This window comes from Eleutherodactylus coqui, chromosome 1, assembly GCF_035609145.1.
Source record: "Eleutherodactylus coqui strain aEleCoq1 chromosome 1, aEleCoq1.hap1, whole genome shotgun sequence".
NCBI classification, from domain to species: Eukaryota; Metazoa; Chordata; class Amphibia; order Anura; family Eleutherodactylidae; genus Eleutherodactylus; species Eleutherodactylus coqui.
Genome location: NC_089837.1, coordinates 237,475,907 through 237,764,264, shown reverse-complemented (window position 1 = coordinate 237,764,264; position 288,358 = coordinate 237,475,907). Strand labels below are relative to the sequence as shown.

Sequence of the window (288,358 nt, the reverse complement as noted above, 5' to 3'; positions counted from 1 at the left end):
CATTCTGCTTCTGTGGGCTTCTCTCTCTCTACAGTCCGCTCAAAAACGGGCAGATATGCTTCTATATCATACGCAGTAGTCATCTTTTGTAGAGACCGTTGCACATCCTCTCTTGCATTTACAGTCACAGGGGCCCCTTCATCCTTTCTCTGAGGGCACCCCAAATGTACTTCTTTCAGCAGAGCAATTTGTTCCTGCTGCTGGGCATTTGCCTGAACCAGCTGCCTAACAAGTTCCTCTAGAGCATTGGACTCTGATTGCATAGTAGTAGTATCTTACATCCAAGTCATAAGCAGATTCAGTCTTTAAACATCAACATGTTGTCATTACGTTGCCCCTGGCAACCATGTCTGCCCCATCCTCCACGACACGTGGCAATGTCTGCATTAAGGGGTGGGGATCGGAAAGGACACAGTCGCTCACACACACACACGATATAAAGTCCATCTAGCTTTATTTTTTTCCAGCAACAGAAAATCGGTGGAAAACAGCCACTTGCAGCGCATAAACTTTGTGCAATAAACAGAAATAAAACACCTGCTGGCTGGGCGCTACCCAGGCAGTACTTTGCTCACCTAGTAATAACCTGCAGCGTCTGTCAGCAAATAATCAGAAGTTCACAGTGGATTTATGTTCACTCCCAGGCTCTGACCCAGATTGTCTGGGATTGTAGTCATTTATGTCCCAGAAATGAGTTCAGTGGAAACAGTTGAGCCATCTGGGACCAAAGAAGTTGCCTTGTACTGGATTTTCATCTCACCTAGGTTAAGCATCTGGATGAGATGTACAGTCCCTCTAGTACCTTTCTTGTCACATGTCTACAATATGCACTGCAAAATGCAGTACAAACCACCAAAGAAAACAATCACTGGGGACACCGCTAAAACAAAATATTTAGTAAATAATAAATAAATGGGCCAATATAACATACAAGACAGACAAATACTAAAATACACAAAAAACAAAATAGTCCAGGCTCCTAATTGAAGCAATATCATTTGTTTCTAGACTGAGGACCCATGTGAGACAGGACAAGGGTGGACCCATAGTTGAAATAGGTTAATAAATTTGATTTTTGGCGTTTATTACACCCGACAGAGTGCGACTACACCTTTTTCTTGCACCCCCATAGAATGTATAGCAGAATTGACTTTATGCTGGTGAATAGGGGTCTTATTAGTAGTGTCATCTCTACCACTATAGGCACCATGTCATGGTCAGACCATAACTATTATGATTCAGGAACAATTTCACATACACAATAGTTTAACGTGTATGTGAAATGTTATGTATCATCAATAATTTTCAAAGCAATAAAAAGTATTTAAAAATAATAATCAAGTGAATTGTCCAGGGGTCGTCAGAAGGAAAATTGCTGTTAGTAAAAAAAAACCTTACAAATGAAGATACTATTGTCCATAAACCCCACCAATTAGTGTGATCACATATTTACTCTCACCAGAGATTATAGTTCCAAATACTATCACTGAAGCAGACAAAATCTTCTCCAATATTGTAACTAGGATAATAAACTATCACTAATGATGATAAGAACTGATTCTCACTACTACTTGATGCATTTCCCCTAAACCCTTTGCAATTTTGGATTCAGGGTTTCCTAGGGGGCTTTCTCTTTCTGCCATTATACAATGGTACCATCTGCCAGTACTGCGGTATGGAACATGCTGGAGAGGCCCCCAACAACAGAGCGGCCAGTAATATACAGTAAAAATACCCTGCCAGACATCTTCCGACACTGGAGCCCTAAATATTTCTCTAAAGAGTGGAGCTGCACCTTGATAATTAGAGTAAGTCCAGAGGAGAAGATAGAGCACATAGATATAAAAATAATAAATTGAAAACTACCAGCCCTGATGCTATACTGGTGACGTGGATAGGAACAGCAGGTATGTCTCAAGAGGCATCCGGTTTAAATAGCTCAACAAACGCCACCTACCTTGGGGGTTTTGCTCTACTAACTAATAGGCAGAATCCTTCACCTAAATACCTGCCCCACCACAGGTGACACACACTAGGAAACCCGTGTGCATACACCTGAAGGGGTCAGCCGACACTACCCGAAAACAAAGTGCCACAGCGGGAAGTACCCACTACACATGAGCCAGCCGACAAAGTGACATTGAACCCCAGCAAAGGGAGGCCCGGCAGAAACACCCCCATGAAAATACAAAACGCCATGCCGAGAGAACTCACCGCACATGTGCCAGTTCAACATGCCCCTGCTCAAAGAGTGACGTAAGCAGCTAAGGGCTACAAAGATAAAAAGAAGGAAACACCAATACTATTGCCCCTAGCGGTGGTGATAATACCAAATGAAACTCAGAAGGAAGTAAATATAAAGCACATCCATTTCCAATAGATTATTTAACAAGTAAGCATGACTATAGGTAGAAAGATGAAAAATAAGACGAACCCAATCACATCACTGAAGAATTTAAATCTGCAAACTACACATAAATTTAAAAGGACACAGAAACAGCGCCTTATATTGGGTGATATCATAAACCTAAATAAAAGGAGCATTTCCTGATTGACAGTCGGTCCTAGTTGACTATACACAACCTCTCCTGTAGGTCACTAAAGGTATTGATGTCAGAACAGCCGTCAAATCACTATCACTGCGCAGGATATCCCCAAAACGTCCAAAAGATCATTAGCCCTCGAATTAAAAGTACTGATCAACTTAATAAAGTTGCTCACTAATTGAACGAGTACATGGCATCAAGAGACCCTCTCTGCTTTGGCTATGTGCATGATCAAATGCCTCTGAAATTACCCTTTTTGGATAACCACACCGCATAAATGTATTTTAATAAATGTTCACTCAATCTTAAAACTCTTGCCACCAGTACAGTTCCTCCTTCACCTTAGGAATTGACCTTTGAAGATCCCTTTCTTAAGAGCGGTGGGATGAAGACTCTGCCAACTTGAAAGGCTGTTTGTTGCTGTTGGTTTTTGAAATACAGTCGTTTCCAAGACCCAATCCACAAAAGAAGAAGATGTAATTAAAAAACGTCCGTAAAGCCGCATTGCTTTGTAGTGGAATACATATCAATAAAAGTTCAGCAAGATTTGACGTAGGGTGCTTTCACACGAGCGCATAAACGGCGCGTTTTTGCGACCAAACGTATATACGTGACCATCTGAGGCAATGGTTTCGAATGTATTCGTTCACATGGGCGATTTTACGGCGCGTAAAAACGGCAACCCGAAAAAAAAACGGAACATATGCGACCGAAATACGCGCCAACGCATATTCGATGGCCGAAAAGATAGTTTGCAAAGTAGGAACAAACGAAAATACGCTTTCTAGCTCTGGTTATGATCGCCGAAAAACGTTCTCTCCGGCGATTATACGTTGCGCTCGTGCGAACGTAAATACGCCTACGCTCATGTGAACGCACCCTAATAGTGTGCATTACTCAGATAATTCTGCAATTTATTATGCAATGTCTCCTTAAATCCACATCAGTGCTGCGTCCTGCAGCCTATTCTGTCCAGTGTGAGAGGTCCCAACAAAACCCACAATCTAATTTGTTTACAATCTAATTAAACCTTTATTGAAATTAATTTGACATGAAAATGTTGTCTGTGTTGACCGGCTCTAACCTTACATGTGGACAGAGCCTAAAGGCCCATTTAGACAGGACGAATGCTGGGCAAATAATGCCCGACACTCGTCCCCGCATACACTCGCTCCTGTGCTGTTGCACGGGAGCTAGTATCGCTGGCTCGCAAACGGAGTGGCCAGCAGGAGGGCATAGAGGCCGCAGGAGATTTCTCTCCTCGCGCTTCTCTGCCCCTCTCCATTCACTTAATAAAGCGGCTGTCATTGCTGCTATTTACACTGAACGCTCATTCTCTATCGTTTATGCTGCATAAATGATGAGCTGAACGTTGATCGCTCAGTGTACATAGCAGCTGTTCAGTATTGAACAGCCACTATGTTAAGTGAATGCAGAGGGGCGGGGGAGAGCAAAGAGAGAAATCTCCTCCAGCATCCCCGCTGCAAGCCAGCGATACTGACAGCTGAGACAATGTAATCAGCACTTCCCGGGCAGAACACAGCACGAAGTCCCTGCTATCAGCTTTTCTGCCGAACTATGGATTTTATGCTGAACATAAAATCATCTTTCAGCAGAAAAGTTAAAGATGGGCACATTTACACACAATGATTATCGCTCAAAAGATGGCTTTTGAGTGATAATCGTTGTGTATATAATGGCCTTTAGATTGAATAACTGTCTTTGGTTGAACTGTAATCAATGTTAAAGGGGTTGTCTCGCGAAAGCAAGTGGGGTTAAGCACTTCTGTATGGCCATATTAATGCACTTTGTAATATACATCGTGCATTAAATATGAGCCATACAGAAGTTATTCACTTACCCACTCCGTTGCTGGCGTCCCCGTCTCCATGGCTCCGTTTAATTTCAGCGTCTAATCGCCCGATTAGACGTGCTTGCGCGGAAGGGTCTTCTCCCTTCTGGTCGGTCAGGGCACGAGCGGTGTTCTGGCTCCGCCCCCTTCTACGCGTCATCGCGTAGCTCCACCCCATCACGTGTGCCGATTCCAGCCAATGGACCGCACAGAGCCCACGGTGCACCATGGGAGAAGAAACGCGGTGCACCATGGGAGAAAACCGCAGTGCATCCCTGGGAAAGGACTGGCGGCCATCTTTGGAAGAAGTTTTATAAGTTTCTGAAACGCTAGAACAGTGAGTAGAAACCATCGTTAAAAGCCATTTACACTTGTGCATAGTAATGTTTGCTTTAGAAGGGGGACTGGGCAAAAAAAAAATTTCACTTTTGCCTCGAGTAGAGATGAGCGAACGTGTTCTTAACGAACACTTACGCACCCGGACACCGGCTTTACCGAGGACTTCAGTGTCCGCGCGTAAAGATTCGGGGGGCGCCGGGGGGCGGGGAGAGGCGCGGCGGCGCGGGCGGCAGCAGCGGGGAACAGGGGGGATCCCTCTCTCTCTCCCTCTCCCCCCCACTCCCCGCCGCACCCCCCCGCGCTGCCACGGCGACCCCCGAACTTTTTTCGCCCGAGCACGGAATTGCTCGCAAAGTTCGGTGTTCGGGCGAAAAGGGGCGGAGCCGAACACGTTCGCTCATCTCTAGCCTCGAGACAACCCCTTTAAATAAAAAAAATCTATTTGCATTCCAGAATTTGCTGCTTGTAAACAAACACACATAAAAGCCAATGATTAACCTTATTACCTTGGTCATTGTGTTTGGATTATTATTATTATTAATAATAATATTATTATTATTATTATTATTATAGGTACTGATTACATGGAAGGAATATCTCTTTAGAGGTGTCACACCAGCAAGGCAGCAGCAGACAAAATAGGTGGTTCAGAGCATCATAATCATTTGCACCACTGTATGAGAATACAGTGCTGTCAAGTCAGTATATGAAGTCTTTCCCATGTCTGATATTCATACACATTTCATAAAGATGGTATGCAGTGGAGTTAATAGTTTCTGTGAGGATCTTGACATCAACATGTCAGACTGGACTGGACAATTAGGGGATATTATTTCACACAATTTTAGGGGAAAAAAACCTGATGCACAAAGTACTTGGTTGTAATTGCAAATTCCACCATATACATATTTCAGTTGAACATAACCTTTGCAGTGGTTATGATATAATCCTTTAGATTTCCTAATAAGTAGTTTTGTATGTCTGTGAATAAGATTATTACCAGTTATGGCAAGTTGGGGTCACTCCCCTTTGGATTGCTGATCTCTCAGACAGGAAATCGGCGCCCCACACATGTAGAAATTAGAGATGAGCAAGCATACTTGCTAAGGGCAATTACTCAATCGAGCACTGCCCTTAGCGAGTACCTGCCCGCTCGGAAGAAAAGATTCGGCTGCGGGCGGGGAGCGGCTGGGAAGAGCAGGGAGGAACAGAGGGGAGATCTCTCTCTCCCTCTCCCCCCCACTCCCCCTTGCTCACTGCCGCAACTCACGTGTCACCCGCGCCAGCAGCCGAACCTCTTCTTCCGAGCGGGAAGATATTCGCTAAGGACAATGCTCGATCAAGCAATTGTCCTTAGCGAGTATGCTCGCTCATCTCTAGTAGAAATGCTTCATGAGACACAGATTCTCTTTAGGACTGGCACCTGCAGCATTTATTTCATGGCAAACAGCATACACAAACACAGTCCGTTCTGGAGGAATGGTGCTGTGATGTCACAGGAGGTGTATAACTGGGTGTTGTCAGCATAGAGACGGTACTGAAAGCCAAATCTCCTGACGGTTTGTTATGCACCTGTATCCCCAGAGGCCCCTCTATAAGGGGGAGGTAGTGTTAGGCACCTGTATCTCCAGAGGCCACTCTTTAAGGCCGCCTGCAGACGAGCGGAAATCCCGCCGCGGGATTTCCCGCGGGATTTCCGCCGCTGAAAGTCTGCATAGGAGTGCATTACAATACGCACTCCTATGCAGACGGCCGCGGTTTGGCCGCGCGAAATCTCGCGCGGCAAACAAACCGCGGCATGTTCTAATTTTGTGCGGAGCACGCACTCACCTGGCCGCCGGCTCCGGTCTGCGCATGCGCCGGCTGCGCGGCAGCCGGCACATCAAAGAGCCGGGGCCGCCAGGCGCGAGTGAGTACGCGCTCGTCCCTTCAGGCTCTGGGGTCGGATCGCGCGGCGAGATTTCTCGCTGCCGGATCCGACCCGCTCGTCTGCAGGCGGCCTAAGGGAGAGGTACTGTTAGGGTTGTGCTGGCTGAGAACTGTTGTACCACAGTGTTTCTAGCAGCATAGCTCTACAGGTGTGGTTGATTGAGCTGGCTGGGTGTGGTTTGCTCCAGTCAGCTAATCTCACAGGTCTGTTCCTTATATATATATACCAGCTCTTTGTCAGTGTCTGCTGGTTTCCCTCGTGCAGTGTGAGCAGTCTTGTGTTCCTGCTTGTCTGTGCAGACTTCAGTGTGTTCAGTGTGAACTGTGTTGTGTTCCTTCATGTTTGTGCAGTCTTCTATATCTTCTGTGCATGTGACTGGACATGAGGTGTCTGTGCAGTGCTCACTATCTTCAGTGCATTTGGTGTGAACTGTCTTGCTGTGGATCATTTACCATCTAGGTCTAGTTAGGCCCCGAGGTACCAGCACAGGGCTGCCCTTTTGGGGCAAGCGCCCTGCTTGCAGGCAAGTATCCTGGGGTTAGCTGTCTCGTTAAAGTAGGGACCACGAGACAACAAGGACCCTTGCAGTTGGGCTCGCAGCTTAAGTGAATTAATTCCTCGTACTTATTATAGCAATTCCATCTGGCTATGTGTGCAGGTATGCTTGGTGAGTGTTTAAAGGTTTGTCAGTCAGTGTTTTATGTATGCTGCTCAGATATGTTCACTGTTTCCAAGTTCCAGTTCGTAGTTCTGCAGTCCACGTACCAGTAAGACTCTGCTGAGTGTTCATGTCCCAGTTTGACGTTACAGAATATACATGTACCCGGATAAGGAGATATTTGTTCATGTCCCCATTTCCCCCTTTTTCATATCCATGTTTGCCAGTATTTGTAACACATATTGAGAAGCAGTTTGTGGTCAACAGTGTCAAATGCTGCGGAGAGGTCGAGGAGGATCAGTAGGGAGTAGTCACCCCTCCATATAGCCCACAGGAGGCCATTTCACACTTTAGTCAGGGCGGTTTCTGTTGAGTATAGAGGGCGGAAGACGGACTGTAGGGGTCAAGAAGTAGGCAGCATTGGTCGAGTCAAAGAGTCGGTTTCTTTAGCATTGGGGATATGATAGCATGTTTGAATGAAGAGGGGAAAATGTCAGAGGTCATAGAGAGGTTGAATATAGTGGTGAGGTGGGAGATGACAACCGAGGTGAGGGACGGAAGGAAGGGTGAGGGAAGAAGGCTGCTAGCGCAGGTGGTGGGGTGAGCAAAGGAAAGCAACCTGGAGACTGCTTCCTCTGTTGTTGCTCTGAGTACAGATAGTGAGCAAGAGCTAGATGCAGTATCTTCCAAATGTAACAAAGGCTAGATTCACACGTGCGCTTTACACGCAGATGCAAGGCGCTTTTCATTCAAAAATTTCTTGCCTCACTTCTGCAAAATTGTCATCCTCAGACCCATGTTTCATGGGTGCTAGAAGATCACAAGTGTTTCCCATTGATTTCAGTGGAAAACATCACATCGCATGGCATTCTCGTGCGATGTGATGTCTTTAACCCCTTAGTGACCAGCCCATAGTGGTTTTACATCCTGCCCAAGTGAGCCTTAATCCCTGATGACGTAAAAACATGTGTCCTGCAGGGATTAATGCCATGTGGGCTCTGGACGTGACAGCTCCATGCTGTTGGTGCCCGCAGGTAGCCAACAGCATGGAGCTGTCATCCCAGGCTGCGGACAGTCCCCCCCCCCCCCCTGGCAATGCGATCAACGCTATTCAATGGATAGCGTCGATCGCATAAAAGTTCAAAAAGGTTGTAAACAAGTTAAAGATTCAGCTGCCCTCATGGATCGGATCCATGGGGGCAGCTGAGATTACTCACCCCTGTCCGCCGCACTGCTCCGTGCTGTCCTGGTCCTCCGGGCCCTGGAACCGGCCTTCTGCACATGCGCACCAGGAGACATTACGTCAGCCGCATGCCCAGAAGGCCCGGAGCCGCAGGAAAGTTAATAAATCCTGGCTCCTGTAGGTAGCCAGGAGGCAGGAGATGTCAGCTGTGGTCCCTGGTACCGCGATCGCCGATATCCAATGGATGACGGCGATCGCGGAAAAGTGAACAAAGTTTTTAAAAAGTCAAAGTTTCACCTCCCCTCATGGATCGGATCCATAAGGGAAGGTGAAAATACTCACACCCCCCCCCCCCCCCTTCCTCCATGTCCTCCCGCCGCTCTCGGGACCCACCGCTCGCTTCTGTGCATGCGCTGATGTAGTGCGATTGCGCAGAATGCCGGTAAGCCCGGCAAATTCAAAATCTCCCTGCACCCGGCTGTCACAGATTGCCGAGTGCAGGGAGATATGACTGGGGACTGCTGTATGCGGTTCCCAGTCACATGATCACCGTTATCTATTGGATAACGGTGATCATAAGAAGTAAAAAAGTAGAAAAAAATAAGTTTAAAAAGTTAAAGTTTCATCTCTCCTTACGGATCGTATACGTAAGGGGAGAAATGAAATTACATACCCAAGGTCCCCGAATTTGTCCCCTGATGGGATGTTGATCCGCGGACCTTACCCCAGCTTTGGTGCATGCGTCCGTCAGCATGATGGCGGATGCATGCGCAAAAGTGAAGGATTGCCCAGGAAATTTAAAATCTCCCTGCTCCTGGCTACGAAAGGTAGCCAAGAGCCTGGAGATGTCACAGGGGGCCGCGGTATGCAGTTACTGGTCACGTGATCGCCGTTATCCAATGCATAATGGCGATCACATAAAAGTTCTTTAAAAAGTGGAAGTTTAATCTTCCCTCACTGATGCGATCGGTGAGAGGAGATGAAACATCTTGGAGGCTTCTGCATTTGAATCCAGATGCGATTATCCTCCATAGACTCTTCCGGCTTCTGTGCATGCGCCCGCCGGCAAAATGCCAGACACATTCGATGTATATTACAAAGTGCATTAATATGGCCATACAGAAGTGTATAACCCCACTTGCTTTCGCGAGACAACCCCTTTAAGCTTTCCTTAGATTCATTAAATAACTATGGGGTCAAAATAAGCAGTACACCCCTAGATGAATTCGTTAAGGGGTCTTGTTTTCAAAATTGGGGTCATTTGTGGGGGTTCTATATCGTTTTGGCCGCTCAAGGGCTTTACAAGTGGGCAATGGGGCCTAAAACACCTTCAAGCAAAATCTCAGTTTTAAAAGCCACCGGTTGCTCCTTTTGGTTTGGGCCCCTTTGTGCATACGGACATAATATTATGGCCCCAATGGGTATGTTTCTGAACACGGTACAAACAGGGGTATCCATTTTGGGGTGTCAATCCTCATTTTCATGTGCACTCTAGAAAAAAAAACTGCCTTTAAAATGACATATATGCAGAAATCTGAAATTTTATTTTTCTCCTCTAAATTGCATTAACTCCTGAAAAAAACCCCATGGGGTCAAAAAACTCCTGACGCCCCTCAGTGAATACATGTAGGGGTGTATTTTTTAAAATGGGGTCATTTATAGGGGTATCTATCATTCTGACACCTATGAGCCTTTGCAATGTTGGCTTGGTGTAGGAAAACAAAGTGTTCCTCAAAATGTTGATAATCAATGTTAAATTTGTATGTCTCCTAAATGGTAAAAAAAAAAACTAAAGCTTTTCAAATGTGAGTCCAAAATGAAGTAAACAGATGGAAATATATATCTTATCAAAAATTTGTACAGTATGTTTGCACATATTTGATATATTACAATTTAAAATGGGAAAAAAATGACAATTTTAAATTTTTTTTCCCAATTTTGGTGCTTTTAATAATTATACACAAATTCTATCGGACTATTTTTACCACCTAAATGAAGTACAACATGTGGCAAAAAAACTATGTCAGAATCACTTGGATATGCAAAACCTTTATGGAGTTATTCTATGTTAAAGTGACACGTGTCAGATTTGCAAAATTTGGTCTGGTCATTAAGGCGCAAACAGGCTTGGTCACTAAGGGGTTAAAGGTCCCATCGAATATAAAGGGTGTGGCGTTCTGAGTAAATACCAAAAGATAGGCAATGCAGCAATTTTTAACCTTGCAGCATAGCTGTGGGGGAAAAAATAAAATTGCTCATGTGAATAACTCCATTCAAAAGAATGGAGTTCATAGTAGCGCGAGTTAATCGCAACACACAAACTTGTGCGAGATTCTTACTCGTGTGCATGTAGCCTTAGGGTGACTACCCACTACAGTTTTTTTTCACTGTGAAATTCGCAGCGTTTTTTTCCCTGCAGGGGTCTATGGGACTTCTAATGTTAAAATCGCGATCTCGCAGTAAATTGCGATTTTGCGCAATCACGATTTTAACATTATAAGTCCCATAGACCCCTGCAGAAAAAAAAGCTGCGAATTTCGCAGTGAAAAAAAACTGTAGTTGGTAGTCACCCTAAGGCTACATGCACACGAGTAAGAATCTCGCACAAGTTTGTGTGTTGCGATTAACTCGCGCTACTATGAACTCCATTCTTTTGAATGGAGTTATTCACATGAGCAATTTTAGGTAGTCACCCTATCAGTCTAGCAATTTTCAACAATAAACACAGGACCTGACAAAGTACTGAGCGAGAAATTGCTCAGTAGCTGCTAGTCACTTTGTTTCAGCTCACTGAAATAAAGCGACTAGTGAGAGAGATCTAGCTTAGTGTTTGGACTCTTTCACATGAGCATGAGACACATGCCGAAGCTAGCCACGCAAACAAAATGTGGCTAACTGGGCAGAAATAGCGTGAGTGGATGATTTTTCATGAGGTTCAATCACATAAAATTCGTCCCTTCACACGAGGGAATTTGCACAACTAAAAACATCGTAGCGCATAATGCAGAAAACGGGTGCTGCTGCTTTGAGAGTGGAGAGAGAGAGATGAAGGAAAGCCCGGGGGCACCCCCCTTCTCTGTGGCACGTCCCTTATCTCAACCTGGCTGGAGGGATTTTACCGCTGAGGCAATGTTGGGATTCACCTGCAGGGGAGAATAACAAAATCCCTAGCAGCCAGGGATTTCCTTATTCTCCCCTGCAGGTGCACCCCATCTCTTCAGGATTCTCCCATAGCAAGGAGAAAGCAGGGGCAGGGCTAAAGAGAGTGTGGGGCTAGATGGGTTCTCCCAGGGATTCCCCATAGGAAGGAGAGAGGGGGTGATGCTAGAGGGTGTTTCTCCACCCCCTCTGCCCCTGGTCTTGGAGAAGCCCTCTAGCCACCCCCCTTTCTCTTTAGGGTACGGGTTTTCCTTATTCTCCCCTGCAGGCGAACCCCGGTCTTGCCATATTGGGGATATCCGTCCAGCCTGGCTGATATGAGGGGGAAGCCCCGCAGAGAAGGGGGTTTTCCCAGGGCTTTCCTTCACCTGTCCCTCTTCCCGCTGCAAGGAGAGAGGTTCCCCTGTAAAGGAATTCCTTCTCTCCCAGCTCCGGGGAATTCCTCATTCGAAGACAGATGAACAGTACATTTTAAATGTCTTGCTGTAAATTCCTGTTAGTCCCTTCATCCCCACGGGGACTAATAGAAGCTTACAGCGGAACATTTAAAATGTGCTTCTGTGTTTAGCTGCGCAGCAGCACTCCCTCCCCACTTAACTCTGATTGCTTAGAAGTTGAAACTAAACAATTGGAATGTTTAACTAATCAACCTCTCCCTTGTTATCCAGCTCCCATAGGAGTCTATGGAAACTTCTGCACATCACACACCGAAAGTAGGTCAGGTCCTATCTTTTCACGCAGCAGGGAATTTCAGTTGCGGGATTTCAGTCACACATGTACTATTATTTTAGATGACATTTTTTTACGCACTTAAAATTCTTTCATCTGAACATTTACATAGGAATCCATTGGTTTTATTAGCTACGATTTTTTTTTTTTTTTTGCGTGGGTAACTACAGCATGCTTTTCACGCAAATTTTTGATAGAGCCCTAAGCAAGCAGTTGTTCATCTTTGAACGATTGCTTGTTCACAGTGAAAGAAGATGGGTGGCTGGAAGAGATCTCTGGCGCACCCTGCCTCCATTCATTGAACAATTATTGCTTCTGAATGAAAGCACAGGAGTGATAAGTCTTGGGAAAACTGTCGGGCAGCTACATTTCTGACAATGGTCCCATGTAAGGCCAACCTATTGTGACCAGATTTTGCCAAACTAAAGGCCCATTTACATACAAAGATGGTCGCTCAAAAGCTGGCTTTTGAGCGATCATTTTACATAAACTACTAATTGGTACTAATGCCTATTAGTACCAATTAGTAGCTTAAGCAATGCGAGTGAGCCGCTGGGAGCTATATTCAGAGAACAGTGGGTTGCATTTATCCATGCCTGAAAGCTCTACGAAATAAGTTGGCACTATACAAATAAAGATCATTATTATTATTATAGTCTGTTCTCTGAATACATTCTTTTTTTTCTGCTGTGGGGCTGACAGCTTACACAGTGTCATCAGCGCTACCCAGGCAGAACACAGTGTGAAGTCCCTGCCATCAGCTCTTCTGCCGAACAATGGATTGTATGCTGAACTGAGAATCATTGTTTGGCAGAAACGTGAAAGATGAGCACATTTACACACAATGATTATCTCTCAAAGATGGCTTTTGAGCGAATTTTGAGCGATAATCGTTGAGTGTAAAAGGGCCTTTATGTGAGCACTTCCTATTCAAGTACATGATTTTATATAGCAGGAAATGTTTATCAATTAATTGAAAAAGTCATCCCTTCATTATAATTTTAAGTAATTCTAACAAAAAAAAATGAATATCCTCTAACAGATTCAGTGGAGTGGTGGATTCTATTCTGGATACATTCTACTAGAACAGTTTCTTTAAAAAAGCAACAATCAATAACACAAATATCACAGCAAACACTAAAAGGATATGCTACTTCCTTGGCTTTTTGGCAGTTATTAGTTGAGTGAATTAAATGCTGATTCTAAGTACATTCCTAAAATATATGACATTTCACCTTAACCTTTTGCAATCCAATTTTGGATTCAGGGTTTCCTAGGGAGTTTTCTCTTTCTGCCATTATTCAATGGCGCCACCTACTAGCTAGAGCCAGTACTGCGGTATTGAACATGCTGGAGAGGCCCCCGACAAAAAAGCGGCCAGTAATATACAGTAAGAATACCCTGCCGGACGTCTTCCGACATCGGAAGCTGTGCAGCCTTCAATCAGAATATCTTTAGACGTCAGACAGTGGATTAGAAAGGGTTAAAGCAACAATAGTCTTCACAGTACTGATTCTATATGGAAATGCTGGAAACACTACATTACTAAAAGTATTTCTTTCAACATTCTTTATTTTCATGGAATTGCAATTGAAATATTAAGAGCCATTTGATAAATGTTTATATCAACCCCTTTTCTAAAGAAATCCACTCTAGAAATCACCTGATTGAATAAAGTCTGGCTGCTGAAGCCCCTCTATGAAATCCATATGACATCAGGAATTGCCCCGTTGAAATAAACTTGACTTGTTATTTAAACAAACAGACAAGCAATATGTAGTGACTAAGGAGCGATAGTCAGTGAAGCAGCTGCTAGGACGTCCAATGTAAAAGGTACCTTAAAGTATATGGCCAGTTTTGGGCACCAAAACTACAAGCAGTAATGGACACCTGCTCCTTGTGTGGGGAAATAGCTCGGTAGCGTGCGGGTTTTGCGATATTTCAGGAACAGAACACCAGCGGATGCAGTCCAAAAGCAGGCTTGACCTGTGTTTATTTTTATATAACAGTAAAACAAAGGTCCAGCCTTAGCTTCAGGCAAATAAAATTATCGTCCAACATACGGCTATCAGATCGTCCTGGCCTGATCAGGTCACACTTTGCAGGTGCAGCACACAGCAGGGCTTCTATCTCCAAGCCGGTCACACAGGCTGCCAGGGTCCAGCAGCTGCTATTTATATGCACACCTCCTGCTGGCTCAGCCTCAGCACCTGTGCTGATTGGCCTCGCCCACACCCTGGAGTGGAGGAGGTGGAATAAACAGCCCCACTACCAACCTGCCATCCATTCCAAAAAACCAGGCCCGGATATTTTAAAGAACAGATCTCCAGCAACTACTTGCTGGAGAGCACATTACACTCCTGGTTTCCTACGTCTCCAATAGCGGGACGTGACCTTCCTACAGTCCCCTTATGCATAATACCGGAACCGAGAGGCGACGTAGCGACCATCCACCACTACACCCACTCAGTACCTCACACTTGCTACTCATCATAATAACAATTGAACTAGTTTTCCCATTGTGTCAAAAGAGCATGCTCATATCACCTGATATTATTGTGAATATGGCAAGAATGAGTGTGAAATATTGAAATTAGCTATAGCCAAACCTTTGCTTTTCAGGTTTTAAATGGGTAAAATGGCTGCTGTCCATGCAGCCTATGGAAACAAGTACTAGGACAGGAGAATGCATGTGCAGACTCTGGCGAAAGGGGTTGGAGGCTGAAGGTTGGGGGTGGAGGCTAATGCAGTACTGTTTTGTGCGTCCTGTAGGGTGACCCTGGTCACACGGCAAATCGCTGAGGAGCTGGGATGGCAAGATGCTGGATTGTCACAGCGGTGCGTACCACGCTCCCTCCCAGAGGGACGCACGCAGCCAAGGCCAGGGCAGCGCTGGGCCTCTTCCTGACACCCCTACGATAGGGATGCCCAATAGATGGTAAAACAGGGAAAGAGTTTGTCACAGGTGACGCCACCATTCCAGCACCCACCAGCATGAACATTGGCAGGGAAATAATTGAGCCAGACAGTAGTACAGTACCTCAGGACCCCAGGAACAGTCAGGGCCTGGAATAACTTTACTTGAATAAACACTCCAACAATACAAGGCAAAATTAGACAGTGTTCCAAGTGCAGGTAGCATTATAGATATATACAGACAGACTTGAAGTTGAGTACCTGCACACAGCGATCCCAGACTTCAGGACACCTGTGTGTGTGATAATTGAAGATGCGTACCTCTACCCAGTGGTCCCAGACTTCAGGACACTTGGGTGTGAGCATACCTCTGCACTAGGCCTTGTGTAGAAAAACCTTAGGACTTGCTCATGCGTTCTCTCTCTCTCTGAGGGCTCACTTACTGATCATGCTAATCCTTGTGTTTGGGAAATCTCTCCTCCTCTTCCATCTTCAAAACATGAGGTTTTGTAGGTGCCCTTATGTGCTTCTGTACTTTGCTCTTTCTCAGCTGGAACATAGAATGGAAGACAAGATGGAACTCTCTCCGACGACTATCACTTTCCCGCTCTCAAGCGCTCACATTTATACCTTCTCTCATACCACGTGACAGGACATAAATGGATACATTTACAGACAGTCAGCTCACACTTTGCAGACATTAACCACTCACTTGCTGCAGCTGTTCAATACACATAACAGAATGACAATACAGATTTGCACAGTGCATCAACATAACACATACATGTATGACATTATGGCGGCGGCCAGGAAAGCATGCATTGGGCCACTACATTATAACTTGGGTTTATAACTGGGATTGCCGCGTGGATATCAACTGAGATTTTGCATGCTATTTGCAAGTGTTTGCTTGTGAGTATCACAAAGAAGTTAATCTTTTACTCTTTTGAAGTCTGAAACATTTTTGCATTATATCCGCCTCTGTGTTTGACAGTTGAGGTGACTTGTGATTATAGCCTAAGGACAAGCATGTTATCACTGAGATACACTAACTGACATGCAAGATTATCTTCTATCTTTGGGCGTGAAGGAAAGGGAGGTTCCCTGATTATTATCATATTCAAAAGTTGCCTGTTAAGCATATCAAGAAATATATATGATATAATATTGCTGCTGTATGTGCAGCATGTGATAACCCCTCCTAGGATGGGATAATGCATGTGTAGACAGGAGGTGAAAGAGATTGGGGACATGGACAAGATTAGAGCCTAAGGCCTCCCTCACACAGGCGTTTGGCAAAGCGTTGCAATTTCACTTTCACTTTCGGCCGCTGCTCCCTAAAGCCGACAGCGGAGTTTAGGATGCCTCCTCATTGATGAGAAACGCTAAACATCAAAAATAGAACAGTCTCTATTCGAAAATCTGGAAAACACCATGACAAATCAGATCACACCTCTTAGGTCTCCCTCACACAGGCGTTTTTGTAGAGCATTTAGCGTTTCCTTTCCAGCACAACGCTAAACGCTGTACAAGGCTCCCATTCATTTCAATAGGGCTGCTCACACAAGTGTCAAAATGCAGCGTCTTCAATGCTATGCTTTGACAGCGATGTGTGTTCTATCCTTGGCTGTTTTCAGCTGTGCATCGCCCACTGAAATGAATGGGCAGCAGTTTCAGCACTGCTGAAAATGCGGCACAACTTAGTACCATGTTTTTGATAGCGCTTAATGCAAGCGCTAACTGCACTACCCCAAAAAAAATCAATACTCACCTAGCCGTCCAGGTCCCTGCCGCTGCTCTCCGGAGCTCTGGACAAGCTTACAGGCATTTGTCATTGCCGACAGAGCATCTTTTGCTAGTAGTGGGGTTTGAATACCCCACCTCCAGCAAGAGATTGCTCTGATTGGTTCCTTGAGCCCTCGTTCAGCCAATCAGAGCCTGCACTCGATGAACCAATCACAGCCATTCAATGAATGGCTGTGATTGGTGCATCCAGCGTTGGCTGTGATTGGCTGAGCCCGAGGTACAGCCAAGCAGAGCAATCTCTTGCTGGATTGCTCTGTCGGCAATGACAAGTGCTCGGAAGCCTGCCTGGAGCTCAGGAGAGCAGTGGCAGGGACCTGGACGGTGCCAGCTAGGTGAATATTGTTTTTTTTCAGCCTCCATTGTTGTTAAAAATGTATGACGACGCTACTGAAACCAGAGTAAACGCAGCGATGAAAAACGTTGCGTTTCTGCAAATGGCTGTGTGAGGGAGGCCTTGCATTCTTGCTCCTTCTGGGGTTAGGTGTCCAGTGAGTAGCTATTCAATGAGAGCTATGCCTGCATTACTAATCAGGGCCACTGCAATGTGGATAGAGCTGTCAGCTTTCAGCTCTGTCCACATTGACAGGAGGCCGGATAACAGCTGACTGTTGGGGTCCCAAGTAGTGGATTCCTATCTTGAGGATAGATTCAGTCCCAGAAACCCACCTTTTCAGCTCATTTTTACTGGAATTTTATTCTTGAATACAACTACCCCCCAACTTCATGACATCTATACATGCATAAGTATAATATACATAGAACATATTATTACCCCAGTCAAACAATACAATCAATTATAATTATTTTTAAGCAAATCAGAATCACCATCCAAAAAAAAATATTTAGGCAATACAAGAAATAAAGAGAAAAAAAAAGCCAAACTCTTCTCCACCTCTAACCTCTCACCCCCTTCAAATCTCATAAGGTTTTTATGATACTTTAATGCAACCCGCACTCGATGTGAACTATCCATTATATTCATATCAGACCATCTTCCCCAAATGTTCTCAAACTTAGTTGAACAGCCTCTTTTTATATTTACCCCCCTTTCGAAGTATTTAACCTCTCTTATTATGACAAAATCTACTACCGACTGGCAAACTGGGAAAAAATATTGGGCCACATAGCCAACTTTTGTCAAATAACTCACTTATGGTTTTCACATCAACTATGGTTGACCATAGATTTAAGATTGCAGTCAGCAAACAATCTTCTGACTTTTTGACTACTAACTTTATACAAAAAATAAATCTTATTTGTATAGCGCCAACTTATTCCACAGCGCCTTCAAGTAATGAAAGGTGCGTACTCATTTTAGCAGGTGGATACTCCTTGAACCGTTTACCTGAACCAAACAGTTATTGAACCCACAACCTTCAGGTAGTGAGCGAGAGCTTAGGACTGCATTTCTGCTGCCCTAGCACTCTGCGGCACACAAGGCTCTGATGATTACTAATGGCACAAAGCCAGAATTCTGGTGTGGAAAAGTCATACATTTTTGCAAGTCCTGCCCGTGTGAAAGTTTAGCAAGTTTTCTTCTTCCTGCACCAGCCTCGCCATTTTTGTGATAAGCAAGCAGGGCTTTCAGGAGGGGGCCGCCCCAGACAACAGACTTATGTACTGGTGTAAATCATGCCAGAATGTCGGACCTGGCATACATTTCCATGTAGGTGCACGAACGTGTCGAAATGCGCCTAATACATAAAGAGACATAAGCTTCTTCATGCATTGGGTGTACTGCACAATGGGGATAGGCCGATGTTGTAAATGCCAGTCTTAGTAAATTTCCTCCTATACGGCTAAAAGTATGTGCACAACTCACTGTCAAATCTTTATGAACTTGTTAGACATTCTATTCCAAAACCATGGGTGTTAATATGGTTCTCGCCCCCCTTTAGTAGCTAAAACTGCCTCCAGTCTTATGAGAATGCTTTCAGCAACAGTTTGGAGAGTGTTTGTGGGAATTTCTGCACATTCTAAAAGTGCATTTATGTGGTCAATCACTGATATTGGATGAGAATGTCTAGCTCACAACTGGCATTTGATTTGATGGGGTTGAGATCAATGCTCTGTATAGGCCACTTCCATTCTTCCATGCTAAGCCACGTATTTATGGACTTTGCTTTGTGCACAGGGGCATAATCATGTTGGAACAGGAACACATTTTCACTGTTCCAGCATCTAGTAGCACATGCATCCCACATACTAAAAGGGCTGTTCAAATATTTTTGGCCACACAGTGTATATATGGAAAGATGAGAGAGATGTGGGACATGAGAGAGAGATGGAGATGTTGAAATTCTAATGTCCATATAGTGCATTTATGTTCATATAGTGTATGTAGGGCCTATGCAGATGGACATATTTTCAATATGTTTGGAATACAATGGTGTTATTCACATGGACGTTTTCTCTGCATGACCTATTTTAATCAAGAGAAAGGTGTTCCATGAATAATTATCCATTTTACTGGACAGCACGTGGACGCTGTCCACATACTGTTCAATTTTTTTTTGCTCCCAAATTCTCAGACCGCACAGGGACATGGCCATGTAAATACAGCCTTAGGATAATTTTAATTTCCCTACAAATACAGTATGTGATTGCTGTAATTAATGAATGCTGCTTAAAGGCTAATGTAGTCCTGGCATGTTGAGACATACACATACATAAGTAGATAATTATTTATAGCTATTGAAATTTAGATATGATTTACAAGCATATACATTCTATCCAGTATCCTGTCTACATGTTACTCAGAATAGTATTAACCCCCAGAAGTTTTATTCCGCAAGAAAAGGACATCATAATTTTGGATGAACATAGCTTGTTCTACTTTTATTGGCTGTAGCTCCGGTTCTATCAGGGCTAAGATTCTAAAAATCTACAGCTGTTTGGAGACAAGAATACTGAATTTACATCTGTCATTTTTAGTCAGTATGCAGTGGAGAGAGGGATGTGGAGTTCCATCCCACAGCACAGATATCTTCAGTATATCTCCCTGTCACAGGGGAGGGGTGAGATGAAGTTTTGTTCATGTTATCACTCCTCATCAATCAGAAAGCATATTTGCTCTCTGATTGTCACATATGGGCTTTTTCCCAGAAAAGGAGTTAAATGATGAGGACTTGCTCATCTAATCATTCCTCTACACTGTTTAACCCCATAGATGCTGCAGTAGTTGCTGACCGTGGCATCTAAGCATTTTTATAGAAAAAATATAAAAAAATGTTTTTTTCCCTTAACACAAGGCTTTAAATTTTTTAAAAATAAAAAGAACCAAAAAAGGCTACACATGATTCATATCATACTATAAAATATTACATTATTTATCAAGCACGGAACGTTCTAATACAAATTTAATCTAATTTAAAAAAATTAAGAATAAATCCAAAATAGCCATTTTTTGCCCATATCACTTCCATTCAACAGGAATAAAAAATAGTACCAATAAAGACTACAAGTCGTCCCACAAAAACAGTCCTGATACAGCTCTGTTGTCCTGGAATGTGATACCACACATAAAGTATTTATATTGCGCAAAAGTGGTAAAGCATAATAAAACCCCTATAAATTTGGTGTTGTCATAATCATAATGATTCACAAAATAAAGGTAATATAATGTTTATACCACACTGTGAATATAAAAAAATGAATCAGAAAAAAAACTGGTGAAATTGCTTTTCTTTCATTGTACGCAGCAAAATAAATATATATATAAAAAGTTATTCAATACATTATATGTACCCATAATTGGTTCATATAAAAATTAGAACTCATCCTTGAAAATACAAGGTGTCATACAGCTACACTGACGAAAAAATAAAAAAAGTAATGACCACTGGAACACAAAAGGGAAAACGATTTACCGGCTCTTAAAGGGGTTGTCCCGCGGCAGCAAGTGGGTCTATACACTTCTGTATGGCCATATTAATGCACTTTGTAATGTACATTGTGCATTAATTATGAGGCATACAGAAGTTATAAAAAGTTTTTTACTTACCTGCTCCGTTGCTAGCGTCCTCGTTCCCATGGAGCCGACTAATTTTCGCACTCCGATGGCCAAATTAGCCGCGCTTGCGCAGTCCGGGTCTTCTGCTCTCTTCAATGGAGCCGCTCGTGCAGAATGCCGGCTCCGTGTAGCTCCGCCCCGTCACGTGCCGATTCCAGCCAATCAGGAGGCTGGAATCGGCAATGGACCGCACAGAAGAGCTGCGGTCCACGGAGGAAGCAGACCCCGGCGGCCATCTTCAGCAGGTAAGTATGAAGACGCCGGACCGCCGGGATTCAGGTAAGCGCTGAGCGGTTTGTTTTTTTAACCCCTGCATCGGGGTTGTCTCGCGCCGAACGGGGGGGGGGGGGGGGGGTTAAAAAAAAAAAAAAAACCCGTTTCGGCGCGGGACAACCCCTTTAAGGATAAAAGTAGTACTATCACTAAGGGTGGCTTCACACGAGCGTGCTTCTGTGCGTACATAGGTGCACACCCATGTACATGCAAAAACACGCATGTATGAAGGTCCGTGCATTACCTTCAATGGAGCTGCTGCTGCTGCCGGCGGCTTCACTGAAGGCAATGGTATGCTGGCACCCCTGAATTGCTTTTCAGGAAAGGGCTTTAAATATAAGCCCTTCCCTGAAAAACAACAATTTTAGTGTAAAAAAAAACAACTTACCCGCGGGGAATAAAGAGTTCCCTGCTGCACCTGCCACATCTGTGACAGATGCAGCAAAGGAATTCTTCATCCCTGCAGGACATAAAGAATTCCCTACCACAGCTGTCACAGAAGACAGCTACAGTAGCAGATCAAGCTGTCGGCACCCAGTAATTGTTTTTCAGGGAAGGGCTTTAAATATAAGCCCTTCACTGAAAAACAAGAAAAATTGGTAATAAAATTTAATTAAAAATTACTCAACTTTCTTCAGCTGCGGGGCTCAGCCACGTCAAGCCATCTCTTCTCCTGCACTGCTCTGAGGAGTATTCAGCAGGCGAGGATTTAAAATGCCCGCCTGCCGAATGTGCTGTCTCTGATTGGCTGAGCACTGTGACCAAATAGAGGCAGCTCTCAGCTATTGAATGACAGCTGAGAACTGCCTCTGATTGGTCCCTGCTGCACAGATTGGTCTCTGTGACAGCTGCGATAAGGGAATTTTTTATTCCCTGCGGGGATGAAGAATTCCTTTGCTGCATCTGTAACAGATGTGGCAGGTGCAGCAGGGAATTCTTTATTCCCCGCGGGAATTAAGAAAATATCTGCCACATGCAACAGATGTGTTCTTCATCCCTACAGGAATTTAGAATTCCTTTGCTGCATCTGTCACAGATGTGGCAGGTGCAGCAGGGAATTATTTTTTCACGTGGGGATGAAGGGAACATCTGCCGCATCCGGCAGATGTGTTCTTCATCCCCGCGGAGACACGGCAGTGGCAGACAGGTAAGCTTTTTTTTTTTTTTTTGCACTAAAATTGTTGTTTTTCAGGGAAGGGTTTATATTTAGTGCCCTCCCCTGTAAAACAATTATGGGGTGCTGGCAGACCATTGTCCAAAGGACCATTGTTAACCCCTTAGTGACGAAGCCTGTTTGCGCCTTAGTGACGGAGCCAAACTTTGGAAATCTGACATGCGTCGTTCAACGTAGCATAACTCCATAAAGGCTTTACATATCCAAGTGATTCTGACATTGTTTTTTCGCCACATGTTGTACTTCATTTAGGTTGTAAAAAGAGACCGATATAATTTGTGTATATTTATTAAAAGTACCAATATTGGAAAAATTTTGAAAAAATTGTCATTTTTTCACATTTTCAACCGTAATAGCTCAAATATGTCCAAACATACTGTACAAATTTTTGATAAGATATATATTTCCATCTGTTTACTTTATTCTGAATGCACACTTGAAAAACTTTTGTGTTTTTTTTAACCATTTAGAGGACATACAAATTTAACATTACTTTTCAGCATTTTGAGGAACACTTTGCTTTCCTGCACCAAACCAAGTTTGCAAAGGCTCATAAGTGTCAGAATAATAGATACCCCCTCAAATGACCCCATTTTAAAAACTACACCCCTTAGTGTATTCACTGAGGGGTGTCATGAGTATTTTGACCCCACCAGTTTTTTTCAGGAATTAATTCAATTTAGAGGAGAAAAAATAAAATTTCATATTTTTGCAAATATGTCATTTTAAAGACATATTTTTTTCCTATAGAGCCCATGAAAATGAGGATTTACACACCAAAATGGATACCCCCGTTTCTCCCGTGTTCAGAGACATACCCATTGTGGCCCTAATCTTATGTCTGGATGCACAACGGGACCCAAAATGAAAGGAGTAGTCGGTGTCTTTCAGAACATAAATTTTGCTTGAAGGCGTTTTAGGCCCCATAGCACTTTTGTAGAGCTCTTGAGCAGCCAAAACCAAAGAAAGCCCCCACCAGTGACCCCATTTTGAAAACTAGACCCCTTAACAAATTTATCTAGGGGTGTACTGCCCATTTTGACCCCACAGTTTTTGAAAGAATTGAAGCAAAGCAAAAAGAAAAAATTGTGATTTTCATTTTTTTGTCAATTCTGTCATTTTAAAAACAGCTTTTTTTGTACAGCACACACATGAATGAAGACTTGCACCCCAAAATAGATACCCCAGTTTGTCCCGTGTTCAGAAACATACCTATTGTGGCCCTAATCTTTTGTCTGCATGCACAACGGGGCCCAAAATGAAAGGAGTAATCGGTGGCTTTCAGAACAGAAATTTAGCATGAAGGTGATTTAGGCCCCATTGCCTACTTGTAGAGCCCTTGAGCGGCCAAAACGACAGAGAGCCCCCACAAATGACCCCATTTTGAAAACTAGACCCCCTAACGAATTTATCTAGGGGTGTACTGTGTATTGTTACACTAAAATTTTTGAATAAATCTAAGCAAAGCAGTAGGAGAAAAATTACAATTTTCATTATTTCGGCAGTTGTATCAATTTAAAAACAGTTTTTTTTGTACAGCACACATAGGAATGAAGACTTTCACCCCAAAATGGATACCCCCGTTTGTCCCGTGTTCAGAACCATACCCTTTGTGGCCCTAATCTACTTAAAGGACACATGGCTAGGCCTATAATGGATGGAGCACCCGTTGGATTTCAGGGTACAACGGTATAAATTCCAGGCCCCATTGCCCAATTATAGAGCCATTGAGCGTCCAAAACGATAAAACCCCCCCACAAATGACCCCATTTTAAAAACTAGACCCCTTAATGAATTCATCTAGGGGTGTATTGCGTATTTTGACCCCACAGTATTTGAATAAATCTAAGCAAAGCAGAAGGAAAAAATTACGATTTTCATTTTTTTGGCAATTTTGTCAATTTAAAAACATTTTTTTTTGTACAGTGTACATAGGAATGAAGACGTTCACCCCCAAATGGATACCCCCGTTTGTCCCGTGTTCAGAAACATACCCATTGTGGCCCTAATCTAGTTACAGGAAACATGGCAAGGCCTGTAATGGAGGGAACATCCGTTGGATTTCAGGGCACAACTGAATAAATTCCAGGCCCCATTGCCCACTTGTACGGAATAAAAATTGACACCTTAAAAAAATATCCCCCCCCCCCCCCCCCCCCCGCCCTTTTCGGCGTTACCCAAATCTTAGATAAAAGTAATAATGTGAACTGTGTAATATTTCCAAAGACAAGGGTAATTACGGAGGCTGGATGGGTACATGGGGCTATAAAACCAGGTATCCCCCCTCCTCTCATGCTTTTTGGGGGTATTTCGTGACCTCAGTGGCGGGGATGGGGTGTAAAAAGTGGCGCTCTGTGAGTCTCCGTAAGCCTGCTGAGGTGCGGCGGTCTCACACAGAAGGCGCTCAACAAGCTGCTCCTGGAACTGCAGGAAGGCGAGCGTTCCCGGGGCTTCTTGTAAATTGCGTATTACAGGTAGCGGTCTGAATAACGCCGGGCTCACACGGCCGTATGCAGAATCAGCTTGCGGAGGCCCGCAGCGGATCCCGGCTGTGAGCCCGGCTGTGACCCTGCGTACGGCTGCGTAATGTACTGCGCATAACTGCCTACTCACACAGGCGGTCATACGCAGTATATATATATTTTTTTGTTTGTATTTTCCGCACCGTCGCTTAGCGATGACGCGGGTACCCGCAGCCCGTATACAAGGTAGTTGCGTATGGGCTGCGGGTATATCCGCGACCACGGAGCACAATGGGCTCTATGTTGCGGATATCTGCGGTAAAATAGAACATGCTGCGTTCTCTTTTCTGCGAGTGGATTACACAATTCCGACCCGCTAATGTGAGCGAAATTGTGTAATCCAATGCGATTGATCTGCGTATTACCGCGGATCAGAAGCATGCAGAATCCGTAATTCCTATCCGGTCATGTGAGACCGACCTAAGGTAGATCGCTACCTTTTTTTCACGTGACCGGGACCGCCCAACGAGGCCACCCGTCACTGCTCCAGGCTCTCGGCGACCGTTGGTCGCTGGGAGCGAGGAGATTTTAAATTTCCTGTGCTCCCCGACTCCTGCGCATGTGTCCGGTGTTTTGCCGGCGGTCGCATGCGCAGAATCAGGGAACGTTCACGGAAGAAGATTGTGTCGGGGCGCAAATACGGAGGCCTCCGGTAAAAAGTTTCATCTCCTCTCACCGATCGCATCGGTGAGGGGAGATGAACCTTCACCTTTTTTTTACTTTTACGTGATCGCCATTATCCATTGGATAACGGCGAACACGTGATCAGGAACTGCTCACCGCGGTGAAATCTCGTGAAATCTCCAGGCTCTCGGCTAAGTTTTGTAGCCAGGAGCAGGGAGATTTTAAATTACCATGGCTTTTGCGCATGCACCTGCCATATTGGCGACGGGCGCGTGCGCAGAAGCTGGGGTAAGGTCCGCGGATAAATCCGCGGGCCTTAGGTACGTCATTTCATCCTCCCTCACGGATATGATCCGTGGGGGGAGATGAAACGCAAGTTTTTTAAACTTTTTAAAACTTTTTTTATTTAACTTTTTGCACTTTTTTTTTTTACTTTTTACCCCTTTTTTATTTTTATTTTTTAACTTTTTGCACTTTTTTTTTTACTTTAAATGATCACTGTCATCCATTGGATGACAGTGATCATGTCCCCAGTGACATCCCTCTGCTCTTGGCTACACATGGCAGCCAAGAGCAGAGGGATTTTGAATTTCCCGGGGCTCGAGCCCCTCTGTGCACGCGCCCGATGTCAATCATCGGGCGCGCATGCGCAGACCGGGATTTCGGGTCCCGGGACATCGGGACATCGCAGAGGACCGGGGGTGAGTATTTTCACCTCCCCTCATGGATCCGATCCATGAGGGGAGGTGAAACCTTACTTTTTTTTTACTTTTTCAACTTTTTCGCGATCGCCGCTATCTGATCGATAGCGGCGATCGCGGGCCCGGGGACCGCTCACAGCGGTCCCCGGTAACACCTCCTGGCTCCCGGCTACCTTCAGGAGCCGGGAGCCAGGAGATTTTAAATTTGCCGGGGGCTCCCGGGCTTCTGCGCATGCGCGTGACGTCATCGTCTGGCGCGCATGCGCAGAAGGCCGCCGGCGGGTCCGGGAGGACGAGATCTCCGTGGGACACCGCCGACAAGCCGGGTAAGTAATTTCAGCTGCCCTGGTGGAGCCGATCCAGCAGGGCAGCTGAAGAACTAACTTTTTTGACAGTTTTCTTTACTTTTTTGCGATCGGCGCTAGCCATTGGCTAGCGCCGATCGCAATGCCGGGGGGGACTGCCCGCATCCTGGGATGACAGCTCCATGCTGTCGGCTACCTGCGGGCACCGACAGCATGGAGCTGTCACGTCCTCAGGCAAGTGGGCATTAATCCAAAGAGGATGCATAAAACTACGTCCTCTAGGATTTAGGCCCACTTTCTGAGGACGTAGTTTCCCGATGGGGCAGTCGTTAAGGGGTTAAATGGAGCCGTGGCTCCATTGAAGACAATACGTGCATTCCCTATTGTGCAAGCATGTCCTATCTTTACAGGCACGCACATGTAAAACACACCATAGGGAATGCATTGCTTGTAATAGAAGCGTGTTTTTGTGCACGCATATGCACACACAAAAACACGCTCTTCTGAAGCCACTCTTAGGGCTTAGAAATGGACTTAAGGCAACTGAGGTCTGCGTCAAATATATTTATATGAGATATAAATTTAAAATCTACAATACAAAAGTGATACTTTAGGGAGGGTTTTTTTCAATTTTAATGTGACTGTTGGGGTTCAATTCAATGAAAGCAGACGACGCTATTTGTTTCATTTGAAAAATGGAAGTGAAACAGAACGGAAATAAACAGTAATATTTCTGTTTTTTTTAATCCATTGAAATCAATGGGGAATGAAACAGAAACATTTAATTCAATTTTTATTTACATTTCTCTGCTCCTCAACTGCAATAAAGTAACAGAAATGGTTAACTGAGCCTAATGGCAATGTAAATCGACCCTTTTATGCAATTTAGAACCCAAGTAGATCATACCCAAAAAGCACCTAAGGTCACTGCTGAAGAAGGTCCGTCAAATCAGAGAAATCGTGGAGACTAAGGTCGCCTTCACACGGGTGAGAAAATCTTTTGAAGGGGTTTATACACATAAGCGATGATTCCCTGCATGGCACCGCGATGCGATGCTATGCGGGAAACAAATTGCGGCATGTTCTATCTTACTGCGTGCTCTCGCATCACAGCGCCAATTGTGGTAGGAGCACGCGATGCAATGTCTCCCATTAAAAAAAAACAATGGGCGCTGCGAATTGATGTGAGGCTGTTTTGACATAAAACACCTTGCGCCCCTTACCCCATTAGTCGGGAACCCGCACCTCCCGGCAACACTATCCGTGCGCAGCCTGGGGTTTGCACCACCTGGAACGGAGGCCAGGGTGGAGGAGGTGGTGGAACCCGGGGGTCTGCGTGGTCTGGTACTTCTGCGGGGAGCCCAGGAGATGTCACCGGGCTCATGGATGCAATACCTACAAATACGCAGTTATCTGGGGAAGATAAAACCCAGTCAGGGATGGAACATGAGCTACACCCCCTTCGAGAAACTATGTTGTGCCTCGGAGACTCCCAAACATATGGTCTCACGGCTCTACAATCAGTTACTAGATGAACGCCTGGAAAGTCACCAACCTAGGTGGATAAGAGCGTAGGAGGAGGCACTAGGTCGGTCCTTCCCCAGGGAGCTCTGGGGCAAAGCGTTTCAGTTTACTCACAAGATGTCAATATCCAGTAGGCTCCAAGAGCTAAACTTCAAACTTTTATCACGATGGTACATGACCCCGGAGAGACTACATACCTTCTTCCCATCAACCTCGAATATATGCTGGCGCTGCCGGGCGGGAGTGGGCTCGATGCTCCACATATGGTGGGAATGCCCCATGGTTGCACCCATTTGGCAAGATGTGAAATGCTTATTTGAGAGGGTGTGCAGAGAATCACTTATCTTGACGCCCGAATTGGCGCTCCTGTCCATCTGCCCCTGCGACGTTCCATCACTCAAAGAAGGTTTACTAAAATTCTTCCTCATGGCTACAAGGCAGGTGATACCTAGGTTCTGGAAACAGGGCTCAGACATTCCCAGAAGCGCATGGGTGGGGGCAATGGACGAAATAGAGCGTATGGAGAAGCTGAGACTATCAGACGACACAACAGGATATGACAAGTTCTACCAAACGTGGGCTGTTTGGACGGACATGCGAAACACCCCCATGTTTTTACGAGATGGTTACAAAGAGGCACCTGTGAGTAATTAAACAAGACTCCACCTAGAAGTGGCAAATTAGCGATTTCAACCTGGATACCCTCCCCTCCCCCCTCCGCTTTCTCTTTCCCCTCCCATCTTACCCACCCTACCTCCCCATGTTTGTGTCTCTAACACGTTACAACATAGTCAAGACCTTTTTCCTTAACTCCGAGATTCACTAGTTTATACAATAAGCTTTATTTGTCAAATTTCCATAGTAACATTGAAGTTTTTTCATTATTTGTTACAATTTCACATGTGATATTAACAAAAAGCTATAAAATATATTGAACATAAAAACACCTCGCATCCTCGGAGAATTTACATGGATAGCGAGCGTGATATGGAGGCGGGATTCACGGGCCCATATCACACTCACCCGTGTGAAGTTAGCCTAAGAGGATTAATGGAGACAGAGTATACATATCAAATATTTTCACAATTTGTTCTCATTTTTATGAATATGATGGTGAATAAAAAGAGGCAACTTCCACTGGAAATAACTGGGAAGTAGCATCACAGTTCTTCAAGTTTTCTGTTGATGAATTACTGTTAAAAAATATAATTTGGGAAGTGCACCCAGCATATCCGTAAACCAAACACACATCACAGATATGGAGTGAACATAGCCTAACCAAGTGCAGTATATAAAATACAGGAGCAGATTCACTATTCGCCTGCAATACCAAGCTGGCCTACTGCAGTGGGAACAGAACTGTCTGCTTCCTGCAGTGCGTGAGTACACCACCCGGCAAGCTACTGTGGGTAAGCCATCAATAGTTTACAACTGGACGACCCTTTAGAAGGGGTTTTAGGATTTTTCTGTGGGAAATTTACAATCTTTTTATTATGCTTTAAAGTGCAGTTTGGCCTTCTGAAGGAATTTGTACCTATCAGTGTCTATTAGCAGATCTTTGTTTAGGTTCGCTAAGTTTATTTATCATTCTTTGTATTGTTCTTTTATTGCAGAACAAGATGTCTGATACTAGAACTAAAGCAATTCTGTTTCCCTCTTAACGCTAAAGTTCAGATTCGGTCATTTCTGAACAATTGCTCCTAGGCATTTGCAAATATTTAGAATTTAAATGGGCTTATGAATTAACTGAAGAATGGAGTCATTGTTCAAAGCTTTCTAATCATCTAACTCTGAACTACTCCATTCTAATGTACTGCGAGTTGTTTTTGTAAATAATAACTAGACAAGATATTTTCTTCCTTAAACAATGCCAGAAAGAACATAAGATATAATAAATCTAATGACTGGGTTAGTTTCCTGACTTTGGTTGAATTCTATTGATTCTTATTTTCTATGTTTACCATTATTGACATATGTCCAAGTACATCTAAAATTATATCATTATTCGTAGACTTACCTAAAGGAGATTATAAACCTAAATATATTTCACAAATCATGTGCAAACTTAAAGGGGTTGTCCCGCGCCGAAACGGGTTTTTTTTTTTTTCAACCCCCCCCCCGTTCGGCGCGAGACAACCCCGATGCAGGGAAGTAAAGGAAGCTTACCGGAGCGCTTACCTTAATCCCCGCGCTCCGGTGACTTCAATACTTACCGCTGAAGATGGCCGCCGGGATCCTCTGTCTTCGTGGACCGCAGCTCTTCTGTGCGGTCCACTGCCGATTCCAGCCTCCTGATTGGCTGGAATCGGCACGTGACGGGGCGGAGCTACACGGAGCCGCTCTCTGGCACGAGCGGCTCCATAGAAGACTACAGAAGACCCGGACTGCGCAAGCGCGGCTAATTTGGCCATCGGAGGGCGAAAATTAGTCGGCACCATGGGAACGAGGACGCTAGCAACGGAACAGGTAAGTGAAAAACTTTTTATAACTTCTGTATGGCTCATAATTAATGCACAATGTATATTACAAAGTGCATTATTATGGCCATACAGAAGTGTATAGACCCACTTGCTGCCTCGGGACAACCCCTTTAAATCCAATAGTGTTGTAAACAAAAGATCTGGGACCAGGGACAAAACTGGGTTAAAGAAGTAACCATCAGTGATTTCTCCCATAAATCAATAGTATAAGCAGTGATAAGAAACTTTGCAATACATTTGATTACAGAAAAAATACCCCTTTGTCCATTTACCAGACTCCTCTCCTTCCCTCTGCACTGATCATTTACTCTCAATTTACTGAAGCAGAAAGGAGACAGCTTATCAGCTCAGAGAGGGATCAAATCATAGCTGCTACCCATAAAAGCCTATGGGGAGAGGCAGGGGCGTAACTATAGGGGATGCAGAGGATGCGGTTGCACCCGGGCCCAGGAGCCTTAGGAGGCCCATAAGGTATCTCTTCTCCATATAGGGAGCCCAGTACTAAATAAAGCATTATTTTTGGGAGCCCTGTTACTGGTTTTGCATTAGGGCCCAGGAGCTTCCAGTTGCACCTCTGGGGAGAGCGACTAGGGGGCTGAAGTGGCAGAGAAAGAGAGAAAGGCAGACGTACACAGCAACACTGCTGCTGCTTCTAGTAAGTGATTTACTACCTCACCCCAGTGCTGGATTTACAGCTACACTGTTCAGTACAGCTGTAATAATGTCTTTCAGACAGATGTACATTGGGGTAGATTGAAAATATAAAAAGGTTGTTTTGCTGTTTTCAAACAACTTTATCTTGGTGCTTAAAAATTAAAAACTGCTGTAATAATGTGTTGTCTTCATAGCCTAACTTTAGAATGAAAATGCGATATAACACCCTTAATGTAGCAATACTTGAACACTTCTTTTTAAAATGTAAATTGCAGTACGCTATTTAAAGTACATATTTCATAGGAAGTAAACCTTTATCTGCACAGATGGTATTTCTTTCCTGGAGTGTTTTCTTTGAAGTATTGCACCATATCGAGAAGCATGTCCAAAGACTCTCTTGCAAACAGAAGACATATCTTGCACATTCCTTTCAACATCAACTGAATGGCATGGAGACTTTGATAGAATAATTTGTTCTTTACTTGATATAACATTGTTACTTATATCATTTAGTACAGCTGAGGGAGTAATAGGGGCTTTATTCCAGTCAATCAGTTCCATGTATGACGCTGCATTGAAATTAATACTATCTCTTTTTTTTATAAAAACTGTGAATTTCAAAGTTGTTGTATGGCTCTTTTCTTGCTTTGAGTATTTGCTGACATGTAAATGTTGTGATGAGTTAATTTTCATCTGCAACACCGGCCAGTGAAATATTCTCTGGATGACAAAAGTTGGAATGTTTAGTAGGACTGGAGATATTATTTTTTAGTCCTGAATAGGAAGCTTTTGATATTTTGATACCATAAAGTAAAAGTTCTTTGCACCATCTTGATTCGATGGATGTGATTAAATATGGAACCATATTGGTGCCTTGATATTCAGTATAAATCTGGCTTAACATTTACAAATATTACCGTATATACTCGAGTATAAGCCAAGTTTTTCAGCACAAAAGAAGAATGTGCTGAACCCCCCACCCCCTCCCCCCGGCTTATACTCGAGTGAGGTAAAAAAAAAAAAAAGACCCTCAATATTCACCTATCAGCCGGCATCTGTGTCCCCGGAGCGTTGCTGTTCAGTGATGTCATTCTGAATGGCTGTGATTGGTTTATTGAGCGCCGGCTGTGATTGGCCGGCGCTCGATCCAATCACAGCGCTGATGGCAGGAATTTCAAAAGCAAGCCAGGGAGGAGACAGCAGGGAGAAGACTGCAGCAGCTGGCCGAACCACCTGGGAGAACATCGCGTCGGGGATACAGACGCCAGCTGATAGGCGAGTATTGCTTTTTTTTTTTACCTACTATATACTCGAGTATAGCTAGGCTTATACTCGAGCCAATAAGTTTTACCAATTTTTTGTGGTAAAACTTATTGACTCGGCTTATAATCGGGTCGGCTAATACTCGAGTCTATACGGTATTTGTTTTTTCAGTTGACACATACAAGCGAAAAATCCTGCTAGCTTTAGTCTGCCACCTCGAATGACTTAGTCTACCAGGCTGAGTAGTTTCCAAGAAATCCACATGATCTTGTGCATTTTCCTTCCCTTCTTGAACCAGTAAGCTTATCTTAAGTAAATAGAGTTGGTCAGAACTAAGGTCATTTTGAACATGAATCACATAATTGGAATTGGTTCAAAGTTGATAATTGGCTTTGTTTCTGGGCCAAACAACAAAAGCTTTGAAATAGTTCCTTGTGTTGATGATGGACCAGTGGTCCTTCTATCAACTACACTGAATAGTCTTCCAAATGGTAATGCATTAGCATGTAACATGCACACAAGCCTCTACGGTGGTCTTTGAAGAAGTGACTCCAGCATTGTAATTAGAGATGAGCGAATATGCCTTAGCCGAGTAGCTCCCCGCTCGTCTCTAAAGATTCGGGGGAGAGCGGGGGGGGGGGGGAACAGAGGGGAGATCTCTCTCTCCCTCGCAACTCACCTGTCACCAGCGCCGGCCCCCGAATCTTTAGAGACGAGCGGGGAGATACTCAGCTAAGGCACTACTCCCTCGAGTAATGTGCCTTAGCGAGTGTACTCGCTTATCTCTAATTTTAATTATCCCATTCTTGTGACCTGTATTCACAGAAGTTCCAACACAAACTGCTGCCTTTAAAGGGGTTCTGTCACTAAAAAAGAAAAATGCTCTACTTATTTATTCCTCCCCCATCAGTCTACTTACCAGATCTTCACCTCCCTTATCTTCTCCTGTCTCCTGCAGTCCAGGAGGTCACTTTACCTCCACTTGCCTGATTCTGCTCCTTCCTGTGAGGTTACCTACATTAGGTTGGCAGTCTGCCAATGCACCTTATGTCACAGCTCACAGGCCAGCAGGAGGACTGCCTATCTTCTTCAGAGATTGCTCATACGAGCTGTCTCTGAAATAGATTATAATTCCTTCCCAGGCAGTGAAGCTACAGCACAGGGATGTGACCTTCACTGACCCAGCAGGAAGGACTTTGTGATAAAGCAGCCTTCATAACAAGCTGGGCCCAGCCTGCAGTGAGCTGATCTGGGGCACTGGAGAAGCTCAACCAGGAGAATATGTGATAAGGAGACAAGACAGAGAAGGGATAGGTAAGTTTAGATAATTTTTCTTTTAATGACAAAACCCCTTTAAAGTCTCAGTAGATTTTGTAGTTTCAGTAAAACTCTTTGAAAACATCTGCAGATTTCCCAGATTTATGAGTAACATGATTGCTATAACACGCAAATAGAAATGACACCAACACATAATGTTCCTCTCTAACTTTTCTGCATACATTCCCTTCTGAGATGAGTGTTTCATCAATTTTTCCATCAAACCCAATGCAAACTATGCCTTCTTGTTGCAACAAAAGCTGGGCCTACTAGCACCTTTCTCTATATGCTCCATCATCGAATAAAAATTCACCCAACCCTAATGTACATCATTGGTCGCTGGGGGGTGTACTACAAGTGGACGTAGCTGTATAGTTTGTTACAATGCACAGTTGCAAAAAAGTGTAAGTGAACCTCATGGAATTGCTTGGATTTCTGACAAATCTGTTCTTCTCAAGAGAGATGGGATAATGTGAAGCAACGTATAGAGATGCATGAAGCTGGAAAACAGTACAGAAGCATTGCTAAACACCTAGGTTTACATCAATTGGCGGTTAGACAAATTATCTACCAATAGAAAGAATTACAGGACTGTTGCCACTCTCCCTAGGAGTGAGTGTCCTGTTAAGATCACTTTGAAAGTACAACAGGTAATCTTGAAAGAAGTGGGTCCACTATTAGAAACATACTGAATAAGAATGCTGTTTGTGCAAGGACACTACGAAGAAATCCACTGCTGTCTAAAAACACATTGTGGCCCATCTCAGGTTTGCTTGAAACCACTTGAATATTCCACAATGCTTCTGGGAAAATGTTCTGTGAACTGATGTGATAAAAGTGGAACTTTTAGAACAAATGCACAATACTCTGGAGAAAAAATGAAATGTACATACCAAAACTAGACCCTTACCCTAACTGTGACGAGTGGTAGAGGGAACATTATGGTGTCATTGGTGGTAGCGCAACACAGATTCAGGATGGTGTGGCAAGGACAGACAGAGGTAGAGGTAGCACATTTTTTTTTTTACAAAATATGCTTTTAATAAACATCAATACCTGATACTGTATGGCTGGCACAATCACCATATTCCCTAGTAGTACGCAGAAAGCCAGACTGCAATATGTGGGAGATAAATGTTCAGTGCTGACTAATGTGCAGCAATCCAACTCAACCCAAGATTGGGGGAGGGGTGACTGTAGACTCCTCTCTGAACCCTCTAAGAGGCTACTAAAACATAGTTACAAAAGAAGATGATTTATGTTCTATAATGGTCTATAATGTATGCGTTTCCCGGTCACATGATCGCTGCTATCCAATGGATAACAGCGATCATGTAAAGAAAAAGTTTTAAAAAATTTAAAAAAACCTTTAAGTGAGGGGAGATTAAATTACTTATGCAAAAGCCACAAATTGCCAGGGTAATTTAAAAGCTCTCTGCTCCTGGCTACCAAACGTAGCCAAGAACCTGGACATTTCAAGGGGGCGGTCCTTGGTCACGTGATCTTGGTTTTCAATAGAAAACGGTGATCACATAAAATTTGAAAAAAAAAATAAAAGTTTCAGATCCGTGAGGGGAGGTAAAATTACTTACCTAAGGCCTCTGGCGATGTCCCCCGACGGGATCTTTATCTGCTGACTTTTCCCCAACTTTGGCACATGCGCCCATTGGCAAAGTGGCGGACATAAACACAGTAGGTGGGGAGGACCCAGGAAAATTAAAGTCTTCTTGCTCCTGGCTACTAAAGATATCCGAGAGCCTGGAGCAGTGACTGGGGGCCACGGTGAGTGGCGATTACATAAAAGTTAAAACACAGGTAAAGTTTAACGCTCCTTTCTGTTTTAGCCCTGTTGTACATACAGACAGAAGAAAGTCTTCATTTATATGTATGCTGTACAAAAAAAATGTTTTTAAAGTGACATAATTGCCAAAAAATTTTTTCCTTCTGCTTTGCTTAGATTCATTCAAAAACTGTTGGGTCAAAATACGCAGTACACCCCTAGATGAATTCATTAAAGGTCTAGTTTTCAAAATGGGGTCATTTGTGGAGGTTGTCCATAGTTTTGGCTGCTCAGGGGTTCTACAAGTGGGCAATGGGGCCTAAAACACCTTCAAGCAAAATGTCTCTTCTGAAAGCCACCAGCTGCTCCTTTCGGTTTGGGCCCCGTTGTGTATGGAGACACAAGATTAGGGCCACAATGGGTATATTTCTGAACACAAGACAAACAGGGATATCCATTTTGGGGGCAAATCCTCATTATCATGTGCACTCTAGAAAAAAATCCTGTCTTTTAAATGACATATTTGCGAAAATATGAAATTTTATTTTTTCTCCTCTAATTTGCATTAATTCCTGAAAAGAAACTGTGGGGTCAAAATACTCATGACACCCCTCAGTGAATACATTCAAATGTATATTTTTTAAAATGGGTTCATTTGTGGCAGTATTACATTCTGACTCCTAGAAGCCATTGCAAGCTTGGCTTTGTGTAGGAAAATCAAATGTTCCTCAAAATATTATTAATAGAGATGAGCGAGCACGCTCGGATACAGCAATTACTCGAACGAGTATCGCTCTTCTCGAGTAAATGCTTACTGGTCTGGGGTGGGGGTGAGCGGCAGGTGGCGGGGGTTAGTGGAGGGGAGAGTGAGAGAGATCTCTCTTTCTCTCCCCCCCATTACCCCCAGCTGCTCATCCCTGCCGCCCTGCCGAGCACGCTCGACCAGTAAGCAGTTACTCGAGAAGAGTGATGCTTGGTCGCTCATCTCTAATTATTTGTACATCTTCTAAATGGTTAAAAAAGCTGACGTTTTTCCAATGTGCACCCAGCATAAAGTAAACAGATGGAAATATATATCTCATCAAAAATGTGTACAGTATGTTTGCACATATTTGAGATATTGCAGTTGAAAATGTGAAAAAATTAAAAATTTTTCAAAATGTTCCCAATTTTGTCGCTTTTAATAAATATACACAAATTCTAACGGTCTATTTTTACTACCTAAATGAAGTACAACATGTGGCAAAAAAAAACCGATGTCAGAATCACTTAGATATGCAAAACCTTTACGGAGTTATTCTATGCTAAAGTGAGACATTTTAGATTTCCAAAATGTAGCCAGGTCATTAAGGTGCAAACAGGCTCGGTCACTAAGGGGTAATGTTGATTTGTGATGGCAGTGTTGCTATTGCAAAGCTGCACCGATTCTGCTGCAACACCGAATCCACATTAAACATGTAGATTTTGGTGCAGATAGCTTCCACATGGAAAAAACTCAGCACGTGTGAAGACACCTTAGGAGGTTTGACTTGCCTGAAGTAAACCTGTAGGAGGAAGCTTCTGCAGCAGCAACTTTCTTAAAGTCCACCTCTGGTGATTTTTTTTCCCGTTCAATATATAGCTAGTCCCCCAGGATCTATAAATGAGCTAGAATTAACTTAGTTAGTTATTTGTCTCTATCTGAAACTTTCTCATAAGATGGCACCAGTGTACCGCTAGGGGTCGCTATTGTGGCCTGACCCTTTAGTGAACGCGCAATATACTAGATCACTGCGGTGGCCCATGGACCGGCTGTAGGTGGCAGTGAGGGGAGGGCTATTACCTGGAGCAGCCAGCAGCCAATTACAAGCTGCAGACTCCCCCAGCACGCAGTTCTCCCTTTCATGGAGAAACTGCAGTTGTGATTTGCCACAACTGCAGTATATCAGTGCACTGCCGGCTGCGTGATTGGTCCGGCTGGCAGTGTGTAATAGCGGAGGGGAGTGGACCATGCGATACAACCCGGTATGTGCTGTATATAATCATATAAGTATAGCTGGTATAAATTATAACTATTTATATAGGTTATACAAGCTGTACATATAATTATATACAGGAGATATCCAGGTTACACCAGTATGCTCCACATCACTATATACAGGGGGCTATGACTTTTTAACTTTTTTCAAAATATTAATTTTTCTGATGTTGCATTTAATGAACTTTTGCCTATATGTTAGTTTTCCATTGTTATTTTCTTTTGGTTATGTAAAAACCTCCCACACCCAATATCATTTCATTTTTGCCATATACGGCAAATAACAACAAATAATAGGAGTTTATAAGTTGTAAAACATAAAGAAAAGAAGCCTATCCACTAGGAAAGGGTTAATGCAAGCTTGAATACAAGAATTTCTGTCAGCAAGGTTACTAGGTCATGTACAAAGTTTAAATAATGAGTCACAGAGGATATATAATTGCTGGATAATAATACTCTAAATTCGGTTTATTATTTAAAATTGGTTTAACCCCTTGAGTGGCACGCCCGGAAATGGGGCCGAGCTCCACTGCTCATAGCGATACTGCCCGGAAGATTTCCGGGCTATGTATCACTATGGGAGCTGCAGAGCACAATGCCACAAGCTGTGACAGTGTGCTCTGCCTGCACAGACCCACACAGAGCAGTGCAAGGGCTTTGAAAAACCAGCAGAAGATATTGCCGACATGTCGGCAATGTCCTGCTTTGTTTACAGGTTGCCATAGAGACCATCGGCTTGTCAGAAGCAAGCCGATGGTCTCTGTGGCAGGGAGAGCTGGTTGTTAGCTGTCAGAAGACAGCTAGGTACTAGCTCTTACAGCAGAGATCAGAGAAAACCTCCGATCTCTGCTGTGTTAACCCTTTACATGCTGCAGTCTATGTGACTGCAGCATGTAAAGGGTTGTCACTGCAGCATGTAAAGGGCTGTCACCATCGGACCCCCGGAATGTGATCAGGGGTCCTGATGGGTCCCTGTGGAAGTCCCCTATAGGGACAAAAAAAAATAAAAAAAATAAAAAAAAAAAAAGGAAAAAAATTATTAAAAAAATTAAAAAAACACTTGTCTCCCTTTACTTTGTAAAAAATCAAAAATACAATCACACATGTGGTATCCATGCGTCGTAATGACCCAGAGAAGGAAGTTAATACATTATTTAACCCCTTAATGACATGGCCCCTTTTTTTCTTTTTTCCCCATTTCTTTTTTTCCTCCCCCCTGTTTAAAAAATCACAACTTGTCCCGCAAAAAACAAGCCCTCATATGGCCATGTCAATGGAAAAATGAAAAAGTTATGGCTCTTGAGACGCAACTGCAAAACTAGTTGAAATTCAATGATTAGACCATTTTAAAAAACCTGCCCTGGTGGGCACGACAGGGTGATAGGAAACCTGCCACTCAAGGGGTTAAATATTGTTAGCATTGTTAATTCACAATTCTCATGTCTAATGATATTTATTTTATTTTCAGATTTAATGCTAAAACATTTCGTTTTTACAATTTAACGTTTTTGAGAGTTATATGCTAAAAGTCATCGTTTGCCCCCACAGGCTTCTAAATTTGAAAAAAGTCATATTGTACATGTCCTGTATATAGGGATATATAGCATGCTGGTATAACCTGCATATCTTCTGTATACAATTATGTACGAGCAGCTGGTATACGTTACACATCTCTTGTATATAGTGATATGGACCATGTGGTATAACGTGGATAACTCCTGTTTATAATATTATATGTAAAGATGGTATAAGTTATCCATCGCCTGTATGTAGCGATAAAGAGCATGCTCGTATAACCTGGGTATCTCCTGAATATGATTATATATGTTAAAAAAAATATATATATGTTATTTGAATATATTTTCTGGATGTTCTTAAGGACAGAAATGTCCCAGAAGGTTGGGAAATATTGCGAAATGAGATTCTCAAAGCACAATCGTTAACAATCCCTAAAAGAAGAAAGAATGGAAAGCATTTAAAGAGACCAGGATGGATGAACACAGAACTTGCACACATGGTAAAATGGAAAGAGGGGGGATATCTAAAAAAGAATATAATGGGGTCTGCAGAAACTGTAGGGCAAGTGTCAGAAAAGCTAAAGCTAATAATGAATTGAGGCTTGCCACAGAGGCCAAAAGCAATAAAAAAGGATCGCTGTTTCAGCCCGGCTTTGCTGCAACGGATTGGCTGCCCTGCTTGGATGAGATTTTTGCAAAATCTAGTCTACACGGCTGGCTAATCTTGGGATTAGGAGCCGCGGCAAATCTGTCCTGTGTGAACCCAGCCTTACAGCCACATACATGCTCCTGGCTGTGAAAGACTTTGTAGTCCACGGAACTGTGTGAAAGAATAACACAGGCAGAGAAAAAACACTTACCAAGAACACGTGTACAAATATCGGTTACAGTTAGTAGTTTATGGGTGACGTATCAGTGTCAGTTCATCTGTTATCCAACACTAGGTTCCTCCTTTTTATTCAAGTGGAGGGGTGAGGTGAGTTACCACACACATAAATATACAAAAAGAGGGAAGTAAAGATGGTTTTAAATTAATGAACACAGCATTTAGGGCCAGCCTTCAGGTGCATCACCCTGATGGAAGAGAGGTCACTGATGGCCTTGCACTCCAGAGGTGTAACCATCACAAATCTTATTAATACACAGTAGTTTCATTTAAACATTGTATATATACAAAAAAATGCAAAACGATCACAGAAAATGGCCGTTACTTACTGACTGAGGAGTGCATATAGATGCATCCTCCTCTCACCATGCAGGTAGCTGACTACCAAATGGAGGAGCCAATAACACCTGTGCAGGACACCGATAAGACAGCCACTCACACTGCCTCCTGATAATGAGGGGGGTGGATGCTTGGTGTACACTCCCACACATAGTGGATACAGGGTGCCAGACCATTCTCATATATGTAGTTCACCACGCAGACCAGCAACCTATTAATGACGCCATGGTAATTCGGCGGGTTGCCCTGCATTTCCATCAGTGAACCACATTGGTACTGCCACCCTGGGCTCCCCCTGGAGTCTTAATGCCACACTGCATGTGAATGATAGATAATAAATGCATTTATTTATGTATTTGGGGAAACACGGTATTAGGAGGAATTTCAGACTTGAACTTCTAATGGAATGCTCCAGTGTGTGCCACTGTATAGGCATACAATGATGAAGTACATATATTTGCATACTCCTCTACTAGTTTGAGAAAAGTACATGCCCTGTCCACAAAAGTTTAATTGCCAATACAGCATGTCTATAAGTACTGCTCAATCTATCCCGGTAACACACTAACTAAATGACGTTTACAATACAGCTGCAGTTAAAACCTCAAGGTGGATTACGTAAATCAAGCAACATTACACAATTGAAAAGATGGTTATTGATTAAACCAGTAACAGTTACATTCTGTTTTACCCTAGCTATTGAGTATGACATGAATACAATGTTATGTGTCTGTAAAATTCTATTTGTTCAACTACTAAAAGTTGTAAAATAAAATCACACAGGCGTACTTTTAAAGACGCCTAGACTATAGTAGAATATTTACTTTCACATGACACTGTCAATATATCATTCCTCTATACTTTATATTCCAATGCATTTTGAGAGTTACTTAGGTTTCTTTCACATCAGCATTTGTATTTCTGCTGTTTGTCTCTATCATATGAGCAGAACAACGAAAATAGTAGAATGACAATTAACTATAATGAGGTTGATTGGCCTTCTAACATGCTGGCTGGCATTTTCTTGAATTACTTTATTTTCTCCTTGTTACAATTTTCCAGACAAACTGGCCCTGTGCTACAGGGAGGATGACATGGCCCTACCTAAACAGGGACATCGCCCCAATAAATGGAGGCCCAGCGGTCTTCGGATCAGACCCCTAGCTGCTCCTAGGAACCACACCACCAGAACAGGACACATTCACATGCCACATGACAGGGACAGAATAATAGGACATACAGAGCCAGAAAACACAGCATACAGCAGGCAAAATGCAACCACTAGTAAACAGGTGATAAAGCTGAATATAAATACCAGTTTTTAGTTGACATTTTGATCAAAACATGGAAGCTAGCAGGCCACTTCACGGCTCCTGGCTATACTGCTAGTCCCTACACTAACCAGGAGTCCAGCAGCATCGGACACAGATCACACCACAGCAAGCTGCAACAGGACAGACCAGAATACAGATCACACCACAGCAAGCTGCAACAGGACAGAGCAGAACACAGATCACACCACAGCAAGCTGCAACAGGGCAGACCAGAACACAGATCACACCACAGCAAGCTGCAACAGGACAGACCAGAACACAAATCACACCACAGCAAGCTGCAAGAGGACAGACCAGAACACAGATCACACCACAGCAAGCTGCAACAGGACAGACCAGAACACAGATCACACCACAGCAAGTTGCAACAGGACAGACCAGAACACAGATTACACAGCAAGCTGCAACAGGACAGACCAGAACACAGATCACACCACAGCAAGCTGCAACAGGACAGACCAGAACACAGATCACACCACAGCAAGCTGCAACAGGACAGACCAGAACAAAGATCACACCACAGCAAGATGCAACAGGACAGACCAGAACACAGATCACACAGCAAGCTGCAACAGAACAGACAGCCCGGAACAGACTTATAGCAGACTACAACATATAGTGCAAACAACACGGACTCCACCCAGAGTTCACATGTACACAAATGAAACTTCACAGCAAGTCTATGTGTCCTCATACAGGGGGGATAGACAGTCAGCCACCGAACTGACATCGGGAACTGTGTCAGGGATCCACCAACTGACACACAGAGCAAGACATAAGACGTTTGGAGGCCGCACCTGTCAAGGGAAGGGGAGCTGCATGTGCTGTAGACAAGGACTACATGTGTCCAAACTGTCTTTGGAAAGCAGAGAGACACAACTGACCTACATGCAAACACAGATCTGCGTGGGAACAAGACAGATACATCCAAACAGTACAAGACCAGCATCAGCTACAGGCAGGAGCTGGGTTTAGATGTGCTGCAGGCTAAAGGAGATTGTCTGCTGGAGAATACCACACCCAGCCGGCTCAATTAACCCCAACCTGTGGAGTTGTGCTGCTAGGAACCTTAGTACTATAGATCCCAGCAGCATAACGTAACACTCCTTTTTTTTTGCTATTTCTTCTGTTGACTGTTTGTAAATTTACTTCTAAGCTACAACAGCCTATGAACAGGACATCACAGGCATCTTTGAGTCACTTGGAAAGTCCCAGATGCCATATGCTGTATGAAGAGAACAACTCACTCCTCCCTACAGCTCCTTCACTTATAGTACAGTGTGCGTACAGGATGTGGGGGAGGAGCGAGTTCTCTTCATATAGCATGCCGCATCCCAGACATTTCTGAGTGATTGAAAGATGCTAACAGAATTGTTGCATGGCTGTAGGTTTGGATGGGAAACACTGTCTTTAGGCTGGGGCCACACGGAGGGGGCACTGCTTTTAGTTGGGGACACAGACGGGACACTATTGCCAAGTGGGGTCACAGAGAGGGCACTATTACTAAGTGGATGCCACAGAGAGGGCACTATTACTAAATGGGGCTACAGAAGAGGCACTATATGTAAGTGGGACCAGAGGAGCACTATTAATATGGGGAGAGACTGAGGAGGATATTTAGGGTAGCAGCAGAATAGAGTGTGCAAAGACAAGTTGTGGATGGAGTTAATCTTTTTGGAATTCTGGGCTTGGATACAGAATAAAAATTAATAATATCAATCAGAGGAGATGTCACCTGTGATCAATGAAGATAACTGCACTATCATCACTACCACTGGCGGCAGAGGTGTAACTTGAAGCTCCTGGACCCCAATGCAAAACCTGTAACGTGGTCCCCAACTATAATGCTTTATTCATAGTACTGGGCTCCCTATATGGAGAAGAGAGGCCTGATGAGCCCCTAAGGGTCCTGGGCCCAGGTGCAACCGCATTCCCTGCATCCCCTATAGTTATGCCCCTTGTTGGAGGTAATTGCACTGTAGTCATTATCACTGGAGGTAACTACACTGTAATCACTATCACTGAGTAGAGCTGGTATTTAAATTTATATAAATTCTCAGTTTTGCTATTGAACCCAATGAGTTCTATGTACGCCCCTGGTCATGAGTAGCCCTTGAACTTCCTATATATTTTTATGAAGGTGTCAATGGCTAGTGCCCTAATATGGGGGTTGTCTGGCTGGCACCTCATTACAGGACTATCACCAGCTGGCAGCACAATCCATGAGGTATTGGCAACTGACACTTTAGTACAACAGGCCTTAGAGCATAGTACCGTAATATAAAAATGCTAACAGACAGTTATCAATATATTTAAACATTTTCAGATAGGATACCACATGTAAAATTACACACTGTGATAAGCCACGCACCCCCAGACCATGTCCCTTTTTTACCTTGATCATCGCTATTGGAGTTCCGGAAAACCCCTTTAGGCTAGTGATGGGGCCCCCACTTTAATGGGGAATTAAAGTGGGAATAAATATTGCTTGGATATGCCATTACTTTATGATCACGCAAGTATATTTCGACTGCATATTGTGTGCTTAATATACAGCGCTAAAATCCCATTGATTCACATTGAGTCATTCAGACCTGCGAATGCAGCATGTCCTATTTTGCACGTAATAAGCACCATTATATTCTATGGATGCATAACATTTTCATGTTACATGTGTATTTGCTACGTACTGTGCATTACACATGTAAAAAATATAATATGCAGCCTAAATATGCTCATTGGAGTAAGCCCTAAGACTCCCATTATTTCTGAGTTTGAGGGAAAAACTTTTGAAGAAGCCACCTTGCTAAATGTGCGCTGGGGCCTCTTCATTCTCAGGATTGTGTGTGACCACCATTAATCATAAATAATGGCATACCCAAGTGATAGCCCGCCACTTTGTAAGATGGGAATAACCCTTCAAGTTATACTTCTTTATTTCATGTACTCCTAGTAGGAATCTGACTGAGTTAACATAGACTGATAGTCATTATTTCTCAGTACTGACGTACAGCCTGAGTTATAGTCACAGGTCATAGAGACTATATAGAACCTGTCACACTGGTATTCCTTCAGTTCCACATGACCTCTCATACTAGTGAAGGAAGCTCCGGGGCCAGTGACCTGCCACTCCCGCCCAACTAGAGATGGGTGACATGAACTGGCTCCTGCTGGGGAACCATGGGAGTTGTCCGAGAGCCATAAAGGGCTCTTGTAAGTCATAGGCTATAACCCTTTCACTGCTGGAAAGGTGAGGACAATTAGGAGTTTAAGGCTGGGTTCACACAGGCCGTCTGGAATTTCGCTGCGGCGAATCCGACCGCGGACGTTAATCCTGGGATTAACCGGCCATGTGGCTGAGATTTCTCAGAAATCTTGTCCACACAGGATGGCGAATCCATCGCGGCAAAGCCGACGTTGCAGCGCAGATTCGCCAGCCACAGCATGTCTATTCTTATTTCCTTTGTGGCTGCGCTCTTCTCTATGGGAGCACCGGGCGCAACGGAAAAGCGTGCGGCCAAGCCGCTCCAAAACCCGCGGCTAAGTGCCGTGGGTTTTGAAGCAGCGCTTTCCTGGTGGAAATCTCGCATTTTTTTCCGATGTGGCCAAACAGCGAGATTTCCGCAGGGAATCCGGCATGTGGGAACCCAGCCTAAGGGTTATTTAATGTAAACACTGAGTGGCCACTGAGTCCCGTAGGGGCTGTGAAGAAGGGCACATTATACAGGGAGCCCATTAAGGGATTTTCAACAGACAACAGCTTAGGGACCTTCTGTAGTGACAGGAAGAAGGCAGCATTGTAAGTTCATGTGAGTCTTCCACACAGGGAACTGCTGTCTACGGAAAGTATCTGTCATTTTTTTATTACATTCATTCCAAGTCATAAGTTGTAAAAGATGATAAAAACCTGCAAAAAGTCTAGAACAAGTGCAGACATTCTGGGGAAAGAAACATTAACCCCTTAAGGACTAAGCGTGGTAAATATACGACACTTGGTCCTGGGCTTTAATCCCGGTTGATAGCAAAAGTATGGCACAGGATTAAAGTCTCTGTTCCCGCAACCAACTGACGCAACCAAGCAGGAGCAGGTTGGGTCCTCGGCTGTCAGACACAGCAGAGTACCCAGAGGAGAAGGGAGAAGCATTTTGTAAGCTTCTGCCTTCTCCTTTCAAGGCTACATAGCACTCAATGAGCGCTATGTAGTAAAGAGGGAAATCGGAGGTATCAGTTCTGATATGTGACCAGACAATCACATGAGCGCCTGGTGCCCCCTGTTACAGCAAAGCTGCAGGGTCCTAGCAGACCCCGATCAGCTCTGCCAGTTACTATTTCTACTACAGGGGGATGTTTTCCCCTGCAACTGGGGGTCCTATGGATGACCCCACTATAGTGGTAAGTGTGAAAAAAAAAATAAAAATAAAATATGAATGACCCCCCCCCAGAGGTCTTCTATGATGTCATGGGGGGGGGGGGGACATAGATGATAAAAAATGAAGTTACAAAAATAATTACGGAAAAATTACAAAATAAAAATATATACATAAAGAAAAATTACCCACCACTGACGCCAACTAAAGCCGTCGCCGTATACTACACAAATTATATATCAAAACATCCGGAACAAAATAACCTTATTTTAGCATAAATATACTAATTTTAAAAATAAGCAACTATAAGTTTAAAAAAAAATTTTTTTTTTCTCTTTTTACCCTTAATAAATCTAAAATGCGGAAAAAAGTCAGTTAAAAAAGATAGCCCTATGTCACGGGGAAAAAACACAGCAAAAATACTGAAGAAAAGAAAATAGGGCAGTAAAACCACCACAATGGGAAAATCCCTAAAAAGTGTCTGGTCCTTTAGGACCAAAACACCCTGCTGGTGAGGGTCCGTTCACATCAGTTCTATTGCTAACCTCCGCTGCTGACCTCGGACAAGATGAAATAGTGCAGCATGCTACACCACAGTGTTCTGTGAAAAGCTAGAAGCCCAGGCAGAAACTGAACGGGCCCATTGTGGTCAATGTAGACTGATCCCATTATTAGGCCTCCTGTTCACAGGCGAATATTAGCTGCGGAATCTATGGTTGGCGTCTGCACCGCGGATCCACAGTAACTGCCGACCTTAGCATGCCAGGAGAAATCAATTCTTACTTCACACTTGTGGAAACCAAGGGCGTTTTCCGCAAGCAGAGGTAAAATTGTGGAAGGTGCCATTTTTCTGCGGATTCTGCATGGACAGCAAAATCTGCAATAGACATTGTGAAAAGATGATGGATTCTGCGTCATTGCTAGGCGATGATGCGGGAAAAGTAGGAGTTTTAAAAAAATCTGTTCCGTGCAAGTCCGATGGCTCGCCGTGCGAATCCTCAGCAGTACAGATGCGAAAGAAAGTAAGTAGGGGCGGGCACCGCTGCCCCCAGGGCTGGATTCTGCATGCGGGAGGCCTAAGACGGATCTGTTTGATCAGGGGGTGCAGTTTTCCTGCTCCCCAGATGGAATACGGAAAAGGAACCCCCAAAAAGCTGATGTGAACAAATTCTATATAAGATCTAGTTGACTATTTTATGTTAGTGGGTACTATTCTGCCCACTCTCTACTATCACTAGATGCAGAAGCATGTGTTGCCATCACTAAGGTGCCAGCTTGATCCCAGAGCCACAGGAGTAGAGCGCCCTGTGCCCAGCGTGCAGTAATGATGGTGTACATGGCAGGAGTCCTGCTGGGGGTGTCGTGCAGCAGAGAGGAGGGCGCAGCAGCATTAGTATTACATCAAATGGGCTGGGGCAAGACGAGCCCAACGCTCCTGCTCACCAAAAAGGGGCCAGAGTGCCCATCACTATGCCCAACTAGCAAGGCGGCAGGGCTGTGGGCGGGCAGTAACCCATTGTATCCGGGAGCCTAGTTTACTGAAAGAGAAAGTAAAGACAGGGGGCGCTGTGCCTGCAAAAGTCCATGGCATGCGTCTGTGTGCACAGGAGAAGAAGGAAAACAAGGAAATGGTGGAGGGAGAGCTGCCTGGCGCTTCCCCGCCAGCCCCCCGGGCCGCGCATTGATGGGTTAACCACGCTCGGGCCGAGGAGGATGGATTACGAGTTTAAGAGCAAGCTGTCTGCCGAGCGGGAGCGGGTGGAGGACCTCTTTGAATATGAAGGCTGCAAAGTGGGTCGTGGTACCTACGGGCATGTTTACAAAGCCAAGAGGAAAGATGGGTAAGTGGCAGCGACGGGAGGGAGGGCATAGGGGCGTGTATAGGGCGGCGTGTGCCCGCGCCCTCACTACATACGGGCTTTGTGTGCAGCACACAGGCATGTAAGAGGTGCAGGGAGACATGGAGTGGGCGGCTGCCGTCCGCTTATGGACGGGGATGTGGTGCTGTAGTTGTGCGCGGAGCTCCCGCCTCCCCGGCACACACCCGGGATGCTGAACTTGTGTGGGGGGAGGGGGAGCCGCGGCTACAAATGTTTATGTTGGGTAAGCCAGCCTTGTGCCCGCCTCCTCCCTCAGATGCCTCCACAGCCGTCTGACAGCAGCCGCTCGTCCCCTCCTTCCCCGCTAGGATGGCTCTGACAGGCTGCTGGGTGCTGCACACTGCAAAAGTTACACACTGAGGACATCTTGTTGTGTCCCATTTCTCCCCCATACTGTATACAGTGCGGACTATGAGGCAGCACTACTATCTGGGAATATGAGCAGCCCTACTACTGCTATGTGCGGACTATTAGTGAGCCCTACTGTGTGCGGACTATTAGTGAGCCCTACTGTGTGCGGACTATGAGGCAGCCCTACTGTGTGCGGACTATGAGGCAGCCCTACTATGTACAAACTATGAGGCAGCCCTACTATGTACAAACTATGAGGCAGCCCTACTATGTACAAACTATGAGGCAGCCCTACTATGTACAAACTATGAGGCAGCCCTACTATGTACAAACTATTAGGCAGCCCTACTATGTACAAACTATTAGGCAGCCCTACTATGTACAAACTATTAGGCAGCCCTACTATGTACAAACTATTAGGCAGCCCTACTACGCGCGGCCTCTTGGGCAGCCCTACTACGCGCGGCCTCTTGGGCAGCCCTACTACGCGCGGCCTCTTGGGCAGCCCTACTACGCGCGGCCCCTTGGGCAGCCCTACTACGCGCGGCCCCTTGGGCAGCCCTACTACGCGCGGCCCCTTGGGCAGCCCTACTACGCGCGGCCCCTTGGGCAGCCCTACTACGCGCGGCCCCTTGGGCAGCCCTACTACGCGCGGCCCCTTGGGCAGCCCTACTACGCGCGGCCCCTTGGGCAGCCCTACTACGCGCGGGCTACGAGGCAGCCCTACTACGCGCGGGCTACGAGGCAGCCCTACTACGCGCGGGCTACGAGGCAGCCCTACTACGCGCGGGCTACGAGGCAGCCCTACTACGCGCGGGCTACGAGGCAGCCCTACTACGCGCGGGCTACGAGGCAGCCCTACTACGCGCGGGCTACGAGGCAGCCCTACTACGCGCGGGCTACGAGGCAGCCCTACTACGCGCGGGCTACGAGGCAGCCCTACTACGCGCGGGCTACGAGGCAGCCCTACTACGCGCGGGCTACGAGGCAGCCCTACTACGCGCGGGCTACGAGGCAGCCCTACTACGCGCGGGCTACGAGGCAGCCCTACTACGCGCGGGCTACGAGGCAGCCCTACTACGCGCGGGCTACGAGGCAGCCCTACGACGCGCGGGCTACGAGGCAGCCCTACGACGCGCGGGCTACGAGGCAGCCCTACGACGCGCGGCCTCTTGGGCAGCCCTACGACGCGCGGCCTCTTGGGCAGCCCTACGACGCGCGGCCTCTTGGGCAGCCCTGCTACGCGCGGCCTCTTGGGCAGCCCCGCGACGCGCGGCCCCTTGGGCAGCCCCGCGACGCGCGGCCCCTTGGGCAGCCCCGCGACGCGCGGCCCCTTGGGCAGCCCCGCGACGCGCGGCCCCTTGGGCAGCCCCGCGACGCGCGGGCTCTTGGGCAGCCCCGCGACGCGCGGGCCATGAGGCAGCCCCGCGACGCGCGGGCCATGAGGCAGCCCCGCGACGCGCGGGCCATGAGGCAGCCCTACTATGCGGGATTATTAAGCAGCCCTACTATGTGCGGGCTCTTGGGCAGCCCTACTATGTGCGGGCTCTTGGGCAGCCCTGCTACTGCTTTGGGCGGACTATGAGGCAGCCCTGCTACTGCTGTGTGTGGAGGTTCCAACCCCTCTGAAGGGATTACACGTAGCCGGCACAGTTTATATATGAAGCGCAAAAGTTCTTTGTTTGTGTTGTGTACAATTCCACAGTTCTGGTCAGATTTGAGTGAAATTTTGTATGAGCGTTCTTTAGCACCAAGTGATGAATACTAGCGGAATTAAAAATCGAAAACTCACCAACTTCCCCTGTAATTTTTGTTGCCAATAGCAACCAATCACAGTGCTGATTTCATTTCTTATACTGCTGAGGTAAAATGAAAACTGCGCTGTGATTGGTTGCTATTTCTTAGACAGCTGAGGTAAAATGAAAACTGCGCTGTGATTGGTTGCTATTTCTTAGACAGCTGAGGTAAAATGAAAACTGCGCTGTGATTGGTTGCTATTTCTTAGACAGCTGAGGTAAAATGAAAACTGCGCTGTGATTGGTTGCTATTTCTTAGACAGCTGAGGTAAAATGAAAATTGCGATGTGATTCGTTGTTTGTAATATCATCCTGAAAAATGTTCACAGATCCTGTATTAGCGTAGGCCGGACAAAGCTGGCTCCTGTCTACGATATACCACTGAAACTAACTTCTTGCATGGTGACACTAATGTAGTCACTTATGACATTAATGAGCACTTACGCTAAAAGACATTATTGAAGATGATTGCGCGTAAGATTGATGTGCCAATTGTGCAACACCTCATAATCAAAAAAGGAGCTGTTGTACAAATATGTTGACGGAAAATTTAGAAAGTTATGGCTGTCAGAATATGGCGGCAGAAAATTAAATATCTTTGAGAAAAAAATGTAATACAGCAAAAAAAACCTATATAAGTTTTGGTATCGTAGTAATCGTACTGACCCATAGTTATGTCATTTTTTTGTAATGTGTATGCGGTTGAAAGAAGATGCACCCAAAGATGGCGGAATTTAGTTTTTTTTCCACTCCACTTAGAATTAAATGGTACGTTACAAAGTACCATTAAAAATACAACTCTTCTCACAAAAAAACAAGCCCTCAGATATCTACATCGATCGATAAATAAAACAGTTGTGATGTTTTTTGAAAATGGGGAGGAAAAAACTAAAATGATTAAAAAAATGAAAAAAAAAAAAAAGGAACGCATCCTTAAGGAGTTAAGAACCGGGGTGTTTCGGTCTTAAAGGACGAGACACCTTTTAGGGATTTTACCCATGTGGTGGTTTTAAGGCCCTATTTTTTTTACTTTTTCTTCAGCTACCAAAATTATTTTTGCAGATTTTTTTTGTGACATATAGGGCTTTTTTCACAGAAATTTTTCCTGGTTTTTTTTTTTTCTTCGTTTTTTTAAAATTTACAGTGTTTTTTTTAGCATAATATATTAATTTTAAAAACAAAGTATGGGAATGGGTTCCCCATCTTGTTTGGGATATTTTGATATAATTTGTATAGTTTTGAATGAATGGGCTGGTATGGTGACGGTTTAGGTTGGCGTTAGATGTGGTTGTTTTTTTTCATATATTTTGACGTCATATTAGACCCAGTTACAAGGAAAAACATCCTCATGTGAGAGTGACTGTCAGAGCTGACCTGAGTCTGCTAAGGCCCTGCAGCTCTGCTGTGTGATCGCTTGATCGAATAGCGAAAGCAGCACTTCTCTTTCTCTGTCCTCACTGACATCCGAGGACCTGAACTGCTTCTGCGAGATTGCAGGAGCTTTAGGCCTCCTTCACACGAGCGACAAAGTCGCATTCCTACAATACTACAAATCGCATGTATGAGAACCCCATGCTTTCTTATGGGTTACTTCACACATGCAATGTTTTGTAGCATGCAACAACCTGACACGAAAACCTCACGGTTCTGGTGATATGTCCACGACACGTGAGGTTTTGTAGCCCATGTTTCGCTATGGAGCCTTCCTCTCTGTTGCATTGCACGAAAATGTAGTTTTCATGCAGTGCAATGCAACTTTGACAGTAGGAAATCCTACTGTCAGAGCCCTAATCTAAGTCCTGGCTGCAGGAATAATAAATAAAACAACATATACATTACCTCTCCAGTGCTGTCAACCCGTCTGCATCTTCTCCCCAAGTCCCTGGCACTATTCTCCTTCATTATCTTCTGGCCCAGGATTGAAAATCACGCCTCCTGGAAGCGCTGGCTGTGATTGGCTGATACTTAGCCAATCATAGCCAGTGCTCGATGAACCAATCACAGCCATTCATCAAGTGCTGGCTGTGATTGGCTAAGCATCAGCCAATCACAGCTAGTGCTTCCAGGAGGAGGGGATTTTCAATCCCTAGCCAGAAGAGATGAAGAAGACAAGTGGACCGGGGACCAAGGAGAAGCTGTAGTGGAGCCATGGACAGCACGTCTTGGTGATGTATGCTATTTTTTTTCTGCAGTTAGGGTATATTTTCGGAGTAGGGCTTATATTTTACCACCCCCCCCTCCCGAAAATCCTCGCATTTAGGGAAACTTTGTAGCACCACAAAATCGCTGTATTCCCACGAAAAGACGCAGCAAAATCGCATGGACCAGTGATGCTATATCACTGCAATTTTCTCTCCACGATGCTGTGTCGCCTGTGTGAAGGAGGCCTAAATCCTATGCAAAATATTTACTATTGGCTGACATTCAGGGCTCCCTTCACAGGGGCGACACGACATCACCACGAAAAAATCACAGTGATATTGCATCGCTCCACCGTGCGATATCGCTGCATCTTCTCGCCACAATACCGCAGCTTTGTGTGCTACAAAGTTGCGCGACTTTGTAGCACCACATGCGAGGATTTTCGGGGGTGGGGGCTTAAAAATATATGCCCTAATCCGAAAATAAGTCGTATTTGAAGAAAAAAAAGAAAAGTATACATCATCTCTCCTGCATTGTCTAGGGGCCGCCGTAGCTTTTCCTCGTATCCCAGCACTGCTTCTCTTCTTCATCTTCCAGCCATTCAATCACAGCCATTCATTGAGCACTGGCTGTGATTGGCTAAGCGTCAGCCAATCACAGCCAGCGCTTCCAGAAGGCGGTGATTTTTTAATCCCCGGCTTGAAGATGAAGAGAAGCAGTGCCAGGACCCGGGGAGAAGCTGCAGCGGCATCAGAGAGCGCTTGTAAGGTGATGCATGTGATTTAAAAAAAAAAATTTTCCTGCAGCTAGGGCTTAGATTAAGCGTCGACAGTAGGATTTCCTACTGTCAAAGTTGCATCATAGCGCACAAAAATCGCGTTTTCATGTGATGCAACAGAGAGGAAGGCTCCATAGGGAAACGTGGGCTACAAAACTTTGCATGTCGCGGGCATATTGCCGGACCCACGAGTTTTATGCGTCAAAAAGATTGCATGTGTGAAGGAACCCATAGGGAAATATTGGCTTCACATACATGCGATTTGTAGCAACGCGACAAAAAACGCACAACTTTGTCGCTCGTGTGAAGGAGGCCTAAAGCCCAGAAGAAATCAGTGTATATTTGCAGCGCTTGGTCCTTATCGGGTTAACCTATAACACTTAAGAAATTTTTATTTTGAAGCTAGAGTTCTCACATTTCTGTCCACTCAACCCAGAACTTACTAACTCTGACTTCACAGCTTTGCTAAATGCCATTAGTATCTGAACAAAACGTCTGCCCCATGGCTAAAACCCACCACTGCTCCATGATTAACAGTGCCTTCACATGAGCGTTATTTGACAGAAACTAAATATTGATACTATACCGTGTCTGAACACTACCATACAGTGACTGAATAGTACTGCCATACAAATAACCAAATAATACCACCATACAATAACAGAAATATACCGCCATACCATGATCAATTATTAGCACAATTCAGTGACTAGCCACAGTCAATGGCTCACAGAAGACTAGGTCTCTAATTGTTGTTGGCTTTCCCCTTTGTTTTCTCATTGGTGAAGACATTCCAGCTATGACTCCTCTCTGAAGAGTTTACCACCAAGCTCTTGACAGTGACATGTGCTTCCTCATGACATCCACCACCCCATTGCATCTGCTGATGGAAGAAGGGGCTCACACTATTTCCAGCTTTTGAATAAGAAAAACATAGGCACCTCCTTCACAAAAATATGCACATCCTTGTTCAATAAATCAACCAGCAGACGTTCAGGAGGGGCCTAGATGCCTTCCTGGAGATGGGTCATTGATCCAGAGAATTATTCCGACTGCCATCATTTCCCTCAAATATAGGGCAATTCAGATCGATCTCAAAGGGGTTTTTGCCTTCGTCTAGATCAGCTCTTTCAGGATAATAGGTTGGACTGAATAGGACTACAAACATTATACTAAACACTGACGTGTAAAAGCCCCCCATTCCCATTACAGTTTAGTCTTCCAAACCCGCTGATAACTATCATTCGTGTGACAGTTGTTGAAGGTGTATGGCACTTTATACCTGCCCTAAAAAAGTCAAGAGAAAACCGCAGATACAAAACTATCCAAAATAAGTTTGTAGCTGACTGTTCTCACATACTTTTGAGTTTAGCAGATTTGCAGTAAAAAAAAAAAAACCTTCCATGAGGACCACCAAGTGATTGGGAATTACAGTAATTATTTTGTTGCGTAACTTAATGACCTGATTGATTCCATTTACTGATGCTATCTTGACATTGTAACACATATTGATTAGGTCAACATGGAAAATCTCCTAGGGCTACATTTTCATGTTCGCATGTTTTATTAGCTGTATTCCAGTCTTACTGGTTGTACTAGATTTGTACTAGCCCCAGGCTGCTTTACTGATAACATGTAAGGGCCCTTTCCCACATGCTTTAGGGCTTTCCCTCTCTGTGTTCCATTTTTGAATTGCAAATAAAAGAGGAATAATCGTTTCAGTGTTTTTTCCCATTGACTTCATTAAAATTAAAAACCAAGCAAGAAGCAATTCCATTCCATTAGGTTTCAGAATTTTTTTCCTGTATCTTCCTGTTCCCAAAAAAGGAAATCCTTTTTTTTTTTTTTTTGAAAATCCATTGAAATCAATAGTAAGAAGAGCCTGAAACTTTTATTTCTGTTTTTAATGCATTTCTCTGTTGCAAAAACGAAACTGAGAGATATAAAGCCCTAATGAAGCCCTAACGCAGATGAGCCTAAGTAAATGTTCACACAATGTCAAAGCCTATGGTTCCTTCCAGGGTTCTGTCTGAATGCTGTTTCTAATGATTCAGATGGAACCCTGGGGCAGAAAGGCCAAGAGGAAACAAAGGTGCTCTAAAAACTCCCCTAACAGACAGCTACGAACAGGTAAGTAACTATTTAGGAGTGTATTTTTGTAGACATACGTGTGAAGATAAAGCAGTACATTGCCTTGTTTAGGGACAGTAGGGCTTGTTCACATCAGCGTTAGAGGATTCCTTTTTCCTGCTGTGTTCAGGGAGCGGGATATAGGCACTTCCCAGCTGAACGGCCCAGTGTTATGACGGAACGGCTCAGTCTTATGACAGACTATAATGGCGGTACGGGATTTTCAGCAAGCAGTCCGGCATTCTGCAGGAATTTACAGGACGAAATGGCGCTGCTTGCTGATGTGAACAAACTAAGTGTGCCCAGATAATCTTTCTCTTCCTAACTGAAAATTGCCATGCAGTCTCTTCACTGTTTTTCACTGCATCATTGCACTACTTACTTATATCAGCGTTAGATCTCTTTCCCACGAGCATATATCGTCTGGCGTTTTGACGGCCAACCGATATACGCTATCATCTGGGGCGTAGAAGATTGGGAGCGGGCTTACAAATTTAACGTTTGTGCACCCATACACATGGCATGGACCCAGACCCATATGCGCCGAGGTCACCATGCCGTCGCCCCTTTCCCCTCCCTCCCCCCGTGCAGGCTCACCTCTGCTCTCCTCCCTGCTCGTTCTTTGCAATGGAAGGGGACGGGGTGGAGCTAAGCGTCGACCCATCCCGCCTCCTCCCATTGATGGCTATGGACAAGGGGCGGCGAGAGGACGGGAGCTTAGCCATGCTGCTAAACACCCTCCCACCTCTGGCCACTGCCATGGACTCCCATAGGAGCCCATGCAGCGGCCAACGTATTCCGGCCCAAAAGTTCCAGGACTATCTTTTGAGCCCGACTTAAAAAATGCCTGGCCCTATATTGACCGGCTGGGGGCTTTTACGTCTCAGGAATACGGCCATGTAATCTGATGCATTGGAATCCAATGCATCAGATCACATTGATGCATTGGATTCAGCCGGCCGATATACGCTTGTGGGAAAGAGCCCTTACAATCACACATAGAAAGTTTCATCCATCCAACAACTTCTAGGGGAGGGATTATTTTACAATGAGTGTTATTTATACAGAGGTTTTTTTTGTCGGTCACTCCTCGAGTGTCTCGTTTTTTTTTCTGAACTAAAACTCAGTTTTGATAACCTCTCTGGGTATTGTAGTCCGCCCATTCCATTTATTACTTTAGTTGCCTGTCTTTGAACTGCTCAGGTCGTTCTTGAGTACTGCTGCCCCAAACTGTCCCCAATATCCCCGGTATGGTGTAAGCGTGTGCGGGATGCTATGGATTGTGTTGGTGTGATTTGCAGTATGTTCAGATGTAGCAGAATTAGTGCAGATTTTGGGCAGCATAAAATCCACATCAGAAGCTGAGTCACAATCCACATCTGTGGTGCAGATTTTCGATGATGATCCACAGCAGAGTTAACCCCTCCAATTTTAGGGCATCCACAGACAGGCGCATGTGCAAATACGCTTGCCACTATGAAGTGTATTTGCACGTGAACCTGTCAAAAGTTTTTGGGGGGGTTTTTTTGGCGCAAAAAAAAAAATCAGAAAGCTAGGTCCTCTATCTTTTCTCGCACGTACAAAAACTATGGTCAAGAAAGCTGGGGCACGCTAATGAAAACAAAACCATTGCAATCAATGGCTTCATGTCATCAATTGTGCTCATCCGAAAAAGCTCTGCAGTGAGGATGGGCCTCATGGGACCCTTGTTCTTGCATGGGGTCTCTCAGCGGGGCAAGACCCTCACAATCAGCAGGTTATCCTCTATCCTGCGGATAGGGAATAACCTGTGCTAAAACTAGAGAAAAGTATAACCCCTGCAACTCTGAATATTAGTCTTGGGGGAGGGCGACTTTTTTTTCTCACAATTCACACAGACAGGGAGGGCACAGCTATAGGACCACCACACCTGAAGTGGGAATCATAACTCTGGAACTGGACCACTGCACTGTACCTCTCTAGCAGACAGTCCTTCTTTAGTGCCTAGCACAGTGAGAGGAGGGCATAGTGCACAGCTGCCATACACATGGTGTCCAGCAGCAGCAGAATGATGATATCATTATCCAGCTGTGCTCCACTACGTGCACGGCGTCTGCCTCCTCTCCCCTCCTCTAACAGCCGCAATCAATCACGCGTCCGGCATTGTGATTGGCCGTCAATGCACTCAATGTGCATTTAGTATATGGCAGTATGCCTATGGTGTCCCCTATATTGCCCCCAGTAGTAATAGTGACCCCCTATATTAGCTCCACTGGTAATAGTGACCCCATATATTGACCCCAGTAGTAATATTGGCCCCAGTACTAATAGTGACCCCCTATATTTGCCCCAGTAGTAATAGTGACCCCCTATATTGGCCCCAGTAGTAATAGTGACTCCTTATATTAGCTCCACTGGTAATAGTGACCCCATATATTGACCCCAGTAGTAATATTGGCCCCAGTAGCAATAGTGACCCCCTATATTGGCCCCAGTAGCAATAGTGACCCCCAATATTGGCCCCAGTAGTAATAGTGACCCCCTATATTGGCCCCAGTAGTAATGGTGACCCCCTATATTGGCCCCAGTAGTAATGGTGACCCCCTATATTGGCCCCAGTAGTAATGGTGACCCCCTATATTGGCCCCAGTAGTAATGGTGACCCCCTATATTGGCCCCAGTAGTAATGGTGACCCCCTATATTGGCCCCAGCAGTAATGGTGACCCCCTATATTGGCCCCAGTAGTAATGGTGACCCCCTATATTGGCCCCAGTAGTAATGGTGACCCCCTATATTGGCCCCAGTAGTAATGGTGACCCCCTATATTGGCCCCAGTAGTAATGGTGACCCCCTATATTGGCCCCAGCAGTAATGGTGACCCCCTATATTGGCCCCAGCAGTAATGGTGACCCCCTATATTGGCCCCAGCAGTAATGGTGACCCCCTATAATGGCCCCAGCAGTAATGGTGACCCCCTATAATGGCCCCAGCAGTAATGGTGACCCCCTATATTGGCCCCAGCAGTAATGGTGACCCCCTATATTGGCCCCAGCAGTAATGGTGACCCCCTATATTGGCCCCAGCAGTAATGGTGATCCCCTATATTGGTCTCAGTCATAATAGTGACCCCCTATACTGGCCCCAGATGTAATAGTAACCCCTATATTGGCCCCAGTAGTAATAGGGTCTCCCATTGCCACCCCAATAGTGAAGGTTTAGCAGTGCGGATTACAATAGGGGCGATTGGGGCGGTCGTGGGCCTCCTCGGAGTCTTGGGCCCGGGGCGGTCACCCTAATCGTTGGCTCGTGTGATCCACGTTGATATGCCGATCACAGGTCCTGGACTTTCATTTACAGGTCCGGTAATGCTACAGGGGTGATTAGAGAGGGGACCTAAACCTTCCATCAGAGCCCCTGGTAATCGCTCGCGGAGCCGCAAGGGCTGTGCGGAGCATACTTTAAGAAACCCTGCCCTACACTGTCAGTGCACTGATAGAATGCAGTTGTGACCACTTACAACCACAGTCTCTCAGTGGGAGGAGCACTTGCCATGGGAGTCTGCAGCCTGTAATTGGCTGCCAACTCCCCAGGTAGCAGCCCTCCCCTCTCCGAATGCTGACTGTTTTCGTGTGATGCAATAGAAAGGCAGGCTCCATAGGGAAACATGGGCTACAAAAAAATTGCAAATTGCGGCTGCATAGAGCATGCTGAAATTTTGTAGTCTCGCAATGTCGCAGGCTACAAAACATTGCCGGTGTGGAAGAACCCATAGGAAAGCATGGGCTCTACATACATGTGATTTATAGCACTGTTGCATAGCGAGAAAATTGCGCAATAAAGTCGCCTATGTGTATGCGGCCTCAGTCTCATTTCCTTCACAGCAGTTGAACAGGAGTGGTGCTGTGCTTGGAAAAACTGAGGGTATGTTCACACGTGCGGATTTGGTGCAGATTTTTTGCAGTGGAATCACCTGCTGCAAATTTGCACCAATTAATGCAGATTTGAGTGCAGATTTTCTGCAGACTTCACTCCTGCAATTGAGGGGGTAAAATCCACGGTGAGTCCACATCAAAATGTGCACCATCTACTGTGGATTCGCTACCTATCTTTTTGCTGCTGAAAATCCACAGCAAATCTGTCACATGTCAACAAACCCTATTTGAACCATGGCACCTAATTAGTGTTCATTAGGTCTTCATTCTGAGGACTGAGATCCTGGAAGTTGAATCCTCACTGATCATTAAGTGAGGGCATAGCCTAGCGACATCCCTTGCCTTGTAATTGTGGGAAACCCCCTTACAATATGGTGCAGTCTCTACTGTGACAGCTAGGGAATCCGGAGTGGGTGTCAGGAACCTCCTAATTTGTTTCCTAGCAACCTGATTACAGCATAGAGCATTCCAACTGAACTATGTGTTTTCAGATTCTGAAGGGTTATGCACTTCTTTATGTGAAGGGAAAACCCTTTAACCCCTTCCTGACCAGCCCATGTAAATTAGCAAATTAACAGATTGCTCATTGTGCCCGCTAGCCCATTAACGTACCTGCTGAGTTTGATGGCACTTCTGCATGCAATGTAATTGGCAGGATTGGGCTGTCGTTCTGACAGCTTGATCCTGTAATGTGACTGCGAACTGAAAAAAATCAGTTAAAAGGGTATTCCAAGATTAAAATCAAATTCCAAAATAGTGCTATAGTAAATCTATCCATTACCTTTCCTCTGCTTTTTTTGCTCTCCTCCTCATTTTCCCACACACAGCTCATGAATACTAAATCCCACCCGCTAAACCAATGACGATCATCTAGGTGGTCTTATTGTTTCATAAAGCTGTATAAGGGCTCTTTCACACAAGCCATGTTTGAGAGCTCAGATAGCCACGCTAAAACAGCTCGGCTATCTGAGAGTTAAATTGTGTGAATGCATAGCAGCCACGAGCACATTGCTGCTGCTATTAGCGAAATTAGCTCCCCCTCCCTTGGCTAGCCAGCTCCCATAGGAGTCTATGGGAGCCGCCAGTGCTGCGCTGTCAAAAATAGGACATGTCCTATCTTTTGAGGTGAGAAATCTGCTTACAGTGAATGGCCGCTGCTTACAGTGAATGAAGAGGAGAGAGAACTCTCCTCCAGCTACCCCACCTCCCTGCTGGCCGCTCTGTCAGCAATTCAGCCATACTCACTCCTGTGTAATAGCATGTGAGCGAAGATACACGGGGACTGCCCGACACTCGTCCAATGTAAATGGGCCTTTAGGGGTAGAGCCTGTATCACTGTCACCAGCTTATCTGCAACTTTAATCTTCTTTCATACAAGAGGACAATGCTAGTGTGCAGTGCACTTCACTTCGGTATTATTGTATCTTGTCACCACCAGGAAGCAAGGGGTTGACAGGGCTTGCATGAAGATACGCCACTGTCACACCCCTATCTCCTCATTGGTAGACGTTTTTCAAGTCCTGGAAGGTCCAACCATCGTCGGTCTTGATTGTAGTGTGCCCTGGAGGGTTAGGGTTAGGAATTAGTATTCCAGATAGATTTACATTATGTGCTGTAAATGCTTCCATGTTACAGCGCTAATATGGAAGCATTTATAGTTTGTAATCTAAGCCTAACTGCAATACTAATCCCTAACCCTCCAGAAAATGAAGAGAATGCTGCGATTTACCACAGGTAAAATGTGGAAGTGGGCCTTGTGTGCATTGGGCCTTTTTGGACCAAATGAGTAGATAAACACAATATCATGAAGACTGGTTTCAGACAGGATTTGAACACCAGCCTCCCATGTCAAAGGCAGCATTCTTAGCCACTCCATATTATGTGGGGACTAGAGATGAGCGAGCATACTCGCTAAGGGCAATTACTCGATCGAGCATTGTCCTTAGCGAGTACCTGCCCGCTCGGAAGAAAAGGTTCGGCTGCCGGCGGCGGGCTGGGGAGAGCGGGGAGGAACGGAGGAAAGATCTCTCTCTCCATCTCTCCGCTCCCCCCCCCCTGCCCCCCCCCTGCTCACTGCCGGAACTCACCTCTCACCCGCGCCAGCAGCCGAACCTTTTCTTCCGAGCAGGCAGGTACTCGCTAACGACAAAGTTCGATCGAGTAATTGTCCTTAGCGAGTATGCTCGCTCATCTCTATAGAGCAATACAGACCTTTTACATTCCATATCCTTTTCCTAGTGAATGTAATGCAGTGGAATAAATTGTATACTGCACATATACACTATCCACAAATGTAACCTTTATTGCTTATCTACCCACTGTGATATAACTGGGCTGTATTAGTGAGCATGCACAGTCCTGCTGCAGCCAATGATAGAGTTCAGCACTCGATCCCTGAGCTGTATTTTGGGCTGCAGTGCCCGTGACATCCTGTTAGACCACCTGCACACGCGAATATTTGCATTGCGTAATCCAGAGCAGGTTCCGCAGTAAATGGCATGGAATGGAATAGCGTTTTTTCCTTCACACAAGCGGAAATCGATTGCGATTTTCTGCTTGTGGAGGGAAAATCGCAGCATGTTCTATTTTAGTGTGGTGTCGGCACAGATGGCTCCCATTGAAGTTAATAGAAGCCATCTGACCCACAGCCCTTCCACAGTTAACATTGCATAAAGGTCGCAGTACCCACCTAGTAACGGCGCAGGAAAATCTGAGCCGTCCGGACCATCCGCAGTACAGATAAAAAGACAGGTACGCGGTGTCACCGGCCAGGCACAGGGTTGGATTCCACTACAGGATCCCGCATCCGGAACCCGACCTGTTCACGTGCAGGTGGCCTAAATTGAGCAGGACTGCAGCCTATAAATAAACAGCAGCGGAGGACTGAACAGCACCGCAGGCATATAGCAGGAGAGGGGAGTGTATGGCTTTGTTATGTTACTGCACTTCACAGGAGTTTTACTGAAAACATAAAACTTGGAAAACACCATTAACACAATTTTTAGTATTGTGTGCTAGAATTGGGTAAAATTCGGTGATTTCCCCAATCAGTTGCTTCCTAAAGGCTGGTTCACATGAGCATTGCTGAAGTCTGATTTAACGCTTTCCAATCCAATTTGTATCCTGGTTTTCCTAGGGGGCTTACTCTTTTTCTGCTGTTATACAACGGCGCTATATGCTGGCTAAAGCCAGTATTGCATGAGGTGACATGTTGTACAGGCTCCAACAGCAGAGAGGCTGGCAATAAACAGTAAGAGAACCACGACGGACGTCTTCCAACATCGGAGCTGTACAGCCTAAAATCATAATGTCTTCAGACGTCAGACAGTGGATTGGAAAGGGTTAACAGCAAGAGGAAACAGCATAGCGTGCTGCATTATTTCATCCTGTAAAAAGCCAGAAGCCTTGTCGGAAATCAAATAGATCCCCTTATAGTCAGTCGGGTCCGCTTTGGCTCTGGCATGAGACGGATCTGCTTGGACATAGGGTGTTGTATTCCTGCTCCCAAAACAGTCGGAAACAGAACTGCTGATAATGAACTAGCCCTAATGCAGCCAAACTTTTCTTTGCTTACTCTAATTTGCTTACCACTGTGTGATAACATTTTGTAGAGACTGTGGCCCAGACACTGATTACTCATTATTGGTATGTCTTTACACCTGACCTACTAACCTACTTTGTGTTGATGTTGCAATAAAACCTACATGCTTTAGCACAGAAATGTTTCTTGGGCTAGTGCTGACTACTTTTATGTACCACACCCGCTTTAATTGTCCTTACAAGCCCTGTCTATTCCCTCTCATATCCATTATCTCATGCAGATCTTTTGTAGGCACTCCCTTACTCTATTCTGACTTGCCTGCTTTAACAAATTTTTTAACTAATTTCTGTTCTTCCAGATCTGAGTATTTTTATTACCCAAGGTCCAGTTAGATAAAACTGTTTATTAAATCACTCACAAAGAATAGGGTGTGTTTTAAATACAGATATTTCCACCTCAACATTTGCAGCCTGTGATAAGTGGTACTTCTTGACCCGATGAGTGTCATTGTGAGCCGTGTCCTAGGGGCCACATATGTACAGTAGTTGTCACTATAGCCGATTAATGGGCATTATATACTAAGGCCTCTTTCACAGGGGAACTGCAATTTTTGTCTGCTCACATTGCATTGAGGCAGAAAATCACATGAGCGAGAGGCAGCTATGACCAAGTCGCAGCTACATCTCCTGTTTTTTCGTCCATTTAGCTGAACTGGCTGCGGTGTCTATACGCCACCGCCCGGAATACCGTCACCCTCTCTGCCCCTTGCCGGCTGCCAGCAAAGGGAGTGGGACGTGGCGGGAGCTTAGCAGAGCTAGTCGTGCTAAACTCCCTCCTCCCTCCCCAGCCTATGGGAGCTGCCAGCAAGGGGAGGGTGAGCCTTTGATAAACTCCCTCCCCTTTCCCTTTTTTGATGGCTCTCATAGGAGTCTATGGGAACGGCCATTATATTACATAGGGGTGCACTTACTTTTGCAATTAGTATTTATTAATCGAGTTGTGGCCCCTTTTCTTTTCGTATTTAGGGCCTAAAGAAAGCTTGCGCTACATTTCATGCTTCTATGACGCCGGGAAGTTACATTATATAGGGGTGCACTTACTTTTGCAATTAGCATTGAATAATCGAGTTGTGACCCCTTTAGATTCTTCCACTTAAATGTGCCACCATTTATGATGACTCTTTGAGTACGATCACTCGGCCAGTTGCCTTATCAATCCCATATTTGGTTATTTTTTTCAATAAGTATGGTATGTGATACTTTGTCAAATGCTTTACTAAAGTGAAGATATACTATATCCACCACATTTTCATGATCAACCCAGTTGGTGATTCTGTCATAGAAGGAAATTAGATTAGTCTGGCATGACTTGTTTGTTACAAACCCATGCTGGCTCTGGTTAATTACTTCATTTTTATCCAAGTGTTTGCTTACATGCTGTTTAATAATTTGTTCAAAGATCTTTTCCTGTGCAGAAGTCAGGCTCACAGGCCTGTAGTTTCCTGGATGCCACAAGTTCTCAATTACTATTGCAGCGAGACAGGCATTCCCTGCTAGGCAGTGAACCCTGTGTCACTAGTGATATAATGTACACTGACCTGCAGGAAGCAGAATGCCAAAAATGGACACTACATAACAAGAAGAAGAGGATCCGGCTGGCTGGAGGTGAGGTGACCCGGGGGACTGGTGGAGTCAGGAGAAGATGCAGTAAGAAGACTGCCTGGAGAGGAATAGATAAGTATTGATTTTTTTTTTTCTAATGCTAAAACCCGTTTAAGGCTATCAACTCTCCTTAGTTATTAATATAGTTTAATCTCTCACTGGTGCTGTCAGGGGCGTAAGGGAAACACAAGATTACTTACCAGTATACGTTTTCCAGGAGTCTATGACAGCACCACTAATCTTTCTCCCTACTGCAGTATTAGTGTTATATTTTACATAATAAAATGTATTAATTTTTTAAGTATAAATGTAAATAAAAATGAATAAGCTAGATAAGGAGAACCAAATCAAACAAATGAGTCAAAAATATTAGACTTTGTAATTTTATTTATTGAGGAAATTGGTCCATTATCACATCTGTGAATGGCAAAAGTATGTGAACCTTTGTATTCAGTATCTGTTGCGACAGCCCACATCCCCACCTCTAGCAGCCATAATTGCATCTAAACATTTCTGGTAATTGTTGATTAGTCCTGCACATCGGCTTGGAAGAATTTTCGCCCATTCTTCTGTACAAAGCAGCTTCATCTATGTTATGTTGGTGGGTTTCCTCCCATGAACTGCTCACTTCAGGTCCTTCCACATCATTTCTATAGGATTAGGCCTCATGTCCACGGGGAAAATCAGGCCCGCTACGGATTCTCCATGGAGAATCTGCAGCGGGTCCCTCCTGCCCCGCGGACATGGGCGCTGAAAATAGGAATTTAAAAGAATTTACTCATCCGGCGCGGGCGGGGAAAGCCTTCTCTTCCTCACGGCCGGATCTTCTTTTTCGGCCGACGGATGAATTCGTCACGCCGGCGGCACGTCGCCGGCACGTCGCTGACGTGCCGCGCGCATGCGCCGGGCACATCCGCCGAGCCGAAGCAAGAAAGATCCGGCCGTGAGGAAGAGAAGACCTTCCCTGCCCGCTCCGGATGAGTAAATTCTTTTAAATTCCTATTTTAGGTCTCCCGCGGATCCGGACGGCTTCCATAGGCTTCAATAGAAGCCTGCAGGAGCCGTCCCCGCGGGAGACCCGCACGAAAATGGAGCATGGTCCAGATTTTTTCATGCTCCATTTTTTTTAAAATCCCTTTTATTGACCATCCGCGGGTATTTATCTACCTGCGGGTGGTCAATGCATCCCTATGGGATGCGGATCCGCGGGCAGGAGAAGAGTTAAAATCTGCTGCGGATTTTAATTCTTCTTTTGCCCGTGGACATGAGCCCTTAAGGTCAGACTTTAATTTGGCCTTTCTAAAACTTTAACTTTTATTCTTTAACCGTAGTTTTGTAGAATGACTTGTGTGTGTTTGGGCCGTTGTCTTTCTGCAAGCACCATGTTCTCTTGAGTTTCAGTTCATGGTCAGATGTCCTTTATGGTCAGATGTACTTTAGTAACAGAGATAACAAGGTGGATAACAGGAAGTGGAGGTGGATGATGACTTGTGCTTCCCATAAAAGTAATTTACTTTGTTAGATCACCTGCACACGAATGGATTTGCATTTTGGAATCCATGGTTGATGTCTGCACCGTGGATCCGCAGCAAATACCGTCCATAGAATAGTATAGGAAATTGATTCTTTTTGCACACTCGCGAAAACGAATTGCGATTTATGCGAGCGGAAGAAAAAGTGCAGCATGCTCTATTTTTGCGCGTTGTCCACACGGACTGCTTCCATTGAAGTCAATGGAAGCAGTCTGACCCGCGGCCCATACAGAATCCGGCCCTGACTGCGGCGGCTGACCCAGCGTACCTGTGTGTGCCGCCGTCCGTGCGTACCTCTTTTCTTCCAGCTTCTCTGTACAGCCAGTGGTCCGTGTAGGAACCACAGGAGAATGAATCATGCTGCGATTTATTTATTTATTTTTCATCCGCGAGTGGAAACCACAATTGGTTTACGCTCGTGTGCATGAAGAATCTTTTTTGCTTTGCATGCTGTGGGGGGTTATTGCTATGGAATTTGGAGGCAGATGCCAGCTCCAGATTCTGCAGCAAAAATCTGCCTATGTGCATTGGGCCTAAGACTGATTTCACGCAGCCGAGAATCTCGCGCAAGATTTGTGCATTGTGAGACTCACAAATCTCACGCAAATATGAACCTCATTCTTTTGAATGGAATCATATGACTGGCATGTTCTATCTTTTTGGGCTCCTAGGAAGGCATCGCCCATTATTTTCAACAGAACAGTAAAAGACATTTTACACCATGCGATGTGCACTCGAGTGTGATGTGAGGTTTCCCATTGAAAACCGTGGGAAACACTTGCTGATCATCTAATGTGAGTGAAAGCCGCACTCGTTGGTCGCTACTCCACAGAAGTGATGAGAGGCGGCTTTGCCAGAAAAACACCTCACATTAGCGTGAAAACGCACATCATGAGTGCAATATTGGGCTGTGTTTCTCGGCCCGATATATCGCACTCGCACATGTGTAAGTAGCCTAAGAGTCTGATGGGGAGATGTCTCAGCTAAAAGAATAGATATATGATGCTTACTGGAAAAGCATTTTGGTGACCTGTGGTATGAGCATGAAGAACTGCAGTGTTATGTACCAGCGCTGAAGCTGAATGCCAGCGATGATGGAAACAAGGTGGAAGCTAATTAAGAAATCACCTGTGATTGCACGATGGAAAATGAGCCATAAATACTATGAATGTGGTAAACCAGCTATAGCATCAGTGACTTGAACATTAGTAATAATGAGCTGCTGTATCACCTTATTTCATAAGGTTATTTTTGTTAATCAGTTACTAATAATTCAGTAAAAGTGTTACTTTACAAACGGAAGCAGTCGCAGTAAATTCAGTTACATTTACCTTGTTTAGAGCAAAACTAGTCCAACTATATTTACATAATGATACAAAATATTGGGCCGGACTAGATTTTTAACAACCACATAAAGTACGTCTCATATCATCCTAGAACAATAATATTTAATATTGTTTTTAAAAGCACTTTTTAACAGTATTATTATTTTTTTAGATTTTCTCTAAAATAATTCCTTGTGATTTTACTCGTTTTGGAAAAATACTCCCCCTATACTGTTACTGCTGAGTATTTTTTGTCAAATTATACAAGTTAGAAGTGAATATGACATGAATGTATCTACGGGCATCAGTTATTTGAAGCATAAAAGTCACTTGAGGGGTGACTTGGAAGAGAGTGCATTTTATGCTTGTGGCAACTCTTCTGCTGTTGTATAGAAAGAAAATGGAAAACAATATACGGTATAATGCTTCAAAGAGCAGTGGTGTGTGTGTGTGTGTGTGTGTGTGTGTGTGTATATATATATATTCATATTGTGAATCAAGTTTCATTAGCACAACATCCTTTAAAACCACACAAATTTATAAATTGAGAGAACATAAAGTTGCCTTTAGGGTGGTTTCACATCTGTGCTGGGGATTTAACTTTCCTGCTCCATTTCGGGGGTAGCAGGAAAGGGGAATCCTTGCGGCTGAACAGCGCTGGACGGTTGCCCGGCTTCTGGACACTTTTTCTACCGGTATTTTCAGCTGGATCTGCGACAGTGGCCGTATGTTCTGACGCAGATGTGAAACCAGCCCTTATGCAGATAATTTTCAATAATTTGAGTAATCGTCTTAAAACTATTTAGGCCTCATGTCCACGGGTAAAATAACATTTAAAATCCGCAGCGTTTCTCCCACACGCGTGATCCGCGCCCCATAGGGATGCATTGGACACCCGCAGATAATTAAATACCTGTGGATGTCATTTTCCCCTGAGGCGCGGATTGCGTGTGCAGGAAAACACACAGACGGCAACCGCAGGCTTCTATTGAAGCCTATGGAAGCCGTCCGGAACCACAGCACACCCGCAGCTGAATTCCTGCTCCCCGGTGCGGGAGAGCAGTTCAAAAAAAAAAAAAAAAGTGCACGGCACACTGCTGGCGTGCCGAGCACATCTACCGGGCCTAAGAAAGAAAATCCAGCCACGACGGAGGGCAGATCCGCAGCGTCTGAACAGGTGAGTAATTCTTATTTTTAGGCCTCATGTCCGCGGGAAAGGAGGGACCCGATGCGGGATTCTGCATGAAGAATCCGCGGGGGGCCTGATTTTCCCCATGGACATGAGGCCCAACTGTGCTATATTCCTTTTTATTACATTAGGCCGATAACTTGGCCTGTGTAAAAGCTCCATTAAGCTAGTTGAGCACTAGCATATTTTGGGGCTTTTTGTTGTCTAATCCACAGACAATGCACAGCCCCATTATAGCCTTTGTAGCTATACACATGGATGTTGTTTCACACAGATCTATGGTCCCTATGAAAAAACTCATGGTATATCCTATTCCTGTCCTTTTCACAAACAAGAAATAGAACACACCAGTGCATGTGAATGTGCTGTCCGATGTGAGTCTCTCAGGCACAACTCACAGGTACACCTAATGTGCACATAGACTAAAAATCAGCCATCAGTTTGAGCAGTCTAGTGTCTCACTCATCTCTTCTCTCTGCAGGCAGTTTTGGTCTGGGAGCAAGACTTCTAGCAAACGTGCCTAGCTTGCATCATGTCTGCTGTATATATATTTTTTTCTTAAAATGACAACAAGCAATAGGACTAGTTGCAAATGGCAACAAGACTAAAGAGTCTTGTCACCATTTGCAAACGATTTGTTGCCTTGGCAACCTATTTGATCACCATTTGGAGCCCTCCAGGATACAAGTCATATAATGTCCAGAAATAGTATTATTCCTGATGTACACATACCGAAGTATTCTGCAAATTCATCTGACAGTGCAAGTATGCTTTAAGCTCTGCCAGAGCATGAAAATGCATGATACACTGCAATACATAAGTAATGCAATGTACTGTACAAGCATTTAAGATATTGTATGTTCAAATCCCACCTGGTGACTTAAAACAGTTTTTAGTTAAAAGGTATTTTTTTCTAAAGAAAAATACTAAAAGTTCACATAAACCTCCCTTTTCCCATTTTGTACATAGTAATAAATACCATAAGAAACAAACATAACTGGCAAACAATTAAAATATCATGTTATTTAGGGTGGATTCACACGAGCGTCTTATTAGAACCATTCCGTGTTTTACAGGGATGCAAACGCTCGTACCTGCAGAACATGGGATATGCGTGCACTATAGGTCCGTGGTGCGTGTCAATATTCCCCAGCGGAGAAGACACATTCCTTGGAGAAGACACAGGGAGAATACTGCTTTAAAAAAAGTGCAGTTGTAATTCTTGTTTTGAACAAGAAGTGATCGAAAAGTTGCATGCACCCTAATATGGTGCCTATATAAACTATTGTTTACACAGCTTCCACAGCTCCATAAAACGCAGTGGGAGCGGGCGATGAGCGTATGGCAGCGATTGTGCACTGTGCATGATAGTGTATCTCACACATGCGGTCATGCACAGTTCCTATTTTATTTTTCTTAATTCACCCCCTCTGTCTCATAGCGGCTCTCTCTCATAAACGCCGCACATATGCAATGTATTGTGTATGTACAGCTGTGAATACGCGAACCACAGAGAACAATAAGGCTGTACGTGTGTAAGACGCCATTTACACTGACAGATGATCACTCAAAAGTCGCTCAAGCGATAATTTGAGCGACAGTTTTGAGCAATCATCTTTGCATAGTCTATAGTAGCAGCTACTAAAGAGCTAGGCCAGTGGAGCAGGACACCGCCACTATCGCTTGGTGAACATTACAGCTGTTTTGCATAAGCAAACAGCTGTTCTGTTCTCTGCGATTACAGCTCGCCCCCCCCCCCCCCCCCCGCTGTAAAATATCAGCCGGACGAGAGCTGAAAGAATCTTATCAGCACTGCCGACTGTGATAAGAGGTGATCACTCAATTCAGGAAATTAGAATTGAGTGAGGAACGACTCGTGCATGAAAACTGCACAATGTCCGCGCATTTAGACGCAATGGTTATCGCTCAAAGGACGGCTTTGAGCTATAATCGTTGGGTCTAAATGGGGTGTTAATATGCAGTGAAATAAAACAGGCTGCTTTCTTTTTCACGTGCATAATACATGCAATGTACATACGCTAATGTGAATGGATCAATGAAAATCAATATACTTTCATTGGCTCTATTCACCCTATATTACGCGTGCGTGATATGCAGTGAAATCACGCTCATGGAAATGAGGCCAAAGGAAGAATTAAAAAGTAATTTGCTTTCACGTTTGAGAACACAAGGCTAACCTTAAAAAATGGGCTTTACCCAATTTTTGTTTTTGGCCTGTTTTTTGCTGGACGAATTGTATTTTTTAATGATATTATTTACTGTACCATATAATGTACTGGAAAATGTTAAAAATTTTTTTAACTGGAGTGTAATGGAGAAAAAAAACCTAAATCTGCTGTCTTTGGGTCTTGTTTTTATGGCATACACACTGCAGCAAAAAAAAAAACCTGATAACTTTATTCCATCAGTCAGTACAATTAAGGCCCAATTTCCCAGTGCGGATCTGAACTGCTGGATTTGTGCAGGTCCCCCACGCTGAAGATCCACAGTTCAAGCCACCCATAGGGACCCTTGGGCGTCCGCACTTGAATTTACACATGGGATTTTGTTTTCCGGCTTCAGCATACGGAAAACAAATGCCAGCATGCTCCATTTTGGTATGATATTGCACAGACAGCTTCCATTGACATTGCGGATGGACTGTGGATACCATGTGAAAGCAGGAGTTTGAAAAAAAAAACAACAAATAGTACTGCGCATGTGCGCCGGCCAGTGCTTCCGCACACATCCGCACTACAGAAAAAAGAAGACATGGACAGGTATGGAGGGTTGGATTACGCTGTGGGCTCCTGCATGTGGAATCCGACCTGCCTGTGGACATGAGGCCTGTGACTATACCAAATTTATATAGTGGTTTTGTTTGTTTGTTTTTCTTTTGATATACTGCTTTTAAAAAGAAATATTTTTCGAAAAACATCCAATTATTTTCTTATATGACGTATGACTTTTTGATCATTTGTTTAGAATTTTTTCTTGTTTTTCATTCGATTGTTGGTGCATGTTTAGAGTGAACGATTATTGTTGACTTTCGCTTGTTTGAACTATTTTTTTATAAGTTCATCCGTCCGTCTATGTGTTCTCACATGAAGTCACTTTTTGAGACTGTGTGATGCTGTTACACAGGACCTGCGTTTTTAACATTAGAAACTCCTATTGTCTTTTGCATGAGAAAAGCAGGCTCAAAAATCACGACAGCAATGTGAGATTATTCTCAGGAAGAAGCATCGCTGACGCACAAAAATCATGTGAACAAAAATACGATTTCTCCACGATTTTCCTGCGGCGATATCGCGATCACCAGTGTGAAGGAGCACTGACTCCGACCTTTTGGCTGTATTCCGGCCACAGTATGTGACCCTACCCTCTGAGAGGGTAGGTGGGACTAACCCTTCAATTTAATACTGATTTGTGTGTATGTTAAATTTTGCTGATAAACTTGATGTTTCAACAAATTAATATGTCTCAGACCTTTTTAATCAATGTAACATTTCTGACTTTTTCAGAAAAGATGAAAAAGAATATGCACTGAAGCAAATTGAAGGTACAGGGATATCCATGTCGGCCTGTAGAGAGATTGCAGTAAGTGTGAATAAACAGTGTATTACAAAATATATATATACAATTATTACAATACTAGAGATTTATCTTGAGAGCCAGTTATATGATGCGTACATTCTCACTTAGCGCCTTGTGAAAGAATCCTCCATGGTGGTGGCCCTATTTTGGTGTATTACAACCTGGAATTAAAATGGCATTTTGGGGGGTTGTAGTATTTGATTTACAAAACCTGCTGAACACATTGAAGATGCAAAATATTTTTGGAAAAAAAAACAGACAAAGAATGTTAATGTGCATTAGTATTCACCTGAAAGACAATGTTTTGGGGAAGTTAACTTTTGTTGCATTTACAGATTCAAGTCTCTTGGGATTCATCTCTGTTATCTTAGCACATCTAGGCACTGAGATTTTTGCCTATTGCTCCAGGCAAAACCGCTCCAACTCCTTTAGGCTGCTTTCACACGGCCGAGAAAATCGCACAAGATTTGTGCGTTGCGAGATGTACAAATCTGGCACGAATACGAACCCCATTTTTTTGAATGGAGTTATATACATAAGTGGGATCTGCTGTATTTTCCATTGGACAGTGCGATGCGAGGTTGTATTAAAAACAATGGGAAAGACTTGATAATCCTCCAACGCTACTGAAAGCCACAACGGAGGACAGTTGCTTCACTGAAGTGATGGGAGGCATTTTTGACTGAAAAAGTTTTAGAATATGTAACCAAAAATAGTACTATTTAAAAACTACAGTTTGTCACACAGAAAACAAGCCCTCATACGGTCATGTCGACAAAAAATAAAAAAGTTATGGCTTTTCAAAAGTGCAGAAGAAAATTCACCCCAAAATCTTTATGTCCTTATGGCGAAAATAGGCCACTCTGACATGCCGCTGTTTTCAGCATTTAGCGCCGCACTAAATACTGTAAAACCCCTCTCAGACGAGTGTTCAAACATGGCATTTCTAACTGTACCATTTTCGAATGCTGTCTGCTTCGTTTTCGTGCGTTTCAGCGCTTTTTAATGCACCACATTGCCCATCGTGATGATGGGGTGTGTTAAAACATTCTGTTAGAAAACGTTTTAAAACACAGCATTTTAACATACTCCTGTGTGAGAACAGCCCTTGGGGTTAAACAGCCTTTTTTATTTTCAAGAACATCTCCAAAATCCATTTTTTTTCTTTAGGACGATTTCTGTTTTTTGAAGTGGCTCCAAGGGGCCTATATATTTGAAAACCCCATAAAGCAACCCATTTTAAAACCTGTATTTCTCAAATAATTCAATTTAGGAAGTTTAACTGTTTACATGTTTCTCAGGAATTATAGGAAAGTGAAGGTCAAATGTAAACATTTTTATTATTAATTCGTATCCCATCAAAAAAAAGTTCTCATAAGTTATCACTTATTGATCGGTGGTAGTAAGTGTTAAGAACCCCAGCGTGCTCGCACTTGGGCACTACTGCTCCATTAATTTCAGTCAGAGTGCTGGAGATAGCAGAGTCCTAGTCTGTTCACTCAGGCTGTCCTATGGATCAGGGATAACTTATTTTGGTGGGACAACCTCTAACAATGCCACACATAAACTGGCACAGAGCACGGCAGCCACTGTAGTAGCCTGTGATCTCCTCTGCACCCTTATTTGGCCTCTTTCTCCCCTCACTTCCACTTCCAATACCTTTGTGCTCCTCAGTTCTGTCTTCCATCGCTCACATCCTGCTTCTCCCCACCTTCTGACATGTGTCTACATCCTGCATTTATCCTGCTCAGCTACTCCACTTATCTTGTAGTGGGAGATAGATTTTGTTCCCCCTCTCCTATAAAATGTTTCCTTGCATGCCGATGTCTCTGCAAAATACAACTCTTGCATGCTCCCCCCAGCTATTCCCCTGCATATTATCCAGGTCTTCATGGTGGTATCTGCACAACTAGAAACCCTCCCTTAGTACACCCCTGCACACCCACCCCCAAAAACATACCTGCTCAACTCAGCTGAGCATGCCTGTGCTTTGTATGTAGTGAGGGGAGGAATCTGCTGCCAGACACCCATAGCAGCAGTTTGTCTGTTGAGAACATAAGGGCATTAAAATCGAACTGACCAACCCTCATCTCTCCCAACATCTTCTATCAGGGAAGAGTTGGGAGGTGGAAATACATTTCAGATGATTGGCCGGCCCCAATAATATTGGCAGGGTCGACCAGGCCACCCTAAAAGACTTCTTGTTTGTCCTCACCTGGCTATGTTAACTTGCTTCTTTGTTTTGAAATTTTCTGATAGTGTTGAATCAACAATTTCAAGGTGCTCTGGACTTTAGGCAGTAAAGCAATTCTATTACTCTACAACGGTATTAGTGTATCTTGACGCCACTAGGAAGCTAGGGGTTTGACAGGAGGAACGCCCCTGTCATGCCCCCAGCTCCCGATTGGCTCAAGAAAGTAAGGTCCTGCAGGGAGGTAAAGAGGATGTGGTAGTGCCGTTGTAAGTGACTGAGGATGGGTCCGTGTGTTAGCCGACGCTCACTTCTCCCAGCTGTCCTCCTCCGTCTGTTGTGTGCAGCCGCTGTATTGCTTACGCTGACTTCCCCCTGCTCTTGGCTCTCTGCTTTCGTTATGCAATGTGCGGCAGCCACATGTCAAACTGTTCGCCTTCTCTCCTGGCTTGCTGCTTTACTGCTACTGTGGGAGGACGGCGTCTGTAACAGCATAGGTCCCCGACGCTGTGTTGTCGCTGATGTCGACCGGGGGGAAGGAAAGGTACAGGTGTGGGTCCTCAGCGGCGCCGCCGGCAAAGACCTCATGCCGACCCCGCTCTGCGCTGTAACACAGAGTGGGGTGCCTTATTGTGGCTGCCCGGTGGGTAGGGGGCCAGCAGGGGCAATGCAGCATCACCTTAGTGGGCCTTCTTGTGACTGGGCGGCATGCAGGGGGTTTCAGCAGGTCAATGCAGCATCACCTTAGTAGGCCTTTTTGTGGCTGGCCAGTGGGGAGAGGGCTTCAGCAGGGCCAATGTGCGCTTCCAGCGGGGGCCAGGAAGGTACGGTGGTGCACGGCTCCCTGCATTGTACATGCCACATTAGTTTAGTGTGCTGCTAGGACCTGCAGCCCATACAGCTCTGCAACCAATCAGGTCCTTGGGGCGTAACCCCCCCCTGTAAAGCTTGAGTCCACCAGTTCTTTCAACTACTATACTTGACTGTCACTTTCAGGTTCGCCTTTTTTTTAACAAAATCTAAGACTAGCAGGGATGTTCTTGGAGGAACTGTGTTTTCCATCTCACAACCGATTGAATATCTTAATTATTTTCACTAATCACTGTAACTGCATATTATAGCTTGTCGGATTTGCCCCATGACTTACTTGATGTCTTTTATCATAACGTTTTGCATTGTGTTGACATCAGTGTTTCATTATGACTTTCGATACAATAATACAAGTATTACAATCTTATTTTCTTAGACTTCTACTGTCATTTAGGCTGGGCTAACACGGTACCAGACCTTTTTTTCGTTTTAGCCTGGGCTCACGCAGGTGGACCAGATTCCGCATGTGGGAGGCCCGCAGTGCATTCCGGCTGTGAGCCCGGCTGGCAACCCTGCGTACTTGAATAATCCGTATTGCGGATGACCGCGGAGGTTCGCCGTCAGTCATGTGCAGTACAGTTTTTATTTTCTTTTATGTTTGTATTTCCCGCGCCCTATTTCCTGCGGGTACCCGTAGCCCATAGGCAACTTCAATGGAAGCCGTTTGCACAGAGTCCGCAGCAAGTTACAGCATGCTGAGATATTTCCTCCATTCAGGGAATATGCAATTCGTATCAGAGTATGAGCCCGGTTACGCAGATATCCATCGCAGATTCCGCAATTGGAGCCCGGCCTTAGTATGGGAATCTGTATGCATCTGGATATAATTGTGAGTTTAATATTGCTGTTTATTATATAATGCTCCATTGTGACTCCAGAAAGTCCTATTCTTGGCAGACAGTCAATATGCACAGAAAATGCCTTGCATTACTTTCCTTGTAGGCGACATGAGAAAGATTAAGTTTAAATGGAATGCATGATTCACTGTTGAGAAGTTCACAGCAACTTTTAGTTCATATTGTTGTTAAATACTCCTACATAAAAAATATTTTTAAAACTGTCACAGTTTTTTCACTTTTATTTAGAAGAGGATCCATTACCGGAACAGCATATATTATTAAATAGATTTCATAGACCTGATGAGGGTGGTGTATGTACTTTGAAAAGCCATGTCAGAATAGCTGTATAGTCCCTTTTGAAGGACTGCTGCACTCATAAATGCTGATGTTAATATCAGGCAGGAAAACTTTAATAAAGGCTTATGTAGCCATTGTGCCAAATACACTTTAATGCTGTCAGTTGCATAGGATGTAAAGCTGAGAAAAGACATATGGCCATCCAAGTCAGCCTATTATCCTATAATATTGATTCAGAAGAAGGCAAAAAAAACAAACCATAAGATAGTTTTTTAACATTTTGGGGGTAAAATTCCTTCCTGACTCCAAATCTGTCAATCAGAATAAATTCCTGTATCAACAACCCATGTGAAGTAATCAACTACGCTATCTTTTTTGTTTTTGTTAGGGATTGTTTTCAGTAACTGTGATGGAACCCCTGAGTGTAGTTGCATAGAGTGTACAATAACACTACGGGAATGCTCCCTTACAGTAAAGAGATAGAAAAGGGGTGGAGCAAACCTGGTGTGTATGAGGGTCCGGAGCCCTGGTGTTCCCTGGTAGGCTCGCAGCTAGAGATGAGCGAACGTACTCGGATAAGCACTACTCGTCCGAGTAATGTGCTTTATCCGAGTACCTCCCCGCTCGTCCTGAAAGATTCGGGGAGCACCGCGGAGCGGGGAGCTGCAGGGGAGAGCGGGGAGGAACGGAGGGGAGATCTTTCTCTCCTTCTCTCCCGCCCGCTCTGCCCCGCTCCCCGCTGCGACTCACCTGTCAGCAGCGGAGCGTCCCGAATCTTTCAGGACGAGCGGCGAGATACTCGGATAAAGCACATTACTCGGACGAGTAGTGCTTATCCGAGTACGTTCGCTCATCTCTACTCGCAGCGCCTTCTGGTAACACCAGCACTTTTGGGTTTATTTTCCAGCCACAGGAGTTATGTCTAACCCAGCTTGACTGATGAATGGGCCTACCCCGAAACGTGTATATGCTGGTTTTAATTGACACAATAAAAAGAGAAGTCGGATAAATCTTATCCCACTGCCTGTTGGAATTAATTGAAGAGCAGCGCTGGGCTACTAGTATTGTTTCTCAATTTGCTCCCTTACAGTGAAGAACGCCCTTCTATGTTGGTGTAGAAACGTCTGCTAGATGTAGAGGACACCCCCTTGTCACACTCCTTGGTATAAATACAGTAGTAAATACTAGGGAAGAGGGTGAAACTCATAATGGAGAAATTAAACGGCCCTTAAAAAGGTAGCCTCATTCGAAACCAATTTTTTATTTAACGCACCAGTTAGGGAGGGAGACAACCAGTATTTGATTTGATCCGGAATTGCTGCATAAAAATAACGCTTAAAGGGGTTCGGTCATTAAAAAAAAATAAATCTTTTTTACCTATTCCTTCCCCATCAGTCTCCTTCCTAGATCTTACCGTAGACTGACGGGAGAGGAATAGGTAAGTATAGATTTTTATTTTTTTAATGACAGAACCCCTTTAATGTGTGGAGCTCTCATATCGCGTAGCTCATAAGGCTTGGCCAAAGTAAAAAATGGAATTCTAGCATGTGAGCTGCCCCACATAAAATTGTTAAGAATGGCTGGAAACTTGGAGAAGAGAAAATTCTGGACAGAAATTGCTATAATTCTAAAAATATAAAGAATATGTGGTAGGGCAAGAAACCCTAGTTTTGATAATCTGAGTATTGTAGTCCGCCTATTTCATTTATTACTTTAGTTGCCCGCCTTTGAACCTGCTTTGTGCTTCTTGAGTACCTGTGCCCAAAGCTGTATACAGCCTTCCAGGTGTGGTCTGACCAAAAGCATCCCCTGCTATCTTCTGCATCCCCCGCTCGGAGCACAAGGTGGTCCCTCAACGTTTGAATAGTCGCCTTGTGCTGTAAATGGACACAACGATTATCGCTCAAAAGACGTCTTTTGAGCGATAATCGTTGTGTCTAAATGAGCCTTAAGAAAAAGAGGCCAGGAGTTTCAGACAGAATGTAATGATTGACTAATCAACGTAACACTAGCCCTCTTATATATACTGAGGGGATAGCTGCATAATGAATGAAATTTAAAAAAATCAGCAGAGTGGCCCTTTCATATTGCAACATTTAGACCGAATGCACACGGGCGTATTTGCATTGCGGAATCCGGAAACCGCGTCTGCCTCCGGATTATGCAGCATATACTGCCCATAGACCTACCATAGAAAATCGCTTTACCCTGGCCATGTGCGGAAATGAATTGCGATTTTACACTCGCAGAGAGAAAATTGCAGCACGTTCTATTTCGGCGCGTATGGCTTTCATTGAAGTCAATGGAAGTTGTCCGATCCGCGGACTGCCCACAGCTGTCACTAAGGATGGGTTGCGGAATCCATGTCATCACCTAGCGATGATGCAGCGTCATCTGCACTGCACATGTGCACCAGCACAACGCTGGCACATTCGCAGCACGGACAAGAAAAAATCCGAACAAGTATGCAGGGGTCAACGGAACCAGGTCGGATTCTGCTGCGGGATCCCACATGCGGAATTTGACCCGGCTCTGTGCATTCGGCCTTAGTGTCTGCATGATTTTGCAAGTACATAGTAAGCACAGCAGTTTGTTCACAAAGCCAGGCAGCCATTAACAGTCACTTGAAGATCATACTGAATAGAATGCTATTGTGGCTTTCTCTGATCATGGCTACAACTTGTGAACACGGCCTACGAAACTCTTGACGCATTTGTAAACCTTGTTAGGAGCTGTGTTAGTAGTTGCTAGTGTGTTTCTACAGAGATTCACATGGTAAACTATTGCATGTTATAGCTTGAACAACTGTAGTGACAGTTAAGTAGCAGCAGATGGTTACGAAGTCACTGCTGGGACAGCCATGTGTCATAGCGGGCCTACCAGTGGCTCGGAGATCTTGTGGAGGTGCACTAACAGATTCCTGCTCTTTCAGTTTGCTGAACAGGCTGAAGACAACAAGGGACCTCTGTTCAAAAGCAACTGTGTTTTTGCAGTGGCACCACCCCAATAAAACTATGACTGTTGGCACAGGTCTCTCTGAAGTGCTTGCGTATGTTTTTCTTGGGCTCTTAAAAACGAGATATCACCAGTTAAGCAAAACCCGCTGGAAATGCTTGTCCTAAATATTCAGTGTATATTGAAGCAGCATGAAAATACTATAGCACAGGTGACATTGCAGAGTTCCTGTTCACACATAGCCAGTGAGAACACTTATATTAAGACTATGGCCGCTTTCAGGCGAGCATATTTTTGCTCCGTATTGGGTTGAGGAACCATAATAGAGAACTAATGTAAATTTATAGGGCTAGTCACATGGCCGTATTTTTTAGAGACGTTCCGTTTTGTATAACCATGTGTGTGTCTTAAATATCACTGTGAGAATCAATGATGTCATAGTGGTGGGGTCTTATGTCTGCTTAAGGCTGCCTGCAGACGGTCGAGTCGGATCCCGCTGCGAATCCGACCCACGCCCTTGCAGTGAGCAGTGTGGCTCACCTTCTTCCGCGTCTTCTCCTCTCTGTGATGTGCCGGCCGCTGCCCAGCTGGCTCTTGCGCATAGCGGGGCCGGCGCTTCGGGAGTGACATTTCTGTGTGGGCCTCTGCAAGATCCGCACCGAAATAGAACATGCCGTGATTTGTTTTCTGCGTGTGTTTTCAGGCGGACAAATCGCGTCCGTCTGCATAGGATTGCGTTTTGCAATGCAATCCTATGCAGACAGGCATGGGCGGAAATTCCGCAGGATGTGCAGGGGGCCTGAATAGGTATTTTCATGTTGGATTTTTAGGACATATCCACAGGATATGCTAGTATGTTGATCTTGCATAATTTGTCTTAATGGCCTAAGAATTTTAAAAGAAATTTATCACCTTGATTTTTTTTTTAATAATTGGCACCAGATAGTGACACATTTTGTTTCCAATATGGTTTGTTTTTTTCAAAAATGTAATTACTATTTTAAGTGCACCATTATTGAGTGACCATCCTGCCTGAGCTGCTGTTAAGGCCCCCTGTCCATGGGCTTTGCTTTATCCTGCGGCAGATCTCCGCCACGGGAGCCGCCACCTGGATCTCCGCTGTCAGCCTATCAGCATGCTGCAAATTGCCGGCCGCGAGCGGAGAATCGCAGTGATTCTCTGCTTGTGGACACGGGGCCGGTGCTTTCCATAGCAACGCTATGGAAAGCTTCAGACGGCGTGATTCGGCGAAATCATGTCCGTGGACAGGGGGCCTAATAGAATTTAGAGATATGCTTTACAGAAGCCACATGGACCATAGAAGCCTGTAATCTTGAGAACACCCATTGATTTCTATGGGGATTCATTGTACAGTCATTGCAGAGATCATTGTGCGAGGGGGGAAGGGAGCAGGTAAGCTTCTCCAATTGGGAATGATGTATTATATCTATATCTATATATCTGTCACCTGCCTGTGATGTTGTCCTTTGTTAGATTTGAACCTAGAAGTCCAACACTACAAAGCAGCAGTGCTAGCAACTGAGCCACCACAGTTATCCATTCCACTATGGACAAGTAGAACAACTAGAATAAACACAAAAAGAACATAAACAACCTTTATCCAGGTTTTGCCCTTGGTCAGATTTGAACCTTTAACTCCAGCACTGTAAAACAACAGTGAGCCACCATACAGTACTGGTGTATCTGGTCTCCACGAGAATAATGGGTGGAGACATGGTTTGGCAGTCCTGAGTTGAAGGACATGCCCCCAACGGCTGATTGGCTGGCGCAGATTGCGTCCCTGAGCTCGACCTTCTGCCTCATCCTCCTGGACCCCACACACATGCCGCTGAAAGTGGGGCGGTCCTGAAGCTGTGGCCGCTACTGCTGCTGTCAGTTGGGCGAGGGCAAAAAGAGCTTTCACTCTGGTGCTCCTGTCAGTGCTGTGCAGAGCCGGCTAGCATAGTGGTGCAGCGGGTGGCCAAACACGGCTGTCAGTACTGCTTTTGTCCTCCCGATAAGCCGGCCCCGCTGGCAGTCTCACCCCCACCCCACACCTGCTGCTCCTGTCCTCCCGATCAGCCAGCCACGCTTGCAGTCTCACCCCTGCCTCACATCTGCTGCTCCTGTCCCCCCGATCAGCCGGACCCACTGGCAGTAGTTTCTCCTGGATGTTCTTCGCTGCCATCCAATGCTGTGACAGTGCGCTCGGCGTCAGCGGCAATGCAGGAGGACCGCAGCTCAATGCCACATGGGAGAGCACACAAGAGACTGGAGGAAAACTGCTGGTAGTACAGCAGACAAAGTCAGAGAAGCCGGCAGTGGGACACTTACAGGAGGTATGATGGTAACGCGGCCGCTGGAGAGCACATCTGCATCTGTCAATCCACTGCTGGGGGTGTCTCCTGGCCCTTCCCTGCATCAACCAATGCACTGGTGGGGGGCATCACCTGACAGTGAGCCAGGCCAACCCATGTCTCCACCCCTAATTCCAGTGGAGACAAGATACACCAGTACCCCACAATACTTTGTGCTTTCAACTTTGTAAAAGAAGAAAAGCAATAAAAATAAAATAAGCGATTAAATCGCGCGATTTTCGAGTGATGCAAGAGTCAATAAAAAAAGCACATTATAAAACCAATGCTTTACAATGGTTTCCTACCCATTAGCAATGTTTTCACCAATGTGATGTTGCGAGAATAAAAAATTGTGACCTGCTCGATGTTTCTGCGATGTGCGACATTTTTTTCTTATCTCCCATATTCCCCAATGGATCCTCCTTTTTATGGCTTTGCATGCAACAAACTTGCGTTGCGATGCGATTTTAACAGTAGAAAGTCCTATTGACGTTCACAAAAAAAATCTTGGGAAAATCTTGCAATAAAAACGCGCTCAAAAATTGCAAGCGGCAGTGATGATTTTGTTAGGAAAAAGCAGCGCTGGTGCTCAAAGATTATGGGAAAAAAGATGCGATTTTACTCTCAACAAAATCTCAATCGCCCGTGTGGAACTAGCCTCAGGCAGACTTGAACCTGCAACTCCAGTACTGCAAAGTAGCAGTGCAAACAACTAAGCCACCACAGTTGTTGTATCTTCTTTAGAGAAGGAACAGATTGAGAAGAATAATAAAGAAAAGGAGAGCTTAAAGGGGTTGTCCTGCGCCGAAACGGGTTTTTTTTTTTTCAAACCCCCCCCCCCCCCCCCCCCCCCCCCGTTCGGCGCGAGACAACCCCGATGCAGGGACCTAAAGAAAAATCCGCACAGCGCTTACCTGAATCCCCGCGCTCCGGTGACTTCTTACTTACCGGCTGAAGATGGCCGCCGGCATCTTCTCCCTCGGTGGACCGCAGGGCTTCTGTGCGGTCCATTGCCGATTCCAGCCTCCTGATTGGCTGGAATCGGCACGTGACGGGGCTGAGCTACACGGAGCCCCATTAAGATAAGAAGAAGACCCGGACTGCGCAAGCGCGGCTAATTTGGCCATTAGACGGCGAAAATTAGTCGGCTCCATGGAAACGAGGACGCTAGCAACGGAGCAGGTAAGTGAAAAACTTCTTATAACTTCTGTATGGCTCATAATTAATGCACAATGTACATTACAAAGTGCATTAATATGGCCATACAGAAGTGTATAGACCCACTTGCTGCCGCGGGACAACCCCTTTAAGTTGTGATGTATCTTTGAGCCAATCCAGGGACTATTTTTATTACAATTCTATTTATTGTTCATTCTTTGTAAACAGTAATGCCCTAATTGTCATTTTTAGACTTTTTGATCAATAATAAATTAGAAATGGTTTTGATTTTCAGTAAGGAAACAAGAGAATTCGAAGCGCACTCCAGCGCCAAAAGATAATAACTAACTCCTTTTATTGGAAACTGAAAAACACTCTTCAATGTGTTTAAAGTCCATACCAGTCGATCTCTTCTAGGCAGATATTACATAACAGTGTCAACAACGGGCAACCATTCACAACTAATTAGGCTGTTGCAGTTGGTCAGTAGAGTTCATAAATGGGAGCTTTAATGTGCTAAAAGTTTCAGTTATAGGACAATAAATCAACTGAATTGATTGTTTTATGATATTTTGTATCTGTTCTATTCCTTTATTGCTTTATCACTACACAACCTTCAACACATTGAGGTCCCGTTTATGAACTGTAGTGATTTTCTCCCGCAGCCTAATTAGTTGTGATTTGTTGCCAGTGTATCAGGGCATGCATTTAACCCATTGAAGACCAAGCACTGTAAATTTACAGTGCTTGGTCCTGGGCTTCAGACCCTGCCGATAGTAAAAATATGGTGCCGGTTTAGAGCCTCTGTTTCTGCATTACATCAGAAGCATGTCCAGTTGTCAGCTGTTAGTCACACCTAAGAATCCATGGGAGAAGGCAGGATGGGTTTTTAACTCTTTCTCTTGTACACAGCGCTCAATGAGCGCTACATACTAAAAAATGAAAGCGGAAATCTTGATTCCACTGTGCGAGCCTGGCAGTCAGTGACCGCTGGGTGACCTCTGGCACAGCAGAGCTACAGGGTCCCAGCAGACCCTGAATAGCTCTGCCAGTGACTGTCATTACAAGGGGAGGTTTTCCCCTGTAACTGGGGCTCCTATTAGTGCCTCAGCTACAGTGGAAAAGCTCTACTGTGGTGCTGTTATGTAGTATCTGCCTGACAAAGACACCGGTAACAGTTTTGAAACCTGTTTCAGAGTTTTATGGTTTCCAATAAAGGAGTTAGTTATCTTCACTTCCTTGAGTCAGTTTAGAATTCTATGACTTCCTTGTTGAAGATTGCTAATCTGGCGATTCGCTTGTATTTTGAGCAGCCAGCATGAGGTAGAAAGCTGCACATGGGCTTTGGACAAGTACAAGTGCATATACCGGCTGGGCACTGAGGTTACCGCTCCGACCTCTGTGTATTTAGAGCGGAAGTCTTCACGTCGACCTACCATGTAGTGGCCGGCATTTGTAACTGAAGGCACGGCTCCCATTGATTTCAATAAGAGTCGTGCCTGCAATTACAAGCACCAGCCACTACATGGAGGATGGCACGGAGGCTTCCTTCCGACTTCTGTTATTGCAGCACTAACAGGTTGCGCACGCTCAGCTGATCGATCGGGGTCCTGGGCAACGGTCGATCAACTATTGATGACCTATCCTGATGATAGCTCATCAATAGTACTTCCATGGAAAGCCCCTTTAAGCCCTACACCGAAAATAAGCCCTAGCTGAACCTTGGTTCTTCAGCTACTGGTCAGCCAATCAGTGCAGCGCTGGATGAAGCAATCACAGCCATCGATTTGGTTCATCCACCGTTGCACTGATTGGCTGAGGAGCGCTCGAGAACCAATCAGAACCATTCCTTCCTGGAGGCGGGATTTGTGAATCCCACAATCAGGGAGTAATCTTCTATGGGCGAACGAAGACTGCAGAACACGTGGCAGAGCTCCGGACAGCAGCAGGTGGATCTGACCCGAGCCTTTTAGGTAAGTATTCTTCTTCTTTTTTTTAAGAGTGCAGCTAGGGCTTATTTTCTAATGTTAAAGTTACTTGACATCGCACAAAAACTGTGATTTCGTGTGCTGCAATGCAACAAAAATGAAGGCTCTATAGCCATACATGTGCTGCAAAACAAAACCGAAAATCGTATGCCACAATTTTTAATTCCTTGCAATATGGCAGCATACAAAACATCGCTAATGTGAAGGAACCCATAGAAAGCGTGGGCTTCACATCCATGCGTTTTATAGCGCTTTCGCATTGTAAGAAAATCGCACGGTTTTGAAGCCCGCGTGAAAGTAGCCATAGGGCGCTTTCAGATGAGTGGATTTTACCTCCATATTCGGTCTGTGTTTTGCTGTTACCTATTAAAGAGCTAAAGTAAATCTATGTATCTATTCACATGGCTGTATTTTTCATATATTTTAAAAATGCAGCATGACCCGTTTTCTGTTTTTGCCTATGGATGAGTATTTGTCAAGTAGAAAATAAAGCCAATGCCAGTAAATACAGAAGCGAATGCTGATCAGATTCATAGGCTGTAATGTCTTCTTTAACAAGTCAGTATTACGGACCTGTACAATACCTTCACCTGAAACTGGCCTAAATTGCGTTGATAAACATCTCCAATATGTTTACAAAACATTTTTTTTCCTATCGATGACTATGAAAATTCTTCAGGTGATTAAAGTTCAAATTGTGATCTGTATTCCTTCTTACTTTCTCAGCATTTTGTTCTTTTCGCCATTTAATAGAGAAAAAAGGACACATTATTTGGTTTTGAACTTGTGTGTATCTGTTGAAACATAATGTCCTAAAACAGAAATTCATAAGTTGGTCTAAAACTATTTTCTGCACATATTTGCTTCTTATTACATGTAGGTTTAACATTTTGGTTCTGGGACATAGCTGGGGGGAAAGTGGGAGAGGCATGTATACCAACTGTTGTGGGGTGAGGCAAAAAGCCACTCTGGTGTGGCCAGAGTATATACAGAGCTATGACGCCAAACTCTGTTTTTGCTCCAGGAGAAGGTCTAGCTATTACTATGCTACTGTGCCGTCTGCAGAAGTGATGTGTACTCCTCACAGTATAGCACCGAAAAGTTGCTTCATCCTTAGGCTGCCTTCAAACTGCTGTGAAATTTGCACCAGATTTTTGCATTACGAGACACACAAATATGAACCCCATTCTTTTGAATGAGATCATACACATGATGGCACCACGATGCATGTTCTATCTAGCTACATGAGATCGCATCTCAGTCCCATTGTTTTCAATGGGACAGTGGTAGCAGCGCCGACCCCATTGAAAGCAACAGAGAACTCTGTGGATTTTCACATGAAAGCGCCTCACATCCAAGGGCTGTCAGATGGATGTGAGGGCGATACCAGGCTGTGATTCACAGCCTAATATCGCCCACGGCAGTGTGAAGTCCGCCTTAATGTTGCATTCTCTAAAGCTATTTTCTTACAATTGACACTGTAGAGCTCTGAAGGAATGTGCCTTATTGGGCTTCAGGAGACAAGAGTTATAAGAAAAGACATATACTGGGTGTAAGTAATTTCAACTTTGAGTATTAGGAATACGTATTGGCATGTTTTATTGAGCTGGAAACTAAGAAGACAGCATTGCCACCTAGTGCTAGCCATATCTATCATATTGCGTCACATTTATTTTAAGGATGTTCTGCTGTAGCTCATCTGATAAATTTTAAGGCCGGTCTCACATGACCAGATTTGAAATATGGATTCTGCAATCGTAGCATCCGTGGTAATACGCAGTTCAATCAAGTACATTGGATTATACAATTCTGCTCACAGTAGCGGGCCGCTAGTGGAAAATAAAATGCAGCGTGTTCTATTTTACAGCGGAATCTGTGACCATATAGCCCATTGTGCCCTATGATCACCGATATACCTGCAGCTCATACACAATTACATTGAATATGGGCTGCGGGTACCCGCGTCATCGCTAAGTGATGTACAAACAAAAAAAAAATCTGTACTGCGCATGACCACCTGCGGCGCACGCGGTCATACGCAATACAATTACGCTCCATACACAGGGTCACTGGCTGGGCTCACAGCTGGAATCTGACTGGCCTAACCCTCATATCTCAGACATATTCTGTTTTGAAAATGTTAATATTGTTTTTAAATAAAGACAATTATCTTCTTATAAAATGTGTCACTCAATGTGATTGTGACACTTAAAGGCATCTTTAGAGCTATAATCGTGGTGTCTAGCTGCACTGACATTGTGCAGTTTTCGTTAAGCCATCACTGATTGCTGATCTTTTAGCATGCTAAAAGATCAGCGATCAGTTATCAGGAATTCAGTGGTATACAGCTGACTCCCTGAAGATAGGCGGGGTATGAAGAACGCAGCTGTCCAGCTGTGTTCTCTATACCCCGCTCGGGGCGCTCGGCTGTATAACAGCCAGGCGCTCTGAGCAGAGAACAGTTGAATGCAGAAGACAAGCGGGGCCACCCTGCTTGTCTATGGCATCCCCCGCTCTAAGTTCTCCGTTGTATAACAGCCAGGCGCTCTGAGCAAGGAATAGCTGGATGGAGACGACAAGCGGCCCACTTGTCTTCTGCATCTCCCACTCGGAGTGCTCTGCTGTATAACAGCCGGGCATTCTGAGCGAGGAATAGCTGGATGGAGAAGACAAGCAGCCCGCTTGTCTTCTGCATCCCCCACTCGGAGCGCAAGGTGATCGCTCAACGATTGATCGATCACCTTGCGCTGTAAAAAGCACACAACGATTATCGCTTGAAAATCGCTCAAAAGATATTTTGAGCAATAATCGTAGTCAAAAGCAGGCTTCAGGCCCTATTCACACAAAGTTTTTTGGATACAAATTCCGAGTCAAAATTTGAATCTAAATAGCATCCCAATGAAGTCAATGATAATTTTCGTTGTAGTTAACTCCGTGTTTTTTTTTCTTTCTGTGCTGTGATAGAAAAAAAAATGACCTGTCAATTCTTGCTGCCGTTTCTTTGTCTGGTGGCTGCATGTGAATTTACCCCATTGAATGATGTCATATCTGAGGCTCAGCCTCAGAGTTCTGCCACATATTATATGGTAGATCAGTGTCAAGAAAATCCAACACTTATCTGCTACAAAAATTGCCATGTAAACATGAGCCAAGTCCATTCTGAGTTCCAGTGAAGTATAAGGGCTCATTCAAACTACCAGGATTTTGGCACATATTAAGGGTGCATTCAGACGTCCATATATCTGTCGGTTTTCACGCCCAGCCGATATACGGCGTCTCTCTCTGCAGGGGGAGGAGGCCAGAAGAGCTGGGAGCAGTGCTCTGAGCTTCTGCCCCCTCTCCGCCCCTCTGCACTATTTGCAATGAGAGGAATCGGAACAGGGGCAGGGCTAAGTTCTGGTAATTAGCTCCGCCCCTGTCCCGCCTCTCCTGATTGAAAATAGTGCAGGGGGGTGTAGAGGAGGCAGAGAGGGGGGCGGAAGCTCAGAGCACTGCTTCCAGCTCTTCCAGCCTCCTCCCCCTGCAGAGAGAGAGACGACGTATATCGGCTGGGCGTGAAAACCCAGTCGATATACGGTCATCAGAATGCACCCTAAGGCTGCGTGACACGTGGTGCACGGACTCAATGAAAGTAAAGAGAATTTCATCGATCGGTTCACATTAGCGTGTAAACACTAATGTGAGCCGCAACATGCTCTATTTCTCCATGTAATACGCAGTGCAATTCCTATACTTTTGTATGCACAGCGCATGCAGCGCTGTTCATACGCAATACATTGCGTATGGGTGGCGATGCATATGCAACCATGCAGGGAATTAAAAAATAAAAAAGACAGAGTCACATTGCGGATGACCGTGTGCATAAAATACGCAGTCATGTGCAATGCACTCGCTGCCATATGCGGTCTCTGCTGACTCTCACAGACCAGTAAAATGATGTGGGACTTCTGCAGTGTTTTACGGATATGGTCACGTAACTGAGCCCTAACTTTGATGTGTGTCAGTATAGTCCCATTAGTGTCATGTTCCAGTAGAACTAAACAGCAATCTCTCCGAGGGTCTTGTTCACCAAGCACTTCTATCAAATTGCAACCGGAGGAGAGATGAAGCTACATAACCTAAATCTTTACAAACTCATGCAGCCTTAGGGCTTATTCAGACGACCATATATTGACCGGGTATTCTCTCCCGGCCGATATACGATGTACCTCTCTGCAGGGGGAGGAGACTGGAAGAGCCAGGAGTAGTGCACTGAGCTCCCGCCCCTCACCACTATTTGCAATGTGGGGTGGGGGCGGAGCTAACTTCCTAGACTTAGCTCCGCCCCATCCCACCCCCTTCAATTGCAAATAGTGCCGAGGGGCGGAGAGCGGGCTGCAGCTCAGTGCACTGCTCCCAACTCTTCCAGACTCCTTCCCCCTGCAGAGAGGGACACTGTATATTGGCCGGGCGGGAATACCCGGCCAATATACGGTCGTCTGAATAAGCCCTTAATCACATTGTTTATATTGTCGTATAGCATTCGCTTTTTTCTCTCATTCTCATATGGCTGGATAAACGCATAAGTCAATAGGCAATATGAAAAGCACTTTTTTTTGGAAGGCAGGGTGGAAAAACACGACTTCTGCCTTTTTTTTTTTTTTAAACATATGGCATTCACTATAGCTTTTTTGCAGGTCGGTAGGATTATGATGATACCTGTCCCCGAATTCTGTACCAAAATCCGCATTGCTAACTGTTGTTGCGTAATATTCTGGGTAAAAGGTCCCTTACTGTGGCACTTGAGAGTGGTTCAGTATGACAATGTGGCCCTCGGATCAAAAAAGGTTGTGCTCCACCCAGTGACCTAAAGAAATCTAATTTGCAGAAGCCTTCTATACAATGTATCCATGATTTAGTTTAATATTAGCTACAAATGTAGACGTTGTACAGAAACAGCCTGGGTGCTGTGCAGGCACATTTCTGGTTTCTGCTTGTACAGTGAAGAGTGTTAGTAGCTTTTGCAACATATTCCCCAGACAAAGAATCAAGGGAAGATTAATAGCCGAACGGAAGGTGGGTTAGAAGCAGAGCAATAAAAGTCTAAAAATAGTTAGGAGGATTGTTATTCCCCGCAGTACAATGACACCATAGCTGCTGCATTGGAAGAAGCCGGATTGTCCACTCTCTGGCGGAATTAGGCGTTTTCAGTTATTGGTTTTGTTTTTAATATAGAAAATCAACATTAATAATACAAATCTGAGTATTTTAAGCAAATAATGGTTTAGAAAAGTAGCTTCTAAAAAAAACAAAGGATGATGGCTGTGAGAGACACGACTGTGCAGATCTTCAACCCTGTGTGCATACAGCAGTATATTCCATATACATATAACTAGTTACAAATATGCTGATAGTAATGATTACAGAAGAGGTCTGCAGCCATGTATGTACACAACAATTTCCGTTAGCATACACTCTCAATATACACAAAACTAGAATAAAATCAGAATGTGAGGTGACGTGCTGTGAAAACCTATTCCTGTTGACAGACGGCATACTTGGAATCCTCTGATACACACTGTGAGTCTATTGGCTGCAGTGATTCTGGCCACAAATGTCTGTGATTAGATTGGAAAGTCAGGCTAGCAACAGCAAGCTGCAGCCAATAATCAGTCCTGTGCCTAGTGAAATGACTCAGATAAATGACTTTCCCCATAAACACACAATCTTGTAATGTGCTTTGCATCTATAATTACACCACAAAAGATTAGTGAAAAGAAATCTCTATTCTGCAAGGCAATCAGCAGAATGGTTTTAATTATCTCCAGTGTTCAGTATATTAACAGGACACTATTTGTATCTATAGTGCTTGCTAAATATTAATCAGGGACAGAATACCTAGAAAAGTAGTCAGGTAATTAGCTGGCAAGGTTCTATTTATTTGAAATCCATTTACTATACACACATTTCGGAAATGAAAATGCATGCATGATGAAATTTGTTAGACACCAGCACTTATGTACAATATTGTAACAACTGCAAAACTACAAGAAAAGAAACATTTCAAGAAAGTGATCTGCTGTGGAACTTGCTATGGTCCTTAGCTACTACAGTGCCACCCACAGGAAAGTCAGAAACTATCTCTTCTGACTCTGCATTACCTAGGTTTCTACTAAAACTTGTTAAAGGGGTACTCTCATTTCAGACTTTTAATGATGTGATTGTTCTCAGCGAGAGCAAGCAAGTAATCTTGTAGATATGATACCGTTTAATGGCTAACAAAATACATGATGTAGCCAATTTTTGTTAGCCATTAAAATATAGGGTATTAGGCCTCATATCAATGGGGAAAATAAAATCCGCAGTGGATCACCCGCGTGCGTGATCCGCACCTAAAATTTTCCATTGGAATGCATTGACCACCCACGGGTAGATAAATAGCCACGGATGGTATTTTAAAGTGATTTAAAAAATTTCATGCGTGTAAAAAAAAAAAACGGGACATGCTCCATTTAAGTGCGGATCACACGTGCGGGAGCTCATAGAGGTAAAAAAAAAAGGAATTTAAGCTCCTCCGCACTGCATCTGCAGCAGAAATCCGCGTTACAAATCCGCAGCGGACCTGATTTTCCTCGTGGACATGAGACCTAAGGGTATCTTGACGCCACCGGAAGCTAGGTATTTGACAGGAGGAACGCCGCTCTCACACCCCTAGCTCCCGATAGGGTCAATAATACCGCTGCTGCCAGTGTACTGTGTTTCCCTCACTCTTCCCCAGCTGCTTACCCCAAAGCTCCTGGCTGCTTTGTGTCTCCGCCATTGTGTTGCCCTCATTCTGCAGCAAAGCGGAACGACGGCGCCGGTGTCACCCTTACGCCGCTGTGTCACTGCTCGCTGGACCTCCAGCCACTGATTCCTCCTCTGTGGCTTGCGGCGGGGCCGCAGCAGGCACTCTCTGCCAATTTGTACCGCTGCTGTATGACTGACCGAGGGAGTTCAGCTCAGTCAATCCTCTGCTGGGGTTTTAGGTGGTGCCGCTCCGCATGCTCCCCGCCGATGCTGTGTGATTCTTGTGCTGGCCGTTCTGCTGGTGACGCTCACCGCCGCTGTGTCCCGTTGCTCCTGCTGCTGATCCACTTCCATGGGCTCAGCTGTGAGTGGGTCCGCGGCTGTGGCTTCACCCCTCCATAATCCGGCAGTGTCTCCTCCGCAGCCTTTAATTATATAAAGAGCGGACCCACAGCGCGGGAGGCTGCAAACGGAAGATCACAGAGCTCATATTTCAATTGATCTCACTCTTAAAAAAAAAAGACAACTATAGGCCCCCTGCACACGGGCGGAAATTCCACGGCGGGATTTCCCCGCAGAATTTCCGCCTGTGCCCGCCTGCATAGGATTGCATTAGATAACGCAATCCTAGGCAGACGGTCGTGATTTGTCCATGTAAAAACTCGCACAGAAAACAAATCGTGGCATGTTTTATTTCTGTGCGGGTCTCGCAGAAATGTCAGTGGTGACGGGCTGGCTCCACTCTGCGCATGCGCCGGCTGGGCGGCAGCCGGCACGCAGCGCAGAGAGGAGACGCCAGGAGCGGGAAAGCTGCAGGGGCACAGGACTGCATTCCGCTGCGAGAATTCTCGCAGTGGGATCCAACCCGGCCGTCTGCAGACGACCTATAGTGCGTTTTTTTTTACGTGCGGATTTGCTGAATATAATTTCCTCATGGACATGAGGCCTAAAGCACAATGGGCAACGCTGTTTCCATAACTCGGCGACTGCAGAAGTGGCATAGCTTGCTGTGCTACACTATTTGGTAACTCTGGTTGACTTTTATGAGTTTCAGAAATGTCATAGCTTTGCTGAGTTCAGTAGTTTCATCTATCCTGGCCACCTTGTAATTAGCAGTGTTGCTATCTTGGCCATGCTTTGCCAGGATTGGAAACACCCTTTTAACCCTTTAAAGACGCGTCCCTTTGTTTTTTCTTAATTTTCATTTTCGTTTTTCCCTCTACACTTAAAAATAAAAATCCTAACTCTTCTGTATATCCATCAGCAGAGCTGTCTGAAGGCTTGTTTTTTGCGGGACAAGTTGTATTTTTCAATGCTTCTATTTAGTGTACCACTGGGGCGGTGAGTCTTTTTTCTATGGTTCACATGCAGCAGCAAAAATAAAATAACTTTATTCTATGGGTCAGTATGATTACTAAGATTGGTATTAAATCATACTGCGATCTGACAGGCAAGCTATATACCACGCCACAGAAATCGCTTGATAGGCAATCTGTATTGGCATCCCTGGGGGCTTTCAGTAGGCCCTTTGAGATCTTCCTTCGATCAGGGTATTTACATGATGCCGTCAGAATTGACAGCAGTATTTAAAGGGTTAACAGCTACGATCAGCGGGAGTGATGATCGCAGCAGTTGCATGCGGGTGTAAGCTGCAAGAAACAACCAGCACCCACATTGTATGGAGTGGGATCTACCCCTGATGCCACTCCATACAATCCCCGAACCTCCATGACGTAACTGTGTTTTATAGAGCATTAAGGGGTTAAATTTTAAGTGCTGTAAACAAGGCAAGGGCAAAATACTGTTAAATTTAAGGGGAAGAGGGAGATTTTTACCAATTCCGTATGTCCTTAGGGCTTATTTAGACGACCGTATATCGGCTGGGTTTTCACGCCGAGCCGATATACGGTGTCCTTGTCTGTAGGGGGAGGAGGATGGAAGAGCCAGGAGCAGGAACTGAGCTTCCGCCCCCTCTCCGCCCCTTGCCACTATTTGCAATAGGAGGCTGCGAGATGGGGGCGGAGCTAAGTAACACCGCTGAACTCCGCCCCCGCCCCACCCCTCCCATTGCAAATAGTGGCGAGGGGCGGGAGTTAAGTTCCTGCTCCTGGCTCTTCCATCCCACCCCCCTCAGACAAGGACACCATATATCGGCTCGGCGTGAAAACCCAGCCGATAAACGGTTGTCTAAATAAGCCCATGTAGTGAATATCAACATACTTCAGAATTTAAATGTGTTGTCCAGTTATAAACCAATGATAGACAAACGGCAAGATAGTTCTTCACTAGTAGATCAGCTGGGGTCTGCCACCTAGGACCCCCCGCAATCCGTTATTTGCTGGACCTGTCTGTTTGTGCACTGAGCTGAAGTAAGCAGAAGGCTCCGTTCTCACTGCAGTTGCCTGGCTTGGTATGCAGACCAAGTTCCCATTCAGTTTAATGTGAGCTGGGCCTACTATACCAAACCTGGCCTCTCCAATTGAAAGCAGTGGGGAGAGGGGGCGGGAGCAGCGTATATTGACCAGGCGTGAAAACCCGGCCGATATACGCCAGTCTGAATAAGCCCTCAGGGACAGGTGGAACTTCTTGATAAGTAATGAAAACCTAATTCTCTAGGAAAGTTTATTGATACTGAGTCTTGATTTCTGAAGCAACAAATTCATTTGGCTCAAAAGTTGTATCAGTTACATAATTAATTATTTTTTAATTTATGTAAAAATGACCAATGGAAAAACACACTTTCCCTTTAGGCCCCCTGTCCATGGGCGTGGTTTCACCTGCAGTAGATTGCCAGCGAATCACGCCGGCTGAAGCTTTCAGTAGTGTTGCTATGGAAAGCGACGGCCCCGTGTTCACGAGCGGAGAATCATTGCGATTCTCTGCTCGCAGCCGGCAACTCGCAGCATGCTGTGAATTGCCCTGATTCTCCGCGGTCAGCCTGTCTATCAGATTAGGCTGACCGGCAGAAATTCGTCTGCGGCTCTTGCTCCCGTGGATACCGCAAAGCCCGTGGACAGGGGGCCTTAGGCTAGTTTCACACAGCTAAGCGTGATATTGGACTGTGAAACTCGGTCCGGTATCATGCTGGCAAACGTATGCTGTCCCCAAAACACCTCCCATCATTTCAGTACAGTAGCGATTGGCAAGTGTTTCCAATTTGTTTTCATTGGCAAACAATGCATCACACTCACTTGCACATCACACGCCGTGCAATGTGTTTTCCGGCCCCATTGAAAACAATGAGTGAGTATTCACTGTGTTCTTGGTGAGTATTCACTGTGTTCTTGGTGAGTATTCACTGTTTTTCATACACACAAAATAAATAAATTTATTAAATAAAAGCAAGGAAGCCCAACTAGGCCTCATGTTCACGCAGCATTTTACCATTGTTTGTAAATACCGGTCTGCCAGGAGAGCCCGCGTAGGGCAGCAAGTGCACTGCACATGCCCGCGTATCACACACACATGGAATTTTCTTTTTTAATTCCCCACTCTGTTTCAGAGCAGGGAATGTGTATGAAAACGCCACCCATAAGCAATGTATTGCGTATGGACAGTGCTGTATGTGCTGCCTATACCAATGCATAGGCTCACGCTATGTGGTACGCATACAAATATAGCATGCTGCGATCTATTTCTCGTGTGTATCGACACGCAGTCCGTACATGCACATGGGCATGGATCAATGAAAGTCCATTATCTTTCATTGACTCCATTCACCGCATATCATGCAGCCGTGTATCGCACACATAATACGTAGTGAAAAAACAACTCTGGATCTGAGCCCTTTATGTCACTTTTTTCTTACACTGTCTCCTGACAATATGTGTAAAAACAACCAAAAAACCCCCTCCGTATTCACTGAAATCTTAAAATTTCCGTGCATTTCATGGGCTACATTAGTTCATGAATACGCTCTCAAATAGGACCTGTTGTTTTTTTTAACGCAGGTAATGTACAGACATCTGAATACACCAATTTATTTCAGTAGGTCTGTATTCAGTTCAGTCTGTAAAAGATGCATGCAAAAAATACGCTTATGTGTGGGGGCCTTAGATCATTTAAGGCTGTAACCAGAGGTGTCTGTCAGAGCCCTCTTGCCGCAGACATACGGAATCCATCGCCACTTAATCATTAATATAACTTCCGAAGGGTCTGTGGTCCAGGGATTATTCTGATTACCAGATTGGATCCAGGAAGGATCCTCATTTGGGTAATAGGCCGAACTGAATGCACAGATTTCTTATTTCAGCCTTATATACTATGTAAGGCCTTATTTACACAAGCGTTTTTACGTGGCTAATTTAGCCCCGATAAAAAATCGTGGCGATCTGAAGCATTGGTTTCCAATGTATTTATTCAGATGTGCATTTTGGGTTTTTTTTGCCACGTAAAATGTCATGCTGGGAATAATAGGACATTGGTGACCAAATTTAGTGAGTTCATGGCTGGCCAGATACATAAGGCTAAAAAAACAAAGCTAAATAGAGTTATTACATATAAAAGCCAGCATTAAAAGGGTTGTACCATGCACAGGATAAGTGATAAAAGTCTGATCACTGGGGGCTGACCACTGAGACCTCCACCATTCCCTAGAACAGGGGTCCCTTGTCCACCCTTCCCTCACTGGGATCGCCACTCACAGTGAGGAGGAGATTGAATGGAGCGGTGGGCGCACAAGTGCAGTGCCATTCCATAGAGATGAATGAGAGGTGATCTCTCAGTCTTCTTAAAAGAGTCGCGCTGCTATGTACTTTGTCAGGGAACACCGCAGGAACGGAGGACTGAATGAGTATGAAAAGAGCTTCCCTCCCTGGACTCCCCGTCACATTCTTAATACTACAAATGTTTATTCCCTTAAGGACGCGGCCCTTCTATTCCCCCATTCTTGTTTTTTCCTTCCCAGTTTTAAAAAATCATAATTCCTTTATTTATCCATCGACGTATCTGTCTGAGGGCTTGTTTTTTGCAGGATGAGTTGTTTTTTTCAATGGTACTGTTCAATGTACCATATAATGTACTGAAATTTCTTTTTTAAATTCCAAGTGTAGTTAAATGGGAATAAAAAATACTAAATTCCACTATCTTTGGGTGGGTGGCATGTTTTTGTTTGCTGTACTAGTTTTAAATTATGAAATATCTTTTGAAAAAAATAAAATTATTTTCTGCCGCCATCTTCTGACAGCCATAACTTTTTCCATTGACATAATTGTGTGAGGACTCATTTTTTGCCAGATGCCTTGTAGTTTCTGTTGGTAAGATTTTGGAGTACATTAGCCTTATTGGGAAATGGGGTGACCAAAAAAGTGTAATTCTGTTGTTTTTTTTCTTCCTGACACCGTGCACCGTAAATAATGTGTTAGGCCGCCTGCACACGGGCGGGTCGGATCCGGCAGCGAGAATTCTCGCCGCGGGACCCGACCCGAGAGCCTGCAGGGACGAGCGCGTACTCTCCCGCGCCTGGCGGCCCCAGCTCTTTCATGTGCCGGCTGCGGCGCAGCCGGCGCATACGCAGACCGGAGCCGGCGGCCGGGTGAGTGCGTGCCCTGCACAAAAATAGGACATGTCGCGGTTTGTTTGCTGCGCGAGATTTCGCGCGGCCAAACCGCGGCCGTCTGCATAGGAGTGCGTATTGTATTGCACTCCTATGCAAACTTTCAGTGGCGGAAATCCCGCGGGAAATCCCGCCGCGGGATTTCCGCCCGTGTGCAGGCGGTAACTTAGATAGTTCAGACTTTTATGGATGCCCCAATAGCAAATATATATTTTTTTTAATTTAGATTTTCTTATTATAAATATGGCAAAAGGTTGTTTGTTTAACTTTTATATATATATTTTTTTTATAAAACCTTTTCAAACTGATTTAAAACTTTTTTTTATGAGGGTTTGATCGCTCCTGCTGTATGATGTAACACTACAGTATTACATTATACTGTAATCTGACAGGCAATCTATCAAGCCTCGCCACAGACTTTGCTTCATAGGCATTCTGCAATGGCAGCCCTGAGGGTTTTCAGAAGGCCCCAGCTGTCATGGCAACCAAATGTTAAGGGGTTAAACACCCAAATTTGGATTGCCTTCTTTGGAGTTGTGCACCTGAGTTTATATACCCTATGTGCTGTTTTATGGACTATTTCTATTACTTAGTGTATGAGCTTATAGTTGTAGACAGATGAAAGTTACACTGTAAATGGCGGTCTAACGTGAACATGCTTTCCATTTCTAAGCTGCCCTAATTACAGTGCTGCATGTAATTACTTTATCTTTTGAGTATTGCCACATGACTGAATATTGTTTCATTGTTTTTGATGCACAGATGTTCCGTTATATAATCAAAGGACACATGAAGCAATGCCAGCTATGTGCAGCAAAGCTGCTTTAGAAAATCCACTCAAAAAACATGTTTTCTTCTAGTGTAGAAATACAGCTGATGTAAAAAAAAAAGTTTAGTACTGTGTGAAAAAATATGCATTTTCGACCAAACTGACCTATAAAATTCTCTGGAACCTTAAAAAGGCTTTTGTTTTTTAACCTGCTTTGGTAAAACTGAAGGCTGTTCTGTGATTGGCTGTGTTGAGCAACCAAAAAGTGTTGGTTTTTTGGGCTAGTTTTAATAAATCTACCCTAGTGTCTGTCCTGTACTGTCTGCTCATGCAGCAGTGCATTGGGTTTGTGAGAAATGGGAAAGAAAGCAGGTATGACACCCAAGAAGAGAAGTCATTGAAGCTTTGCATAGGGATGAGGGATACAGTAACACAGATATTTCCCAAGTTGAAGTGTTTTATTCTGTTGCCTCACGTCTCTTAAACTGCCTCAATCAAGGGGTGAAGCAGATAGAAAATCTAGTTAGGAAAGACCAAAACTATAGTCGCCTCGAAGATCATATTTCCTGCAGGGCCTTGAAAAAGAATTGTCAGCGGTTCCAGAGAATTGGCACCAGAATGGCGAGCCTGAACTGCTGCTGCCACAACTGTGAGTACAGTGTGGCGCAGACTGGGTGCCATAGGAGTCAATGCACAAAAGCCGAAGAACAAGCCTTTTATAACAAAGACAACGAAAGGAGAAGTTTCTCCAGAGAACTCCGAAACATTCATTGTGAACTGTGGAAGATTGAAGGTGGATACTATGTTAGGTATTCTTATAGGTGAATATTAGAGATGAGCGAGCCTACTCGGTAAGGCAGTAACTCAAGCGAGCATTGCTCTACTCAAGTAACTGCTTAGTGATCCGAGCAGGCTCATGGGGGTGCGGGGGGAAGAGAAAGAGAGATCTCTCTCTCACTCTTCCTCCTGCTCCGCTCCCCCCCGCCCCTCACAGCCCACCCGAGCCTGCTCGGATCACTAAGCAGTTACTCAAGAAGAGTGATGCTCGCTCGAGTAACTGCCTTACCGAGTAGGCTCACTCATCTCTAGTGAATATAGATTGCATAGCGACAGGGCCAAATGTCAGGGATTACAGGCTGTGTACGGCGCTGCAGAAGAGTTTTGCACTATATAAAAAAGTAAGTAAATTAGTAAAATAGGATTTTGCTTTGCAGCAATGTACCATAGCTTGTTTTCTGTACCATCTATGAAAGGATGTGACCAGAGTATTTGCAACAAACAGTGAAATGGAGTCGTAATGCGAGGGGTTGGTGGAGGGGTTCTCAAACAATTCAAGTTGTCCGCATTAGTTTGGGGAATGATGTACACTACTCAATACATGGATGTTATTGCTGGACCTACCACCATACTGTTTTGCTAAAGTAGCGCTGCAGAACAAGTTGGCGCTATACAAATAAAGATTATTATTATTAATGTCACCATAATTCTTGTTTTTATCGCAAGATATTGTTATCATGTCCTCCTCACAATGATAACTCTTTCAGGTGAAAGGAACTTTCTGTGAACTTAGGATCAGGGTAATTGAGTGGTCTTGGAAGTCTTTTGATCTCAATCTAATTGAAAACGTATGTCATATTGTGAACTATAAAGTTGAAAAAACAGGTCTCCTCAACAAACTAAAGTTGATGGATACCTACATTCCCGTCTAGTACCGTGAAATCTGCCCCCATGTGTTTCAAAATCTTTTTCATTACAAGTAAACCAGATCAAGCAGGTGGGAAAGCAAAGGGGAGGTATGCTTTTTTTTTTTGTTCCAACCTCTACAGGGTTTCTATATGACATTTTAAATGTTACATTAAAAGAAAAAAAAACAGGGCAAATATACTAAAAACTAATTTTTTTACGTAACGATGAGAGTTTATTTTTTGGGTTACATTCACAAGTAGTGGATGTACCGCAGAAAATTGTACAGAGGACTTGCAGCAAAATCCTCCCAAAATCCATATGCTACAAGGGCCGTTCATTAAAGATTTCCCCTGATCTACTTCGTGTGGACTGAGAGCAATGACACTTGGCACAGTTTATTAGTCCTTCTTTACATCGGTGCCACCTAGGGACACACACTTCTCCCATCTCTTTATGTAACTGTAAGCACCTAGCTTGTAGAAGTCGACAGGTTGCTCCAAAAGCCACATTGTGACTTCAGAAATCAGAGTCTCAGCATCTGGAAAATGCTTGCACTTAAAAAATGACTTAATTGTTGGAAAGAGGCGGAAGTCCGATGGTGCGAGGCCGGGTGAATAAGGGGGATGCGGTAGAATTTCATACCCACAGCAGTGTGCTTCCATCTGGGAAACATGTGAGTTGTGAACTTGGGGCATTGTCTTGAAGAAGTCGGACACCTTTGGTGAGCATGCTGCGTCTCTTGGTTTTGATCGCCTCCGACATTTTCTGCAGCAGTGAAGCATAGTATACCCTACTAATCATGGTACCCTTTGCTAGGAAATCCATCAAAACTACTCTGTGCTGGTCCCAAAAGACTGTGAGCATGGCCTTGCTTGCCGAGGGTTGGGCATGTGCCTTCTTTGGAGGCGGTGAGTCCAAAAACTTCCATTGCATCGACTGGACTTTAGTCTCCAGATCATAGTGATGGACCCAGCTTTCATCATGTGTGGTCAGTCTGTTGAAAAAGTCTTCCTAGCTTTCATGGCACATTGTCAAAGAGCCTGGGAGCATTCCACTACTTCCTGCTACTGGAAAGGTATGAGCAGCTGGGGAACCCAGTGAACGGATAACTTATGCATATGAAGATGGTCTTGGATGATTTTTTTTCCACGGTCCCCACACTAATCTTGACATTTTGGACAAGGTCACAAATGGTTATGGCGATTTTCCAAAATAGGAGCCTTCACTTGCTGGATGATGTGTTCATCGATAGCAGAGTGGGGTTATCCTGAAATTGGAGCCGTTTCCACCAAAGTCTAATCGCATTTGAATTGATGATGCCAATTCTTGAATACATCATATGGGGAATCCTCCCTATAAACCTCTTTAATCTCATCGGACGTCTTCCTTGGTGTGCGACCTTTCAAGGAAAGGAACCTGATATGTGAATTTGCCATTTTGACTGCATGCAACCTTCCAGAGAATATTGGACATGATCTTAATACGTCACCAACAGTATGCTTTTGCCATCTTGGATGATCTAGTGATAGGGGCATAGCTAAAGGCTTATTGGCCCGGGTGCAAAAGTTTATCTTGGGGGCCACCCCAACTTCTCTTAACCCCTTAATGCAGGGGTGTAACTTGAAGCTGCTGAGCCCCAATAAAAAACCTGTAACAGGGCCCCCAACTATAATGATTTATTCATAGTACTGGGCTCCCTATATGGAGAAGAGGGGTCTGATGGGCCCCCTAAGGCTCCTGGGCCCGGGTACGACCACATTTCCTATGGTTGCGCCAGTGCCTAGTGATATTTAGTTCGGACTGTGTAAGGTACAAGCTGTTATTGATAATCTGAGGACTGCAGGGCTGACAGCGAACCCCAAGAAATGTCACATTGGGTTGGAGATATTTAAAGGGGTTGTCCCGCGCCGAAACTTTTTTTTTTTTTTTTTCAACCCCCCCCCCCGTTCGGTGCGAGACAACCCCGATGCAGGGGTTAAAAAAGAACACCGGAGAGTGCTTACCTGAATCCCCGCGCTCCGGTGACTTCTTACTTACCTGCTGAAGATGGCCGCCGGGATCTTCTCCCTCGGTGGACCGCAGGGCTTCTGTGCGGTCCATTGCCGATTCCAGCCTCCTGATTGGCTGGAATCGGCACGTGACGGGGCGGAGCTACAAGGAGCTACACGGAGCCCCATTGAGAAAAGAAGAAGACCCGGACTGCGCAAGTGCGGCTAATTTGGCCATTAGACGCCGAAAATTAGTCGGCTCCATGGAAACGAGGACGCTAGCAACGGAGCAGGTAAGTAAAAAACTTCTTATAACTTCTGTATGGCTCATAATTAATGCACAATGTACATTACAAAGTGCATTAATATGGCCATACAGAAGTGTATAGACCCACTTGCTGCCGCGGGACAACCCCTTTAAGTAAATATCTTGCTTATATAATCGGGTAAGGGGTCGTCAAGAATCAAATTGACAAGTAATTAAGGATTGTCCCCAACTGGTTTAGTAAAAAAGCAAGTGAGAGCACTTGGAATTCACCAACTAGATGCTTTATATCTGATTTAGCAGATATAGTCCCCCTTAACTAGCATTACTAGAGGTAAAGAGTCTCAGTTATGATAGAATGAAGTCTGAAAGCAGAAACATTTAAATTACTGTTTGTTCACATCCAGTTTTGGCAACCCCTGTAGCACTTGTAAAGGAATGTTTATCATGTGGGCCCTCGAATCCCTGGAATATTACTATTTAGGAAGGAAATTTAAAGGAGATGTCTCGAGGAAGCAGTAAATTTTTTTTTTTGCCCAGTCCCCCCCATTAAACACACATTACTAAGCCCCCCTGTAAATGACATTTCTAGCTGGTTCGTACTTACCGTTCCAGCGTTTCAGCAAGTTATAAAAGTTTCCTCAAGATGGCCGCCGGCTCTTTCCCAGTCGCTCGCTGCAGCCCGACGTGCGCGCTCCCGAGACGCCGCCAGCTGTGTCTCCATGGCAACCGGACGCATCGCAGCCGCCGACCAGACGCCCCGCAGCCGCCGACCAGACAGCAGGTAACCGGCGCTAGCCCCCGGCTCCCCAGCGCTAGTTCCCCCGGCGCAGCGACAGCCCCCCCGGCCTAGCGACAGCCCCCCCCATCGCAGCGACAGCCCCCCCCGGCCTAGCGCTAGCTCCCCCGGCGCAGCGACAGCCCCCCCGGCCTAGCGCTAGCTCCCCCGGCGCAGCGACAGCCCCCCCGGCCTAGCGCTAGCTCCCCCGGCGCAGCGACAGCCCCCCCGGCCTAGCGCTAGCTCCCCCGGCCTAGCGACAGCCCCCCCGGCCTAGCGACAGCCCCCCCCATCGCAGCGACAGCCCCCCCGGCCTAGCGCTAGCTCCCCCGGCGCAGCGGCAGCCCCCCCGGCCTAGCGCTAGCTCCCCCGGCCTAGCGACAGCCCCCCCGGCCTAGCGACAGCCCCCCCCATCGCAGCGACAGCCCCCCCGGCCTAGCGACAGCCCCCCCCATCGCAGCGACAGCCCCCCCGGCCTAGCGCTAGCTCCCCCGGCGCAGCGGCAGCCCCCCCGGCCTAGCGACAGCCCCCCCCGGCGCAGCCCGGCGCAGCGGCAGCCCCCCCCCCCGACCCATCACTTACCTGGGAGGCTTCTCGGGGCTGCTGGGCTGGGCTGGTCTTCTCCGCTGGGCAGCTCCAGTTTCTGCACCTTCCTCTAACAGAGGATGGTGCAGAATGGCCGCTCCAGCGCGCTCCCGAGCAGTGACAGCTCGTCTGCGCATGCGCAGAAGAGCTGTAGCGGCGAGCACACTGAAGCGGCTCGTGCTGAAAGGAGAAGACCGGACTGCGCAAGCGCGTCTAAAAAAGCAAGCTGCCAGCGAATTTAGACGGAACCATGGAGACGAGGACGCTAGCAACGGAGCAGGTAAGTGGAATAACTTCTGTATGGCTCATATTTAATGCACAATGTACATTACAAAGTGCATTAATATGGCCATACGGAAGTGTATAACCCCACTTGGTTTCGCGAGACCACCCCTTTAAGTTTGCTACAGACCATGCCACCCTTAAATGGATGCATTAAACAAGGAAAAAATGTAGTCAGCTGATGGTTCTTGGCACTGCAACTTTTTAATTTTTCAGTAGAGCACTGGCCTGGGCATCTTGAACGATATGCCAATGCTCTGTCACAGGTATGCTCCTGTATGGTGACAGCTGCTCAGACGAGTGGTCTGAGCAGAGGAGGAGGGGGGTATGTGATAAAGACAGAAGAGGATTATAGAAGAGACATTTATTTACCCTCACTTTCCATTGTATGCAGAGCAATAGGAGGAGTACTACCTGCTGGCTAATTAATCAGGTAAGCCTGTAGGTGGATACATAAGGAGCAGCCTGCGGGTTAGTGTGCTGCCTTGCTTAAGGACAGTTTGTGTTTGTGCTTTGTGGAAGTTTTACTATACACTGCAGGATGTAAGTACGGTTGCTGAAAGGCCTGTGGATTTATACATCATACGACTATTCGGTCAAACATCAGCTTGATCTGAACTACTGTTTATAGCCAGAAGTAATAAAACATTCTGAAAATATACTGAGGACCACAGAACAAATTATCATTATATGTAACTGGATAGACTTCTATGGAGGAATGAACAGTAAGGTCCCCTGTCCACGGGCGTTGCGGTATCCCACGGCGGATCTTCGCCGCAGGAGCCGCAGCGGAATCTCCACTGGTCAGCCCTATCTGATAGGTTGACCGCAGAGAATTGGGGCAATTCGCAGCATGCTGCGAATTGCCGGCCACGAGCCGAGAATCGCTTTCAATAGCATTGCTAGGGAAAGCTTCAGAGGACATGCACAAAAGCTAATTTATGGCATCTGATATGCACCATCATAACAATCCCATTACAATCAATGGAACTCGTAAGGGAAATGTATACCATATGTTGAATGTGTGATCCATAGGCAACCATGCAAAAACAAAATGCAGTGTATATATTTTTTGATCCACTGTATAATAGAGCACAATATAATACACTTTCCTGTACAGAAAAAAAAAAGAAAGAAAAAGTATACCTACCCTGTGCATGCCAAAATAACACTCTTCTGGTGACCATCAGGTCTATACAAGCCTATGGACCTGTTCAGCGTATGAATTAGAAGTATCTCCTTGCACATATGCAGAATGCATTCACCAAATGTGGTTTCAACAGAGCCCAACATAGAAAAAAAGTGTGCATCATGTGATTCAATTATCATTTTTTTTTCCTTTGGAAAATTATGATTGCAGCAAAATATTTTGGGTTTATCCAGTCTGTTCTCCTAACCTACTTTTAAAGAGGTATTCCAATCTCAGGGCCTTCTGTCCTTTATATGTCCTGCTATTCTTGCTTCACTGACCGCTGCATCCAGGTTCTTGGTCCTGGGCTTTAATCCCAGCCAATTGTAAAAATACGGTGGGGAATTAAAGCCCCTGCTTCTGCAATCAATCAGTAGCTGGTCAGGTTGTCAGCTGTTAGTCACAGCTGATAACCCACAGGAGAAGGTGGTTTTAACCTCTTCTGCCTTCTCCTTTTCCTAGTACACAGTGCTCATTGAGCGATATGTACTAAAAAGTGAAAATGGAAGTGTTTCTTCCATCACGCGAGGCGGTCATGTGACCATCGGGATTCCCTGGCTCAGGGTAGAGCGCCGTGGGACACAGACTCAAAGCAGCGTACCGCAGTAGGAGGAGGAGCACTGAGAGCCCATACAGAGCGGGGGGACAGTGACTCACTGCCGGCGCCCGCTGAGTACCAGCAGAGGACAGCAGGAAGGCCACAAAACACAGTTACAGCCAGCGCCGGCAGACTACCGCAGGAGGATGACAGCAGTGAGCCCATACAGCACGGGGGGACAGTCACTCAGTGCTGCAGGGAGGCCACGGCGGTGGGGGACAGTGAGTAACAGCCGGCTTACGCACAGCACAGCCAACTTACACTGAGGCCGTGGAGGAGAGTCACATGCCTGGGAAATAATGCATCCTAGGACCTTCAATTCTTGTACCAATCGGGAGCTAGGGGTGTGATTGGGGTGTTCCTCCATGGAAGCCCTGTCAAGCCCCTAGCTTCCGGTGGTGTCAAGATACACCAGTACCTATGTCACGGAAAGAAAAATGCTGCAAAAATAATTTTGGTAGCTGAAGGAAAAAATAGGGCAGTTAAACCTCCCTAAAAATGGGTAAAATCCCTAAAAAGTGTCTGGTCCTTAAGGGGTTAAACCATATGTGTGCTCTTTCTGGTGGCTTGTAATTAGCTGTTTAGGCATCCTGGCTTTTCTTCATTGCTTACCCAGCTTTTTCTGGGTGAGACACAAACAATAAAAAGAAATCTAGCTGCGTCTACTTCCATTTATTTGACCCGTTGTGATGTAAATATGCCACGCACACAGCCCCATTGCCAGAATTGACATTTTGAACACTTTTCTCGTTCCAGTCCATGATATTGAAAATTGCTACAGAGCAAAAAGTGTTACATTTTTCTTCCACAATGACGTGGCCAGCAAACAGTCCGGACCTCAGTACGATTTGAAGATTTATGGTGGAATTGTTAAAAATTGGTCCATTTGTCTGCTTCTCTTGCAGATAGTTGGAGTCAACGTAAAGTAGAATACTGTTCACTCTTGGTGATAATTACGTTTTTCTAGAGCTTTGAGTGATTTCATTTTTTTCCTTCTTCTACTATATGTGGAAAACATGTATTAATTATAAGAATGTACTTTATCTGTTTTGAGGTATTTTTCCTAAAGCTGAATGTTAAGCTTAAAAATAGTTCTGCGTCGTATCTGTGGTTTGTGCCCTTCGCGATGACGTAAAAACTCTGGGCAAACCACCTCTAAGTGTGGGGTGACTTTCATCTTTTTTTTTAGCCAGGGGTTGTATACACAACAAGTGTTGCTTTGTGAATCTTTCTCAAGGACTCTTTGCATATTTATTCCTTCCAGCTAAATTGCTCTTCATATGATTTCCTTTCTGTCTAACACATGAGTCATCACATGATATACATTACAAATAAATATCTGTACAAGGTGACCCACCATGTATTCCCTAAAATAAATGGGGGCTCTTACACATCAGCTGAATTCCTTGTAAAAATAGAAGGAAATGGCACAACATGTTGCGGTATTTCGTTGTGTAAAAAGTCAAAATTGAATGAATCGCAGTCTAGTCAGTGGGGTTCATGCAGTTTCATCGTACTGTAAAAAGACAGGTCTTTTCAGGTCAGGGCGTGTAGTTTTCCTTCTCTCCAAATGGAACAGGAAAACAGAACCCCGAAGCGCTGATGTGAATGAGCCATCGGTTTCTTGGAAAATCCGTTTCATTAGATACAAAAGCTGAAGACCTTATTTATAAAGTAGTTAAATATTTAATGCACAATACACTGTTCAGTTGTTTACATCTCTTTCTAAAACTTTTGTGTTAGTTTCTTTACTTTTCCCCCCCAATATTTGCTTGTGGAACACACATACAAATCCAGCACCTCTCCCATATGAGTGAGCATTATAATGTATCTTCAGCGCTGCAGTCTCTGCATTGTATACCAGGCACAGCACCATACGTTACATAGTGATTCTGCCTGGTATTGCGGCTTCAAGTGAATGGGACCGAGCTGCAGAAAGACTGTGCGACTGATGAATGAAGAAGAGGACCACAAGCACTCACCCAGACACTTTTGGATCCTTCAAACAACTGCTCATCAGGGGGTGCTGGGAATTCAACCTCTGCCAATCCTATATTTATGAAACTGTCCGAAGGAAAGATCATTAGCATCTAAGCCTCAATTTATCCTTAACGTGACTCCCGATTCTGGACAAACAAAGATGTCTGCCCTGCTTCTCTGACTACTAGATGCACACTGCATCATTAGTCAAAGACACTGCGCATTGCCTTCATGAGCAGTGTTGGACAGCCAGAGTAGCACGTAGTGTCTTAGACTACTGATGCATAGTAATGTAGAGTGTCATCAGAGAACCCACATATTAGCAGAAGGCTACTAACATGTAATTTCCTACCAAAAACTACAATGCTTTTGCATCTGAGTTGGCTACCCTCAACTTCTGGGCCCTATAGCAGCTTCTATAGTTCCACCCAAGATACTTCAAATAGGATACACTTTCCATTGTGATACATTAATTCAAATTTTCTACTGATGTAACGTTTCAAATGCCAGGTTAATTGTGGTAAAAAGTGGGCTGTGTGAGAGCAGCCTTAGGCCTCATTCAGACGAGCGTGTTTATGTGCATACATACGTCCGCACAAAACCTTGCGCCTATTAGATCCAATGGTTCCCTATGGTGTGTTCACATGTCCCTGTTTTACAGGCACGCACCGTAGGTCCGTGATGCCTGTCAATATTCCCCACGGGGAGTCCCATTCTCACTGAACACTGTGATAGCACTGTCGGTGATAAGGGGACTCCCTTTGGGGAGTACAGAATCCCCTGCCACAGCTGTGGCAAAGGATCGGGATGTTCTGCCATTGCCTTCAATGGGGCTGCCGCAGAGCAGAGAAGATGCACCAAGCCTCGATATCGCCGGAAAAGTGAGTATTTATTTTTATTTTTTACACCATCTAGGGATGATTTTCAGGTAAGGGCTTATAATTAAAGCCCTTCCCTGAAAATCACTACAGGGGTTGCCGACAGCCCTTTGCTTTTAATGGGGTCACCTTCAGCAGCCGCGGCCCCATTGAAAGCAATGCTGTACAGACCTGCATTCACGCGTGTTTGTGCTCGTACGTGGGCACCCTGGTTTTGTGCGCACCTATGTACACATCAGCACACGCTCATGTGAATGAGGCCTAACTGATTACTAACTGCCATATTGTATTTCAATACATTTTTGCACACTTGCTCATTGCACACAATTGCAGGCGGCTGCACCTCTGATAACCATGTTTATATTTCTTTTTTCCCTTCAGCTGTTACGCGAGTTGAAGCATCCGAATGTGATAGCTTTACAGAAAGTATTCCTGTCTCACAGTGACAGAAAAGTTTGGCTCCTGTTTGATTATGCAGAACATGATTTATGGGTAAGTTTGTATTTCACTAATTATTAAGCTTTGAAAAAATGCATGTCACTTTGGATTCTGTAAAGGTAATTGCAATGCAAGTTCTGAAGACGGATGCACTTTGGTTTACATAGAAATAGTATTAATGAATTAACGTAGTGTAATTTAAGTATAATTACAAGCTATGTAGTTAGGTTGAAAAATTTAAATATCTAATTTAACCTATTGTCTTGCAGTGTTGATTCCAAGGAAGACCAGAATAATTAGGTCTATTCATTTCCATTGTAGAGAAAAAAATAATTACACACTCCAAATATGACAATATATCCACTGATCAATTACCCATTTCAAGCAATGTAATACCGTACTTATACTGAACAGTATGTGTATATATATGTATAATATATTTATATATTGTGGTTCTGCAGTTCACAGGATGGCCTGCAGAGGGCATGAAATCAGACAATCTGTGTAGTAAATTATCTGGTACAGCTGTAAGGATGTGGATGGAGGAGATACAACCTCCGGACACACTCTTGCAAGGGGAAGGGACAAATAGCTCTGAAGGAGCTGAGAGGGCTGCAAGCCTGAGGTCTGGTTCTGTCCAGTAAAGGCCACGAGTCTGACAGGGAGGACGCCCCTAGTCTCACACTAAGGGTGAAGTCACACGAACGTATATCAGCTCGGTTTTCACGCCGAGCCGATATACGTCATCCTCATCTGCAGCGGGGGGACGATGGAAGAGCCAGGAGCAGGAACTGAGCTCCTGCCCCCCTCTCTGTCTCCTCTCCACCCCTCTGCACTATTTGCAATAAAAGGAGGCGGGATGGGGGCGGGCTAATTCTCGGAACTTAGCCCCGCCCCATCCCGTCTCTCCCCATTGCAAATAGTGCAGAGGGGTGGAGAGGAGGCAGAGAGGGGGCGGGAGCTTAGTTCCTGCTCCTGGCTCTTCCATTCTCCCCCCCCCCCTGCAGATGAGGACGATGTATATCGGCTCGGCGTGAAAACCGAGCCGATATACGTTCGTGTGACTTCACCCTCAGGAAGGAAAACGGATAGCTCAGGAGAGCTGAAAGGGCTGCAGGCCTGAGGGGCGGTGCAAACCAGTAAAGGCCCAGAGTCAGAGAGGAAGGACGCCCCTAGACTCACACCCTGGTCAGGTATGATAATGACTTTGTTGGCGATATGGCGAAGGCACTGTGACGCCGGTGATAACAGTGTGAAACTGAAATAAAAGATATGGTCCCGAAGTGAAGTTCACGTGTGTGTGTTTTATTTATATATATATATATGTATATGTGTGTGTGTGTGTGTGTATATATGTATATATGTGTGTGTGTATATATGTATGTGTGTGTATATATATATATATATATATATATAGTGGGTTTTAAAAAAAAAAAAAAATGAGTAGCAGATTTGGGGATTTAATTACATAGAAACTGCAAAAGACAGGTACACAATTTGCACATTACTGAAAGCAGAAAAGTTTACAGTTTTTTGTTAGATACCAGTAAATTCCATTTTCTGCCACATGACAGCAGTTTCTTGGTGTTTACAGTTTATAGGAAAATGGAGACCCCACAGGAGAAATCGTTTTGTATGCTAGAGTTTGCTAAGTGTGAATCATTGTTCCATTGTATATGCATGTGTTTTATGGTTTATTAGGCTGTATACACATAAACCATAAAACTGTAAACGAAACACCCAGCACTGTGATGTGGTAAAAAATTAAACTTACTGGTATGTCTTAAAAAATGTTGAACCTTCCTCTTTTCAGGAGGAGACAACATAGAGCGGCAAAAGCGTGTCTATTTCCATTTTTGTCTTGGAGGTTAGGGGTTTTCTGCGTCCTTAAGGGGTTAAGGAAGTTCCACAACTTTAATGAAGAGGACTGAATTGCCAGCCATGTGGTCTGCTCCTGTATGCAACCTTTCTCAAAGGTGCTCAAAAGGTGTGTACCTCACCTATGGGAAATTGAAAGCTGAATTACATTATATAAACTTTTCAGCTGCATTAGGGCTCTTACCCACTTGCGTTTTTTTAATGCTACGATATAGCTGCGTTTTTTAAACGCAATTGTCAATGGGACTTTCTAATGTTAAAAACGCGTTGTAATGTGTACTTCGCTAAAAAAACGCAAGTGTGTAAGTGCCCTTACCCTCAGATCACACCTAGTGGCACTGCCCATCAGCTACACCTTGGATGTAATTACAGCCTGTTTTCACTTGCCTAATGCCCCATTTAGGAATGACGGCTCTCCCCAGTGATGCTCACTCCTGTGCTATTACACAGGAGGTGGTAAACTAGCATCACTCAGAGCACTGCCAGCATGTAGGCAGAGCAAGTCTGGGAGTCTTTTTCTCCCGCCTCCATTTACAGTAAAAAGGTAGGGGTAAAGTCCCCTGGTGACTGACTCCTAAGGTAACGTCACACAATGTGATGTTTTCTTGGCAGACTATTTTTGCGAGGTCGTTTGCCATTGCCTTTCTCAGTCATCTTTTACCCCCTCCTCATTTTCCTCCTTGTCCCTTGCCTCTCTAAAGACTTTATTGGGTAGGATCAGTCATCACCTTCCTTCAGTTAATGTTCTCCATTTTAGCTCCATTTACCTCTATTACTACAAACATATTGGCTGGGCTATAAAATTTTGAAGATTTTTGCAATATCAGATTAGGCGATCCTGACTTTTAGAAAAAGTCACAAAAATGAATTTCCAGTGGTATGTGTATGTTTTTAATGCATGTGGCGTATTGGTTACTGCTAATACCTTTCCGTGCTGAGGGCATAGGTTCATATTCGATCAAGGACAACATGTGCATGAAGTTTGAAAAACTCCATCCAGATGTTGCTTTAGGTCAGATTTGTACCTAGAACTCCAGTACTGCAAAGCAGCAGTGCTAACAACTGAGCCAACACAGTTGTTCTTTCAACGCCAGAGGAGAAGGAGGACAAGAAGAATAAACACAGCGAGAACATAAAACCTAAATCCAGATGTTACCCTTGGACAGATTTGAACCTAGTATTCTAGCACTGCAAGGTAGCATTGCTAGCAACTGAGCCACCATGCTTAATCTTCCTTCTCTGGAAAAGGCAGAGTAACACAAAGAGAACATACAAAGTCCATGCAGATGTCCTTGGTCAGACTTGAACCTAGGAACCCAGTACTATAAAGCAACAGTTCTAATGACAAAGCTACTTTCTTCTTCCTCCTCTACCTCCTCTACCAGAGGAGAAGGAAAATAATGAGAAGCAGGAGAGCGAGAAAAAGAAGCAGAAGATGAAGAGGAATAAGAGAATCTTCTTCTCCTCCTCCTCCTCCTTCCCCCTTTTCTTGTCCTTCTCCTTCTTCTTGTCTTCCTTCTTCTCATTTTCCTCCTCCTTTTCCTTCCTTTATTCCTTTTTTTCCCCTTTCTTCCTTTCGCCTCTTTATTTCCTTCCTTTCGCCTCTTTTTTGCCTTCCTTCCTTTCACCACGTTTTTACTTCCGCATCCCTTTTTCCTTCCTCCCCTTCTCCTCTTTCTTCCTTTCTTCCTCCTTGTTTTTTCCTTCTTAGCTTCCTCCTCTTTTTTTCCTTCTTTTCCTCCTCCTCTTTATTTCCTTCCTTCTGTTCCTTTTGCCTCTTTTTTCCTTTCTTCCTTCTCTTTTTTTCCTATTCCTTCATCCTTTATTTTCTTTTTTTCTTTTACCCTCTTTTGTTTCCTTCCTTCTTTCCTCCTCCACTTTTTTCCTTCCTTCTTTCCTCCTCCATTTTTTCCCTTCCTTCTTTCCTCCTCCATTTTTTCCCTTCCTTCTTTCCTCCTCCATTTTTTTCCTTCCTTCTTTCCTCCTCCATTTTTCCTTCCTTCTTTCCTCCTCCATTTTTTCCTTCCTTCTTTCCTCCTCCATTTTTTCCTTCCTTCTTTCCTCCTCCATTTTTTTCCTTCCTTCTTTCCTCCTCCATTTTTTCCTTCCTTCTTTCCTCCTCCATTTTTTTCCTTCCTTCTTTCCTCCTCCATTTTTTTCCTTCCTTCTTTCCTCCTCCATTTTTTTCCTTCCTTCTTTCCTCCTCCATTTTTTTCCTTCCTTCTTTCCTCCTCCATTTTTTCCTTCCTTCTTTCCTCCTCCATTTTTTTCCTTCCTTCTTTCCTCCTCCATTTTTTTCCTTCCTTCTTTCCTCCTCCATTTTTTTCCTTCCTTCTTTCCTCCTCCATTTTTCCCTTCCTTCTTTCCTCCTCCATTTTTTCCCTTCCTGCTTTCCTCCTCTTTTTTTTCCTTCCTCCTTTCCTTATTTTTTATTTTATTCCTTTTTTTCCTCCTCCTACATTTTCAGATGACTTTTCAGTATGTGTACATGAGGAGTAGCAGTATTCCTGGCCATTATGATTTGTATCTAACATTATTTCTTTCAGCAGGCTCCATCTAATCAGTCTTCCATGAGGTGGTGGGTGAAAGCTAGCTACTATGTTGTCACACACACACACAGATACATGATAGAGAATTATTGAACAGTATATATGTGATTCCAAAATCTGTGAAACATTAAAACACTATTAGCTGAAGCAGTTTCTGTGGGCTTCTCTGTTAGGCCCCTTTCGCATAGCTATTTTTTACAGCATTTAACACTGCCTTTTTAGCGCATCGCTAAACATTGTTTTCAATGGAGCCTCTCAGACATAAGCCACGATTTTTGAGCGCTGTCTGTTCTATTTTGTGTGTTTAGCGCACCTCAGCAATGATATGGTGTACTAGAGCTTCTCTCAGAGGCAGGAGCACTGCCTCCGAAAGTGAAAGTGTGGCAGAGAGTCGCGATTTTAATTTGCGGCGCTCTGCCTCGCTGATGTGTGAGAGAGCCCTTACTTACTAGGCTTCCCCTCTCCATAGACTTCTGTGAGCAACATGTTACAGTATCTGTCAGTGAGGTTTTACTTTATCTTTTCTACCAAGATAGAATTGGCAAATTTTCAGTGTAAGGGCTCTCTCACACATGAGCGCGATAGAGCAGCGCAAATTAAATTGCAGCACTCTGCTGCACTTTTACTCTCACTTTTGCAGGCAGTGCTGCTGCCTTCGAAAGCAGCTTTAGCATACCCCATTATTAATGATGTGCGCTAAATGCACAAAATAGAACAGACAGTGTTTAAAAAATCGCAGCGTTAAACGCTCAAAAAAATGGCTGTGTGAGAGGGGCCCAAGTGAACAGTTTTGGTGTAAGGTGCGAAGAGGAAAGGAGTTGGATAAGTGGAGATGGAATAAACATTTCACTCTAACAAGACATATTGCAAAGCGCTTTTTATATTCAACCAATCCTCTGCCAGCTCCCAACACATCCCCTGCCAACAGGTCTGGGTCTCCTCTCTTATGTATTGTTTACAGGTTGCAGCAGGTAGGGTATATCACAGGTTGCTGCAGCCAATGATATTGCTCAGTGATCGATCCTCGATTCTGTCATTGGTTGCAGCAGTCTGTGATATATTGTACACACGCAGCTGTAGTCTGTAAATAATACGTCAGAGTGGAGACCTGGAGCTGTTGACAGGTGACGTGTTGGGAGCTGGAAATGCTGAGTATGAGTTGGTTGGTGTTTTTTGTCTTGCAGGACTTGGTTTTAAAAAATATTATATATTATGTTGGACATCATGGAGGTTCAGCATTTGTATGGGGGGGGGGGGGGTGGAGGGTTAATCCTGCTACATACAAAGCGGTTGTTGGCTGTTTCTTACAACGGACACTCACCCGCAACATCTCTGATTAGCAGCACAGCTGATTGGAGCTGTTAACTGTGATGAGATCTCAGGGTGCGATTGCCATGGCCACCCATGGCCTTCTGAAATTCCCCAGGGCTGCCATTGCAGATTGCCTGTTGCATAGCTTGATAGATTGCCTGTCAGACCATGGTATAATGTAATACAGCGGTATTACATCATATTGCAGAACTGAAGAAAACATCACAAGTTCTTTAAAAAAAAGTAAGAATCAGTTTAAAAAAGTTTAATTATTAAAAAAAATAAAAGGTAAAAATTTAAACAAAACAAACCTTTTGCCATATCTATAATAGAAATCTAAATTTAAAAACTCCAAAACATATATGGTATTGCTATGTATCCGAACTATGAAAATAATGCATTATTTACGTTGAATCCGTCAGAAGGGAAAAAAAAACGCTGAATTTCCTTTTTTTTTTTTGGTCACCCAGCCTCCAAGAAAAAAATATAATAAAAAGCGTTCAAGAAGACCAGGACATCCTGCAAAAAATGGGCCCTCGACAGAAAAATAAAAAAGTTATGGTGGTCAGCAGATGGAGGCAGAAAATAATTACATTTTTTTCCAAAAGTATTTAAAATGTAGTACAGCAAATAATTTTTTTTATAAATTTGGTATAGTAGTAATCGTACTGACCTATAGAATAAAGTTATGGTGTAATTTTTGCTGCAGTGTATACGCTGTAGAAACTGGACTCCTCCTCCCTCCCATTTTATTCTACTTACAATTTTTAAATCGTTCTTAAGTACATTCTCATGCCGAAGAAAATAAGCCCTCAGACAGATACACTCATGCATAAATAAGAGTTATGATTTTTTTTTTTTAAAGTGGGGAGGGGTTAACGACATGCCCCCACAAGCCAGTTGTGACCTATGTGACCAAGCCCAAGTTTTAATCATAGTTCACTTTATGTGATAATAACTTTGGAATCACGTTATTTATTACCCTTTTACATGGGATGATAATTGTTCAGAATTGTTTACATTCCATGCTACCGTGGGAATCTGAATGATAGTTGCCCCATGTTAACGCATGTAGCGACTGAACAAGAATTACTTGAGAAGTTTTATTGATCCAGAAACTATTCCGGTTTTCAGATTGGAGTCAGGAATTAATTTTATTCCATTAAATGGGGAAAATTGGCTCCTCCCTCATTGTTTTTTTTTTTTTTTTTTTACTTCCTCATGGATCAACAATGGGGGTACTAGGCTGAACTGGATGGACATATATCTTTTTTGGCTTTACATACTATGTTAACCCCTGAATGACCAAGCCTGTTTGCGCCTTAATGACCAGGCCAAATTTTGGAAATCTTACATATGTCACTTTAAGGCCTCGGTCAGACTGGCGTTTTTTCACGCGATTTGCGCACATATAGAACCATTGCTTCGCAGTGGGATCGGTCACATGTCCGCTTTTTATGCGGATATGCGATAAATTATAGGACACAACGATTCGCAGAACGCGCCTATCTGCTTTCTGCGATTCCTTGTGTTCTATATATGCGCTCAATGGGGCCGGCGGCAGCAGCGCCAACCCCATTGAGAATATATACTATAAAGATCATTCTCCTCTGCCACAGCTGTAACAGCTATGGCATAGAAGAACGATGTTTGCCCATTAAATTCAATGGAGCCGGCGAGCGCGGGATGAATTTTTGGGAAAGGCTTAAAAATATAAGCCCTTCCCTGAAAAGCATCCAGAAATGTGTAAAAAAAAAATAAAAAATTATACACACCTTTTTCCTGCAGCCGGAGTTCAGCCGCGTCCGGCCGGCAGTTCTCCTGAACTGCTCAGTGTCGTATTCAGCAGGCGGGGATTTAAAATCCCCGCCTGCTGAATGGGCTGCCTCTGATTGGTCACAGCCCTCACCAATCAGAGGCAGCTCTCAATGATCAGTTACCACATGAAATGTGAACTTTTTAAATCTTTTTTTTTTTTTAACACTTTTTTTTTTTTTACATTACATGATCGCCGTTTTCCATTGGACATACTCCTATTAGCCAAGAGCAGGGTGATTTTAAATTTCTCGGGCCTCCTGGCCTTTTGCGCATGCACGCAACCTTTTATGTCTGGTGCGCATGCACAGAAGGCGACGTAAGGTACTAAAAGGACCAGAACACCGCGGGACATCGTGGAGGACGGAGATGAGTATTCTCAGCTCCCCTCACGGATCCGATCTTTAACTTTTTAAAACTTTCTGTTTACTTTTATGCGATCACCGTTATGAATTGGATAACGGCAATTTCATGACCAGGGATCGCTCCCCATGGCCCCCCCGTGATAGCTCCAGGTTGTTGGCTACTTCCATCAGCAGACAGCATGGAACAGTCACGTCCACAGCCCACGTGGCTTTAATCCCCAGAGCGAGCGTATTTTTACGGCCCTAGGGATTAAAACCCACTTAGGTAGGACGTAAAAACACTATGGGGTGGTCAGTAAGGGGTTCATTGTTTAGTTTCTGCATGCTTAAAGCTGAGCGATGTGTGGTTTAGTGCAAACAGCAGTCATTCAGTTTTGAACAACTGTCTGCTTACTATGAATGTAGGCGAGCGGTGGGAGAATGCTCCCCAACCCACTCCGCCTCCATACCAGCAGCGCTGAGAGTAATGCTAAAAATACTTGCTCTTGTCTAACAGTGCAGGAAAGAGCATCTCTGGGACGAGCTGTCGGGCAAGTTGTTTGCCCGACAAGTTGTGTAAAAGAACCATTATTCAATTGATTCTGAGAGTCTTTGTGACATATTTTACTTTATATCTATGGTAAATTTTGGTTGGTGCGTTTTGCGTTTATTTAGTTAGGAAATCCAAAATTTAGAGATAAAAAATGTAAAAATTTTGCAAATTGGCACATGCAAACTTTGTTGAAAGTGCAGTGCCTATTAAATATATAAGGGTATCATGACACAGCGTAACGTGCATCATATTTTGCTGTGATGATTACATCTGAAATGTCAGAAATCCCTGGCTGAGCAATGGATTTCTGCTTTGTATTTGCAGTTCTGTGTACCACCGATCCACATGCAGATTTAGCCTTTTTCAATTCTTTTGTTTTTACTGCATCTGGATTTCAAATCCTCGTGCGGAAAAAAATCATGCCATTTATACTACAGCAATGCTTTACCATTAAAAGCTGTTGCATGCAGATTTGATAGGGAATCTGCGAAGATTCCACGGCAAAGAGACACCATGTAAACATGCCATTACAATGTTTTTTTTTTGTACAAATACATTTTCAAATGAAATCTCTGGTTGAATGAAAAAATATTATTTTTTACATTATAGCATATCATCAAGTTTCATCGTGCCTCAAAAGCAAATAAGAAGCCCATGCAGCTACCTCGATCTATGGTGAAATCTTTGCTTTACCAGATTCTGGATGGAATTCATTATCTACATGCAAACTGGGTACTACACCGAGACCTGGTAGGCAATCGCATTGTACATCTCACTGTTACACCTTGAGGTATTTGGTACTGTATGGAAGTTTAGAATATGATGTTTCAATGTTTTTTTATTAAACTTTCCAATTTTAAAACAGAATACAATAGAGGAGATAATCATGCTTCATGTACAAAATGATATAATCCTATAATATACCATATGGAACCAATTGTACAATAGTCAGTGATAAGATTTGAACATATAACAGAAAAGAAAAGTAAAAAAAGCACATAAGTAGATAAATAATCACCACATTTATAAAAGTGGTATATTCAAGATTCCACGTATTTGCCATCTCGCCATAATGGCTCGTGGACTTATCCTGGGGTTCGGGTTTATAGTCCCCCTCTACACAATGTGTACTAGACGACCATGCTCTCCATATGTAGTGGAATTTGGGAAGCATAGAAGTATTACATGTGAGCATTTTCTCATAGGATTGCGTGTAAGCCAGTATTCAACAAAGCTGGAGAAGGAGCTTTCAATACTAAACAACCCACCAAATAGGATAGTATTTAGAATGTGGAGTCCCAAATGTTGCTGGAGAAGTGGGCAGCTCCGCAAGATATGCAACAATGTTCCCCTATTACCACAATTCCTCCAGCAGTTAGTTTTACAATTGGGCCTCCCTCACACAGGCATTTTTGTACAGTACTGAGCACACACAGCCTTTTCAGCGCTGCACTAAACACTGTACAACACTCCCATTCATTTCAATAGGCTGCTCACACAAGCGTCAAAACGTAGCATCTTCAATACTGTGCTTTGACAGCGATGCATGTCCTAGCTTTGCCCATTTTCAGCCTTGCGTCGCCCATTGAAATGACTGGCCAGCGGTTTCAGCACTGCTGAAAACGTGGCACAACTTGGTATCGCATTTGGACAGCGCTAAACGAAAGCCCTAGCTACACTACCTAAAAGAAAAAGCAATGCTCACCTAGCAGGTGCCGTTAGGGTTCCTCCCGCTGCTCTCTGGAGCTCCTGGCAGGTTTCCAGGCACTTGTCATCGCCGACAAAGTATCTTTTGCTAGTGACGGGGTTTGAAGACCCTGCTTCTGCTGGCTCCCAATGGAGGAAAGTCAACTGCAGGGGGAAACCGTGGACATAAAACAAGATGGTGGTCACAGGTGGCTCTGCGATCTCTCTCTCTCAACAAAATGGCTACGACGGGGCCTTGCTGGGTAGTGCGCGAGGGCAGTTTAACTGGATTTAGGACTTAGCTCGACTAATGTCGAGGGGTGTTGCCACGAGGGATGCCAGTACCTTTAGGATGTGAACTCTTGGAAGGTGAGGCAAAAATAACTGAGACAAGTCCACAGTTTTTCTGTTGCAAACTGAAGGTACACAGTTTACTAACCGTCTCTTTTAAGAGCAAATGTGCGAGGTAAAAAAAATACAAGTTTTCTTGTTTTCACATGGCACAATACACTGAATTTAGTATTTTCCAAGAACAGGTAACAGAGTTATCTTCGCCCTCTCTCTGTGTTCAGGATTATTTGTGAACAGGATCCCCGTCAGTCCCAGTTATCTGTGGGCGATGCTCAATAGATTACCATGAGATCTGTGTCTATAATGGAGGCTAGAGTGAGGGCTCCTACCCATTTGCGTTTCTTTTAGCGCTGCGATATCGCAGCTTTTTTTTTAGCTCGCTTAGCAATGGGACTTTCTAATGTTAGAAACACATCACACAAAAATTGCAAAGCACAAACTTGTGATGCATTTTTAACATTAGAAAGTCCAATTGACAATCGCACTGCTCTCTGTTACCGGGCTTGGATCCCCTCTACCAATCAATGATGTGACAGTAACCAATCAGGAGACAGATGTTGCCAGGCAGATTAGGATATCGTCTGTGAGGAAAGGGGGAAATTAGGGTATTTCTGACAGACAACCCCAGAAAATTTTCCTAAGGAGTACATAAACGAGAGTTTTTAAGAACTACACCTGCAAGATATTGCTCTGATGCTCTGTTGGCACTGACAAGTAGCGGAAGCCTACCCGGAGCTCCGGAAAGCAGCGGTAAGGTGAGTGATGATGCTGCTAAAACCGCAGTAAACGCAGCGTTGAAAAACTAGGATACATCGGGGCCAATTGGACTGGAGTATAATACTATTGCAATGTGATTTTCATTAGTGTCTCCACATCTGAACTACATTTAAGTGCTTTATGTGTCAGATAAAAGGCTTGTTTTCATGCTTCATCACTGAACACCTGAGCTAGTTCCCTCTCACATTCCTTTAGTGGATATATTTTTTGGAAGTTTACTCAGTCATGCATTAACCCTTTGCAATCCAATTTTGGATTCTGGGTTTCCTAGGGGGCTCTCTCTTTCTGCCATTATACAATGGCGCCATCTGCTGGCTACAGCCAGTACTGCGGTACGGGATATGCTGGAGAGGCCCTCCGACAACAGAGCGGCCAGTAATATACAGTAAGAATACCCTGCCGGACGTCTTGCGACATCGGAGCTGTACAGCCTTCAATCAGAATGTCTTCAAATGTCAGACAGTGGATTGGAAAGGGTAAAGGTATAAATGGGTTTTAGCCCTTTAGTTCTTCTGGAAAATATATTAAATATTTTGGGGTTACCCTGAAACAAAGAGAAGAACAACAAATGAAAAGGACAGCACTTTGGAAATAATATCAAAGGGGGAAAAAAAAGAGAGTATGAAAAGATAAAACCAGAAAAGACTCAGCTGGTGTAGGTAGCCAAGCCTAGAAAAAGGTCAGCTGCTACACCAGTAGTTCCCGTATGCCACTGAATATACCACTTCTTATGCCAGGGAGGGCATCCACAAGATAGGGAGAGCGTTAGGGAGAGTCTAAATTCCAGGCAGAGGTATTCAGAGTGAAGAGTAAAAGACCCCGTGCTCATACGGAGATGGTATAAAACTGTAGAAAGGTACACTTACTTTGGGAGGGGGAGGGAGCTCTCAGATACCTAGATGGCCCCAAAAGAATGAGACCAAGCTGTAGGTGGATAAACCAGTGTAGAGAATTTATTGCACAAAAAAACAGACATTCAATGTACACAAGCGAGGTCCTGCGACGCATTTCGAGGTATCTAACTCCTTTCTCAAGCATAAAGACACATACCTGATAACAAATCATTATTCAGAAGACCAGAAGACATTTGTCCAGCATTCAAATTGGGCGCCCAAAATGAGTCATCAGGCGCTGAACTTTTGGTGTCTGATGACTCATTCTGGCAGTGCAGTTTGACGACTGGAAGAATGTCTTCTAGTTTTTTATATAATGATTTGTTAAAGGTTGCTTGGCGACCTTTCACAAATCTTACTTCGCATTCCCCAATTAATGTGCGCAAAATAGGTGCCTTTCTAGAGGTCAATATTGTTGTATAGATTTTGATTTTCCTTTGGAAAAGAACCCTCTGTGAACTGAAAAGCTTAAGGCCTCATGTCCACGGGGAAAATCAGGCCCGCTCCGGATTCTTCATGGAGAATCCGTAGCGGGTCCCTCCTGCCCCGCGGACATGAGGGCTGAAAATAAGAATAAATAAGAATAAACTTACCTCTTGCCCGCTCCGGATCCTTCCTTCGCCGCGGCGTCCTCTTCTCTGCATCGCGGCTGGATCTTCTTTCTTCGGCCCGGCAGATGCGCAGGATGACGTCGGGGACGTGCCCCGCGCATGCGCCGGCCCGAAGAAAAAAGATCCGGCCGCGACGGAGAGAAGATGGCGCCGCGGCGAAGGGAAGAACCGGAGCGGGTGAGTAAATTCCGATTTTTGTCTCCCGCGGATCCGGACGGCTTCCATAGGCTTCAATAGAAGCCCGCGGGAGCCGTCCCCGCGGGAGACCCGTACGAAAATGGAGCATGGTCCGGATTTTTTCATGCTCCATTTTTAAAAAAATCACTTTTATTGACCATCCGCGGGTATTTATCTACCCGCGGGTGGTCAATGCATCCCTATGGGGTGCGGATCCGCGGGCAGGAGAAGAGTTAAAATCCGCTGCGGATTTTAATTTTTCTTTTGCCCGTGGACATGAGGCCTAAGGCCCCCCTCACACGGGCAGATATTTGCTGTGGAATCTGCGGTTAGCGTCCGCACCGTGAATCTGCAGCAAATACCGCCCTCTGCTTCCTACACATGAACAGAAATCAATTGCAATTTCTGCTTATAGAGGAAAAATCACAGGATCTTCCATTTGCATGTGGGCTCCACAGCGGACGGATTCCATTGAAGTCAATGGAGGCCATCTAACCCACAGCCCTTCCGGAATCCAGTTCTGCTATGTGCAGGGGGAGATAGAATCGCCTGGAAGGTTTTGTAGTAAGTCCATCTGCGCCAGGTGATTTACCCATTGGTAAGGGACTGATATGGTCAGGCACTTCTGCTACTGTGATTGGAGAGTCAAGAGATTCTCTCTGAGCTATGGAAAGGGTAGGTAAATAAATATTTAGTAAAAATGTTTGAACATGATGGGCTGCACATGGAAATGGGAAAGGGTCATATCTTAGATGATATAAAGCTAAGTAGTAGTTTCTATAACTATTCACTATGTCTATTGGCTTTGGTAACTTCCCTGTATTATTTGAAGTTAATAGGTATGGGAACGGAGATTTAAGATTTTTTTAGCCTTAAGACGAGAAAATAATAGTTTCCAGATTTGCAATTTTGTGAGTACTATTAGGCTTTGATTCGTTTTAGTTTCCTCTCATAATCCTGAAGCAGTATGCTTTGGAGTGTCTGTCTGCATTGAAACCCTTCTTCTGCTTCTTGTGCTGTTTACTAATTTATTTAGTGTTTTAAGAATCTTAGAGTTTTAGAAAATATATTCGATAAAATTTATTTCTGTGTTTTTTACATCATGTCCTGGTCTTATGAACAAGCCCCTTACATATTATTTGTGTGTGCTCCATAAAACATGAGGGTTTACTTCAGGGGGATGTATTAATATTGAAATATTTCCCTAGACCTCTTTCAAGAGTGTCCTTGTGTCCCTGGTGAGATAGCAAGACGTCGTTACTTCCCCACAAGCATGTTGGTGTTTTGACTATACTGTTCCTCAATAGTTTAAGATATCCCTGCATGATTGGACCAAGCAATAATACACTCCTATCAATTATAAACATGTAAATCTGCAAGTAACGTGAGTAAAAGGAATAGTTCTCAGAGCTATACATAGCTCACCAAACATCATAGAGCTCTTCTTTCCACCCTATATTACCCAGAGAATGGACATGTCTATGCAGTTTAGAGGTTGTGTCTATACTAACATCTGATATTGCGTAGAAGTCGCCACAAATGAGAAGTCTTCTTTGTTTTCGTTTGAAAAAAATGTGTAACATTTTGTGAGTAAGAGCTAATGCCCACGGTGTTATGCTACAGCTATTAGATTCTATTGAACTTAATAGCTCAGTGTTCACGCGGCGGAATTCCACAGCGGAATTTTGCAGCGTAAAAGAAACCGAGGCATGCTCTAATTGCCGTGGGAATACACGCGGCCAGCTTCTATTGTAGTCAATGGAAGGTGGCCGTCACGCTATACTTTCGCTGTCCCCCGTCCCCGCCGGCCACGTCATCCCTCACTGCTGGCGCGTCATGCGCTGTACTGCGCATACGTGCCAGCTCAAGGGACAGGAATAGCGCGGCCTGATCCGGGAGGTGAGTATGAGGGTTTTGGGGGGCGCAGTGGCGGACTCCGCTGCAATATTCCACTAGCGGAGTCTGCCACGGCTGTGGGCATGAGGCCTACAGCTCCTCTGTTTCCTGTTTGGCACATAAATAGGTGCTAATGTATAGGTTGTGTTATTCACTATAGTTCTGTGTCTATTTCCTCTAATAAGCTGAAATGCTACAGAATTGTTATTACAATTAAAGGGGTGGTCTCGCGAAACCAAGTGGGTCTATACACTTCCGTATGGCCATATTAATGCACTTTGTAATATACATCGTGCATTAAATATGAGCCATACAGAAGTTATTCCACTTACCTGCTCCGTTGCTAGCGTCCTCGTCTCCATGGTTCCGTCTAAATTCGCTGGCAGCTTGCTTTTTTAGACGCGCTTGCGCAGTCCGGTCTTCTCCATTCAGCACGAGCCGCTTCAGTGTGCTCCCCGCTACAGCTCTTCTGCGCATGCGCAGACGAGCTGTCACTGCTCGGGAGCGCGCTGCAGCGGCCATTCTGTACCTTCCTCTGTTAGAGGAAGGTGCAGAAACTGGAGCTGCCCAGCGGAGAAGCCCAGCCCAGCCCAGCAGCCCCGAGAAGCCTCCCAGGTAAGTGATTTGTGGGGGGGAAGGGCTGCCGCTGCGCCGGGCTGCGCCGGGGGGGGCTGTCGCTGCGCCGGGGGGGCTGCCGCTAGGCCGGGGGGGGCTGCCGCTAGGCCGGGGGAACTAGCGCTGGGCTCCGGAACCTAGCGCTGGGCTCCGGGGCCTTCACCTGGGCTGAGGGTCTAGCGCTGGGGAGCCGGGGGCTAGCGCCTTACCTGCTGCCTGGCGGTGGGCGTCTGGTCGGCGGCTGCGGGGCGTCTGGTCGGCGGCTGCGATGCGTCCGGTTGCCATGGAGACACAGCTGGCGGCGTCTCGGGAGCGCGCACGTCGGGCTGCAGCGAGCGACGGGGAAAGAGCCGGCGGCCATCTTGAGGAAACTTTTATAAGTTGCTGAAACGCTGGAACGGTAAGTACGAACCAGCTAGAAATGTCATTTACAGGGGGGCTTAGTAATGTGTACTTAATGGGGGGGACTGGGCAAAAAAAAAATTTAACTGCTTCCTCGAGACATCTCCTTTAACACTCCTCTAGACTTGGAATTGTAAATCGATTGAAATATGTTAGGGTAGTTTGGATGTTTTATGGAAAAGGCGTCTTTTGAAACTGTGTGTTTCAAAAGACACCTAGGGATGATGACTTTATATTTTCCCACATATAGGCCTGTTTTGGGGGGCTATTCATCCCTTCAAAATTTACAATCTTACCTTTAACTTCCTCATGGAAGGCATGACGTTTACAATCGTTGTCAGGTTTCACTGTTAACAAGGTTGTTCTACCAGAAGAAGTTATCCCCTATCCACAGGAGAGTCACATTTATGTAAACAGGGGTCCCGGAGGTCCCCAAATGAATGGAGTGATAATTGCGCATGTGCAGCATGTCTCCACACATGATTAGCTGTCTCTGACACTACTAGTGAAATGAATGGAGCAAAGGTATGTGGATAGGGGATAACATTTTTTTAAAGTTTTAAAGAGGACCTCTCGGGTCTCCCAACTTGTCTAGCTTAGTGCATACTATATTCCCCATGCAAGTATGTACACCTAGTTATTTCAGGTGTACTCGATGAGATGTCAGCTTATTGTTTTTAAGATAAATGTGATATTTGTATGTTATATTTTTAACATGGTTTTTCTCTTCCACATTTAGATTGTACGCTGGTGGCTGGCACGTGAGGACAGCAAAAGTCGCCATGCGGGATCTGCGATTGATGTTGCAATTATGTGTATAATTATGTGACCAGAGATTGTATTACATATGATAGGCTTATATTATGGATCCATTTATTGGTTAATAAAGGTATTGAAGTTGTATATGGATTCTGGTGTGATGCAGTATGATTACTTAGGCTGGTTAATACTAATATACAGCAGGTAATTGGGATGAGTGGATGCTGCTCTCCTTGTCATGGTTATTGAGAACTCTAATGGTATGGGATGCAGATAGTGTCCGGAAGATATATAAAGCACCATTTGTAGTGGGTGGTCTTGTGGTCACCGTGCAAGGCATTTGGGAGTGGTTTGGAAGATCTTGGTACCCGTGACTTGTAGGTATAACAGACTGTTCAAGTGTGAGGTCATTTATATTTGATACCTTTGAAAGATCTACACATGCACAGGTTAAGTAATTGATAGAGGAGCTAAGCTCTCGGGTGATCCCATAGATCCCGCGCATGCGCAGTGGAGATTTATGGTCACATACAAGTTTAACTATGTTCGCGAGAACTTGAGATTCTCGTGCATGCGCAGATGATGGCTGTTCACGCTGGCAATATGGAGTTGCGTCACCGCCCTGGAGGACTAAAATAGCTGTCACTCACGTGCTATCCTTCAGCAAGGAGGAGTAAGGTATGCCACACATGTGGAGGAGATTTATAATTAGTAAGTTGAATGTTGATTGGATATTAGGTTATATAAATTAATGGTAATAGCAGTATGTGTTTGACAAAGACCCATGTGATGGGTCGAAACGGCCGTTGCTGTAATGACTAAGTATGCAGAATAAATACAGATGTGATGGATGCAGAGCTGTGACCTGGAATTAATTTGCACCTCCGACGCTGTTTTATTCTGTTGAACATTTGTGGATTTGATTGGGATTGGGGTCCTATCCTGAAAAAGCGTGCATCTATTGCCACTCCATCCTATTGGATTATTGGTGAGTGCGGTTGACAGGTTTTCCATGTTGCACCTAGTTATTTTATTCATAAACTAGCTTACCCGTCGCGCGTTGCTGCGAAGACAGACATACATACATACATTCGTTTTTAAATATCTAGATAACAACCAATCACAGCGCAGCTTTCAAGTTACCTCAGCAGTATAATATATAACAACCAATCGCAGCGCAGCTTTCATGTAACCTCAGTAGTATAAGAAGTAGCAACCAATCACAGCAAAGCTTTAATTTACCTCAGCATTCTCAATTTGCAGCAATTGTCAAGCGAAACGTTCGGCAGATGTATCATTTTGTAGTTGAACACGCTTGCTTGTAATGCCTTTTGCTTTCGTGCTTGAGATGGAAATCAAACGATCTTTGTCTGGGGGGCATAACTTTCGACGATGCTTGCACGCGCGCCACCTATCATAGGATAGTTGTGCTATGCCAGTAATCTTCCCAGAAGTGTACTCAACAACTTCCCAAAGTTTCATGGTGATTGGATGAATGGTGTAGTAATGCATAACCGACAGACAGACAGACAGACAGACATACATTCATTTATATATACATAGATGACGTCAGGAAGTGAGAGAATTAGATTCTGTACGTAAAATTTGGATGCTAATTCTTTGGCGCTTAGAATTGAACAATCGAGTTGGGACCCATTAACTTTTCCTATTTATGACATAATCAATGCTCGTGCCAAATTTCAAGTTTCTATGATATTGGGAAGTGAGAGAATTAGATTCCGTACGTAAAATTTGGACGCTAATTCTTTTGCGCTAGAAATGAATTACCAAGTTGGGACCTATTAGCTTTTCCTATTTTTGACATAATTAATGCTCATGCCAAATTTCAAGTTTCTATGATATTGGGAAGTGAGAGAATTAGATTCCGTACGTAAAATTTGGACGCTAATTCTTTTGCGCTTAGAATTGAATATTCGAGTTGGGACCCATTAACTTTTCCTATTTATGACATAATCAATGCTCATGCCAAATTACATCGTGAAGTGAGAGAATTAGATTCCGTACTACGTAAAATTTGGATGCTAATTCTTTAGCGCTTATAGTTAAATAATTGAGTTGGGACCCATTAACTTTTCCTATTTATGACATAATCAATGCTAATGCCAAATTTCATGTTTCTATGACATCAGGATGTGAGAAAATTAGATTCCGTACGTAAAATTTGGATGCTAATTCTTTTGCGCTTAGAATTGAATATTCGAGTTGGGACCCATTAACTTTTCCTATTTATGACATAATCAATGCTAATGCCAAATTTCATGTTTCTATGACATCAGGATGTGAGAAAATTAGATTCCGTACGTAAAATTTGGATGCTAATTCTTTAGCGCTTATAGTTAAATAATTGAGTTGGGACCCATTAACTTTTCCTATTTATGACATAATCAATGCTCGTGCCAAATTTCAAGTTTCTATGACATTGGGAAGTGATGGAATTGGATTCCGTACGTAAAATTTGGACGCTAATTCTTTGGCGCTTAGAATTGAAAGTTCGAGTTGGCACCTATTAACTTTTCCTATTTATGTCATAATTAATGCTCGTTCCAAATTTCAAGTTTCTATGACATTGGAAAGTGAGAGAATTAGATTCCGTACATAAAATTTGGACGTTATTTCTTTTGCACTTAGAATTGACTAATCGAGTTGGGACCCATTAACTTTTCCTATTTATGTCGTAATCAATGCTCGTGCCAAATTTCAAGTTTCTATGACATTGGGAAGCGAGAAAATTAGATTCCGTATGTAAAATTTGGCCGCTAATTCTTTGGCGCTTAGAATTGAATAATCGAGTTGGGACCCATTAACTTTTCCTATTTATGTCATAATCAATGCTCCTGCCAAATTTCAAGTTTCTATGATATTGGGAAGCGAGAAAATTAGATTCCGTACGTAAAACTTCGACGCTAATTATTTGGCGTATAGAATTGAATAATTGAGTTAGGACCCATTAACTTTTCTTATTTATGTCATAGTCAATGCTCGTGCCAAATTTCAAGTTTCTATGATATTGGGAAGCGAGAAAATTAGATTCCGTACGTAAAATTTGGACGCAAATTCTTTGGCGCTTAGAATTGAATAATCTAGTTGGGACCCATTACCTTTTCCTATTTATGACATAATCAATGCTCGTGACAAATTTCAAGTTTCTATGACATTGGGAAGTGAGAAAATTAGATTCCGTACATAAAATTTGGACGCTAATTCTTTGGCGCTTAGAATTGCATAATGGAGTTGGGATCCTTGAACTTTTCCTATTTATGACATAATCAATGCTCGTGCCAAATTTCAAGTTTCTATGACATTGGAAAGTGAGAGAATTAGATTCCGTACGTAAAATTTGGACGCTAATTCTTTGGCGCTTAGAATTGAATAATCGAGTTGGGACCAATTAGCTTTTCCTATTTGTGATATAATCAATGCTCATGCCAAATTTCATGTTTCTACGCTTTCGGGAAGTGAGAGAATTATTGGCAATGATGGAAATCGAACGATCTACGTGGGGGGGCGTAACTGTCGACGACGCTCGCACGCGCGCCATTTATCATAGGATAGTTGTACTATGCCTATAATCTTCCCAGGAGTGCACTTAACAACTTCCCAAAGTTTCATGGCGATCGGATGAATGGTGTAGTAGCGCATAAAGGACAAACAGACAGACACGCAGACAGACAGACACGCATACATTCAATTTTATATATATAGATTTCTAGTAGGAATAACAGAGCAATAACACAATGCAAAGTTCTGTGAAGGATATTGCAGAATTCTTATATCCTTGGGAATGCAATAATTTCCGAAAGCAGACTTTCAGGATTGGTGACAGGTAGAGATGAGCGAACGTACTCGTCCGAGCTTGATGCTCGTTCGATTATTAGCGTGTTCGAGATGCTCGTTATTCGAAACGAGCACCACGCGATGTTCGAGTTACTTTCACTTTCATCTCTGAGACGTTAGCGCGCTTTTCTGGCCAATAGAAAGAGAGGGAAGGCATTACAACTTCCCCCTGCGACGTTCAAGCCCTATACCACCCCCCTGCAATGAGTGGCTGGCGAGATCAGGTCTTACCCGAGTATATAAATCGGCCCCTCCCGCGGCTCGCCACAGATGCATTCTGACATAGTTCAGGGAAAGTGCTGTCTTGCTGGAGTTGCTATAGGGAGAGTGTTAGGAGTTATTTTAGGCTTCAAGAACCCCAACGGTCCTTCTTAGGGCCACATCTAACCGTGTGCAGTAGTGTGGAGGCTGCTTTTTGCAGTGTTGCACATTTTTTTTTTTTTGTATATCGGCCGTGCAGAGCATTGCGTCCTGCAGTAATTTTACATTGTCCAGGGCCAGTAGTGGTGAGGCAGGGACAGAAGACATATTTAGTGTATATAGGCAGTGGGCCTTTCCAAAAACATTTGGGAAAAAAAATCTATTTGGGCTGCCTGTGACCGTCCTCAGTGTACTGGGTCTCTGCTGGGGGTAGTTGTCCTAATTCATACGCAGCCAGCTAAGTGTTACAGCAGGCTTGCGCAAAAGTCTTTCCTGGCTCTGTGTTGCCTGTTACATCACCGCTGTATTCCTGTCTGCAGTGAAACAGTCTGCAGTAATTTTACATTGTCCAGGGCCAGTAGTGGTGAGGCAGGGACAGAAGACATTTAGTGTATATAGGCATTGGGCCTTTCCAAAAACATTTGGGAAAAAAAATCTAAAATCACAGAGGTGAGGAAAAAGAAAAAAAAAAACACATTCACTGAAAAAGCCAAAAATACAATACCTGAAGGTCTGCAAAGCAGACACGGTCGCCATAGGCACGATCGCCACAAGGCAGGCACAATCGCCACCGGCACAATCGCCGTAGGGCAGGCGCAATGGCCTTAAGCCCTGAAGATATGTAGTCAGCCAGACAATGTGTGGAGGAGCAGCTTGTTCCTGGCAGGCTAATATGCAGTCACTCACTCAACCCAGCCCAGAATGGGGAGGAGTGACTGCATATACTAATAGCCTGCACATGTGAACGATACCAAAGATGTCAGCCATAGATGGGTGGTGACCCACCATACAGGATATCAACCCTGGCTGATATGACAGCGGGTTGCCCTGTATCTCCAAGGTGGGCCACACTGGCTGACATCTTGGGCTCCCCCACCAACTAGCAAACTACATACAAAAATACTAATGCATACTAATAAAATGCGGGTGTTGGTACTGCATTTTGGCCAAAACGCATAGGCTGACGGACCGCGTCGAGGTCACACCGCTTCCGCCAGTACCTACGCTAACTCTACGCTAACGGGTCTCTGCTGGGGGTAGTTGTCCTAATTCATACGCAGCCAGCTAAGTGTTACAGCAGGCTTGCGCAAAATTCTTTCCTGGCTCTGCTGTGCGTTCCGTAAGCGAAGTCAGCCTCCAACCACAGGCCAATAAGCGGCACATTTAATTACAGCGTTCTGTTTCTGCACTACTGATAATACACCATGCTGAGGGGTAGGGGTAGGCCTAGAGGACGTGGACGCGGCCGAGGACGCGGAGGCCCAAGTCAGGGTGTGGGCACAGGCCGAGCTCCTGATCCAGGTCTATCGCAGCCGACTGCTGCGGGATTAGGAGAGAGGCACGTTTCTGGCGTCCCCACATTCATCTCACAATTAATGGGTCCACGCGGTAGACCTTTATTAGAAAATGAGCAGTGTGAGCAGGTCCTGTCGTGGATGGCAGAAAGTGCATCCAGCAATCTATCGACCACCCAGACTTCTGCGCTGTCCACTGCTGCAACTCTGAATCCTCTGGCTGCTGCTCCTCCTTCCTCCCAGCCTCCTCACTCCATTACAATGACACATTCTGAGGAGCAGGCAGACTCTCAGGAACTGTTCTCGGGCCCCTGCCCAGAATGGGCAGCAATGGTTCCTCTCCCACCGCAGGAGTTTGTCGTGACCGATGCCCAACCTTTGGAAAGTTCCCGGGGTCCAGGGGATGAGGCTGGGGACTTCCGGCAACTGTCTCAAGAGCTTTCAGTGGGTGAGGAGGACGATGACGATGAGACACAGTTGTCTATCAGTGAGGTAGTAGTAAGGGCAGTAAGTCCGAGGGAGGAGCGCACAGAGGATTCGGAGGAAGAGCAGCAGGACGATGAGGTGACTGACCCAACCTGGTTTGCTACGCCTACTGAGGACAGGTCTTCAGAGGGGGAGGCAAGTGCAGCAGCAGGGCAGGTTGGAAGAGGCTGTGCGGTGGCCAGGGGTAGAGGCAGGGCCAGACCGAATAATCCACCAACTGTTTCCCAAAGCGCCCCCTCACGCCATGCCACCCTGCAGAGGCCGAGGTGCTCAAAGGTCTGGCAGTTTTTCACTGAGAGTGCAGACGACCGACGAACAGTGGTGTGCAACCTGTGTCGCGCCAAGATCAGCCGGGGAGCCACCACCACCAGCATGCGCAGACATATGATGGCCAAGCACCCCACAAGGTGGGACGAAGGCTGTTCACCGCTTCCGGTTTGCACCGCTGCCTCTCCCCCTGTGCCCCAACCTGCCACTGAGATCCAACCCCCCTCTGAGGACACAGGCACTACCGTCTCCTGGCCTGCACCCACACCCTCACCTCCGCTGTCCTCGGCCCCATCCACCAATGTCTGTCAGCGCACTGTCCAGCCGTCGCTAGGGCAAGTGTTGGAGCGCAAGCGCAAGTACGCCGCCACGCACCCGCACGCTCAAGCGTTAAACGTGCACATAGCCAAATTTATCAGCCTGGAGATGCTGCCGTATAGGGTTGTGGAAACGGAGGCTTTCAAAGGTATGATGGCGGCGGCGGCCCCGTGCTACTCAGTTCCCAGTCGCCACTACTTTTCCCGATGTGCCGTCCCAGCCCTGCACGACCACGTCTCCCGCAACATTGTACGCGCCCTCACCAACGCGGTTACTGCCAAGGTCCACTTAACAACGGACACGTGGACAAGCACAGGCGGGCAGGGCCACTATATCTCCCTGACGGCACATTGGGTGAATTTAGTGGAGGCTGGGACAGAGTCAGAGCCTTGGACCGCTCACGTCCTACCCACCCCCAGAATTGCAGGCCCCAGCTCGGTGGTGGTATCGGCGGCGGTGTATGCTTCCTCCACTAAACCACCCTCCTCCTCCTCCGCAACCTCTGTCTCGCAATCAAGATGTGTCAGCAGCAGCACGTCGGCAGCAGTCGGTGTCGCGCGGCGTGGCAGCACAGCGGTGGGCAAGCGTCAGCAGGCCGTGCTGAAACTACTCAGCTTAGGAGATAAGAGGCACACGGCCCACGAACTGCTGCAGGGTCTGACAGAGCAGACCGACCGCTGGCTTGCGCCGCTGAGCCTCCAACCGGGCATGGTCGTGTGTGACAACGGCCGTAACCTGGTGGCGGCTCTGCAGCTCGGCAGCCTCACGCACGTGCCATGCCTGGCCCACGTCTTTAATTTGGTGGTTCAGCGCTTTCTGAAAAGCTACCCATGCTTGTCAGACCTGCTCGGAAAGGTGCGCCGGCTCTGCGCACATTTCCGCAAGTCCCACACGGACGCTGCCACCCTGCGCACCCTGCAACATCGGTTTAATCTGCCAGTGCACCGACTGCTGTGCGACGTGCCCACACGGTGGAACTCTACGCTCCACATGTTGGCCAGGCTCTATGAGCAGCGTAGAGCTATAGTGGAATACCAACTCCAACATGGGCGGCGCAGTGGGAGTCAGCCTCCTCAATTCTTTACAGAAGAGTGGGCCTGGTTGGCAGACATCTGCCAGGTCCTTGGAAACTTTGAGGAGTCTACCCAGATGGTGAGCGGGGATGCTGCAATCATTAGCGTCACCATTCCTCTGCTATGCCTCTTGAGAAGTTCCCTGCAAAGCATAAAGGCAGACGCTTTGCGCTCGGAAACAGAGCCGGGGGAAGACAGTATGTCGCTGGATAGTCAGAGCACTCTCCTGTCTATATCTCAGCGCGTTGAGGAGGAGGAGCATGAGGAGGATGAGGAGGAGGGGGAAGAGACAGCTTGGCCCACTGCTGAGGGTACCCATGCTGCTTGCCTGTCATCCTTTCAGCGTGTATGGCCTGAGGAGGAGGAGGAGGATCCTGAAAGTTATCTTCCTAGTGAGGACAGCCATGTGTTGCGTACAGGTACCCTGGCACACAATGCGGACTTCATGTTAGGATGCCTTTCTCGTGACCCTCGCGTTACACGCATTCTGGCCACTACGGATTACTGGGTGTACACACTGCTCGACCCACGGTATAAGGAGAACCTTTCCACTCTGATACCCAAAGAGGAAAGGGGTTCGAGAGTGATGCTATACCAAAGGACCCTGGCGGACAAGCTGATGGTAAAATTCCCATCCGACAGCGTTAGTGGCAGAAGGTGCAGTTCCGAGGGCCAGGTAGCAGGGGAGGCGCGGAGATCAGGCAGCATGTACAGCACAGGCAGGGGAACACTCTCTAAGGCCTTTGACAGCTTTATGGCTCCCCAGCAAGACTGTGTCACTGCTCCCCAGTCAAGGCTGAGTCGGCGGGAGCACTGTAAAAGGATGGTGAGGGAGTACGTAGCCGATCGCACGACCGTCCTCTGTGACGCCTCTGCCCCCTACAACTACTGGGTGTCGAAGCTGGACACGTGGCCTGAACTCGCGCTGTATGCCCTGGAGGTGCTTGCTTGTCCTGCGGCTAGCGTCTTGTCAGAGAGGGTGTTTAGTGCGGCTGGGGGAATCATCACAGATAAGCGTACCCACCTGTCAACCGACAGTGCTGACAGGCTTACACTCATAAAGATGAACAAAGCCTGGATTTCCCCAGACTTCTCTTCTCCACCAGCAGACAGCAGCGATACCTAAGCAATACGTAGGCTGCACCCGCGGATGGAAGCATCGTTCTCTATCACCATCAAAAACGGGGACGTTTTTGCTTCATCAATCTGTGTATAATATTCATCCTCCTCCTCCTGCTCCTCCTCCTGAAACCTCACGTAATCACGCCGAACGGGCAATTTTTCTTAGGCCCACAAGGCTCAGTCATATAATTTTTGTAAACAATTTTTATACGTTTCAATGCTCATTAAAGCGTTGAAACTTGCACCTGAACCAATTTTTATTTTAACTGGGCTGCCTCCAGGCCTAGTTACAAATTAAGCCACATTAACCAAAGCGATTAATGGGTTTCACCTGCCCTCTTGGTTGGGCATGGGCAATTTTTCTGACGTACATTAGTACTGTTGGTACACCAATTTTTTGGGGCCCTCGCCTACAGTGTAATCCAATTAATTTTTTGCCCACCTGCATTAAAGCTGACGTTACCTCAGCTGTGCTGGGCACTGCAATGGGATATATTTATGTACCGCTGGTGGGTTCCAGGGAGCCACCCATGCTGTCGGTCCACACAGAGTTGTAACTGCATGTGTCCACTTCTAAAGAACCCCAGTCTGACTGGGGCATGCAGTGTGGGCCGAAGCCCACCTGCATTAAACATGACATTACCTCAGCTGTGATGGGCAATGCAATGGGATATATTTATGTGCCGCCGGTGGCTTCCTGGCACCCACCCATGCTGTCGGTCCACAGGGACTTCACAATAGGGAGTTGTACCTGCCTGTGTCTATGAATTAAAAACCCCGGTCAGGTTGGGGCATGCAGTGTGGGCCGAAGCCCACCTGCATTTAATCTAACGTTAGCTCTGCTGTCCAGGGCACTGCAATGGGTTACATTTATGTACAGCCGGTGGGTTCCAGGGAGCCACCCATGCTGTGGGTGCACACGGAATTCCCATTGCGGAGTTGTACCTGCCTGTGACTATTTATAAAAAAACGCGGTCTGCCTGGGGCATGCAGACACCTTGACAGAATGAATAGTGTGTCGCACATAGGTTCCCCATTGCTATGCTATTCTCACTGCTTCTGTACAGCATTGTGGGCTATCGTCCTGCCCCTTTTAAAGAGGGTCGCTGCCTAGCCGTGCCAACCCTCTGCAGTGTGTGCCTGCGGTTCCTCCTCATGGCAGACACACTTATAAATAGACATGAGGGTGGCGTGGCATGAGGGCAGCTGAAGGCTGCGCAGGGACACTTTGGCGTGTGCTGTGGACACTGGGTCGTGCGCGGGGGGGGGGGGGGGTTGGGCAGCATGTAACCCAGGAGAAGTGGCAGCGGAGTGTCATGCAGGCAGTGATTGTGCTTTGTTGGAGGTAGTGTGGTGCTTAGCTAAGGTATGCATTGCTAATGAGGGCTTTTCAGAAGTAAAAATTGTTGGGAGGGGGGCGGCTCACTCTTGCCGCTATTGTGGCTTAATAGTGGGACCTGGGAACTTGAGATGCAGCCCAACATGTAGCCCCTCGCCTGCCCTATCCGTTGCTGTGTCGTTCCCATCACTTTCTTGAATTGCCCAGATTTTCACAAATGGAAACCTTAGCGAGCATCGGCGATATACAAAAATGCTCGGGTCGCCCATTGACTTCAATGGGGTTCGTTATTCGAAACGAACCCTCGAGCATCGCGAAATTTTCGTCCCGAGTAACGAGCACCCGAGCATTTTGGTGCTCGCTCATCTCTAGTGACAGATCCTCTTTTTAACGTTAAAAGTTGCTGATCAGCTGATTCATCCAAGAAAGGATGAATCAAAAGAGAGCAATAGATACAGGACACTATACAAAGTATATCATTTACTACGGCCATAAATATACATTTTAATTTAGCTACTAAAAATGTATTTGGCTCTTAAATTAAGTTAGGAGCCTATAGCTTCTAAGAATTTTTTTTACTCTTTGAGCACTAGAGTTGGGCCTCTCCTCCACAATATGGCAGACCTCCTTTAGGCCCTTGTGCCATGAACATGATTGTGGGTTGCCAATGGGGTAACAGGTAGCCCCCTCCCTCTGTTTAATCACTTAGATGCTGCAGTCTTGACCATGGGAGTTATTGTTATTTCTTATCCTAGCCATTTCAGCAGAGTGTCATCTCTAATCTACAGTGGTCATCCACTTCGTATGGTGGGAATACAGCTACTGTGCACACTCCATCCCCATTCTGTGCATGTGTACCACTTATAAGGGAGATGGAATAAAACCTCCACAGTGCCACCTATTGGAAGGCAGCATTCCTTCAAGCCTAAGTCAGACTCTTTATACATGTCATATAATACGTGCAGTGCATTGGAGGGAAGGGGTGGTTAGGGGATATAAATGGTAAAATGGTTATTATTTTGCTATTCAAATCCTTGTTGTGCATGCTTGATATCAGCGTCTCCATCTGTTTGTGTGCTTTGTACTTACTCTGACCTAATAAAGGATTGAATAAAATACATTTCCCTACTTTCTGCCACTGTCAACTATTTTTATGATGTTAATTTTACAGTCTAGCCATCATTAGACTGCATTTTGGAAAAGGAAGATTTTTCCACTGCATTCAAAAACATGAACAGCTTAGTGTAGACTGTTTGTGGTGTGTTATCAGAGTTAGAAAATAATCTGGCTGTGAGGTAGAACAATGAATAATGGGCTAAGGAAAGTGACAAGTAACTAGGGAATAATTCCCACGGGAATGTAGATTTCAGACCATTCTTTTGACATAAAAAGACATTGTTTAATGCCATAACATTGTAGGGTCAGTTACAGTTTATGTAGTCTTTACCATATACTATACGGTAATCTGATGTAGGAAAAACAAATTGCCCCTGCATTGTAGGAACACAGATAAGCTGCTAACAGGGGATTCCCAACGTAAACATGACTAGAATATTCACAAGATATGCCATTCTTTATGGCATATCTTGATCAGGACAATCACTATTGGGAGAGTAGGGCTCCTGTGATCCCTCTATTTGCAGATTTTTGTGCAGCTACATGAAATTCTATGTTGAGGAATTTACTGAAAAAAATTGAATTTTATGGCAGCTACAGTGCCTGTGAATTAGTCCACTAGGGTCACAAGAGCCCTATTTTCTCAAAACGTTAGGGTACCAATATGTGAGTTTTAGAGATGAGCGAGTACCAAAATGCTCAGGTCCTCATTATTCGAGTCGAGCTTTTCGTAAAATTCGAGAGCTCTATTTGAGTAACGAACCCCATTGACAACAATGGGAGACTCGAGCATTTTTGTATGCGACCCGCCGGTTGCCGAGCTTTTTTTTCTTTTTTTTCCTGTTCTCTATCTCTCTCTCTCCTCTGCCAAGCCAGCCACAAACTACCGTTGACGTGTGCAGCATCGCAGCGGGAAGGGGTCAAATCTGACACGTCAGCAGCAGGGAGGGGCCAAAACTGGGGCGGGGTCGAAAACGTCGTGATGCTCGCTCGAGTAGCGAGCACCATCGAGTATGCTAATACTCGAACGAGCATGAAGCGCGGAAAAGTACGTTCGCTCAATCTAACCCTTATCTATCAAGCATTTATGGCATATCCTGTGGACACGGATGAACTGGGAAAAACCCCTTCCCACTCTAGGACTTATATTTACCTCCTGGAGCATCGGGGTATGTATGAAGAGAGGTCATGGGGCGACCTCTCTTTATACATAGCGGGCGTCAGCTGTTTATTACAGCTGACACACACGGGCAATAGCTGCAATCGGCCGCACGGCCGATCGCGGCTATTAACCCTTTAAATGCTGCTTTCAATTCTGACAGCGGCATTTGAATCCCCCGAACGATGTCCGGGGTCCCATACGGCCCCCCCGCGGTGAGATTGGGGGAGCCGAGAGGTGTCATGTCAGCCGGGGGTCTTCTGAAAGGCCCCAGGGCTGCTGTAGGAGACTCCCTATCAAGCCACCCCCGTGGCGTGGCTTGATAAACTGCCTGTCAAAAAGCAGTATGATGTAATGCTATAGCATTACATAATACTGCTGGAGCGATCAAAGCATCGCATGTTGTAGTCCCCCAGGGGGGCATAAAAGAAAAGCGCAAATAAGATCAATAAAGTTTTAGTAATTGTAAAAAAAAAGAAGTAATGTTTAAATCACCCCCCTTTTACCATATCTATAATAAAACATCTAAATCATTAAACAGAAATACATATTTGGTACCGCCGCGACTGTAAAAGTTCGATCTATCAAAGTAGCGCATTATTTTCCCCGCATGGTGAACGTCGTCCGAAAAAAAAAAAAAAATAAACGCCAGAAATGCACTTTTACACTGTCTCCCAGGAAAAGCGCAATAAAAAGCGATCAATAAGTCGTATGTATTCCTAATAGATACTAACGTAAACTACAGGACATCCCGCATTAAATGAGCCCTCGCACAACTACGTCGACAAAAAAATTAAAAAGCTATTGCGCGCAGAAAATAATTAAAAAAATTAAATGTCTTTGAAAAAAAAGAGTAGTGCAGTAAAAAAACTATACAAGTTTAGTACTGACCCATAGAATAAAGTTATCATGTCATTTTTGTTGCAATTTGTGCGCCGTAGAAACAAGATGCACTGAAAGATGGCGGAATATCGTATTTTTTTTCATGTTACTCCACTTAGACTTTTTAAAAAGTTTTCAGTGCATTATATGGTATGGTAAATGGCACCATTTAAAAATACAACTCGTCCCGCAAAAAACAAGCCCTCATACAGCGACGTCGATGGATAAATAAAGGAGTTACGATTTTTTTGAAGGGGTGAGAAAAATACGAAAATGGAAAAAAAAGGGGCCGCATCATTAAGGGGTTAAAAAACCAACCTTGGCACACAAACCTATCAGCCAGCATACAACATCAACCCATTTTCCCCACGCCACATTGCAAAGTGTCTCGCAATACATTGCTTTTTCTTGGAGCTGAGGAGTCGCCCAGGAGTGAGGAGATAAATATTATCGGCTATAATCTATTGGGTAAATCCAATACATCGTGCCTTCTCAAAATTTTTCTACTCCGCTTCACCTGTGAACAATTACTACCACATCATAGCAAATACCATTCTGCAGTGTCCAAATTACCCTGGACAGTGCCAAACGGATACCACAGCTCAGCACACAATTCCCTCCAGCAGTACAGCATAACTCCTCAGCAGCACCAAACACCTCCCCAGCAGCGGCACACGAATACCAAAATAAATAAAATACCTCTCCAGCAGCACTGAAGGAATACCAAGATGCAAAAATATTTCCCAAGCAGTGCCAATACCTAAGCAGTACTGAACAAATGCCATAGTGTTAAGGCAGCAGTATGCAGTTCTTCAGGTCTCACTCACGACCTGAAGGTTGTAGGATAAAACCCCCGCATGGTTAACCAGTGCAAGGTTGACTCAGCCTTCCATCCTTGCTAGGAGGTAATAAATAAGTTACCTGAAAGCGCTGTGGAATAAGTTGGCGCTATACATATAACAAGTCCCCCTATACAAATAACAAGTCCCCATAGTGCAGCACAAGATACCTTCTCAGCAGCACAAAGTTTTTACCATGTGAAACAACAGTTTCCAGTATAACAATGGTAATGGTATGCTGAAAGTTGTAGTTTTGCAAACTAGACCTTATGTGTGACGCAGTCAGGAACAGAATACACAATGACACTGGGTGACTCACAGGTGGTGTCCTGTACAGTCATTCCTTTTGTATTTCATCCGATACAGAGCAAGCTATGTCTTGCCTCTGCAGAGTTTGCACCCAGACCTCTTTGGCTCATCCAAAAATAATGGCATCACACACTGGGTCACCTGAAAATAGCACTACTCACAGTCCCCCCAAAAATAAATAGTATACACCATACCCCAAAATACATTAGAGTAGACATCATGCCCCCAAAATATATTGTAATACACACTGTGTCTCCAAAATAAATTATTATACACACCGTGCCCCGCAGTGTGCCTCAGAAATAAATAATACACACTGTGCTCCTAAAATATATTATAATGCTTTGTGCATCTCACTTTTTGTTATAGACATTTTTTATATGGTTAACACTATTTATTTGACAATAGACACCCCTAAATGGCTGGCACTATTTAATAGCAAAATGCATGATGTTATAGCGAGCTTTCGGATCTCCCTACCACAGGCATAATGAAATAAATATATATATATATATATATATATATATATATATACACACACATTAAAAAGGCACAGACCTAGGGGGACTAATTTTCACTTAAAACAAGATGAGCAGAGAAGTAAATACTTAATTAGTCCACTGGTAAGGAATGTGACAGTTTCATGATCTCTAAATTGGTGTCAGGGTTTCACAGGCCTGTTTGTTATCTTTCCTGGAGACCTGCAAATAAGAAAGATTAAACAATAACTGTGCAACACCACCTATGGGAATACCAGCATTCCTTCAAATCAATGTATAACTTTTTACCAAGTCTGTAAAATAATAATTGGAAATTGCACCCCTTCTGGGTGCTCTCTTTGGGGAGACACAATGCCATCCCCTGACCCACTCACCCCCCAGGTGTCTCCACACACACCCTGGGTGATCTCCTTCAGACCTTTCATATTCTCCACTGATGCAAGAACCCCTCTCCAAGGTTCATTCCATTCTTGAGGGTATCAAAAATGGCCATAAATTTATACTCCCAAATTCTTCTGTGAGGCTGCAACTTGAAATTGCTCTTCAGTATGATAACTGTCATCTGTTCCATGTTGTGTCTGTGAGTAGAAAAGTGTTTTGCCACAGGTAATTCTGTCTTTCCCTCTCTAATTGTGTGGTGATTAGATCTTATCCTGGCTCACAGTTTTTGCCCTATTTCTCCACCATAAAGCCCACCAACAGGCCATTTACTGAACCGGATCAGGTAGACAGCCTTGGACATGGAACATGTGAATGTCCCAAGAATCTTATAGTCTTGCTGTGTGTTCGGGATCCGTATCCTGTCCACAGTCCGTACATGTGAGCAGGTCTTACAGGTCCTTACATTTCAGGGATAAGTTCCTTTTTGTGTGTCAGAGGGCAATGCACTCCTGATTATAACATTCCTTAAATTTGGAGGTCGCTTGTAACACAGAAGCAGAGGATCCGGGAATATGGTTTTCAGACTGTCATCCTTGAATAGGGTATGATGGAGTTTCTTTGTGGTTTTCGTTAGTACCTCTGGCTGTGAATTGTAGGTCACTACTAGAGGTACACGACTGTTTCCTTCCTTCTCAGTTTATTGGAGTAGTTGATTCCTGGGTATCCTGGGGGTTCTGGTGATTTGGTCATAAATTGAGGTGGGATGGTAGTCCTGATTTAAAAATGTCCTTTTGAGATTGTATAGATGTTCCTGTCTGTCTGTTGGGTTGGAGCATATCCGGTTTTATCTGATGGCCTGGCTGTAGATGATGGACTTTTTGATGTGCTTAGGTTGGAAACTGTCTCATCTGAGGTATGTGAGCCGATCAATTGGTTTTCGGTATAGGAACGTCTGTATTGAGTTGTTTGATTTCTGCGAGTGCCCTATCCCTCGTTTTTTTTCTCTCCCTATTACAGCAATAAGGTCACTGACACAAGGGACATGTGACTGGGTGAGGTCAAAATGGCTTTTTGTAAATATATTTCCACTACCTTGCCCAAGTTTCAAGAAATCTTTGGGGCTGAGTAACCACTTCAACATGACTTCACATTTTCCTTTTTTGCTGTTTTGCTTGTAAATTAAAACTTTGTCACTTCACTAAAATCTATTAGTCTGGTACCCAGTTCCTGCTGGAATAGTAGCATTTTATTGTATTTAAATAGTTTGGTTATATCATGGGAACTTTGGCAAGCTCCTGAATTACTTTACAAGCAAACTAGTGTTCTTAATTTACCAAAGCAATACTAGTTCCAGTTCATATGCTAAAAACATCACCCAGCATTTTCCTGTTTATGAACTAAAACAGATTATATATTTTTATTCCAATGGATAGCCTTCCCACCATTGTACAGAAGCCATTGCATTGTTAGCACCACAGAATATGCGCCGGTGAGATAACATGCCTTTGTTCTATTCACAGACTTACAATAAAATGTCATTCCCCTCAACGCTTAATTGTACATTCTTCACATCTGTATAGAAACATACAAGATTCTGATGAGAAGTATGCAGGATCAGTATGGAGGTTGGGATGTCTCCGCACTCTGTTGTCTGGTTTAGAAACTCTCAGAACAAAACCGAAATAGCTTAGCTATCCACTAGCTGTGGCCGGGATTTTTTATCTAGGTGTTTTTGTTCTTACACAGAGCAATTAAATGGTCACTGATTTTTCAAACAACTTATGTGATAGTGTGGTAACTAGCAAAAAGTGCTATTCAATTTATTTACCTAAAACGATATTTTTATGCTGAAAAAGGTGCTAGCCACTAGGGGTCTCTCTTCATTTTTGTTTGCTGTCTACTCTTTGTTGTCAAGTGTTTCCTGTCTCTATACTCTGTTTCCCTGAAAATAAGACCTACCCTGAAAGTAATCCCTGTTATGATTTTTCATAATTTTTGAGGATGCAGAATAATTTTTTAAAATTTTTGAGGATGCTTAAAATATAAGCCCTCCTCTAAAATTAAGACCTAGTTATAGTTAATTAAAAAAAGTCAATTTAAATAATGTCCAGGCAGCTAAATATGTAAAAAAGTTAAATCTTTTGGTGCAAAAATTAATATAAGACCCTGTCTTATTTTTGTGGAAACATGGTAACAGCAGGAATCACAGGAGATGAAAGGAGGTGATGACTCCTGCTGCTGGAATTCTATGGAGGGAGAGAGACTTATGCCCCTTTTACACAGGACAATTCTTGTTTGCCCGAACGCATGAGCTGCTGACGTCATCACCGTTTGGGCAGCGGTTTTAGACTGCACGATTCTCATTGAGTATTATGCATTTCTTGTGCACTAATTAGTGTTTAACCTGCATGAGAACTGCACCAACCGGCTCTGATTTTTATGCCGGCTGAAACTGCATGATGAGTGAGAACATCACGATTCTCATTGATCGTTTAGCTGCTGGCTGCATGTAAACTGAACGATTATCATGGACCGATTTATTGTTCGCACCAGCGATTACAGAGTTCGCTCGTGCAGCCTGTTTGTACTGGCAGATAAATCGTTCACTTGCAAATCATTCAGTCGGGCACTGTACCAGTAAATGAGAACCACTGAGCTCAGTATTAAACTGAACGATTAGCGAATAAGCTAACGATGATTTTCATGCTTGCATGAAATGAACGATATGCGAATGAATTATCGTTCAATCGTTGGCGATTATCGTTCAAATTTGAACAATAAGCAATTTTTTCTTAAACAATATTATTCAGTGTAAAAGTACCTTTACAATTAATCATGTCTTGGCATTGTTTTCAGTTGCCCCGCAGAGTTTTTATTTTGTGATACAGTGGTACCTTGGCTTGCGAGCAGGCTCTCTCCCAAATTTTTGCTCTGCTTTAAGAGCAAAAACTCGGGTTACAAACCTGCTCGCAAATCACGAAGCTCGCAAGCTGAGGCTCGGGCGGGGGTGGGGTGGGGGTCTAATACTCACCTACCGCCGGCATTCTGGTCCTCACGATGGTCTGCGGCGCTGCTGCAGGCTGTCGCTTCCTCCTCCACGCCGACAGAGCATTTCTTCCTGGAAGCGGGGCTTGAATACCCTGTCTCCAGCAATGTCATTGAACGGCTGTAATTGGTTAACCCAGCGCTGGCTTTCATTGGCCGACGCATTAGCTTGCTGGAGGCGGGGTATTCAAACTAGGAAGAAATGCTCTGTCGGGGTGAAGGACGCGGCAGCCTGCAGCAGCAACCCCAGACCATCGCGAGGACCGGAACACCGTCAGTACGTGAGTATTGATGTTTGTTTACATGTAGTGTAGTTAGTTTCCCCATTGAAATGAATTGAAACACCATTAATCCGGAACGCAGAAAAACCAGAAACCTTAAGGCAAGCACTTAGAAGGTGTGTTAGGAGACTTATGAGGCCATACGGTCACTATTACAAGACTTGTTTAAGTCTAAGATTGACTTGCAGGAATGCTGCCTTCCAATAGGTGGCACCATAGAGGTATTGTTCCCTCTTTCTATTTGCATATTTCCCAGAGGAGCATAGATGGTGTTATAAGTCTCCTCACAACCCCCCCAGTTGCTCCACCTCCATTGAGTCAGCAATGCTCATCAAAGCACAGGAATGATAAATGCTAGGATGACCTGTCGAGCATTTGTGCCCGACAGATCGTCCCGTGTAAAAGCACCCTAAAAGTCCATTTACACACACAGATGATCGCTCAAAATTCGTCAGAGACTGACAGTTTTGAGCAATCATTTTGCATTAGGTACTAATGGGCTAATCAGTCCATTAGTAGCTAGCTAGCTTAATTTGCATGTACTTAGAGAACAGCTGGTGGTCTGTTCTCTAAATAGTTCGCTATTGTTCTCCAGCGGGACAGCAGCTGAAAGAATGTTATCAGCGCTGCCTGGGGAGAACTCAGCGTGCGGTTCCTCTTATCAGGGACAATGGATTTTAAGCTGAGCTGAACTCAGGGATGAATGAAAAGTGTAGGTAAGTGCACGATGGGCACACATTTATACACAACAATTATTGTTCAAAAGATGGCTTTTGAGTGAATTTTAAGCAATGATCGTTGTGTGTAAATGTACCTTTTAGTTTTACCCTCTTTGGCAATCAGTCTCTCTTTCTCCACTGTTGCTGCTTTTGGCTGCATTCCCACGAACGTATATCGGCTCGGTTTTCTCGCCGAGTCGATATACGTCCTCCCCATCTGCAGGGGAGGGGAGGATGGAAGAGCCAGGAGCAGGAACTGAGCTCCCGCCCCCTCTCTGCCTCCTCTCCGCCCCTCTGCACTATTTGCAATGGGGAGAGGCGGGGCAGGGGCGGGGCTAATTCGCGGAAATTCGTGGGAATGCAGCCTTTATTTGCTTTTGACATCATTTTATTTTTTCCTTAGCTTTTTAGTACTTCTTTGCTGCCTTTTTGTTCCAGTAGTTTAAATGCTTTTTTGCTGTTTATTGCTCTATTTACATTTTTATTGAGCCACATTGGTTTTCTCCTATTTATAATTTCTTTATTCCTAGAAGGTATGAGCTGCTCATAGTGAGAATTTAAGATGTTTTTCAATATCTCCAATTTATTGTCTATACTCTGAATTTTGAGGACATTGTCACAGTCGGTAAGGTTAAGGGCATTACTAAGCTGATCAAACTTAAAGTTTAGTATTTCTCCTCGATATAACACCCTATTGAAAGACAAGTAAAAAGGGCCTTGCCCTTTTTTTGACAAGTCAGAAAAAATGTCCAAAAGTGGCTAAAAACACATAGTAAACGTGGCGCAAAACATGTAAAACTGTTTTCTGTCATAATTTCCTCCAAAAAACTGTCGGTATTTTGGTTAGTAAATTGCTCCATTCACTTTACATGCATTATATTAGAAAATGGGTGACCACCAGATGATGTCCTGTACATTCTATAAATAAAAAAACAGAATAACCCTTTAACACTGTAGGTTATCATACAGAGCCAGTGAAGTGAAATAAACAAGGTTAAGGATCCTTCAGGAAAGCTCTATTCCCATTAGAACTGTTTTTCATACTGTTGTGTTTCTGTTTCCTTTTGACGACAAAGATAGCCTAATCTGAAGTATTGTTTTTTCCTGTGTTAAAAAACAAAAATCCAAAACCTAATGGGTAGCATTATAAATAAATGGAATCCACTTGAATACAGATCCCTAAAACCTGTCTTGTCTGTGACTGAAAGTAATGACGCTAATGTGAACAGAGCTAAGAAAAGGCCAAACTGAATATTACTATTTAACCTAGAATAATTGTTCTAGGTTAGAAGATATTGTTCTATCGCTTTGCTCTTTAATTGGATCGTTGTTGAGCTGTCTGTTCAAAGGCCTGTGAGCACCACAGCCAATCACATTCAGCTCTTTCAGCAGGCAGGGATTTTAAATCCCCTCCTGCTGATAGATCAGCACCACAGTGCAGGGGACAGCAGGAGAAGACACGGCTGTGCCCCCGCAGCTGAAATGAGGTGAGTATCTATTTTTTTTGTTTTTTTAAACCACTTTTACTTGATTTTCAGGTAAGGGATTATATTTAAAGCCCTTCCCTGAAATCAATTGCCAGCAGCAGAATCCTCTACCGCACCTGACGTGTGACAGCTACAGTAGAGAATTAAAGAATTCCTCTGCTGCATCTGCCACAGATGTGGTAGATGTATCAGCAGGGAATTCTTTTAACTAGTGAGGATGAAGGAAACATCTGCTGCATGCAGATGTGTTCTTCATACTCGCGGGGGACACAGCAGTGGCCGACAGGTAAGTAAATTTTTTTTTTTACACTACTTTTAATTGGCTTTTCAGGGAAGGGCTTATGAAGCCCTTCCCTGAAAAGCCATTCACGGCTGCCGGGGCTCAGCGGCAACTTCTGCCGCTGTCCCCCACTCTGTAGTACTGAGCTATCAGCAGCCGGGAATTTAAAATCCCTGCCTACTGGTAGCTCTGATTGTGATTGGCTGAGCAGTTCAGCCAACCACAATCAGAGCTACCAGCAGGCGGGGGTTTTAAATCCCCAGCTGCTGATAGCTGAGAGCTACAGAGCGGGGACAGCGGCCGAAGTCGCCGCTGAGCCCCAGCAGGTGAGTATAATTTTTTCTTTTTTGTACACTATTTTAAAGGGCTTTTCAGGGAAGGGCTTATGAAGCCCTTCCCTGAAAAGCCATTGACGGCTGCCGGGGCTCAGTAGCGACTTCTGCTGCTGTCCCTGGCTCTGTAGCACTGCTGAGCTATCAGCAGCCGGGGATTTAAAATCCCCGCCTGCTGGTAGCTCTGATTGTGATTGGCTGAAGCACTTCAGCCAACCACAATCAGAGCTACCAGCAGGCGGGAATTTTAAATCCCCGGCTGCTGATAGCTGAGAGCTACAGAGCCGTGGACAGCGCCAGAAGTCGCGGCTGAGCCCCGGCAGCTGAAGGGAGGTGAGTATTTTTTTAATATACTTTTATAAATGGCTTTTCAGGGAAGGGCTTATAAAGCCCTTCCCTGAAAAGCCATTGACGGGATGCCGGCAGCAGGATTCTCTACCGCAGCTGTCATGTGTGACAGCTGCGGTTGAGAATTGAAGAATTCCCTTTGCTGAATCTGCCACAGATGTGGAAGATGTAGCAGCAGGGAATTCTTTTAACTAGCGGGGGTGAAGGAAACATCTGCCGCATGCAGCAGATGTGTTCTTCATGCCCGCGGGGGTCACGGCAGCGGCGGATAGGTAAGTTTTTTTATTTTGCACTAAAATGTTCCTTTTTCAGGGAAGGGCTTATATGTAAAGCCCTTCCCTGAAAAAGAATGCAGAGGGCCGACAGAGCATTGTTTTCCATGGAGCCACCGGCAGCAGCCGCGGCTCCATTGACAACAAGCACACAGCTGTGTTCACGCGTGGTTTTGCTCGTACCTAAGTGCGGACGTATGTACGCACCTAAGTACACACAAAAACACGCTCATGTGAATGCACCCTTAATTGAAATCAATGGTAGCCGTGCCTGCAGTTACAAGCACCGGCCACCACGCAGAGGTCGGAGCGGAGTCTTTTACTGCTTCTACTCTCACATTTGTGTATTTGGGGTGCTGATAGCATGCGCCTGCACATCTGATCGGTCGGGGTCTTGAGATTCGGACCCCACCGAGAGGGGAGGGTTTACATTACACTGCTATTTTCCAGTTAAATTTACTCAACAGTGAATCCAATTTAGTTTGGTTTATTCAGTAACCGTTTTGGATATATTCACTCCCAAAGATTGAAAACCAATGTACAAGTCAACAGGTCATGTTCTATACAGATATTCAATCAGATTTATCTACTAGCATTATGGCGAACGTATTCTAGTATTTCCAGACCAGAGTAGTGCCCATATTCTTTAATCGTGCTAATTGTCGTTTCAAGGTATATCATCTGCATATAGTCCAATCCTCTCCTCACTATTTCCCCGTCTAATCCCACCATGTCCATGTGCAGTCTTATTTTACACGCAAGGTGCTCAATCACTATTGCAAATAACAATGGGGAGAGTGGGCTGTAGGGAGAATTTATGTGTTTATCAAAGAGAAGACACTCCCAGATTTCGTGTAGAAGTTTGGGACCCAGGAGAAATACATATCACACCAGCCTTATTTCGGTATCAGTTGATTTCTAATTTATTCTAAGGTGCATGTGGTTTTATACCATAAAGGACATCACAGGAAAAGTACATACCTCCAAGATTAATAATACTACATGATAGGGTACTACTAAAATGATTAACATAAGTTACACCTTTTAAGTTGTAACTATGACATACAATGAAACCGTTATGAATTCAGTGAAAAGGAATGCAAGGGGGGTCTGGGAGACTCTTATCTGCTGTCTGTCTACCAGGCACTGGTATAGACAAAGTTTTGTTTAACCCCTTCACTACTTATACTAGCATCATGTTATATCTTTCTAGTCTACAATCTAATAGAAGAACAATTAACTGATACATTGATCTACAATTTTCTTAACATGGGCAACCCTGACATGTTTCTTTACAGCGAAAAAGTATCTGCTCTTCTTCCATTTATACCCACGCAGGCTTTAACATCAGTGTATGGTAATTGCACCCAACTCATAAAAGTGGGGCCAAATCCCATTCTACTCATTACTTCCCAAATGAATGCCCATTCTACACTATCAAACACATTAGCTGCATCAAGTGTGTTATCCATTGGCAATTGAGGTATAATCTTTGAATATTAATTGTCTTGGATCTTGAAGATATGAATCCACTTTGGTTAGGGTGTATAAAGGTGTTTCTCGAAGTCTGGAGGAGTACAAGGGGGCGTATAAGGAGTACACTGTCTTACCAATAGAATGCGTGTCGGTAATTATAGTCCCCTGACTATTTCTCAGGCCCATAAGTGGATCTCCTCTGTGCTCGAGCTATGGTAGCCAACATGTGGCCTATTCTTCCCCCTCCTTATAATAGGTCTGTTTCAGGAAGCCTTGCTTACTAGCTGCAGTATAATTATATAACATATCTTGAGCTTCCTTCTAGTTGGCTAGTGTTTCAGTCTTGCTATTATTAACAAATGTTGATTCAGTGTCAGTCAATCGTTTTTGAGGTTCTTGTCCCATTACTTTTCTTCCCTGTTTAACCTGTGTGATTTTTTTGGCTAAGAAGTTCTCAAAGATAGGGTTTCGTAGCCTCCCATTCTGTTAACCTATTTGTTGTATTGTTATTCAGTATAAAGTATTCTAGCAGTCCGAAGCCAGAAGCCCTCCTATCAGAGTGTTGTATATCAACTAGCATTGTGGAGTGATCTGATAACAGTCTAAGTAGATATATAACCTTCAGCACGCTGTTATATAACAAAGTATTATCCTCTGCTAGGTAAATGCGTGATATGTACTCGTGTGACAGGAATTTAACACCTGGATTCCTATCCTGCTGTGAGTCCAAAAGGAGTGTCTCCAGTAAGAGATGGCCTACTGACTTCAGCTCACCCCCACCACCAGTTCTCTCCAGCCATACTCTATCCCAGTAGGGGTCAACAACAGAGTTAAAAGAACCCACAATCAAAACAGGAGTGTTTGGTATTTTAGCTATAAATTCCAATATCTGTTGCATAACCCCGCAACTGGAGGGACATGGAATATATAATGAGAGAAGGAGGCAGGTATAGTTATATAATTTACAGTGTAAACAGACACAACATCCCTCAGAGTAGATCCTCTGTGAGAAGCACTGAAATTGGATCAAGTGATGTATCAGTATACTAACCCCTCTTGAGTAACTTGTATGCATTGAGTATAAGCTATGTCCCAGCCTCTGCACTTTGACAATACGGAGGTTCTCTTTGGATACATGTGTCTCTTGTAGGCATAATACAAGTGGATGGTAATGCTTTATTGACTGGAAACTGCCAGGTGTTTAACAAGATCGCTAATGCCATGCACATTCCATGAAACTACCTCAAATTTCTCAGTAATTTACAGGAATTGACATATATTAGAATACTTGTTATCTATACAATTAAACCAATGGACAGACAGTCTCCAGGGTTGCACATCATCCACCCCAGCAGGTTGAACTAATATACACAAGAGAGAATCAAACAAACCCATAACAAAATATTTCCCAGAAAAAAACTTATAGGCCTGAAACAACCCTAACAGACCATGGCACCAGTCCAATTTTAGTCGAAAAATGTTCAATAGTTGAAAACATCACAGCAAATTGCTCCACTAAATTTCCCGGTTATTTTGCTTTGTACTCCACTTTAACTCCTCAAACTTCCTTAGGTGTCATGAAGTCAGATGCCATCAGGGGTTGTTGACCTGCGAGGTGGGCATGTTCCGCTGTGCACCTAGGAGTGTCTCTAGGATTTTCAAAAAAAACGTGTTGCCCCATGGACTACAACCCATAGTTTGATGCGGTATAACATAGTGTAAGGGATATGCAGGTTTCATAAACCCCGTTTTAGGTCTTGAAAAGTCACTTTTTTCTGAACTTCTGCAGAGGAGTATGAAAGAATGATATTTTTACACCATTTACTGTGATATTATTCTGTTCTCTGGCTTTATGTAATATATTGTCACTATCATTGAGATGTTTAATCACAACAGAATGTGGAGTAGCCCCTTTGGCTGAGGGCAGGAAGAAACACTTTGTGCCCTTTCCACCTCAAACATTGGCGTTAGAGAGTCTTTACCAAAGAGGTTGATTATCCAGGATACTAAATAATCCAAAGGATTATTACCCTCCAGCTTCTCAGGAAAACCAACCACTCAGATGTTATGTCTTCGGATCATCAATTTTACTCAGGGAAATTAAAAACATCCTGAGTAGTTGTATTCACACCCCATTTGATTGGTACTATCTGGTCTTCCACTTCACTTATCCTCTCCTCCACTGCTGTCATCCGTTCTGTTTCTTTGGGTATATTATGTCTAAGGAGTCCCATCTTTGCTTGTATAGAACCCACCTGTAGCTGCAGTGCAGTGAGGGCAGTGTTATATTTACTAACATATATCCACATGCGTTTGTTGTGTGCATGATGTTGTGGGTGCTTTCACTGGGAGGCTGTGTTCTCTGGGATCCACTACAACAGGTATGTCTCCCTCCCCTCTACACTCTAGCATTGCCCTCAGGCTCCCAGTCTGTGGTTTCATTCACCATTTCCTTAGAGATGCCCCCTGTTTACTGAATAAGGATGCTGTTGTCCACCTAGCCAGTCATTCCCTCTGCATGAGAATCTATGATGGCAAGCCGTCCCATCCATGTAGTTGCTTCTTAAGCCTTGCTTGTGCTGGCCGCATGCTCTGTCTCCTGCCGCGCATCGATGCCATCTTGGATTTCACTGCTGCTGGATTCCTCCAGCCAGCAGTGGTCTTTTCAGCGGTGGGTCAAATTGGCTCCAGGTGATAGGAAGGTCTGTGGCTTACAAGAGGTGAGTTAGCAGCTGTTCATGCTGTGCTCCGCTGCTTTTTTGCCCCGGTTACAGGATGTTAGGATGTGTAGCGGGAGCTCCTTTTCCATGCGTCCGCTCACATGCTCTGCCCCTAGTGTTTACTTTCTAATAAAAATGCTTCCTTCCTGAACCTTTTGTATACTTTTAACATACTCCACTGGTCGAACGTTTTAGAACGCCTTCAGTTTTAATTGATATTTACACAGTTTAATGTCTGAAATATACTCTGAAATGAAAGCATAGAACAAATAAACAAGATGAAAAAAAATAATGGATTGACTTTGTTTCAGCAAATTAAATCTATATTTTTGACTCTTCAAAGTAGCCGCCTCTAGCTGATATAACTGCTTTACACAATTGAGGCATTCTTTCTACAATTGCATGCAGTAATTGTGCAGATATTTCTTCCAAGCATTATTGCAGAAGTTCCCACAAATATGCTGCACTTGTAGGTTGCTTTGCTCTCACCCTTCTGTCCATTTCATCCCAAAGAAGCTCAATGGGTTTAAGCCTGGAGACTGTACAGAACATTTCATTCTTTGAAACCTACTGGCTGCTTCTTGTCTTCTTAAGTAGTTCTGACATAACTTAGAAGTATGTTTTGGAGCATTGTCCTGTTGTAATATGAACCCCTGACTAACTAGGTGTACACCAGAGAGTATTGCACAGCATATCAAAATCCTGTGTAGCCATTTTTGTCTAGTGCTCAAGTCACTCTGTACAAATTGCCAACTTTGAATCCAGCAAAAGCGCCCCAGGCCATCACACTTCGTCCTCCATGTTTCCATGTGGTGTCAAACACTCAGGAACAATCCTTTCACCTACTAGATGGTGTGCAAAAACTTTGTGTGATATACCAAAGATGTCAAATTTTGATTGAGCAGTACATAAGACCCTTTTCCACTCTTCAGTAGTTCATTGGAAGTGCTGCTTGGACCAGGCAAGTCATTATTTAATTTCTTTTTTTTTTTATTTTGCCATCTTAGCTGTGACTTTCTTACTGATATTCTACCTCTCAAATCTGCAGATTAAAGTCTTCTCTTCATAGCTGAAATGAAAACTTTTTTATTTTTTGCTGCATTAAGCCACTTTCTTGAAAATGTTGTACTGAGGTACCAATCACACAAACTGTAACGTCTTAGCGGTGCTGGAATGGAGCCACAGGTGTAGTAGCTGTGCTGGTCACTGGATAGTAGTCACAATAGACAGGAGTTGTTATCGGGAAGTCACAGTATGCAGTACAATGGTCAGCAGTAGGAGGTATCAGTATGCAGTACAATGAGTTGAGATGGAAGCCTAGTCAAATGAAAGCCAGAGGTCAGCAGTAGGAGGTCCTGGATGCAGTACAATCAGGTGAGACGAAAGCGTAGTCAAATGGAAGCCAGAGGTCAGCAGCAGGAGGTATCGGTATGCAGTACAATCAGATGAGACAAAAGCGTAGTCAAATGGAAGCCAGAGGTCAGCAGCAGGAGATATTAGTGCAATAATAATAATTAGAGGAAGAGAAGCTTGATCAAGGTAGTGGAGCACAATAGTTATGCACTGGATCTGAGGCAAGGTCAGGATTTTATAGGAAGTCCTAATTAGTAGCAGGGCGGGGCCAGGACAGGGAAACATAGAACAAGGCTGGGTTTTCTTCTATGGTTAAATACCTTTTTCTTTTTTTCTTGCAATTTATGATAGAAATATGTTCTGTCCTGAAGAGCAAAACTGTCCAAATCCTGCCCTGGAGGGTGGTGTAATGCAGTCTGTTCTAATACTGGTTATATATAATCAGAGGGTTTGAAAGTATTTTACAAAAGTTAAGACACCTGTTAAAAGTAGTTTTACATCCAATTTCAAACAATACTTTGCTTTCTGTGCTGCATAGCAGCTGTCCTTGATGTGTCCCCTGAAAAATAGCCCTTTGGCTAAAATAGTAAAATGTTTCCGGTTAAAATTTCAGAGTATTTTAACTTACTTTTAAACCTTTGAACTATTTCACATTATTTGCTGTACTTGAACTTTGTTACTGTCTGTAAAGATTAGATGCTGGTTTGCAGCCTCTTGTTGCCACCAGTACTTGTCAGTAGCGTAGTCAAGGTGAAGCCAGTGGTCGGTAAGCATGTAGTATCAGTTGCAGTACAAAGGAGCAGATAGATAGCGTAGTCAGGGTGAAACCAGTGGTCGATACACAAGTCTATCCATTTGCAGTGTGGAGGAGCAGTCATGTAGTAAAGCTTGACTACAGGCTTGGAGCACAATAATCTCACAAGAGAGGGAGGTACAAAGCCAGGTTTAAATAGGAAGTTCAATTAGAAAATAGAGTGGTGCCAATCAGGAACTGGGTTGCGGGAACAAGCAACTGGTACAAGGTTTAGCAGGAAAGTTGTCCAACAGGCTGGATAGCTCACTGGGGAGAGCCGTCACCCAGAGCACAGGAGGTTGTGGGTTTCATTCTCGACTCTCTCCAAAATAACTGGAAAATTTGAGGTGTTCTATAACTTTTGAACAGTAGTGCATTTAAAAGTTTTGATCATGTCCCCCTCTTTCTTCTCTCTTCCAGGCTATACAAATTAAATTCTTTAAAGTCCCATTTACACAGAGCGATGATTGCTCAAAAATCGCTCAAATGACAGTTTGAGTGACAGCTTTGAGCAGTCGTTTTGCATAAACTATTAAGTAGCTACTCAGCTACTTAAAGGAGATGTCCCGAGGCAGCAAGTGGGGTTATACACTTCTGTATGGCCATAATAATGCACTTTGTAATATACATTGTGCATTAATTATGAGCCATACAGAAGTTATAAAAAGTTTTTTACTTACCTGCTCCGTTGCTGGCGTCCTCGTCTCCATGGTGCCGACTAATTTTCGCCCTCCGATGGCCAAATTAGCCGCGCTTGCGCAGTCCGGGTCTTCTCCTCTTCTCTATGGGGCTCCGTGTAGCTCCGTGTAGCTCCGCCCCGTCACGTGCCGATTCCAGCCAATCAGGAGGCTGGAATCGGCAATGGACCGCAGAGAAGCCCTGCGGTCCATGAAGACAGAGGATCCCGGCGGCCATCTTCAGCAGGTGAGTATGAAGACGCCGGACCGCCGGGATTCAGGTAAGCGCTGTGCGGGTGGTTTTTTTAACCCCTGCATCGGGGTTGTCTCGCGCCGAACGGGGGGGGGGTTTAAAAAAAAAAAAACCCGTTTCGGCGCGGGACATCTCCTTTAATAGCTTATTAGCATGCAAATGAAGCCTTTAGCTGAATGTACTTAATAGCCAGAGGTCTGTATCTGCATTCAGCTCCTTTGTTCTCCATCGGGTTAAATAGCTAAAACAATACTTGCAGCACTACCCACTGAGAACTTGGTGTGTGGTCCTGATAAGACCGCACAATGATTTTTTAGGCTGGCTTGAATTTAACGATCAGCTAGCAGTACACGAACAGTGCACGATGGCCGCATGTTTAGATGCAACGATTATCGCTCAAACGATTTTTGAGTGATCATCGCTCTGTGTAAATCGGCCTTAGGTCTTTCCTGATAACTTTTGTTCTTGAGACCTTTACCATTGTTTTAGTCTGTCTTTGTGCTTGTTCTATTTTACCAATGTCTTTCTGTAGATGAGTTCTCCAGAACTGAACACAGAATTCCAGATGTTGTCTCATCAGAGCTGTATACAGAGGGATTAGAATCTCCCTCTTACAACTGGTAATACCTCTATCTACGCAGCCGAACATCCTTTTTTTCCCGCTTGACCACACTGTAGACTCATTTCGGAACAGTCAGAAATCAGAACCCCTAAATCCTTCTCTTCTGAAGTCCTGGATAACATAGAACAACTACTTTAATACTCATTTTGAGGATTTCTTCTCCCTAAGTGCATTATTTTTGCATTTGAAAACCATTAGACTGCATTTCCTATTGCTTTAACCATTTATCCAGTAAGGCTAAATCTTTCTAGATGTTCAAGACACCACCAGGAGCATCAACCTGATTGCACACTTTTGTGTCATCAGCAGACAGATCTTACCTGTTAAACCTTCTCCTCTGTCACTTATGTACATATCAAAAGGAATAGGACCGAGAACAGACCACTTGAAACTCGTTTAACTCTCTTGATGTCCATTTTTTAACCAATTGCAAATCCACCAAACTATCAAAGGATTAAACGCCCTTTTAGGGTGACTACCCACTACAGTTTTTTTTCACTGCGAAATTTGCAGCGTTTTTTTTCTGCAGGGGTCTAGGGGACTTGTATAGTTAAAATCGGGATCGCGCAGAATCGCAATTTACCGTGAAATCGTGATTTTGCGCAATCGCTATTTTAACATTACAAGTCCCATAGACCCCTGCAGAAAAAAAAACGTTGCGAATTTCGCAGTGAAAAAAAACTGTAGTGGGTAGTCACCCTTACACGCAATGATTACCACTCAAAATTTATCCAAACGACACAAAATAACATGTAAACATGGGCATCGTGCACTTTTCGTTCAACGATGGATTTTGGTTCTGCGTAAAATCCATCGTTCAGCAGCTGAGAGACTAAGCATATACATTCCATTTGAATGCATTTCATTCATCTTTGTGTATAAAAGGACCTTAAAGGCCCTGTTGCACGCCACAATTATTGCTTAACATTCGTCCAAATGGCTGAAAATGAGCAATATCATTATATGTAAACACAGGCATCGTACACTTTTCGTGAATGATGGATTTTGGTTCACATCCATTCCATTTGAATGTATTTCGCTCATCTTTCAAAAGACTGCAGGATGTTCTCCCGCGGCATATTTATACTAGCCATGAGGAGAACAATGGAATGTGGCGGCAGCTGTTTGCACAGCTGGGTGTGCATTTAGACACAGGCTGGGCTCTGCAAACAACTCCTGCATGTCCTTTTCCATGCAAATGAAGATGATAAAGTGTTAATGGACATTAATACTTTATGCAAATAGATAGCTAAATGTTTCAGTCCTTTAAAAGACTATCTTTGTGTGTTAAAGGACCTTTAGTCTGATTTTCATTAACTTATCTATAAGCTCTTTCTGTGGAACTATATCAAAGGCTTTACTGAAATCCAGATAGACAATTTTCACGGTATGACCTGCATCCAGCACTTTTATGACAAAGTCAAAGAAGTCAGTAAGATTAGTTTGACATGATCTGACCTCAGTAAAGCCGTGCTGTTTTGGGACCAACAGGTCCAATATTATCCTTTTCAGGAGAGTTTCCATTAGTTCAGCTACAACAGATGTCAAAATAACTGACTTGTAGTTCCTGGCTTCTTCTCTACTACCCTTCTTATGGTTGGGTATAATAAGAAGGGACTGGTTAAAAAGTGTCAGAAGGGACTGGTTAAATAAATCAGTTAAAGGAATAGCAATCAAATCTAGGATGTAGGTGCAGCAACATCTGTGTAGGTCTCTGTCACCCTCCTCCCTCTCCTCTTCTCAGTGATCAGTGTTGGGATGGGGAAGGTGAGTGCTGATAAGTGGAGAAAGAAACTTTTTCCTCCCTAATCAGATGTGTTAAATGTTTCTTTTATATTCGGTTGCACTAGTAATTTATTTTAAAAAAAGGCTTAGAAATTTAGTAACTCTTTAACAACTGCCATGTTGTAATTTTTTTTTGTCATCATCAAAGCATTGAATATTATAAACCGATAATGTATAGGTGTTCTAGGGGCCAGATAATCTATGTATATTGCATATCTTAGATTGTAAAAGATTTAGTTAATTTTACTGAAAAATTATGGAATGCATATGGTAAGTCTTCCTCTGCTTGAAAGACACTAAGGCCTCATGCCCACGGCCCACGGGAGTCCTGCCTGGCGAGCCGGCGCACATGTGCAGTACAGTGCGTGACACACTGGCAGTGGGCGATGACGCGTCCGACGGTGGCTCGTAATCACGCGATACTTCCGCTGTGCTTAGAGCGGAAGTATTGCGTGATGGACAGCTTCCATTGACTACAATAGAAGCCGGGCACGTGTTTACTTGTGGCAATTACAGCATGCCGCGATTTCTTTAACGCTGCGGAACATTAAAATGTTGAAAGCTATTAGATGCAATAGAACCTAATAGCTGCGGGATAACGCCACGGATTTCCGCCACGTGAGACGCGGCAGAAATCTGTCCGTGGGCATTAGCCCTTAAGCAGATTCTGCAGGTGGTATTCACAAAGTATTTATACTGTACACGGACAGAAGCTCTAAAACACTAGATGCGTGTTGATTGGCAGTATCTTATAACCCATGATATCTTACTCAGCATTACATGATATTCCTGGTAAGAATAACACATGCTAACCTCAATATGAAGTCGAGACAATACTCAACCAAACGTAAAAGTGTGAAAATTAAATGTTGTATGTATAGTTTGTTTAGCATTAGAATAGACAAGCAGATTCATGGCTTTCAAGACTATTCCCCATAAACCCAGGCATTTCATTCTGAGACATTTTTAATAGGTGAGATTTGATTACTTTCTCTTTTGTTCCTTGATAGGGTTTAATATCTATGTATGAACAGACAGAGATAGGGGAGATGTACATTCCACGATTGCTGCCCGCCTAACTTAATTATGTTTCATGCTCAATAAACTAATTAAATATTTTATAAAAAGACAATAACCTCTTTCGTCCTATTCTGGATATAAGGTAAAAAGGGCTAAAACAAGATTTAATTAAATCTTATGTTTTGCAGAAACCAGCAAACATCCTGGTAATGGGGGAAGGTCCTGAGAGAGGAAGAGTCAAAATAGGTAAATAAAATTAACATAAATGCATGTGATCTCTGCTTTAAAATATGGCTGTATGTCAACAAGATTAGTCTTTTATAAAACACACTAAGCATAATACTGAATACAATAATAAGATATAGTGTCTATCTATTTCTAAATCTGCTGTACTTGCTAAAGTTCTAAATCTAACGTAAATGAAGATGAAACATCAAGGGGAACCTATGGCCAGGATAGGTTTATTTGTAGAATTTATTAAATATTCGAAATATCGCAATAACACTGACCTAGCGGGCTCAATCACTACTAACAGTGCTGAATCATAACAATGTCAGTTGGCTGTAATTCAAATGGCTCCTCCTGACAAATTGTGGCCACAGATCATATCAGCGGATTACAGCAAAACTCATTAAATCTGCCAATAAAAATCTATTGTTATTGGTTACTGCAAAGATGCCCATACACATGCAATCAATAACTGTGTTCCCAGACTCCTTCATAAATATGCACTTTCAGCTCGATCTAGTGTGCAGCTCATTACAATAGGGAAGGGAGGGTAAGCTTTGGCCGCACACTTCTGGTATTGCTTACCTTCGAGGTAAACACAACATTAAAGGCCCATTTACACAGAGCGATGATCACTCAAAGATCGCTCAAACGACAGTTTGAGTGACAGCTTTGAGTGATCATTTTACATAAACTATTAAGTAGCTACTCAGCTACCTAAGAGCAATTAAGCGTACAAATGAAGCCTTTAGCTGAATGCAGTTAATAGCCCAAGGGCTCTTATCTGCTTTCAGTTCCTTTGTTCTCTATCAGCACTACCCATGGAGAACTGCTGATAAGCCTGAAGGTTAAGTTTTAGTTTGGCCTGAACTTAACGATCAGCTAGCAGTGCACGAAAAGTGCACAATGGGCATGCTTTTAGATGCAACGCTTATCACTCAAACTATGGCTTTTTAGCGATTTTTGAGCGATCATCGCTCCCTGTAAATGGGCCTTTAGGTTGATGGGGTTGTTTAGTTTTATTCAAAGATTCGCACTTGCAACCAGACATAGGCAATTCTCTGTGAGCTAGTCAAGAGAATAAATCACATTAAGATGAGGGTGACTCAAAAATTAATGCCTCTATGTCGGTATCTGTTTAACTATTTGAGTACTGTGTATGGTTATGAACCATGTTATATAGGTGTCCTTACTCTACTAATGCATGCTTTTCAGACTGCGTAATTAGAACCATGGTCCTAAGGCTAGAACAAAGAGCTGTCATTGAATTTCTGGCAAAAGAGGGGTGTGTTCCGAAGGAAATCCATAATTGTCTGCAATGTGCAGTTTTTGGTGAAGAAGTTTAAAGCAGGAGAAACCGAAACCGAGGAGTAGCTATCCGTCACCGATGAGAACAGACATGCTAATGAGTTGATTTGAGGTGACAGACATAGCACAGTTCAGGATGTTGCTGACGCATGGCACATGTCCCCCCCCCCCCTAATGCAGTCTTCTTATTGCATCTTCTCCTCGCTGATCTTCTCCTGGCTCTTCCAGTCCCCTGGATCACCTCACCTACAGCCGGCCGGATGCTCTTCTTTCTAATGACAGAAACCCTTGAAGTAAACACCCCTCTTTTGTCAGAAGTGCAATTCAAGCTCTTTGTCTTCGGCTCAGATCCATGGTTGCAATCATTCAGTCTAAAAAGAAAAGCATACATTAGTAGAGTATGGACACCTGTATAACATTGTTTACAGCCGTTCACAGTCACTCGATTAGATACAAAGTTACAGACAGAGGCATTACTTTTTGATTAATCCTTGTAGTTTGCTCTAAGGGTTCATTGTGGAGTACAGACTGTTTAGTTTATAGAGCACTGCCTACAACAGTATTAACTCAACTGTGAGCAGAACTAGATATGTACCATTTTGCTGTCTGTGATGGAAACAACAATGTTCTTATTCACTGACAGAAAACACATCTTGAAAATGATGTGGTATTGAAAAACAAGAGTATGCTACAAAGTTGCCTTCTCTTGGTCTCCTAATTCTTAGGCTAATTTTCGCACACTTTTGTAACGCAGCATCAGCATTTGTGCCGAGAAAGGGAAGAGTCCATGCACATATTGTATGTCTAGCATATCCATTGGTCCCAATTCGAGTGATGGATGCCAAAAGGGTATCCTGGCCTCCATCGGGCTGCTATACTATCAATGTTCCCTTTTTTTTCTTAGCCCCTTAGTAATGGACAACCTGCCTTTTTGACCTTTCTAATGGATTTTAAACCTGCACATATGCACATACATCTTTTTAAAGGTAGTGTCTTGACTTGAAGACTACCAGGCTTCTGCCTAATCTGTCAGGAACAGAGAAACCCCAGATCATGGCAGGTTAAACCCTTACATGCCAGAATCAATAGCAACTGCAGCATGTAAGCAGATGACAGGGGGAGGGGATTCTTTTGTCACTCATCAGCAGTCTGCAATACAATCACAAGGTTCCAATGGGTTCCTATGGCAACCGAAGACCTGACAAAGGCTATGTATCTCCGCCTATTACACCGCGCCTCTGGCAAAGCCTAATAGGCTCATATGATAGACATAGTAGAATGCACTACATTACTAATGCAGTGTACTATCCTACTAATCAATCAATCAATCAATCAATCAATCACATCTTCATGTTCCCTTGAGGGCTAAAACTAAGTGTAAAACATGTTCAATACAGTTTAATTTTTTTAAATCCAGTTTAAACAAATACAATGTTTTCCCCTCCAGAACCCCTTTTTAAATTGGTAAAATTCCCCCAAAATTGAAAAAGCAACACATAATCAGTATTACCACATTCGGAACGATGAAATAATGAAAAAAATTTATCTCACATAGTGAAGGCTGTAAAAATAATTTAGAAATGTAATATCAGAATTGCTACTTTGCTCTCTTTCACCTCTCAAAAAGCACAATAATACGCAATAAGAAAAAAGTCACATGTACCCCAAAAAGGTACCAATAAAAACTACAACTCTTCCTGTAAAAAACAAGACCTCACATAGCTCTGTTGTTGGAAAAATAAAAATGTTATAGGTCTTAGAAAGCAGTGATACAGGTTTAATTGTTTCTCTTTAAATTGTGTTTTTATTGTGTTAAAGTAGTAAATACATAAAATATTCATGTAAGCTTGCAGGAATAGTGCTTATCTAGGTGAGGAAATTATCATGTTATTTTTACTGAATGGTGAATGCCGTAAAAAAGTATTTCTGGTGCATTTTTTTCAACTCTTCACCCTTCCCACCAAAAATTAATAAGTTATACAACATGTCATATCTACCCCAGAGTGGTCCCACATAACCAAAAACATGTGAGGGCTTTTGTAGTGTGATGATGAAAATTGCTTTGTCCTTAAGGCACAAAATAGGCCCATCACTTAGGGGTTAAACTGTATTGAAAAGCGCATTCTATTGCACTATTCCATTTTGTTTCTTTTTTAACATGGGAGCCCATGGGCAGCCTAAGAGTTACTTGGCATTGGAAAATTTAAGAAAGGTGGCTTACAAACTTTATAATAATAAATAATGATCAAGTTAATGAACTGTAAACCAAACATTTTTCAACAGCGTCGAAGATTGCTTTTATACCAGAAACATCTTGAAGAACCAAACTGTGAACAAGTACACACTGTTTAATTTTTAATTGTTAACTGTTTTAGAACCATCTCTGATCAACTCAATAGTACATTCTATTAACCCATTCAGTGGCAGGTTTATTATTACCATGTCATGCCTAACAGGGCCAGTTTTTAAAAAAGAGTCAACAATGCAATTTAATCTCACAAGTATTTATTAAGGAATGCAACAATCACATGCAACAATTTTTTGTAATTAAAGTACATTATAACAATTTTGGAAAATAAAAATAAAACCCCCAGAAGATTTCATATGACAGCTCAGTGCTCTGCACATTTCAGCACTAGAGCTGTCCACGGAAATCTTCTGGGGTTTAACTGCATGGTCAGTGCAACAAGCCCCAGAGATTTTCCTGGCGCGCCACTAAAGAGGTTGTCCAGTTACTGAGCAACTTTACCTCAATACCACCAACTGTGTTAAAATAGCAAACAGAGCAGTACTTTCCATTCCCCTGCAGTGGGTATCCAGCACTATAGGTTGCTGTCCTCCTAGTGTGTTATTGTGGAAGATGATGTCACTGGAAGTCACTGACTGTTGCAGCCAATCAGAAGCTGCTGCATCACTGTTCTGAACTCCTGGCAACATGGTACCCAGGATGTGAGCACTAATATCAGGAGAATGGGCAGTGAGGCTGCAGCAGTCAGGTGACTTCCTGTGACATCATCTCCTTAATATACACCAGCAGAACGGTGGATCTACAGTGTTGGATCGTGGCGGGAGAGGAGGGGTAAGTACTGCTCATTTTGTTATTTCAACACAGTTTATGGTATAGGGTCAGTGTTGTCCAGTAACCGGACAGCCCCTTTAATGATGCACGCTACTGATTGCTAACCACTCAAATCCACATCCAGTATGCTAGTGTGCCTGAATCTTTGTTAAGACTAATAGCAAAGGAAAATTCTAAGGCATTTTATCTTAAAAGATTCGAATTCTTGAATTAGAATTAAAAAAAAAACAAGAGTAAAAGTTGTTCCATCTGTCATACCTGCAATACCTGGGCGGCATTCAGCTAGCATTGAGAAATTGCTGCAGGATACCATTCTTGCTATAGAATTTAGACCATATAAAAGTTAAAGTTCATCATGAACATGTATTTTAGATGGTATGATGCTTCATTGATCACATACTTTGTAATGTCCTTTAGACCAGGGGTCCTCAACTCCAGTCCTCACGGACCCCCAACAGGTCATGTTTTCAGGATTTCCTCAGTATTGCACAGGTAATGTAATTATTGTCAGTGCCTCAGACATTGCCACAGCTGTTCGTACTATAGTACATCCTGAAAACATGACCTGTTGGGGGTCCTGAGGACTGGAGTTGGGGACCCCTGCTTTAGACTGCATCTGCAATTCCCTGCTATGAGTATTTGCCATACTAACCTGTCAAACTAATTTAATTAATTGTTCTTATTTTTTGTTCATGTCCCCTTATAATTATTGCAATATACCAATTTCTTTATATTTATTTCATATAATGCCGAGAAAGAAACCTAAGTTGTCTCAACAGCATGCAGCTTAAATCCATTCAGGCTACAAAGAGGATATTAATTATACAACTACAATTGAGATGTCTGTTTTAGTAAATACGTGTATTTCCCATTTGTATTCCCAGTGAATTAGCAGTATTGTAGCATCTCTTCTCATAACACTGGGTTGTGCATTTCCTCTTTTGTTCCTCTTGAATATTTATGAATAAATTTACAACTAAGTGTTACCATTCTCGTTGCCAAGTGTTTGTGTCCTTCCACAGACTGCAACAGTTACAAAGTGGTATAAATTGTAGCATAAATCATAGCTTTCGTAGATTTCACATTCTGGTGCATGGACTGGGCAGAAATGTACCTCTTAATAAATTTGGTGCACTTCACTCCAGCATATCAAACGCTGGTCTAAGTAAGTTATCCCCCTAAAAAACACTTATTTCATTTGTTACAGAAAAAATATAAACAATGAATAATAACTATTAGACTATACATCCAGAATTACAGGCTTTATTGTCACTTTACCTTCCAAAGTAACAAAAAGTCAATGTGCCCCCCCAAAAAAACCATTTAAAACTGAAAAAAAAACCTCTCGCACAGCTCCATTGACTGAAAAATATAGTTTTTGGTCTCCAGAATATAGCGACACTCACGGGTTTTTTTAAATTTCGTAAAAGTAGTGAAACTTCACTAACAGAATATACATTTAGTATAAGGGCTCTCTCACACAAGCATTTACCAGCGTTTAATGCTGCATGTTGATATATCCCCATACACTATTTGGCCTTAGTCAGACGGGCGTTTTTTCGCGCGATTTGCGCATATATAGATCCAATGGTTCGCTATGGTATCGGTCACATGTCCGCTTTTTATGCGGATATGCGATAAATTATAGGACACGACGATTCGCAGATCGCGCCTATCTGCGTTCGGCGTTTTATGTGCGCACCAAAATTATTTACTGCAGCTAGCTGCGTTTTTTTCGCCGGCCAGTCTAAGTTTCATGCGCATTTTGATGCGCACGGCAATTTTCTCCGGTCAGACGGGCGTTTTGCTGCGACGATTAACGCGGCTAGGTGCAGATTTTTCCCGCGATTTTTCGCCCCCGGTCACACGATTTGCGCATGCGCATCCGTCATGCGATCCGCAAATCGCGCGAAAAAACGCCCATCTGACTAAGGCCTTTTAGGGTATGTACGCGTAATACGTGCCCAAATAGTGCATGTCGCGTTCTTTTTTCCACATGCGCTACACACTTTGTGTGTGAGAGTCACCGTTGAAAGTAATGTAAATTTTGTCACTCCGTACTAAAAGCTGCGCTTGTAACACACAGTAAAGAAACGCTTGTTTGAGAAAGCCCTAAAGGTAACATTTTTACTGCACAGTGAACAGCATAAACATGATACAACAATCCCAAAATTTACAAAATGAGTTTTCTATTCCACCCCACAAAAAAAATTGTTTTAAAAGTTTTTTAATACATTGGTATGTTAAATGGCGGAATTAAAAAATACAACTTGTCTTGCAAAAAACAAGCCCTGTCAACAGAAATCTAAAATTAAATATGCATCTTGTAAGGTGGGAAATGAAAAAAATAAAATGTCAATGTCTATACTGACTGCAGCGCCAAGGGGTAATGTCTATAGACCTTCTTGCTTCCTGGCTACTAAGAAGAATGAGCTGGCTTCTGGAGTCTACAATAATCTGCCCACTCCTGGCTATTTCTCTTGTAGATTAGCTACACAGATTACAGATTCCTTGACCTGTATAACACAGTTTAAAGTATAGTGAACTTTGATCTACATTTGGTTATATTGTAACAGTGGATATATTTGTTTTTCATTCTTCTGTTGTAGCTGACATGGGCTTTGCTCGATTATTCAATTCTCCTTTGAAACCATTAGCAGACCTGGATCCGGTTGTGGTTACATTTTGGTATAGAGCTCCAGAGTTGCTGCTTGGTGCAAGACATTATACTAAAGCTATAGGTAAGTAATTTAGGAGATGCTTATAGAAAAGAAGCATGCTTTGGAATACCTAAAATTTAGGTTTATCTTATAACTGTGTAGCATGAGACTGATTCTCGCTACCCTGTGCATTATATCAAGCTAATTCTGGTTCCTGTTTGGAAATAGTTTATGCTTTGTTTAAACAGCTCTATATGTTGAGGTCTGTGTTTTCGGGTCTATCAAATTGTATAAAATGAATCAAGCATAGTATAAAGTTAGTCAACTTTTTTACTGTGTGTGTCTTCCCTTAACTTTTCTTAACTACACATACGGTATCTCCAAATGAATGGCTCAAGATGGCATTCTCCTGCGTTTAAAAAAAAAGTGTACTTGTGATGGATGCTATCCATTGCCCATTAGCTCAAGTGTTTAGAAAAAAAAACAAATATATTTAACCCATATTTTTTTTACTCAATGGCTGACAGATGCCACCCATCGGCCAAAGGATCCCATGTTAAAAATTAAATGTAAAGGATTAACGTGCATGTGTGTATACATAAGTATGTATATCGTTCTTGTTTATCCAGACTATGTTTTCTGGGCTGCAGGAGGCTATGCCTCCTCCCACTAAGCCCTGCTCACTTTACAGAAAAGTAGCAAGTGTGTGATAAACAGGCATGCGCCAAAATGTTTTTCTGGTGTACAGATTATAAATCTTTATATAAGCTGTAACATGTTGCTCAAACTTGAATGTTTCCTTTAAATACTGGAAAAGAGCAGGGGTTCCTCCCAAGGGGTTTAACACCTAGGACAACTGTTCTTTTGGCCATCTTTCCTTCACCATGTATTTGAGTAGAGGGTGTTCAGTTTAAGAATACTACCATGAAAAAAAATTCTAACACCTCTGTAATTGATTATAAAACATTACTTAAAACCAATGAGCTTTTTGAAAGGGAAAGGGATAGTAATTGATTCTGACATATTTTAGTCTAATATTTCTATTGTGTTATCTAAGGCTCAGATGTCAAAAACAACAGGAAATATCCAAATAAAAAGAGGAGCTGAAGCATGCATGCTCTTAGCATCCAGACTTCTGGATCTCGCTGCCTGGAATGACATAATATGCTTTTTGTTTGAGCAGGTGGGAAATATTTAGTGTGATTAGTGTTTAGTTTAAGAATTTCAGAACACAACGTTCTAGAATAGAGATTATAGGCTTGTTGGACTTATTGCACAGGTGTTTCCTTTCTGAGCGTCTCCTATTCTGTTTTTCGGTTCATCATTAATTCTTTTTCTAACACTGCCTTTTTTATCAACCACAGGAAACAACTAGAATATAACATTCCTTAGTGACACATATATGATGTTCATTTCCATACATATTGCAATTTTAGTAGGCAATAACAGTAATGTGAAAACATTTTTCAGATATTGTATCTATTTTGTACAGCTCCATCATCTTCCTTGGCTGTTTACATTAATAAATTACTGTTAAGGCCGAATGCACACAGCCGGGTCGGATTCTGACTGCAAGATCTCGCAGCGGAATCAGACCCTGTGTCCCGGCGGTGACCCCCACGTACCTGTCAATTGGTGTTTTCTCTGTGCTGCGGATGTGCCGGCTGGTGCACCGTTACACTGGCAATGACCTGGATCTGCGGCACATCACCGTGGGATGGATGGCTTCCATTGACTGCAATGGAAGCTGTCCGTGCAAGGCTCGCATTAAAATAGGACATGCTGCGATTTTCCCCGCGCAGGCTGAAATCGCAGTTGATTCTTGCTCGTGGGCATGGAAAAACGTTTTGCATAGCATGTCAATGGGCAGTATTTGGTGTTGGATTCAAAGGCAAACGCCCGCTCCGGATCCGACAGTGCAAATACGCCCGTGTGCATAGGGCCTAAGACTGTGCACGTTTGAACCTCATTTTCAGTGAGAAAATTATTATTGCATGTAGCTTTATTTTTCCTGTTCAAATGATGGACACCTTGGTGGAACCTGATAGGCCCCCATTGTAAGCAAATGAGGTCTATTGGACAACACTGGTGGCTATTGTGTGATGAGAAAGAGCACAGACTTGTATTATAGCTGGCCTTAATCTTTCACAAGGTGTAACATGAAACATTATACGGGAGAGCTCTGAAAAGGAGTACACGTTATTGCCTTAGAAGGAGAAGTCTGAATTAGAAAAGTAATTTTCAGAGGATACTTTAATAAACGTTCCATGTTTTAGGGTATGTTCACACTGGACAAATATGCTGGGTAGTTTTCCACCATGGATTTGTGTGCAGAAAATATGCAGCATATTACAGTAGCAGTAAAGTGCATGGGATCTGTAGAAGTCTTGTCCACACACTGAAATCAATAGGATAAATTTACTTGTGATCTGAATTTGAAATTGTTGCGGATTATCCTCAGATCTGCAGCACAATCCGCAGGTAGGGACATTTTGTTAAATAAAAACATCTGCTAAAATAATAATTAAATAAATTATATTTCCCTTTTGCATTTTCTCCCCACCTCACTGAGGTGTCTTGCTTGCTTTTCTATCAGCCTCTTCTTCCTGCAATCACACCTGGAGCATTCATATGGCTAGAGATGCCATTTCTGTAGCTCAGGATAATGTTACAGATTTATGAAACTGTCTGGAAAAAAAAACAGGTTTTGGTGCCCATAACAACCAATCAGAACACAGCTTCCATTTCTTATAGTGCAATTGAAATCTGTAAGCTACAATGTGATTGGCTGCTATGGTCAACAAAGACCGTTCCATAAAGCTGCACCAATTTCCTGATGCATAGCAGCAAGTCCACAATCATATCTGCAGCCAAATATAATTGCTGCGGAATTCCGGATGGATTCGCTGTTGAACATTTTCCAAATATAAACCCTTCCAAATAAATACCCTTAAAAGACTTTTGTTAAAAGGGCTGCATGGGTAAATGCTGATCAAAGCGTGTCTTGCTGCTGGGACCCCCAGTAATCGGCTATATTTCTGTGTGGAGTCCAGACAGCAAGTGTTCAGTTCCCACCCAGTGCCACCACAAAATAAATTAAAAAGGTATGTGGGGACATTTGTTTTTCCAAAACTGCTCAGGATACAGGAAAAGCATAAGAGAAGATATACCCGCCTTCCCTGCTCCCCTGCTGCACAAGGTCTCCACTAGTCTTCAGTTTTGGGTGCAGGGAGCGAGTGATGACATCCATGAACCAGAGCAAATTGCTGTAGCCAATCATGTGCTAACATCAGCTGGTGATTAGGCGCAGCGATCACATGACCTGGTATAGAAACATCACTGCTTTGCACTCAGAAGTGAAGACCAAGTGGAACCAAGCACCTGCAGAATGCAAGCAGTGGTCATGGGTATATCTTCTTTTATTTTGGTCCTGCATCTAGAGCAACCTTTGGGGGGAAAAAAAGTCCCCGGATGACCCCTTTTGAGCATTACAAGGAATTCACTAAAACCATATATCAGTCTTCCAGGGAAAGAAAGAGAGACGCTCTGTAGCAAATCTCCGCTCTGACTAATAGATTGGGGTTCTGAACAGAGGATCCTATATCTTAACTGTCAATAGCCCAATGGACTATTGGAAATTCTGTTTTTTAAAACAACAACCCTTTTAAATGGTTGCAAATGGCATGAGACAGGGAATACACAAAAAAACAAAAAAAAATCCTGGAGTAGAAGATGGTACAAGGTCGAAGGAAGATCAGATGTTGCCCATAGAATAGCAAAGAAATGAGTCTTGCAAGTTCATTTTAGGACTTTCCATTATATTCACTTATATTCTGTCAAAGCAGATTTGCAACCCCTGGGTTGTAAGCGAATTAGGTAATGTGATAGACAGACCGTTGTTTCTTATATTTAAGGACTCTATAGTGACAGGGCCTGTTACAAAGGATTGGTGCAAATGTGGTACTGATATTCAAAAGGGGGTCAACTCTGTATCAGCATAGGTTAATGAAGGGTCACTCCTGTCAAACCAATCTGATTAGCTTTCAAAAGGAGATAAGTTCTAGAATGGACTGGGGAGACTGATTGGATCTTGTATATCTTGATTTTTTTAAAGAGTTTGCTACTGTACCGCATTAAAGGTTGTTATATAAAAGGAGAATGCTTGGTCTGGGCAAGAATGTGAGTAAAAGAGTCAGTAACTGGCTCAGTAATAGAAAGCACAGGGTGGTTATTAATTGTTCATACTCTGATTGGGTCACCGTTGCTAGTGGGATACCACAGGAGGCAGTACTGGGCCCTATTCTTTGTAATATATTTATTAATGACGTTTGGGGGGGATTGTACGATAAAATATCAATATTTGCAGATTATACAAAACTATGTAAGGCAACACTAGAGAGGACATTATATGTTTCCTAATTGATCCAGATACGTTGGGGGCTCGGGCAGAAAAAGAGTCAAATGAGGTTTAACACTGATAAATGTAAGGTTATCCACATGGGCAGAGGAAATACATGTCACCATTATATACTAAATGGGAAACCACTGGGGAACACTGAGATGGAAAATGATTTGGGGATTTTAATTAACTGTAAACTCAATTGGAGTAACCAGTGTCAGGCAGCTGCTACCAAGGGTTAATAGGATAATGGGGTGCATCACAAGAGGTCTGGAGGCACATGACAAGAACATTATTCTTCCTCTTTACAAGTCACTGGTCAGACCACACATGGAATATTGTGTACAGCTTTGGCCACCGGTACTCAAGAAGGACATATCAGACCTTGAGTGGGTACAAAGGCGGGTAAGTAAAGTAATAAATGGAATGGCTGGACTGCAATATCCAGAGAGGTTATCAAAATTGGGATTACTTAGTTTAGAAGAAATATGGCTGAGGGGTGACCTAATAACTATGTATAAATATATCAGCGTATTTTTTCATGTGATGTGTAATCCCGTAAAAAAATGTGTGGCATAACTTATTTTGGTGCTTATTACACACTGCAATGATCCATTGAAGTGAATGGGTGCAAATACACAGTGAATACACAGGAAACCTGCTTATTCCTTGCAAATTTACACACCATTTCAAAGAGCCTGTCTGTGCTTTTTTTCTGTGTGCAAATACATGTGTATTTTATGTGTATTTGCACACATAAAAACATGCCTAAATGCCTGAAAAATGTGCGTCTAAGCAATTTTTGGTTGTGCAAATACGCTGTGTATTTTTATGACCAAAATGCACTAATGCCCTTGTGAACGAAGCATAATAGTGATGACCATAGTGGTCGCAGTAGTAACGGTGCCCCATAGTGATCTCAGTAGTAATAGTGAACCTCATAGTGGCTGAAGTAGCAACAATGCCCCCATAGTAGTCCCAGTTGTAATAGTGACCCCCACAGTGTCCCCAGCAGTAACCGTGTCCCCTATATTAACCCCAGTAGTTATAGTGACCCCCATAGTAGTCTCAGGAATGCTGCTTGGCCAGAGGCCAATAGCAACATCCCCCCTATTGGCCTCTGGATTGAAGCTGTAGGCAGGGTAAGTAGAATTTCTTTCAAGGGGTTATCCAGGCAGCGCCTGCCGGAGTACACCGGGGTCGGAGCAAAAGTGCTGCTCTGACCTCTGTGTAGTGTCTAGCACTCATAGATGCAAGTGCAGTTATCATTGAGATCAATGAGAGCTGCCTTGTAATTGCAGGCGTAGCTCCCATTGATTTCAGTGACAGCTGCGCTTGCAATTACCAGTGCTGGCCACTAAACAGGGCCCCTTGCTATGAAGTATAGATGCCGCAAGCAACTAATACAGACACAAATACGCAAATTAAAACCTTAGATCACATAACCTAGTAGAAAACATTTTGTAAAACAATGCCAGGTGTCACAGATTCAGTAACCATGGTCAGGGTTCAGCAGGTGCTAGAGGACAAATATTTGTTCAGGGCAAGCACACAGTATTGTCCAATGACCAATGGTCTATCCTTAGGCTGCGGTAACACGGGGCGGAAATCTCACGGAATGTCTGCAGCGGTAAGGCAGCTTGAAAACCCGAGCGGGTTTTGAAACGGCTTGTCTGTCTGTATTTTGCTGCGGCCATATCTCTGCATAGAGAGGAGAGAGCTCGCAGAGGAAACTGCCATACAATTGACATGCCGTGGATTTGTATTCCGCACTGCATGTCAATTTCAGTGCGGCCTGGCCACAGCGGAATCTCCACAGCCTGTGGACGAGATTTTTGCAAATCTCGTTCATTTTGCTGCTTACGCTTAAGTTTAAGATTGCCAGCGGAATTTCTGTGCGGAAAGTCTGCACAGAAATTTCGCCCTGTGTGAACCCAGCCTTAGGGTGCCTGTCCACTAGCAATATGTTTTCTTGCAATGTGAGTGAAAGCGCAAGCCTCGCAGCACTATGAAAACTCTGTGATATCGCTCATTGTTTTAAATGGGGCTGGCGGCAGCAGCGCCATCCCCATTAAAAATATAGTGGGTACATTGTGGATTTCTGCCACAGCTGTAACAGCTATGGCAGGGGATTTCTATCACAGCTGTGGCAGAAGTCTGCTATGCTATCTCATTGTCTTCAATGGGGCCAGTGCTGCTAGGGCCCCATTGAAAGCAGTGGGTTGCTTGAAATATAAGCCCTTCCCTGAAAATCACCCTAGCTGAAAAAAAAATATATACATTATACTCACCTAGAAGAGCCGTCCGGCTCTTCTCTTCTGCCCTGGCAGTCCTCTTCTGAAGGTCGGGATTGAAAAATCCCTGCTCCCAGAAAGCGCTTGTCTGATTAGCTGAGCACTCAGCCAATGACAGGCAGTGCTCAGCCATTGAATGACAGCTGAGTGCTGCCTGTGATTGGTCACAGCGCTCAGCAAATCACAAGCAGCGCTCAGTCCCTCATTGAATTATGAAATGCTGAGTGCTGCCTGTGATTGCCTGAGCGCTGTGACCAATCACAGGCAGGGCCCAGCTGTCATTCAATGAATGGCTGAGCGCTGCCTGTGACTGGCTGAGTGCTCAGCCAATCAGACCAACGCTTTCTGGGGGGCAGGGATTTTTTTTTTAAACTTTGTTTTTCAGCTAAGGATGATTTTCAGGGAAGGGCTTATATTTCAGGCCCATCCCTGAAAATCATCGCTGCGGGGGTTGCCTGCAACCCACTGCTTTAAATGGGGCCGCAACAGCATTGGCCCCATTGACAGCAATGGGATAGTATCGCGGACTTCTGCCACAGCTGTGACAGCTATGGCAGAGGATTCTTTCATCCCCGCGGTCCCCGCACGGTTAAAGGAATTCCCTGCCGTAGCTGTTACAGCTGTGGCAGAAGTCCGCAATGTACTCCCTATGTTTTCAATGGGGCTGGCGCTGCTGCCGCTGATCCCATTAAAAGCAATAAGTGATATTGCAGATTTTTCTCTGCGCTGCAAGGCTTGAGTGTAAAAATCGCAAATGAGTATGAAACCATTGAAAATCATTGGTTTCATAATCATGCGTTTTTACTCACTCTCGCATCGCTAGAAACCATATCGCTAGTGGGTAGGAGCCCTTAAACTGTTAATCTTTGCCTTCCATAACATAAACATACCACCAGAAGCAAGCTCATAACATGAATAGATGACCAAATGCATAACATAAATTTAGAAACACAACTAGACTCAGCAGATGTATACAGTACCAGAACCAAGCGTGTTAGATAAGCTTTGGATCAGAACCAATCTCACAACATAATTCAGTACATGAACCAAACTTAGAAAAGAGATCAATTGCAAGGTCTGGTTCACCCCTGCAATATACGTTTGTAGCATGTGACACTACATCTAGTACATCATTACCAATGGTGAAAGTATGCTGGGAGTTTTTCACTAACAAGAATACTACCACTAGAGATGAGTGAGCACACTCGGATAAGGTAGCATCACACTTCTCTAGTAACTGCATTCTCATCTGAGCAGACTTGGGGGGGGGGGGTGAGGGGGGAACGCGGGTGGAGAGTGAGAGAGATCTCCTGCTCGATTGAGAATGCAGTTACTCGAGAAGAGCGATGCTCGCTCGAGTAACTGCCTTACCGAGCGTGCTCGCTCTTCTCTAACTACCACCCTACTAACTACAAGACATTCCCCCTGAGCAAAACATGTCTCACGTTGTGTCCTTGAATAAAGCCTGTCCAACACTATCACCCTAAATCAAACATGTCCTGCAGTTTTCCCTTGAATAAAATATGCCCCCTGAATATTAAACTAGCCCATCACTGTACCACTAAATTCAAATATGTTCCTCAATATGACCCAAGCAAGGCTTTCTTACACCCTGTATCGCCATTACTGTATTCAGGTGTATCTGCTTCTTATGGATATCACATGCCCTTCCTACCCCTGGGGTTGAGAAGTATCCAAGAGGTGTAACCTGAGTTGGTACATGGGAATAGCAAGCAGTTGTTTAAAGCTCTGTTCATATTTTCGTTCTTCTGTTCCGTTGTGTTTCACCTAAATGAACCCATTGACTTTAATTGGTTTCATCTGATTCCTTCATTTTGCCAGAAAAATAGTACAGCATTCTGCAGAATTTTTTTCCTGCATTTCTGACGAAAAAGGTGACATATGAACAGTACAGGTTCAGGAGAATTTTAGCAATTTTTGCAATCATGGCTCCACTATTAGTAGTAATGCTACTAGATTGGTGACGCTAAATTAACATGATTTTAGACCAATGTCTGTTAGAATGCTCACCAAGTCAAGATGTATGAGTGTATAAGGGTCAACAAATGAAGAGAATGTTTCTTTTAACTGCAATTTAGATACCTTTTAGATTTATTTAGTATATACTAGAAAAAGTGATATAACAAAACATGGTGAATTGTGCCCAGATAACTTTTCACTATTACTCACTAATTTAGAAATATTTTGTGGACATCATCCTAGTCCATGTCCTGGCCAAATAATAGCTGATATCTCATTCGGTGCTCAGAAAAAAACATGTTGGTTAAGCAGTAGATGCCAGCTGTGTCCCTTAGCAGTGTGGAAACTTTTAGATGTGACAGCTCCAGGTGTTGAGTGCTTTATAAGCGGGAGACACTAGACAGCTTTGTCTTGTTCTTCGAAGTTGACCATGTGGTTACTGGGAGTAGAAGAATGTGGAGTTTGATCAGGTGCAGTCATTTGTTCTTTTCGTATTATATTTTTGTCAACGCCACTTATCATCAAGATGAATAGTTCCGAAGAGCTCGTTATCCAACAATAATATGCAGACAATGTTGTGTTTCAGCTTCACGGCAATCATATGCAGCACAAACATTTCCTTGATTTAATTGACATTCTGGTTCAAGCATTCAATAAGTAAATCTGTCATTTTAACAATTTGCTATAGAGCAGATTTAATTTTTTGCACTGCTTTTAGTTACACATCTTAAAAGTTACGTTTTATGGGTTTGTATGTAAGAGATATAAACTATAAATCTGCTGTACATCGATACTCATATGTTCTGTATGCATTTAATGTTACATTTTATTTTTTAAAAAGGGCATACTTAGGAAAAATGAGAAGCTGAGAAAAAAAAAAATATATTGGTAAACTTACCATAATAACGCACGCTACATAACGCATTGAATTGTAGCTAAAAAAAAATACTGGGCACGCTTATTTGACCTTGTAAAGTCAATAATTCATTTGGCCCCACCATCAGTTGGTTTGTTGTTTAGCCACACCCCTTTACTTGATGTATCTTTATTCAGATTTGTTGTATTTGCTGTAGAACATGTTTAAAAATGAAACAGACCATTCATAAATGGGCACGTCACTTGTACAATTGTACAGAATAGAAAAACCTCACACTCTCTATCCCTCACACCATTGGGCCCTCCTGGGCTCTGATACAGCTACTGTATAAAGAGGATGCTCTATAGTTAAGAGTCTACTGCTGTGATGTATGAAGTTGTTCAGCGGTAAGCAAGTGATTAAATATATATTGCATCTATAAATTCTGGCTCAGTGGTTAGCACTGTCCCCTTGCATGTGTGTATGCTTACGACAATATTTTGCATCAGTATTTGTAAGTCAAAACCAGAAGTAGAATCTACACAGAGACATAGTATGATAGAAAGATTTGCATGTCTTTTATTTTTTTGGATCTGTTCCTAGTTTTGGCTTACGTAAACTGATACAAAATACTGTCATGCAAAAGTGGCCTAAGGATATAATCGTAGAGTTGAAAGGGACCTCCAGGTTCATCAAGTTTAACCCCCTGCTCAATTCAGGATTCACTAAATCATCCCAGACAGATGTCTGTCTAGCCTTTGTTTGAACATTTCCATTGTAGGAGAACTCACCACCTCCTGTGGTAACCCGTTCCACTCATTGATCACCCTCACTCTCAGAAACTTTTTTCTAATATCTAATCTGCATCTGCTCCCTTTCAGTTTCATCCCATTGCTTCTATTCTTTCCTTGTGCAAATTTGAATAGGGCTCATCCCTCTGATGAACTGTGACACTCCTTCAGATATTTGTAGACAGCTATTAAGTCTCCTCTCAGCCTTCTTTCTTGCAAGCTAAACATTCCCTGATCCTTTAACCATTCCTTATGGGACATGGTTTGCTCTTCTATGAACATGCTCCAGTTTGTCAATGCCTTTTTTTAAATTGGGGTGCACAGAACTGAACACAGTATTCCAGATGAGGTCTAACCAAGGAAAAGAACAGGAGGATAATTACCTCACGTAATCTAGACTTTATGCTTCTCTTAATACATCATAGAATTGTGTTGATTTTTTGCTGCTGCATCACGCTGTTTAATCATGTCCAGTCTGTGATCTATTAGTATACCCAAGTCTTTTCCACAAGTGCTGCTTTGCCCAATTACTCCCATTTTGTATGTGCTTTTTTCAGTTTTCATGCCCAGATGTAGGACTTTGCATTTCTCCCTGTTAGGCCCACTGCACACGGGCAGAAATTCCACTGCAGGATTTCCCACAGAATTTCTGCCCGTGGCCGCTGCCATTAGAAAATGCAATCCTAGGCAGACAGTTGCGATTTGTCCGTGCAAAATCACACCTGGAAAACAAACCTAGGCATGCTCTATTCTGCGAGCCCCGCACAGAAATGTCACTCCCCAGCCGTCAGCTCCGCTCTGCGCATGCGCCGGCTGGGTGGCACATAAAAGAGCTGGAGCCACGGGAGAGGTGAGTGCTGAGCTTATCCCTGCAGGGGCTCGGGTCTGGTCCTGCTGCGAGAATTCTCACAGTGGGATCCGACCCGGCCGTCTGCAGGCGGCTTAAAATAGCATTCTGTTAGTCGTCACCCACTATTCAAGCTTGTCTAGATCATTTTGAATTCTCTCTCTTCTTTAGTATTAGCTATTTCTCCTAGCTTTGTGTCATCTGCACATTTGATCAATTTCCTCATTTAGATTATTTATAAAAATGTTGAACAACACTGGGTCCAGGAGAGAGCCTTGTGGTATTCCACAGGAGACCAACTGGATGTGCAGCTATTTATAACCACTCTTGAGTATAATTGCTCAGCAAGTTGAAAACTCACCAAACAGTTGCTTTGTCAATCCACATTTGGTCATTTTTTTCAATAAGGATTGTATGAAATTTCTTTATTAATGTTAAGATATATTATATCCACCGCATTTTTCTGATCAACCCAGTCCATGATTCTGTCATAGAAGGAAATTAGATTTGTCTAGCATGGCTTGTTTGTTACAAACCCATGCTGGCTCTGGTTAATTACTGTCTTCTCATGCAAGTGCTTGTATACATGCTGTTTAAATTTATTAAAAGATCTTTCCCGGTATAGAAGTCAGGTTCACAGGCCTGTAGTTTCATGTGTCCACCATATTCCCTATTTTGAAGAGAGGGACAACATTTGCCCTTCTCCAAACTTCTGCAACTTCTCCTGTTCTCTAGGAATTTTTAAAGATTATGGTGAGTGGTTCAGCAATTACCCCTGCTGCTTCCTTCAGTATCCTAGGATGTAATTCATCTGGACCTGGAGACTTGAATTCATTTAAGTTAGCTAAGTGTTCTCTCGCCATCTCTGTGTTTATTGATAAGCTGCATTTTTTTATTACTTCAATAGCACAGGGAAGATCAATTGATATTACATTTATTTTCTGAGAGAAAACCGATACAAAAAAATAAATTCAAAAGCTCAGTCTTCTCAACATCATTTTTAAGCAATTCACCATTTGCATGTAAATATTCTATAGCATCCTTGACTTTTCATTTGCTTTTTTAAGGACCAATGCAGTTCAGACATAGTTTTGCCGAGCCTGTATATCAGAATCCCCCATGAATTGCCCCATTTTAAAATCAGCACCCTTCAAAGTATTCAAAATGGCATTTAGAAAGTTTATTAACCCTTTAGATGTTTTACAGGAATTAAAGGAAAGTGCATCAAAAATTAGAACAGTTCCTTTTTTCTACTGATTTTCAATATAAAACCTTTTTTTTTATATAAAACAGTAGGAGTTAGCAAAGAAACAAAACTTGGAATGTATTACCCAGATTCCGCAGTTTTTAGAAATGCCCCATATGTGGACGTAGCCTGTTGTATGGGCACATGGTAGGTCTCAGAAGGAAAGGAGCGCTTCTTGTCTTTTTGAATGCAGATTTGACAGGAATAATTTTCAGACCCCATGTAGTGTTTGCAGTGCCCCTGAGGTAGCAGTACATTTGAGACCCCCAACAACTGACCCCATTTTGGAAACTACACCCCTCAGGGAATTTATTAAGGGGTGTAGTGAGCGGTTTGAACCCACAGATGTTTGAGGAATTTTTTTTAACAGTTTGAGTTCAATACGAAAAAATCCAATTTTTCACATAATGTTTAGCTTTAGGCCCAGATTTTCATTTTTCACCAGTGGCAGAAGGAAAAACGTACCCCATGATGGGTTACCCAGTTGCTCTCGAACACGGAAATGCCCCATATGTGGACGTAGCCTGTTGTATGGGCACATGGTAGGTCTCAGAAGGATAGGAGCGCTTTTTGGCTTTTTGAATGCAGGTTTTGCTAGAATAATTTTCAGACCCCATGTAGTGTTTACAGTGCCCCTGAGGTACCAGTGCATTTGAAACCCCCAACAACTGACCCCATTTTGGAAACTACACCCCTCAGGGAATTTTTTAAGGGGTGTAGTGAGCGGTTTGAACCCACAGGTATTTGAGGAATTTTTTTAACAGTTTGAGTTCAATACAAAAAAATCACATTTTTCACATAATGTTCAGCTTTAGGCCCAGATTTATATTTTTTACCAGTGGCAGAAGGAAAAAACGTACCCCATGATGCGTTACCCAGTTGCTCTCGAACACGGAAATGCCCCATATGTGGACGTAGCCTGTTGTATGGACACATGGCAGGACTCAGAAGGATAGGAGCGCTTCTTGGCTTTTTGAATGCAGATTTTGCTGGAATAATTTTCAGACCCCATGTAGTGTTTACAGTGCCCCTGAGGTACCAGTGCATTTGAAACCCCCAACAACTGACCCCATTTTGGAAACTACACCCCTCAGGGAATTTTTTAAGGGGTGTAGTGAGCGGTTTGAACCCACAGGTATTTGAGGAATTTTTTTTAACAATTTGAGTTGAGAACGAAAAATTCACATTTTTCCAATAATGTTCAGCTTTAGGCCCAGATTTTCATTTTTCACCAGGGGCAGAAGGAGAAAACATAGTCCATAATGCATTACCCAATTACTCTCGAGCACGGAAATGCCCCATATGTGGATGTAAACTGTTGTTTGGGCACATGGCAGGGCTCAGAAAGAAAGGAGCGCTTTTTTTGAATGCAGATTTTGCTGGAATAATTTTCAGACACCGTGTAGTGTTTGCAGTGCCCCTGAGGTACCAGTGCATTTGAGACCCCCAACAACTGACCCCATTTTGGAAACTACACCCCTCAGGGAATTTTTTAAGGGGTGTAGTGAGCGGTTTGAACCCACAGGTATTTGAGGAATTTTTTTTAACAATTTGAGTTGAGAACGAAAAATTCACATTTTTCCAATAATGCTCAGTTTAGGCCCAGATTTTTATTTTTTACCAGGGGCAGAAGGAGAAAACGTAACCCATGATGTTACCCAACAGGGAAATGCCCCATATGTGAATCTAAACTGTTTTTAGGGCGCAGGGCTCAGAAGGGAAGGACTTAGCATGTGGCTTTATGTACAAGCTGTGCGAAGTACATCAGGGTAAAACAGGGTGAAACAGGGGGACACTGGTATAAAAGTTATCCAGGTACAGATGGTAACCCTGGTCTAATAGTGGGTGCACCAGTTCCCACACTATTTTCCCTGTTACTCCCAGCACGGGGGGGGGGGGGGGGGGCATTCTGGGGGCTCAATTTTAGTGTCCTTCCCCTCGTAAATACGGAACTTGTGGGTGTACCCTGATGTACTTTCGCACAGCTTGTACAACTTCACACCATACCGTGCCCGCTTACTGGGCAGGTACTGGCGGAATTTTAGCCTCCCCTTGAAGTGTACCAGGGACTCGTCTACTGCAATGTTTATCTGTGGGGCATACGCCTGGGCAAACTTGGCGTTAAAATGGTCTATTACGGGCCTGATCTTATACAACCGATCGTAATTGGGGTGATCGCTGGGGGGGCACAGCTGGTTGTCATTGTAGTGCAGAAATTTTAAAATACACTCAAAGCGCGTCCTCGACATCGCCATGCGGAACATTGGGGTGTGGTACAAAATATCGGTAGACCAGTACGCCCTGATTGTTGGCTTCTTTATTAGCCCCATGGTTAGTATAAGCCCCCCAAATTTTTTTATCTCTGGTGCATCCACAGGGGTCCACTTATCGGGTCTGGCATAGCTGGAGGTGGGATTTTCTTCTATAAAATTCTGGGCGTACAAATTCGTCTGGGTAACAATATGGGCAATGAACTCTTCAGAAAAAAAAAACTTGAAGAAGTCCTTCCCTCTGAGCCCTTCCGTGTCAAATTGAATCCCTGGGTTCCCAATAAAATCAGGGATCTGGGGTCTGTAATCTTCCGGGGTACTCCAGTGAGCATCTGATGCATTGGGGTCAGTGGCGGTCCTTGGACACCTTCTCGGGGGTGCAGGGAGCTCAGACTCGCTGGATGAGGATGAGGATGAGGAGTCGGAGAATGCCAAAAAAGTGGGGTCGTCATCACCACTACCTGAGTCCGAGTCTGATGCAATGATTGCATACAGTTCCTCTGAAGTGTACCTCCTGCGGGCCATATTTATATAAAATGGGGCACACGGGGAAAAAGTTTTATTAGATGGGACACTGCGGGATGGGGTGACCACGGGACGGGGGTCGGAAAGAACGCGGAAACTTATGTGGTGTATTCACGTAAGTGTTTTTTATTTTTTTTCACACAGACGAATACACTGACACAACACGAACTAACGACACACTACACACTAGACGGACTAACGACACGCTACACTAACTAATGACGGGTGACGGGACAGGTAACGAAATGGGAACAACAGGAACTTTTTTTTTTTTTTTTTTACACAGACGAATACACTGACAGTACACAGACTAACGACACGCTACACACTAGACGGACTAACTAAACGCTACACTAACTAATAACGGGTGACGGGACAGGTAACGAAATGGGAACAACAGGAACTTTTTTTTTTTTTTTTTTTACACCAAGGGATACACTGACTACACGCTGCGCTACACTACACTGCTGATTGCACGCTACAGCTCACTCACTACACTTCTGATCACACACTACAGATCCCTCACTCACTACACTACACTGCACTTCTGATCACTCACTCCACTCTGCTACACTACACTGCCTGATCAATCACTCACTACACTCACTACACTACACTGCCTGATCAATCACTCACTACACTCACTACACTACACCACACTGATCACTAACACTCACTCCACTACACCACACTGATGACTAACTCCTCTCCACTACACTGATCACTAACTCCACTCCACTACACTACACTACACTACACTGATCACGCACTCCCTGCCTAATCTACATACTAATCGCTCGTTTTTTCACACAGATATGACAGTAGGTGCTCTATCTACAAGCACCGTAAACACACTTCGGTGCTTGCACATGGAGCCCCTACTGTAAACAGCGCGAAGTCCGCTGCTGCGCTGTGATTGGTCAGGGAGTTTTTCCCTGACCAATCACAGCGATCGTGGGGGAGGGACCGCTCTGATTGGTCCCCAGCCCGGACGCAGCACTTGTCTGCTGACTATGTCAGCAGACATCACTGCTGTGTCGCCGCGATTGTCACCGCGGCGACACTTTAATGACATGACGTACCAGGTACGTCATGTTGCGGGAAGTATCCCGCTACCATGACGTACCAGGTACGTCCAGGAGCGGGAAGGGGTTAAATGCTTCCCATTCTTCCTTCTTTTAGAGATTAACGATTGTACTTTGAGAATCTCATTTCACAATTTTTTTCCAACTTCCTGGGACATTTTTGTCCATAAGAACATCCATCTATTGGATCCGTCCTACTCTTTCTGAGTCCACTAAAATCTGCCTTTCTAAAATCCAACCTTGACGTCTGACTCTTTTCAGGTTTTCCTCCTCTTGCTATCCAAAATTCAAGGATAGCATGATCACTACCCTCTAGGGTCCCAGCCACCCTTCGTCCCTCAACCGTTTCCTACTTGTTGGTAAGAATGAGGTCCCAGATAGCAGATCCCTTAGTTTATTTTTTAACTTTTTAGAAAATACATTATTTGGACCCAGTACTTTTGCCTGAAAGAGATTCCCAACAAATATCTTGATAGTTAAAATCTCCCATTATCACTATGTCATGCTTTTTTGAGAACTTGGCCATCTGATGTAGAAAGAGTTCATACATATCTTCTGCTTGGCCGGGTGGCCTATAGTAAATGCCTACAATGGTGTACTTACTGTTGTTCTCTCCTTGTATTCTTACCCAAACAGGTTCTACAGAACTACCATTCTCTGAAGCTTGAATCTCTGTGAACATACAATACAACACCTCCTCTACTTTTATTAAGTTTGTTTCTTATAAATAAGTTACATTTTTCAAGCCTTCTATTCCAATCATGTGTGTCATCCCACCAAGTTTCCGTGATGCCTATGCCATAATATTTCTCTTTCTGTGTTAGGAGCTCCAATTCTCATTGTTTGTTTCCCATGCTTTGTGCATTTGTGTAGAAACATTTGTTTGTAATCGGTGTCTCTTACTCCTCTACTTTCCTTCAGAATTTTTTTGTCTTCTTTTTTCACTTCTAATAGCAAGGCTCTCAATTGTATTCATCAACTGTATATTTTTGCCTGTCCTTTCACTTCCCTTCCCATATTGTTCTAGTTTAAAGCTCTCTTGATGAGTATAGCAAGGCGCCTGCTAAATACATGCTTTCCTGTCTTTGTAAGGTGCAACCAGTTTCTAGCAAGGAGTCCATCATATAGGTACTTCATGTTATAGAAATCCAAATGTTCGCTGACAGTACCACTGACATAGCCGGTTGTTCACCTCTAGAATCCTGTTCCATCTCCTTATTCCATGGCCATCCACTGGGAGGATGGATGAGAAGACTATCTGTGCTCCTAGTTCTTTCACTTTCCTGCCGAGGTCTTCAAAGTGTCTGTAGCTAGTTGTGCTTTTTTTCTGGTGTCATTTGTCCCTACGTGTATTAGTAGGGATGGGTAGTGGTCTGTAGAACTGAAGAGTCTTGATAGCCCATGAGACACATCCTTTATTTGTGCACCTGGAAGACCTTTCATGATGTTATGTCAGGTCTGCAGACATCGACCTTTGTTCCTCTCAATAGGGAATCCCTCACAACCAGCACTCTCCTTTTCTTATTCACAAGAGCACTTCTTCTTTCGTTGTTCTGCTTGAGAGCCTGGTACGGGTTCCTGAGCAGTATGGGTGCTGACTGACTCCTGATTCTCCTGCTTCTTTGGGTCCTATGCTTCCTTTCCTCTGCCAGTACACTAAAAAATTATTTTCCTTAAACATTCGGAAGAGTTACTTCTGCTCTGTCAAGGAAAGCCTCATCTTCCTCAATGAGTTTCAATGTAGTTATTCATTCCTGAAGACTTTTCACCTTTTCCTCCAAGCTTGCTTCTGGCAGGTGAAGTTTGGCTTTTCCTCTTGTAGGTCTCTAAACATATAGCATATGTTGCATCTCACCATATGGCTACTCTCCCCTTCGATGTTGCACATAGTCAGTTGATGTCTACTTCCAAACTTCTAATAGTAAGTAACATCTTATAGGTTAAATAATATTATGAGAATTATTAACTGTTAAAATTCCCAGGTCTGGTGATGTCCTCTGAACAGCTAGACATGGCTAAGCCCAACGATCGTGCCACTGACAGAGACTCTTCACTGTTCCCAGAATGCACCAGGAATATGTAAATTATCTTCCTGGAGCTCCAATTCCTGGTCTCAAACTACATACATAAGATTGGATAGATCTCTAAAGAGCTGTGCAGAATATGATTGTGCTATGGAAGCAACAGGAAAAAATTAAATGGAATGTCTGTTCACTCACTATCACTGCTAACGCTGGACAAGTACTTGTACTTAGTGGTCAAGTAGCATGCAGCTATTCAGATCACATTTTCCATGAAGTCTTTACAGGTAGTAAATATCAGAAATAGCTGATGTGTTCAGAGATTCGGTATGCGAAATGTGCTTGGTCATCTGCCATTGACACAGTTATGAATCAGGAACATCTGACTGTTTTGCCTGATCTCCACATGACTGTACCTTGGCTGATTGACATTTGCATGTGTAGAAATATTGCAGAGTGATTCCTAAGGGTATATTCACATTTACAAATTTGTAACAGAAATTCTGTGACTGAAATTCAGTGTCATTTTTATGAATCAGTGTATTTCCACAGCATGTCCATGGATTTCCTCAAATTCCATGGGACTTTTGCAGAAAGTTTTGCTATAAATCTACTGCTTGTAAGTGTACCGTAATAGTCAACGCATGTAGCGGCAGCACACTCCCTGCGTTACTTACTTTTCTTTGAGCTAATGGTTTTGTATCCTCCTATTTCTTTTGATGACAAAATGAGTTGATATGTACAGAATACAATAGTTTGAGTATTTCAGATTATTTCATTGCATCATCTTCTCTAAATATTACACTAAATCTGCACCTTATCATTTACTGTATCTTTATTGCGTCATAATTGGCAACATAGCTGCTAAGAATTCATCAATATTATATACTTTAAAAAAAATCAAGTCCCTAGAAGGAGTTGTCTCTTTGCTGCAAAACGTGGCACACAGTTAGGCCGGCTGCACATGGCGCCCCCCAGAGACCCCAATACTTACCTGCGGATCCGGCGTCCTACGTCCCGCATAACGCTTCGGCACGACGCACCGCAGTGTCATGTGAGACGCCGGCCACGTCACATGACACGCCCACAGCGTCACATGACGCAGCCGGCCATGTCAAATGACGCGTCGGCCGCGTCATATGACACGGCGGCGGTAGGCGGGGAAGCGGTTTCACGCTATCTTCCGCTGTGCTACAGCGGAAGATGGTGTGACAGACAGCTTCCATTGACTGCAATGGAAGCCGTCCGCGCGTACACCCGCGGCAAATAAAGCATGCCGCGGGTGAGGACGGGAGATTTCACGGTGCGGAATGCCGCAGTGGAATTCCGCACCGTGAGCATTGAGCTATTAGGTTCAATAGAACCTAATAGCTGCTGGCAACGCAGCGGATTTCCGCCGCGTATTACGCGGCGGAAATCCGTCCGTGGGAAGAAGCCCTTACACATCAGGCTGATATGCAAATGATTAGTGTTGTGGCGTAATCAGATCAGCTTTCTTGCCACTAAGGCCTCATGTCCACGGGGAAAATCAGATCCGCTGCAGATTCTCCATGGAGAATCTGCAGCGGGTCCCTCCTGCCCCGCGGACATGAGCGCTGAAAATAGAAATTTAAAAGCATTTACCTATCCGTAGCGTGCGGGGAAGGTCAGCTGTTCCTCACGGCCGGATCTTCATTTTCGGCCGGCGGATGAATTCCTGACGCCGGCGGCACGTCGCCGGCACGTCGTCGACGTGCCGCGCGCATGCGCCGGGCACATCCGCCGAGCCGAAGCAAGGGAGATGCGGCCGTGAGGAAGAGCAGAGCTTCGCGGCCCGCTACGGGTGAGTAAATGCTTTTAATTCCTATTTTAGGTCTCCCGCGGATCCGGACGGCTTCCATAGGCTTCAATAGAAGCCCGCGGGAGCCGACCCCGCGGGAGACCCGCATGAAAATGGAGCATGGTCCAGATTTTTTCATGCTCCATTTTTTTTAAAATCTCTTTTATTGACGATCCGCGGGTATTTATCTACCCGCGGGTGGTCAATGCATCCCTATGGGGTGCGGATCCGCGCGCGGGAGATCCGCTGCGGATTTTAAATCACATTTTGCCCGTGGACATGAGCCCTTACAGCCCTAAAAGTTATTCTACCCTTGGCTTTATAAAACTGCTCACAGAGGCTACTTGTGTGTAGTGGACCTCTTTGTCCACTTGTGTAGAGCTTACTGACAACTAGGCGCCTCTACGATGCAGAGAAGAGATTTCACCTAGTTAACAGAGTTTGAGAGCGGGCGCATTTTTGAAATGTGAGAAGCTTGATGATCGTATCGATGAATTGCCCATCACCTGGGCCATTCTAACCAGACTGTTAGCCAGTATGGGACTATTGAATGTGTAAGGGCATGCACAGAAGGCAGCTGGACTCAGGACATCCTAAACAGACTTCCAATAGAGAGGATTGTCTGATCGTCCAACAAGCATGAGCAGCTCTAACTGTTTCATTGTCTGCCATCCGAAGACGAGTGTCATCATTGTTCTAGACCCTTGTGTCTGTCGGACCCATTTCCAACTGCTTGGCTGAGGGACATTTGGTCTCACGTCGCCCATTAACTGTACTGCCTTTGACACCCACCCACTGTTGCCTCTGTTTGCAGTGGTGTCGTGAAAGACAAAACTGGACTGCTACAGAGTAGAATCGGGTTGTCGTCAGTGACGAATCCAGGTTTAGTTTGGGTAATAACCATGGCCATGTCTGTGTCTAAGGAGAGCTAGGAGTGAGTGCATCAATCCTGGCTTTGCTATGGAACACACTACCCCTACAGTTGGTCACCCCTAGTAGTGGTACGTGGAACAATGACAGCTCAGCGATATGTTCAGGACATCCTGCAGCCACTTGTCTTGTCGCTCATGGCGGCTTCCAAGAGGCATTTCCCAGCAGGATAATGCTTGGCTCCATTCTGCAAGGGTGTCACAGGAATGTCTCCACAACATTGTCACACTTCTGTGGCCTACACAGTCCATCTTAGATGAAAACTTTGAAAGCCTAGGAGTTTGCTCATTCTAGAGGCTCAGATACAGCAAATGTGGACTGATATGCTGCAGGATGCCATATAGAACCTGTATGCCTCTATGCCCGCCCGTATCACATCTAGTATCCAAGCTAGAGGTGGTACAACAGTGTACTAGAGCCTCCATGCCCGCCTGTATCACATATTGTATCCAAGCTAGAGGCATTTCAACAGGGTACTAGAGCCTTCCTTCAAGGGGTCAGTTTTCTGCAATAAACCATCCTTTTGTCCTGATATTGTAATCACTTACCTATATTAACTGTTACCATGCAGGGCGGTGCGGGGTCCCGCGGTCGGCACGCGCCGCTCCGGCATCCTGGAGCTCTGGGATCGGGGCTCTCCCGGCGGCATTGGGCGGCCGGGTGCGGCGGCGTGGGCGTGTCCGCCCGTAGGGTGCCGCCCGCACTCCTCCACCTTTCTTATGCAGCAGTGGGGGAGTGGGCTCCTCTCACTCTCTGCCCCCAGGCGGAGTCTTGCAGTTATAACGCTGGCAGTGACCTGAGCTCACTGTCAGTTATTGGTTCTGTCAGCTACCAGTTAGTTCTGTCTGCAGTTCCCTCCAGTCAGTCCGCTAGTCTGCTTGTCAGCCTCCTTCCCTAGCTTGGTCTAGTGCTCAGCATTTTCTGTTGGTAACTCCATCTGCCTCCTTGTCGGCACTCGGCCCCCTGTTAGGTAGTTCCATCTTCTATAGTCGCCAGGTCCCTAGCCAGGGTAGGGACCGCCGTCCAGTTGTCCGCCTGGGGTTAGCCAGGGTCGAGGCAAGTAGGCAGGGACAGTGGGGTACGGGAAGTTCAGGGCACCCCACCTGGCGCTAAGGGGGTCAGAGTGCCGTAACATTAACGTTACAATGAAACATATAAAGTTTCATTTGATTCAGACAACTACTTCTAGGGGAGGGCTTTTTTTTGACAATGACTGTGCATACTGTCTTTGACTTTTTAGGGGGTCTTATAGTAGCCTACAAGTAGCAGGTTAATTGGGCTTCTTCACTGTTGTTCTGGGTGCTGGTTCCTGCTGTTATGTTAAGAATGAGTGAAGAAAATTCTTACATGACTAGTGAATTGTTCTATACAGGAGCCTTTTTTTGGAAACTTGCATTATTTATATTACTATACCTAGACATGTTTAATTTATTTATATATGTGATATTGAAAGATCGCTTGCAAGAGAATGCTGAAGTAGTGCAGACATCACTCTGGTGAAAAGACATTGTCCTTCACTGCCTCCTTTACCTGATTGCTTGTGACAGTCTGGAGGTCTCCTCTATATATTGCAGTCACTTCCTTACAAAGCATCCTCTTGTCTGATGCTGGTCAGACACCATCTTAGTCGGGTCTCGCAGGACCGGATAGGAATTGCGGATCCCGTGAGCCTTTAATCCTCAGTAATACGTGTATTAATCAAATGCATTGGATTACACAATTCCGCTAGCATTAGTGGGTTTGAATTGCGTAATCTACTTGCAGAAAACAGACAGCAGCGTGTTCTATTTTACCATGGATGTCTGCAACATAGAGACCATTGTTCTCTATTGTCGCAGATATACCCGCAGCCCATACGCAATTACATTGGTGGGGGAAATATAAACAAACAAAAAAGATGTTATGTGCATGTCCCCCTGAGTGAGTACGCAGTCATGTGCAGTATATTACGTGGCCGTAAGCAGGGTCACGGCTGGGCTCACAGCTGGAATCCACTGAGGGCCTCTGCAAGTGGATTCCGCATACGGCTGTGTGAGCCCAACTTTAATGTTATTTTCACTGTTTTATGCTATCAATCCCATGATGCATCTGCACAGCACTTACATGAGCAGCTAGAAACTGTACCATCTCTGCTTCCAGGAAAAAACCCTACCATTACATTTCGTATTCTATATTCACCTAAATAAGCTACAGACCATAACTATACAATCAGGGGGATCAGCTGTGATCTCCTCTATTATAACTGTGTGACAGGAGCTGTATGATCACCATCAGTAACTGTGTTAGGAGTCTGTTTCCCCCTCTAAAGAGTTTGTGTGGTAGGGTCCATCACAGGGATTATGCTGACTGATAAATTGATTAGTTTCAGATAGCATAAACCCAGGCATTTCTGTGCTGGTCAGAATTGAGAACAGTTCACCATCTGAGGATAAGGCGTCTAGGAGTCTCAGGTAGAAAGGAGTAGTAATACTAGCTGACTTATATATACTCGGGGACAGCTACATAATAAATGAAGAAAAGAATCACCGACGTGGCCCTTTAACAGTGACTCCTTGTGATGTGTATCCATAATATTACATCACACATTGTATGATCACATTTATTTTTAGCTAGCAAAACGCTGTTTATGAAACCAGGGAAGATTATTCTGGCCTCTTGGCGGTATATATTTATATTTGTATTAGCAGCAATAACTGCTATATGTTTTCTCTATACTTTATTGATGACTTCTGTGGTTGCGTACCATTTGTTTAGAAATCTCCTGTTTCTTGCGGTATAATGGAAAGATTATTTTCTATTTCTCTACTGAATTTAAGCTAACAAATCCCTAAACAATGGCACAGGTGTATAAACATTATGTGTGCCAGGGGGCAGTATTCTTGTTCCACCAATTCAAAGGTTTACGTGCCTCTTGCTCAATTTAATTAAAGCCCTTAAATAACAGAAATGAGTTAGACAGTGACCGTGTGGGCAGATTGGAAGAGGCTAATGTGATAGAGAGATCATTTGTTCTCAAAATATGAATGTACAATGATAAAAAGTCAAGATCCAAGAGCAGGCTGTCAGTATTCACACAGTGCTGGATTTCTAGTGTGACCAGTTATTTAATTCATCTGCTAGGGTATATGCACACGCTGTATTGTGGTGCGTATTCTGTGCCAAAATACACTTTCAGTACGCATCCCATTGATTTATAATGGGAAACAATATCCATGTCTTGACAACATGTTTTTACTGACACATATTTAACCCCTTAAGGGCATGGCCTATGTTGGCATTGAGGACGCAACGATTTTGAGGGGATTTTTTTCACTGTGGCTTTTATTAATGCCATTTTTGTGTACATAGACTATATTGTAGAGCTTTTATTAATTTTTTTATGATAGCAGGGAGGGAAAACATCAATTCTGTCATTGTCTTTTTTTTGCTTTTTTACAGTGTTAATCATGCAGCATAAATGACAATACATTTTTTCTGCGGGTCAGTACGATTGCAACAATACCTAAATTATTGTTTTTTTTAGGATTTTCCACTTTTCCGCAATAAAAACCCTCTTTCTTGGATATTTTTTTCCCAAATTGCTGCATTCAAAGTCCTATAACTTTTTTTATTTTTCCATGGACTGAGTGCTTGTGAGAGCTTCTTTTTTAACGTGCAGGATGTAAAGTGTGTTCAACTTATTTTACAAGTCATTATGGATACGACAATACCAAACATGTGGGATTTAAAAATGTTTTTTATACTAATAGGGGAAAAAGCACAAAAAAAGGTGTTTTTTTAACTTTTGTTTTTACTTTTTACACTAATTTTATCTTTTTTTTACACTTGTTATGTTCCTATAGGAGACTTGATGCATAACACCTATGATAACTATGATAAAGCATTGCAGGACTTCTGTTCTCCAATGCCTTATCGTTTATTATAGCAATCATAGGCAATGGCAAAGCAGGACACCTGTACCTTGCGTCCTGTTGCCATGGCATCCTGGAGCTACATTGCAGGGTTCCAATGACATTACATAGGGAGTGCCCTCCCTTTTTGAGGCCTTTACATGCTGCAAGCTACATAGATCGCAGTGTTAAGGGGTTTACTGTCCCGATTCACCCCCGCTGTTGCACCAGGAGGCCGGCTGCCAGATGCCGCGGGATATCTTCCGATCTCGCGGCATCCACGTGTCATAAGGTTATGTCATGTTGCGTTAAGCACCACCCTGCCATGACATAACCTTACGTCATGTGGCGTTAAGGAGTTAAAATACCTGTTACGGAAAAAACTGAACTGACATGTCCGTTATTTTTTCATTTTCTACGTTGGATTTCGCCTTTGCAACGATATGTCAAGTTATGTGTCCCCAGGTTTGGATATGTGTTTTGACGTTTATTCGCGCCTCAAAAACGAGAATTAAAAGAGGCATATCTTGATGCAGATTTTTTTTTTTTTCCCCGTTAATTACACCATGTGCACGGTAAAAATTTGTTGTACAGTGAGTTATATGGTTATGTCAGTGTTTTCTTTTGTGCATTTAAATATAGACATCGGGCATACTTTTTATACTTTTATAACATTTGAAAGAGTTTATGAATAGTATTATTGTTTTTTTTACCTGTTGCTTATTGAGCAACAACATCTTTCGATACACAGATTGTAATCACCGTAGTCCCTAAAATGGGAACAATTTCATAGAAAACTTTGAAATGCAAAGACAATTGTTCAGTCATGTCATCTTTGTGCCTCCCATCACTGGCGTGCTGTTAGGGGTTGCAATCGCGACCTGGCCCCTTAGCGAATGGGAGCCTGCGAGCCCCCTGCCATATGCAGTTTCACTGCTGCAGTCCGTTGACCAACTTTGGGTGGCACTAAACGAGGGCCTTTAACCAAGGAAGCTGGCAGCCAATTACAGACTGCAGACTCCCCCGGCGAGTGCTCCTCCCTTCCACTGAGAGACTGCACTTGTGATTAGTCAGAACTGCAGTCTATCAGTGCACTGCCGGCCGTGTGATTGGTCCGGCCGTGCACTGACAGTGTTGGAGGACAGCGGAGGAGTACATGCGGTGTACTCAAATATGGATAGCTGGGGTAGGTTATACCAGTTGTACATATATAATTATATACAGGAGATATCCAGATTATATCAATATGCTCCATATCACTACATACAGGGGGGATGAACATCTCCTTTAGGCCTCATGTCCACGGGGAAAATCGGGCCCGCTACGGATTCTACATGTAGAATCTGCAGCGGGTCCCTCCTGCCCCGCGGACATGAGCGCTGAAAATGGGAATAAATGAGAATAAACTCACCTCCCATCCGCTCCGTTTCTTCTCTTCGCGGCGGCGTCATCTTCTCTCGTCGCGGCCGGATCTTCATTCTTCGGCTCGGCGGATGTGCATGATGACGTCGGTGACGTGCCTCGCGCATGCGCCGGGCCGAAGCAAAATGATCCGGCCGCGACTGAGAGAAGATGGCGCGGCGCCGAAGAGAAGAACCGGAGCGTGTGAGTAAAATATGATTTTTGTGTCCCGCGGATCCGGACGGCTTCCATAGGCTTCAATAGAAGCCCGCGGGAGCCGTCCCCGCGGGAGACCCGCATGAAAATGGAGCATGGTCCAGATTTTTTCATGCTCCATTTTTTTTAAAATCACTTTTATTGACGATCCGCGAGTATTTATCTACCCGCGGGTGGTCAATGCATCCCTATGGGATGCGGATCCGCGCGCGGGAGAAGAGTTAAAATCCGCTGCGGATTTTAATTCTTATTTTCCCCGTGGACATGAGGCCTTAGACACTGATATGGGCCATGCTGGTAGAAAGCTAACTTCACACGAGAGACCACGATATCGGCCATGAATCCCAGTCCAATATCGCGCTCACCAACATGCAATTTATATCAAAACCGCCTTGCATCACTTCGGGGAAGTAGCGTTTCTCCACCACAGCTGTCAGCGAAAGGATTGCGGAATTTCTCCTATTGCTTTCAGCGGGGAAACCTTGCACTGTGTGCACCTAGCACGTGGTGCAATGCTGCTGTTGGCCCCATTGAAAACAATGAGCTGCGTTAGGGCATGCCCAAAGACAGGGCAACCTGCGATTTGTTTCAAAAATCGCTCATGTGAATGACTCTATTCAAAGAATGAGGTTCAGATTCGTGTGAGATCTGTGAGTCTCACAACACACAAATTTCGTGCAGTTTTCTCCGCCATGTGAAAACTGCCTAAACTGGTTATCTCCTGTATATAATGGTTATCTTCTGTATATAATTATATTTTCATCTGGTATAATTTATACATCCTGTCTATAGTGATATGTACCATGCTGGTATAACCTGGGTATCTCCTGTATATTATAGATGTACAGCTGGTTTAAGTTATACATCCTGTATATAGTGATAGCGACCATGCTGGTTTACCCTGGCCCAGGGTTTACCAGCATGGTTGATATTTCTATATACAGGATGTATAACTTGTACCACCTGTACATATACAATTATATAAAGGATATACCCAGGTAAGGGTGATTTCACACCTGCACTGGGGATTACACTTTTCTGCTTTGTTTGCCTCAGTCTGGATGGACTCCACTGACTATAAAGGGGGGTGCATCCAGTTGCCTAGCTTTTAGGCCTCATGTCCAAGGCACGCGCGGATTCCGTGCACTGAATCCTGCGCAGGGTCCAACACTGCCAACGGCCAGTGAGCCCTGTTTACCTGCATTTCCCTGACAGTGGCGTCCACACAGACCCCTCCACTTTCATGTTTGCGGTACTGCACATGGTCCTCCTGGATCGCCGTCGGACATGCGCAGTACAGATTTTTTTTTTTTTAAATCCCCTGCTTTCCTACTGATCCACGTCACGTCCACAGTGTCAGCTGCATGTATGCCACGGATCGGGCGGCTTCCATTGACTTCAATAGAAGCCATCAGTGCGGGGTCCGCACAAAAATGGAGCATGCTGCGATTTGTTTTCTGGACCTAAGGCCTCCCTCACACAGGCGTCTGCAGAAACGTAGCGTTTTTCAACACTGCGTTTACTGCAGACTCATGCGTTATGCCAGTGTTTTGGCTGCGTTTTTTTTAGCATAGCTAAAAACGCAGCCAAGGATGCTAAAAAAAAAAGAAAACTCGCCTTGCAGGGGCCGTTTGGTCCCCAACGGTGTTTTCTGAGATTTGGGCCAGCTGCCGAGCACTTGCCAAGCCGGCAAAGCATCTATTGCTGGAGACGGGGTTTGAATTCCCTGCCTCTCAGCAAGAGATTGCTCTGATTGGCTGAATCGGCTCAGTGACAGCCCTCTCACCCAATCATAGCAAGTGCTGGATGCACCAATTACAGCCATAGATGCTTTGCCGGCTTGACAAGTGCCTGGCAGCCGGCCCGAATCTCCGAAAAATGAAGGGCCGAAAATGGTTAAAGATGGAACATGCATCGCTGTCAAAGTGCAGCGTTGGAAATATAATGCCCTTTAAATATTTTTTATTCTATATATATTTTACTCTCAGAAAAGTCCTTTGCGTTCAGAATATTTCGCAACAGCATTGCAGAATATACCCTGGCTTGTGCATTGACATGACATTGCCAGGCTTGCCTAGAAAATATTTTTATTTTGTTTTATATGCATTTTTATCCATTTTGATTATTGCATTGGATTTTGACTAAAATTATTTTTTATAACTAAATTTCAGCTTTTTGTTTTACTGCCCTTCTTTCCATGTCTACCATTAGACAACAAAAATGTAACATGGCTCCTTCTTGGTGTTCTCACTGTTCAACCCTCGGCTCCTCTTCACCCTCTTGATGTCCACCTTGGTCATCTGCTTTTCTTCACTTTTACTGCAATTTTCCTTCTTGGTGCTTTTAAGTTCTCCCGCACTAGGAGACATGTCTTGGATCATATGACAATTGGCTCATTTGTCTTTACAGTCTCTTTAATCATTAACTATTCTTTCCCCTGCTTACTGTAGCTACAAGCCGATCTTTGGACTATCCTTTCAGATCTTCATATTGCCTGTTCTGGTTTATTCATTTAACTTTATGGTTTCCTCTTCGGTAGGCAAGGTTTCCTACACAGACTCTATTTGTACACTTTTCCATTTTTAGCCTATTGATCATCGAAGTACCTTTGTTTGCTATCTTTGAATGGTTTCCCAGAGGTATTGTTCATACTGTACATTGTTTTTGCTTTACGTAAAGTAATAAAACGTTTGAATAGAAAATAGTCCAACAATTGAAAATAGTAGTCCTTATTTCCTAAACTGTTGATGTGCTAGAGTGTGGTATCTGGAATACTCATGCTAAGATACCTTTTTCAATTTCTACAGATATCTGGGCTATTGGCTGCATTTTTGCAGAATTGTTAACATCGGAACCTATTTTTCATTGTCGTCAAGAAGATATCAAGACAAGTAACCCATTCCATCATGACCAGCTTGATCGTATATTTAGTGTAATGGGATTTCCCGCAGGTATTTACCTTATTTGCCGATGAGTAGCTTTATTTGCTATGAGCAGCTATGTTCGTCAAAAGAAGATTGCATGCCTTATTTTTAGTATTTTACTTTATAGAACCAATAGTAACAGTCTAAACAAGTATTCCATGTTTACACTTAAATAATCTTCCCTGAAATGTGTTAATTTAACATAAGTCTAAGAGCTGTGCCTGCAGTTACTTGCGCCGGTCACTACACAGGAAATGGAGCAGCAGCTTCCGCTCCGATCCTGGTCCAGCCCAGAAATGGCAGCTGGCGCTGCCTGGAAGACCCCTTTAATGAGCCTATATCTTCCTTGTTCTGCAGCCAAAACAAATCTTTAGACTTGAAGTATTCGGACTATTTTGATTTAGTTGAATCCACTAAACTTACTATTAAAGGGGTGTTCTGATTGTCAACATTTTTGGCATATCCACAGTTTGCACATGGAGCATACAGTGGCTGGGAATTGGCAGATAGTTGAAGGTCCCAAGTCTAATAGTTGAAGGTCCCAAAAATGCAACCTACGCCTATAATGTATTTAAAGCCTCTCTCACGCAGGTGTTTAGCGGGCGTTCTTAATGGATGCTACCATGTTTCCCCGAAAATAAGACAGTGTCTTATATTAATTTTTGTTCAAAAAGGTTTAACTTTTTTACATGTATAGCTGGCTGGACACTATTTAAATTGACTTTTTTAATTAACTGTTAGCAGGGCTTAATTTTGGAGTAGGGCTTATATTTCAAGCATCCTCGAAAATCATTTTGCAACCTCAAAAATTCTGGAAAATCATGCTATGTCTTATTTTCAGGGTATGTCTTATTTTCAGGGAAACAGGGTAAAAACACTGCAGCAAGCCTCTATTCATTTCAATGGGGCTTCTGAGACAAGCGTTTCAGTGCAGTGTTTATAACTGGAGCTAATATGAACGCTATATGTTATATTTTCGGGTATTCAACATGTTTTTAACCCTGCATTGTCCATTGAAATGAATGCTGCGCCTAAAATCTGCTGTTAAAAATGCTGTGTACAGTGTTTTTAACACTACTATGCCATCAGGGGGAATGGTGACATCATCAGGTTACTTTGTCTGCATTGTCATTGCACAAAATATGCAGTGAAAATGCAGGCAAACGCTCACAGAAACACTGTAAAACGCTGCTCTCATAAAGGCTGAAGATGGGGAATCGTCTTTAAGTTTGCTGGTATTGGCAGCACTATTTTGTCTCCTTTCTAAATATAAGATGTCTGTATAAATGTTCTCATACTTACCATTTTAATACTGCTTTTTTGATTTGTCTCAAGTAAAAAGGTAAAACTTTCTGTTTAGATAAAGATTGGGAAGATATCAGAAAGATGCCAGAATATCCTACTCTTCAAAAAGACTTCAGAAGAACTACGTAAGATTATAGAACATTCTCTTTAACCTCTAAATGACCAGCCACTTTTTTCTTTGTCCTTTTTTTAATCACGCTTTCCAAGAGCTGTAACTTTCTATTTGTTTTTCATTGACACAGCTGTATAAGTTCTTATTTTTGCAGGACAAATTAATGGTTTTAATGGTGTTATTTAATGCACCATATAATGTACTGCTAAAAGTTTAAACATTTCTAAGTGGGGTGAAATGGAAAAAGACACAACTGTGCCATTAATTTTTTTGGAGAGATTACTTTTATGGCATTCACAGTGCAGTAAAAATGGCATATTGACTTCATTTTGTGGGTCAGTATGGCAAGCGGTATGTTTTACTACTTTAAAAAAAAAAAGAAAACTTTATACTGTGAAAAAAATGTGACTTCTAGTTTATTAGTACCAATAAAGTATCACATTTTCACTGTGCTTGAAAAAAAGTGATATGTTTGATATTTCAGACTTTTACAGACACATCAATACCCTTTTATTTTTGTTTACGTGATAAGTGGAATTTTTTTTTTTACCTAAAATATTATCCTTTTTTTTTAGTCTCTATAGGGAATTCGAATTGGCAGTCATCTGATTCCAGGTACAATATACTGCAATACTCCAGTATTGGAGCATATTGTACATTTACCAGCAGATGGGCTTAGTAGGCTGGAATCCATCACAAGCCTAGCCTTCATAAGGCCTAGGCCAATGGGAAGCCAGCGGGGACCGCTCCCCTCTAGCCAGCTCCTTAGATGCTGCGGTCAGCATTGACTACAGCATTTCAACAGATAAACAGCTGCAAGCAGAGCTAGCTATGAGCACAGCCATTGCTCTCAGAAACAGCAGTTAGCCACTGGGTATGATGCGAGCTCAGTGACCCACAACAGATGCACCTGTCATAGGTCGTTAAGGGGTTAAAAAAACTTTTTGTGTGTGTTTTCTGTCTTGATATAGCAGTACAAAAATACCATATAAATTTTGAATATATTTCATATAAAATTAAATATAAAGGCCAGTGTAACAATGTTTCAGTGCTACACAATCCAGAAACAAGTGAAACATTTTGCCTTTATGAATTGCTCAAAATAGTAAGCCATAACTAGACAAGCATGGTGTACATTACCTGTCGATGTTATAAACTTATAAACTCTTCATCTCAAGCACCTTTGCAAACCAGTAATCACATCATGCTTAAGGCCCATTTACACCAGCAGATGATCGCTCAAACGACAGTTTGAGTGACAGCTTTGAGCCATCATTTTGCATAAACTATTAAGTAGCTACTCAGCTGCTTAATAGCTTATTAGCATGCAAATGAAGCCTTAGCTGAATGCAGTTAATAGCTGGAGGGCTCTTATCTGCACTCAGCTCCTTTGTTCTCTGACTGGAAACAATGCTATCAGCACTACCCGCAGAGAACTCAGCGTGCAGTCCTGATAAGACCACATGACGATTTTTAGGTTGACCTGAATTTAATGATCAGCTAGCAGTGCACGAAAAGTGCACAATGGCTGTGCGTTTAGACTCAACAATATGTTGCCCTGACTAAGGCCAGCATATTTTATCCCCATAAAGGTATAATAGCACAAACGGCACAAAAAATATTGCGCATTTTGTCGAATAAGTATTTTAACCCCTTAGTAACCAAGCCTGTTCACGCCTTAATGACCAGGCCAAATTTTGGAAATCTGACGTGTCACTTTAACATAAAAATAACTCTGTACAGGTTTTACATATCCAAGTGATTCTAACATTTTTTTTGACACATATTATACTATACATATTATAGAGTATGTTTATATTTATTAAAAGTACGTACGGTACAAATTTAACATTACTTATCAATGTTTTGAGGAACATTTTTTCCTATACCAAGCCTAGATTGCAAAGGCTCATAGGTGTCAGCATGATAGATATCCCCACAAATGACCCCATTGTAAAAAATACACATTTGAATATATTCACTGAGGGGCGTCATGAGTATTTTAACCCCACGGTTTATTTTCAGGAATTAATGCAATTTAGAGGAGAAAAAATTCACATTTTTGCAAATATGTCATTTATAGTGCACATGATAAGGAGGATTTGCACCCAAAATGGATACCCCTGTTTGTCCTGTGTTCATAAACATACCCAATGTGGCCCTAATCTTGTGTCTCTATACACAACAGGGCCTAAACCAAAAGTAGCTGCTGGTGGTTTTTCAGAACAGACATTTTACTTGAAGGTAATTTAGACCCCATTGCCCATTTGTAGAGCCCTTGAGCGGCCAAAACAACAGAGAACCTCCAAAAATGATCCTATTTTGAAAACTAGACCCCTTAACGAGTTCATCTAGGGGTGTACTGCGTATTTTTACCCCACAGTTTTTGAATGAATCTAAGCAAAGAAGAAGAAAAAATAACGATTTTCAGTTTTTTGGCAATTATGTCATATTAAAAACAGGTTTTTTTTGTACAGCACGCACATGAATGAAGACTTGCACCCCAAAATGGATCCCCTGTTTGTCCTGTGTTCAGAAACACACCCATTGTGGCCCTAATCTTCTGTCCGTATGCACATTGGGGCCCAAACCAAATGGAGCAGCCGGTGGTTTTCAAAACAGACATTTTGCTTGAAGATGTTTTAGGCCCTAGTGCACGCTTTCAAAGCCCTTGAGTGGCCAAAATGATGGAGAACCCCCACAAATGACCCAATTTTGAAAACTAGACTTTGTAACACATTCATCTAGGGGTCTGTTTGAATAAATCTGAGCAAAGCAGGAGGAAAAAATTATTTACATTTTTTTTGGCAATTGTGGCATTTTAAAAATGTTTTATTTTGTACGCATATGTACGAATCTAGACTTTCAACCCAAAATGGATACCCCCGTTTGTCCCGTGTTCAGAAACCAACCCGTTGTGGCCCTAATATTTTGCCCGTATGCACAATGTGGCTCAAACCGAAAGGAACATTAAACTTCAACTGTGTTTTAACTTTTACGTAATCACTATTATCCATTGGATAACAGCGATCAGGTGACCAGGGACTGCGTACCGCAGCTCCCTGTGAAATATCTAGGCTCTTGGCTATGTGTGGTATCCAGGAGCAGGGAGATTTTAAATTACCCTGGCAATCCATGGCTTTTTCACATGTGTCTGCCATTTTGGGGGTGGGCACGTGCGCAGAAGCCGGGGTAAGGTCCGCGGATAAATCCGAGGGCCTTAGATATGTAATCTCATCTCCCCTCATGGCTCCCAGTGACATTTCTTCTCTTGACTACACATGGGAGCCAGGGAGATTTTTGAATTTCCCAGGCGTGCATGCGCAGAAGGCGCCATCGGGATCGGGAGGCCAGAACACCACGTGGCATCATGGAGGACGGGAGTGACTTTTTTTTACTTTAAATTGACTTTCATATGATCGCCGGGGATCATGTGACAGGGGAGGAGGTGTCCTGCGGCCAGGGATGACAGCTCCAGGTTGCTGGCTACCTCCGATAACCAGCAGCATAGAGCTGTCACGTCAAGAGCTTGCAGGCTTTTAATCCCCACAGGGAGCATGTTTTTACGTCCCTGGAGATTAACCCTCTCAAATCCACTGTCTGACTTCTGAAGACATTATGATTTAAGGCTGTACAGTTCCAATGTTGGAAGACATCCATCGGAGTTCTCTTACTGTATATTGCTAGCCTCTCTGCTGTCGGAGCCTATCCAACGTGTCACCTCATGCAGTACTGGCTTTAGCCAGCATATAGTGCCATTGTATAGCAGCAGCAAAAGAATAAGCCCCCTAGGAAAACCAGGATAGAAATTGGATTGGAAAGGGTTAAAGCCCAGCAAGCTAGGATGTAAAAAGGCAATGGGGTGGTCACTAAGGGGTTAAAAAGAATTATGCTTATGCGTCCCGCTTTTTCACTGTTGAGTACAATGTGCGGTCATCACTCAACAGTGAGAGACATGTATGGTTATTGCTCTCTTCATGATACACTGAAATTGTAAGTATATATCCAACATAGCATTATAAATAAAATTCCCATTTACAAAGAATATTTGCCATGTCCTTTGCCATTGACTAAGTAGCATACTATTCTGATAGATATTCTTTGAAGCAGTTATCCCACCATGGAAACCCTGTTCAACAATGAAGCTAGCACGGGGATCAGCTGATCACCACAGGTGTGACTTTTCTAGCTCCCAATGTTATTGCCAGAAGTTGTAGCCAACTATACATTTCCAGCTACTGCATTAGAAATGTAGTATTACATGACAGCAATACGGGGATAAGCTTAAACCTCCAGAGAGTGATCCATTGAGGTTGCTTTGTATCAGTGGTACTCTCAAACTGGAACCTCTCTCTAGGATGTCTATAAGCCAGAATAGGGCATATATAAGGGTCTGTCTTGGAGAAACAGTTCCAGGAAGGATAAACAGTTGGGCATCATTGTGATAAATGAGGCCAAGTATTCCGTACAAATATGTATCAAAATGTGTGCATATAAGTTACTAGCTGATATACCCGGCTATGCCCGAGTTAATTTGGTACAGGTGTTTACTGTTGTTCGCACAGAAAATGTATATACATAGAGGAGTGTTAGATTCTCCTCAGCCTGCATGTACCGATGTCCCTCTGCAAAATATGCTGCCCCTTTCACTCTCCCCACTTTTTACCATTAAAGGTGATGCCCCTTTTTATTCAAATTTCACCCCAGACTGGAGGGTGCAGCCCATTTTTAGACTTAAAGGCATGCTCCGTCTCTGCAGTCCATGGCTGCTTCCTTATGTGTTATATTCTCCTCAGTATATACACATAAAGGTGAGGTTGATTCTCCTCAGTATATTCACATAGAGGTCAGTTAGATTCTCCTCAGTATATACACAAAGAGGTGAGGTAGATTCTCCTCAGTATATGCACACAGAGGTCAGTTAGATTCTCCTCAGTATAAACACGTAGAGGAGTGTTAGATTCTCCTCACTATATACACATAAAGGTGAGGTAGATTCTCCTCAGTACATACACATAGAGTTGAGGTAGATTCTCCTCAGTATATGCAAATAGAGGTGAGGTAGATTCTCCTCAATATACAAATAATTTCTCCTGGTTTTATAGTCTCTAAGAAATGAACTTTGTCATGTATCGCGAATTTTCACAATTTTTTGATGCTTAGAATTGAATATTGATGTTGCGACCCCTTTACTTTTTCTATTAGGAACATAAAGAATGGTCGTGGCAAATTTCATGTTTGTGCAGTTCAGATGTGTGTTATTAGTTACATTACATAGGGGGTCACTTACTTTCACACTTAGACTTGAATAATCAAGTTGTTACCCCTTTACCTTTCCTACTTAGGATTTAAAGAATGGTTGTGCCAAATGTCAAGTTTGTACGACACCGGGAAGTTAGAGAATTAGTGGTGAGTCAGTCAGTCAGTGAGGGCTTTCACCTTTATAAAAAATGGATAATAAGTAACTGCAAATAAGCTTCCCTTGATGTGGCTGGTACACATCAAGAGAAGATGAAAAATATGCCAAAACGTTGATCTCTGCTCCACTTAGCTAGCTCCTATTTGATAAACCCTAGATGAGAATATAACAGTGTGGTTTTATGCATTAACAATAAGTCCTCTAGACGGGCTGATCAAACTGTTATTGACAGCCATGGATATCCAGAGCACTTTTTGCAATCTGTAAAAACATTCACACAGTGTGTGTGGCGTAAGGAGATATAATGGAACCATTACGGTAGTAAACAGCTTTGCTGCCAAAACTAGGAGTATTGACTGAAGTGAAAGGAATAAAAGCCAAGAGCTTACTTCAAAAACATTGTCAGAACGCGCTTATTTTGATTGTAATACTTAGCTGGGGTCAGACGTTTTTGCTGACAGCGGTGCTTTTGAATATTCTACTTGTCTGGCTCCAATATGATCATATTAGTGAAACTGTTTTCTAAGTGCAGCGGCAATTTTCTGACCAATAAATGTATTTTGCAGGTACGCTAACAGCAGCTTAATAAAATACATGGAAAAGCACAAGGTGAAGCCTGATAGTAAAGTTTTTCTTCTGGTAAGTGAAAAGATTACTAATAAAATTTACAATAAACAGAATGTTAAATTACCTCTCGAGTATTGAGTTAGCTTTAGGCCTCATGTCCACGGACGGGTCGGATTCCGTGTGGGAAATCCCGCATGGAAATCCAGATCTGCCCGCGGCCAGTGACCCATGCTTACCTGGATTTCCCTGGCAGCGGCGTCCACGCGGATCTCTCCACTTACTGGTTCGCTGCACTGCACATGGTCCTTATGGCTCGCTGTCGGACATGTGCAGTACAGTTTTTTTCTTTTTTAAATCTCCCGCTTTCCCGCAGGATCTGTGGCATGTCCGCAGTTTCAACTGCAGGCGCGCTGCAGATTGGACGGCTTCCCTTGACTTCAATGGAAGCTGTCCGTACGGGATCCGCACAAAAATGGAGCATGCTGCAATTTGTTTTCCTGACCAAAAGGTCCACAAAATAAATCCGCGTGCTTAAATTAATTTGCGGACGCCAATGCTTCCCTATGGGCGGCTTGATTGACATCTCCCAGGTGGGTTCGGCAAATCAAACTCGCCCGTGGACATGAGGTCTTACTGTAACACCCCTTCACACGTTTAATTTTGAGACGTTGTTTAGAGTGGATTTTGTGTCAGTCTGTGTCAAATTCAATGGCAAACCACATCCCATGCATGTGAATAGAGTTTAAGCAACTCCATGCAACAGTAATTTTCAGGGCAGACCACTGAGGAAGCCACAGAGTATGGTGATACACATGGGGTTCTTTGAAACCCTGCCTGTTGTCTTCCTATTGTTGCTCATCATATCTCAGGGTGCCTTGTATACCTTCTGTCCATATGTTTCTTTTCTTGTTATGTTTTGTCATCTCATCAGGTCACATCTACATCTGTTACACGTGTACCTTTCCATATGCCCCTTGGGCTTCGTTGGCACTTTATGCAGCACACTTTGAAGGTGTATATCCACTTGACTTGAACTCTATACAGTGTCTGGTGGGAATGCTAAGAGGGTGTATTTTGATATCTATTTCATTTTCTATGTGCATTGTTGTTCTTGGTACACCACTTTGAATTATTGTCTATACTGGAAACTTTTTGTTGTTTTTGGCCTCATGTCCACAAGTAATATCAGGCCCGCACCGATTTCTGCAGCTGATGCACTATAATTGTCTTTTTTTAAATGCAGGAGATCAGTTGAGATAGAGCTCCCACATGTGTGATCCATGTTAAAGTGGAGCATGCTGCATTTTTTTTCCAGCGCATGCAATCCGTAAATCACTTAAAATACCACCTGTGGCTATTTAATTAACCGCAGGTGGTCAATGCATTCCTATGGAATGCGGATTTGCGTTTTTTCTCCCACGTGGATTTGCTAAATATAATTTCCCTGTGGACATAAGCCCTTCGAGGGTCCCTTTCTGGGATTGTCATTTATCATGCTGACATATCCATTGTTCTTGTATACATTAGACAATTGTTAATCACTAAAGACTATACTACTGATACATGCTTTATTATTTCTATGAGTACACAGCTTTAACCTTTATACACACCATCTAGGTATTTGTTTTGCGCCCTTCATTACAGGTGCCTGGCTGTGGCACCTGATTTATGGTGTTTTGATTCTGGTGCCCACGCTCCCGCATAGTTTGGCTTTGGGTGGATTTTTGGCATTGGCATGAAAATAAATAATATGTTACCTATTTCCGACACAAACACCAAGGAATTGCTCCATTAAAGGGGTTGTCCCGCGTCGAAACGGATAGTGCTTACCTGAATCCCCGCGCTCCGGTGACTTCTTACTTACCTTGCGAAGATGGCCGCCGGGATCTTCACCCTCGGTGGACCGCAGGTCTTCTGTGCGGTCCATTGCCGATTCCAGCCTACTGATTGGCTGGAATCGGCACGTGACGGGGCGGAGCTACGAGGAGCCGCTCTCCGGCACGAGCGGCCCCATTCAGAAAAGAAGAAGACCGGACTGCGCAAGCGCGTCTAATCGGGCGATTAGACGCTGAAAATTAGACGGCACCATGGAGACGAGGACGCTAGCAACGGAACAGGTAAGTGAATAACTTCTGTTTGGCTCATATTTAATGCACGATGTACATTACAAAGTGCATTAATATGGCCATACAGAAGTGTATACCCCCACTTGCTTTCGCGGGACAACCCCTTTAAGGCCGAATGCAGACGACCGGATCGTATTCCGACTGTGAGATTCTCGCAGCGGGGTGCGACCCCGTGACCCGTGGCTTACCTGTCCGACGTTTTCGCTCTGCTAAAGTTCCAGCTGGCGCACAGCCACGCATACGCTATGCAGAGCCAGCGCATCAGTGATGACGTAGCAGTGTGAGCCTCTGCGAAGCTCACACTAAAATAGGACATGCCGCGATTTTGTTATCGTGCAAGTTTTGCATGATCAAAATTGCGGCTGTCTGCATAGGATGGCATAAACCAATGCAATCCTATGGCAACATGCAACGGTGGAAATTCCGCGCAGAGTCTCGCTGTGTAATTTCTGCCCGTGTGCATTCGGCCTTAATGACAATAGGACTAATCTTTTTAACACCTGCAGCACTTCGACAGGAGAAATATGATGGGCAGCCTACAATTTTTTCTACGATAATATATGTTGGATCTTAAGCAGACATTTAAACATACCCATATAATAGGGAATTACCTTCTGAACAATGGCTACTGGCATTATTAATAACAAATGTGATAATAGAGCAGGCTGTTGATGGGGAAACAAAAATCCACTTCTGCATTAGTACAATCACTCATAATTCTGTGCAAAGTTCTAATAAAAAAGATAGCTCAGAGTATTGGTCAAAATACAGCTCCCTAATGTAACTAACATCTTCATACAAGAGCCTCAAAGTAAAACTTTATCAAAAGTCATATTGATTTTACCAGTCTGTTACCACTAAATGTATCTCACCTTTTAAAGGGCCACTTCAGCAAACACACATGTTACCACCCCTGCCCATGTCTTATGATTGCCTTCACACTCTAGGCGTCTCCTCTTTGTATCCCAGTCACTTCCTTGTACCTCAGCCCCTTGTCTGATGCTTATCAGGCAACATCTTGAGAGTAAGATTTTCTTTTACTTTCGCTTTTAATCAATCCCATTATGCATCAGCACAGAATTAGCTGAGGTTATACCATTTTGCCTGCAAAGGGGTGGGGTAAGGCAGTTTAATTCATCATTGCCTATTTTTTCCTAAATAAATTACAAACCACGCGTATACAGTCAGGAGGATGAGCTGTGATTTCCTCTATTATAACTGTGTGACAAGAGCTGTATGATCATCATCAATAACTGTGATAGGGAGTGCCTTATCTCTTTTTAAGTAATTTCTTTGTTAGATTCATGTAACCTGTATCCCACACACACTAAGAAAGTGACTGAAAAATGAATCCATAACCCCAAGTAAATCTGAGCTGGTCAGAACTGAGATCACATGACCATCTGAGGAAATATAGGACAGGAGTTTCAGACAAAAAGAAAGAACCAACCAAGATAACAATAGCACACTTATATAATGAAAGAATAAGAAAAATCACTGGATTGGCCCACTGTTTACATATAATAATAATAATAATCTTATAATAATAATAATAATCTTTATTTGTATAGCGCCAACTTATTCCGCAGCGCTTTCAGGCATGGATAAATGCAAAACAATACAACAATTGCAACAATTACAATGTGAGATACATTGGGTTAGACACAAATGGGTTGAGGGTGGTACAGGAGGTGCAGGGGTTGGGGAACACAGGCAATAGGAAATTTTATGTACATATTAAAAATAATGTACATAAAATGGCATTATTTATCTCAGAGTGATCCTAAATTATAGTCTAGAACTTCTTTTGCAATTCTCCAGGATTCGACCATAGTATTCCAGTTTATCTTGCTTTACATTCTGAGTTACTTAGCCTTTTACATTAAAGGGAGTGTCTGAGATAAATGTCTTTTTTTTTTAAACAGATTCTCTATAATAGAAAATAATAAACTAGCTTATTTACCTCTCCGGGATCTCACCACACTGCAGCCGTTGATCACCCCATGATTTACTGTACACAGGCTGCAGTCAACCTGTGTATAGGACATCACAGACTACTGCAACAAATCACAGAGCTCAGCACTCGAGTGCTAAGGGCTGTGATTGGCTGCAGTGGTCTGTGACATCATGTAGAAAGGCTGATGCAGTTTGTAAACATCCATGGAGACTCAAAGCTGTCATTACGGGAGATGTGGGGAGTTGGGGAGGTGGTTACCGTATTTTCAGGCGTATAAGACGACTTTTTAACCCAGGAAAATCTTCTCCAAAGTCGGGGGTCATCTTATACGCTGGGAATGCGCTGTAGGAAAAAAATCAATACTCACCTCCCGCGACGCTGCTGCAAGCTGTCGCTCCCTCCTCCACGCCGACAGAGCATTGCTTTCTGGATACGGGGCTTGAATGCCCTGCCTCCAGAAAGCTAATGCTCTGATTGGCTAACTCAGTGCGGCATCAGCCAATGAAAGCCAGCACTGGGTCACCCAATCACAGCCATTCAATGACATGTCAAAGGGTACATTAACAAAGTGTTAGTTTTAGTTAGTTAGTTTTAGGGTGTGCATATTTATGGAACCACATTATTTTAGTTTTCTTTTTAAAATTTTCCACCCTAAAGGATTCCTGTTTGTTTTTCAGTGGAATCATACAGATATTGGGTCACATTGAAGGTGGAAATAAATCTGAAATGATTCATCTTTGTCAGATTTTCTAACATGACAAAAGTTAACACTTTCAAAGTTACTCACCTTTTTATGCAGATTATAGATATATATAAATAAGATAGTATTCAACAGTGAACATAAACTTTAAGTCCTTAGTTGGAACACTGTATAGTTTATCAGTCTTGTTTAAAGTTGTTTGCACAGCTATATCTGCTGACTTTGGATGAGCACGTATGTTTATAAGGCTACATGTACACAGGTGATTTTCTCGCACAATTTCTGTTTGTTGTGGGATGTGATATGGGCAGCCATGGAGGCTCTAGTACCCTGTTGTACCACCTCTAGCTTGCATACAAGATGTGATACGGGCGGGCATGGAGGCTCTAGTACCCTGTTGTACCATCTCTAGCTTGGATACAAGATGTGATACGGGCGAGCATGGAGGCTCTAGTACCCTGTTGTACCGCCTCTAGCTTGGATACAAGATGTGATATGGGCGGTCATGGAGGCTCTAGTACCCTCTTGTACTGCCTCTAGCTTGGATACAAGATGTGATACGGGTAGCATGGAGGCTCTAGTACCCTGTTGGGCCACCTCTAGTTTGGATACTAGATGTAATACGGGCAGGCATGGAGGCATACAGGTTCTGTATGATATCCTGCGGCATATTGCTCCACATTTGCTGTAACTGATACTCTAGATCAGGGGTGTCAAACTCATTTTCACTGAGGGCCACATCGGGCTTATGGTGACCTTCAAAGGGCCGATTGTAAGACAGTATATTAAGGGCTTGTTCACACAAGCGTATTTGCGTACATAATATGCAGTGAATAGAAGCCATTGATTTCAGTGAGTTCAGTCACATGATGTACATTTTCACACAGCATGACCTATTTTGTTGCGTACTACGCACCCCAATAGGCCATTGAAGTGAATGGGCCGTGCAAATATGTGGTGAATGCGCAGGAAACCTATGTATTCACTGCATATTTGGGCACCATCTCAGTGGGCCCATCTGCGTTCTTTTTTCCGTGCCTAAATATGCAGGCATTAGCAATTTTTGATTGCGCAAATACACAGCGTATTTGTGCTACCGAAATACCCATGTGAACAAGCCCTAATAGTGACCCCCCCCAGCAGCCACCATTATCCCCCCCCCTCAGAAGCCACCATTAACCCCCCCCTCTCAGCAGCCACCATTAACCCCCCCCCTCAGCCACCATTAACCCCCCTCCTCCAGCAGCCACCATTAACCCCCCTCCTCCAGCAGCCACCATTAACCCCCCTCCTCCAGCAGCCACCATTAACCCCCCTCCTCCAGCAGCCACCATTAACCCCCCCCCCCGTAGCTACCATTAACCCCCCCTCAGCAGCCACCATTAACCCCCCCTCTCAGCAGCCACCATTAACCCCCCCCTCTCAGCAGCCACCATTAACCCCCCCTCTCAGCAGCCACCATTAACCCCCCCCTCTCAGCAGCCACCATTAACCCCCCCCTCTCAGCAGCCACCATTAACCCCCCCTCTCAGCAGCCACCATTAACCCCCCCTCTCAGCAGCCACCATTAACCCCCCCTCTCAGCAGCCACCATTAACCCCCCCTCTCAGCAGCCACCATTAACCCCCCCTCTCAGCAGCCACCATTAACCCCCCCCTCTCAGCAGCCACCATTAACCCCCCCCTCTCAGCAGCCACCATTAACCCCCCCTTAGCAGCCACCATTAACCCCCCCCTTTCAGCAGCCACCATTAACCCCCCTCTCAGCAGCCACCATTAACCCCCCCCTTTCAGCAGCCACCATTAACCCCCCTCTCAGCAGCCACCATTAACCCCCCCCTCTCAGCAGCCACCATTAACCCCCCCTCTCAGCAGCCACCATTAACCCCCCCCCCTCTCAGCAGTCACTATTAACCCCCCCTCTCAGCAGCCACCATTAACCCCCCCTCTCAGCAGCCACCATTAACCCCCCCCCCCAGCAGCAACCATTAACACCATTAACACCCCCCTCGGCAGCAACCACTAAATCCCCCCTCCCCCAGCAGCCACCATTAGCCCCCCCCCCCAGCAGCCACCATTAGCCCCCCTAAACCACATACTTACCTCCTCCTTGCTGTCTGCGCTGCTTCCCCTCCGCTCACATATTAACATTTTCCACATCACTTCTGCTTATTCAGCAGTTCCAGCAGCCTGATTGGTTGTTTGGGTTGGCTGATTCACCAAGCAACCAATCAGGTTGCTGGAATTGCTGAATAGGGCAGAAGTGTTGTGAAAAATGTTAATATGCCAGCGGGGAGCTGCAGCACTCCAGCTGGTAATAGCTTAGTGGTGAGCAGCGTCGGCACGCCGCGGGCCACATGAAACGAGGCAGCGGGCCGGATTCGGCCCGCGGGCCTTGTGTTTGACACATGTGCTCTAGATCATGTAAACTCATAGGCTGACAAAGTCTGGATCCTAGACGGTCCCATACATGTTCTATTGGTGATAAATCTGGCGACTGGGCAGCCATTGAAGTGTGCCAATGTTGTGGAGACATTCCTGTGACATCCTTACTATGTGCAGTCGAGCATTATCCTGCTGAAGAATGCCTCTTGGAAGCCGCCATGAGAGGAACACATGTGGCTGCAGGATGTCCTGAACATATCGCTGAGCTGTCAGTTGTCCCTCGTACCACTACTAGGGGCGACTGACTATGGTATATAATTACATCCTACAGGCATCTAGTGGTGATCAAGCTCTACACAAGCAGAAAAAATACCCACTACACACAGGTAGCCCCCGAGAGCCTTTTTATAAGCCAAACATGGAACCACTCTTAAGGCATCGAGTGGCAATATCGTTCATCTAATTACGCCACAACGCTAATCATTTGCATATCTGCCTGGGATGTAAGTACATGTTGAGTTTTGCAGCCAAAGGACAACTCCTTCTAGGTGCTTGAATCTTTTGACAAAGAGTGTATTTTACAGGAGAAACGTCTTGTAGATAGTACAATTCTCAGGTTCTAGAGATGTTAATATTACATGTCTATTAATGTAGTCCTTATCTTTTACTGCTGTTTGCATAGCAACGAAATCTGTTACCTTTTAATCTAGGGAGCTGTATTATCCAGGCTTCTGCCCTCATTATTTATGACTTGCATTAGAAAGGTTATATTTGCTGAGAACAGCTCAGTGCTTTGATTTTGAGCGATTGCTGTGTCGGTGCCATTACGGCTCATCCTGATTTACCTAGTCATATATAAAATGTGCTTATATACACATGTTCTGAAACTAAGCTCAAAAATATTTACAAACCACTATCCCATTTCCAAGCATTTCCCACAAACCCTGTGCCTTTTCCCATCATCATATAGATATGGTAAACTCTAAAGAGAAATTTGCAATGTATATAGTGCATTGATTAATTATTCAACCCATCATTTAGAAACCTGAAGAACAGAACATAAATATTGATCCAGCTAGACATTACAGCAATTACTAATGTTGCTGATTACATGTTGAATCAGCAGTGCTAATTATATCACAGTGCATTGGTTGTAAGTGTATATCATTCATCACCACTTGAGTGCTTTGAGGAGACCTGTCTAAAGTGCGAAAACATTTTAGGGGTTGTCAGACAATTTAAGTATAGCTGCATGTGTGTTAAAATAACAAATGCAGCTATAATTGCCCATCGTCTTCCCCGGTGATCCAGCAGTATAGCCTCATGGTTCTTCCAGTCTTTGTCTTTGCCAATCAGAGGCCACAGCAGTCACGTACCATTCTCTTGCAATCACCACTTAGATGCTGAGAACCATGATGCCAGGAGAACAGCACCTGACCACTGTAGTCTGTGATTGGCTGCAGCAGTCAGGTGGTAGCTGTTCCTAAACAAAGACTGGTGGAGCTGCAGGGCTGCAGTGTTGGATTGCTGAGGGAGAGGACAGGTAAATACCTCAACTTTTGTTGTCCTAACACATCTGCAGCTATACTTAAAATATTGTACGACAACAGACAACACCTTTAACATTTAGGTTCATGTAATCTGACTATTATTATCAGGAAAGCACTATGAAGATATAGAAGTGCAGCTGCTTAAAGGGTGATTCCTGTATCATAAAGTAATGGCAGATGACTAGGAGGCCTACCAATCCTGAGAATGAATGCCCCTTCATGTTTCTCCCAGCTGTGTAGGGAAATACTGTGAAGGGACTGCAGTTCTAAATCAGCACTAAATTCTCAAGATTGCCAAGCATCCCAGAGGTTGGACCTCCACCAATGATAAAGTGATGACCTATCCTTGTGATACGCCATCACTTTATGAAATGGGAATGAGATGCTACAAAATAATGCTATTAAAATAGGCACATAGATAATATAGAGGGCTATAGCCTACAATAGACCATTCAATTCTAGCCTTCGTTTTTTCAGATGTTACAAAATACAGTATTAGCTGATTAACGCAAGTTTCTAGTTGCGGTTTTAAATCATTTTTGCAAATCAGTACCTATAGATAGTTCCTAATTAGGTTTTTTATTTTAGGTTTTCACCTCTGCTCATCTTCATGCTTTGCACTGCAATTCTACTTCCCTAGACTACGCAAAAGACCACTAAAGAAATGTATGCATAGAGAGCTGATTTCCATAGCAGCAACAATAAGATTTTAACCCTTTCCAATCCAATGTGTATCCTGGTTTTCCTACGGAGCTTACTTTTTTCTGCCGTTATACAATGGTGCTATATGCTGGCTAAAGCCAGTACTGCATGAGGTGACACGTTGGATAGGCTCTGACAGCAGAGAGAGGCTGGCAATATACAGTAAGAGAACCACGACAGACGTCTTCCAGCATCGTAGCTGTACAGCCTTAAATCATAATGTCTTAAGATGTCAGACAGTGGATTGGAAAGGGTTAAACTATATGCAACTAAATAACCAGTGACAAAAACAGTCCAGCGAAGCATCCGATAGATCTTCATCTTTGTTCATCAGTTTCCCAAATTTTGTATGTTGTGTGGTTCTGATTCTTTGGGTACATTCTTATCATTTAAACTGAATATTTATTTTAGCTTCAAAAACTTTTAACTATGGACCCCACAAAAAGGATCACATCAGAACAAGCTTTACAGGATCTCTACTTTCAAGAGGATCCTCTGCCTACATCTGAGTATGTACTCTTTATTACCAGTAGAACATACATCTTATGTAGTAATGTGTTACTTCTACGCATTTTGTCATGTGGAGTCTACATTGTATTCTGTATTCACTCCTGTGTCATTTGGCCTGCAGAATATAGATCAGTGTCATTGACTTTGAGTATAATAAGAAAGACGTCAGGCAGCAGGTTTGGTGCGGTTGTATTTTATGCATTCATGAGAATACACAGATAGTAATGCCTCCTCAACACACAAGATGGCGACGTTTCGACTCTAAAGCATGAGTCTTTGTCAAGCTAGTTACACGTTAACACAACCTATGCTCTTATACGCCCCTTCACCAATCACATAATAATCATTAAAAAGATAAAGTGGAACAGGTGTGTTTCTTACCTCAGAGCTGGATTCCCATGGTGAACTTCACAGCCCATAGAATACATAGCTGGCGCACGCCATTGCAGTCATGTGTGTAACCCGGAAGTGCCTAACCTCAGATTGCTGGGAGAGCCCATGACAGGTCATCCTCCGTTGCCACAATAACCAGTAATCATTAATCATTCCCCCTGAGGATAGAGCAGAGCACAGCTGCGAGTTCTCGCGATAGCTGTGTCCCAGCTCCGTGCTTGCTATGAGTCACGCTCCACTCTGCACATAAGCAAAGTCCATCACTATGGTAACCGAAGCCTCTGCCTTCCTATGGAGTGTTAGATCTGCTTGAATGGTATGACGTGCTGCTGCTCAACTTTGTTTACTGCAAATTGACTTTGAGTATGACATTGAAACAATCTGCTCCTGCATAGAAAATGCTATCAAACAACTGGTACATAATAAGATAAAAGGAGAACATTCAAGATCGTGTGATTGAAAATAATGTGTGTGTACATAGTGAAAAGAGCCTTGATTACTTTGCATTTTAGAGAATCTTTGTGGATTATTTATGGCATTATGTGCGGATCATTAGACCACTTTCACACTTGCTTATTTTGGTCAGTATTTGTAAGCCAAACCAACAATGGAACCTACACAAAGAGGAGGTATAGAGCAAAATCGCTTCCATGTTTTGGATTCATTCCTGGATTTGTCTTACAAATACTGACCTAAATACTGCAATGTGAAAGTAGGCTGAGTATTTTGCCTTGGCTTACCATTTTTTACTGCATAGGGAGGCATAGTCTACTACACTTCCCTATGCAGTGGGACATGGTAAAAGATATTTTACAACTTTTTACAAAGGAAGTTAATGGACAACATATTCCACTGCTTTCCTATATAATGATCCTCCTGACCTGTACCACCAAGCATTGGGAGGCATTGGTGACAGAGCAGAGGCAAGCGGCAGAACAAGGACAAGCAGGTGGAGACAGGGTTACAGGCAAAAGTAAACACTAACAGAGTATGAGAATGACATCTATCAACTCCCTCCCAAACCATCTGGGTTCAGTGTCGACATCCGTCATTCATTTTTGTTACTGGAATTGCATATAGGCACCAGTCGGCCGAGGAGCTGCAAGTTATTCATCATGTGAGTGTATCACCAATATGGCGATGCGTTCAGGCAGAACAGGCAGTTGCTGAATTATAAGCATTTCCACAATACGAGATAAAATAAACTTAAAGGCCAGTGTCCTTACACAGTCTTGACATTGTCCAGTTATTGCTGTCCATGGATACATCCTGTTGATAAAGGGAATGGTAACACCCAGTTGCCAATTAGATCTGGGCTACATGTTGACTCTTTGTAGCATTGCTAATTTGTTTTTAACTATTTAGTGACAGCTCTGGTCCACAACATTATATGCAACTTACTGTAGAACTGTGTGCTACAGCTGTAGTCCCATAGTAAAAAAAAGTTAGTTGCATTCCAAAAAGGTAGGCCAGATTTTATTGATACTTTTCCAGGACAGATGACAGTAGAACGTGTACAGCAGCTTTACTTAGAACACCGAGTAACAATACTCCAGAATTATTATTTAATGAGTTAAACAAGAATTTACTATAATATATGCTTCAGCTCCTCTATAAATCCAGGGAATCAGAGGTGACGTGATGTTTGATTGGACTTCTTCTATATCCTTTTCCTTTGACTTCAGAGTTTGTTGCTGAAACATCTTTGATTCCCAGAAACAAACTCTATAACACAAATAAATTCAGACCCCAGACAAGACCCCGGAATGAATGCAGACCTTAAAAAGAAAAACATTCATATCTTTTGTTCACTACTTTACGTACTGCAGCCACTATAGCAAGGGACAAATCTAAGCACGTTATCGGTTCTCCTAATTTCTTTATATGGTTTATTTTTTAAATGAGAACGAGATGCCTTTAATTCAGCAGAACTTTATGCCAAGCATCATAAAAATAGAAATAAGTATATAAAACTGAGGGTGCAATCAATTCAATTCAGGAGCTTCAGTTTCATGAATTTTGTAAAGGAAAAAAGTTGGCTATGCTATTCTACCGGGTACCAACTGAAATGGAGAGAAACCGAAACCTGCTCAGGTGGAGACCAAAACTTTTAGCTTTGAACGCTGTTTCTAGTGATAAAAGCCTATGATACTGTCTAGGGTTCTGACTGGATCACAGTTTTTGGTGATCCAGGTAGAACCCTGGGACGAAAAGACTAGGTGCATTCTGAAACGCACCATGAGCCAAGCCTTAAATGTCTATTTTGTGCTTACTCACTTTATTTTATCAGTGTATTTGCAGGGTGTCAAATACCATATCCAAAACGGGAATTTTTAAATGAAGATGAACCAGAAGAAAAGGCTGACAAGGTGCGTATTAGTCTCAGGTACCTGTATGTCAAACAATACCCCACTGATATGATTCTCCAGACTTATGCAGAGCTGGATTTTTTCATTACGGTCCCGTATATAATACATAATAGTTCATTTTAGAAATGTCATAAGCTACAATAAAATGTTGTCTTACTAGGTTCAGTGCGCGTGATATAAAGCGGTTTCTGTATGGTTGTGGTTCCATTCATCACTCCTTCATAACAATTGGAAAACTTGGTTTCTATGACTTTTTATATTCAGAATCAACAGGCACAAAATCAGCACCAGCAACAAGCGGCAAACCAACAGCAGACCGCAGCTCAACAGCAACAGGTTCAGCAGCAGAATAGCGGTCAGACCAATGGTACGGGGGGAGCAGGAGCAGCAACAGCAGCAGCACTCCAACACAGCCAGGACTCCAGTCTTAACCCAGGACCTCCAAACAAGAAACCACGCATGGGGCCTTCAGCTGCTAATCCTGGCGGCCCATCTCTAATGCCTTCCGATTATCAGGTAAAAATACATTACTATGAACAGGCTTACAGGCCTTTTAAATAGCTTATTTTTTTAAAGGCGGGAGGGCACATAGCATCTATATTTCTGTCTAGGCATTCTTATGAGTGTGTAACTTTTTTCTCTTTTTTTGCCATGCACCTTTATTTCAAGCATTGTTCTTGTAACTTTAATCCAATTTGATGTCATGTCTTGCCCCAATTTTATTAAACAAAAGCCTTGGAGAAAATACTAAGTAGGTTTTTTTGTCCGTCACTATCTGTACATTTTTATTAGTGTATTTCTAGCCAGTACAAATAAATAACACAATATTTTTCACAGTTGAAGACATCACTGTGGCTTCTAAGGCATTGCTACTGCGCCTGAGTGACCACCATTTAGCTTCTGCAGCTACTACATATCACTGCATGTAATAGCTGCAGACTGACTTCCTCTTCAGATCCGTAACTTAAATAGTCTGAGGCTCAGACTCTCTCACTTTTTTAATCTTATTTGTGGCCAGGACCTAGATAAACTTTGTGGCCATAAATGAGCTGATAAGAACAAGAGAAGAGAAATTAAGGGTACTTTCATGCAGGTGCAGAACATTCCCTGAATGGAGGCAGGGCGTTTTGGAGATTGCTTCAGGACACTCGCCTTCATTCAGAGTAAACAGCCATACTTTTTAACAACTGCCTGTTTACACATGCCAATTGTCATTTGATTTTTATGCTTCCATAAATTGAACGATGAATGATAAGCGAACAAATTATCGTTTGTCGTTAAATCGCTGGCAGTGACATAGTTTTGCATGATCCAGCAATAAAATGAATGATAGTCAGTCTCAAGGGGACATAAGTCGCCAATCTAGTTCACTAACAGATCTCCTATTGAAAGTCAGTCTCCGGCTTACTGTATACAGTAATATGTATGTGCAACAGAAGAGGAATGGTGCAATATTTTTAATTAAGCCCAATTTCAAAAATAATTTTGAGCCCAAAATACATGTGTTTAAGTAAAAAAAAAAAAAAAGTCACTTTTAACTATAATTCTCTTTTTACTGGAATCATGTAAGGTAAGCTAAAAAATTCATGTACTTATCCAACTGTTTACTTTCTTTTTATAAGGCCTACTATCAAAGTAGAAAGGACAGTGATAGCGCTAAGCCTTTTATAATACATTGGCCATGTACATAGGAGATACAAGTTTGACATAGACAAATCTTTATACATTTCATTTGTAGCAATAAAAATCACTGGAAAAGGGAATATATGGAAAAAAAATCTCACTTTATGATTTAAACACTACCAATCTGCAAGGCCAGAAAGGGGCTTTCAGATAAATTTAAAAAGGATCAACCTTCCCGATCTGGCGATCCTACTGAACAAACGGTTAGAGGTTGTTCCACGTGCTGTACCAATACTAATAACTGAGTGGATTGATACGTGGTATTCCTAATAATAGTACAATCACAGAGAACGGGTTTCTTTGGATTGGGGGGATATCTGGCTCTCAATTGTTAAGCAATTGCAGTTAATAGGTTTTTAACGATCTTCAATAAAAGTAGAAGTTTTAACTACATTTCTTCTTTGGTGAATAGTTCCAATACATTTGAAGGAATATAGTGTCTCGGTGATTCTTAATACCAGTAAATACGAGGTATTAGTTATTTCTTGGTCCTCATTTCCTTATACCCTACACTAGCATCAATTTAAAATCACTGGAAAAGGAAATATGCAGAAAAATCACAGAAAGCAGCCATATACTACTTCCCAATGTACTGATACAAAAGGGCTGCTTTCTGTAATGTAATTGTAGCGGTAACCCAATATATTTTATAAATGTTGTCACTTGGAGGAAGAGTTTGTATGTGAATATTCTCAGCTTTACTTCTTGGATGCTTCCCTCTGTTGTCATGGTAGAGTTGTTCATATCAGATCCCCTGAGCATAGCACACATTCACTGTAACAACTGCTGAAAACGGAAACCTCTGAAGATGGTTTGAGCGTATGATGCAAGAGCTAATTTCCTGCAGTCATCATAAATAATGGACATTTTCAGTAGCTCATCTAGCTCATATTTATTTACAGTATTAATGGCAACAGGAAATAGAACTGCAAGGTGATGGCATAGGCTAGTCAAGGTAAACATGATTGACTAATACCATTATATATGAAGAAGGCAGCTCGTGACTTAGTCATCAACAGGATACATTTCCTGACATAGGCCGCCTGCACACGGGCGGATTTGCATTGCGGAATCTGGAGCGGACATCCTCCTCCGTATTCGATAGCAAATACTGCCCGGCGCACATGCTATGCAAAACCGCTTTTCAGTGTCCACGAGCGGAAATCAATTGCGGAAGGTCGCAGAATGCGCGTTGTCACTAGGCCGGAGCACTAGCTGCACATCCGCAATACAGATTCGGAGAGGTACGTGGGGGGTTACTGGCCGGACACAGGGTTGGATTCTGCTGCGGGAATTAATCTGTGGGCCTATCCTGCGGCGCTCGTGGGCATGAGCCCTTATGCTTACAGCTGTTTGAGACCAGACGCAGGAGCCATTGCCAGGGAACAGGAGACAGCTCACGGTTCTCCGCACTGAGCCTATGTGACAGATACGCTCACCGCGGAGAATCGTGGCAAATCGCAGCATGCTGCAATTTGAATCCCGCGAGCTGAGAATCGCTATGATTCTCTGCTCGTGGATGCCGCGGCTGCGCTTTTCATAGCAACCCTATAGAAAGCTTCAGACAGTGTGATTTACCGGCGATTTATCTCCTGCGGATCCACGCCTGTGGACATGCAGCCCTTTTGCCTGAGGGCCCGTGTATAGTTGAATTGTTTGGTTTTAGCTACTGTAGTTTCAACGGCTAGTGTAAATAAAGAAAAAGATCAGTTGATAAACAATAAGAGTTCAGACATTGTGGAAGTGCCTCAGTAGACGCCATGCTGAAAATCATACAGTACATGTGGATGGGTTGTTGTTTTTATTTATTTATTTTTTAAATCTGCACAAATTTAGCACAAGCGGATTTCAGTTTTTGCAATTCACAGAGTGAAATTAAAATCCAAAGGCAAATCCAAAGTAAAATTCTTATATGACACAGATTCACAGAAAATATCCATCACATTTGGCCTAGGCACTAGCGTTATTTTACATATAAAAAGGAAAATAAATGAGGATAGCGCCCCTCTTACGATTATCCAAGATAGCCAAACATTATTGCAGAGTGTAGATTAGAAAGGATGACTTACCCGGTGTGGGTGGAGGATGCTTCCCATGAGGGGAGGACCCATCCACTCTACACCTCCAAGGCCAAGTCTGCACGTAGTAACAGAGGACAATTTGTCCACAGGATCCACAGGAAACGAAAAGATGTGTATTCCTTCTATACCCCCCGTGGGTACAGGGAGGAGCTCGCCCAAAAATTTGTTGTATCCCCCGAAAAAACAAGGGGATGCAACTCCTCAAAAGGAACACAGATATAAGATATGCAAAAACTATTTTAGGCGCTCTGAAGGACTATACACATTTAAATATAAATGCAGGAGATTCCTGCTAGATTTATTACAAAATAAACTAAAATAATGGCAAAATAGCAAGATGCCCAAAGACAGATTGTGCAAAATATGCAAATATGCAACGCGTTTCGTCGCTCCTATGGCGACTTTCTCAAGCATAAACATCCATGGTTACAAACAGCTATTTATATGTACAGACAAACACTTACATTAGAACACTAACCAATCCTGTTTCTTTCCTCTATTCCCTCCAGTGTGTCCTAATGGAAATGCACGCTGGGGCTTGCCGCCCCGTGCAGTCCATGGGACTTCCGGGTGGCCGCAACCCGGAAGTCCCATGGACTGCACGGGGCGGCAAGCCCCAGCGTGCATTTCCATTAGGACACACTGGAGGGAATAGAGGAAAGAAACAGGATTGGTTAGTGTTCTAATGTAAGTGTTTGTCTGTACATATAAATAGCTGTTTGTAACCATGGATGTTTATGCTTGAGAAAGTCGCCATAGGAGCGACGAAACGCGTTGCATATTTGCATATTTTGCACAATCTGTCTTTGGGCATCTTGCTATTTTGCCATTATTTTAGTTTATTTTGTAATAAATCTAGCAGGAATCTCCTGCATTTATATTTAAATGTGTATAGTCCTTCAGAGCGCCTAAAATAGTTTTTGCATATCTTATATCTGTGTTATTTTACATATGTTAATGTACCTTAAAATGTACCTGAATTTTCAAAAAATGTTTAAAAGCAGCCCAGATCCTCATTGGCCGCTGCTTTGCTGCTGTTTGCACTCAATTTAAGCTCCAATAATTCAGTTTTCCATGTAGAGTTACCTGTTTTTCTGCTGCCCTGCTGTGTGCAATCCACTTACAGGTGGGGAATATGTCCTAAGCTACCATCCTGTACTGCATGAGACTTCCTCTCACACACTTCCTATGCTGCCATGCATAGCCCTGTTCCAATGTGAGTCAAGGCAGCATCTGAATGCCTGCCCCTCTGTTGCATGTAATATAAGATGTGTTGGGCATTTAGCAAACTCTCAGCAAAAATGGTATGTGATCTCATAATATTATACACCCCTATTAATAGCTTACTATCTCAATGTCTGCTCTTCTATCTGTCCCCAGATCTGTGATGATCTGACAGCAAGCAGATCCCTGTTTGACTGTGCAGTAGCATGTGGATATCTCCACAATCGCTCTTACTAGAGAAACAGAATGCCTAACAACAGGCAGTGGATTGGAAAGATGCTGGAAGGGAGACCCCTAGTGGCAGGCACTTTAAACTTTTTTTTTCTCTGGTAAAACAAAAAAAATATTGCAAATACATTATAAGATTGATGATACACGCATGCTTTTAGATGAGTATGAGTTGTATGGAACTTTACTGTCCTTTTAAAAAACAACCCAAGGATTTTTTAAGGAAAATTTCCAACTATAGTGATTCCCTGCAAGTTACTAAAATATTTTATAATCTTATAGTTGAAGCCACATAGCTAGTCACTATTTGTTCTCATGCCCTTCAAAAAATAATGCATGCAGATGAAGGTTATACAGGGTGTTTGGAAAATATTTATGCTATCAACATCTTTGTTCGCATTATGCAGACAGATATCTGCTTTGTTTGAAAAATAGTTCTGTTCTCCATTGATAAATGATCTAATTAGTTTTTGTTGAGTTTTGATGTCAGAGTATGGCTACCACACTTCTGCAGCAATGAGTTATGTGGTTTTCTATTTGATCAGAGCATTAAACTACTTTTAAGCCGGTGTAAGAGAATATTGTATGTAAGTATTGTACGTCATTTCATTTGATGCTATTTGCAAAAATGCAATAGCAAGCGGCTACACTTTTGTACACCGTGTTATTTAGTACTACTTTTCACAACACTGAAACAGCAGCGCATGCCAGTCAGTGCACTTTTCACAGCTGACCCCTTGTTACCTATCCTCATAAGTTGTTCTATGAAAGATTCTTTCCATTCTTCATTGTCAGATAAGCAGACTTGGCAGAGCACTGGAACATGTTTTCCATGTAATACTAAACCACTCTTACCTGAAGTAATAAATAGCCATAGCTCATCAAGCCCCATGTCATAGTGGGGATGGTACTTGAGATAAGTATTGAGTTGCACTAGGAGAGGGCTGTCATATATTGATGACATTGAGTGTACAGAGGCTTACATTGAATTCTACTGTCAAATGCCTCTACACTTGCTTAATTGTATTTATGTGCTTGTATAGGAAAAAAAATACACTTCAAAGCAATGTGTTAAGTCGTTGGCTTTGTCCACACTGTTTATGGCCGCCTGCAGACGAGCGGGTCGGATCCGGCGGCGGGAATTCTCGCCGCGGGACCCGACCCGAGAGCCTGCAGTGACGAGCGCGTACTCTCCCGCGCCTGGCGGCCCCGACACTTTCATGTGCCGGCTGCCGCGCAGCCGGCGCATGCGCAGACCGTAGCCGGTGGCCGGGTGAGTGCGAGCCCCGCACAAAAATAGGACATGCCGCGGTTTGTTTGCCGCGCGGCCAAACCGCGGCCGTCTGCATAGGAGTGCGTATTGTAATGCACTCCCATGCAGACTTTCAGCGGCGGAAATCCCGCGGGAAATACCGCCGCGGGATTTTCGCCCGTGTGCAGGCGGCCTATATTGTTCTGTTCTATTGTTTTTAGCGACAAAGAGAAACATTTCCACTGATTGCAGTTGGATTTTCTCATGGATAGCCTAGAGTTCTTGTACACAGAGCAATTAATCGTTGAAAGAGCAAACGATGACTGAGTCGTTTGCTTTCAAATGCTGTCTGTTTACATTTTTTTGCCATTTTTTTTTCATCATAGTTTGTTCAGTTCATTGGTCTCAGTGCTGGGTAAAGCAGTGTACTGGGGCCCCTACAACAACTACTCACAGAAATAAAGTGGACGAAAGAATTAGTAACCGGTGCCCTAGACCACAGAACTGGAAGTCTAAAAGCCCTTTTACATGCAAAGATTGTCGCACAAAATTCGTTCAAATGGGGAAAATGAGTGATAATCGCTACACGTAAACGTGGGCATCATGCCCTTTTTGTTTGAACAATGGATTTTGGCTCCGCATAAAATCCATGGTTCAGCCACTGCATGTGAATGGATTTCAATCATCTTTCAAAAGACTGCAGGTCTTTTACATGCAAATAAAGATGATTATAGTGGACATTAAAGCCATTAACTCTTTATGCAAATACATTGCTAAATCTTTCAATCTTTTTGAAAGATTATCTTTGCGTGTCAAAGGACCTTAAGGCCTCATGTCCACTGGACAATTATAATTAAAAAATCTGTGCGGGTGTCCCGTACGCGTTTTCCGCAGCCATAGGGAATCATTGGACACCCACAGGTAAGTAAATACCTGCGGATGTCCTTTTTCCCTGCCACACGGACTGCACGTGCAGTAAATCACCTGCAGCATGCTCCATTTTCCGCTGGTCTCCAGCGCGGATGGCTCCCGCAGGCTTCCATAGAAGCTTATGGATATGTATACCCGCCCTCCGGGTGGCTGGCCAGATGCAGGACTGAACCCTCCGGGCCCACACAACCCGTCATTGGTCATGTTTACAGTGAACAATTATTGTTAATTTCTGCGCGACTCAACTACTATTTAAATGCTAAACATTCCATGTACAAGGTCCTTTGTCTGCCATCTTGTCTGTTTTTTGTTCTCATCTTGGATTTTCATGACCTTGTGTTTCCAACTGCTATCTGAAACAGCTAAGCACTTCAGCTCAGTGCTGTTTCCTTATTGAAGTTAATGAGTGTTGTGGCAACAGTATAGCACAGCGCGGAGAGTTACGGAAGTAGCGTAGCAGATTCTGTTATGGTGTTTTCATAGCTCCCATTCACTTCAAGGAGAGCTACAGAAACAGAGAAGTACTTGATTTCTTAGTTAGTGGCTGGGTGGCCAGTAACTATAGCAGCTGTTTCCCATCTTGACTATGTAAAGCTGACATGGAAACACGCCTATAAGGCTACTTTTACACGTTTGAGAAACTCACGCAAGACGCATTGCGAGATGCACAAATCTCACACATACATGAACCCAATTCTTTTGAATGGAGTCATACACACAAGCGATGCGGTATGTGATAAAATAGTGGCATGCTCTATCTTTTCACATTCTTCAGAACGTATCGCCCACTGATTTCAAAGGGACCTTTAATGCATCGCAATGCTCTCGCATGTCATGCAAGGTTTCTCATTGAAATCAATCGGAAACTCTTCCAATCCTGTATCGTGCGTGCGTGAGGGGATCGGAATTCCACAGATAGAATGCGAGGTATTTTTGCCTGAACATCACCTCACCTACGTGGTTGAAGTGCAGGTTGCCGTGCCTGATATTGGGCTGAGTTTCTCAGCCCGATATTGTGCTTGCCTATGTGTAGGTAGCCTAAGGCCTTAGTCAGACGGGCGTTTTTTGCCGCGATTTGCGCATGCGTCCGGCGATTTTATAAAACCATTGCTTTGCAATGGTATCGGACACATGAGCGCTTTTTATGCGCTCGTCCGATAAATTATAGAACAGAAATCGCAGATCGCACCTATCTGCGATCTGCGATTCCTGTTCTCTTCTCTATATGCGCTCAATGTGGCCGGCGGCAGCAGCGCCGACCCCATTGAGAACATATAGAAGACAAATCCTTCTTCTCTGCCACAGCTGTAGCAGCTGTGGCAGAGAAGAACGATGTTTGCCCATTGAATTCAATGGAGCCGGCAATACAGCCGACTCCATTGAAAGCAATGGGCTGCCGGCGTGCGCAGGATGAATTGTCGGGAAGGGCTTAAATATATAAGCCCTTCCCTGCAATTCATCTAGAAATGTGTTAAAATAAAAAATATATATATACTCACCTGCTCCCGGCAGCCGGAGTTCCGTGCGGCCGTCCTGCAGTGGGTGTGAAGGGGGTGTGAGTCAGACCTGCCCCCTGATTGGCTCAGCGCTGAGCCAATCAGGGGGCAGGTCTGACTCACACCCCCTTCACACCCACTGCAGGCCGGCCGCGCGGAACTCCGGCTGCCGGGAGCAGGTAAGTATATATATATTTTTTATTTTAACACTTTTCTGGATGAATTGCAGGGAAGGGCTTATATATTTAAGCCCTTCCCGACAATTCATCCCACACTCGCCCGCAGCGCATTGCTTTCAATGGAGCGGGCTGTATTGCCGGCTCCATTGAATGCAATGCGCTGGACAGCTCCGGCCCGTTTCTAATGAAACGCGGCTAGGGGCAGATTTTCGGGCACCGGTCACGTGATTTGCGGATGCGCATCCGTCATGCGATCCGCAAATCGCGCGAAAAAACTCCCGTCTGACTAAGGCCTAAGTCAGTGAGATCAGTTAGGACTTATTCTGCTCTGTTGAAAACAAATTCATTATGAATCTAACCAATACAGAATTCTTCACCAATGTCAACAGAGTCTCACATTTCCCTCACAAAACAGCACTATAAAAACTGTTTAATGATTTCTCAGGATTCATTACTAGAGTATAATTGCAGTAGTATTAATGTTATGTGTTACAACATGCAAAGGTACTTTGCTTGATAATGTCCCATGTGTTAATTATTTGCCTCATTTAGCAGCATACATAAAATGTATCTATTGTTTAGCAATATTTTTCTTTTTCTCTTTAATTCTTGAAGCACTCCTCTTCACGTCTGGGTTACCAAAGCAACGTTCAGGGAACTTCTCAGCCACAGAATACACTGGGTTATTCCACAACATCTCAACAGAGTTCACAATACCACCAGCCTCACAGGTACTAGGGAGGCGTGCTGTAAGAAGACAACCCACAGCAGACGCACCAGTGGTGAGAACAGTAATATTTTCATCTAAGATGCTTTTTTGTGGGCTCTTCAGAACTACAACAGTGCCCCATTGTATGGAAACTTCAGCAAAATCTTGGAGAACATGCATCATTCATGATCTCCTCAGACCTTCTTGCGTTAGTCGTTGCAGTCACACCCGTGAGAAAATGTGACCTGACGCCAGCACTTATCTTGTTTTTTTTTTTCCTTCTTAAGGAAATATTCGTTGTGCAGCTTTTCCATGCCGTTTTCCATGCCGTAGCTGTGTGAAAGTGAATTATCAGGCAGCCGAATGGAACTCTTATGTCGTGTAAAGAAAACAGCAAGCTTTCTAGCTGTGTATAGTTTTGTATATGTAAAGTCAAAACAAAATACAAATGCACCTTTTAACCAATGTGTTCTGTTTACAGAACATTGCAGTTTTGCATATGGATGTCAAGAACAGGAACTTTTACTGTTCCAAATTTCCTATCTTGCTTTTTTTTTAATAGAATAGAAAAAATATCAATGAGCCTGCATCAGGAAAGATGATATAAATGCAAGATCCAACTCAGGAGTGGCTGGAGTGAATTAAACTGTAGTACAATTTATCTGTACAAGTCAAGTCAACCTTTAACCTATTCATACAAAATGTAAACCTGAAACTCGGTGTTGCCAGCTCTTTATTCACTCTTGCAATATTTCAACATTTGATTACCAGATCTCTTTCCAGTGCATCATCCAAAGAGTTAAACTGCTTTGCAAGATGTAAGGAAATTCTGTAGTTCCTTTTTGTTTTTAGACATATTCTAATGTGTTTTTTTTTTATTTGCATTGCATTATGTGATTCACAGAGTTCAAGACTGCATACCCCAAAAGCTGCTGGTGTTTTCATGTACCCATTGAGGCTCTTAAAGTGTACAAATGATCTATATATTAGGATAACCAATGTATGGTAAATGTATTCCTCTAAAACAATCATCTTTAAATATTTTTTGCACTTTTCTATGACCCCATAATGTAGTGCCTATCACACTGATTGTACTGATATGTCTGCTGTGTGGATCTGTGCAGTCGTTTTTGAGAAACATTCCTTTTATTATTAGCCTCACTTGCATAGTAGACTACATGAAATAGTCCTGGATATTCATAAACTGCAGGCTAGCTCCACCCACCCCGCCCTCTAGCCAATGATTGACTGCTCTCTGGCAACTTTCTGTCTATGTACAGTAATAAGCATTTGGCGGCTGGAGACCAGGGTGGGTATAGCTAGGCTTCAGCTCATGATTAGTTCTGTGTATAGCTGCTACTAATAAACTGCAAGTTTCTCCAAAAATACTGCACAGATCTACACAGTAGACATATCACTGTCAGTGTGACAGACAATACCTTGTGCTGCCACCAGTAAGGGCTGCAAAAACATGGTGACAGATTCCCTTTAAAGACGGGAGACTCTCTCCAAGTTTATTAATGTTTACTAAACAGTATTAAGTTCATTGACTGTTGATGACTCGCTAAAGAAGTATCCAGTCACCAAAAGGGGGGTTTCACACACAGCCTTTTTGAAAGAAATCTGCAGTTTTTGTTTATAGTTTTTCGAGCCAAAAACAGAAATGCATTCAAAAGATATGGAGAATACACTCATTGTAAAAATAAAATCCCTCACCTAGAAGACAAGACCGTTCATCTAATCACACCACAACTCTAATCATTGGCATATCTGCCTGAGATGGAACTGCAGGACGAGTTTTGCAGCAAAATGACAACTTCTTCTAGGTGCTGATTTTTTTTTAACAATGAGTGTATAAATGGAGAACATCTCTTTCCCGCGGAGTCCACTTCTGTCTTTGGCTCCAAAAACTGCATTATAAATGGAAGCAAAAACTAAGGCTTTTTACCAATAACACTCTGTTTGTGATTACTCTGGAAAATTCCTTAGTTTTATTAATTATAGTTTAAAGAGCCACTCCAGCGCAAACACATTTTTCCTTCCATGCACTCCTTTCCTGATTGCCTGTTACACTCTGGAATCTGATATGTATATTGCAGTTACTTCCATGCAGTGCAGCCCCCTAACTCATGCTTTTCAGATGTTATTTTGATTTGTAGATTTGTCCCTGCTTTCTCTTTCACTATTCTGTGCAACATGAGGCATTAGCATATCATCACATGGTCAACTTGAGCCTAAACCATCTCTTCCTTCTGGGAGGACACTGTAACTATCATTATCTTTTAATTTTCCTCTAAATAAGCTATCGACTTAAATAATTAGGACACTGAGCTGTGATCTCCTTCATTATAACTGTGTGACACTAGGCTCTAATCATTAGCAGGAAATGTGATAGGAGTTTTCGTCTCCCTGTCTTAACAGCTTGTGCAGTAGGGTCCAACACATAGGAATTATGCTGACTGAAAAAACCAACTAATTTGAGAACACCTAAGACAAAGGAAATCTCAGCTAGTCAGAATCTATTTCCTCAGGTTGTCAGCTAGAGAGATCGCATGACAACCAGAGGAAATAGACTTAAGGAGTTTCAGATAAAAGAATAACTAAACAAGGTAATACTAGCCGGCTTTATATACAGGGGGTAGAGACGAGGGCTAGTTACATAATGAATGAAAAAAATTAATTATTCGTAATGATTGCATAATGAACAGTTATGTAACTTTCTTATTCCTTGTGTTTCAGTCATAGTTGCAAAGATCTTCACTTGCTGAAAAAAATTGCTTTTTAATTTATATATTTTTTTAATATTCAGAAGTATTTGTCCTACATTCTTCCAGTTGCTGTTTGATTTCTTGCAGCTTAGGGCACCTTTACACAGGATGACTGTCAGGTGCTTCAAACAGAAGCGATAGTTGTTCAGAGCATGGAGGTGCAGAGGCCAGAGATATCTTTCAGCCACCCTGATCCATTCACTGCAAACAGGCAGTCATTCATAGATGGGCCAATAGTTGCTTAGATTTTAGGTGAGCTAAAAACCAAGTGACTCCAAAAAGTGAGTGATTTCTTGCTCAGTGCCCTGTCAGTGCCTGTGTGTACATGGGGCAGCTATCACCTGAATTAGGTGTTACCAGCAATTATTTGGGCCATTAATCGCCCCATGTAAAGGTACCTTAATGCTCTGTTTACAATTGTAATCCTGGAAAGAATGGTACACTGAGCTATCCTGGCCATCAAAAAGCTGTGAAAATCCTATAACAATAGACATGACAAAAGCATGAACATATTCTAGGAAGTAGCAGCCTAGATTCTAAGACAGGAGAGAGAGTTGAGCTAATTTTTGTATTCATTGTAACACAATCACAAAGTATTATAAAATGTTATAGAATATTTAATTAGATAATAATCAAAATTAACTTGCGTAAAGCTGGAAAAGCCCTTGACATTTGTTTTTCTCAGTTGACCTGCTTAGCAAAAGCCAATGGACATGTCCAAGTAAGAGGTTTCCGTGTAAAATTCAAAGCAGAGCACATTTTTAAATGTGTCAACTGACTCACCCAGTCAATCCCTTAAAAACATATTTACTACCTATCAGGGGCGTAGCTAAAGGCTCATGGGCCCGGGTGCAACAGTTTTATCTTGAGGCCCCCCAACTTCGCTTAACCGCTTAACGCAGAGCTGTAACGTGAAGTTCCTGGGCCCCAATGCAAAACCTCTAACGGGGATCACCAACTAAAATTCTTTATTTCTAGTACTTGACTCCCTATATAGAGAAGAGAGGCCTTATGGGCCCCCTAAGGCTCCTGGACCCGGGTGCAACCGCATCCCCTGCATCCTCTATAGTTACGCCAGTGCTACCTATATTCATTCACTGCACTGAACATAGTGCACCCATAGAAAGCCCAATAGTCAACTATGTTTGGTTCAGCAAAATGACAGGGGTTTTATGTTGCATATCACCAGCCGAGCTGTCATTTAGCCCCTGAAGTAGTTCTTATTGCCACTTCAGTGGCAACAATACAGTAATCTAAGGTAATAACAGAAAAGACCACCAACATGTTGCAGTCCCATAGAATATAATTATTTTTTTATGTATGATGGATCATTGAGAAACTATCATTTTATTGTTGATTTCTCTGCTTTAAAAAGTTTGAAAAGACTGCTCATTTACACATATAAATGGTATTTCCCATATTGCTTGAGAGGAGCTTCGTTGCTTGCATGGTGGAGATGGTGGGTAGTTTCTAAAATGTGTTTGTTTGTCCTTGCTGAAAATACATAATGGCTGCAGAACATCCTGACTGGATACAGAACATCCATGGTACAAATGATCACATTGTATCAAGGACCAGTAGAGCAACTGCATCGTTCATTGTTTACATAGGAAGTTCTCAGCTGGCTTCCTCAACAAGTCATTTAGTCAGTCCTGCACAATGCAATAGATTGAGATCTTGGTTCTTTGGACGCCACATATCTTCAGTTGGAATCTTTTACACGTTTTATGTTTCATATTTATTTGTCTCTGCACATTATTTTTAAATACCTAGATTTCTCTGGAAAACTATAAAAGTACATATTTCTTTATAAGCATTTTGTGATAATTCTATGTAAATATATTTAAAAAACTGTACCTTAACAACAGAATAGAGAAATGCATTGCTACTGCATGGCTGTAAAAGTTCAGTTTCTTCTGTGAGTAGTGTATTAATTCATCTTCATGCCACATGACCCTTTTAACCAGCAGGAATTTATCAATACATTTTTGAGTACAAGGTGTCCCCCAATTGTTCTAAACTTAAAAACTTAACATATTGATGACCGATCCTCAGGAAAGACTACCAATATTAGAACAGTGGGGGTCTCTCACTTGAACTCTGCCAATCAATTGTCTGAATTGGCTGCAGTGCTTGAGCGGTCACTTCATTGAATACTAAACACAGTGCTGTATATTTTTTGGCAGCTGTGTCTGGTATAGCAACACAATCCTATTCACTTGAATATGCTTCTAGGCCATGTGACCGATGAATGTGTGATCACAGACCTGAAAAGAAGTCATGGCGCTCAGCCTTGAGCCACAGCCTCTTCAATCAGCCGATCTGTGGGTGACCCGAATGGTCGACCCCCACTGTTTTATTATTGATAATCTATCTTGAATCCCAAGGATTCCCTTTTAACATTTGATTTTCATTATTTATATTTAAAAAAGCTATAAATACATTCTCATTGCTAAAAGAAAATGATCAGAAATGTAGTTTTTTTTTTGAATGCTATACTTTAATTTTATGTTTAAGTTTAGTTTTGCTATAGTTTGTACACTGTATTATTACAGTCTTATACATTTTTGGAAACTAAAGTATATACCGTATATACTTATGTATAAACCGAGTTTTTCAGCACTCAGCTGAAAAAGCCCCCCCTCAGCTTATATTCTAGTGAGGTAAAAAAAAACACAAATGAAAAAACCTGCAATACTCACCTCCCAGCTGGTGTCTGTGTCCCCAGCGCATTGGTCTCCCCGGTGGTACGGCATACTGCTTGAGAATTCTCCCCGCTGTCATTTCCCTGCTCGGCTTTCAATTCCCCCGCCATCAGCGCTGTGATAAGTGCTGTGATTGGAACGAGCGCCAGCCAATCAAAGCCAGCCCTCGATCATTCACAGCCATTCAGTGAATGACATCACTGAATGGCTGTCATTGATTTTACGAGGGCCGGCTGTGATTGGCTGGCACTTGATCCAATCCCAGCGCTTACTTACACAGCACTTATGGCGGGGGAATTTGAAGCCAAGCAGGGAGAATTCTCAAGCAGCTTGTCACACCACCGGTGCTGTTACCTTTTCCCAGTACTTATCATGAATGCCACTAACACTTATTTCCATAATCTACTGTAGAGTCAGATTGTTGGCTAAGAACTTACAATGACATATACGTATTTCCTTTTAATGAAGTGCTACCTCGCCATTTTAGGTTGCATAATATATATTTAAAAATTGTGTCTATTCATCAATATTGTCATTCATCAATGGCAAGAGTTCCTTATTCTTAAGAAATAAGTGGATTATATTACTATGAATGCTTCCATGGCATTTGGCATAATACTTTAAGACTTTTTTATTTTGAAAGAAGTTAGAAGTGGAACATGTTACCACAGGAGGTGGTGAGTTCCTTCAATAGAAGTGTTCAAACAAAGGCTGGACAAATATCTGTCTGGGATGATTTAGTGAATCCTGCACTGAGCAGGGGGTTGGACCTGATGACCTTGGAGGTCCCTTCCAACTCTACCATCCTATGATTCTTTGATGATTCTATGACAAAAAGGAGACCGTTGCCCCCACCCCCTCTTCCATTTTACTGTAGATTAAAAACACTGACATAATGTCAATAGATGTAATTGACTAAACAGGAATAAATGTCCAGCATGAAGTAAATTGTTAAAAACAGAAATTGATTAATCAAGGACCCAACTGTAGGGGCCTGAAATGCATAGGTGTCTTCCATGTGACATTCCTACATGCATTTTTTAGGTGTGCTAATACATTTCTGTTTTTAAAAATGTAGATCTGCTACTGTTTAATCCTTCTATATCTGGTGCATCCTTTCATTGGGGACTATTTGCATGGTGATTATTACCTGGATGTGGACTGATCTGTTCACACATTCTACTAGGTGCAATTCACTACATGTTTAGCAGAATTTATACTGACTATACCAAAACATTATAAAGGTGATCAATCGATCGCACTGTAATGTCTCTAGTGGGTCTAAATAAATAATGGATTAAATGTTAATATGATTTTTGGTGCAAAATTAAGGGACAGCATTTTCCACAATGCTGTTGTGGAATATTCTCTCCTGTGTTAAAGGTCCCTAAATGTTCTTGCCATCTGGCTTTGTTTTTCAAATCTTTATATAGTGTCCCACATAGTAATAATGCCAACCATAGTGCCCCACACAGTAATAGTATCCTGCTTTTTGTGCTCCCTGTAGACCCCACACAATAAGTGTCATTTTTAGTGCCCTTCTAGCAGTAAACTCAGTAACAATGCATTCTTTATTCCTTACAATCAGTAATAATGCCCTTGTTATGTCCCAACTCAGTAATAATACCCCTGAATACCTCCACTCGATAATAATGCCTCTCTTAGACTCGCACTCAATAATACTCCTCATGGCCCACACTCAGTGATAATGCCCCTCATGTACCCCATTTTGTAACATTGCCCCTCATAAGCTCCCATTTAGTACTAATGTCCCTCATAAGCTCCAATTTGGTAATAATGTCCCTCATAGGCCCCCATTTGGTTATAATGCTCCTTGTTGTCACGCCCCCATTGTAATAATGCTTTTTATATATGTATGAAAATAAAGTTATACTCACTTGTGCAGCTCCTCCCACTCTTTCCCAGTTGTTTTAATGGCCAGTTTGCCCTTGACGCGGATTTTATATTGCTCTGAATTGTTTACATGTTCTATGTGGAGACTAGTACAAGATCCATAAGCCAATGTATTTGCAAAAGTTCTTGAAAGCTTTTAAGCACTTTTGCAGTCATTTCCCTTTATTGCTCAAATGCATCGAAAATACAAATAAAATATCCTACGGTTTTGTGCATACAGCTCCTATTCAGAGCTTAGGAGGGGAATTACGTGTTTACACCAATATACTAGTGTATAAAGATGAACATTTTGGCAACCCCATATTTGGAGTCAGCTGTGATATTTGTTCTGTTTAAAAAAAACTGAAAGAAACAAACATAAATAAACAGAAATATTTCCTTTGTTAAAAAAAAAGCATTCAATTCAATATGGAATAAAACAGAAATGTTCAGTTCTGTTTTTAGCAAAAATGGTTAACTGAGCATAACATTATATGTAGAAATAAACTATACAGCTATACTTGAGTGGAAGAAAAATGCACAAAAAGGTAGGACATATTTAAAAAATGAGGGATTTTTTTTCTTTGAAATGGTGAGCAAAACATAGTTGTTGTTTTATATTTTTAAAATTTGGCATAATGTGCAACAAAAATAACACACTTAGTGATAATGGAAGATACCCCAATGTACCGAACACAGATGAACCTTAAAAAACTACCGTACTATAAATTTGAAAGTTTGTAAAAAATATATTTTTTTCTTTTGTTTTGAGATTGTTATAAATGCAACAAGTCTTCTGAAAATCACTGCTTTATCTCCTTCATTGATATATTTTCACTACATTTTATTGCCATTTTTACAACCTGAATATCCCATGTTGTTGTTCTCAGTTACCAGAGGATCTTTAGTGGTCTTTATTCTCTCCATACACTAATAAAGAATTGATCTTGTGGATTGAGCTGCAGGATGGCTCTTGCTTTGATGGGCACAGTTACATTGCACTGCAGTCAGAGCTCTTGAGATCAACAACACTCAAAGTCCGCCCCCACTAGGAAGCTTGAGTAAAAGATGTGATCTGCTGGTTTCATCTGGCTTTAAAAAGGCATTGAAAAGCATTTTTAGTTCAATTTCTCATGTTGGAAATGTAAAAACACATATATTATTAATGGCTAGTATGTCTGTGCATTCACTATTAACATAAAATATAGTCAATATGTCCGCATTAAATCATTGAAATACTTCTCAGGTATCTTATCATGTTTTTATATATTTCCAGCAAATATGTATCGGCTTAGATCTGCATGAAGCATGCATTGTGCTAACTGTATGATATAATGTACCCTGATGTTATTACTTTTCCACGTTACATGTGGATTTGGTACTACAAATGTATGCAAGACATAGTATAGATGTCCATTGCTGTGGGAATCCTAAGAACCGAACCCCATTGTCAACCAGTTTCAGTGGATTGCTGGTAAGTACTATAAATTCTGTAAATATTTGACTTGGTTAAATAGACTTGCCATAGGAGAAATCTATATAACTGACCAAATCTTGACATTTATTGAGGAAGTTTTGTAGTGAAGCATTGTATTATAGTGTACATATACTGTTCATGTAGGTGTAATCACTGCATCTCCTACAATATATGTAAAAGATATGTGTAAAAAAAAAGAGCAGCCGCTGCGTGTTGTCAAGTCTAAGGTTGACCTAAGCATTTAAGTAAGGATTCTAAAACTGAAACCCATTATGAACATTCCTGTTCCACCATCTTCTGAAATATTATTATTACTACTTTCATATTACAAAATAATATTGCTAATGTCATTATTCTTGTTTTTCCACATTTACGTCAATTTTATCCAAATGCCACAGAATATTGCCTGACCCTCCTGCCACTACATGCATACTTAAAATAATTAAACCATGACAGACTGTTGTCATGGGTCTGTTGATATGTTTCCCTACTTATCTATCATTTAAGTTGGCCTATGGGGAAACGAAAGCTATGGCGCCCCCAAATGCTTCCCCTTTGTTTTGTTTTACAGTTCGAGTAAACATAATTAAGACAATCCCATACTATATTGGCACCTTCTGTATTATCCTTTACTGTCTTTCTGCAAAGTTATGAAGTTCTTAAGATTCTGGTATGAAATGCCAGGAGTTCTGTTTGTATTGCTGACTAGGCCAAAATAAGTAACATATCATATTATGAAAAGAAACAAAAAAGCCAAAAATATCTGTCCCTAGAAATCAACCTCCAGATAAATATTTATTCGTACATCTCCAGCTAAGTCATTTCGGGAAGTGTTTTGTGTTCTTGCTGTTAAGACAATAAGCTTCATGTTTCAATATTCTCCCCTAATGTGGTTGTCCAGAACATTCCTGGTATGAAATCTGACATACTTGTGTACCAATTTGATTTGGACAGGGTGAGAGCACATTTTTATGGCTATTGCCACTGCGCTGCTTGGATGAAGTCAAATCAAATATAGAGTAAAATGCGGTATGAAACTCTTGCTACCTTTTGTACTGATAGTCAACACATTTCAAGTTGAAAGCGCGATGGGTGAATTAACATGGAATAATGTATCAAATTAGTTAGTATTTTGATAATTATTTGCAGGTTTTGTAGATTTATATTCTATGAACACATTCATTTGGCATTATTTCATAGCACATTGTGTGAGCCGAGCTGTGCTATAAGTTATTTTTCTCTAGTTGTATCCAGTTGGTTGATGGGGGTTGCAGTTGTTTGCCTTTGTACACATGGTTTATCCTCAGTAACAGAGGGTTATGACACTTCAAGATGCTTGATGTCTAATAGTTGCAACATGCATTTGTACAGTTAGCCCACATGGACTATTGTTCATAGTAGGGACACATATGAAGCACTATACATAAATCTGTTCAGCTTTCTCAGCTGTCATTGTATATACAGCCATATGTAATTTAATATGAATGCTAGATTTTACAATATAAAGAAGTAAGTTAATGCACTGTTATCTCCTAAATATTTAGTAATAAATTAATACTATTTAATTTTTTTTATAATAAATTGTCTTGTTTAGACACTAAAAGGTATTAAATGTCATTTTTAAAGGCGGTTTAAAATAACTTTTGTAGGTCATGCAGTAAATTCATAATTAATTCTATATAGTTTGTCTTTGAATCATTTCTTCAGTAGTTTGGTTTAGTTGCACATGGATCAGATTTAGAGTGTAGGTCGTAAGGCAGAGTCTTTGTTACCGCCACTGGTGTTCCTAGAAGAAATTCGAAGGTATATTAGAAGTTTCGAGTAATTGGATATAAAAACTTGTTTACAGACAACCATCATTTTCTGGACAAAGAACTACATACAGTGTCGTCTAACCCATCCAGTTATATTTCTTGGATGACATGTTGTTGGGTTGGGAATGTCCTATTTTACCAATTTGGCCTATTATTAACCTTGGCCACGTAACAATCTTTAGGAACACAGGAATGTGCCTTACCTATAAACCTTATCTATAAATCTGTGATTTTTCTGCTCATAATTTGTATTCTTTTTTGTTGAGTTCTAAACATGTCAGTTACCTATAAGCCATGTAGAAATAGTACACTGCAAATGTTTTTATTTGAGCTGTAGTATACCATGTATCAGTCAGCCATGTAGATCACAATGTCTAATTTGCTTATCTAATGTATGCATTTCCACTGTTTTTCTGAAACTTGTTCAATACCAATGGGGGTAGGCAGCTTTGTAATATATTTGTCCGGAAACTCCACAAGCTATCCAAGGATAGACAGACATGCTTTATGTATGTTCTTCATTTAATCAAAGTAAATATACCTCCAGGCACTGTAGATATCTCCATACTAGTTTTACAAAATGATGGATTCACAGATTGTTTTATACCTTTACAAACATCTGCGATATGCCTCTTTTTCTTAATTTACAAAGGTAAACATTTTATCTAACCTCTGCTGTCTAGATGACTGTTATTGATATAAATATCTTGCATTTATTTTGTATTTTTGTTTGAAATAAATTGTATTTGATTTTGAGTCACACTGTTTTGTCTAATATACCATTGTCCAATAACTTGTCTAGCGGGCGACCTACAGTATATTTTTCTTAATTTTAATGTTTCTCATAGCTATTCCTCTATGTTCCACGCAAAAGAATTCAAAATATTCACAATCTATATCCCCTATTTTCTCTCATTTTCACTTTAATATGTAGGTACCCTGCTCATGGCTTTATCTCTACAGTATTTGACCAATGCAGCGAACCATAATATGACCATGAACATGAAGCATAAGACAAATCGCACCCCTTTTTCTATTTCTTATCTGAATGATAGGTACACCCATAAAAAGTTGTTAACCCAGTCATGTAAAGAATCTAGCAATGGTCAGCCAATGTCAGCTACGCAGTTGCATTCATCATTTTCTGGTGTATAGAGGGGGTCACTATTATTTTGTGGGGCATAAAGGGGGTCACTATTACTATGATACAAAAGGAGCCAATATTTTATTATATTTAGACTCAAGGATAAGTTTAAGTTCTCTTCGGCAGGATATTAATTCCTCAGCAGAAGATTTACCTAAGGTTTGTTTTGAGGAGCGTTCGAGCCTAAAAATTTGAGCTAGTTTCTCATCAATTTCTCTTCGTTGTTTTTTCTTAGCTCTAGCTCCGACTGCAATCAAGAGCCCTCTCATGTAGGCCGTATGGGCCTCCCAAATCGTCGGGACTGATAGGTCTTCTGATTTATTTAATTGAAAAATTCCTCAAGTGAGTCATTTAGTCTGGCTTTCTCCTCCTCCCGATCAAGGAGGGAGGGATTGAGTCTCCACTGCCACTCGCGGGGGGGAGGGATCTAGTAGGTGAAGATCTAAATGAACTGGAGCGTGGTCAGTGACCGCTATGGGGTCGATTGAAGCCCTCTCTGCTCTCAAGAGGAGAGATGCTGACACAAAAACGTAGTCAAGGCGTTGGAAGGAGGAGTGGACCTGTGATAGGAAAGTATAATCTCTGGAGGTCGGGTTTAAGCATCTCCAGCCATCCACTAGCTCTAACTCGGAGAGGGTCCAAATAAGTTTAGCTGATTTTCTTTGGGATAGGTGTGATTTTCCTGTAGAGGAGTCTGTTAGGGGGCACAGGGTGAGATTAAAATCACCTCCCAAGATAATCTGACCGTCAGCGAAATGTCTGAGAACTTCCAGTTGTTTAACCAACCAGGTCACCTGGTCAGTATTCGGGGTGTATAGGTTAGCTAGTGTTATCTTGTTGTTATTTAGGAAACCCCTTATAAAAAGAACCCTGCCCTCCTCGTCCGAATGTTTTGCCTCGCATGTAAAGTTAAGTGACTTATGAAGCAAGATGGAGACTCCTTTTGAGGCAGATGAAGGATGTGAGTTGTGGAATGCGAGTGGATACTGCTTACCTGGTAGAGCCAAGCATCTGTCCCCCCTGAAATGGGTCTCCTGCAGAAAAACGACGTCGGAGTGGTACCTTTTCAGTAAGAGTGCTATATGGTGCCTCTTTTGGGGAGTGTTCAAGCCGTTAACGTTAAGCGTCGTGATCCGTACAAGATCGTCCATGTCTCGACCGCGAGGTGATAGATGTTTCTTCTCTTTGTCCAAAAAGAAAGAGGCAGAGGTTAGATGTCACAGTTAAGCTAATCTCACAAGGCTAGACCCTCCCCTCCCACACCAGTGGGGTAGAGTGAGTCGAGGAGGTTTGGGTAGGTTGAGGTGGGGGAGGAAAGAGGGGGTGGGTTCAGAAGTTGACAACTACGAAAAGGTTGAGACAACACGTAAACAAGAAAACAGTTACGATTATGCAACAGGTGGAACTAGCATCCCCGAGTCCAAAAGGATGGGCTCGGTTCTGGGTGGAGGCGAGTCGTCTGTGCTCTCAGCAAGAGGACAGAGGACTATAATATCAGCCTGGCCAGACAGACGCCCAGCCAGGTCCCGTAAGAGGACAAAACTGTTAAAGCAGTTACCGCAGTTACGAAGAGAGGAGATCCTCTCAGTAGAGGAAATAGGAGAATAAGCAAAAAGCTCTTTCGGTTAACTATCACACCTCTGAGCATTAGAACAGTGGAACATCGGAACATGAGAACAGGAGGGACCATGTCCCCCTGAGTCTCTATGATGGTAAATGAGTCTCATAGGGAATCTGTCCAAAAGGTAACACCTTTAAAGTGGGGTCATTTTTCATCCCTCACAGGGGAGGGAGCTTTCTCTCGTTCAGGTGTCAAGGTTGGCGCTAGGGTCCTTGGCCTTTTTCTTTTTCCCCTTGGGGGATTTCAGACTGCCCGCCATCTGCCAAGCCTCAGGAGGGCAAAGCTTCGGCAGCCTAGGGAACTCTGGGAGGGGTAGCCAACACGGGAGTTCAATAGGGTCCATCTCCAGCTGTTCCCAACATCCGCGTAGATCCTCTGAAGAGCGGATTATGAGTCGGCGATTCTTATAAAAGATGCTAATACCGAAAGGAAATAGCCAGGCGTAGCGTATGTCTCTTGCCCTTAATGCTTCCAGAAGAGGGCGGAGAATGCATCTTTTCGCCAGAGTAGCTGGCGAGAGATCTTGAAAGATCTGGACGGGGGCATCTCCATACCTAAGATCTTTGCAAAGTCTGGCAGCTTTAAGTATAGCAAAAGTGTCCTGAAAGGATAGCAATTTGCAGACCACATCCCGCGGCGGGTCCAATGGTGGTGGTAGGGGTCTAAGGGCTCTGTGGACCCGTTCGACGGTTATCAGGGCTGCTCTCTCTGCCCCCAGGAGCTGCTCAAAAATTTCTGCTGTGACTTTGCGAAGGGACTCTCCCGCCCAGGATTCCGGGAGGCCCTTAAAGCGCAGATTACATCTGCGATTACGGTTTTCCAGGTCTTCCTGGAGGATTAGTGCCTGATTCAAATGCTCATGCTGTTCTTTCAGTATGCTGGCAACAGCTAAGGCATGGGAGGTGACTGAGGCAGATGTGGCTTCTAGGTCCTCTATTCTGCGGCCCATATGTTTAAAGTCCTCCTTTATTTCTGCAAGGTCTGCTATAAGGGGGCTCAGGGCACTCCTAATTAGCTCCTTCATAAAGCCCTTAGACACGTTTTCAGTGTCCTCCTCGTCCGATGAGGACTCCCCCTCCCCCTCCTTACTGAAATTAGATGCAGCTCCCTGAACCGGCGCCATCTTGGAGTGCAGGTGCGGGGAGCGGGAACTCCGTTCTTTGAGAAAGCGCTGCATGCCCGTCTGATTTTTGGAGGCTTTCGGTGTGCAGGGTTGCTCTCCTCCTCTGTCCTTCGCTATTCTCCTCATTTTCGTTGCCGTGGGTGAGGCTAGGGGACCTTTCTGAGCGCCGTGCTGCGGGAGCTCCGGTCTCAAGCGGCCATCTTGCTCCTCGGTCAGGCTCCGCCCCCGGAGTCAATATTTTAGGAGCACAAAGGTAGGCACAAAGGGGTATTATGACTGTGAAGCATAAAGGGAGCACTAGTACTGTGTGGCATTATTTTTTGTGGTGTGTACTATGAGGAAATGTTACTGTATGGAGACACTACTACTTCACAGGGTACAAACCGTGGTATTATTAATATATGGGCCACAAATGTGGACATTATTACTATAAGGGTCATTGAATGTAGCAAAAGAATGGAAAGAGTGTGCAGAGATGAGTCATGTCTGGAAGAAGTCATCTTGGCAGTCTGGAATGAGATAGAGAAGAAAAGAGCATAAACGTCAACTGTGATCACTGGAGGTAACTGCACTGTAATCGCAATCACTGTATAGAACAGATATCTGACTGTACTATTTAGAGATTAACTAGACCTTAGTTGCTGTATCTGAGTTTGCAGTGTTATAAAAGTTGTCCTATGCCAGCTCTGTTGTGCATGTGTATATGTATATACAGTTGTAGTCAACATTATTGGCACCCCTTTTTGTTTAGTGTAATAAAGTCAATGGGTTTTATACAACAGATTTTATGCCAGTCTCTGGCGTGTAAAAGTCACAAATGTTTGCGCAAGCTGGTATTTGCACAAAAATTTTCAACTTTTTTGCGCTGGCCCGCCATTTTTCCAAAAAGTGGGTGGGACTTGTTAGAAAAGGTCGTGGGTGCCTTGAACCAACACATTCATCTATAATTTATGCCAGAGACTAGAGGTGTTACCTGGCATAATATCTGAAAAAGTGCCGGGATGCTGTGAATACTTGAAGAGACTTGCGCCACTTCATGTATTCAGTGCACTATGTGAAATTGTACTAAGCTCGGCATCAGAAATACCGGACTTAGTACATTTCCCCCAATATCTTTAGAAATAAGTGGATATGTACTAACCTTGTTGCAGAATATTTTAAAAGCATGTCTAAATACATTCATCAGATAAGTTTACCTGTCACCATATTTCTAAAAAGAGATAAAACTAAACATAGTATATGATATGGAAAGGAGTGAAGGCACCTCCCATAATTTTTGTTCTTGTTTATTCATTCAGTCGCTTCCGACTGTTCATGCCCTCGTGGACCAGCCCACACTTCCTGTCGGCTGCCGCCACCCCTAACTCCACCAAGGTCCAGTCTGTCACCTGAAGGATATCATCCATCCATCTGGCCCCTCTTCTTCTTTCATAATACTTGGCTACAAAAAACATTTGGTAGCCATCATTGTTGGTAAACATTTGCGCAACCATCTGTGAACTTCTTGAACTTGTCTGCTAGTAGTTTCTTCCACTGCAGTTCTCTCAGGCTCTTGAATGTTTGCAAGTTGCTTTTCTCAAAAGCAGATTTCAGCTCTCTCCAAAGATATTCAGTTGAACTGAAATCAGGACTAATTACTGGCCAGTTAAAATCAGTCCATATTTTAACCATTCTTTGATACTTTTAAATGTGGGCTTTGGGTCATTATCCTGGTGTATTGCCCATTTTGTTTGACTCAAACTTAATTTTTTTTATACCCTAGAGCACATTTTGCTTTAATGTGGCACGTAATTTTTTTGCCACATTTTGAACCAACTTTCATAGAGTTCTCTAATCAATTTTCCTCTTTTCACCACATCCTGGAAGGTTCTTGACTGTTCTAAGGATAGCAAACTTGATAATATTTTGAACTGTTGAAGCTGGGATGCCAACGTTTGTGGATATAGTCTTGTGCCGTTTATACAGCTTGTGCTTGGTGACAATAGCATTCCTGGTCTGCTCAAGCAGCTCTCTTATCTTTGCCATTGTGCACAAAGAACAGGAAATAAAACTGCTCTTTTTAAGTATCAAGTCACCATTGCTAGGCTATTTAAGTTTCTTATAATGTATCAAAAACCACTTACATTTTTGAGTTGGCTGAAATAGAAGAAAAACACACAATTGCGGAGTTGTTTTTGTAGGATATAAACATTCTATAAACAATATTTTTCATAGGATAACCCCTTTAACAATAATGACAACATAAATTGAAACCTGGCTTTTTCAGGTCAACTTTCCATTAGAATTGTAGCTCTCAGAGCAGAAATGTGTATTTTGTTTGCTCAGATATCTTGATTAAAAACTAAACAAAAAGTTCTAAGTGGAATTAGTATGCAATTTCTCCTAAAGAGTATAGGACAAATATGGAAGTGAATATTGTGTTTTATCCAATAAATTACTTGGAAAATGTCTTTCTTTCACTTTTATGCACAAAAGTCGTCCATTCTTTACTCTCAAAAAGTAAAACCTTTCACATTTAGGCCACCTGCACACGAACGGGTTGGATTCCGCAAGGGGATTTCCACGCTGGAAGACCTGTGATTCATCACAATAACAAATTGTGACTGTTTGCGATCATTTTTCCGTGCGGATGTATGCGGATGCACAGCATATCGTCTGCAAAGAAAAAAGATTGCAAGCGGGTGATTATGTCAGAGAGTTGCCCAACCCCATAGAAAAACACCTACTATACAAAGGGTTAATACCCAGACGACATTCTTTTGTGCTTTTGTGATGGTAAGAGCTTAGAACCGCCTTCAGAAGGGCATACTGCTCTCTTGGCTTGGGAGAGCAATGAACCTGCCTATATTGAATACCCCGGCTACTGCAATGGACAATGATGTGGTCTTCTCTGAAAAAATCTGCCCTGCAGTGTCCCTTCCCCGCATTCACTCTTGCTATTAAGAAAAACTAAACAGAACCAAACAACTGCATTGAGGGTGCCTTCACACATGTCAGATTTGTAGCAGACTTTTTCTGCGAGGAAGGCCTGCAGCAAATTGGATATGCGGAAGCGCACACGTAGGCAGTTCGGTTGCAATAAAAAACACACGAAAAAGTGCATTGGTGAAATCCTGTGTGTTTTTACTATGTTTGTAGTAAAATGTGGCAAAAAATGCACACATTTTGCACTTTTTGGTGCGGTTTTTATTACAACTGAATTGCCTCATGTGAATGAAGCCTTAGCTTAACTTCTCATGGACGAGCCCAATATGGGGCCGGAATCCCGCCACCATATTGCACTCCCCACGATGTGAATTCCCGATGTCAGATGTTTTCATGACAAAACAGCCTCGCATCACTTTGGGGTTGAAAGGAACCTCCACTGTGGCTAACACCCGGGTGGAGGATTGCAGAGTTTCTCCCATTGTTTGTAATGGGAGACCTTGCATCATGTGTATATACCGGTAGCACATGGTGCGATGCTGCTGCCGATCCCATTGAAAACAGATGTGAGAACACGCACAAGATAAGACATGCTGTGGTTTGCTTCCTGCATAGCATCACATCACGGTGCCATGCAAAAAAATATCGGCCATGTATATGACCCATTCAAAAGATGTCTCGTAATGCACGAATCTTACACAATTTTCTCGCTTGTGCGAAGCCTGCCTTAAGATTCCTTCACACTGGCGAGAAAAATCACATGATTTTTGAGCCACGCGAGAGTGAGTGAAAACGCAGAATTATAAAACCATTGATTTTCAATGGTTTTATTCCCATTTGCGATGTTTTCTGTCCCGCGATGTTGTGGGATTTGAAAATCGCAGCATGTCCTATCTTTCAGAGTTTTGCATTTTATGTCTTTTTGTCCTCACCCAGGTTCCCCTATGGAGCCTCAGATATATCGTATGGCAGCAAACGAACTTGTAAAGTTTGTGCGATGCGTTTCGTGCAAGAAAATAACGGACGGCAACGATGCGATTCGAGATTACTCTCAGGAAAAAGCATTGCAAGAACACATATGTGATTTTGTCGTGCTTTTCTTGTAATATCGTGATGGCCAGTGTGAAGGAGCCCTCAGCATGATTTCATGCACAGATTTTTCTATGCAGTTTTTAAGCCAAAACCAGAAGTGGATCCAACAGGAAAAAGATGTATAAAGGTATGTCTACTAGGGTGATGACAACCTCGTTTCCCTGTATCATAATTTGATGAGCTTTCATTAAAGATTAGCTGAAATCTTATTTTCAAGATGATTTGCTAAAAAACCTCACACGCAGTCACTGTAAACAGATACAAAATTAAACACAAGCTTTAGAGTCACATTATACAACATTATATAGGGTCATCCAACACAAAAGGAAGTCAATTCTTCACAATAATGTCATTGGACAGGACGAACCTCAGTGGGAGATTGTCCTTGTGGCAGGATTCCTCCAGGTCTTGCATAACTTTGATCGCACGCTCACAGCACTGGTTGATTTCGGGAATGCTGATTGGAGATTCATCTGTTTTCCAGTGGGTTTTCAAGTATTTAAGACCTGTTGGGTAGTCATTCGAAGCTACATGTTGGGTAGTCATTCAATGGCCTACATAACATTTCAAAGTGGATTGTGCGTGACCTTTTTCAATATTTCAATGGAATAAATGTCATTTTAGTCATTAAGAGGCAAAAGTTCATTCACTGGTCCTACAGGAAATAATTTTGGAGAAAAAAGTCATCACCCTAATGTCCACACGTGGCAGATTTTACTCCTTCAATTCAAATCAGTTGAAGGGATGAAACGTGCAAACATCAGATTTTGCATTAAAAAATATGCACCAAATGTTGCAGATTTTGATACACATTTCTTTTGAATCTACTGTCTCAAAACCTGTGTGTGAAACCAACCTTAAACTATTTGTTCACTGATCAGGGTACATAAATGTGTGATATATGTTCATTGTCTTGCGAGCTCTGTGTTTTATTTGAATATATTTGAAATAATATTTTGCAATTGTCACACGGTTATCTTTCTGTGTACTCTGGACTAACCCCTATCTGCCTTCAGATCCCATGGGTGCACACTAAACATGAACTCTGCGTGGAAGATGAGGCTGCAGAAGGCAGAGTTCAAAACCTGACCTAAAGTTTATTGCAAATTTATTTTTAGTTAAAAACTTTATTAGCAGCTTAATATGAAAATGAACGTGCATCTGGTTAACAGTAAATCTGCAGATTGGGCCACACTTACCAGTTGGGTACACTACGATCAGTATTGGGTCCTTTCTGTACCATAGTATATTGTGATGGTAGTTTACTGAAAAAAGTGCAAGAGGGGCCTGGAAGTCATTCTTAAAAAATATAATATTACAAGGTATGGGTACTATTATTTCTGGAGCTGGGATGTTCATTCAGGGATTTATTCTGATTGCTATATTGGGAAGGAATTTTCACCCCAAATCTGGAGTACTTGTCATCAACCTCATGAGGTGGTTGCCTTCCTCTGCATCAACATAGTAGGACTATAGGTTGGACTTGGTGGACCTGTGTCTTTTTTCAACATTATCAAATACATAACTATGTAAATCCAACACATGAACCTACTCTAACAATCTCACTAAACTTCTTGAAATACATCTTTACTCACTCTCCACAATGCCTGCTGTAAGGCCTTAGGAGACGGACTATTCTCCTGCAGCCTCGTAGAGCCTAGTCATCTCATTCCCAGTTATATTACATATGAAATGATTGACTTAGAAATGAAATAGCAGGTGTTTTAAGTGTAATGGATTACGCTTTCTCTATGATATCACTTGGAGGATATAAAAAGCCATGACTGACATACTTGCGGCAAGATATGGATTACAAATCCATTGCAACAGCATTAAAGCGATTCTGTATAATTAGCCCTGGGTGAGGCTTATATGCTTTCAGGCAAGACCCTATATCTAGCAGAAAGTACAAGTTGAATTTCAGGTCGATGAATGCAAGTAGTGGGTATAGAGAATATATAAAGTATAGAAGATTGAGTAAGCATACAGGGAAACTATTTGGCCAGTAGTAGTAATGGGGTTAATGGAATCAGATATACTGTCAGTAGCTGAGAATTAGTTAATAGGAAGTTTGAGTAAAGGGAACCTGTCATTAACTATAGGAACTAGATACTAAAGTTATGGTACTTAATGGAGTCTGAGGAGAATTTTTTTCATACTCACCTGGTCCTCCAGCAAAGTCAGTGCATGCACAGTCATTTTGACTCTTTTCACAAGGCTGTGTTACACTCCCATGGAGATGAATGGGAATGCAAATGCAGAACCTTCTGAAAAAAATCACGCTGGCTGTGCATGTGCTGACTTTGCCAAGGAATACAGCAGGAACTAGTGAGTATGCGACTCCGTGTCACCTAACCTATACGCACCACAACTTTATCTATGGAGCTTACAGCTGATGAAAACAGGGGCGTAACTATAGGGGATGCAGAGGATGCATGCCCAGGAGCCTTAGGGGGCCCATAAGGCCTATCCTCTCCATATAAGGAACCTAGTACTATGAATAAAGCATTATATTTGGGGGCCCTGCTACAGGTTTTGTATTGGGGCCCAGAAGCTTAAAGTTACACCCCTGGATGAAAGGTTATATTTAGAGATGAGCGAACGTACTCGTCCGAGCTTGATATTCGTACGAATATTACGGTGTTCGGGATGCTCGTTACTCTTAACGAGTACCACGCGGTGTTCCGGTTACTTTCAGTTTCCTCTCTGAGACGTTTGCGCGCTTTTCTGGCCAATTGAAAGACAGGGAAGGCATTACAACTTCCCCCTGTGACGTTCAAGCCCTATACCACCCCCCTGCTGTGAGTGGCTGGGGTGATCAGATGTCACCCGAGTATAAAAGTCGGCCCCTCCCGCGGCTCGCCTCAGATGGCGTGTGAGTTAGCTGAGGGAAAGTGCTGTTCTATTGGAGTTGCTGTAGGGAGAGTGTTTGTAGTGAGTGTAGGCTTCAAGAACCCCAACGGTCCTTCTTAGGGCCACATCTACGTGTGCGCAGGCTGCTGTTAGCAGTGGAATTTTTTTTTCTTTTCTCAAAATCGGCAGTGCAGAGCATTGCACCCGGTATTAGGGACGGAAGTGGTGCTTAGGCAGGGAGAGTGTTAGGAGTGAGTGTAGCCTTCAAGATCCTCAACGGTCCTTTCTAGGGCCACATTTAACTGTGTGGAGTACTGTGCAGGCTGCTGTTAGCTGTGTTGCTTTTTTTTTTTTTTTCTCAAAATCGGCGGTGCAGAGCATTGCACCCTCCATTGATACTACAGGCACAGAATTGTGTAGGCAGGGCCACAACACAGTTATTGTTCATTGAATAGACGCAGTGGGCCTTTTCTTTTTTAACAAAAGGGAAGAAAGTATATTTGCCCTGCCTCTGTCAGTCCTAAGGGCTCTGGGTACGTGTGTGCTGCGTGGAGAACGTAAAAAAATCAGACGCAACCAGCTACGGTTGAGTGCAGCCTTGCGCCAATTTCTTTCCTGCCTGGGAAATACCTGCTCTGCCACAGTTAATAACTCTGCAACAGTAAAGTTCTGTGACACTTTTGCAGGGCCGCAACACAGTGTCAGTTATTAAACTTATTATTCAGTGAATAGACGCAGTGGGCCTATCCTTTTAAACAAAAGGGAAGAAAGTATATTTGCCCTGCCTCTGTCAGTCCTAAGGGCTCTGGGTACGTGTGTGCTGCGTGGAGAACGTAAAAAAATCAGACGCAACCAGCTACGGTTGAGTGCAGCCTTGCGCCAATTTCTTTCCTGCCTGGGAAATACCTGCTCTGCCACAGTTAATAACTCTGCAACAGTAAAGTTCTGTGACACTTTTGCAGGGCCGCAACACAGTGTCAGTTATTAAACTTATTATTCATTGAATAGACGCAGTGGGCCTATCCTTTTAAACAAAAGGGAAGAAAGTATATTTGCCCTGCCTCTGTCAGTCCTAAGGGCTCTGGGTACGTGTGTGCTGCGTGGAGAACGTAAAAAAATCAGACGCAACCAGCTACGGTTGACTGCAGCCTTGCGCCAATTTCTTTCCTGCCTGGGAAATCAAATCACTGGTAATACAGCATGCTGAGGGGTAGGGGTAGGCCTAGAGGACGTGGACGCGGCCAAGGACGCGGAGGGCCAAGTGAGGGTGTGGGCACAGGCCGAGCTCCTGATCCAGGTGTGTCGCAGCCGACTGCTGCGCGATTAGGAGAGAGGCACGTTTCTGGCGTCCCCACATTCATCGCCCAATTAATGGGTCCACGCGGCAGACCTTTATTAGAAAATGAGCAGTGTGAGCAGGTCCTGTCCTGGATGGCAGAAAGTGCTTCGAGCAACCTATCGTCCAGCCACAGTTCTGCGCCGTCCACTGCTGCAAATCCGAATCCTCTGTCTGCTGCTCCTCCTTCCTCCCAGCCTCCTCACTCCACTACAATGACACATGCTCAGGAGCGGGAACACTCCCAGGAACTTTTCTCGGGCCCCTGCTCAGATTGGGCAGCAGTGGTTCCTCTACCACCAGAGGAGTTTATCGTCACTGATGCCCAACCATTGGAAAGTTCCCGGGGTCCGGGGGATGAGGCTGGGGACTTCCGGCAACTGTCTCAAGACCTTTCAGTGGGTGAGGAGGACGATGACGATGAGACACAGTTGTCTTGCAGTGAGGTAGTAGTAAGGGCAGTAAGTCCGAGGGAGCAGCGCACAGAGGATTCGGAGGAAGAGCAGCAGGACGATGAGGTGACTGACCCCACCTGGTGTGCAACGCCTACACAGGACAGGTCTTCAGAGGGGGAGGCACGGGCAGCAGCAGGGCAGGTTGCAAGAGGCAGTGCGGTGGCCAGGGGTAGAGGCAGGGCCAGACCGAATAATCCACCAAGTGTTTCCCAAAGCGCCCCCTCGCGCCATGCCACCCTGCAGAGGCCGAGGTGCTCTAAGGTCTGGCAGTTTTTCACCGAGACGCCTGACGACCGACGAACAGTGGTGTGCAACCTTTGTCGCGCCAAGATCAGCCGGGGAGCCACCACCAACAGCCTGACCACCACCAGCATGCGCAGACATATGATGGCCAAGCACCCCACAAGGTGGGACGAAGGCCGTTCACCGCCTCCGGTTTGCACCGCTGCCTCTCCCCCTGTGCCCCAACCTGCCACTGAGATCCAACCCCCCTCTCAGGACACAGGCACGACCGTCTCATGGCCTGCACCCACACCCTCACCTCCGCTGTCCTCGGCCCCATCCAGCAATGTCTCGCACCGCACAGTCCAGCCGTCGCTAGCGCAAGTGTTGGAGCGCAAGCGCAAGTACGCCGCCACGCACCCGCACGCTCAATCGTTAACCGTCCACATAGCCAAATTTATCAGCCTTGAGATGCTGCCGTATAGGGTTGTGGAAACGGAGTCCTTCAAAGCTATGATGGCGGCGGCGGCCCCGCGCTACTCAGTTCCCAGTCGCCACTACTTTTCCCGATGTGCCGTCCCAGCCCTGCACGACCACGTCTCCCGCAACATTGTACGCGCCCTCACCAATGCGGTTAGTGGCAAGGTCCACTTAACTACGGACACGTGGACAAGCACAGGCGGGCAGGGCCACTACATCTCCCTGACGGCACATTGGGTGAATTTAGTGGAGGCTGGGACAGAGTCAGAGCCTGGGACCGCTCACGTCCTACCCACCCCCAGAATTGCGGGCCCCAGCTCGGTGGTGGTATGTTCGGCGGCGGTGTATGCTTCTTCCACTAAAGCACCCTCCTCCTCCTCCTCCTCCTCAACCTCTGTCTTGCAATCTAGATGTGTCAGCAGCAGCAGGACGTCGCCAGCAGTCGGTGTCGCGCGGCGTGGCAGCACAGCGGTGGGCAAGCGTCAGCAGGCCGTGCTGAAACTACTCAGCTTAGGAGATAGGAGGCACACGGCCCACGAACTGCTGCAGGGTCTGACAGAGCAGACCGACCATTGGCTTGTGCCGCTGAGCCTCCAACCGGGCATGGTCGTGTGTGACAACGGCCGTAACCTGGTGGCGGCTCTGCAGCTCGGCAGCCTCACGCACGTGCCATGCCTGGCCCACGTCTTTAATTTGGTGGTTCAGCGCTTTCTGAAAAGCTACCCACGCTTGTCAGACCTGCTCGTAAAGGTGCACCGGCTCTGCGCACATTTCCGCAAGTCCCACACTGACGCTGCCACCCTGCGCACCCTGCAACATCGGTTTAATCTGCCAGTGCACCGACTGCTGTGCGACGTGCCCACACGGTGGAACTCTACGCTCCACATGTTGGCTAGGCTCTATGAGCAGCGTAGAGCTATAGTGGAATACCAACTCCAACATCGGCGGCGCAGTGGGAGTCAGCCTCCTCAATTCTTTTCAGAAGAGTGGGCCTGGTTGGCAGACATCTGCCAGGTCCTTCGAAACTTTGAGCAGTCTACCCAGGTGGTGAGCGGCGATGCTGCAATCATTAGCGTCACCATTCCTCTGCTATGCATCTTGAGAAGTTCCCTGCAAACCATAAAGGCAGCCGCTTTGCGCTCGGAAACCGAGCCGGGGGAAGACAGTATGTCGCTGGATAGTCAGAGCACCCTCCTGTCTATATCTCAGCGCGTTCAGGAGGAGGAGGAGGAGCATGAGGAGGATGAGGAGGAGGGGGAAGAGACAGCTTGGCCCACTGCTGACGGTACCCATGCTGCTTGCCTGTCATCATTTCAGCGTGTATGGCCTGAGGAGGAGGAGGAGGAGGAGGATCCTGAAAGTGATCTTCCTAGTGCGGACAGCCATGTGTTGCGTACAGGTACCCTGGCACACATGGCTGACTTCATGTTAGGATGCCTTTCTCGTGACCCTCGCATTCAACGCATTCTGGCCACTACGGATTACTGGGTGTACACACTGCTCGACCCACGCTATAAGGAGATCCTTCCCACTCTCATTCCCGAAGAGGAAAGGGGTTCGAGAGTGTTGCTATACCACAGGACCCTGGCGGACAAGCTGATGGTAAAATTCCCATCCGACAGCGGTAGTGGCAGAAGGCGCAGTTCCGAGGGCCAGGTAGCAGGGGAGGTGCGTAGATCGAGCAGCATGTACAGCCCAGGCAGTGCAACAGTCTTTAAGGGCCTGGCCAGCTTTATGGCTCCCCAGCAAGACTGTGTCACCGCTCCCCAGTCAAGGCTAAGTCGGCGGGAGCACTGTAAAAGGATGGTGAGGGAGTACGTAGCCGATCGCACGACCGTCCTCGGTGACGCCTCTGCCCCCTACAACTACTGGGTGTCAACTGGACACGTGGCCTGAACTAGCGCTGTATGCCCTGGAGGTGCTTGCTTGTCCTGCGGCTAGCGTCTTGTCGGAAAGGGTGTTTAGTGCGGCTGGGGGAATCATCACAGATAAGCGTACCCGCCTGTCAACCGACAGTGCCGACAGGCTAACACTCATCAAGATGAACAAAGACTGGATTTCCCCAGACTTCTCTTCTCCACCAGCGGACAGCAGCGATACGTAAGCAATACGTAGGCTGCACCCGCGGATGGAAGCTACGTTCTCTCTCACCATCCAAAACGGGGACATTTCTGCTTCATCAATCTGTGTCTAATATTCCTCCTCCTCCTCCTGCTCCTCCTCCTGAAACCTCACGTAATCACGCTGAACGGGCAATTTTTCTTAGGGCCACAAGGCTCACTCATAATTTTTCTAAACAATTTTTATATGTTTCAATGCTCTTAAAAGCGTTGAAACTTTAACTTGAACCAATTTTTAGTTAAACTGGGCTGCCTCCAGGCCTAGTTACCACTTAAGCCACATTAACCAAAGCGATTAATGGGTTTCACCTGCCCTCTTGGTTGGCCATGGCCAATTTTTTTGATGTACATTAGTACTGTTGATACAGCAATTTTTGTGGGCCCTCGCCTACAGTGTAATCAAATGAATTTTTAGCCCACCTGCATTACAGCTGACGTTACATCCGCTGTGTTGGGCAATGCAATGTGATATTTCTGTGTACCGCCGGTGGCTTCCTGGCACCCACCCATGCTGTGGGTCCACAGGGAATTATAAATGCATCTGATTCCACTTGTAAAGAACCCCAGTCTGACTGGGGCATGCAGTGTGGGCCGAAGCCCACCTGCATTAAGCACGACATTACTACCTCAGCTGTGTTGGGCAATGCAATGGGATATTTCTATGTACCGCCGGTGGCTTCCTGGCACCCACCCATGCTGTGGGTCCACAGGGAATTATAAATGCATCTGATTCCACTTGTAAAGAACCCCAGTCTGACTGGGGCATGCAGTGTGGGCCGAAGCCCACCTGCATTAAGCACGACATTACTACCTCAGCTGTGTTGGGCAATGCAATGGGATATTTTTGTGTACCGCCGGTGGGTTCCAGGGAGCCACCCATGCTGTGGGTCCACAGGGAATTATAAATGCATCTGATTCCACTTGTAAAGAACCCCAGTCTGACTGGGGCATGCAGTGTGGGCCGAAGCCCACCTGCATTAAGCACGACATTACTACCTCAGCTGTGTTGGGCAATGCAATGGGATATTTTTGTGTACCGCCGGTGGGTTCCAGGGAGCCACCCATGCTGTAGGTGCACACGGAGTTTAACCTACATGTGTCCACTTGTAAAGAACCCCAGTCTGACTGGGGCATGCAGTGTGGGCCGAAGCCCACCTGCATTAAGCACGACATTACTACCTCAGCTGTGTTGGGCAATGCAATAGGATATTTCTATGTACCGCCGGTGGCTTCCTGGCACCCACCCATGCTGTGGGTCGACAGGGACTTCACAATAGGGAGTTGTACCTGCCTGTGTCTATGAATTAAAAAGCCCGGTCTGACTGGGGCATGCAGAGACACCTTGACAGAATGAATAGTGTGTGGCACATAGGTTCCCCATTGCTATGCCCACATGTGCAGCTCCTGATGGCGGTGGCACAGGATTCTATTTCTCATTGCTTCTGTACAGCATTGTGGACTATCGCCCCGCCCCTTTTAAAGAGGGTCGCTGCCTAGCCGTGCCAACCCTCTGCAGTGTGTGCCTGCGGTTCCTCGTCATGGCAGACGCACTTCTAAATAGACATGAGGGTGGTGTGGCATGAGGGCAGCTGAAGGCTGCGCAGGGACACTTTGGTGTGCGCTGTGGGGGGGAGGGGGGGCGGTTGGGCAGCATGTTACCCAGGAGAAGTGGCAGCGGAGTGTCATGCAGGCAGTGATTGTGCTTTGTTGGAGGTAGTGTGGTGCTTAGCAAAGGTATGCCATGCTAATGAGGGCTTTTCAGAAGTAAAAGTTTTTGGGAGGGGGGGGGGGCCCACTGTTGCCACTATTGTGGCTTAATAGTGGGACCTGGGAACTTGAGATGCAGCCCAACATGTAGCCCCTCGCCTGCCCTATCCGTTGCTGTGTCGTTCCCATCACTTTCTTGAATTGCCCAGATTTTCACACAAGGAAACCTTAGCGAGCATCGGCGAAATACAAAAATGCTCGGGTCGCCCATTGACTTCAATGGGGTTCGTTACTCGAAACGAACCCTCGAGCATCGCGAAAAGTTCGTCCCGAGTAACGAGCACCCGAGCATTTTGGTGCTCGCTCATCTCTAGTTATATTTAAGCCTTAATTGCATATAAAATGTTATACCAAATGATCTAATACAGTATATTGTATGAAGCTACTTATATAGTTTTATCATCTAATCTAAATCAGTAATTGGTAATTCTCATAAATGATATATAAGTTTAGCACCAGAAACAGATTTTTAGCTCACTTCCATAACGGTACATCTGTGATCTATGACTACAATTTATCTACAGTAACTACAGGGAGTCTGAGGTAGTCTGAGACATACCTCCAGTCTTATCATTTGCTCAAGAAGACACACCCCCATCTCATCATTGGTTCAGACTATTGTTCTCTCCTTGCCCTGCAGCTCTGCCTCCTCTGATGGGCTGCAGTATACAAACACAAGTCTACCACAGGCTTATCAGGAAGTCCGTGCATAGAGAGATAAATATCAGCGCAGCAAATGTCAGAATAAGAGCAGAGGTTAGCTAAATTAAATTGCCCCAACTGAGAGGCCTCTGGAGGGCATCCTGCTGCTCCAAATGAGATAAAATTTGGACAATGGCCACTTCAGACGATGCACTCACCATTTATGAAAATATAAATATAGTTAAAAAAAGTCGCCGATAGGTGGCACCATAGCTATGCAAATCACACTACAAATGTTCAATAAGTCCCTTTTGGTTTTCAATACTGTTCTCAAAACCACGTTGTTTTCCCAACAGCTCATACTTCTTAAAGCACCACGAAATTTTGTCCAGCTCGGGACCAAACACACAACAAAGTGTCTCCAGACCATGACTTTAGCCAAAACTCTCTTTTTGTTACTTAAGACAGCATTCTTGGCCCAAACTGTATGGCCTCAGCCGAGGCATCTGCTAAAAAGCCCATGGCCATTTTGAGCAACTGCAGGCATTCAATTATATCCTCTCTGGGAGGTTTTTGCCTCAGTTGGGTATCTAATTGAGTGAACCATATATACATGGACTGTGTGATTGAGGTGGCAGCGATGCTTGTCTCAAGGATACTGGTTGTGATTTCACAGAATTTTCTTCACCACTTTTGCCACTTGCACATTTGCACACTTCACCCTACTCATCCATAATTAACTGTTTTAGCATGTCATGAACATGGAAGACTATCCTATGGCAGGATCTTAAGTCCCCGAATATGTATGGACCTGGGTTGTTCTACTTCCTCAACCCTCATAGTGTCTCTTATGGCTTTTACATTTTCTGTCTTCCTGACCATATAGAGGTCAGAGGGCAACCTCCAGGTATGCTATCATGACTAGACAGTATGAAAATAGTTGCTGGTTCAAGGCTAGTTCTGTTTGTGTTCCTCCGTGCTTTGAAAGTGCTGCCGAATAAGTTGGCTCTATACAAATAAAGATTATTATCATTATTCTCTCAATTCTGCCAGAAATAAGGTACGCTGGGAATGTTGATGGCTCTGGCTGCACATGAACAAAGGATATAGAATACTAAAATACAAAATCTTTATCCAAGATATGCAGTTGGGGCACAGTTGGAAGGCTCCCATACGCTTTTTATAGTTGGCCGATCCTTTTAACATCGGGATTGTGGGACCAATTTTTATCTAATACCGGTATGTATGGCTAGGTTAAGTCTATTGCAGACATAGGAACTGCATGATCTGCTGTTTTGGTATAGGCTGTTCAAAATAAGGCCTGATGCACACTGCAGACCTATGTGCAGGAGGCTATACAGGGTCTCGGCTGCTCCAAATGGCACTGTTTACAGGGTAAGGCCGCCTGTAGACGGGCGGGTCGTATCTGTCGGCGAGGATTCTCGCCGCTGGACCCGACCCGAGCGCCTGCAGGGACCAGCGCGTACTCACCCGCGGCTCTGGCTGTTTAATGTGCCGGCTTGCCGGGCAGCCGGCGCATGCGCAGACCGGAGCCGGCGGCAGTTTGTTTGCCGCGGTTTGTTTGCCACGCGAGATTTCACGCGGCCAAACCGCGGCCGTCTGTATAGGATTGCGTTTGTTAACGTAATCCTATGCAGGCTTCAGCGGCGGAAATCCCGCAGGAAATCCCACCGCGGAATTTCCGCTCGTGTGCAGGCGCCCTAAGTCTCCTCTCGAGACAGTGTACATTCATTGGAAAACAAAAACCAAGCACCTAAAAGGAGTTGTTGTTTTGCTGATATACTTGGCATCTCAGGCAGATATGAAAAGATTACAGTTGTGACGTAATTAGACAAACGGTTTTGTAATCTGACACCCTCAAATTGGTTCCCCCTTGGCCTATGAAAAGGCTCTCAGAGCCTACTTGTATGTAGTGATCTCTTTTTCTGCTTGTGTAGAGCTTGTTGACCACTAGACGCCTCTACGACGCAGAGAAGAGATTTTGCCCAGTTGTACAAATTCTAGTTTCTGCGGATAATGTTTTACTACCCAGACATACATTCTGGTCACTTACTTCACTTTTCCATCTGTCCACCGTAGAAAATATGTACCAGGAAGGCCACATGTGACTTTGAGCCCACTTGTTGCCCATCACTAACAGCTTAATATGGGGGGAGGTGCTCAGGTTATATTCTATAGTTTACTTTCATAGAAGCATCGGTACATTCCATGGTTGAGCATTCTACTTGGTTCAGTATTTTTCTTAATAACTTGCAGCAGGTCACATGTATACCCTTCCTGTATATATAATTAATTTATACTTTATTTAAACCCCAGAATTTCTATTCCCAGATCATAGAACTGCTGCTATGAAAACCAGCTTTTCTTCGCATAATATACTGTATAATGTAAAGTTGTAAAAAACTTCACCCTGACTTCATGAAATCTCAGCAGTGTTAGGCCGGCTGCACATGATTGGGTCAGATTCCTCATGCGGGAGCCCACAGCAGAATCCAACCCTGTGCCCAGCTGGCATCCGCTCGTACCTGCCTTTTCTGTATCTTCTCTATACTGTGGATGGTCCGCACGGCGAGCTGTCGGACATGTGCAATGCAGATTTTTTCTCTTAAACCCCTGCTTTTCCCGAGTCATCATTCACACGACCGTATATCGGCTCGGTTTTCACGCTCAGCCGATATACGGCGTCTCTCTCTGCAGGGGGAGGAGGCTGGAAGAGCCGGGAGCAGTGCTCTGAGCTCCCGCCCCCTCTCTGCCTCCTCTCCACCCCACTGCACTATTTTCAATGAGGAAAGGCGGATGGGGGCAGAGCTAATGCTCAAAACTTAGCCCCGCCCCGCCTTCTCTCATTGCAAATAGTGCAGGGGGGTGGAGAGGAGGCAGAGAGGGGGCGGGAGCTCAGAGCACTGCTCCCGACTCTTCCAGCCTCCTCCCCTGCAGAGAGAGACGCCGTATATCGGCTGAGCGTGAAAACCGAGCCGATATACGGTTGTGTGAATGCACCCTAAGGCTGTATTCAGATGGGACAGCTGAGGTGCAGTTAAACTGCATCAAAAACCGCACATGGTTTTGCCATACTTTTCAATGTGGAAAAAATTGCAACTGCATCAAAAACCTCATAAAATTGTGGTAAAACTGTGCATGTTTTTTGTTTATGCAGTTTAAATCACAGCCCGACCACCCTGGCTGAATACACTAACATCACGATGCTGCAGTAATATATTCCCTGCATGCGCACACCAGGTAGTTACAGCCATAGTCAGCCATTATAGATACTATGGAGATCTGACTTTGGACAACCAGTCAGACTGTTCTCTGTGTAAGAGCACCTGGTGCAGGAGCTGCCAGTGCATTTTAGAATTGACTGAATAACATATGAACAGATGGCCAGAACACATAAGTATTATATTTCATCAGGTAGTGATAAAATATGCCCTTCCAATTTTCTATGTGAAAGATGGCTGTGTGTTCAGCCAGGAATGAGCCATTATTATTAGCAAATGAGGAATTTAATTAGCAACTCACCAACCAGGCATTGTCTTTTCTAAAGCTACGTAGAATGTTCAATTTGTGTATGGGTGCATTCTGCCATCTAGTGGAAAAAAAGGTTATTGCTCTCGGTAAGAGAAACAAAACAATCTTGTAGATATGATACGTTGTTAATGGTAACAAAAAAAAATTGTTAACAGCGCATGCTTTTGAGACTGCTTTGGTTTCCTCATAAGGCATGTTATAACAAATTATTTAAGGTAACACATGTATAGCACACATGTATTTTGCTCAGATTCCACGTGGATGGCTTCCTTTAAAGTCAATGGAAGCTGTCCTATCTGTGGCCTTTAAGCAATGACGCCTAGCAATGATGCAGGGAAAGCAGAGATTTAAAAAAAAAAAAAATCTGTACTGCGCATGTCCGACAGCTCGCCTTGTGGACCATCCACTGTACAGAGAAGGTTTCAGAAAGTACAAGCGTATGCCAGCTGGGTACAGATTCAGATTCCGCTTCAGGATTCTGTATACAGAATCTGACCCGCCCATGTGCAGCCAGTCTTAGCTTGGAGAGTAAACATAAGAGTGTGAGAGTTTTATGGTCTCTAAATTGATACTAGTTCAAAGTCCTGGTAACCCCATTATCTCTGGACCAGGTCTCTTAGATATTATAACCTGCCATAAAATCTTTGGAAAGATTTAATCCAAGGTTCAAAGCACTGAACATTCTTATAACTTTGTATTCCCATACCCTCCTGTGTTTTGGGATTTTGAGTTGCCTTTTAAAATAACAACCCTCATACGTTCTACATTGTGTCCTTGGCCACAGGTAAGTGAGTCTTACTTTCCTTAATTGTGTGGCGGTGAGACTTCATCCTCGCTTTAAGTTTTGGTCCTGTTTCCCCAACATAGACCCCCCCCTCCCAATAGACCATTTACTACACAACATCGGAAGTGGAACATGTGAATGTCCCCGGGATCTTATAGTCCTACTGTGTGTTCGGGATCCGTATCCTGTCCGCAGTCAGTATATGTGAGCAGGTCTTACAGCTCCTTACATTTCAGGGATAAGTTCCTTTTTGTGTGTCAGAGGGCAATGCACTCCTGATTATAACATTCCTCAAATTTGGAGGTCACCTGTAACACAGAAGCAGAGGATCCGGGAATATGGTTTTCAGACGGTCATCCTTGTGCAGGGTATAATGGAGTTCCTTTGCAGTCTTCCTTAGTACCTCTAGCTGTGAATTGTTCGTCACTACTAGAGGTACACAACCGTTTCCTGCCTTCTCCTTGTATTGGAGTAGTTGATTTCTTGGTATCCTGCTGGTTCTGGTGGTTTGGTTATCAATTGAGGTGGGATGGTAGCCCTGATTTAAAAATGTCCTTTTAAGATGGCATAAATGTTAATCCCTATACGTTGAGCTAGAGCAGATCCAACTACAGGTAAAGATTTGGAAGAACAGTGGGAAGCTGTGGCCAAGGCGTGTTCAGTGGTCTCTGTGGGTTATAGCAATGTCAGACGGAGTGATTTATATAATTCACAGACTTTCCAGTTCCCCTCATCAGGAATATAAACTACCTCGGACCCAGTCTTCACTGAGGGGTTGGAGGGTAAGGTAAAGTCCCCTGGTGCAAACACTGAGTCATGACCTACTCCTAGGGTGACGTCTTCTTGGCAGACTGTTTTTGCGGGGTGGTTTGCCATTGCCTTCTCCAGGTTAGAAGGTTAATCCACTACCTTGACTTCTTATGCGCTCGTCCTTAGGATTTGGGTTTGTGCAGCACCTGTTGGATTCACTGTTGTCTGTTGCTAGGGACTTCAAGATACCGTAGATGTTACGATCGTGTGGGCAACCTAAGCATGGGAGCCTACACGATCGTACCCAAAATGAGATAGAATGTATGGGAAGAGATGGACACACACAGATAGCACCAGGGTCACACAGGTTTCAGGCAACTGACTCTGTTCTACGCAGGAGGGATGACAGTGGCCCTACCTAAGCAGGGAACATTGCCCCAATAAGGGAAGCCCAGGGGTCTTCAGATCTGGGCCCTAGCTGATCCTAGGGCCACGCCACAGAACAAGAGACATACACATGCTACATGACAGACAGAACCACAGCATACAGCAGCCACAATGAAACCACTAGAAACAGATAAGCTGAATGTAAATACCAGGTATTGGTTGACATTTTGTACAAAACATGGAAGCTAGCGGGCCACTTCAGGGCTCCTGGTTATACCGCTAGTCCCTACACTAACCAGGAGTCCAGCATAATCGGACAGAGTTCACACAGAAAGCTGCAACAGGACAGGACACAGATAGCAGGTCATACAGCAAACTGACACGAAACTGACAGAATTTAAACATACAAACGGACATGAACTAGCAAGACAGAGATTACTCAGCAAAGCTTGCAACAGGACAGAACACCTGACACACAGCCAGCTGCATCAGGAACAGGACAGAGTACAGGGCACACAGCCAGACAGACTCCACTCAGATCACATGCACATAGATGAAACTCACAGCAAGTCTATGTGTCCTCATACCAGGGGAACAGACAGTGAACTACACAAGCTCACATAGGGAACCGTGTCAAGTTACACCAACTGACACCCAGAATAAGACATAAGACCTTTGGAGGCTGCACCTGTAAAGGGGGAAGGTCAAGGGGGCTGCATGTACTGCAGACTAGGACTACAGGTGTCCAAACAATCTTTAGGGAAGCAGAGAGACACAGACTTACTTGCAAACACAGATCAGAATGGGAACAAGCTACAGACCACAGAAGGAACATGACTGCTCACCTGGGGACCCAGCCAGACTGACCAGGAGCTGGGTTTATATGTGAGCACAGACCCAGAAGATTGGCTAGCAGGAAGTACCACACCCAGCCAGCTCAATTAACCCTTAACCACCTGACTGTGCTGCTAGGAGTACATAGTACAACAGATCCCAGCAGCACACCTAACAGTAGACTGCTGATAAAACAGTCTGTCTAGCCACTTATTTCCTTTATTGGGTTTGGAATTAGATTCTGTCACAGAGGTCAGTCACCTCCCACTGTCTTTGGTCCAGGCTGCACTTTGCATAGGGAATGTCAATCTGCATGATTTGCAGCCCCTCTTAGAAAAGTTTAACTTTGCTTGCAGGGTTATCTCTCTTGAGTAATGACTGGAGCTAGCCTTCCATGGTATTTCATTTGGGTGACAAAAGAGATGAAGGATGATCTGCATTTATGGCTATTTTTCAATGGTTCAGTAATTTTTCAGACAAGCCAGGTGGATGCAAAAGAACTAAGGCTCCAGGCAGTTTCTGCTTCATCTGCGGACTTCAGGGCCATACTTGGGACACAGTAGTGTGCAGAATTATGGCTGCTTGATTTGCAGGATACTGTGCTGTTGCATAGCCTGACTTTTTTTGGAGCTCTTTCCAATATTGGTGGAAATGCATGTTTATGAGGATGAATTCTGAAACTGGAAGGTGTTAACTATATGTCATCCCCATCCCCTCTGGTTTTGGCCCTGTTATATTAGTGCTGCATTGCCTCCAACTTAATCTGTCACTTAGGGTGGCTTATATTCCGGTTACTCAAGAGGTGCAAAATATGGTGGCTAAGACTCTCTCCTCTGAACAATGGGTCTAATTCCAAGAGGACATTTCCCTGGGCTGTATGGAAATTAGTTAAGGTATAATTGAAGGATTAATGCAAGCATCGCTGGCACCTAGTACATGGCGAGCTTATGAATCTGTTTAGGATGTTTGTGGATTTGTAAAAGGAGCTGAGAATAGCTAGAAAAGTCATTCTTGGGGATGAAGAGTTGGTCGAATACTACACAAAAAGGCTAGTCAACAGTGGGTTAACAGCTTCTGTAGTGGCTAAATGACTGTTGGCATTCTTTTAAAACTTCCCAGGAGAACTGATGTTGATAAAACCTTTAGAAACGCTATCTTTTCTCCTTAGGGAGAGCACCTAGACAGTGAGTGAGAAGACTCAAATGGCCATGTACGCTCCTCTGGGTAATATGCAATTAAGGGAGATGGAATAAAACCTCTACAGTGCCACCTATTGCACTTGCGCTTATAAACACAGCTTTACAGTTTGTGATACCTGTTCTGTGTGGATTCTTGGCCACTCACACATCTACTGGACAACTAGGCTTCCTGAGGGCCCAGGTACCACTCCGGTGTTATGATGAACTATAATGTTTTCTTGTGACTATACAGATTTGAAGTAGGAGTATTGTTATTTTATCCTTTCTGTGCGTTATGTGGTTACTTGTTTAGATTATCGTATGGTCGAGCATATGGCTGTCAAATTTTATGGTGAGGTAGTTTTTGCATCAATATTTTGGTGAGTCCAGTGGTTCTCCCTCTAATAGCATTTTTGATTCCTACAATGTATTCATGAAAAAGAAGCAAGTTTGCAATTAGTCTACATGAATAAAATTGTATCATTTTGTGTCTACAGCTTCTATCCAGACCTACAGGGGGTTGACAAAAATATGGGAACATCAAAGCTGTAGTCTGCTTCTTTTTTATCACAACCCTACGCAAAGAAAAAAAGGCACACAGCACATGTCAGAACTCGAAACTGGGACCTCCTGTGATCCAGTTGATGTCTCTTCCCAGTGGACAAGTTTCCCTGCTGAACCTAGCCTTGTTCCATGCTCCTGTTAATCCAGTTTCTGTCTCCCTATCCTGGCCCCACGCTGCTTCTAACCAGACTCGTTATAAAAGCCTGACCTTGCTACTGCACCAGCGCGTGATTATTGTGCTCTACAACCGTGATCTAGCTCCTATCCTCCTTCTCCACTACCAGTGACCTGAGACTTCCCAATAACCACTGCTGGCTTTCCTCCCGACAATGCTACCATCCTCCTCCAATAATAAAAACTATGAGTATGAGCTGAGCAGCAATGAAGTGCAAACGATGTTTCACCTAATGGAAAGGAAATTTAATTTGCTCCACATAAAACAAGCAGCGTTTCGGCCACCTTAGTAGACTTAGTATCCTCCTCCATCTGTACCGCGATCTGAGACTTCCTAGTAACAACTCCTGGCTATCTTGTTTACTCTGTAGTCACCTGCATGGTTACTACACCTGTGGCTCTTATCCAGTTCTGGAAGATACTACATGTCTGTGACGTCAGAATACTGGGCAGTGCATACCACAGGCCATATGCAATCATTGCCAGCTCTCTGCCTGCAGAGCATAGGGGCTGCACTGAGTACAACGCTGCGAGACTCATACGCCCGTGTGATTGAGCCCTTACTGTATACGGCCATAATCTTGAATACTGTACTTCGTGATACAGCAAAAACATCTGCTAATTTTGTTACAAAGGCGCCCACCATTTGAACTCCAACAATTTGACTGCGTTGGAATTCCGTCAGCTCTGCTATGATTCTCTCAGATCTGCGCAGCACGCTGACTCAAAGACAAATGAGGCTTACCACATGTTAGCGCTGTTATACAGATCATTGCATCATGCAACAAATACAACACCATCTTCTAACTCCACTGTACTACACAGGTATGGATGCCGAACCATTAGGAAGGATCCGCATGAGATTTTAATCATTAGCACTGAGCTGTCCTTTTTGATATAGTTAAAAGTTACTGATAGTATTATGAAATATAATTTAGAATTAGAGATGAGCGAACGTACTCGGATAAGCACTACTCGTCCGAGTAATGTGCCTTATCCGAGTACCGCTGTACTCGTCTTGAAAGATTCAGGTGCCGCTGCGGCTGACAGGTGAGTCGCAGCGGGGAGCGGGGCAGAGCGGGCGGGAGAGAAGGAGAGAAAGATCTCCCCTCCGTTCCTCCCGGCTCTCCCCTGCAGCTCCCCGCTCCGCAGCGCGTCCCGAATCTTTCAAGACGAGTACAGCGGTACTCGGATAAAGCACATTACTCGGACGAGTAGTGCTTATCCGAGTACGTTCGCTCATCTCTATTTAGAATCCAATGTATCTTAAGGCTGCTCTCATACAGCCTGCTTTTTACCGTGCTTACAATGTTCCCATTTATTCCAATGGGGCTTTGCAGACTAGCTCAAATGCAGTTTTCTAGCGCTGTCTGCCCTATTTTCGGGCATTTTAGTGCTTGTTAGTGCACCTCAGGACCCATCACAACAATGGGGTGCATTAAAAAACCATGTCAAATGCTGTAACATGAGTTAGAAAATGCAGTGTGAAATCGAAGTAAAATGCCGCGGTTTTGGACGCTGCGTTTTGTGAGCACGTATGTGAGAGCTACCTAAGGCCGCCTGCAGACAGGCGGAAATTCCGCGGCGGGATTCCTCACCCCCAGGCACTGCTTTTGTACGCAGTTTGTTCATGATTTGAAGAGGACAGCAAAAATAAGAAGGGGGGGAATATATTTCAAAGAGGATGCTGGGCACCTGGGACATTTTGCCGGCTTTCCATCTTTTTCCAGGAGTCTCCCAAACATTCCAGAAGAGGGCAAGCATGCACTATTACTAACATTCAATTATAGACAGGCCCACTAATATCTCTATGAGGGAGCCTCCAGTCTACTGCACAGAAGCAGGACTTAATTTCATCTGCACTTTGATGGATGCTAAGAAAAGTGCCAATGGAAAGGAGAGTGTTTTGAAAGTTTTTGCTGACATTCATTGGTATTTTGCACAGGGCTGTCAAGTAGAATATTCCTGTCCGTTTAGGCTGCCTGTCCACGGGCGTAGCGATATCCCACGGCGGATCTCCGCCGTTGGGGAGCAGGAGACAGCTGACTGTTCCCCGCACTATCTGACAGATAGGCTCACCGTGGAGAATCGCTTGTGGACAGGTGGGCTGTGCTTTCCATAGCAACGCTATGGAAGGCGTTCACTGCGTTCCCCGCGGCGATAAACGCAATGAAAATTCGCCCGTGGACAGGCAGCCTTACTCAAACCTACAGTTGAAAACTGAATTGCCACTCAGCTCAGGGGAAGCAACAAGGAGGTAAATTGACATTGGGCTAAGAACTTTTTGAAGAAAACAGAATATTTTTTTTGCAAATAATTCTTATTCTGGATACCCACGTTTCCCACTTCGGCTAATTAACAGCATACAGACACATTTGCACTAGTATGCCTGTCCGCTGGAATGCATGCATGTTTGTGTTTCAGTTTGCTGCAGCAGCAGGTACTGATGTCTCACCATGTGTTGGCTCATGTTTTGCTGACAAAGTGAGTGTAAGTAAATATTCCAAGTTCTAGTGTAACTTTCCAGTGAACAATCCAGACAGGCTATTCATTACAGAAAGTGAAATGGCCAGATGGCTGTGAGATTCAAATGAACAAGAACCTAAATGTGTAATTTTATGTTGCACCACTAGCATTAACGTAAGGAGTAGTGGTTTATCTAAGCTATCTAATATATCATTTTAAAATTGGGCTTATACCCAGGATTCTTAAATGATTGGTATTTGAAAAAAAAATGTTCAGCTTTGAAAAATGTATCAAATTTTTAAAAAAATTCTTCATCGCAAACACAGAAAAGTAATAAACAAAAAACTCTTTGTAGCTAGGCTTCACCCCTGATCCACAAAAACCCTTTCCAGTCAAACAAATTACTTTTGCTTGTGGAGACAGGATATATTTTAAATTCTCATATAGGGCCTAAGGCACATATTTGGTGCCATTTTCTATTTAGTCCTGTTTACCTGCATCAGTCATGATGAGCACTTGTCTACACACCAAACCAGTTACTATGAAATCAAAGTTTTCCGGAATGTTAACATGTAGTGCCCAGCTCATCCATTATAATACCAAGTGAAGAATCAACCCGGATTTCATCCTTGGCAAATTCTGAAATTGTGGAAGCGTGTGCGCGTCTCTGCTCCATTCACTTCAGTAGGATTGCTGGATAAAGTGACCAGATTTTCCCAGAGTCAAAGCGGGCCAAAGGGGTGGGGCTAATGATTTTACCTCCATCGTTATGAAAAGTACAGAGTAGTTTCAAAAAAGACAAAGAGCAAATTCCGTAGCATTTCTGCATCCAAAAAACATTCAAAATCTGCACCATTGGAAATCAACTGCGTATCTGCAGCCGATTTCATACTATATGGTGCTCCCCTTCACCTCCTCTGTAGGCTTCCCGCTGTCAGCGCTCCCTGGCTTCCGATTCCCAGTGGCCGGTAGTGGCCTTATCTGACTAGCATCACCTGACCAGCGGCGTTGTACCAGACTAGGCCGCTGGGAACTGGAAGCTGGGGAGCGCTGATATTGGGAAGTCTTCAGAGGAGGTGAGGTGGAGCACCACATAGTATGAAATCGGCTGCAGATACATGGTTGATTTCCAGTCTAAATCCGCAGTAATGGTGCAAAATTTGACAGTTTTTTGGATGCAAAAATGCTGCGGTCCTTTCACTGCATTTCTGCCATGTGTATGCATACCCCGAGGTATGCTGCCACAAGCAGAGTGGCCTCAGTAGTAATAGTAACCCCATATTAGCCCCAGTAGTAATAGTGCCCCCCACGGTGGCCTAAGTAGTAATAGTGTCCCCTATATCACCCACAGTAGTAAAAGTGACTCCCACAGTGGCCTCAGTAGTAATAGTGACATCCACAGTAACCCCAGTAGTAATGGTGTCCCTTATATTGGCCCCAGTAGTAATAGTGACCCCCATAGTGCCCCAGTAGTAAAAGTGACCCCCAGAGTAGCTTCAGTAGTAATAATGACACCTATATTAGCCCCAGTAGTAACAGTGACCCCAGTAGTAATAGTGACCCATATATTGGCCTAAGTAGTAATAGCAAGCCCCACAGTGGCCTCAGTAGTAATATTATTACTGGGGCTGATATAGGGGACATTATTACTAATAGTGTTCCCTATATCGACCCTAATAGTAACAGTGACCCCCACAGTAGCCCTAGTAGTAATGGTGACCTCCCTGAATACCATATACTCACCCTTCTTCTGGTCTTCAGAGCATCGCTGCTCCTCTTCTTGGTGCTGCTGTAGGACACACGCACTGATGGCAGTTTTTGTGTGTGTGGACTTCTCACATCTCCTCCTTTAGAACCAATGAAACAGGTCAGGGGAGGAAGATTCCAGGTGCACACACTGCCATCAGTGTGTGCGTCGTGCTGCAGCAGTAGTAAGTAATTACCAGCCGGAGAGTTGCGGCACCCCGGCTGGTAATCACTTTTATTGTGACCTTGCATCCTGACAGCGGGACACAAGTCCCAACAGCAGGACAAATGGCTGTCCCATTTGGGGCCTTGGGGAAAGCAGGACACAGGGTTCTAAAGCGGTTCTAAAACTTGCTGAGCTGCTAATACCTTTTTAACTACCCTATAGCATTATTAATAATCTTTATTTCTATACAGCGGCAACATATTCCAAAATACTTTACAAATCAGAGGATACTTGTATGGACATAATCAAACATTAAATATAGTATTAAATTAAACAATATGAGTGAAAGCATCACAATGTAAGAGAAAACCGAAGTGACACAAGAAGTAAGGCCTAATGCCCATGGCCGTGACGGACTCCGCCAGTGGAATACCGCAGAGTCCATCGCGGCGCTTCCCCCAAAGATCCCTTGCTCACCTCCCGGATCCACTGTGCGAGTCGTGCATGCGCAGTACAGCACATGCGTGTCGGCAGTGTCATGTGACGCGGGCGGTGGTTGGCGGGAAAGCGTATTCACGCTATACTTCCGCTGTGCTACAGCGGAAGTATAGCATGACGGCCATCTTTCATTGACTACAATGGAAGCTGGCCGCGCGTACTCCATATAGCAAATAGCACACGGTGGAATTCCGCAGCGTGAACATTGAGCTGTTAGGTTCAATAAAACCTAATAGATGCCGTGCAATGCCGCAGATTTCCACCGCAATTCACACAGCATAAATCTGGCCATGGGCATTAGCCCTAAAGGTGCTTGTTCCGTACATTGGAGCAGCCATATTTTACTAAATAGAGTGTCATACATAAAGCCACATGACCTGGTCACCAAACAGTATCTGTGTATGTACAGATATGAAGTGCATTAACCCCTTAGTGACCAAGCCTGTTTGCGCCTTAATGACCAGACCAAATTTTAGAAATCTGACATGTCACTTTAACATGAAATAACTCCATAAAGGTTTTGCATATCCAAGTAATTCTGAAGTTGTTTTTTCACCACATATTGTACTTCATTTAGATGGTAAAAATAAACTGATATAATTTATGTATATTTATTAAAAGTGCCAAAATTGTGAAACTTTTGAAGAAAACTAATATTTTTCACATTTTGAACTGCAATATGTCAAATATGTGTAAACATACAACAATACAATTTTTGATGAGATACATATTTCCATCTGTTTAGTTTATTCTGGAAACACATTTCATAAACCTTAGGTTTTAGTAACCATTCAGGAGACGTATGAATTTACCATTAATTTTTAAAGTTTTGAGGGACATTTTGTTTTTCTACACCAAGCCAAGATTTCAAAGGCTCATTGATGTCAGAATGATAGGTTTCCCCACAAATGACCCAATTTAAGAAAATACACCCCTTAATGTATTTCCTGGAGGGTGTCACTGAGTATTTTAACTCCTGAGAAAAACTGTGAGGTCATTGCAATTTAGAGAAGAAATAAAATTTTATGTATTTTCAAATATGTAATTTTAAAGAACCCAAAATGGATCCCCCTGTTTGTCCTGTGTTCAGAAACATACCCACTGTGACACTAATATTATGTCTGTATGCACAACAAGGCTTAAAACGAAAGGCAGTGGCTTTCAGAGCATAAATTTTGCTTGAAGCTGCCAAAACAATACAGTACCCCACAAATTACCCATTTTTGAAAACTAGACCCCTTGATGAATTAATCTAGAGGTGTACTGCATATTTTGACCCCACCAGTTGCGAATGAATCTAAGCAGAGCAAAAGGGAAAAAAATTAAGATTTTAATTTTTTAGTAATTGTGTAATTTCAAAAATAGGTTTTTTTGTACAGAGCACATGTGAATAAAGACTTGCACCCCAAAATAGATACCCCTGTTTGTCCTGTGCTCAAAAACATACCCATTGTTACTCTAATCTCATGTCTGTATGCACAATGGAGCCAAAAACAAAAGGAGCAGCTGGTGACTTACAGAACAGAAATTTAGCTTGAAGCTGATTTATGCCCCATACCATACTTGTAGAGCCCTTGAGCTGCCAAAACAATATAAACCCCCACAAATGACTCCATTTTGAAAACGAGACCAGTAAAACGTATTCATATAGGGGTGTACTGCGTATTGTGACCCCACAGTTTTTGAATGAATCTAAATAAAGCAGAAGAAAAAAAAAATACGATTTTTTCGTAATTGTGTAACTTTAAAAACTGTTTTTTGTACACCACACATATAAAAGGAAGACTTGCACCCCAAAATGCATACCCCTGTTTGTCCCGTGTTCAAAAACATACTCATTGTAGCATCAATCTGCTTACTGGACACATGGCTAGACCTGTAATGGAGGGAACACCCTTTGGCTTTCAGGGTACAACTAAATAAATTCCAGGCCCCATTGCTCACTTGTAGCGCCATTGCAGTGAGCCAGACTGAGATGGGAAAGGGGCGGCAGTGAAATGATGGTAGTCATGGTGGTGCCGCTGCTCCTCTCTGATGAACCAGTGTGGTACGTTAGATGTTGGTTTGGAGGGGAGGAACTCCAGGAGTCCGGTTTAAAATTTCAACCAGATGAACATTTTATTGAAGGGAGAATACTTCCCTAAGGGCACAGCATACAAATTCTTTTACGTGACTTTGAGATAATAATAATCTTTATTTGTATAGTGCCAAACATATTCTGCAGCTCTTACAAAGACAGAGGGATACAGATAGACAAAAGTACAAAAATATAAAAACAACGGTTACATAGTAATCAGTTGATGGAGACAGTAGGGGTGAGGGTCCTGCTCCAATGAGCTTACATACTACAAATAATGGGGTGATACAGAGGGTAAAGGGGCTGGAGATGTGCACGGTAAGGCGAGGTGGAGAGTGTTAGAAACATAAATTCACATTGTTAATCTACAAGATGACTATAAACATTGACTTGACTTTTACTTTGTACTGTTATTTGATGATATTTGAACGGTGACTTAGGTTACACTTTCTGTCCTGGTCTTTGTTTTCTGAGCTATTTAGCTTAGTTCCTGACCCTGACTCTTCTCCCTTCCAACTGCAGTAGCCCCAATACAACTTCTCGCTCTCTCCCCTTCTCAGACATTGAGATATTGAGATAATGTTAGTACTCAAACTTTGTCGTCTCCCTACTACACTGGCTCCTATGTCCTTAGCTCTTCACTCCTCTCCTTCTCTTCTCTCCTAGGCTCCAACCCCTTTCTACTCTTATACTATCACTCTAGCCAAGCCCCTGCATGAGAACTATTACCCAATCACAGTCACTGTTTCTTCTTGCTACCTGACCAACCACTCCCCTATGCTGTTGCTAAGTGACATGTAACCCTGTGGGTATAGGGAATCTGTTAGTGATACCTTACACAGCTGTGAATGTAAAACACAAACGTTAACATTTTTCAGACACAAAAATAAACATGATTTTGACCCTGACATACCACATAGGTGCTGTAGTACCTACAACATCAAGCTACCAAAATGATAGAACGCCCCCACAAGAGACCCCATTTTGAAATCTAGACCACTTAGTCCATTTTTCTAGTTGTGTGCTGAGCATTCTGACCGTACAATTTTTTGCAAAAATTATTATAAAGCAGGTGAAAAATAAATTGCATTAAAATCTTTTCACAAATATTTCATGACCGTTTTCTTTGTTTCAAGCAGGAAAAACTGGGGAGACGTGCTCCAAATTTTATAGCATTAGCTCTTCTATGTTCAGCAATACCCCCATTGTATCCCTAATTTGCTAACAAGACACATCACAAGGCCTATAATGGAGGGAACACCCGTTGGTTTCCAGGGCACAACTGAATAAATTCCAGGCCCCATTGCCCACTTGTGCAGAATTAAATAAAATAATCGACTCCCTAAAAAGTATCGCCACCCCTCCACTTTTTGGCATTCCCTAAATCGTAGATAAAATTAATAATGTATAACTGTGTGATATGTCTCAAAATGGGTAATTGCAGAGGCCTGGTTGGGATGGGCACATGGGGCAATAAAATTGGATATGCCTCCTCCCATGCTTGCTGCAAACCCAACACTTTTTGGGGGGTATTTCTTAACATCAGCAGGAGGGATGGGGTGTAAAAAGTGGCTCTCTGTTGTCGGGGAAATTCCAAGTACAGCACCAATCAGGCCCACCCCAATGTCCCGCTGCCGGCGGTAAAGAAGAAACACTACACACGGAGGTCTGGTATAGCTCCTCACACGGGGACATAACTGCGCACTTTATTACAGATTACATGGGGTCTTATACCCTTTGGTCACGTCACTAGGAATGGGTAATGGTCTCATTGGCTCAAATTTAACGCATAACCATATATGTGAAGTCCACATTTCCGCCTGAGGCAGTGATAGTCATATACGTAGTTAAACAGTCGTTATCTTGATACGGCGCCTCTGGGAAAACAGCCAAGCACGCGGCCTTCGTATCCGGTTCTGTATCATCTCTGAATTTCTGGACACATCTCTCTCAGCCTTGCAAACCTTTGGAATATCTGATGTAAGGCGACATATTAAGTTTTTCTCATTTTAGCATTGAATAGAACTTGCATACAGGTATAAAAGCATAAAAAACATATGGCAATATATACATATACCCTCACACTGTGAGACTTCGCACCTCCTCAGACTTGTAAGCTTGCTGAGGTGCAGTGGTCTCACACAGAAGGCACTCAACAAGCTGCTCCTGGAATTGCAGGAAGGCGAGCGTTCCCGGGGCTTCTTGTAAATTACATAGGCATTACAGATAGTGATCTGAATAATGCTGGACTCATACAGCCATATGTGGAATCTGCTTGTGGTGGCCCGCAGCATATTCCATCAGTGAGCCCGGTCATAACCCTGCATACAGCCACGTAATGGACTGTGCATAACTGTGTGCTCACGCAGGCAGTCATGCACAGCACACATTTTTTTTGGTTTTCTTTATATTGCCGGTGTAATTGTATATGGATTTCTGTGTCGTGGATATCCGCGGTAAAATAGAACATGCTGCTGTCATGTCTGTCTCCTGAGATCTGTTGTACTACAGGTTTCCTGAGCTTTCCTGCTCAGGTGTGGAGGATTGTACTGGCTGGGCGTCTGTAACAGACATTTTTATACAGCATTTAGTGCTGCCTTTTCAGCGCTGTGCTAAATGCTACAGTCCCATTCATTTCAATCGGGCTGCTCACACAAGCGTCTTCAACGCTGCCCTTTGACAGCGATGCATGTTCTATCTTTGGCAATTTTTCACCCATTGAAATGAATAGACAGTTGTTATAGCGCTGCTGAAAAAATGGCACAACTTGGTACCACGTTTTTGGCAGACCTGAAGGTAAGCGCTATCAAATAAAAAGTAATACTCGCATTACAGGTGCCGTTTGGGTCCCCATCGCTGCTCCCTGGAGCTCCATGCAGACTGTCAGGGACTTGCCAGCACTGATAGACCATCTATGGCTGGTGACTCGATGCACCAATCACAGCCATTCATTTGAATGACATCATTGAATGGCTGTGAATGGTTCATTGAGCGCCAGCTCTGATTGGCTGAGTTGGCGCTCCTGAACCAATCAGAAGAATCTCTTGCTGGAGGCAGGGATTTCAATCCTAGTCACCAGCAATAGATAGTGTATCAGTGCTGACAAGTGCCCGGGGGCCTGCCTGGAGCTTCGGAGAACACCGATGGGGACCCAGATGGCGCCTGCTAGGGGAGTATTACTTTTTTTTTCAGCATCCTTGGCTGCGATTTCAGCCAAAATGCTGGAAAAAAATGCATGACGATTCTGCTGAAACCCCAGTAAACGCAGTGTTAAAAAACGCTGTGTTTCTGCCAACGCCTGTGTGAGGGAGGCCTTACATTGTTTCTTGATAGCGGGTACAGTAAAGATTTTTATTGCTCAAAGCCATAGTTAAATTATCATTTCCTTTTTGAAAATGTGGGTTTTATTTGCTATGAAGGTGCTTATCGTATTTTAAATATCCCCGCCTCCGTTAACCCCTCCCCCTTGTTTGTGTCATGTGTTATCACACATATTTAAAACACAGCTTATAACAGTCCACCTCATGCTTTAGAAAAATGACATAGTATCGCCGAAACGCGTTGAATTTTTGTTGCGTATAATTTTAAGTTTACTACTTATTGTTCGGTATACATTAAATATTCCTTTCATCACCCACCTAATTTGGTTTAATTGATCCTTTTTAATGCGTATCTTGTGAGCGCAGATTTTCAGTTTTGGATATTTCTTCTTTTGTTTACCAAGAAGTGCAGTTTTTGGATTGGTTCGGCTGCTCTCCTACTGCTTGGATGCCTATGTGCACAAGAATTAATGTAGAGTATATCTCCTTTACATGTAGCTTGCAACACATACGAGGCTCAAAGTTACCTTCACATAACTAAGTGAATGCATCTAAGGCTCCATTTAGATTTCTAGGTTTCAGTCATCTATTCCATCTGAAATGGCAGAAAACCTAGGGGAAGATTTATAAAGCTGTCTAAAATTAAAACTTTGTTGCCCATAGCAACCAATCACAGCTCAGCTTTCATTTCATATTCTGCCTTTGAAAAATGAAAGGTGCACTGTGATTGGTTGCTACGGGCAGCAAAGGTATTTTTCATTTTAGAAAGCTTTATAAATCTCTCCCATAGTGCAGCATGCTGCATTATTTTCCTGGTAAAATGATGGCACCCATGACAGAAACTGGAAAAAACTCATTATAGTTCATAGGTTCTCTCAAGCACCGCTGGGTTCGGTCATTGTCACAGACCCAGCTTCATGTTCTACAATGAAACTGAAGAATGGAAATCTGAACAGAGCCTGAGGGCTCCCTCACACAGGTGCTTTTTTCCACGATTACCGTGGCATTTTTAGTGCCGCGGTATAACAGTTCTATTGTTTTCAATGGAGCCTCTCAGGCAAGCACTCGATCACGGCGCTTTCCACTGCCGCGATTTTCAAGCAGAGTCTGTTCTATTCTTCTGCGTTTAGAGCACCTCATCACTGATGGGGGTGTGAAATCGTAGTGCTTTACCGAACACCTGTGTGAGGGACGCCTAAGACCTAGTTTGTGCAGCCATAATACAAATGTTTTAAAGGGTCCGTATCGCAGTGCAACACTTGGACCCATCAGTCCTAGTTAATCTAGGTTCAGTGGTGATCTATGCTTAATTCAGTAGAACCATGTAAGATGATATTGATTGGAAAATGCATTTGTATTATGGACTGTTAGGCTTTTACGTATAATAGGTATATGGGAGTATTCGTTAACGTGTACAGTACCTCTGATGTGTCCATAGGCTCCCATGTACCCAGCATGAACTGAACTTTTATGTGGCAAACTTTTTTTCACTGCAAATGAACAGAAGGACACTGCAAACCAAAAGTATACTGTAGTGAAACAGTGGGCATATGCTTATATAATGAGATACCCTGCAGCCTTCCATTGGAGGAATGGGTCAGAAGATCCATCTGACACATACAGTGGGTGCAGAAAGTCTTCAGACCCTTTCACTGTTTTATATTTTGTTATGTTGTTGTTTCACCATCATTCTGTACTCAATCTCCCATAATGGCAAAGCGGAAACAGAGTATTCACATCTTTGTAATTTTTTTTTAAATGAAAAACTAACGTTTTGTATTTACATAAGTACTCACACCCTGTACTCAGTACTTAGTTGAAGCACCCTTTGGCAGAAATTACAGCCTCCAGTCTTCTTGGGTTTGATGCCACAAATTTGCACACTTGAATTTGGGGATTTCCAGACATTCTTCTCTTCAGTTCCTCTCAAGTTCTCTCAGGTTGGATGGAGACCATCAGTGGATGCCATTTTCAGGTCTCTCCAGAGATGTTTGATTGGTTTCTAGTCAGCGCTCTGGCTGGGCCACTCAGTGACATTTACAGAGTTTTCCCTTAGGTACTCCTGTGTCATCTTGGTTGTGTACTTGTTACGTCCAACCAGGACGCGCTGGATCTGTCACCCGCAGATCTCCCACCAATGCAAATAAACATATAACAAAATAGGGATGGAACTAAAATATGGGAAGCACTGTCTCTATGAAATCAAACATAGGAAAGGGCCCTGCCTGAATGCAGGGTGATCGCCCCGATAAGGACAGCCCTGACCGCATACCTCGGCCCATAGTTGACCCTATGTGGGAAAGGGAAAACACAAGAAAACCAAAACAAGAAATGATAACAAGTGCAGTACTGAACGATCAGGTAACTGAATGATCCAGATCCAGAGCTCTGAATGCTAGCTCATCCACACAGAGGCTGACAATCAATTGCAGTTCAGCTCAGTATCAGGCTAGGTTAAAAATTCCTAGAATACCCACAGGTGACCAAACGCATCACACCTAATACCAGACCCACTGAGCCAGAAGATGCAGAAATACATCCAAAACCAGCACCAGACTATCAGCAAGCAGCAATTCAAGAACCACTGCAACAGTACTTAGGGTCATAGTCTTGTTGGAAGGTGAACCTTCTGCCCAGTCTGAGGTGCCTTTGCTTTATTCAGTTTCCCATCAATCCTGACCAGTCTCCCTGTCCCAGATGCTGAAAGACACTGTAGGGATGGTATTGCTTAGGTGATGAGCAGCAAAATGTAAAAATAGTGAAAGGGTCTGAAGACTTTCTGGTCCCACTGTACCTCCAACATAGGGTCAACAGGAGATGTGAACAGAGCCTTAGAAAAGCCCAAGTTCTGAGCTGATCAGACGAAGTTACAGAATACATAATCATCACTTCTAGTGACTTACAGTGACAGCATGTCTTTTCTGATTGAAGATACTCTCTCATTCATTTTCTTCTCCATCCAGCCCAAACCATTTGCAGATTGCTGACCAGAGATCTTTGGCCCCTCACTTCTGCAGCTCTCCCCATCCTTAACGTTATAATCCTCCTGTTATCACCAATATTATGCCTGCTGTCCCAGGCATCCCATTCCTTTACTTTCAATGCAGCCCGACTCTCCAAATACTATATTTCAATTATATTAGTGACCGAGGATGTTGATGAAGATGAAAGCAGGATCATAACAAGAAAATGCTGGGCCCTAGACCAAGCCGCATAATGTAAAACCCTGCCCAGACCTAAAAAAAATTAGATCCCAGAACTCTGTTTGCCATTCACACACTATGAACAGACATTACACTACATAAGCATTAGATGCACACACTGCACTCACACACTAGCTACAACGTACCAGTGTCCCATAGCTCCTCATGTGCCTTCAATGTACGCCCATGCCACTAGCAACTCAGCTAGGTCCCTTTCCACTCTCTTCCTCTTACATACTGCTTCCAATGGCCCCCTTCTTATCTCACATGCTGAGGTGGCCCGGCGTCCTGATTTACGTGAGACAGTCCCGCTTTAGGACCATGTGTCCTGAAGATCCCTAGGTGGGACAGACTTTTGGGACTTCTGGTCACCATGAAAGTGACTAGTAATTATTAGGAAAATATAGTGCCATTGTTTCTGGTGGCGCAATGCACCACACAGCTCTGCTACATGTACATCCAGCACACACACAGCTGTCTTACATGGCCTTGCGACAGACACACACAGCTGTGCTACATGCGGTGTGCCTGACAGACACAGCTCTGCTACATGGCATGCGCAGCACAGAAACAGCTCTGCCACATGACATGCGCCTGACAGACATGACATGCACATGGTACAAACACCAAACTACAGTGCATGGTACAAACACAGCTCTGCTACATTGTATGCCAATGACAGACATAGCTGTGCCACAGTACATGCACATGTTGCAAACACAGCTCTGCTACATGACATGTGCATCACAGACACAGCTTTGGCACATGACATGCGCTTGACAGACATGACATGCGCATGATACAAACACAGCTCTGCTACATTATATGTGCGTGACAGACATAGCTGTGCTACATAACATGCATATGTTATAAACGCAGCTCTTCTGCATGACATGCGCATCACAGCACGGACACAGCTCTGCTACATCACATGCCCGTGACAGACGAAGCTGTGCCACAGTACATGCGCATGTTACAAACTCAGCTTTGTTACATGATATGTGTGTCACAGACACAGTTTTGGTACATGACATGCGCCTGACAGACATGACATGCACATGGTACAAACACCAAACTACAGAATGGCTCCTCCCGCAGCAGTGACATCACCACAGGTCCTTCAGCCCACCGAATCTCTGTGGTGGCGGTAGGTCGGTGTCTCCTGTCAGGACCGCTGAGCTGTGGCGGGTGGTAGGTCAGCGTCTCCTGTCAGGACCACTGAGGTTGTCCGACATAATAACAGCTTAGTTGTATTCTCAGTTAGGACCAGCTCTGATGGTGCCATAGGCGGAGCTATGATGGCACCAGGGGGAAGAGCTATGACATCACCAGGGGCAGAGCATGAGAATCACTCACTCACATACTAATGGACAAGTGGTCGATAGTAGTTTGATTACCAGCTGGGGTGCCGTGGTTCACTGACTGGTAATCACTCAGTGGCAGTGTATGCACCCGGGTGCCTCCTCCCATGAATTCTCCTCCTTCTTTCCACAGGAGGGGAGGAGGACGAGGAGGATTCTGAGCGCACACACTAACGCTCAGAGCAGCGACTAAGCAGAAGAGCAGTGGCGCTTAGAAGACGAGGAGGTAAGTATATCAGTCTCAGGCGGGCACTAATACTACTAGGGCTGATATAGGGAACACTATAAAATTTATCAACCAAGCCACGGATAATTATTTTTGTAGCATCATATTTGATGATCAATGATAAATGTTAGTTTTATTATTAATCTTCTTGTTTGTTAATAAAGATAACTTCTCACTATAATTGCTCAGAAATGAGCGACTCACAATGATAGTTGACAAGTGTAATTTAAGGGGGGTGTATTCAAACCCAATGCCTAGGACAGCATGAAATGTAAATTTGGCCGAGTACAGATATGCACATATCCCCTTAAGCCAAAACATTTTGAGCAACCTTTACTTTGTTAGGGTACTTTGCAATCATGCCTGTTCACTTCATGATTTTTCCATCTGATAGTCCAAAATATTTAATAATCTGGCATATTCATATTACAGGTGCTGCTAATAAGGTAAAATTATTTTTACGATCTATATGGTACATAAACGGTACATACGAAAGTTCCACTAACCTGTCTGTCTTATATTATGTGTAACTCCCACTGTGAATGTTTCTTATACTGCCCTGATTTCCTTATGCTAAGACATTTCTTTCAACTCTAAATCCAAGGTTTCCATGACACAGCTATAAGCATGCATTCCTTAGTGCTTATCCACCATATTTAGGACATGGTATTTAGGTTCTTAAACACTCTGACCTTTTCATTCTAACTTCCATTCTGTGTCTGCTCTGCTATTATAGGAATATATATTTCTCAGTCCTATGGGTGGTATGTGTCTTCCTCAACCTCGGATCCTCTACCAGAGGTCTGGAAGTTTGAGGGTTCCTCGTAGAATCTTAGCTGTTCTTACCATTACACCTGGATTTAATTATTACACTTCAGGTGTGATTATAATACTCAGGGTGAGGGTGGTATTGGGTGTGATTATGCTGTGAATAGATGCTCTGAATATGTATACTAGGGAGTGATACTATGCTATTTATACTGGGGCATGCCTAAGACTGGATGTGTAGATGATTACTGGGAAGAGATGGGTGTTTTGGAGAATCTTTGCTGAATATATTGGGTTCAGCACTCCAAAGGTGTAGATGTCATTTATAGTACCATATAGGTCTCATTTCATTGTTCATTATGCTAGTACCGTTTCCCCCTGAGAATAGGCCCGCCCCAGAAAAAAAGCCCCGTCAAACTGGGAAAAAATAATAAACAACATCAATACTCACCTAGTCGGCAGCGTCTGAATCTCTTGCACTCGTCTCCGGGGCTGCGGCAGGCTGTCACATCCTCTGGACTGATACAGAGCTCTCCTTCTGGTGATGGTGCTTTGAATACCCCGCCTCCAGCATGTTACCATACAGCGCGGCACGGGGTCCCGCGGTCGGCACGCGTCGCTCTGGCGTCGGCTCCAGCAGCCTGGAGCCCTGTGTCGAGGTCATCCCAGCAGCTTGGGTTGGCCAGTGGGCGTGGGCGTGCCCGCCCGTAGGGTGCCGCCCGCACTCCTCTGTGCTCCTTATACACAGTGGGTGGAGTTGCCTCCTCCCACTCTCCGCCCCTGGGCGGAACCTTGTGGTTAAAAGACTGGCAGTGAACTGAGCTCACTGCCAGTTATTGGTTCTGCATGCACCTAGCCAGTCTGTCTGCGGTTCTCCTCAGCCAGTCCCTAGTTGCCGGTCAGCTCCCTCTGGTTCCTTATTACTCTGTCTGTTTTTGTTGGTTCTGTTTGCCTCTAATCTAGTCTGGCCCAGTCAGCACTAGTTGCTATCCAGCACCCTGCCAGTTTGCCTGTGAGTTCCATCTCCAGCCTTGTAAGTTTTGTTGGTCTGATTCATCTGCCTCCTCTGTCGGCACTCTGTTCCCCCCATTAGGTAGTTTCCTTCTTGTCAGCCGCCAGGTCCCTAGCCAGGGCAGGGACCGCCGTCCAGTTGTCCGCCTGGGGTTAGCCAGGGCCGAGGCAAGTAGGCAGGGACAGTGGGGTGCGGGAAGATCAGGGCACCCCACTTGGCGCTCGGGGGGCAGAGTGCCGTAACATAATAACTGGCCCTTAAAATATTGTTTTTCTTTTCATGGCGGCGATCAGCGCCCTTGCAAACCAGCTGCAAGACCTGGTGCCGGTGATCCGGGATTTGTCAGCTCGCATGGTGGCCCAGGAGCAGTGGGCGTTGTCGCAGGGGCAGAACGCCTTTACCTGTCCCGAACCCAAGTGCCCGCTTCCTGAGGTGTTCTCTGGGGAGAGGAACAAGTTTTTTGTTTTTCAACAGGCGTGTCGCCTGTTTTTTCGGATGCGTCCCCATTCTTCCGGCTCGGAGGTCCAGAGGGTCGGGCTTATAATGTCCCTGCTGCGGGGCTCTGCCCAGACCTGGGCCTTTTCCATTCCCGAGGGTTCCCCCTCCCTGCAGTCGGTGGACTCCTTTTTTCAGGAACTCGGGGGTATCTTCGATGAACCGGACCGAGTGGGGTTGGCGGTTTCGCGGTTGCTGGCGCTGCACCAGGGGTCGCTTTGTGTGGAGGATTATTGCTCCAATTTCAGACGCTATGCGGGCGATACTGCATGGAACGATAGCGCCCTGAAAGACGTTTTTATGCAAGGTCTCTCGGACGCGGTCAAAGAACTGTTGATCTCCCATCCCGTTCCCGGGTCCTTAAAGGAGGCTATGGAATTAGCAGTGAAGGCAGATAGGAGGCTCAGGGCTGAGAAGCAAGATAGACCGACCCATAGAGTCAGGGAGGTCATTTGTCCTGTTCCCTCCCCGTCCGTACCAGTCTCTGTTCCCGAACCTATGGAACTGGACCCGCTGGACCCCGAGGAGCGACGCCGGATTCGGTTATTACATCATCTCTGTCTCTACTGCGGGAAAGCTGGACATCGGGTGATAACTTGCCCCTGGAGGCCTCAGCGTCCACAGTCTGAATCGGCAGAAAGACTTCCAGTCCTAGGCGATTGCAGGGAGGGTCGCCTAGGACCTCAGGTACGTCCTAGACTTCTGATACCCTGCCAGGTTAGATTCCGGAACTTCTCCCGCCTAGGGCAGGCGTTTATTGATTCCGGAGCAGCTGCTAACCTGATAAGCATGCGTCTCGTTGAGCCCCTGAAGGCTGAATTTGTGGCGCTGAAGACGCCAATTCGTTTTGCTAGCATTGATGCTACTCCTCTTGTTTCGGGCTTGGTACGATGGAGGACCCCAGTGTTACAACTCACGGTGGGGGGTCGCCATTCGGAAGGTCTATCATTCCTGGTGATGGAGAAAATGTCGGTAGACATGGTACTAGGGATGCCGTGGCTGGCGTTGCACAACCCCCAATTCGATTGGGCCACTGGGGAGCTAACCCAGTGGGGGCCGTCCTGCCATAGCCATCGCGCTCCCCTTCCTCCCTGCTCAGTCGATACCGCACTCAGTCCCCGAGGTATCACTTACCCTCACACCCCGTCCGCCCGTCCTGCTGCTGATGTCGCCGCCGGTGCGCTGCAGGGGGGACGGAAGAAAGGGGTGGGGTCTCGTATGCAGTTGCGTTGTGAGGAGAGTCTGTCGGTATTTGAGCCGTACAGGGTGGGACAGAAGGGGTACCGGTCCTCTGGAAATCGCAAAAGGAGGGGTCGCACGGGGTTCCATAAGTCTTTGTCGAAACCTGTTGTCTCTTCGGTGATGCCCACCTCCGGTCCCCCGCCGCCCACCCTGGTCTGTGATGAAGTGGAACACAAGGCCCAGGAGGTCCTGGATTCTTGCCGGGGTCCAGGAACCTTACAATATTTGGGGGCCCGGAAGAGTTTTTTGGAGTATGATAGCTCAGATGACAGTGATTTTAAAGTTAGAGATGCCTCAGATTTTGAAGGCAGCGTCATTGGTAGCGAGGATGGGTCAAAAGACAGTGGTGAATGGTTGGACATTGACTCGGAAGACGACCTGAAACAGGACGATATGTCAACGGTTGGCCCTGAAGGTAATGGGGCAGCCACAGACTACCGAAGTCATAGACCTGAGGATCAGGCCATGGTGTCCGCTCAGGAGGGTCACATTCTCGGGTTGGTACAGCGTTTTCACAGCCGTTGCCTGGATAAGCCTGGTCGAGTTTCCGGGGGCCCGGAGGTCCCCCGTCAGAGGGGGGGTAATGTTACCATACAGCGCGGCACGGGGTCCCGCGGTCGGCGCGCGTCGCTCCGGCGTCGGCTCCAGCAGCCTGGAGCCCTGTGTCGAGGTCATCCCAGCAGCTTGGGTTGGCCAGTGGGCGTGGGCGTGCCCGCCCGTAGGGTGCCGCCCGCACTCCTCTGTGCTCCTTATACACAGTGGGTGGAGTTGCCTCCTCCCACTCTCCGCCCCTGGGCGGAACCTTGTGGTTAAAAGACTGGCAGTGAACTGAGCTCACTGCCAGTTATTGGTTCTGCATGCACCTAGCCAGTCTGTCTGCGGTTCTCCTCAGCCAGTCCCTAGTTGCCGGTCAGCTCCCTCTGGTTCCTTATTACTCTGTCTGTTTTTGTTGGTTCTGTTTGCCTCTAATCTAGTCTGGCCCAGTCAGCACTAGTTGCTATCCAGCACCCTGCCAGTTTGCCTGTGAGTTCCATCTCCAGCCTTGTAAGTTTTGTTGGTCTGATTCATCTGCCTGCTCTGTCGGCACTCTGTTCCCCCCATTAGGTAGTTTCCTTCTTGTCAGCCGCCAGGTCCCTAGCCAGGGCAGGGACCGCCGTCCAGTTGTCCGCCTGGGGTTAGCCAGGGCCGAGGCAAGTAGGCAGGGACAGTGGGGTGCGGGAAGATCAGGGCACCCCACTTGGCGCTCGGGGGGCAGAGTGCCGTAACACAGCAAGTGAGTGCTGTGATTGGATCGAGAGCCAGCCAATCAGAGCCGACGCTTGATCTTTCACAGCCATTCAGTGAATGACATCACTGAATGGCTGTGATTGGCTCATCAAGCGTAGGCTCTGCTTGCCTGAGCTACGGCCCTCATGTGCCAATCACAGCACTCGCTTGCTGGAGGTGGGGTATTCAAAGCTCTGTCACCAGAAGGAGAGTTCTGTGTGAACACTGAGGACACATCAGCCTGCCGCATCGCCGTCAGAGATCAGCAGCGCCAGGGATAAAAGGATAGCTAAATGTGCAAAATTAAAACTTTGAAAAACACAACATCCATATCTCATAAGAAGGTCCTTCTCTTCTAGCCACAATGAGTTTCAACATGGAACAGATGAAGGATTGAGAAAAAAGGTGTATGCCAACAGCACAACCTGGATTGCTGTTCCCAGCGAGGCAGATAAAAAATGCACAGTCACAAGCAGGAGCCCAAAACAAGGATCCATTTATGCAGCAAATAAAAGTAGTAATGTGACAGCATAAATAGTGCAAATGGTTCCTCCATACGAATAAGCGACGTTTCTACTTAAAGGGGTTGTCCCGCGCCGAAACGGGTTTTTTTTTTTTCAATAGCCCCCCCGTTCGGCGCGAGACAAACCCGATGCAGGGGTTTAAAAAAAAAACCGGATAGTGCTTACCTGAATCCCCGCGCTCCGGTGACTTCTTACTTACCTTGCGAAGATGGCCGCCGGGATCTTCACCCTCGGTGGACCACAGGTCTTCTGTGCGGTCCATTGCCGATTCCAGCCTCCTGATTGGCTGGAATTGGCACACGTGACGGGGCGGAGCTACGAGGAGCCGCTCTCCGGCACGAGCGGCCCCATTCAGAAGGGAGAAGACCGGACTGCGCAAGCGCATCTAATCGGGCGATTAGACGCTGAAAATTAGACGGCACCATGGAGACGGGGACGCTAGCAACGGAACAGGTAAGTGAATAACTTCTGTATGGCTCATAATTAATGCACAATGTACATTACAAAGTGCATTAATATGGCCATACAGAAGTGTATACCCCCACTTTGTTTCGCGGGACAACCCCTTTAATAGTCTTCATCAAGCATATGTTTGATAAAGACTCCTCGAAATGTTGCGTATTTGTATGGAGAAATAAAATATATTTTTTAACTTTTTTGCACCATTTAAGCTGTCACATTACTTTTATTTGCTGCAGATGAAGGATTGAGACACTAAGGGTATGTACACGTTGTGGAATTCCGACGCAGTAAATTGCGTTTACACATCAAGAGATGTGTTTACATTGCGTTTACACATGTCATAGAGAGCCAAAACATAACAGAGAGCTTTAAACATCACACCATATCTAAAAGGGAACGACATGAATTGAATCATGTGATATGTCAACAAATACATGCCCACCCAATTCTGTGTGTTGGAAAGGTAGAGTGGTCAAAATAAACAAAGCAAAGAAATTTAAATTCTCAAAACCATATCTACACATTAAAGCACAAATCTGAAACGAAATGTAACAGCAAAAACATATCCAATCTTTGCTGTGACTATAGAGGCTAAGGCCTCCTTCCCACGAAATATTCCGCAGTGAAGCCCGTCACGGCGCCCCCCAGAGACCCCATACTTACCAGTGGAAGATAGCGTGAAGACGCTTCCCCGCCCACCGGCGTCGCGTCATGTGACACGCCCACCGCGTCACATGACGCGGCCGGCCGTGTCACGTGACGCGCCGGCCGCGTCATATGACGCGCGGCGGTAGGCGGGGAAGCGTTTTTTCACGCTATCTTCCGCTGGTTGCAGCGGGAGATAGCGTGAACGGACGGCTTCCATTGACTGCAATGGAAGCCGTCAGCGCGTACACCCGCAGCAAATAGAACATGCTGCGGGTGAGAACGGGAGATTTCACGGTGCGTAATTCCGCGGTGGAATTACGCATCGTGTGCATTGTGCTATTAGGTTCAATAGAACCTAATAGCAGGGGGCAACGCAGCGGATTTTTGCCGCGGATTTACGCGGCGTAAATCCGTTCGTGGGAAGGAGGCCTAAAGGTGCTTGTATATGCAATCCAGCGCAGATCTGAACAATAATCATTCAGTGTAAATGCATGCACCGACTGAACGACGAACGAGAAGTCTTTCACTTCTCGCTCGTCCTTCAGTTTCTGCATGCAGAAAACTGAATAAGGCCGGCTTCATACGAGCGTGACGGGCTCCGCTGCGGAATATTCCGCAGTGAAGCCCGTCACGGCGCCCCCCAGAGACCCCATACTTACCAGCGGAAGATAGCGTGAAGATGCCCGTGAGTAGGCTTCCGGCTGGCTTCTCCACCAGCCCCTCTCAGAGATCCTGCCTCCTGGCAGGACAGGAAGACACTGAGGAAAGTGGGGAAGGGGGGGAGCTTTTAACCTCTCAGTGTTTTCCTGTCCTATCAGGAGGAGGCAATCTCAATTGGTTCTGTCGTGGAGACGACTGGGGGAAATAAAATTAAAGGGATTACCCAGGTTATAGTATATAAAATTCATCCAAGAATAACATCACTAAATTAGAAATTTCCATAGACAAATCATTTACCTGAAGATAAAAGGTTCCATCAATTCCATAAAAGAAATTATGTGTCATAAGGTAAGATAAAAATGTGATTGTTCCCAGCAAGAGAAACCACATAATCTTGTAGATATGATACCTTTTAATGGCTAACAAAAATACATGATGTAATAGCGAGCTTCTGAACCAACGCAGGGTTCTTCTTCAGGCTTAAATGGATTGGATCTGAAGAGGACACACAGCAGGACTATAAGATCCCAGGGACATTCACATGTTCCTCATCCAATGTTGTGTACCTGTTCATGTGCAGTATATGTCCTGTTGGGGGTCTTTATGTTGGAGAAACAAGACAGAAACTGAAAGCAAGGATGAGATCTCATCGCCACACGATTAAACACAGAAAAAGAGAATTACCTGTGGCCGAGCACTTTTCTAACCATGGACATAACATAGGTGATATGAGAGTTTTGATATTGAAGAGTGGTTTCAAGTCACAAAACCACAGAAGAATTTGGGAATATAAATTGATAACAACCTTTGACACGCTGAAAACTGGGTTAAATTATTCCCCAGGATTTATGTGTGAATGGGAAGTGTGAGACATTTATTGCACAGATAAGACCCCCATCAACAGTAATTCAGTGACCATAAACCTTCACTCCCTTATCAGTGTTTAGTTAAAAATGTCAGTATACCTCTTGTAGCAATTCTAGCCTGAAAACCTTCCAACCCCCCCAACAGTAATTTTGGACCATAAAACTTTCACTCCGCTATCAGTGCCTAGACAAAAAAAGTTTGTCTCTGTTGCAGAATTTCTTTTAAGTGCAAACCAATCACATCCATATCTGTGCCTTGTCATAAGTATGTATGTTATAAGTCTGCATAAATATCCATGCCTCTTCAGATCCAATCCATTTAAGCCTGAAGAAGAACCCGGCGTTGGTTCGCAAGCTCGTATTACATCATGTATTTTTGTTAGCCATTAAAAGGTATCATATCTACAAGATTACGTGGTTTCTCTTGCTGGGAACAATCACATTTTGCCTACTGGCTAACCCGGTACCAGATCTTTGTTTTCATTATACATAAGGTAAGATACTACTGGCAAGATAAAGTTTTGATGATTGTGCTTTGTTAGATGATACCCTAAGGCTTTCAAGTCCACTCCAGGGGCGGATTGGCCATCTATTTTATGGGGAAATTTTCTGGTAGGCCATCCGCCCCTGTAGTATACCCTGGGCTGGCCACGCAATCTGATCTTCCTCGCTAGTATTTTAGAAAGCACACACTGCAGAGGCATGGCACTTCCTCCTCTCCTCTATGCCTTGACTAATGTCACACAGCAGGAGGACATGCAGATAGCCAGCTGCCAGCACAGACCAGAGCACTACAGAGGAGGTGAATGATTACTGTGTGCTCAGCTGTGACTTTCCATTCAGCCTCCCCCATGTGTTTACACAATAGGAGGAGGATGGAGGGGATCACAGCTGCAGCTACTGAGACGGTCATCACTACTTTCTCTCAAAAGCTATCAGTGAGGCTTTAGGAGAGGGGAAGGCCGCAGACAGCAGGCACTACTGCCCATTAATGCTTTACATGTGCTTAAAAAATAGGCTATAATTAAAAGGAAATGATGAATATCTATTCATATGTAATGTACGATGAAAATAATTTTCACTTTGCCAAAAAATATCAAGCCCCTAGAAGAAGCTGTACTTTTGCTTCAAAATTTGGCATGCAATTACATCTCAGGCAGATATGTAAAAAGTTAGAGCTGTGGTGTAATTAAATAAACGGTCTTGCCACCTGAGGACCTAAAAGTGGTTCCTCCCTTGGCCTATAAAAAAGCTGTCAGAGGCTACTTGTGTGTAGTGGATCTCTTTTTTCACTTGTGTAGAGGTTGTTGACCACCTGACTTGCCTGCACGAAACAAACAAAAAGATTTTTCCCAGTTAAGAGTCTGAGAGGGGGCGCATAACTGGAATGCAGGAAGCTGGATGGTCTTATCGATGAATTGTCCACCACCTGAGCCATTCTGACCAGACTGTTAGGAGGTGTTGGGACTAGTGGATGTAAGATGTCACACACACAAGGTGACTGGGCTCAGGACGTTCTCAACAGACCAAAAGTAGAGAGAATAATTTGATCATCTGACAAGCATAAGCAGCTCCAACTGTATTGTCTGCCATCCAGAGACAGGTGGCACAATCTTACATCTATCTGAACCATTTCTTGGTGCTTGGCTGAAGGACATTTGGTTTCACAGCACCCATTATATGTACTGCCTTTGACAACCCCTCACCGCTGTCTCTGTTTGCAGTGCTGTGGTGAACAATGAAACTGGACTGCTACACAGTCCAGTAGAACCAGGTTGTCTTCAGTGACCCGGATAGGAGGTGTCAGGAACATTCCAGCACCAGACTTAGGCACAGTGTCGGTTGGTGGAATAGGGAATACTCCCATTGTGATCTCTCCCATAGCAGGAGATCATACTCCTTGGAAAGGTCAGTTCCAGTCAGTAGAAGAGCCTCACCTGGAGGTCTGAGTGGCCCAATTCACAGATCACAAAAGGATGGGCATTCTGGGAGTCATCAGAGTTGCAGTTGTGGTAGCTGATGCTTTGCCTCATTTGCAGATGTCCGTCTTCTGGGAGTTGCACCCACTGGCGAGAAAGTGTGGCAAGTATTGCCCAGATCATTTATGCAACCTGGTCGTGAACAGATTGTCTGATTTAGTAAAAAATTTGGTCATACCTAGTAGTTGGAGAAGCCATTATACAGCATAGATGGAATGGTTGCAAGTGCGGGGGGGGGGGGGGGGGTCTAGATTTCCTAGTGTTGATTCTCAGCATTCTGAGGTCACTTTCGATTATTTGGCAAATTTAAGTGGTTGCAGGGTGTTGGCTTTTATGGTAGCTAAGCGCTTGTCTGGGGTAATGGTTGGGCGGTTTGGCAATATTAGCCATTTTAATTTTGGATAAAAAATTTGCATTCATAAATCAAGAGTTGATCAGTTGGCTTTTGGTTCATGGTTATTCACCTCTGAAATTGGTGGAGAATTGTTTCCTCTTTGATTGGTTTGGGAATTTTTGGCTGTTAGAGCCTTATCCCTGCAGTTTTTGGTTCATCGGGATGGCTTACCTTTGGCATGTTTCCAGTTTATTTCAGTTTTCAGGCCTGCTTATCCAAATTGGAATTGCTGCAGCGGAACTTGGATCCCATTCATTTTGAATTGGGGCTTGCACAGGGGCATTTTATAATGATTCAGGTTTGAAGTCCCTTGTTGGAACCAATGCGGATCGGTAGCATGGTCAGGGAAGTCAGAGGTTGGTACATAGGTTGGTATCAGTTTGTGGTACAGAGGAGCGGACAAGTAGCGTAATCAGGTAAGCCAGAGGTCGGTACACAAGTAGGTCTCAGTTCGCAGTACAGAGGAGCAGGCGGGTAGCATAGTCAGGGAAGCCAGAGGTCGGTACACAGGTAGGTATCAGTTGGCGGAACAGAGGAGCAGGCAGGTAGCATAGTCAGGAAAGCCAGAGGTCAGTACATAGGTAGGTATCCATTCATTGTATAGAGGAGCAGGCAGGTAGCATAGTCAGGGAAGCCAGGGGTTAGTACACAGGTAGATATCTTAGGTAGCATTATGGAGGAGTGGCAGGTAAGAAAAGCTTGATTACTAGCTGGGAGCACAATAATCTTGCAAGGATGGGATGTGCCAATTCAGGTTATATAGGGTTGGAAATCACAAGACAGGGTGGAGCCAAACAGAAACTGGGTTAACAGGAGCAAGGAATGGAACCAGGTTCAGCAGGGCAGCTATTTAACAGACTTATATCTCACTGGGGAGAGCTGTCACCTGGAGTGCAAGGAGGTCCTCGGTTCATTTCCTGACACAGTCCCGATGTTTTGGGCCTCAGTTTGCAGAGTTTTAAGGCTCTTTGTAGATGGACCTCAGATTGATTCTATTCATTCGCGCATCCAGATTTGATTCTGATCTAACCAGTTTGTTTTCTTTCCTCAGGTCCAGGACCTGTACAAATATGGATCATAGGGCATTCTATTTATATACTGGGCTTTTCACAGAGAATAATCACATACCATAGGCCCTAATTTGGGAGTACCTTTTTCAGAAATCCATTGACTGGGTTTTCAGAGATTGCGGTGGGCACAATTAATGCGAGAGACCATAAAAGCCAGTGGTCAGTTCATACCCCCATTTGTATTATTGCTTCATTTGGCTGGGAATGACTTGGGGCAGGTAAAATTGGCACATTTACTAACCCTGATTAAAGTGAATTTAAGTCACATTAAAGCCCTTTTTCCGCAGTGCCTCATTATTTGGTTTAAAATTGTTGCCAGGAGAACTTGGAGAAGGACCACGGATTTAGCGGCCATTGATATTATACGACGTGTGTTAAATTTACAGGTGGCTTGTTTTGTAAGGACTTTAGGAGGTTTTTCACTTAGGCACAAGTTATGGAAAGGGACAATGGCAATCTGTTACTTCAGGATGGGGTCCATCTCAATCACATTGGATTGGATATTTTCCTTTCCGATCTGCAGGATGGTGTGGAGAAGGCGGTATGTCTGTTATTGGGGGGTGGTCGTCGTGCAGTATTGGCGGCATTCCACTCCTTGGCGGATTTTCACCTTGAAGGCGATCAGAACCTACAAGCCTATTTGCGCCTTAACCATTTCGGAGATGTACAAATTTTACATTAATTAGTAAAATTTTGAGGAAAATTTTCT

General features: G+C 43.9%; 1 protein-coding gene across 2 annotated transcripts; it reads left to right on the top strand.

Moving 5' to 3' along the window:
* The first annotated feature begins 47,699 nt into the window (after window positions 1-47,699).
* On the top strand, window positions 47,700-225,620 carry CDK19 (cyclin dependent kinase 19). 2 transcript variants are annotated; one of them, XM_066607002.1, is made up of 14 exons: window positions 47,700-48,048; window positions 71,969-72,044; window positions 108,398-108,508; window positions 117,514-117,654; window positions 158,084-158,141; window positions 165,120-165,251; window positions 194,548-194,691; window positions 196,025-196,094; window positions 202,067-202,139; window positions 211,898-211,995; window positions 214,680-214,758; window positions 215,023-215,274; window positions 224,447-224,613; window positions 224,828-224,844. In XM_066607002.1, exons 1-13 carry the CDS (start codon window positions 47,792-47,794, stop codon window positions 224,567-224,569), a joined length of 1,614 nt encoding a protein of 537 aa, XP_066463099.1. In that variant the 5' UTR covers window positions 47,700-47,791; the 3' UTR covers window positions 224,570-224,613; window positions 224,828-224,844. The 2 variants fall into 2 exon arrangements, with proteins under 2 accessions (XP_066463099.1, XP_066463094.1); XM_066606997.1 differs by having other exon boundaries at window positions 224,447-225,620.
* Window positions 225,621-288,358: the final 62,738 nt, after the last annotated feature.

Coding starts and splice junctions, on each gene's coding strand:
- CDK19 (XM_066606997.1), top strand. CDS start 47,792: ATGGCATGCGTCTGTGTGCACAGGAGAAGAAGGAAAACAAGGAAATGG. Junction 211,996..214,679: donor GATCCTCTGCCTACATCTGA/GTATGTACTCTT, acceptor TTATTTTATCAG/TGTATTTGCAGGGTGTCAAA. Junction 215,275..224,446: donor TAATGCCTTCCGATTATCAG/GTAAAAATACAT, acceptor TAATTCTTGAAG/CACTCCTCTTCACGTCTGGG.